General features: G+C 38.1%; 4 protein-coding genes and 1 long non-coding RNA gene across 11 annotated transcripts; 1 reads left to right on the top strand and 4 right to left on the bottom strand.

Moving 5' to 3' along the window:
* Window positions 1-26,431: 26,431 nt before the first annotated feature.
* FBXO5 (F-box protein 5) lies at window positions 26,432-40,218 on the bottom strand. 3 transcript variants are annotated; one of them, XM_033235020.1, is made up of 5 exons: window positions 39,775-39,879; window positions 31,245-31,962; window positions 29,304-29,394; window positions 28,205-28,387; window positions 26,432-27,341 (listed from the first exon to the last, which is right to left on the bottom strand). In XM_033235020.1, the coding sequence occupies exons 2-5, from the start codon at window positions 31,922-31,924 to the stop codon at window positions 27,090-27,092; spliced, it is 1,206 nt and encodes a 401-aa protein (XP_033090911.1). In that variant the 5' UTR covers window positions 31,925-31,962; window positions 39,775-39,879; the 3' UTR covers window positions 26,432-27,089. The 3 variants fall into 3 exon arrangements, with proteins under 3 accessions (XP_033090911.1, XP_033090910.1, XP_033090909.1); XM_033235019.1 differs by having other exon boundaries at window positions 26,450-27,341; window positions 39,873-40,218; XM_033235018.1 differs by having other exon boundaries at window positions 26,450-27,341; window positions 39,496-39,810.
* A 3,667-nt stretch (window positions 40,219-43,885) lies between these two features.
* On the bottom strand, window positions 43,886-60,609 carry MTRF1L (mitochondrial translational release factor 1 like). Of its 4 annotated transcripts, none has more exons than XM_033235014.1 (7): window positions 60,227-60,609; window positions 55,184-55,263; window positions 51,782-51,965; window positions 51,005-51,168; window positions 49,332-49,449; window positions 47,675-47,811; window positions 43,886-46,590 (listed from the first exon to the last, which is right to left on the bottom strand). In XM_033235014.1, the coding sequence occupies exons 1-7, from the start codon at window positions 60,486-60,488 to the stop codon at window positions 46,390-46,392; spliced, it is 1,146 nt and encodes a 381-aa protein (XP_033090905.1). In that variant the 5' UTR covers window positions 60,489-60,609; the 3' UTR covers window positions 43,886-46,389. The 4 variants fall into 4 exon arrangements, 3 of the variants coding, with proteins under 3 accessions (XP_033090905.1, XP_033090907.1, XP_033090906.1); XM_033235016.1 differs by having other exon boundaries at window positions 44,950-46,590; window positions 51,782-51,940; window positions 60,227-60,533; XR_004442885.1 differs by having other exon boundaries at window positions 46,568-46,590; window positions 47,675-47,909.
* An 8,246-nt stretch (window positions 60,610-68,855) lies between these two features.
* Window positions 68,856-192,945, bottom strand: RGS17 (regulator of G protein signaling 17). Its single transcript, XM_033235013.1, has 5 exons — window positions 192,793-192,945; window positions 102,829-102,972; window positions 85,059-85,148; window positions 82,942-83,176; window positions 68,856-69,897 (listed from the first exon to the last, which is right to left on the bottom strand). The coding sequence occupies exons 2-5, from the start codon at window positions 102,945-102,947 to the stop codon at window positions 69,709-69,711; spliced, it is 633 nt and encodes a 210-aa protein (XP_033090904.1). The 5' UTR covers window positions 102,948-102,972; window positions 192,793-192,945; the 3' UTR covers window positions 68,856-69,708.
* Window positions 192,946-204,588: 11,643 nt separating this feature from the next.
* Window positions 204,589-274,070, top strand: LOC117097258. 2 transcript variants are annotated; one of them, XR_004442883.1, is made up of 5 exons: window positions 204,589-204,674; window positions 226,926-227,150; window positions 239,021-239,172; window positions 253,361-253,556; window positions 273,196-274,070. It is a non-coding gene; the product is annotated as an uncharacterized LOC117097258 (long non-coding RNA). The 2 variants fall into 2 exon arrangements; XR_004442884.1 differs by lacking the exon at window positions 273,196-274,070 and adding an exon at window positions 263,739-263,831.
* LOC117097257 (programmed cell death protein 5) lies at window positions 233,175-233,688 on the bottom strand. The gene has a single exon (XM_033235012.1). The coding sequence runs from the start codon at window positions 233,678-233,680 to the stop codon at window positions 233,303-233,305; it is 378 nt and encodes a 125-aa protein (XP_033090903.1). The 5' UTR covers window positions 233,681-233,688; the 3' UTR covers window positions 233,175-233,302.
* Window positions 274,071-287,232: the final 13,162 nt, after the last annotated feature.

The raw sequence follows: 287,232 nt of genomic DNA, 5'->3' as shown, positions 1-287,232 counted from the left end.
AGTATAGTACATTAAGCAGAAATGTTTTTCAATATTTCTATGTAACTGAACCTTGTATATATCACTGCAGATTTCTTTGTCTTTTCATAGACAGAAATGTTTTATAACTTGACATGAGACATCTGTCACAGAGAATGACGGTCTCATACATTTTAGCCTGGCTCCCCACCTCCACCTTGGATTTAAGAAACACATTTTGATGATTCACACACAGTGTAAGGATAATATGACAATAAAATGACTTCAGGCTATGTAAGCCCATAAATAAAGGGAAATCAAACCTTTCATACAAGTAAATCCACGCAAGAAATCATTTTGTAAAATTGGAGAAACCTCTACTAAATGGGCATGATGGGTGTAAGTCTCTAAAAAGAATAAACACATTCATTTGTAGTTTCGTTTTTTAACACATTCTCGCAGAGTTTCACTCTGTGAGAATTTCACCCCCTCGCCCCAAAAATATTTTGGGGTTTTGTGGTGCCCAGCATAAATTTCCTTCCAGTTTCTTGCTTTTGAAACATTCTCAATGTGATGTGATTAATTAGTTGATGGGAATCAATCATTTGTTTTCCACAGTTAACCATATTGGCTAAAGCAGAATTTCCCAAACCTTAATATGCATATAAATTACCTGGGGACCTTATTAAAATGGTAATTCTTATGCAATAGTCAGGGGATGAGACTCCATTTCTAGTAAGTTTCTAGGTGACACTGAAGCTGCTGGCCAGCAGCCTGCTCTTCCTATACCGAAGGACTAGAAAACTTCAGCTATAGTTGTTTGTTTTCTTTCCGTCTCATACGCAGGTATTCAACAAACACATGCTGAGCATGAACTGTGAATCAGTCTTTGAGCTCTCGAAAAATGTGAATTTAAATGTAAGCAGCTTTATGAAGTGTTTTTTTCCTTTCTATTTTGCTTATTCCATTCAGTTATGGAAAATAGATTTCAAAATGTCTAAAGGAAAATATGATTTACGAATATTTGTTAGACTTAATTGAAAGTAACGAATCTGTTATTTTTTTTTCAAAGTACCATTGAAATCTTGGTGAAACAATCTTCATTAAGCCTTGCGAAAAAGAATGCCTTACAGTATCCTTCCTAATAGTAGAAAAACTCAGCCAGGCAGTTCATTTATGAAAGTCAACCAAAAGTTCATTTTCTTCAACCCTCTCAATTTTTCTTCAACCCTGTCGAAAGAAAGTTGGTTTGGAATTAGATAGATTTGGGTGAAGGTACAACATATTTCACTTACTTGTATGATCCTGGGCAACTTTTATCAACTTTCTAAGTCTCCATTTTTCTTACCTGTATACATGGATTAATAAAGTTATCTTCCATTCATTTAAAACATATTTATTGAGCACCTACGATGTGTTAGGCACTGTTCTACCACTTGGGATAAGTCAGTGAGCAAATGAACATAGAATTCTTCCTCATATATCTCTTGGATAGAAATAACGCATGTACGTAGCCCTTGCCACACGCCTAACACTCAAAATGGTAGTAATTCACTCTATTTAGTAGCTTTCAACTCTTTGATGCTTTTCGAGTAACCCCCAGGTAAGTAAAACTGTCATTTTCTTAAAATTCGAGATCATTTCTCACTTGGTGCTTTATTATATGCCAGACATATTCCAAGTACTTTGGATATGTGTCCAAATTCATTTAATCCTCACAGCCGCCCAAAAGGAAGACTGGTGCGTTCATTTTACAAGAACACTTGCTCAGAAAGGAAATTAAGGAATTCTCCAAGATCACAGAGCTAGCAAATAGCAGAGCTGGGATTCAAACTCAGTTTGGCCTCAGAGACCCCACTCTTAACCACAACACCTTGGAGTAATGAAATTAGAACCATCGTAAACAAGTCCAGAAAGTTGCACTTCATGTACTGAATAGCGCTAAACTGTGTATTAGCTAGGCTTATTGTGCCCTCTGGTGGAAATTCAAGGAAGTAAATGAAAAGGAATATTAAGTGCAACAGAAACAGACAACGGCGAGTTTACTGACATCCTGAGATTTTGAAAAGTTTTCAGGCTCATGAAAATGGCAGGAAAATCTTCCAGGAACAAAATATAAGAATACCCAGCAAAAGTCTAAGGAAGCCACAGGCCGTAGATGCCTCCCGTGCTGACTCTACACAGCAGAGCCTTCAGAGTGACAACCGTGCAAACGAAACGGAAGATAAAATCTCAAGGGATAATATAAGAGTTAGCAATCTTAGTAGAAATAATTTTAAGTAAAAATATATTTATCAACATGCCAAAAAGCATTATCACAAATCTACTGTACATCACCTTCTCAGGAATGAATTGCTAATGGGAAATGTGACATTCCTTTCATTGTACTTCTAGAATTTTCAAGACTCATGAGTTTCTAAGATGATGCCCTCCTAAGGCCTTAGGAAACACTTCTGCATTCTTTACCCCCTCCTTAGTTCCAAGCAAAAGCCTATGTGGAATAATACATATTTCTTTGTTCATCAGACTTTCCATTCAAGCAATTACAGTCAATAGGTAGTAAATGCAAATTGACTGCCCCAACTGAACGATTGCACAGTATGTGTGTGTGTGTGTGTGTGTGTGTGTGTGTGTATATATATATATATATATATTTTTTTTTTTTTTTTTTTTTTTTGAGACGAGTCTCGCTCTGTCGCCAGACTGGAGTGGAGTGGCATGATCTCGGTTCACTGCAACCTCCAACTCCCTGCTCCTTGGTTCAAGCAATTCTCCTGCTTCAGCCTCCCGAATGGCTGGGATTACAGGCATGCACCACCACACCCGGCTAATTTTTGTATTTTTTTGTATTTTTAGTAGAGATGGGGTTTCACCATGTTGTCCAGGAGAGTCTCCATCTCCTAACCTCGTGATCCACCGCCTCGGCCTCCCAAGGTGCTGGGATTACAGGCATGAGCCACCATGGCTGGCCTGCACGGCAATTTATATGAAGTCACTAATACTGTTCCTGTACATGGGGATCTGAGGAGGGGTGGGAAGTGTTACTCTCTTAGACACCTCTTGCCTCCTCCCTTCAGTCTCAGCAGTGACAAGCTCTTGTTCCTTGGAGGCCAGGAGATTCTCAGAATGACTCTGTCAGTATCCCCTGTATTCCCTGGAGTAGTAAGAAACTGTCACGCTCAACTACCCTCTTTGGCTAGGGATTCTCCTTTCTTTATTGAGATATCTCAGGAAGATGGTGTTGACACTGGAGATTGCTTGTGCATCTGTCTTCTGAGAATGTGTGACTTTATGTAAATGTTAGTTTATCTAGAAAGAAAGAATATGATCTCATATACTTGGTCCTAGAAAATTAATTTTTCAGTAGAGAAATCCATTGGCATTATACTGTATCTGCTTGCTTACCCTCCTCCAATTCACCATCCACTTTTTTAGAGTGCTTCTAATTTATCCTCTGGAGTGAGAAAATTCATCTTTTGAAATACTGAAATATTTTACTTAAAAAAATAAGTTTATGTAGTCCCAGTGAGGCTGTGGTAGGAGAATCGTTTGAGCTCAGGAGTTTGAGGCTGCAGTGAGCTATGGTCATGCCACTACACTCCAGGCTAGGCAACAGAGCAAGAGCTTATCAAAAAAAAAAAAAAAAAAAAAGAAGAAGAAGAAAACAAGAAAGCAAGAAGCAAGAAAGCAAGCAAGCAAGCAAGCAAGAAAGAAAGAAAGAAAGAAAGAAAGAAAGAAAGAAGAAAGAAAGAAAGAAATTGCACTAGTCCTTAAAAATAAATAACTACTTAGGTGTGTTTAGAATTTGGGTCACTAATGCATGTCTTTCTCTGGTGTCACAATCTCTAATGTCACCCCTGAGTTTTCCCTTCTGCTATCTTATTGTTAGGTCTTTAAAAAAGCTTTCTATGGGATTTTCCTAACTCTTAGAGTGAAATAGATACTGGTTTTCATAGTATGAGGAAAAAATAAATTATGACATTTACTTTTCTTCACCGTAGCAAAGGAATTTCTGAAGACATCAGCCTCCCACTCTGAATTCACACAATAATTTGCTAGTGTATCCCTCAATAGCCCTTACCACTTCTCCAGAAACCGCATAAGCTTCTCAACCATTTCATCCCCGAAACAATCCCAGGGCATAATACAATAGGTTGCACATTCTAAAGAGGAGAAAGAGCAAAAAAAGAGGCCAATGATTTTCATTGCTCTCTTTCATTTCATTCAAGATTCCCTTCAGTAATTTATTTGTTCTGATCCTCTTGTTAGAAGTAATTTTCTTTCCATTCTATTTTATATTTTGCATTTATTTCATTTTATCTTCTATTATAATTAGTATATATGTTTGGATTTCCCCCCTGCCACCTACACTTTCTCAACTGGACTTCTTACCTGGCCATAAAACCCAGAAACTTATTTACGTGATAATTTTCCTAATTTCCTCAAGGAAGGTGCATAACTTGTATCATTCTAGATGCCTAGGAAAAATGTTAACTCATTACCTATAATAGATACACTAGGTTACGACAGCTCAGTTCTCTCCTGGACACCTGGTTGAGAAATACTCTGCATTAGACATCACCCAGCAGAGTTCATTATACATAGAAGGCACTCGATAAGTGTTTCTGTAAACAAACAGATAAATGAATGGCTCTAAACTTTTAAGTGTGAGCTTTGAATTCATTTTAAGGTCCATTCAGTCCACGCTTTAACAGAATTATTTTCTAGTAGTAAGTTTACTTTCTCTGCTTATCTACTGAGGACAAAAAAGCTTTTCAGTTCTCAGAAGTAAATACAATAAGAGAGAGAAAATTTAGCATCCGATTATTCCAGTCTTATCAAAATTGCAGAATTATTTATTAAGGGACTTCATTATTTTGACTGTCATACACGTACAGATACTTGTAAGCATTAACACTTTGGCCTTAATTAAAGATCTACAATAGCTACACTTATTTATTTTGTGTCAGAAATTGCATTATTATTTTATCTGTATTTTCAAATTTAATCATTTTGTTAATAATATCAGGTAGGCAATATTGCCTTCTCTTTGTAAGTATGAAAACTGAAGCTCATAGATGTTAAAAACTTGCCCAAGGTTAAATAGTATGTGGAAAGGTTAGAATTGCAAACCAGACATATCTAATGGTAAAATATCATTCTTTACATTTTGGGACACTATTATCCCACAGGTACTTTGTGTAAATAAAAGTTCGGGTATATCTAATGTATGACTATGTAGCCTCTTCCACTCATGGATACAGCTATCTTTTGCATATTGTCAACATAAAAAGAATTATATTGGCCAGGCCCGGTGGCTCACGTCTGTAATCCCAGCACTTTGGGAGGCGAGGCGGGCAGATCACGAGGTCAAGAGATCGAGACCATCGTGGCCAACATGGTGAAACCCAGTTTCTACTAAAAACACAAAAATTAGCTGGGTGTGGTGGCATGCGCCTGTAGTCTCAGTTACTCAGGAGGCTGAGGCAGGAGAATAGCTTGAACTCAGGAGGTGGAGGTTGCAGTGAGATGAGATCATACCACTGCACTCCAGCTTGGGTGACAGAGCAAGACTCTGTCTCAAAAAAAAAAAAAATATATATATATATATATATATATATATATGTATATGTGTGTATATATACACACACACACATACACTAAATGTAGTGGATATTTAACTATCAGTGCTTAAAAGAAAGGAGTGAATAGTTTCTTCCACTTTCACTTTCATTCTAATGACCAGCCACTTCTTTTTATTACTTTGTCTATTCTCTAATCCTCACATGAATATAAAGTCCAAGCTTTTGGAAACCAAATGACAAAGTGCAGCTGGGCTCTTGGACTATTATCTTCATTCCTATCTGTTTCTGATATGTAAATGGATTTGGCACCAAAATATAAGCCTTAGAAACCAAAACAAATGAGGCATTAGCAAGTAAATTTCGCAAACCTAGACTTACAGATTCTTGAGAGACTTCAAAGCTCAGGAGGAAGGGAAAAGTTGACTTCTGAGTAAAGTGAGTAGAGAAGGCATTTGAAAAGGTCACGGCAGGTTCTAACGCAGAGGCAAAGCCACATTTAATGGCGCTCCATTCACACTCAGAGATGATGCCTACCTGCATCGATCTAGTCATCCTTTCATTCACTGATTCATTCCAGACATACTTACTGACCACTTCCTAGGTGACCTGTGTTGCTAACAGTGGTTTCCTGTCAGTTTAAGGGCAGAAGGCAAAAGAGGAATCAGTCACTGCAAAACCACGAGGGATAGGAGTTTGGAAGGATAGTATTATAGTCCATTTAAATGAAATCTATTCCTCCTTCATTTTAGGAAATGCCCTCCAATCTCCATATCTGGAACTTGACTTGTCTTTTAAAATTAGGAGAGATCTGGGTATTAGGTTACTATTAGGTTACCATACCATGACATATTTAGGTTTTGGTGCCAGAAAAGACTCCTCCGGTAATTATTTATTGTGTGATCTTAGACCAACACTGTCCAATAGAAACATAAAGTGAGTCATATATAATTCAAATTTTCCTGTAGTCCCAGCACTTTGGGAGGCCAAATTGGGCGGATCACCTGAGGTCAGGAGTTTGAGACCAGCTGGGTCAACATGGTGAAAACCCAGGAGAATTGCTTGAACCTAGGAGGTGGAGGCTGCAGTGAGCTGAGATCATGCCATTGCACTGGAGCCTGGGCGACACAGTGAAACTCCGTCTCAAAAAAAAAATTCTAATTGCCACACACAAAAAAGTAAAAATAAACAGGTATAATTAATCCTCATAGTATTTTTTTTTACTCCACTATATCCAACATATCGTTATTTCAACATGTAGTCGATGTAAAATTACTGAGATTTTGCTTTTCTTCATTCCGTGTGTGCAGTATGTAGTGTTTATTTTACATTTACAGCACATCTCAGTTTGGCTTTGAAAGAGTCACAGTTCAAGTGTGTGGTAGCCACATGTTGCTACTGCATTGCATAGTGCAGATTTAGACTTTAAATATAAGCAGTGGATAAAAATGTTGAAGAGAAATAAGATTTGTGTCTTTCGTACTCAAGAACAAAAAGCAAATTGTTTATATCTTCCTATCATAGCTTAACACTTCATACAGACTTCAGTTTATATTCTGACAGTATATATATTGAATAGAATAGCAGTAATATTGTTTCATCCCTTTTTACAGTCAACTTCACATGAATAGACAAATTCAAAAGTATGGTGTTATAACAGCACCATCTTGTGGTGTTGCATTTACATTGCTGAAGCAGAATTGGGGACAAAGGGAATAATGCCAAATAATCAAGGTAGAATTAGGAGTTTAAGAAATTGGCCGGGTGCGGTGGCTCAATCCTGTAATCCCAGCACTTTGGGAGGCCGAGACGGGCGGATCACGAGGTCAGGAGATCGAGACCATCCTGGCTAACACGGTGAAACCCCGTCTCTACTAAAAAAATACAAAAAACTAGCCGGGCGAGGTGGCGGGCGCCTGTAGTCCCAGCTACTCGGGAGGCTGAGGCAGGAGAATGGCGTGAACCGGGAGGCGGAGCTTGCAGTGAGCTGAGATCCGGCCACTGCACTCCAGCCTGGGCGACAGAACGAGACTCCGTCTCAAAAAAAAAAAAAAAAAAAGAAATTAGTAGAGGTACTACCATTTTTCTTTCTCTTATACGCAGTCTTTTTTTTTTTTTTGAGGCAGAGTTTCACTCTTGTTGCCCAGGCTGGAGGGCAGTGGCGCGATCTCGGCTCACCACAACCTCCTTCTCCCAGGTTCAAGCGAGTCTCCTGCCTCAGCCTCCCAAGTAGCTGGGATTATAAGCATGCGCCACCATGCAAGACTAATTTTCTACTTCTAGTGGAGATGGGGTTTCTCCATGTTGGTCAGGCTGGTCTCCAACTCCTGACCTCAAGTGATCCACCCGCCTCAGCCTCCCAAAGTGCTGGGATTACAGGTATGAGGCACCGCACCAGACCTTATACGCAGTCTTTATGGCAGGTCTTCAAGTTGTATATACTGGGTATGACACACTTTCTGGACATAGGACACGAAAATGCTAATTTCTGAATTCCGGATAACACTCCAACATGAGCCTTGGAGAATGGCAAGCAGGCTTCAGTGCTAATATGTTAATATGGTATTTGTTTCACTGAATTGTGTGAGACGAAAGCTGAGAACACCCACAAAACACCAGTGCATATGAACACATTGAGATTTTAACACTAAAATATAATCCCCGCCATTTATAAATACCAACTGAGCTACTACAGGGCTGCCAACCCTAAACTTTCTTCATTAGAATAAAGGCTTCAATGAAGCTGCATCTGCCATTAAATAATCACTCAACCAATCTGAAATTCTAGTCGATCCCATACTATGTTAGGATGGCCAGATATTACCATGTGAGAATATAGCCTGGTAAGTGGTTTGATCAGAAGTCACTCCAGAGCTAGCCTTCAAGCTCAGCCCATATTTGGCCAGAGTAGGCTTAAGGATCTTTCTGAATCTTGTCATGTATTCTTGCCACAACGTAAGCCATCTAATGAATCTTTCGAAATAGACTTTATTTAATTCAATCTAGAAAACATATAAGTCTTCTTTGGTTGCTGGAATACAAAGAAAGAAGTTTCAGTAAACTTAAAGCTAGTACAGGGACTTTCTGTGAAGAATGAATAATTTTTAAAAGTAGCATATATATCACAGGAACCATGAAAATACATCTGTACGTTATCCATTCTCCCTTATGTAACAGGCTCAAAATAGTCCATTTTTGTGATTAGACCAGTCTTAAACCTATTTTGGCCTGGGGAGAGTGAGATCTTTTTTTGAAGAACACTCTGTACAGCCACAGCGTGGCTGTCATTCTGTACTTAAGCCAGTATCAATTACATGTCAAACAATGACATGTCTCAGAGTCCTGGGGAAGACCTAGTCTTTTCAATATTAGTTACTATAGCAAATCAATAGATATGAGACAGCTGCTCATCTTTCTCTTGCCCAATCCTCCTAGAAGGGTGGGCCCACTCCTATCATTTATTACTGCATAACAAGTTATTCCAAAACTTAGAAGCTTAAAACAAGAAATGTTGGTTGGGCACAGTGGCTCACACCTATAATCCCAGCACTTTGGGAGGCTGAGGTGAGTGAATTACTTGAGGTTAGGAGTTTGAGACCATCTTGGCCAATACAGTGAAAATCCAACTTTACTAAAATTACAAAAATTACCTGGCATGGTGGTGCATGCCTGTAATCCCAGCTACTTGAAAGGTTGAGGTTGCAGTGAGCCTAGATTGTCCAACTGCACTCCAGCCTAGGCAACAGAGCGAGATTCTGTCTCAAAAGTCAGGAATTTGTTGTAGTTCAGGTTGCACTCAGGATGTCAGCAGGGACTAAAGTTGCCAAAAGGCTTGCCTGGCACTAGAGAATCTGCTTTTAAGAAGACTCACAGACCTAGTAACTGGCAGGAAGCCTCAGTTTTTCTCTACTCAGGACCTTCCAAAGACCTCAGTTTCTCATAATGTGGGCCTCTCCATAGGCTGCTCATAATTGACAGCTACCTTCCTGCAGAGTGAGTAATCCAAAAGAGAAAAAGAGAGGCAGAAATCAAAGGTCTGTTATAATCTAGTCTCAGAAGTGGCATGCCATCCCACAGACCAAACATGATACAGCATGGGAGGGGATTACACAAAGATGTGAATACCAAGAGGTCGGGATCTTTGGAGACCATTTCAGAAGCTGACTGCCACAGTCTCCTCTGGTCCTCAGTGACTCACATCCTTCTCACAGGAAAAATACACTTACCCTTTTCCCATACTCTCAAAGGTTTGGAAAAATACGTATCCCATTAGAGCTTCAGCCCAAAAGGCAGAATCATATTTAAATTAGGTCCTGGCATAGATGAGGCTCTTCAGGTATGTTCCTCACATACAATTCCTCAAGTATGGTTCCTCTCAATTTAAAAATCTATGAACTAAAGGGATAATTTATCTGTCCTTCAAATACCCAACATACAATGGTGGCACAGCCAGAGGAGTGCCCTACGGTCAGGAGCAAGTCAAAGATGTCCACTGTTATCACTTAGATTCAACATTGTATTTGAAGTTCCAGCTAAGGCAATTAGACAAGAAAAATAAATAAAACTCATCCAAACTGCAAAGGAAGAATTGGAATCCTTATACATTGCTGGTGGGAATGTAAAATAATGTGCTGCTGTGAAAAACAGTTCAGCAGTTCCTCAAAAACTTAGACAAAGAGTTACCAGATGTCCCAGAAATTCCACTCCTAGATAAACCCAAGAGAAGTGAAAACATATGTTTACATAAAAAACTTGTATATGAATTTTCTTACAAGCAGTATTCATAATAGCCAAAATGTGGAAACAAGCCAAACATCTATCAACTGCTGAATGTATAAACAAACTGTGGCATATCTTTACAGTGGACTATTGTTTAGTCAGAAAAACAAATGATGTACTTACAGATGCCACAACATGGATGACCTTGAAGACATTATGTTAAGTGAAAGAAATCAGGCCAGGTGTGGTGGCTCACACCTGTAATCCTAGCACTTTGAGAGGTCAAAGCAGATGAGGTCAGGAGTTCGAGACCTGCCTGAACAAGATAATGAAACCCCATCTCTACTAAAGACACAAAAAATTAGCTGGGTGTGGTGGTGCACGCCTGTAATCCCAGCTACTACAGAGGCTGAGGCAGGAGAATCACTTGAACCTGACAGGCGGAGGTTGCAGTGAGCCAAGATTGCCCCATGGCACCAGCCTGCGTGACAGAGCAAGACTTTGTCTCACGGGCGGATCACGAGGTCAGGAGATTGAGACCATCCTGGCTAACACGGTGAAACCCCGTCTCTACTAAAAAATACAAAAAACTAGCCGGGCGAGGTGGCGGGCGCCTGTAGTCCCAGCTACTCGGGAGGCTGAGGCAGGAGAATGGCATAAACCCAGGGGGCGGAGCTTGCAGTGAGCTGAGATCTGGCCACTGCACTCCAGCCTGGGTGACAGAGCTAGACTCCATCTCAAAAAAAAAAAAAAAAAAAAAAGAAGACTCTGTCTCAAAAAAAAAAAAAGAAGCCAGACACAAAAGGCCACCTATTGTATAATTCCATTCATATGAAATGTCTTGAATAGGCAAATCCATGGAGACAGAAAGTAGATTAGTGAATGCCAGGAGGTGGAGGTAGCAAGAAATAGAATTACAATTTCTTTTGTGGATGAAGAAAATGTGGAATTAAGTAGTGGTGATGCTTGCAAAATTCTGTAAATATACTTTTAAAAACCTGGCATTTTGCAATTAAAAATAGTAGATTTTGTGGTAAATGCATTATATCTCAAAAAAATACACACTACTTAACACATAATAAAGCTCTATAGTATAAAAAAATTAACTCATTTATTAGTTCTAATTGTTTTTGAGGGAGTCTTTAGGATTTTCTATATATAAGATCATGTTGTCTGCAAACAAGAATAATTTAACCTCTTCCTTTCTGATTTAGAAGCCTTTTATTTCTTTTTTCTTGCCTAATTTCTCTAGCTAGTACTTCCAGTACCACATTAAATAGAAGAGGTGAGAGTGGGTATTCATGTGTTGTTTGTGACCGTAGAGGAAAACTTTCAACTTTTCACCATTGACTCTGATGTTAGCTGTGAGCTTGCCATATATGGCCTTTATTGTGTTGAGTTAAACTCCTTCTATACATAATTTGTTGAGAATTTTTATCATGAAAAGATGTTGGATTTTGTGAAATATTTTTTCAACATCTATTGAAAAGATCATGTAGTTTTGTCTTTACTCTTTAATGTGGTGTAACACATTTAGAAATTTGCCTGTGTTGAACCATTCTTGAATCCCAGGGATCAATCCCACTTGATTCACAGTGTTATGGTTTGAATGTATGTGCCCCGACAAAAGCACATGTTGGAAACTCAATTTCCAATGCAATAGTGTTGGAAGGTAGGGACTAATGAGAGGTGCTTAACTCATGAGGGCTTCACCCTCTTAAATGGATTAATGCTGATTATTAAAAGTCTTGAGGCTGCAAATCGAATCTCTTGGTCTTTCTTCTGCTCTCTTTGTCCTTGGGAGGCTGCAGCAAAAAGGCCCTTGGCAGATGCTGCTGCCTTGATCTTGGATTTCCCAGCCTCCAGAAGCATCAGCCAATAAATTTCTGCTTATTATAAACTACCTAGTGTCAGGTATTCTGTTATAGCAGCACAAAGTAGACAAAGACGTAAAATTGGTACCTAGAAGTGGGGTTGTTGCTATAACAAATATTTGAAAATGCAGAAGTAGCTTTGGAACACGGTAATGGGTGGAGGCTAGAAGAATTTGAAGGAGCAGGCTATAAAAATCACAGATTGCAGTGAACTAGTGCATTAAGTGTGATTCTAGTGATAGCTTAGCAGGGGAGAGCTATAGGAGAAGTCTGAAACTTCTTAGAGATTGTTTAAGTGGTCGTAATCAGAATGTTGGTAGGAATATGGAGAGTAAAGGTCATTTTGATGAAGCCTCAGACAAGAAAAAGGAATATTTTCTTGGAAATTGGCGTAAATGCCATTTTTGTTAACAAACTGTAAAAAAAAAAAAAAAAAAAAAAAAAAAAAAAACGACTGCATTGTGTCATGCACTAAAGTTTTATAAATGGTAGAATTTAAGAGCGATGAACTAGGATATCTGGTAGGAGAAACCTCTGAGCAAAATATTGAAAATGTGTGGCTTCTTTTAAATTCAGTAAAATAAGAGAAGACAGGAAATTATTTAAATATGAAATTTATCATTTAAAAAAAACAGGCCTGGCCCAGTGGCTCACACCTGTAATCCCAGCACTTTGGAGGGCCCAGGCGGGCGGATCATGAGGTCAAGAGTTCAAGACCAGCCTGGCCAACATGGTGAAACTCTGTCTCTACTAAAAATAATAATAATAATACAAAAATTAGCTGGGCATGGTGGCACGTGCCTGTAGTCTCAGCTACTCGGGAGACTGAGGCAGGAGAATTGCTTGAACCAGGGAGGTGGAGGTTGCAGTGAGCTGAGATTGTGCCACCGCACTTTAGCCTGGAGACAGAGTGAGACTCAAAACAAAACAAAGCTTAGGAATTTGAAGAATTCTCAGGCTGGCCATGTCATAGAGAATGAAAGAATATTTTCAGGAAAGGGAACCAAGAGTGTGGCCAAGTAACTGATTGATAAGGAGATCAGTATGGATAGAACAAAGCCAGAGCTATTAATTAGGACAATGGGAGAATAACCTCAAAGGTACTTTGGAGATTACTAGCATAGTCCCTCTCATTATAGGCCCAAAGTGTCATGATCTGAGGGAAGGAAATCCTGCAAAAGACAGCCTAGGGTGCCCTCAAGGTCTTGGGGTTTACTTCCCAGGGCTGCCTCAAGCCTCTGCTTCCCACATTCTGATGCAGAACTCCTTGACCACCCCAGGTATGGTTTAAAGGGGTTCAAGTGTGGCGTTGGCTCCAGCTTCAGAAGGTGTAAGTGACAGTATCCACATGATGTTATGTCTGTAGGTATGCAGAATGCAAAAGCTGTGGGGGAATTGTTTCCTCCACCTAGATTTCAATGAACGTCAGGGCAGTAGACTGTTGCGGGTCTGGAGCCACCACGAGAGCCCCTACTAGGGCAATGGCTAGTAGAGCTATAAAGGTAAGTCCACCCCCAAGACACAGAACTACAATGTGCAACACCGGCCTGGGAGAGCTGCAGTCACCCAACTTTAACCCATATATCCAGTGAAGCCATAGGAGTGGGACTAGCTGAGGCTTTAGGGGCTCAACTCCCACCCTAGTGTGCCCAGAAGGTGGGACATAAAGTCAAGGGGGATTATTCTTGGAGCTTTAAAATTCAATGTTGTTGGCCTGGCTCAGTGACATTCATTCCTATAATCCCAGCACTTTGGGAGGCAGAGGTGGGTGGATTGCTTGAGCCCAGGAGTTTGAGACTAGCCTGGGCAACATAGCACAAACTCCTATCCTTATGTAAAACAAACAAACAAACAAAAATTGTTGGGCTGAACAGCTTTTTCTTCAGCTGGGTTCGACATCAGTTGATTTTTCCCCCGAGATTCCCCACGGTCGCTCTGCGACGCCAATAGGCGGTCCGTACTTCCGCCTGGGGTTTGTTGTGTTGGTGTGGTTTTCACGTCCCGAAGACATGGTTGTGGGGCTTGTTGTGTTGATGGTGCAGTCGCTGAGTCCCAAAGACATGGTTACTTCCTTAACTACCTATCTTGCCTCAGGAATGTCTATGCCATGCCTGTCCCACCACTGTATTTTGGAAGCACATAACTTGCTTGATTCCACAGGCTCGTGCCTAAAGGAAATTGCCTCCTTGCCATCCTGCCTTGGCTTTCACCTATATCTGATTTAGATGAGACTCTGGGCTTTGGACTTTCGATGTCCAAATGCATTAGATGAAATGCATGTATTTTGTGAGAAAGACATGAATTTTGGGGCCCAGGGGCCAAAAAGAATGCTATGGTTTGAATGTGTCCTCAAAAAAGCAAGTGTGGGCTGGGCACCGTTGCTTACACCTGTAATCTCAACATTTTGGGAGGCCAAGGTGGGAGGATTGCTTTAGCCCAGGGGTTCAAGACCAGCCTGAGTAACATGGTGAGACTCTGTCTCTACCAAAAAAAAGGTAATCGTAACAAAAAAATTAGCTGGGCATGATGATGTACTCCTGTAGTCCCAGCTACTGGGGAGGCTGAGGTGAGAGGGTCAGTTGAGTCTGGGAGATTGAGGTTGCAGTGAACCATGATGAACCATGATCATACCACTGTACTGCAGCCTGGATAACAGAGTGAGATCCTCTCTCAAAAATAAATTAATTAATTGAAAGCATTTGTTAGAAACTTAATTTCTAATCTAATAGTGTTGAAAAGTAGAACCTAACAGAAGATGTTTAGTCTATAAGTAAGGGCTCCACACTTACTTGGATTAAGGTTGATTATAAAGGGGATTGAAGCTGCAAGTTCAATCTCTTGACCTTTTTTTTGGAGATGGAGTCTAGCTCTGTCATGCAGGCTGGAGTGCAGTGGTGCTCTCTCGGCTCACTGAACTTCCACCTCCCAGGCTCAAGTATTTCTCCTGCCTCAGCCTCTAGAGTAGCTGGGATTACAGGCACATACCACCAAACCCAGCTAATTATTGTATTTTAGTAGAGATGGGGTTTCACCAGGTTGCCCAGGCTGGTCTCGAACTCCTGACCTCAAGTGACGTGCCCGCCTCGGCCTCCCAAAGTGCTGGGATTACAGATGTGAGCCACCGCACCCAGCCTTTTTGCCCTTTCTTTGCCTTTTGTCACAAAATGATGCAGCAAAAAAGACCCCTGTCAGATGTCAGCCCCTTGATCTTGGACTTCTCAGCCTTCTGAACTGTGAGCCAATAAATTTCTGTTCATTATAAATTACCCCGTTTCAGATATTCTGTTACAGCAGCACAAAATCAAGTGAGAAACTTGGTGAATAACCCTATTAATGTCTTATTGAATTCAGTTTACTAGTATTTTGTTGAGGATTTTTACATGTGTGTTCACCAGAGATTTTGCCCTGTAATTGCCTTTTTTTGTAATGTCCTTGACTGGCTTTGATTTCAGTATAAGTTGCAGGATACAAAATAACATATTAAAATTAGTATCATTGCTATACACTAACCACAAACTATTCACAAAATAAATCAAGAAAAAATCCTATTTGTCATAGCATTAATGAAAAACTTAGAAATACATTTAACCAAGAATACAATTAACTAAATACATTCAGTGTATGAGAGATCCGTATACTGAATACTATAAAACATTGATGAAATAAACTTAAGAGAAAAACAAATGAAAATATATACAGTGTTCATGGATTGGAGGAATTAACATTGTTAAATTGCCCATATTACCCAGTGATCTACAGATTCAATGCAATCCCTGTCAAAATTGAAATGACATTTTTCACAGAAATAGAAAAGAACAACCCTAAAGTTTGTATAGAGAAACAAAAGACCTCAAATAGTCAAAGCAATTTTTAGCAAAACAAAGCAGGAGGCATCACACTACCTGACTTGAAAATGTGCCAAAAAGCTATAATAATCAAAACAACCCATACTGTCATAAAAGCAGACATATAGATCAAGGAAATAGAAAACAGAGCCCACACATCTACAGTCAACCGATTTTCAGCAAAGCTGTCAAGGACATACAATGAGGAAAGGACATTCTCTTCAGTAAGTTGGGAAAATTAGATATAAACACACAGAGGAATGAACTTAGACCCTTATCTTGTCCCATGTACACAAGTCAAATCATAATGGGTTAATGTCTTAAATATAAGATCTGAAACTATAAAACCACTAGGGGAAAACACAAGGAAAGAGCTTCTTAACACTGGACTTGGCAAAAACTTTTGGATACAACTCCAAAAACACATGCAACAAAAGCAAAATTAGACTAATTGGATTGCACGAAACTAAAGCGCTTCTGCACACCAAAGGCAACAATCAACAGAGTGAAGAGACTATCTATGAGATGGGGAGAAAACATTTGCAAACTGTGCATCTGATAAGGGGCCAATATCCAAAATATCTAAGAAACTCAAACAACTCAATAGCAAGAAAGCAACCAGTTTAAAAAATGAGTAGGAACCTGTATAGATATTTCTCAAAAGAAGACATGTGAATCGTCAACAGGTATATGAAAAGGTGTTCAACATCACTAATAATCAATCAGGGAAATGCAAATGAAAGCCACAATGAGATATCATCTCACATGTGTTATAATAGTCTTTATCAAAAAAAAAAAAGATAACAAGTGTTAACAAAAATGTGGAGGACAGGGAACCCTAGTACATTGTTGGTGGGAATGTGAATTTGTATAGTTATTTTGGAAAACAGTATGGAGGTTCCCCCCAAAATTAAAATTAAAACTATTGTATGATTCAACAATTCTCTTTCTCAGTATATAACCAAAGGAAAGGAAGAAATATTCCCTCATCCATGTTCATTACAGTATTATTCACAATGGTAAAGATATGGAGTCAACCTAAGTGTTTATCAACCTAAGTGTCTACTGATAAATGGATAAAGAAAATGTGATATATATATATACATAGCATGATACTATTCAGCCTTATGAAAAGAAAGATATCTTGCCTTCCACGTGGCAGTCTTGCAACAACATGGATGAATGTGGAAGACATCATCCTAAGTGAAATAAACCAGGCACAGAAAGAATAAAGACAAACTGAATGATCTCACTTTTATGTGAAATCAAGAGTAGAATGGAGGTAACCAGGGACTGGGGTGGGTGGTAGTGAGGTGGGAAATGGAGAGATATTGGTTAAAGTAAAAAGCTTAGTTAGACAAGAGGAATACGTTCTGGAAATTCACTGTGAAGCATGGAGGCAATTGTGAATAACAATGTATTGTATATTTGAAGACTGCTAAGAACATAGATTTTAGATGTTCTCGCCACACATAAAAACTGGTAAGTATGTGAGTTGAGGGATATGTTAAATCATTCTACAGTGTGTATGTGTGTGTATATATACATCATGAACCCCATAAATGTATAGAATCATTTGTTAATTAAAAATAAACTTTAAAATGTCAAAAATAAAGATGTTTTCACATGTACAAAAGCTGAAAAAAATCAAAGACCAGCAGATCTATATTATAAGAAAAATTAAAGGAGTCTTTCAAGCATAAGGAAAGTTTTATCAGATAGAAATATATTTATTTCTACCCAAAGGAATGAAGATACCAGAAATGGTAACTGTGTGGGCAAATACAAGTATAAGAAAACTTTCTCATTACATAATTCTCTTAGATAATAAACAAAGAAACAAAAAAAAATGACAGTGGGAGTGAATATGTATATATTTGTGTGTATAGATATACACACACGTATATTGCACTAACATGTATGATAATAGCACAAAGCTTAGAGAGAAGAAATAGTATGGCAGTTTTATACTATATATAAATGGATACAATAATATTTGAAGCTAGACTCAAACAAGTTAAAGACAAATACTATAAATCCAAAAGTAATAGCTAGAATCACAAAATAGAATTATACCTAATTAGCTAATAAACTAGATATAAAGGAACATAAAAATAATCAAAAGATGGCAAAAAAAAAAAGAGGGAAAAAAATGGAACAAAGAACAATTGGACCAAATAGAAAACAAATATCAACAAGATAGGTTCAAATCCAAATATATCAATAATCCCATCAAGTGAAAATTGTCTAATTGTCTCAATTAAAAGATAAACATTTTTGAAGTAGATTTAAAAAAATAAATGAATACTTGACTATATGCTGTCTGTAAGAAACACACTACCATGGAAAACTACAAAAAAGTTAAAAGTAAATGGACGAAAAAATATACTATGCCAATATTAATTTCAAAAAAACCAGTACTGGAGTGCTTATTTTAATACAAAACAATGTAGATTCCATAGAAAAGCCATATCCAGGGATAAAAAGGTCATTTAAAAATGATAAAGTGTTCATTTTACTAAGAGAACATAATAATCTTAAATATTTATGCAACTAATGACAGAGCTTCAAAATACAAACAGCTTCTGACTTACGAATTTTCAACTTTACAATGTACAGAAGGGATACACATTCAGTATGCTTTTTGACTTATGAAGTTGTGCACAGATAAACACACTGTGAGTTCAAACAGTGGGTGTGTCCAGACATAACCACATTGTTGAGGAGCATCTGTACTTAAAAGCAAAAACTGATAGAATTACAAGAAGAAATAGACAAATCCACAATTATAGCTAGGGAGCTGAATACTTCTCACTCAATAATAGCAGAAATAGATAGACATCAGTAAGGATATAGAAGATATGGAGAGCACTATCAACCAAGTTGACCCAATTGATACTTACAGGTCATTATACCAAAGAACAGCAAAACACACCATATTCCCTTCCTAGACCATATTATAGGCCATAAAAAATTACTCAATAAATTTGTAAGAACTGAGTCATACAACTGTTTTCTCTGACCACCATGAAATTAGAAATTAATAAAAAGATATATGAAAAATTCCAGAATGTTGCAGAAGTAAATAACAGACTTATACATAACCTACATGTCAAAGAAGAAATCAAAACGAAAATTATAAAACACTTACAAATGAATAAAAAGGAAAGGAAAAAATATCAGATTTAGTGGTATGCTGCTAGAATAGAATTTGGAGGAAACTTTTAGGACTAAATATTTATATTAGGAAAGAATAAGGGTCTGAAATCAATGAACTCAACATTTACCTTAAGAATCCAGAAAAATAATGTAGAAAAGGGACAAATTAAAGTCCTTCAGGTACAAGGAAACAGAAGAAATAAAACAAAAAATCAATTATAAGGAAAAATAGGGAAAAATCTGAGACCAAAAATGAGTTATTTGAGATCCATCTAAGTGATAAACCTGTAGTTAGACTGATCAGTATAAGGGGAGAAGAGACAGAATTTATCAATATTGGAATGTAAGAGATGACATTAGCACACATTCTATAAATATTAACGATACTAGAATATTGTGATGACTTTATTCCAATAAATACAATAAATTAAATTAAAAATGCATTGAAAGATACAAACTACTAAAGCTCACTCAAGAAGAAACAGATAACCTGAATAGACCTTTATCTACTAAAAAGCTGTATTTCAAACACCTTTTCACAAAGAAAATGACAGACTCAGACGGCTCCCTTGTAGAATTCCAGCAATAGTAAGGGAAGAAATAATACCAATTCTACACAAACATCCAGAAAATTGAAAAGAAAATAATATGTCCCAAAGGCATTGTATGAAAACTAGACCAATATTCCTCATAAATATAAATACAAATTAACAAATATATATGTATACATATTTAAATATATAATATTTTAAAAGGGTAATTAATACATTGTGATGAAGTGGCATTAACCCCAGGAATGCAAGATTGCTTTAACGTTTGAAAATCAATCAATGTAATTCATGTTAACAAATTCAGAGAGAATAACCACATGGTTGTATGAATTGATGGATGAAAAAAATTGACAAAATCCAACAGCCATTTCTGATAAAAATTCCCAACAAGCTAGGAATAAAATGGAACATCATCTTGATAAGAGGATATTTGAAAAACCTACAGCTAACATCATTCTGAATGTTTTCCCCCTAACATCTGGAACAAGGCAAGTGTATCTTCATCAACATTTTTTTATTTCTATTTTACTGGCGGTTTTAGCTAGTACAAATTGGCAAGGAAAATAAATACAAACCATATAGATTGAAATGGAAGAAATAAAACTGTATTTATTTGTAGAAGACAAAAATCACCTACAGAGAACAAGACTTTCAATTATAACTGAGTTTTGCAAGGTTGCAGAATACAAGATCAATATAAGAATAAATTGTATTTCAGTACATTAGCAATAAATCATTGAAAATTGAAATTAAGGCCAGGCGCGGTGGCTCAAGCCTGTAACCCCAGCACTTTGGGAGGCCGAGACGGGCGGATCACGAAGTCAGGAGATCGAGACCATCCTGGCTAACCCAGTGAAACCCCGTCTCTACTAAAAAATAAAAAACAACTAGCCGGGCGAGGTGGCGGGCGCCTGTAGTCCCAGCTACTCGGGAGGCTGAGGCAGCAGAATGGCCTGAACCCGGGAGGCAGAGCCTTCAGTGACCCGAGATCGCGCCACTGCACTCCAGGCTGGGCCACGGTGCGAGACTCCATCTCAAAAAAAAAAAAAAAGAAAAAAGAAAAAAAAAGAAAATTGAAATTAAAATGCCATTTACAATAGCACAAAAAACAGGGGTAAAGCTGATGTAAAGTGCACAAGACATACAATGAAAAGATAAAACTTTGCTAAGAGAGATTTTGAAATATGGAAATCAGTGGAAGAACTCTATGTTAATGGATTGAAAAACTCAAGGTTGCTAAGATATCAGTTCTCTATAAATTGATCTATAGATTCATTGTAATCCCTATCAAAATCCATCATGTTTCTATAGAAATTAGTAAGCTGGTTAATAAAAATTCTATGTAGAAATGCCAAAAAAAGTAGGATAGGCAAAACAACTTGGAGAAAAAGAGGGATTTTTTTTTTTTTTTTTTTTTGGCAGAAAAGAAATAAATAACTCTCATTACCTGAAGTCAAGACTTATGAAGCTACAGTTATCCAGGCAGTGTGGTTTTGGAGTTCAGGAGGCAAAGATATTAATTAAACAGAATAAAGTCCTGAAATGGTTCCTCATATTTATATAAAACTGGTTTTTGACCAAGGTGCAAAGGTAGTTTGGTAAAGAAAGAACGGTCTTGTCAACAAATCGTGTTGAACAAATAGATATCCACTTAGATCCACATATTCCACTGTATTTCTTAGATACAGCACCAAAAGTGTGATCCATAAAGGAAAAATCGATCATTTGAACTTTATATAAAAAAACTTGCAAAGATACTAAGAAAATGAAAGACAGCCAGGCGTGGTGGCTCATGCCTATAATATGAGCACTTCGGGAGGCCGAGGCGGGCAGATCACAAGCTCAGGAGATCCAGATCATCCTGGCTAACATGGCGAAACCCCATCTCTACTAAAAAAAAAAAAAAAAAAAAAATTAGGCGGGCATAGTGGTGGGCGCCTGTAGTCCCAGCTACTCTAGAGGCAGAGGCGGGAGAATGGTGTGGACCTGGGAGGCGGAGCTTGCAGTAAGCCAAGATCCCGCCACTGCACTCCAGCCTGGGCGACAGAGGGAGACTCCGTCTCAATAAATAAATAAATAAATAAATAAATAATAAAAAAGAAAATGAATGACAAGGCATATGCTGATAAAGCACCTGTATCCAGAATATATACTCTCAAATCTCGACAATGAAATAACACAATTAAAAAAGGGAAATAACTTTTTTCAAGTTCTCTCATGAGGTTGCAAAAGCAAATAATTTTAACACATCACCAAAATGTACAGAGGCAAATAACATGAAAGATGCTAAACATCATTAGTTATTAGAGAAACGGAAATTAAAACAGGATACTACTACGCACTCATTAGAATGACTAAAATTAAAAAGACTGACAATACCGAGTTTTGACAAGAACCTGAAATAAATGGAATTCCCACACACTATTTGAGAACATACAATGGCACAGCTACTTTAGAAAACACTGTTATTTTCTTGAAAAGCTGAAAATACATGCAGCATACTATTTAACCTTTCTACTCTTATTTACCCGAGACATGAAAATATAACCACTTACAAAGACTTGTTATGAATGTTTACAGCATCTTACTTGTTTTTTTTTTTTTTTAAATATATTCTTTAACTTCTGGAGTGCATGGGCAGAACGTGCAGGTTTGTTACATAGCTATACACGTGCCACGGTGGTTTGCTGCCCACATCAACCTGTCATCTACATTAAGTATTTCTCCTAATGCTATCCCTCCCCCAGTCCCCCAGCCCCAACAGGCTCTGGTGTGTGATGCCACTCTATTCCCCTCATGTCCATGTGTTCTCATTGTTCAGCTCCCACTTATGAGTGTGAACATGTGGTGTTTTGTTTTCCATTCTTGTGTTAGTTTACTGAGAATGATGGTTTCCAGCTTCATCCATGTCCCTGAGAAGAACATGAACTCATCCTTTTTTATGGCTGCATAGTATTCCATGGTGTATATGTGCCACATTTTCTTTATCCAGTCTATCATTCATGGGCATTTGGGTTGGTTCCAAGTCTTTGCTATTGTGAATAGTGCCACAGTAAACACACGTGTGCATGTGACTTTATAGTAGAATGATTTATAATCCTCTGGGTATACACCCAGTAATGGGATTGTTGGGTCAAATGGTATTTCTGGTTCTAGTTCCTTGAGGAATCGCCACACTGTCTTCCACAATGGTCAAACTAATTTACACTCCCACCAATAGTGTAAAAGCGTTCCTATTTCTCCACATCCTCTCCAGCATCTGTTGTTTCCTGACTTTTTAATGATTTCAGTTCTAACTGGTATGAGATGGTATCTCCTTGTAGTTTTGATTTGCATTTCTTTAATGACCAGTGATGATGAGCTTTTTTTCGTACGTTTGTTGGCTGCATAAAAGTCTTCTTTTGAGAAGTGTCTGTTCATATCCTTCACCCACTTTTTCATGGGGTTGTTTTTGTCTTGTAAATTTGTTTAAGTTCTTTGTAGATTCTGGATATTAGCCCTTTGTCTGTTGGATAGATTGCAAAAATTTTCCCTCATTCTGTAGATTGCATCTTCACTCTGATGATAGTTTCTTTTGCTGTGCAGAAGCTCTTTAGTTTACTTAGATCCCATTTATCAATTTTGGCTTTTGTTGCCATTGCTTTTGGTGTTTTGTTCATGAAGTAATTGCCCATGCCTATGTCCTGAATGGCATTGCTTAGGTTTTCTTTTAGAGTTTTTATGGTTTTAGGTCTTACATTTAAGTTGTTAATCCATCTTGAGTTAATTTTTGTATAAGGTGTAAGGAAGGGATCCAGTTTCAGCTTTCTACATACGGCTACCCAGTTTTCCTAACATCATTTATTAAATAGGTAATTCTTTCCTCGTTGCTTGTTTTTGTCAGGTTTGTCAAAGATCAGATGGTTGTAGATGTGTGGTGCTATTTCTGAGGCCTCTGTTCTGTTCCATTGGTCTATATATCTGTTTTGGTACCAGTACCACACTGTTTTAGTTACTGCAGTCTTGTAGTATAGTTTGAAGTCAGTTAGCGTGATGCTTTCAGTTTTGTTCTTTTTGCTTAGGATTGTTTTGGCTATGTGGGGTCTTTTTGGTTCCATATGAAATTTAAAGTAGTTCTTTCCAATTCTGTAAGAAAGTCAATGGTAGCCTGATGGGGATAGCATTGAATCTATAAATTACTTTGGGTAGCATGGCCATTTTCACGATATTGATTCTTCCTATACATGAGCATGGAATGTTTTTCCATTTGTTTGTGTCCTCTTATTTCCTTGAGCAGTGGTTTGTAGTTCTCTTTGAAAAGGTCCTTCAATCCCTTGTAAGTTGTATTCCTAGGTATTTTATTCTCTTTGTAATAATTGTGAATGGGAGTTCACTCATGATTTGGCTCTCTGTTTGTCTGTTATTGGTATATAGGAATGCTTGTGATTTTTGCACATTGATTTTGTATCCTGAGACTTTGCTGAAGTTGCTTATCAGCTTAAGGAGATTTTGGGCTGAGACGATGGGGTTTTCTAAATATACCGTCATGTCATCTGCAAACAGAGACAATTTGACTTTCTCTTTTCTAATTGAATATCCTGTATTTATTTTCTTGCCTTATTGCCCTGGCCAGAACTTCCAACATTATGTTGAACAGCAGTGGTGAGAGAGGGCATCCTTGTCTAGTGCCGGTTTTAAAAGGGAATGCTTCCAATTTTTGCCCATTCAGTATGATATTGGCTGTGGGATTGTCATAAATAGCTGTTATTATTTTGAGATATGTTCCATCAATACCTAATTTATTGAGAGTTTTTAGCATGAAGGGCTGTTGAATTTAGTCGAAGGCCTTTTCTGTATCTATTGAGATAATCATGTGGTTTTTGTCACTGGCTCTGTTTGTGATGGATTACATTTATTAATTTGCGTATGTTGAACCAGCCTTGCATCCCAGGGATGAAGCCCACTTGATCATGGTGGATAAGCTTTTTGATGTGCTGCTGCATTCAGTTCGCCAGTAATTTATTGAGGATTTTCACATAGATGTTCATCAGGGATATTGGCCTGAAATTCTCTTTTTTTGTTATCTCCCTGCCAGGTTTTGGTATCAGGATGATGCTGGCCTCATAAAATGAGTTAGGGAGAATTCTCTCTTTTTCTATTGTTTGGAATGGTTTAAGAAGGAATGGTACCAGCTCCTCTTTGTACCTCTGGTAGAATTTCGGCTGTGAATCCATCCCTTCCTGGACTTTTTTTGGTTGGTAGGCTATCAATTACTGCCTCAATTTCAGAACTTGTTATTGGTCTATGCAGGGATTTGACTTCTTCCTGCTTTAGTCTTGGGAGGGAGTATATGTCCAGGAATTTATCCATTTCTTATAGATTTTCTAGTTTATTTGCGTGGAGGCGTTTATGGTATTCTGTAATGGTAGTTTGCATTTCTGTGGGGTCAGTGGTTATATCCTCTTTATCACTTCTTATTGCATCTATTTGATTCTTCTCTTTTCTTCATTAGTCTGGCTAGCGGTCTATTTTGTTGATCTTCTCAAAACATCAGCTCCTGGATTCACTGATTTTTTTGAAGGGTTTTTCATCTATCTCCTTCAGTTTGCTTAGTTCTTATTTTCTGCTAGTTTTGAATTTGTTTGCTCTTGCTCCTCTAGTCCTTTTAGTTGTGATGTTAGGTGTCAATTACAGATCTTTCCCGCCTTCTCATGTGCATTTAGTGCTATAAATTTCTCTCTACACACTGCTTTAAATGTGTCCCAGAGAATCTGCTACATTGTCTTTGTTCTCATTGGTTTCGAGGAACATCTTTATTTCTGCCTCAATTTTGTTATTCACCCAGTAGTCATTCTGGTGCAGGTTGTTCAGTTTGCATGTAGTTGTGCAGTTCTGAGTTTCTTAATCTTGAGTTCTAATTTGATTGCACTGACAGCACCTTACTTGTAATAGCAGAAAATGGAGTAAAGAGCGAAACATCCATCAACTGGTGAACGAACTGGTATATCTAACAGCATACTGCCTCGTAACAAAAAGCCCATTAACTACTGATGCACGCACACAGATGAATGTCAAAATAGCCTTCAGTGAAAGCAAACTTTGACTCCATTTATAGAAAATCCTTGAAAAATCTACAGTGACAAAGATCAGTGATTGCCTGGGAGTTGACAGGAGGGACCCTCTACCTTAGGTTTTTGTTGAGATCAAACGCAAAGCCCTTAAACTTCTTTGGGGCCTAATTGATAGCATCTGAGGCCCACCCTTCAATCTCTGAAGGGTCTAGTCTGAATTCAACCTCTTAGGATTTCCCCATATTCACAATCGAAACTGAAACATAACTTTGGAATTAAGGAATAAAGACATCCTTGTTCTGGGCTCTTGTTACTAGCACATGTGTTTGACTGCAGCCAAGATGGCATCTTGTTCTATACAATTTAAATCCTTCTAGCTTTTTGGGGGGTATGGGGCGCTATTTAATCCAAGTTCAGCTCGTTTAGTGATAGATAAATTACCATATCAGTATTTACCAGTGTCTTTTATGCTCTTCCTGTATTGAATCATCTTGAGATGTTTATCTCAAGACCCAACCCACAACTACTGAATTAAGCTATTAAGTGGGGAAAAACCAGGATCAGGGTACTAAAAATCTCACAAGCTCCCCAGAAAAACCATCACAAAAATCCATTCAATGCCTTCACACAAACGCAGTCTACTGCAGCTTCCTAATTCAGTTGTTTCCAGGATTACAATGCTTATAAAAGGTATACATTAAGCTTATAACAATTTTATTTAGCAAAATTTATTTTTGTATGTACATACAAAAGACATTTTCTTTGACATATAAAAAATACAGAAATATTTACATGTCTACAAAAATATTAAAACAGATTTCAGAAATAAGGAAAACAAGCACGTTTTTACAAAGGATACTTTCTTGGGAAATATACACACAAAAAAAAGCTTTAGAAAGGTGACAAAACATTTAATAGACTCCAGAAATTGATATTTCTATTGGTATCAATTGAATAAGATGAGTATAAAATGTCTGAAATGCTAACAGATGGAAAACCAGACTTACATTTGAGACTGTCTAGGTAAAATTGCATGGGTTTCCTTTTACCATAAAATTGAATCAATTTTTTTTTTTTTACCCTCAGTATCACATAACTATCTACTTTTCCTTTTTTCTTAAAATATTTAAATTGTTTGATTTGTATTGAGAATTTTAAACTTTTTCTCATTAAATTGTAAAAATAGTTTAAGAGGTTGTCTATCCTCTTTACCCTCTGGGGGGAAAAAACCTCAGGATACTACACTGATTTCAACATAAAATTGAAAATCACAATACAATATTTTTTTAAGTTAAAACCTAACATTTTCTAACTAACATTCATGATCAGTAACAATTGATTTAATAAGAGATCACAATCTTCGTAAATTCTTTTTGCTTTTCTTTGTACCAGGCAGAGGACCTATTTTACAACTGGCTTTGAGGAGCTTGCCATCTGAACAGTCTTTAGTAGTATGGTAATTACAGAGACACCTCGTACAATAATCAAATCCACAGCCTTCTCGTTTGCAGGTTGCCCGTTGCAAATAGCAATCATATTTTGCAGGTGAATTACAGCGAACACAGGCTTTGAGGCTTTCGTTCTTTTTCAAAGTCTTGGCAACCTAAAAAGAAAAAAAAAAAAAAAACTATAAACAAATTTCAGCAAGGATTACATGTACTTTAGTTAGTAAAACCAAGAAGGACACCCTTGCACCTTCCCCAATACATGTATGAAATATCACTGTCACACATACAATAACTACTGCCCTAAGTTTTATCTATGTAGTACCTGATAGCAGATGCTCAATAAATACTTTCTGAATAAATTTGTAGGTTGCATTACTCATTATGGCATAAAATTTAAGACTAGTTTTGTTATGTAGGATTTACATTTACTGATCAATGTGAATCAGAAAATATTCTATAATTTTGGTAAGTTATCTAAATTAAGCTTGCAAAGTTATCCACATGTGAGTAGAACTTTTAGCACACATCACTCACTGATCTGAGGGTATAATAGAAGGGCCTTCAAGTTCAGAAAGCTTGCCTTTTTCCACTTAACTCTCTTCCTCAGTTCTTAAAGGTGGAAACTGCAAAATGTAGTATTGAGTACTTTTATAAGAAATCTAGGTTTTTCATTATTTCCTCAGTGTTTCTAAATTAGAACCCAAAATCACTGAACTTTCATAAACAATGCCAAGCAGTACCTAATATTCATAGAAATACATTTCTGTGTACTTTCCTAATTTCATGTTTTTTTTGTTTTCCACATTATTGTGAGTGAAATGAAGAGGACACTAATGAAATCTCTAATAGTTCTATACTACAATTAAATTTAGATGATCACTAATATCAGGTTTCTTAATGTCAGAGATTAACCTAGTTATTATCTAGAGCCAAGTTACATTTTGACCTTGAAAGTTCTTTTACATTTCTTACTCTAAATCCCTTATGTTTTAAGATTTATGATTAGACAAAAAATTACCTCAGAGAATTCATTGTGTCGACTATAAGTAGAACCTTTCTGATCACCTTGATTGGATACCTTGGTTTGAGCATCTTTTTTGAGAGAAGTCTGGGCTGCTGATTTCTGAACAGAAGCCAGTGGGGTTCTGAACATAACATATTCTCTGGTTGATGCATGTGGTGAAAATTTATTGTTGTTTTCCTAATTAAAAAAAAAAGTTTTAATAGAACTTAGAAATTATTTCCTGTATCCTCAACAATGAGACATTTTTATGTTTGTATATAAAAGAAATGATGGCCGGGTGTGGTGGCTCAAGCCTGTAATCCCAGCACTTTGGGAGGCCGAGATGGGCGGATCACGAGGTCAGGAGATCGAGACTATCCTGGCTAACACGGTGAAAACCCGTCTCTACTAAACACATAAAAAAAATTAGCCGGGCGTGGTGGCAGGCACCTGTAGTCCCAGCTAGTCGGGAGGCTGAGGCAGGAGAACGGCATAAACCCGGGAGGTGGAGCTTCCACTCAGCTGAGATCTGGCCACTGCACTCCAGCCTGGGCGACAGAGCGAGACTCCGTCTCAAATAAAAAAAAAAAAAAAAAAAAAAGAAATGACAAGATTATGTAAGAGACTTATCCCTACATGCAATTTACCTGCACGTACTTAAACAAAGCAATACCTAAATACTCACGCATATCAAGCCTAACTTATTGACAGAAACTGTGAACCAAAACTGTGAGAAATCACTTTAAATGCAGAGTCTATATGGTACTTAATACCTAAAAAGTAAAACAGCTTTTCTAAATTTTCCAAAAGTTATAAAATACACATACAAACAACTGGCAACTAAGATTGACTAATGGTCAACTCTATCTGAGAATTGAGTAATTTTCCCTTTGTTACTTTAGACATTCTATTTCTAGGAAGAATCCGAGAAATAAATGATTGAGTTGAGATTTCTTTATTTTTGAATGTGGTTTCTAAATTGTAGTATAAGGCTGAAATACTTTATGAATGTAAAGAAGGATTTCCAGATTACCTGTTTTTTTTTTTTCCCTCTATTTCTAGAAGAGCACTAGCAGTGCATTTTTAACTAAAAACATCATCTGGAAACACTTACGGTAACTCTTTGTATTGCTTTACTGTACAACTGGAATGCCCCCTTATCATCTTCTAGGATCTTCTTCCAAGTTATGCTCACTTTAGACACACTGGAAAAGTAAATTACCATAAATGAAATAATTAAAGCATCACAAAGAGCTAAGATGAATACAGTCGAAAAACATTAGCAGTGCAAAAGGTATTTACATTATTAGTAGTGCTTCTCAAACCTGACCACATTACAATTGCCTGGTGGTTTTAACTGGTCTAAAATGGAGCTCAGGGCTCTGTATTTTTAAAAAGCTCCCTCCTCATCAAGTAATTCTAAGTGCATTGAGGCTTAAGAACCACTGCTTTGTACAGTATTTTTTCACAATATCTGCAAACATCAAATAGTAGCTACCATTGTGTATATTTATATATATATGATACCATGTTAGCTATCTGGTAAAAGTAATAGACAAATTTCAAAGTACTCTAGGCAGACTGCTATTAGAAACCAACTTTATAAACTCACTATGTTAACAGAAAAAGTAGAATCTGTGATACTGATTTGATTGTCCCTCAAGCTGTTTAGGCTCATGCCTGTAATCCCAGCACCTTGGAAGGCCAAAGCGGGCAGATCACAAGGTCAAGAGATTGAGAGACCATCCTGTCCAACACAGTGAAACCCCATGTCTACTAAAAATACAAAAATTAGCTGGGCACGGTGGCACGTGCCTGTGGTGCCAGCTACTCAGAAGGCTGAGGCAGGAGAATCGCTTGAGCCCGGAAGGCAGAGGTTGCAGTGAGCCGAGATCACGCCACTGCACTCCAGCCTGGTGACAGGGCGAGACTCCGTCTCAAAAAACAAAAAAAAACCCAAGAAGCTGTTTATATCTGTTTTGCTTTAGCTCTTGTTTCATAAAGACCAGTGTAAACTCATACTTGCAAAGAGTTATCTCCAGATAATTTTTCAAAAAGCCAAAAAGCCAAAAAAAAAAAAAAAAAAACAAAAAAACAAACCCCAACCCCAGTTGAGTCCTATCTAATTCTAGTTTGCATAATCACCTTAATTCTCAAAGTTATCTGACTAAGTGATTTTCCTTGGTAGATTGAGAAAGAAATGGTGGTTAGCACAAGGTTTCTAAGAAATCGTCATAAACAGAGCCTGGGAGGTGGAGGTTGCAGTAAGCCAAGATTGCACCATTGCACTCCAGCCTGGGTGACGGGAGTGAAACCCTGTCTCAAAATAAATAAATAAATACATAATAATAATAATAATAATAAATCACAAATCCCTATTTGTGGATCTTCATATTTTCATGACTATCAAACCTAGGAGAGCCCTACCACCAAAAAATGGCTTAGAAAGAACAAAAATTACTTCATACTTTCTGGTGTGACAAGTCATAATGCCTATTAGACATGTAGACTGGAACTAGGCTGTTTTATAGTTAAGCCCCAAAGATGTAACTTACATATTAGAAATGTCAAAACTAAAAGGAACAAAGATCCTAATCCAATAGAAACAGTTTTGAAATAGTATGAACATAAAATTTGAAATGACTAGGTTAAATGCGTAATTCTAAAGTTTTCTTTCATCTTAGTGGCACACAGGTAGCAAAACACCAGCAAAAGTCATTACTGCAATTAAACAACATTGTAAGGCTACCTACAACAGGTTGAGCATTTCTAATCCAAAAATCTGAAAACTTCTGAATGATGACATGATGCTCAAAGGAAATGCATATTGGAGCACTTTTGGATTTTGGATTAGGGATATTCAACTGTTTAACCTGTAGGGTATAATACAAATATCCCAAAATTCGAAAAACATCTGAAATCCTTCTGGTCCCAAGCATTTCAGATGAGGGACACTCAGCCTGTACAACAGTCTTTGCATGAGCTGGTGGTACTGAGCCACTAATAGCAATGTTCAGTGGATTATGTTAACATGTATATTCAAAACAGTACTTACTTGATTAAGTCCATATCACTGAGTTGTGCTAAAATAGTTGCTAAGAGATGTCTGAGTCCCCTTCGAAAGAGTTCGCTGAGAATATCTACACATTCTAGTCCCATTTTTCTGCCAATTATATTCTGCAGTCTAAAATTTCCTCTGGCTATAATTTCCTTCAACATCTCCCGATCTACTTTAGGATTTCGTTTTGCATTCTTTTTTAATGTTGAACAAACCACTTTTTCAAAATGAAGAACTGGCAGCAAGTTTTTGTTGGGATATTGGTCTGGGCTTTGTATTTGTAGCAGGCAGGATTGGGGACTGTCACTGAAATTTTCCTCCAGGAGGCTACCTTCTTCATGTTCACTGAGGCCACTTTGTTGAGAAAATGAGGAATAGCCACTGTCTTCATAAAGTCTACTGGTCTCTAGTGCTTCTATTTCATTTGTACTATTAAGTGTTTGTTGCACATGTTGATTTTCCTTGTTATGCAAGGGCTTGCTTTCAGTTTCAAGTTCTACAATCCTAGGGCTCACAATCGGTGACCCAATACATGACAGCCTTTCATAGTCTTTAATGCAGTCTTTACAGGAACCTTCCAAATATGCAGGGGTGTAGGAAACTAGTCTTCCAATGTCATCAGGTTTTACCAGTTTAAGTCCGGAATGAACATGGTTACAATTAAAATCACACTTCATTTTGACAGAAAGGGTAGAACTTTCTTCTTCTTTACAACCTATAAAAAGAACATAACATTTATATCTTAATGGCAAAATTTCCACACATCCCTACTGCTTAAATTGGGATATACAAAGATTACTTTGCCATCTCTCAGCATTAGGTATTGTCTACATGTACTTGCTTATACAGCTGTGATGTTATTCAAGTTTAATTATTGATATGACAACAATATGTGAAAATATTACTTAAATCTTGTAAGTATATACAAATTATATTATTCTTGAGAAGGCATTTCAGAGCAGACTGCTTTTGGATGGCTGTAACATCTGACTGTTATCTATAACTGATTGAGTAAAAAATAGTGGAAAAAGGGGCTATAAAATAAACATCTGTGTTTATGGAACAAATGAGAAAATGTGATGTATCAAAAGAGTAGGCTCTATGGTCAAAGTTATCCTTAGAGTAACCACAAATACTTTTAGATTCAGTGTTTATTCCTTGGACTTAAATGACATTATGGTTCTCTTTGACTTAAGCACAACCCAAGCCACTGACAGCAAAAATGGTTAAGATTAGTACAGGAGGATAATGTATAAGGGTGGGAATAATCTTGATAAAAATAATAAAAATTTTGTATATTATTTCACCATTAGCAATGATTGCAAGCCTTAAAATAACTAATCAAGAAATCTATAGGTAGCGTGGAGAAAAGAACTAATAACACATTTAAACAACTATAAATTAAAGTCTACCTGAATTCCCACAGCTCTTATCTCCAAGTTTTATTCTGATGGGTGCTCTTGGTGACCTTTTTTTTTTTTTTTCTTTTTTTGAGACGGAGTCTCGCTCTGTCACCCAGGCTGGAGTGCAGTGGCCAGATCTCAGCTCACTGCAAGCTCCGCCTCCCGGGTTTACGCCCTTCTCCTGCCTCAGCCTCCCGAGTAGCTGGGACTACAGTCGCCCGCCACCTCACCCGGCTAGTTTTTTGTATTTTTTTTTTTTTTAATAGAGACGGGGTTTCACCGTATTAGCCAGGATGGTCTCGATCTCCTGACCTCGTGATCCGCCCGTCTCGGCCTCCCAAAGTGCTGGGATTACAGGCTTGAGCCACCGCGCCCGGCCGGTGACCTTCTAATATACTTAAAGCATTTGTCTACCTTACTGGATAGTAAACTCAAGTACAGGGACATCTCCCTGTATCTTCTCTAATATGTGCTGGAAACTGCTGTCTTTTAATCACTGAACAAAGACATTCCACCGTAAGAATGAATAGTTCTGCTATCAATCAAAACTAAGAGTTGGTAAAGAAGAAAAGAATGACACTCTAATCAATTAACCAGATTTAAAAATATGAGTGGTAGGGCAGCAGGTGTAAATTACTGTTCAATTGCTTTAAATAACTTAAGATAAACTTGCTATTAATGATAAATAGAAAAAAAGGAAAGACTTGTTCAGGGTTTTATTACCACCCTGCTCCAACCCTCAGGACCTAAGAAATCAGTTAAGACACAATGGAGCAGGCAGCGTCTTAAGATAGCTTTAAAGAAAGGTTTCACCATCCCTGTGCTACATTTTGCAGTGAATGCCTCTTTGTTCTCAGGGGTTGTCCTGTGCATTGTAGGATGTTAAGCAGCCTTTACCCATTAGACACCAAGGGCAGCCCCCACTCCCAATATGCAATGTCTCCAGTTACCAGTTATTGCCAAATATTGGGGAGGGGAAAAGGCCAGCTGCAAAATTTCCTCTATTCTTCAGTTGAGAACCACAACTCTAAAAAGTGATTAGGATTGTCAGGCAACAGTGGCCTGGTAAGGGCATTCACAATTTGAGCAATGGCACAATGCTGGGAAGGAATATGGTAGATGAGTTCAGAAACTGTTTAGCATTGTTGAAGGCAGAGAATAAGAGCAGGGAAACAATGCGGACATGAGCCTGAATATTAAATGCCAGGTTAAAATGTGCCCCATCTACCATCCCCACACAAGCCAATCATATATAGCTAACAATTTATACTGTAAGTAAATATATATAGCATCAGTATGCTTAGTCTGCACTAAATATTGGTAATGTGTTCACATTAAATTTAACTATTTTTTACGTAGAGCAAAACTTTTCAACTCAAAGTACAAATGGACACTTTCATAGAAAGTAACTTGTAGAGAGAAACTGCTTGTAAATTCCCAATGTTAATACAGTGAAAGATACATAGTATGTGCTCCAGGATCCCACTAAACATAAAATTAAGAGTTGAGCTGCATAAAAAATAAAGAATATACAAATTCTAGCTCCCTAATTAACCCTAAATCTAGAACAAATGATTCTGAGTGGTTTACTTTCATTCAGAGGAAAAGTAAAAAATGCCAAGAGATTGCTTCTATTTTTGCCTCAAATCAACTAAAGAATTAGGTTTGATTTATACATGACCACAATTTACATGAGAGGATAAAAAAGCAGAAGTCACTTATGAAGGCACGCTCTGCTTTGTTTAGCTGCCTAAACCAAAAAGGCCTGAAAATACTTCAGGAATTCAAAGTCATTCTCTTTCTGCTGTCTTTAGAACAGTTACTGGGAGGTTGTCCTATAGAACCTCTTTCATTCAACACTGTTCTTTGAATATGGACAGTTCTTTAAAATTAGAGCTAATAATGATGCAAATACTTTAAACTTGTTTAGAAGTTTGCAATTTCCAGTGCTTACAAACCTTTTGAGGTAGGATGGGGAATTGTTATTTTTACAATTGAGCACACTGAAGTGTAGCTTAGTTTGCCCAATACAGGTAGTTAATTAAATGAGGCAGATTTCTCTTCCTCATTATAATGAGGTGCTCTGGAAAAACAGATCTAATGAATAACATTTATACTGTTTATAAAAATGACAGAAAAGCCAGAATTTATGGTGCAAGCGCACTTAAGGTACTAAAGAAAAAAATGTGTACATTTTTTTCTCATGTGAGCTGGCCCTTTTCAGTCCTTAGTAACAATGACCTTTCCATCCCAGGGGCTTTGTACCTTATGCCTTTCCCTGCTTAGAATCTTTTCCGCTTCCTTTGCCTATTTAGCTTCTAATCCATTACTCATGGAGAGCTTCTTCTTTTTTTTTTTTTTGAGGGAACTTTTCAGACCTCATCAAACCCTACTTTAAAGCACTACCAAATTGAAATTTTTAAAAGTACTTTTAAGTTCCTTAAAGGCCAGACATGACTGTTACTGCTTATGACAAAATCCAAGCAAATAGCAGTGCCTGACACAATGAAGACATATGATATAAAAATGTGTTTCCCATTTTTTTTTGTTAGCTAATACCAACATTAGAATCTGTACTCTTCCTCACGAAATTAGCACTTAAGGAGTTAAAATGACTACCACATTCCTCTTGCAACAACATATATTTTCACATGAATAATTAGATTTAGTATTTAGGTCAGGTGCAGTGACTCATGCCTATAATCCCAACACTTTGGGAGGCTGGGATTGGGAGATTGCTTGAGCTCAGGTGTTCAGACCAGTCTAGGCAACATAAAGAGACTCCATCTCTATAAAAATTAAAAAAAGAAACTAGCTGGGCATGGTGGCATGCACCTGCGGTCCCAACTACTAGGGAGGTTGAGGCGGGAGAATTGTTTGAGCCTGGGAGGTTGAGGCTGCAGGGAGTTGTGATCATACCACTGCATTCCAGCCTGGAAGACAGAGGGAAACCCTGTCTTAAAAAAGAAAAAAGAAAGAAAAGGTCTGGTATTTTAAAAGAATTTTAGTAAACTTATTCTGAATTTACAGAAAAGTTGCAAGAATAGTGCAGAATTCCTGTACCCCCATTGCTCAACTTATATTACTAACATGAATGCATGTCACAACAAATTAACCAATATTGCTGCATTATTAACTAAAATCCCTATTTTATGTGGACTGCTGTGGTTCCTACCTAAAGTCTTTTTACTGTTCCAGGGTCTTATCCAGGATACATTACATTTAGTCATCACATCTCCTCAGGCTCCTCTTGACTATGACAATTTCCTTGTTGATAATTACCTTGACAATTCTGAGAAATACTGGTTATTTTGTAGCCTATTCCACAATTAGGATTTGTCAAGTTTTTCTCAGTCTTAGTCTGGGGCTGTGGGTTTTTAGACCACAGAGGTGAGGTGCTATGATTTGAACTGATGTTAACCTTGATGACTTGGCTGAGGTAGTATTTCTGAGCTTGCTCCAAATGTAAAGTTACTCCTTTTTGTTCTTTTTCCATTTGAAACTTTTTGGAAGTCACTATGCACACCTCACACTTAAAGGAGTAAATTTATAAATCATTTGGAATTCTTCTGTACAGCAGATTTGTCCATTAATCTCCTATTTATTCATACTACCAATCATTTATATCAGTATAAACTCATAGACTTTGGGTTATAATCCAATACTACTTAATGTATTGCTCAAATTGTTCCAGCTTTTGCTATTGTGACCTCTTTCCGTTGACATTGGTGTCCATTTCACATACTTAAATCATTTTGTGTTTTGAACATCCCTTACTTTCTGGGACTACAAGACGCTCTAAGCGCATCTTCTAATTTCCCTGTTCCAGCCCTAGAATCAGTCATTTCTCCAAGGAACTCTGGTTTCCTTTTTTTTTTTTTTTTGGAGAAAGGTATTAAATGAAAGTGAAATCTGGATGTTGGCTGTTGATTTAATTTTAAAACGTGAAATTAATGTATTTTTCATTTCCATAACAATACTGCAGAAGAAACAGATTAGCATAGCATGATGTTTTATAAAAAAGGAAGCTGAAGCAACTGTTTGCAAAAGCTTAAATCCATTCCTTTTAACTAGCTAAGTGTTTTCCAATGACCAGGCCAAATGTGGGAAATATGTGAAGTATTCATATAATTGACTTATTATCCAGAAAGACAGAAAATATTATATGGCTTCATAACCTCTTGAATTAAACAGTTGAGGGCTAAGAGTTCAGTTGAACCATTTCACTTATTTATCCAACATCCACTCAGTGACAGGGTAGGGGGAGAGAAAGATATTAATTAGGGATGATCTTTTAGCAAAGCTGACATTCTGAAATCTGAACACCTTATGGAAATCTAGTGGAAGAGTTCCAGATGATGGGAAACATAGGAAACAAGGAAAAATGCAAGTGCTCAATAAAGACCAATACCTGTAGGGCTGAGTTGGGGGAGGTTATTGAAAATTATAGTTGAAGAGGTACAATGATCTGCAGATTTGTGGTAGGCTGGGTCCTATGTGGAGGAGAGAAGTTTGGTTTACATTTTTAGAAGATCATTGGCAGTTGTGGAGAATGAATTGCAGAAAGGTAAAAGTAGAAGCAGAGAGAACATAGTTAGAAATGTTTATCACAGAAGTACAGAGTGTGGGAAACTCAGACTAGAAGGATTGTAGCGGAAATGAAAGTAACTGCATAGATTCAAGGTCTGTTATTTAGGAGGGTAAAGTCAACTTGCTGCTAATCTACTAGATGTGGATATGAAGAAAAGGAGAGTAAAAAAACACCCTGGGGTTTAAGGCTTGAGTATCTAAGGTGATATAGTGCTATTTACTGAGTTATGGAAAACTGATGAAATTAATGCTTAAAAACCTGTTTCCTCATCCATAAAATGAGAGTAAGACAATAAAACAGGACTAAATGCAAGGTAAAGTCCCTGTCACAAGGGTCTAGTCAATACAATCTATTTTTAATCACATAAGCCAAATCCCTTCATATTCCTTACATTGCCAATCATTAACATTTAGAAGTAGTAAAGCACATTTCACAAAGAAGTATATATTTCAGAATAACACATACTTTTCCATTAGAATGTATAGAGTTAAGAATCAGATCCAAGTTTGAATGAAAATCCTGGCTTAACCTTTTGACTAGCTTTGTGAACTTGGAATGTCCTATTCCTACTTTTCCCCCAAGTGCAGATAGTAATAAGACTCATACATGGCATTGTTTAAACTTCTCATTTACCCACTCCCAGCCCAGTTATACAGAGAAAAGAAAATTTTACAATGTTTGACTTTACATTTAATTTTCCAATATAGACCTGATCCTCCATATTAAATGTCATAAATAAGGCTGCAGTCCTTAAAAATCCTTGTAACTCTTCTGTTAACTAAAATAATTAAGTTCCAGTCTCTAATATCTACAGATAACTACCATGTGGTCAACGTTAGGCATGGCCATTCCTTAAGAGTTTAAGAGGCCCAATGCTTGTGACCATAAAGTAATTTTTACGAGAAAATTTTAGAAAAGCCTACTTTCAAAACTATTTGGAGGTAACATATATGTATTTTTAATTTCATCTCCTCAAACCTGTAAACTGGGGAAAAAATTCCAACAGGCAGCAAATTCTTTCTGAAGAGCAAGGTAGTAAAGACAAATGGAGTTATCAAAAAAGAAAAAAAAACCCTCATAAAGCCATCAAGCTTCAAAATTTCGATGGTAGATTGATGATCCAGGATCTTCTAGAAATATACTTTCTATTAAAATTAAAATTAAGCATTTTTTTTCTCCTGAGACTTCTAGAGTTCTTTTTTAATAAAAGTCATTACAAAATAGTACAATGCCGAATTGCTAATTTTTTTCATTTTAGGTTATTTCTCAGGTAAAAATAAGGGCATATGGATTTTATTTAGAGGTAGCAACAAAGAGGGTAAAAATAAGCATTTGAGTGCCTTCCATTCTCTACAAGCTTTGAAATAAAGGACTATCTAGTTCTTCATGAGTTATGGGGAAAAAGTCACCAATTCTTCGATTCTCACAAAATCATCTTAACACTATGGACAAATGCAAGGTTTGTAGTAAAAACTGCTTTTTAAAAACTCTTCCCTTTCCACTCCAGGCCCTGAGACTGGGTTAATGGGCAAAGGAAGAAAAAAATGGGGAAAAGTAACGTTTTTGTTTGGATGTCCCAGTTGAGTCTGGTCCAATGAGGTGGGGGGGTTACTCCGTTTGGCGGGAGTGGGGAGGTAGACCCTAGAACTCCTGAGAGATCGGTGAGGCTGCCCCACAGGGCGCAGGACACGCGGAGGCGGCGGGAGATAACCGCGAGCGCGATCTCCCGCGCCCGCCAGTGAGGCTGGGACCGCGAAAAATCGGGGAAACTGCCTTTGGCTGTGAGGGTGCGGGGCAGATGTAGAAAAGGGGCGCAGGGGGACGAAGGTGAGGCACCTGGTCAGGCCCTGGGGGCTGCCTTCTCGCAGCCCTGTCACCGCCGGGGGCCCCGGGGTGGGGGAGGGGAGGGGCATTTGGCGCCTATTCAAGCAGGGTGGGGTTGGTGGGTCTTCCGAGAAGGAAAAAGGGCGCCCTGGGATGCCACGACCCGCACCTCCGGGGGTTGGAGTCCAGGGTCAGCGTGGGTGACGGGACCCCGCGGCCCGCCATCCGGCCCCTGCACATCTGGCTTCCCCAAGATCCCCAGCCGCCCTCCTCCTGGACCCAGGAACCGCTGCCGCCGCCGGAGGCCGGGCGTGTGGCGTGGCCGCGCGCCCAGGCTCCGGGGGATGTCGGGTCAGGGCCTCAGGCTGCGGCCCTCCTCATGCACCCCTCTGGCGTGCGCGCCCCCCTCGCGCCCGCTCCCCTCACTCACTATCCGAGGGTCGAGGGCGCCCGGCGGCTGTCACGGCGCTGGGGCTGGCGCTGCAGGAGCAGCGGGGTGGCCGTGGGGCGCAGCTGCAGGGGCGCCGGCTCATGCCAGCCGACGTGGAGTCCGCCTCAGGTAAAGGAACCGCTTCGAGAGAAGCTGAGCAACCTGCCTGCTTCACAGACCTGTATCTCTTAAAAGGCGCCAGCTGGTACTTTTAAAATCTTTGAATTTGGTGCCTAAATCCGCGCGGTCCAATCAGGCGCGTCGCTCGCATGCACGCACCAATAGGAGGGCGGTGGGTGGGGGCGCCCTCTTCCGCGCCCAATTGGACGCTGCCGAGGCGGGGCCGAGCCGCGAAGCCCAGCCCCCTTTCAGCTTACCGGCTACCCACGTCCGGAAAAATGCTACGGCCGGGGGCGGGATCTCCGAGCGCGGGGAGGCCGCGGCCCGGCCACACGTGTGGAGGGCCTACCACGCATGCGTGCGCCCGCCAAGATTCCCTCCGCCGTCTTCCGGACCGGCCTCCTGCAAGTCCTAATCTCAGCCCAAATTCAGCGCCGGCTTCCATCTGGAGATCTTCGATGGGTACAAATGGTAGCCGACTTTCTTCGATCATCTCTCGAACGGCAGTTCGGTGAGCGGCAACTCGGCTCGTCCGGGAATCCAGACTTTCCGGAAGACGGACCCTCCCCCAAGCCCAGCTTAGCCCGCCTCTCTAGGATTTACGCGCGCGCTCCGCTCTCCCTCCTAACTCGCCCCTCCCCTTGACCCACGTCTCTGCGCAGGCGCCTTGGCGGGTTGTGGCTGCAGAGTTGGCGGGTCGGCGCTTGCGCACCGGGGTTCCCCGCGATTTTTTTTTCCCCGGGGCTGGGTGAGGGCGGGCCGCGTAGAGGGGCTGTGCGGCTCTCCCTGCGGCAGGCTGACATCACCTTTGGGAGATCTGCGGCTGCATCTCCCAGGGCCTTCCGGCGGGGCCGAGGGTGGGACCCAGGCACTTCTTCCTTGCGAGCGCATTTATTTGTATTTTCAACCACCCTTCAGACACTTGGTTTACGCTTTCCTGGGTTTTTGTTCCTTTCCTTCAAGGACCAAGCGTAGGAGACAGTAGTCCTGCTCCCAAAAAAAGAATAAATAGAAGTCCCCCCTGACCCCCCTGGCCAAGGGAGCTTTTAGTGATGGCTGGCATGGACATCAGTATGAAAGTGTACCGGAGTATTAGTGATGCTCAACTTTTCACAATTTGAATATGCACTTAAGTAGGACAGTGCATTCCCTGAACTCAGCTTTATGGCTACAGCCCAGTGAAGCAACGGGATGTGAACTCCAAAAAGGCGAATCCTCGTTTGCTGTTTTCCTCTGGTGCCTTTCTGCAGCCTCGAAGTGAGTTCTTGGCTGTAGTCAGTGTTCAGTACCATTAGTGACGCGTCCTGTGTGGCGCGGCCAGGATTAGGATGAATCATACAAGTGCTGGGTGGATCCTGTCTACCTAAAATTTGATCATTAGTTCATTATGGGTTTTTTGTCTTTTCCATTTAAAAAATGTTACATTAAAATAGTGTCACTCTTGATGACTGAAATTTTTTTCATCCCCGTAAATGCACCTGAGGCCTGTGCTTCCTTGCCTCACCCTAGCCTGGCCCTGGGGCTAGGTCCTGGAGCTTCAGGGTTAAAAAGACAAAGTTCTGTCCTTCAGGGAGTTTACAGAGACCAATGGGAAAGAAGTTGACAGTGAACAATTTCAGAACACGAAAAAGGATATGAAATAATGTATTGGGGTAGAGAATGCAGATTAGTATAGGTTAAGGATTTTGGATGGTCATGGCGCTTTCTGAGGCTTTGAACCCGGATGTGAGTGTTGAACTGGCCATGCAGAACTGCATAATAAACAGGGAATAATAAGCAGAGGGAATGCCTGACTACAACTTAGCAAGAAAGAGAGGAGATGAGGTTAGAGAGGTAGGCAGAAGCCAGATCCTGTGGGACCTTGTGGGTGTTCCATGTAGAGTTTAGACTTTCTTCTGATTGCAGTGGTTAGTTGTTGGAAGAATTTTGGCAAGGTAGTTATTTGTTGATAGAATATTAAAACTATAATAGCTTTTTTATGTAAAAAATAATGTAAATGTTAGCCTTTCATTCTCACAATAGGTTAGCATTATTTTCAGTGTATAATGGTTGTGCTTCTCAGTGTGAGTTAATTCTCACTGTGGCTACCAGAACCACACAGCTAGTAAGCAGAAATTCTAGTGCCAGTCTGCAGGATTCAAAAAGTCCATGTCCTTTCCGCTTATGCTGTGCTAGCCTATAACACTGTCTGCTGGAGCCCTGGTTGGTTTTAGTACATTTCACATTACTTCACAATTTGACCTTAGAGATAACTGTATTCACCTCTTTTATTTTCAGATGCTGGCAGAAATACAAAATTTGAAGCAAGCAAGGGTTCTCATTACATTATTTTTTATTTTTATTTTTTTGAGACCGAGTCTCACTCTGTAGCCCAGACTGGAGTGCAGTGGCGCAATCTTGGCCCATTGCAACCCCTGCCTCCTGGTTCAAGCGATTCTCCTGCCTCAGCCTCCCAAGTAGCTGGGATTATAGGCATGTGCCACCACGCGTGGCCAATTTTTATATTTTTAGTAGAGACAGGGTTTATTTCACCTTGTTGGCCAGGCTGGTCTTGAACTCCTGACCTCAACTGATCCGTCCTCCTTGGCCTCCCAAAGTGCTGGGTGGCATGAGCCACCGTGCCTGGCACATTAAATTAGCTGAGCATCTGGAATACAACCTTTGGATCTTATCCTCAGCTTAGATTTGTTCTCCAGCAGTTTTTTTTATTCTCCAGAAAAAGGCTGATAGATTATTGAAGAAATCAAAATTTCTGTCATAATGTAATATAAAGAACCAAGCATGTTTTGTTGCATGCTAGAATAATTTGTCAGTTTTTTTTTTCAGCTCATTGGGTTACTGAATCATTGACATTAAGTGATGTTTGAGCTTTAATTATATTATTCATAACTGACAGTATGTTCGGTTCACTGGCACCTGCTAATTCTCATCTAAGTGAGAAACTTAGGGCCACACGGGCGGGGTATGGTGGCTCAATCCTGTAACCCCAGCACTTTGGGAGTCACAGGCAGGAGGATTGCTTGAGCCCAGGAGTCAACATGGTGAAACCCCATCTCTACCAAAAATAAAAAAAGCAAAAATTAGCCAGGCATGGTGGTGCACACCTGTAGTCGCAGTTACTTGGGAGGCCGAGGTGGGAGGATGGCTTGAGCCCAGAGGCAGAGGTTGCAGTGAGCTGAGATCGCATCACTGCACTCCAGCCTGGCGACCAAAAAATAAAGGGCAGGGGGACATTCTGAATTTTACTAGATGCCAATAGATGTATACATCTCATTTTCCAAATTAGCATCAATCAGTTGTTGGGTGTTTAGGTGGAACATGAAGTGCAGAGAGAACTGCCCTCATTCTTTCATAAAATTCTTATCGCAGACCTACCACATGCAAAACAGTGGGATATATGGAAATAAATGGGACATGATACCTGCCCTTGTGCTTATTATCTGTGAGCTTGCTACATAATAGCCATAATAGGTGTTCAGTAAATAATTTCTGAATACGAATCATGAGGCATGTCTGTGGGGTAAGGTGTGTAAAATAAAGCTATGTGGAACACTGGATGAGTCAAATACATTTAAATTTATGGAAATTTTGGCCAGGTGTGGTGGCTCATGCCTGTAATCCCAGCACCTGGGAGGCCTAGGCAGGCAGATCACCTGAGGTCAGGAGTTCGAGACCAGCCTGGCCAATATTGTGAAACCCCATCTCTATTAAAAATACAAAAAATTAGCCAGGCGTTGGGTGCGTGCCTGTAATCCCAGCTACTTGGCAGGCTGAGGCAGGAGAATCACTTGAACCCAGGAGGCGAAGGTTGCAGTGAACTGATACCATGCCATTACACTCCAGCCTGGCCAACAAGAGTGAAACTCCATCTCAAAAAGAAAATTGTGGAAATTTTCATAGAAAAAATGAGTTACTTCTATGTACCAGGATAAGGGAATAATCTGTAGGACAGGGCTTCTTAACCTCAGCACTTTTGGGCCAGATAATTGTTGTAGGGTGTTTAGCAGCATCTCTTTTATTCTGTCTTCGAGTTGTGATAACTGTCTCTAAACATTGCCAGATGTCTCCTGGGGGCCAAAGGCCCTCTGGATGAGAACCATGGCTGTAGGGGATGTCTTCTGAAGAAACAGGCACAAAGGAGGCCTTCTACAACATAAAGAACAAAGTAAGGGAAAGGGTAAATGCAGTTGCATTTATTAAGATAATTTGATGTGGCATGGGGGGTGTTGTGGAAAGTGAGCTAATACAAAATGATGCTGAATACAGATCATGGATGTATACACAGTGGAGAGCTGGTTTTATTTGGGAGGCAATGGGAGATTTTACATTGTTGAGCAAAGGAGTGACGAAATCAGTCTTGCTTTTTAGAAAGATTAATTTGGCAGTTACTTATTTGTAACCAGAATTAGACAGCAAATAGGATGCAGGGGAGAAGTCAGGTGACTATTAAGTAGTCTGAGAAGTAATTCTGGACAAGAGCAGTGGTAATGGAACTAAAAAGGATTGCAGGTTTTAGCAATAAATCCAACACGAGGAAGGGGAACTTAAGATGCCATTTTAAATTTGAGAGTGGTAGTACCATTAAAAACTAAGAATTTTGATTAATTAGTGCTTCAGGCCCTTTGAAATTAAGTTGAATTTTGGTTCTTTCTGAGCAGTACACCAGATTTCTAGACAAACAAGGTATGTTTTTACACATCTATTTAGTGCCTATTATAGCATGGTGTTAGCTTCCGAAGAGACAAGAATGACAAAAATACAGTCTTACCATTAATGGCATTGTGAGAGGTCTAGCAGTAACTTGTTTATCCTATACCTTGATCCACCCTTTCTCATTTCCTTATTGAGCACACAATACTGAGACCAGAATAAAGCAGTACATTTACTACCTTGTGAAGAATGTTCAGGTGTTCAGGTATGTTATCTTCATTTTGTGCTGCTTTAACAGAATACAGGTGACTGGGTAATTTGTAAAGAACAGAAATGTATTTCTCACAGTGCTGGAGGATGGGAAGTCTAAGATCAAGGAGCTTGCACTTGTTGACTAGGGCTTTCTTGCTGTGTTCTCACATACAGAAGGCAAGCTAGCAGGATGCTCCCTGAAGCCTCTTTTATTAAGGGCCTTCACCCCAGTCCTGAGAGAATCCCTCATGGCCTAGTGATCTCTTAAATGGCCCACCTCTTGATGCTGTCACATTGGCAACACTTGAATTTGAGGGGACACATTCAAGCCATAGCAAACTGAACATTTCTCCTATGCCAAATAGCACCATGTTCTTTGTCAGAAGGTGTTGGTAGAGGGGCACTGCAGAATAAAGGGGCTTCTCTTGCTTCTAAGATGATATTGTGACAGTTAATTTTATGTGTCAACTTGGCTGGGCCACAGGGTGCCTAGCTACTGGGTCATACTTTTTTTTTAAGAGATTTAACTTCTGCTCTGATTTTCCAATTATAAGGTCAAACATTATGCTAGGTGTTTCTGTGAGGGTGTTTTTACATGAGATTGACATTTAAATCAGTGAACTTTGAGTAATGCAGACTGCCCTCCTCAATGTTAGTGGGCTTGATCCAGTCAGGTGGAGGTCTGAAGAGAAAAAATGACTGTCCTCTTCCAAGAACAAGAGAATCCTCCAACAGATACCTTTGGACTGGACCTGCACTATCAGCTTTCCTGGGTCTCCAGCCTCTTGCCTCACACTCCAGCTTTTGGACTTGTTGGACTTAATAATAATCACACAAGCCAATCCTTTTAAGGGAGTTTGTCTGGAGAGTCTTGACAAACACAAACATCTACTGAGAGTTCCTGTCCAAGTTTTGCTCACACCCTGGCAAGAGGCTTCTGGCTTACCAGTAGAGGGTGTGAGGTTCTTTGCTTCTAAGACCCGATCCACCAGCTGTACACCAGCTCTGGCTCAAGGCAAGACAGGGAATTTCCCCATCACTGAGGAGGCTATAGCCACTCTCTCTCCATTAGGCCTGACTTCACCATGGGTAAGGGGAGCCCCTTTCAAGGGTATTCTGAACTTGGGTACTCTCAGTCCTAGAACATCGTAGCTCTTTCATGCCTCTTAAAAGCTGATACCATTATCAGTTAACAGTTTTTTTATATTAAAATTATCCCTGTTCAAGTTAATGGTATGGTTTCTGTCTCCTGACTAGATATCAGGATACAGTATTTACTGTCATATTTCTACTACTTTATGTTTAAAGTTTTTCATAATATTTAAACTGAATTTTTGAACATTAAATACTTACATAGAACAGGACAAAGGATGATTTTCCTTTGTCTACTTATTGTAAGGAAGTGTCCAAGATTTACCACTACGTCATGATTACAGGTGGTCACCAACTTATGATGGTTTTAGGATTTTTTTGACTTTATGATGGGTTTACAGGGATGCAGGCCTATTTCAAGCTGAGGAGCTCCTTAGGACTTACGAATCATGCCTCTTTCATACCACAGTAAAATTGGAAAATTGTTACATCAAGCTGTCATTAAGTAGGAGGCTGCTGTGTTGCTAACGTTATATTCTTTTTTAACTTATGATGGGTTTACTGGGAATTAACCACAATGTAAATCAAGGACCATCTGTATATTGTATGATTTTTGCTAATGCATTGAGAGAGATCTGTGTAAATTATGACTTCAAAATACACATATTACCTCCAACTGTGTTAACTCATGTTTTTTAAGAGAATAAGGGTATCTTCACCCTATGTGGATGTGCTGTAGAATTTTTCTAAGCTACGAAAGTCTATAAATAACAAATCAACTTAAACTTTTTGGGAAATAATTTCTACTAAAGATTCATAATTGGCGTATTCCTTCAATGACTGTACAAGTTCATCCAGTAGATAATCTCCCTGCATAAAAGTTTCAAGATCATGCAGTGTCTTGCTTATTCTGTGATCTGTGACCCGGTTCTGTGGAAAATTATATGTTCTTATTTTCTCTGATCTTCCTTTACTTCCAATCTGTATATAGAAAAAAAGATGAGATTCAGTTAGATTCAGGGCAATTTAAACCTACAAATTTAACTGATCTGGAGACTTAAGTTCTTGATTTATAACATGAATCGAAATGCGAGAATCAGGTTTTAAACACTTAGAATCCCCAAATGACATGGGAACATGATATAGAAAAAGAACATGTGCTCTAAAATCAGATTAATATCTGAATCCTGCCTCAGCCACTTCAATGTTCTATGACCTCAGGCAACTTAGTTTCCCCATCTGCAAAATACAGTGTCTGCTACCCAGTGATGATGGGTATAGAGCCTGGCACATAGTTGCTATTCCTATAGTCGCTGAATACGTATTATCTCTGTGAATTAATGCAGTTGTCTTCCGTGATAACAAGGCGGTGAGTTTCCCATATTAAGGAGTTCTTAAAAGGCTCTGTAGTTATAAAATTAAATACTGGCAGGGCGCAGTGGCTCATGCCTGTAATCTCAGCACTTTGGGAGGCTGAAGTGGGTAGATCACCTGAGGTCAGGAGTTCAAGACCAGGCTGCCCAACATGGCGGAACCCCGTCTCTAGTAAAAATACAAAAAATTAGCCGAGTGTGCTGGCGGACACCTATAATCCCAGCTACTCAGGAGGCTGAGGCAGGAGAATCGCTTGAACCCAGGAAGCAGAGGTTGCAATGAGCCGAGATCGCGCCACTGCACTCCAGCCTGGGTGACAAGAGCGAAACTCTATCTCAATAACAAACAACAACAACAAAAATTAAACACCAAACAGGAAGAAAGCCAAGTTGAGTTAGATTTCAAACTTCCTTGCATATTACAATTTCAAAGGATTAAAAATGAATGAGGACTCAGTATATATCTTTATTTTTAGTAACTGATTAAAAGTCTGAGAAAAATACCTTTGAATATAGAAAACAGGGCAGAGGTGTAAGATTACTATCAAACAAGGATAGCCCTCACTACCTGAATTGTTTTCAACACAGGTTAAAACAAATATGATATGTAAAAACTGAGTTATTTTAAAAAAAGCTGAATTATATAAAAATATTTCTATCCTTTAAAAGCATTTTTAAAATTCATTTTTTACCTGAATTTTTCTAGCATTCTGTCTTTTATTTGCTTCTTTTTCTAGATGCATGCTGTACAGTTTTGCACGTAACTTTGTCATAGCCAGCTCTCTGTTTTTCAGTTGAGATCTCTCTTGTTGACATTCAGAAACAACACCTGAATAGTGTTACGAGAATTAAAAAGTTTTAATAGAAAAATCTTCTTTACTTATTATCAAGGAATACTCCTTTTCCTCCTCATCCTTTTTCTTCTTCCTTTATGAGGAGGAAAAAACAGGACTCTAATAAAAAAGGGAGAGACTATAGACTTCACTTTTGCAGAGTTTATCAGAAAACTGAAAATTTAAGTTTGAGCAATAGCACAAATAGCACAAAGTATTTCTTTCTTTTTTTTTTTTTTTTGTTTGAGATGGAGTCTCACTCTGTCACCCAGGCTGGAGTGCAGTGGTGATATCTTGGCTCACTGCAAGCTCTGCCTCCCGGGTTCAAGCGATTCTCCTGCCTCAGTCTCCCCAGTAGCTGGGACTACAGGCGCCTGCCACCACGCCTGGCTAATTTTTTTTTGTATTTTTAGTAGAGACAGGGTTTCACCATGTTAGTCAGGATCGTCTTGATCTCCTGACCTCATGATCCGCCCGCCTCAGCCTCCCAAAGTGCTGGGATTACAGGCGTGAGCCACACACACTGTGCCTAGCACAAAGTATTTCTATACTGAAGGCATACATACTAAAAAATCAGCATAAATCATTTAATACGGATTGTTTCCCCTCAGCTAGCCACCATGTTTTAAAAGTAACAACTACTTACAGAAACGAAGATAAATAAGAAATCCTATTACTAGAGAAAATCACTTAATTTTTTTAGGCTATCCATTTTTTCCCCCCAATTCCTGTTTTGTATTCTGTATTACCTAAGACATCATCCAGTTTAACCTAAGGATATTCCCATAATTAAAAGAACAAAATCATAACAATCCAGTACTGGCCTCAACCACTATTAGTTAATAGGGATTATGCCCCTTTGAAATCAGTCATAGTAAGAGATTCTTGTTTCCCTTCTAGATAACTGAGATTTGCTATCCATATGCATTATCACATGTGAATCACTGTGGTAATACTTGTGAAAGACGTTTAGTTCAACCTACAGTGTACTGGAGACTTAAAAGATTTGGATGTAGTCCCTTTGCCTAACTATCTAGAATCAGATCCCCTGGAGGTATGTGAATGAAGTTAATGGAAAGAAGCCCCTGCAGTTATATGCAAAACTGTACAATGCTTTCATATCAGTTTTTCAAAGGAGGCCATGTTCCCCTCCCCTGCAAAAATGCTCAGAACCAATGATTTAGAGCATTTTCTGATAAAGAACCCATGATAATAACTTCATTGTGAGAATTTTCTTTTTAAGTATAAACCTCAGAACTCCACCTGGAAGGACCATCCACACCTTCTATAAATCATTAATACAGACATTCCCTGATTTTGGATCCCTCCTTCTTCCTGGCCTTGCAATTATCCCCCAGAGTATCAGGCAAGGATTCTAAGTAAATCAAGTATTTAATAATAATCCTTAGTAGTATACATTTCTCTGGTAACCAAGGATCTATTTCAGTGGAAAATTAGTCAAATTATTCCAAAATTGATTTCTTTGGTGTCATATGTTGAAGGAATAAGTACACACCTGTTGGAAGATGAACTATCCGGACAGCACTGTCTGTGGTATTTACATGCTGCCCCCCAGCTCCACTGGCTCGCTTAGTGTCAATTCTCAAATCTTTCGGATTAATCACGAGATTAAACTACACAGAAGAAAAACTGGTATTTTAAAAGGTTATATGTACCAACTTTATAAAGGCAAGAGCGACCCATTTATAAATACACAACATGAACAGAATTCATATATTTGGGAGGTTTAATTTTAAGACTAGAAAGTAGCTAGAAGGATACCAATTTAAAACTGCTTTGCTTTTTGGAAGAGTAAGGAATCGAAATAGTACAGGATTGTACAGTTTTGAAAAACAAATCCTTTCTAGTTCTCAGAAACCTGGCTTCTCTTTACCCATTTCTTACCAAAGAAACAGTAGAACTTGATACTATTCTGCCTACTTTTAGAACTGAATGCGTGAGCTAAGGAAAGGTTTTTTCAAATTTTTCTGAGTTTAAAGAGCCTAGCAGCAGGGAAAAAACCACACACACGCACACAATGGTAGCTTCAGAACTGTGGGAAGGGTCTGTTTTGTTTTATTTCAAACATATTTGGAGGCAAAGATGAACCAAATGGAAATGGGAGTGACCAAGAAATCATGGGTCTCAATTCCTCAACACACTGGGTTCTGAGGTCAAGGTAATGCTTTGCCCTGGGAGCCACCATCAAAAGCACTGTTTCATGAACAACTAAGAACCATTCTGTGACATGTCTGCAATGCTCGCGGTAAGAATCCTACCATTCCCTGGGCCTTCCACCTCTATGTTTCCCTGTGTGACTCCCTCTTATGGTTGCTAGAAGAATTAAGATGATACATGGACCTCAGGTGTCTCATCTTTTCCTGAAAACTTCCACCCCAAGATACTTAAGTGACTAGGTTGCTAGGTGTGGCTCCTGCCATTTATTCTACTTCACTCTCTCCCTTAACTGTTTAGTGTCTCATCTACGCTTCACACAAAAATTAGATCTGAAGAAACTATGAAGACCTAAAGAAAGGAACTCCATGAAACCTATTACAGAGTCAATAGCACTTTTTCCCAAAATTAGCATAGGAACCACTGAGAGTTCCTTCTCAAAGCATTCACACTTCATTCTGAAAAACAAGTCAGATATCTCCTATCACTTTTTAGCAGAAAGGAAATGAGGCAAAACAGAACTCCTACACTAAGTTATCTTAAATATATAGACTGAGAATTTGCTTTGTGAGAAAAAGTATACTCATTATGAACAGTATAACAATATATTTTAATTTTAATGTAACTGGGTTATGAAGCAGCAGTTCTGTTAATTACCTTTGTTAAATAGGATTGTTGCTGTTAATACCCCATAAACCAGTCACACAAGGCAGAAGTCATTATAAAGGCAACCAGTCCATATTTAAATAGGTTATTATTTCACCCACAGAGATGATCTCACAGTAACTACTTATTAGGAAAATATTAATACACAGACAATGCAACATTGTATCATTTACAAATCCTTGATTTTTAACATTATAACATATTTTTTAGACTGAGATAATATACAACTCAAAATACACAAGCTTCCAAGACCAAATCGATACTCAATTCAGTAAACTCTAAATGTTATTCTGGGGGCAAGGCACTGTGCTAGGCCCAGGATTCCAAGGAGAAGGGCTTATGCCTTACCTCAGTAGGCTGGGGTAATATCGCTACAGTCATGGTGCTAGTATGGATGCGGCCTTGCTTTTCTGTCTTTGGCACTCTTTGTACTCTGTGCACACCTCCTTCAAATTTCATGTGCCTATAGGCTTCTGAACCCCCAATGCTGGCAGACGCATGTCTAAGGCCACCTTGAAAATACAGGGAAATAGAATTATTTTTATTATTCCTGCCATTTATAAATAATTGATCATCAATCACATCTACTATCTTGAACTATATTTTTGTTGTTGTTGTTGAGACGGAGTCTCGCTCTGTCGCCCAGGCTGGAGTGCAGTGGCCGGATCTCAGCTCACTGCAAGCTCCGCTTGAACTATATTTTTAAACTCATAAAAGGAGATAAACATGGAGACTGTAAAAATCTTGAGGTATATTTTTAAAGTTATAAAAGGAGATAAACATGGAGACTGTAAAACATTAAAATATTTAGTGTTTTAATATTTATCTTTACTGCTTACAAGTACTAAACAAAACATGTATGAGGCTAATCAATTGACATCAGTAACATATCTAAGACTACTTTTAAAGACTGTTAGCAATTCAATGGTTAGTATTATTGAAGGACTCTCCATGAGATTTTATAGGTCATTTCAAAATTATTGTATTTGCATTCAAATTTATTAGGTAAAGGATGAGCATAAAACTACATAAGCATCCTTACAGATAAGTTCTAAAGCCTAGTCATGGTCTTTCCAACTCTTTTCCTAAACACTTTACCCGAAACAAAACGAATAGTTTACTGACCTATTTCACTTGGAAAATATTCCAGGGTTTCAAAATGCCATCTTTTAAATGCGGCATATTGTTGATACATATCAAATATCTCTGAAGTAAACAACATTGCCTCCTGACCTCCAACTCCTGCAGTTACTTCCAGGATCAAATCATTTTCATCTGTTTCTTCTGAGGGAACCAAAAGTAAGATAATCTGTAAATACAAAAATATCACCCCTCCTATAATTAAGATTTAAATTTTACCAAAAAATAAAAAGCTAAATGATTAGATTCAGGAATTTTAAATTTTAACTTGTTTCTCCAAGCAAATAATTTAATATTGCTGAGTACTGTTCAACCATCTTGCCAATTAGAACTGTATAATGTGTAACTTCCATAAAGTATTAATGTTACAACTATATTATAAATGCTGTAAGATTCAGCTAAAACTTCTGGCTTGTTTTATTTTCTGTTGGAGTTCTTGTATGCTTTATATCAGTTCTCTCTTCTGTTAATAAGAACTAAGTACTTGCTGTGATTAGGAAATTACACTGTTGTAGAAAGCAAAAGAAGATTCTAGCTCCTTCCTGTTGAAATTTAAGGCCCAGTATGGCAGAAAACCAAAAGCACTCAAAACTGCATTTGTATTATTTTAAGATTTCTTATTATGGAAGATAAACTTGTAATTTTGAAACTAAAAAGGCCCTTAGAGATTATCTGGTCCAATTATTTAATCTTACATGTAAAGGAAACAGAGGTTAACAGAGATTAAATGACTTGTTTAAGGGCAAAGTGTTAGTTACTGACCAAGCAGGCACAAGAACACAAACTTTTGTGCCTAGATCAGTCTTCCCTCCATTACAATAGTATGTTTCTAATCAAGGGGATCTAGAATAAAGACTTCTTAGATTAAGTTAATTAATAAGAAAAGCTACCAACATTTTATTGGTTCTTTAATATATGGCAGGCATTCTAAGCACTGTACATGCTTTAATTCTTAAAACAATCTGGGGTAAGTATTATTAACAGTTCTACCTTAAGATGTGAAACTAACTTTACAGGGGTTGAATAATCTAGTGGCTCAACATTACCCAACTCGAAAGTAAGTAGAAGAGCTAGAATTGAACCTGAATATACCTGAGTACACTGCTCACCCTAGACATTGGTCAGAAGCCATGCTAGTTACTACTTTTCCGTCTCTCTAGCCGATGCCAATACAACATTATCATTCAAATTTTGAACAAATGGATTTTACTTCTGTTTGTTGATTACTACACATTGAACAGAAACCTTTAATACACATATCCTTCTTATTCACACAAAATTTAATTTAGAAAATGGGTAAAACGCGAGCTACACTACACTTTTCACCTTATAGTGGAATTCTCCGCTTCTAACATAGGTTATAGGAACATTAGTTTTTAGTAAATTTCACATTTGGCTAAAGGGAAGGCAGATTCTCAAAAATAAGTACCCCCTTTCCTGGGTCCTTCCTTACCTAACACATTCTTTCACTTATCCCCAGAGGTAACTGCTGTCAGCCTTTAGTCTCTGCTTTACAGAATTAGCAAAGAGTGGCTCTAATTTCATATAATTATTCTTCATTAACTCTATATGTTCTGTAATTCTCCTGGATGTATAATCAATGCAGTGTAATCCAATTCTTAAAATCCTGAGGGCTTACTCTAGGTCTGACATTCTAAATAGTGTAAGAGATGCAAAATAAATATTCCTGGCCCTGAGGCTCACGGTCTACTATCACTGTACCAGGGGACTTCAAGAAGTTGTATTTCAAAGTTATTTTGTAACAAAATAAACTCATGCTAACTTGTTATAAGAAGTTACAGGTTCTAGTTTAAGGCACTAAAAAGGGCATATCAGTTCTGCTAAAACTGAAGCAAGAAGAAACATTAAATTGCTGGTGAAGCTTGGGTGGAAGAATGGTGAAATCATTGATGCTTTATGAAAAAGTTTACAGGGACAATGCCCTGAAGAAATCAGCAGTTTACAAATGGAGAACTCGTTTTACGTAGAGACAAGATGATGTTGAAGAAGAAGTCCACAGTGGCAGACCATCCACATCAGTTTGTGAGGAAAAAAATTAATCTTATTTGTGCCCTAATTGAAGAGGACTGATGGTTAACAGCAGAAACAACAGCCACACCAAAAGACATCTCAACTGGTTCAGCTTATAAAATTCTGACAAAAAAATTAAAGGTGAGCAAACTTTCCTCTGGATGGGTGCCAGAACCTTTGCATGCAGATCAGCTGGAGGCAAAAGCAGAGCTTTCAATAGAAATTTTAAACAAATTGGATCAAGATCCTGAAGCATTTCTTTGAATTGTAACCGCAAGTGAAACATGGCTTTACCAGTATGATCCTGGAGACAGAGCATAATCAAAACAATGGCCACCAAGATGTGGAAGGGGTCCAGTCAAAGCGAAAGCAGACTGGCTAGGGGCAAAGGTCATGGCAATAGTCGTTTTGGGGATGCTCAAGGCATCTTCCTTATTGACATTCTGGATGGCCAAAGAACAACAGTATCTGCTTACTAGGAGGGTTTTGAGAAAATCAGCCAGAGTTTTAGCAAAATACCAGGGACAGCTTCACCAGAGTCCTCTCCTACACCGGTGCTCCTGCTCATTCCTCTCATCCAACAGAGGCAATTTTGAGAGTTTCAATGGGAAATCCATAGGCATTCATGTTACAGTCCTTATCTGGCTTCTCCTTTTTTGTTTCCTAATCTTAAAAAGTTTGTAAAGGGTACCCATTGTTCTTTAGTTAATAATATAAAAAAGACTACATTGACATGGTTAAATTCCCAGGACCCTCAGTTCTTTAGGGATACATTAAATGCTGGTATATTACCTTTTTGCTTACAAAAGTGTCTTGAACTTGATAGTTGGTGGCACTTATGTCAATACATTAAAGTTTATATATATATATATATCTTTTAATTCCAGTTTTCCAAAAACTTTTGAAGTCCTTTCATATATAACCTCTTCTGCCCCATGTCTACCTCTAACCTTCTTAAAAAAAAAAAAAAAAAAAAAAGAGGGAAGATACGTCACTATTTCGCTTCCTTTCCAGAAAATACTATCACTGTGACATTTACCTTTCTGTGAGAGCTGTACAGTACTTTTTGTATGATGAAAACAGGACCACGTGAAGTTTGTTCTTTAAAAGCCAGTTTATTGATAGTCATAATCATTTCCAAATGTATGCATATATCAAAACATCACATCATACACCTTAAATATATGCAATTTTGGGGGTCAATATATATCTCAATAAATCTAGAAAATAAATTTTAAAAACCCAATTTATTCTAAACAGTAACAAGCTAGTCACTTCTTTGTTTTTATAAACCTTTAATAAACTTTAATGCCTAAGAATAGCACAAATGCTTTATTCTTTGCAGAAATACCATACCTGATGCTTCAGCTGAGTTATTTCTTTTTGACACAGAGTTATTTCATTCTCTGCAAGTTTCCTTAAATCTTCATTCTCATCTAGGAAAAAAAGGGCAGAAGTTAAGGTTTTCCTTAATTAGTGTTAAACTGCCAGCAGACTTCTAGGAAATAGTTTTATGGTTATTATAGCTGAAGAGAAAACTAAAATGTCTATCTTGTCCTTTCAATAAATGCCATTCAATAAATGCCTTTCAATAAATGTCCTTTCAATCCATTTCACCATTTTATGTATTAGTTTTCATAAGCATGTAAGTATAAATTTTTTTTTCTGACAAAAGAAAGTAAAATAAAAATTTCTATAAAAATATAAAGAAGCTAAACTCTTCCATAATTTCATCTCTGTGAAATATGCACTTTAATAAATATGCTTTTAGGCTTCCAACTTAGACTGTACAATAACCAATGACTGCATTTAGCTAATAAGATGGACAGAAGGGATACAGAAGTTTACATCAGTAAAACTAAAATTCAATTAAAAAGTAGAAAGTTATTTATTCTCTTATAAGCAAATGTTTCATTAGTATTTTAGTATCCACCCAAAAACATTTATTAGACTCTGCCTAATGTACACAGAATGTTTATATGAAGTACTCCTCTCTCTCTCTCTGGCTTTATCCTTATTGTTGTTTCATCTTTAAATTTTCATTTTTATCTTATAAAACATACTTTCTCATTCCTCTACCCTATAGATGATATGCAGCCTATATAAAGGAGGAGGAAAGGGAAAATTTCTGGCTATTAACAAATTGTTCTCTCTATGGAAAGTTCAAACCCTTACAAAGTATCTGTATGCTTCTCTATTAAGAACCAACCGTGCTGGGAACTGGGATAATACATATGTAAGACCTGCCCTCAAGAAAGCATTATAGATAATTTTCGTTTCTTTACATTTTTCTAAAAGAGGAAAACAAAAAATAACCTAAACCACTATGTGATATGGTTTGGCTGTGTCCCCACCCAAATCTCATTTTGATTTGTAGCTCCCACAATTCCCACCTGTTGTGGGAGGTAACTGAATCATGGGGGCAGGTATTTCCCGTGCTGTTCTCGTGATAGTGAGTAAGTCTCACAAGATCTGATGGTTTTATAAAGAAGAGTTCCCCTGCACAAGTTCTCTCTCTTGTCTGCTGCCATGTAAGAAGTGCCTTTTGCCTTCCACCATGATTGTGAGACCTCCCCAGCCACGTGGAACTGTGAGTCTATTAAACCTTTTTTTCTTAAAAATTACCCCGTCTTGGGTATGTCTTTATCAGCAGTGTGAAAACAGACTAATACACTATGTGATTAAATATTAAAACAGCTGCACCTTGAAGGAATCTGTTGATTTTGGAATGGGCAGAAAAAGGAAAGAAAGATTAACTCAAGGAGAGAATTACAACAGCAAAACTGAAATAAGCAAGTACAGGAAGCACTGCTGAAAATTATTTTGGGCCGGGCGCGGTGGCTTAAGCCTGTAATCCCAGCACTTTGGGAGGCCGAGACGGGCGGATCACGAGGTCAGGAGATCGAGACCATCCTGGCTAACACGGTGAAACCCCGTCTCTACTAAAAAAATACAAAAAACTACCCAGGCGTGGTGGCAGGCGCCTGTAGTCCCAGCTACTCGGGAGACTGAGGCAGGAGAATGGCGTGAACCTGGGAGGCGGAGCTTGCAGTGAGCTGAGATCCGGCCACTGCACTCCAGCCCGGGCGGCAGAGCAAGACTCCGTCTCAAAAAAAAAAAAAAAAAAAAAATATTTTGGCATGCATATGGTATGGAAGAAATCTGGTAGAATGGAAAATGTGTTGAGTTAGGAAAAGCAAAAATGAATTCTAGCCCTAGTTTAATCGCTAAGGTACTGTTAGGGCAATAGGCTCAACTTCTCTCAGTTATGACAAGAATGAAATGAAAGTTCTGAGCTGGATGATCTCTAAGGTGCCTTTCAGTTCTGCAAAGATAAGGAGATTGGAACTAGAGTCTAGAAGTAATTTAAAAACTATATTTTATTTAACCCAATATGCTCCAAATATTATTTCGACATGTAATTAACATAAAAATATTACTTTCTATACCAAGTGTTTGAAATCTATATGTATTTTACACTTAAACACCTCAATTCAGACTAGCCACAAATAGATGCTCAACAGCTGTGTGGCAACTGGCTACTATATTGGACAGCGCAGCTCTAAAGGGTTTAAAATGAGGAGTTACTCACAGCCAATGGTAATACACTACTTCTTTAATTTCTCTTGAATATTATAAATCAACATATGTTTACTGGACACCTACCATGTGCCCGCCTTCCCCTTTCCCTACAAAGATGTTTATGGTTTCCCATTCTAAATGGATCCCATTCTTTTCAATCCTTTGAGTAGCTGCTTATTGTCACCCCTCTTTTCCCACCCACATTTCTGGAGATAAAATGCCATTTTTATTACTTTTCTCCTGTTAACTCTAATTTACCTTTCAAGCTGTTACATTGGATTCTATAATCATATCAAGACTATTTTTATTCAAATTACCAATAACAAAATTGCCAAATCGAAAGAGTTATTTCAGTGTGAGCTGAAAAGGTTGAGTTTTACCTTTCTATGTCAGGTACTGAGGAATTTTTTTTTTTTTTTTTTTTTTTTGAGGCAGGGTCTTGCGCTGTCACTCAGGCTGGAGTGCAGTGGCACCATCTTGGCTCACTGCAACCTCCACCTCCCAAGTTCAAGCAATTCTCCCACCTCAGCCTCTCAAGTAGCTGGGACAACAAGCACGCACCAGCATGCCCAGCTAATTCTGCACTGTTTGTAGAGTCAGGGTTTTGCGATGTTGCCCAGGCTGGTCTCGAACTCCTGGGCTCAAGTGATCCACCCACCTGGGCCTCTCAAAGTGCTGGGATTAGAGGCGTGAGCCACCACGCCTGGCCAAGGATCTCTTACTTCTTGAAATTTTCTTTAATTGGCTTCTACAGCTTCATTTATTTATCTACTTCAAGGTCACAAAGCTCTGGCTGTTTTTTTCTTAACCTTTTATAACTTTCTTCTCTGCCTGCTCCTCAAATACTATGTATTTCTGGCCTTTTTAGACTTCTTTCTATCTTAATGAATTTTCCCTGAGTGTTCTCATCTACTTGTAAGGTTTAGTTTACCACGTACTGTATATCTCAAGAGGTCTCTTATGATTATTTGGGCTCAATTTTTCTCCTATGTCAGTAATTTTTTCTCCTAGACTAGTACAGATATCTTTATTGGAATTACTTTTCACAGGTATTTTTAACTTAATATGGCATTCAGTGCAAAACTCATCTTTTGAAAAAATTTGGTCCAACTTTTATACTTTCGTCTTAATTAACAGTACCACTCGTGTGCTGAAGCCAGAAACCTAAGACTTTTCTTAGAATTAACTCTCTCTCCTTCATCCTTCTCAGGACATAAGCCACTAAATCCTAATTGGTTCCTCAGAATGTTTTGTGAGTCAGACCTATTCCTATCACCATTTCTTCTTTGGATTGTTTCAACTGCCTCCTCCCTGGCCTGTCAGTCACCAGGGTTTCTGGAGAATACTCCAATTCATCCTCAACGCATGCCACCATTAACTTTTCTTTACAAAGACGTGACTTCTCTGCTTAAAAACATATGCAACTTTCCATGGTCTATAAAAAATAAATTCAAATTTTTTGTCTTGCAAGGTTCTTAACTGTCTTTCTGGCTTCATGTTTCTATGACATTATCATCTCCCACCTATTCTATACTTAGGCTATATTGAGTTTCCCAATTTAGTACCTTTACCTAGGTCGGTCGGTCACCTCTCTGCCTTCAATCTCTTGTACCATCTGACAGACAACCTCCTGCTTACCCTTCGCGATACACTTAAATGCCAGCCTTTGTTTTTGATAACACTCTGGGGTTTATTGCAGATGTTAAACACTAATCTTTATAAAAGTCACTTAATATTTTTACTTCTTACACATCTCCCTTACTAGACTGTAAGCGCCTAAAAGCTATTTCCATAATTTTTTTAGTAATTAGTGGTGCCTGACTAAAACCCTGGAGTACAGTAAGGGATCAATACAAGTTAAACTATTATTATATCCTGTATGGGTGGGCCTTTACACCTCCCCAGTGTTTAACAAGTTCTTGCTCTCCTAGGTCTTTATTCATACATTTATATCTATTACTTTCAGCTATATTACAGGTAATTAATTATGTCCCTCACTAGACTGCGAATCTCTGTGGAAGCTTGCTACCCAAAGTGGTGCCTGGACCAACAGCTTGGCAGGCCTGGGAGCTTATAGTAATGCAGACACTTAAGCCTCATTCCAGAATCACTTGGGAAACTTGTTAAATGCACGTCTAGGCCTGGCACGGTGGCTCACACCTGTAATCCCAGCACTTTGGGAGGCCGAATCACGAGGTCAGGAGATCGAGACCAGACTGGCTAACACGGTGAAACCCCGTCTCTACTAAAAATACAAAAAATTAGGGCGCCTGTAGTCCCAGCTACTCCGGAGGCTGAGGCAGGAGAATGGTGTGAACCTGGGAGGCGGAGTTTGCAGTGAGCCGAGATCGCGCCACTGCACTCCAGTCTGGGCAAGACAGCGAAACTCCGTCTAAAAAGAAAAAAAGAAAAAAGCACGTCTAGGTCTGAGATTCTGAGTCCTAAGTCTGCTATTAACAAGCACTGCCCCCGATACTACTGCAGATGGGTCTCCACACCACACTTTGAGAAACACCGCTGTGGAACCCATCACAGGGACAGTGCCTTATTTATCCTTGCTGAGCTAATGATCTCTTGCCCGAATACACAACTAATAAGCATGGAAAGGGGGGCAGAGCACCGTGGCAAAGGAGCACAAGAGCGCCCACAGGGGAGGATAGGATCAGAGAGCAAGTAATGATGTCCTTACCTCTGATCCAAAATAAAAACGGCTGCAAGTTAGTAAGAGTTTCGAACTTGGGTAGTGTGGGTAGTGGAAAAGACAAACGAAGAGTCAAGAATGTGCTTTGACGCCGCTCCCCCGGGCCCAGCTCTTACCGTGCAGCAAGGGCTCGGTCTCCCGCAGCTCCTGCTCCTTCTCGTTCAACAGTTTGATCACTGCCGCCAACTCCGGCCTCCTGACCTTCAAATGGGCTTCAGACCCCGCCTGGCGCTCGAGGAAGGTCCGCAAGGGCCCGCCCCGGGCGAACAGCTCCTCCAGCGGCGGGCTACTGGAGCTCAGGGGCCGGCGGGCTGGGCCAATGGCCCCGCGGGTACAGAGGCACCGGGCAGCGCCCCACAGAAGCCAGGACCGCATCATTAGGCCGAGACCGCGGAGCCTGACCGGAGCCGGAAGTTCCCGACAGGCCAGCCCTGGCGACAACACCCGGAACTTGGAGATGGGGTGAGAGCTCACCAAGCCCCGCCCAGCGCACGCGCTGTTTTTTAAAGGATTTTCCGGCAGCCTTGGCAGGAACTTCCTGCCAAGCGTGAGAACGTTGCGAACTTCCTGGAGGCCAAAAGTTGAGGGGGCTGAGCGGAGCGTGATTGGGGCGGGGCGGGCTTGGGAGACCTTGAGAGCCTCTTCTGAAAGCATCTTCACAAGGAGCCTGTTGATGGGTGTCGGGTTGGGCCGGAAAGGGAGAGCAGCAAATTGCCCCTCTGTTTTCTGATAGTGAGGATTTCTTTCCCATGCCCTGAGTCGGGACCTCCAGAGCCGCAGTGGAGGGCAATCGAGGGTCTAGACGCTGCAGGGTGGAGGTCACAGCCACGCAAGTCGTCAAGTCTCCAGTGCACGGCTGGTCCTGAGTCTCCAAGAGCGAGTTTTATTATGGACACGCGTGTGTGTATTCCTCTTCCTTTTTGCTGCTTATGTTTCTCTTGTCCACGGTGGGTCAGGTTCGTGTTAATAAGGACGTGATAAGTGTATTATGAGATAACTACTGAATGAATTTGCACAATAGACATGCGTGCCCTTCATTGCCGTGTCATTTACTTGCTTTCAAAGGACTTTGTTATTCACCTGCCCATTTTCACTTAGTCCCACTTATCGTCAGCTTTTAAAGAAGTGATTACGTGTTACAGTAACAACAGCCCAACAAAGTCTTCAGCTATCTGCCTCCAGGAGTCCAACTCTCGTCCCTTTCCAAAAAACTGGTAGCGGATAGGTGCCAGCAATACCGACATTTATTGGCACAATACTTTGCACTTTTCAAAAGACCTGTTCACAGCTCAACGGAGAAATAGATATGAGGGAATAAACACAAGCAAGACAGTCCTGAGAATGCGAGGGCTAAACTCTCAATCTGGGAATTGGCACTACCTAACTGGTTGGGGCAGCGTCTACTAAGTGGTGTTTCACTGTTGAGAGAGGTGATATATTAGAAGAACGTAACTTCTAATTTATTCATAAAAAATAAAATAGTAAAAAATTGGAACCCTTATCAAGGTTAAAATATCCTTAGATCATCTAATCGAAACTCTTGAGGTTGAGTATAAAATTCTTAGACAACACGTTTGCATTGCCTCTCTCTTTTCATCGTTTAGCACGATATGCAATGCAAATGCAGAGTGAGTGGAAGAATGAAATGACTCTTCAAACAACAGGAAGCAAAAATAATTTTTTGCTACTTAAAAGCTCCAACTAATTACCTCAGTTCATTTCTCTTTGTGTATTCAGGCTACACAACTTTATACAATCGTTCTGCTGTTGAAACCCGTTTTATTTTAATCCTGATCTGAGGATAGAACAGGACTGATCAGGATGTTTTTATCTCTATTAGAACAATTGTTTCCCAAGTCTGAACTTAATTTGATTTTATTTTAACCATGGAAATGGTGAGAATCACTTGAACTCAACATGGTATATTCTCTCAGTTGAATTCTCAGAACATAAGTCATTTCAACAATATATTTTATTATTTATAAAAGGTGCAAAATTTTAATTAAAACATTATAGAACAATATAAAGAATCTAGCCAGAATTTATTTTCCCCCAAGTGCATAAGAAATTTAAGTAACACATAGAAGTGTACCTTTTATTCCTATAGTGTTATACCAATGAGGAAACAGTAACTTTCTAAGGATACATTGTTGAATTCTTTATTAATTCAAAACATTTTAAGAAAGTCAGTGTAATGCATATGCATTTTACAATAACATCCATAGGTTTCTACAATATAGTAAAATGAAAACAGCTGTATTTTGTTTACTTTGAAAACTCAAAGATATCTATAGTTTGAGACTTCTGAATATTTTTACATTATTGTCATGCTCAAATTCTGTTACATGGTGAAAATTCTAGCATTTTCCAGAAGTATATTATTTTACATAGGTAAAATGATAAAATTGATTCTAGGAAGGGGAAATAAAAAACCCAGAAAAATTTAAATTGGAGGAAACATAATCTGGATTATCTATTCAATTTATGAATACCCACCATTATTCTGGCATTGCAAAATAACCAAGTGTGGTGCCTCTTAAGTTGTATTCATGCATTCAAAACTTCTTTATTGTCCACTAATACATATTGGTGGAGTACAATATATGGATATAGATTAAGTGTGATGAACATGGTAGTAAAAATTTATACACATTCGATATGTAATTTTACAAAACCAAACACATTGAAATTCTTAATATTTAGCAAACATTTAAAAATCATATATAAGAAATGTATTTATGACAAATCGGTTAAAGCCAGCAGGAAATATATCAGGTCTTTTACATTATTTCACTATTCAGTATTCATTGATTAGTGGAGGGCAGTATAGAAATGCAGTAAGCAAAATGTTTAGTTTAAATTGAAATTACCTCTTATGACGATTAGTAAGACTAAGATCTTTAATATCCAAAGTATGTGGATGATTATTGTAATTAATTGCACGGATAGTTCAAGGGAAAAATTCACTTTCACCTCTATTAGGTGAATATTCAGGCTAAGACTTTTGGAGTTTTATTTTTTCCACTTCACTGTATTTTCTTTAAAGCATTTATTAGCAATCAGTTAGTGGAACCTAATATTAGTGTTTAGAATTTGTTTAGCTCAGTGTAAATGTCCAGAAAATTTACCTTCAATATAATCTCTTTTAAAATGTATTACTTTACAGTGGAGAAACATAATAGATGCTACCTCAGCTAGGTGATCAAGGTTAACATCAACAGCTAAGAGTAGCCTAAAGTTGAGAAAGTGTCACAGCTAAGAGGAGTCCCAATGATGGCATGTACCTTTGATATCATGTGATAAGCATGGCACTTTACTGTTGTGTTCTTCCAAAAACCAAAAACCTGTGTCTAGTCATGAGGAAAACATCAGACAAATCCCCACAGAGGGACATTCTCCAAAACACAAGTTTATTTCTCAAAACTGTCATCAGAAACAAGGAAAGTTTCAGAAATTGTCACAGCTAAGAGAAGCCTAAGGAAACATGACAACTAAATGTAATGTGGTATCCTGAATTGGATCCTGGGACAGAAAAAGGACATTAGGTTACAAACTAAGGAAATCTGAATAAAGTATGAACTTAATGATCAATATTGGTTCATTAATGCCCATAGATGTATAAGGGACCTCTCTATTTGCAGTTTTTCTATAAATCTAAAACTACTCTAAAATAAAAGGTTTAATGGGCACATCACTATTTTAAATTTTATACATTTTATTTTTTCTTTAGAGTCAGGGTCTCACTTTGTTGCATAGATGGGTCTGGAACTCCTGGGCTCAAGTGATCCTCACACCTTAGTCTCCCAAAGTGCTGGGATTATATGCGTGAGCCACCATGTCTGGCCCATTACCACCTTTTAATAAGTTTTTATTTTCATTGTAAAATTGTTAAAGAAAATCATACCACCTTAAAAAGTGTTTTCTAATTGTCAATCTCTTATAACTTAGTCTTAGCCCTATAATTCATTTATATATTTAGCAAGTAACTTGATATTATTTCTGTCCTTGCAAATGTTGTTTTATTTCCTTTGGAAATAAAAGTTTCAAATGATTTATCTTATTTAAACTTTAATTTTAACCTATAATTGTCTATCTGTCTATCTATCTATCTATCTATCTATCTATCTATCTATCTATCATCTATCTATGTCATTGAAAGAAACATTTCTATAGATTTGAGGTGATGGTGAACTGAAAGTAGTGATTTGGGATCACATTACTGAGAAAAGCAATAACATTGATATAGTGTTCCATCTTAAAATATGACTGTATGTTTTAAGGACTAGCTAAATCAGATGTTTAATGCATGTTTTGGAAAAAAATAGGGGCAAGTGCATTAAAATGACATTTAATACAAGTATACAATAACAATTATTGATGTGAAGTACTTTGATAAAATAATATACTTTGATAAAATAATAATGTATGCCACACTTTATTCTTTCCATGTTTGTTTTATTTAATGCTCATAGCAGTCCTGCTAATTACATATTTTATTTGTCATTTGTAGATGAGGAAATGAACTCAGAGAAGATAAATGATTTGACCAAAGTCACATGAGACAGAAATATAACTTGAAATCAAATTTGTAATTTTAAGTGCCTGATGTTTTTATACTATCCTACCTAAGTGAATCTGTGGACATACATTTCCATTAGTAAGCACTGTATGTGGCATTCTTTTAATATAGCAATAAAAGCTGAATCTTTAGAAAGGACATGTATCCAAGCTTAGGACAGAAACACAATCTGTTTATTATTCTAAAATCTTTATTTCTAACTGTTTAAAAGCTGTAATGCAGTGAGAGCAGTTAGGTGTAAGTCAACAGTTTTAAAATTCGGAAACTTCTGAAAGGAGATGTAATACGAGAAATAATGAGGGAAGAATGAATTTCACGTTGCACATATGACATATTTAAGAATATTATATTTGGTTATTGTCATCAATGCTTAATAGTGTTCCTTTTCCCTACTCATCTTACAGCTTTTATCATAATAAAATCAGTTCCCATACTAGGACCTTCTATCACTTAGGGCAACATTTTGCCTTGTGTACTGTTTTCACTAAAGTCAAAGTCTTGACCAGTTCCTTGAATTCATCGGAAAAAATGTCACTTGGGGCTGGAGAGAACTACACCTATAAGAGTAATAATTTTAAAAATACTTGTAAAGAAATAAAATCTGGGTATTTAGAAATAGTATTGGTCACTGTGCATGGTCTTGTGTTGCAAGGATATTTTAAGCATTGCAGAGAAAATCTGAAGGAAGTTTTGGGTTATCAGTTTTATTGATAAATATTTGCAGTTGTAGCAAGTGAAGAATTAAAAATTTTGGCAGATTGGATGTTGTTTTCACAGGAGAACAAACCCATTGGTCAGGAATTTGAAGATAGAAAACACAAAACTACATGTTTGAAAAATATAGTTAGAAAATTATGGTCGTAAACTGTCAATGTAAATAGGCAAAAATATTTTTTGGAAATATCTTTACCGTCTTTCAAAATAATTTGGCAATGTGTCAAGATCAAAGTATTCAAAATACGTGTTTGATAGACTTCTAACTATAGGCATTTTCTGTCTCTTTAAGACTTAAAAATATTATTGTTATTATTATTATTATTATTATTATTATTATTTTGAGATGGAGTCTCGCTTTGTCACCAAGGCTGGAGTGCAGTGACATGATATCAGCTCACTGTGACCTCTGCCTCCTGGGTTCAAGCGATTCTCCTGCCTCAGCCTCTCGAGTAGCTGGGATTAAGGGCACCCACCACCATGCCCGGCTAATTTTTGTATTTTTACTAGAGTTGGAGTTTCACCATGTTGGCCAGGCTGGTCTCGAACTCCCGAGCTCAAGTGATCCACCCTCCTTGGCTTCCCAAAGTGCTGGGATTACAGGCTTGAGCCACTGTACCTGGCCAAGAAATTTTAGGTGGTTTTCCAATACGTTTTATTTTTTTACGTTTTGATTGTATTTTAAATTCCTTCTCTTTTCATTTTAACACCAAAGCATCTAATAATTGTTTTTTTTGAGATATAATTTGTCACCATTACAATATGATTTTTAAAAGTACAAATAAGTTAAAGGTATAGAAAAATGGATAAACTCAAAAGTAAAAATCAGGCATTATTTTAAATCAGCTTAATGGGATGAAAATGTATTTTTGCTCCTAATAAATAAACATTATTCACTTATCCCTATAGTCCTTTGGCAAAACTGAACTATCAGGTAAATAAACAACACATATTTCATTCTGTAAGTCAGAACCTAGGCAGCATTAAAGGATACTAATAAACACACCATGCACTATGACCACATATGAGAACTGGTCATTCTATGTACATATTTTAAGATTTCAAAAAAAAAAAGATCACATTATGGTCTTGAGTTCTGCATTTAATAACTTCAGTATCAAAGTTGTGTTTTGCTCTTGTGGTTCATGTGCACACTCTAACACTGTCAGAGCATCTATACTACCTTTGGATAACATCATAACAGCCCGAGTAAAGAAGTGCCATCCATCCATCACTGGTGTGATTAATGTACAAGATCAATCTCGGAAGAAATCTGGCTCTCCAATTTATTTATATAAACATAATCTATATCCTCTACTTTCTTTCTTTTATAGATACATCTAAAGTTAGGCACTATAGAAAGTGCATTAATCTCTTTCTGTGTGCATCAGCAAATTCTAACAGTATACAAAGATACCTTGACAATTGAAAACACAGAGTGTCCATTTTAAAGTGCTAATTTTTCCCCAGGGAGGAATTTACTCACTAGGAAAACTCAAATTCTAATAAAACAAATATTGTGCTCTTGGAATGGTAGCATAGACACCAGTTGAAGGCTTTTTTGTTTATTTATAATAGCTCTGTAACTTAAATGAAGGAATTATATCATACTTAGAAAATTAGTAGAGTTGCAAATATACAGACATACTCTTAAATGAGAAACCCTCCCTCACCCAAAAATAAGAGTTTAGCACAGAAATGCTCACATAGCATATGGTTATCAACATCTCATGTGTAAATCTGCTCTAGAATCTTTCTTAGCAGAACTTCCTAATCAGGTTTCAAAAGGATATATACCAACTTTAAAATCTGTGTTCTACAAATGCCCAGGTTAGAGATTAGGACTCTTTATAAGGGCCCTTATCTTTTACATTTGGTAAAATATTAAAGATATTGTCAAACAGACAATTCATCTAATAGTCCAAAGTATCTTATAAAGATAACTTATGACTAGCAGGTCACCATCATATATAGTAACAACAAGAATATAAAGTCTACAGTTAAAAAGATGGATGCATGCAGTGTATCACAGTATATTACATATTTTCTAGTCATGTGCACCAATTTGTTGTGCCTCAAACACAGAAACAAATATGATACTACACCATACATGTGTATATATCATAGTAGCATAATAAACTCAATTCTAAGCAAGAAAAAAAAATTAAATAATTTAGGAACAATAGAACTTCACAATAGAAGTGATGATTCTTTTAGGTTTTTCTTTACTCTTTAGGAAAAAATATGACTTTTGTAAACATCTTCATAGCTATCTTTTTTCAACATATTACTGAAAACTATTATTCAAATAGTATTTAAATGACATGAATAAAATATGTCAACACACTAACACTTTCAGAAAACAGGCATTTGTTAAAAGAAATGATTATTATAAATATTTTCTATCTTGCATTTTAACTACATTTCCATAAATAATGTATTTAAAAGTGCTGAATATGGTAGGATAGTCAGCAACGCCAGTGTAAACAGAATATTTTGTTTTCTACTCCGCAATTTTTTAAAAATCCCATTTTGTCAAACACTGCAACAGTTAAAATATTTGCATAGGGAATAGATAATAGCCCTTTTATTCATGTCTCCTGAATTTTATATAAATTAGAAAATCATACTTGCTTAAAAAAACAATTTTTGAAATGTTTTAAGTTTATGGAAAAAGAAACTTATGATGCCAACCTTTCAAGTAAAATAAATTTAAAAAGAAACCCCCACACTCGTTTTTTTAAAAAATATGCTTAATAAATTAAAAAATGAGAGGTAGTTAAAAAAATGACAAAGAAAACCTGTAACTGTAATATCATCCTTAATATAAGGCCAGTGTTCTCAATGGATATAAATCTTTTTAAAACTTTCATTTTAGGTTACTCAGTATTATATTCATTCACTTTAATATTAAAAAAATAGTCTTCGGGGGATATTAATATTCAAATGTAACACTTTGATATAAATATGACACTGATTATTTTAATTATCACTTTTCTGCATGACAGAATATTGTTTCCTTGAAGGTCAGAAGTACATGACAATGTCAGGCAAGTGTTTTGTCATAAAGATTTAGTGTACTTATAAAAAATAATATGGCAGCTGGAAAATTTGAGCACTGTACTGCCTTTTAATTATGGATGAAAACTAATAGTTTGGTTTAAACATCTTTAAAATGTCATCCTTAAGATACTCTGTGAAAACAGTTAAGGTCTGAAGTAGAGAATTATTTTCTTCATAACCCTTATAAAACTTTTCCTGGTAAAAACAGCTTTTCACTGGATTTCACTTTCAAGGAAAATATGCCACAGGACAGATGCTATTATCAAAATGTTTTACAGTGCTACATGTAGGCATTCCTTTATTAAGTCCTTTTTGTTTATATTCCAAAACTAAGTTATCAAGCTTATTATTATTTTTTTCTTGCTGAAGTACATAACTTTACACAACCATTTTAAAACTGGAGAGCCAGTCTTTAATAAATTAATTACAGTATTGGACATCTGATATATACATAAATTCATTTTCTTCTATTACAATTAAAAGCAGTATCACTCTTTGATTTGTCATTGAGATAGGATATCTTCAAATTGTTTTGTGCTTTTTTTTCTTCTTCTTTTTTTTGTTTTTTGTTTTTTGCTTTTAGCATAGTAAACTCTCCTGTAATGAAAATGCCACAGTTTTGGCAGTGAACAACCAGAGGAATCCCCATTAGGATTTTCCAACAGACAGATAAATAGCTCTTTTTCATGTACAGAAATATTGGCTTCAAAATTAGTGTACTAAACATAGTATACAGAATGTTGAATACCATTGTTACATTGTAAAAATTGCTTTTTTCTGTCTTAGATTATGTTAAAAAATGCAAACCATGGCCGATTTTTTTTGGCAATTATTTCTTAAGACCATATTGCACAAAAGTCCTTAAATACAGATATAAATTATGCTATTGGATTAAATATTACAACAACTACGTGGCAAATGAAGCAGTTTTACTTTGCACATGCAGTCTCTGGAGATACACGAGGAGACTGTTCATAGGACTACAAATACACTTTGCTTGCAAGTAGAATGAGTGTTGAATAAAACAAACAATTTGGCAATTCATTGTTTTGTGTGGTATTTTCTCCAAACTTAACCATGGAAAACCTTGATAAAAATAGAGACAAAGACCATAATGGTTGTGTTTTCACAGTAGCCTGAGGAATGCTAAACTGTAGTTCTCCAGGAACTCAGTTTCTGATGTTATTTAACTACTTTTATTTCCCATCTCAGCCCTCCAAAATGATTGTTTTTAAATGAACATTAAGATTCAGAAGAAGAGCCAGCAGTACTTTCAACAAATGACTTATAAATTTGAGAGTTCAAAAACCTTGGAAAGGAATCTCTGTGCATTAAAGTATATATCTGAAGTTGGGCGTCTTCATACATGTGAGGATTAGGATCCAACAGATTTCTATTGATCACCTCTCTAACTCGAGAATCAAGACTGACCTAAAAAGAAACAAGAGCAAATACATTAAATAACATTTTTTTCAAAAGACCTAAATTAAGTAACTGTAAGTTTGTGACATTTTAGAGAAACTTCAAAGAGCAAATCCAACTACCAGAAGTCTTGAGTTCGTCTTTTCACACTACAAAACCTTATGTACTTTTCTCCTTCAAAATTTGCACTAAACAACGACAAAAAAAGCAAATTAAGTCTTTTAAACCAGAAATTTAGTTCACAGATGTCTTTGCTTACTTGGTTTTACGGTTTCTATGCATTCATTCAGGAGTTTTTGACAATTTCTAATCATGGTTTAGGTACCCGAAATTTCCTAGCTAGAATATGAATTCACCTCCTCCTATTCTGTGATTGGTGGAGGCTGGCAATATTGATAAGAAGATAAAAAATCTACTGGCAGAAAAGAGTTCCCTGGCAAAAATTAACATGCATATAAAATGCCAACTCCCCACAGTTTTGTATCCCAACAAGTCCTACTGTGTCAAAAGTAGGAAACCAAGAGTGTAGCAGGGCATGCAATGAGCAGGTATGCTTCATGTCTCACATCTGCCTGGCAAGGACTAGCAAACATTCTTATACATCCAAAGACCTCTTACTAACGATGAAGCAGATCAATTGCTTGGAGTGAAATCTTTGAGAGGAGATATAGGAATAGGAATGCAGAATAAACATTAAGATAATACAGTGTTACTTGAAAAGTGTACAGAAATTAAATTCTGCAATGATTTAGGATTTTCCCTCTTCCTCACTAAATGCAAATCCTCTTGGAACTGGTAAAATATGTTGGAAAGGGAAATGGGGAAAAATACTTGGCAATAAAGGCATGGTTGGAGGAACAGAACTAAAGCCCTGCGCTGAAATACCATGTTAGAACAACCCCACAAGTGGTAAATAACCAGAGTCCAGATTGTTTTCCTCAATCCTCACTATTTAGCAAGGAATAGGACTTGTGAACCATAGTTATTTCATGATATATTCACATACAAACTTTCCATATTTATATTTAAACATGTTGTCATAAGCATTCTGCAAATGCCTTTTAGTTCTGGCTTCTTTTCCCACCACTGTTTGGACTAAGTCTGGGAACTAATACAGTCTCTTATTGAAGCCTCTCCTATTCCATCTAGTGTCCCCAGGTTCCTGAGCTCAATAGACCACATGGAATTGGGTTGATTTGCTACACCCCAGGGATGGCTACTAGATTTGTTGGGAGATGGCAATCCAGACTACATTTCTGTGGTTTAGCCAGACCAACTCATATGGGGACATCTCATTTTACTGCGCTTCCCTTTATTGTTTTTCGCAGATACTGTGTTTGCTACAGATTGAAGGCTTGTGGCGATCCTGTGTCAAGCAAGTTGACTGGCACCATTTTTCCAATACCATGTGCTCACTTTGTGTCTCTGTGTCACATTTTGGTAGTTCCCATAATATTTCACAATTTTCATCATTATTATATATTTTAAGGTGGCCTGTGATCAGTGACCTTTGATGTTACTTTTGCAATTGTTTTAGGAGGCCATTAACCATGCCTATATAAGACTTAGTTAATCCTTAATTGATGACTATGGTGTGAATACTGACTGTTCCACTGACCTGCCATTCTCACATCTTTTCCCCTCTCCTCAGGCCTCCCTATTTCCCATGGAGAAAACAATGTTGAAATTAGGCCAATTAATAACCCGCCAGTGGCCTCTAAGTTAAGTGAAAGGAAGATTCACACATCTGTCACATTAAATAAAAAGCTAGAAATGGTTAAACTTACTGAGGAAGGCATGTCGAAAGCAGAGACTGGCCAAAAGCTAGGCCTCTTTTGAAAGTTAGCCAAGTTGTGAATGCAAAGGAAATGTTCTCAAAGGAAATTAAAAGTGCTACTCCAGTGAACATGTGAGTAAGAAAGCAAAACAGCCTGTTGCTGAAATTTAAAAAGTCTGAGAGGCCTGGACAGAAGATCAAACAAGCCACAACATTCCCTTAAACCAAAACCTAATCCAGAGCAAGGTCCTAACTCTCTTCAATTCTGTGAAGACTGAGAGAGGTAAGGAAGCTGTGTAAGAAAAGTTTGACGCTCACGGAGGTTGGTTCATGAGGTTTAGGGAAAGAAGTCATCTCCATAACATAAAACTTCAAGGTGAAGCAGCAAATGGCTGACATAGAAGCTGCAGTAATTTATTCAGAAGATCTGGCTAAGATAATTGATAGAGGTGGCTACACTAAACAGTAGGTTTTCAATATAGACAAAACAGCCTTACATTGGAAGAAGATACCATCTAGGACTTTCAGAGCTAGAGAGAAGTCAATGCCTGATTTCAAAGATTCAAGGACAGGCTGACTGTGTTGTTAAGGGCTAATACTAAGTGGTAACTTTAAACTGAAATGAATGCTTATTTACCATTCTGTAAATCCTAGGGTCCTTAAGAATTATGCTAAATCTACTCTGCCTGTGAACTATAAATGGAACAACAAAGCCTAGATGACAGCACATCTGTTTAAAGCATGTCTTGCTGGATGTTTTAAGCCCACTGTCAAGCCCTACTGCTCAAAGAAAAAAGATTCCTTTGAAAGTTTTACCGCTCATTGACAATGCTTCTCGTCATCCAAGAGCTTTGATGAAGACGCACAAGGAAATTAGCATTGTTTTCATGCCTAACACAACATCCATTCTGCAGCCCGTAGTCAAGAAGTAATTTCAACTTACAAGTATTATTTAAGAAATACATTTCAGAGGCCAGGTCTCGTGGCTCAGGCCTGTAATCTCAGCACTTTGGGAGGCTGAGGTGGGTGGATCACGAGGCCAGGAGACTGAGACCATCCTGGCTAACATGGTGAAACCCTGTCTCTACTAAAAATATGAAAAATTAGCCGGGCATGGTGGCAGGTGCCTGTAGTCCCACCTACTTGGGAGGCTGAGGTAGAAGAATAGTGTGCACCCGACGGGACGCGGAGCTTGCAGTGAGCCAAGACCACGCCACTGCACTCCAGCCTGGGTGACAGAGCGAGACGCTGTCTCAAAAAAAAAAAAAAAAAAAAAAAACATTTCATAAGGCTATCACTGCCATAGTGATTGATACCTCTGATGGAACTAAGCAAAGCAAATGAAAAATCTTCTGGAAAGAATTAACCATTCTAGTCATTAAGAACTTTTTTTTTTTTTTTTTTTTGAGACGGAGTCTCGTTTTGTCCCCCAGGCTGGAGTGCAGTGGCTCCATCTCGGTTCACTGCAAGCTCCGCCTCCCGGGTTCACGCCATTCTCCTGCCTCAGACTCCTGAGTAGCTGGGACTACAGGCGCCCACAACCACGCCTGGCTAATTTTTTGTATTTTTTAGTAGAGACGGGGTTTCACCGTGTTAGCCAGGATGGTCTCGATCTCCTGACCTCGTGATCCGCCAGCCTCGGCCTCCCAAAGTGCTGGGATTACAGGCGTGAGCCACCGTGCCTGGCCGTCATTAAGAACATTTGTGATTCATCAAAGGAGGTCAAAATATCAACATTACCAGGAATTTAGAAAAAGCTGATTCCAACCCTCCTGGATGATTTTGAGGAGTTCAAGACTTCAGTGGAGGAACTAACTGCAGATGTGGTGGAAATGGTGATAGAGCTAGAATTAAAAGTGGAGCCTGAGGATGGGACTGATTGCTCCAATTTCATGATAAAACTCTAAAGAATGAGGACTTGCTTCTTATAGATGAGCAAAGAAAGCGGTTTCTTGAGATGGAATCTATTTCTGGCGAAGATGCTGTGAACATTGTTGAAATGACAACAAAGGATTTAGATTACATAAACTTAGTTGATAAAGCAGCAGCAGGGTTTGAGAGGATTGACTCCTATTTTGAAAGAGGCTCTTCTGTGGGTAAAATGCTACCAAAAAGCATTACATGCTATAGAGATATCTTTTATGAAAGGAAGTCAATCGATGTGGCAGACTTCATTGTTGTCTTATTTGAATAAATTGCCACAGCCACCCCAACTTTCAGCAATACCAGCCTCATGAGGCAGCAGCCATCAATGTCGAAGCAAGACCCTTCCTCCACCAGCAAAAAGATTATGACCCTCTCAAAGCTCAGATGATTGTTAGCAGTTTTTATCAATAAGGAATTTTAAAATAAAGGTATGCATATTTTTAAGACATAATGCTATTGCTAAATATTGTTTATACTATGACTACAGTATAGTATAAGTGTATCTTTTTTTTTTTTTTTTTTGAGATGGAGTCTCGCTCTGTCGCCCAGGCTGGAGTACAGTGGCGCGATCTCCGCTCACCGCAAGCTCCGCCTCCCAGGTTCACGCCATTCTCCTGCCTCAGTCTCCCGAGTAGCTGGGACTACAGGCACCACTAAGCCTGGCTAATTTTTTGTACTTTTAGTAGAGACGGGGTTTCTCCTTGTTAGCCAGGACGGTCTCGATCTCCTCACCTCGTGATCCACCCGCCTCGGCCTCCCAAAGTGCTGGGATTACAGGTGTGAGCCACCGTGCCTGGCCAAGCATATCTTTTATATGCATTGGGAAGCCAAAATATTTGTGCGGCTTGTTTTGTGATATTTGCTTTATTGCGGTTGTCTGTAACTGAACCTGCAGTCTTGCTGAAGCAAGTCTAAAAAACATTACTTGGCTGAACTACACATTTGTCTTTGTTGGGAATTCTTCAAAAATAAAAATGTTCTGGAAATGAATTGTTCAATTTTTATTTTCTGTTATTACCACATGAGGTCACTATCAAGTACAAAGTAATTTAAAAAAGTACAGAATATTTTTCTCCAACGTTTTTATTTTATCTAAAAATATATTTTTGCATTTATATGCCAGAGGGAAATAGTGACACTGGAGTTTAAACTGAGATAAACTCATTTATCTTATTCTGAAACATCATGTTATGGTAAGGTAAAATCTTACCAAACACCTCTGTATTTAGAAATGGTGCTTTCTTTCAAACTTAAGAGAACTTTTTGTTTCAACGGAGCAGGAAACTTTACATTAGTGATTTTAAAAATGGGGTCATTTACTTCTTAAATAATAGTATCATTAAATGTAGTGTAAAACTTTCTTCTCAGTAGATGGACTCATATTATCTTAAGACAAATAAAATAACAAACTATTAAATGTCTTATGTCCTCATTGTTTAATTTTTAATTTTGCAAGCCAAAAGCAGTAGTGAAATATTGTAAAGTCATACAGTTCAATATTTAGTAATCTATAATGAAAATGCATTTGTTATTACTATTTAAAGAATAAAATATTTACCTTAATAGCAGGTTGTCTGCCTGAAAAGGCTGTCGATCAGTCAAAAGAAGTGTAGCGAGGTCAAATAATAAGGATAAGCCCCATGGGGATAACAATCTATTGTTTCATCTTGTAGCATCTTTGTGCTTCAGAATGTGGATCATCTATAATACAAGGTATTGGTGGTGGATCCCAGTTGGGCCTGGGCCACAGTCACCCTAGGATTCAGGTGTGTCTGGATGGCTTCTAAAGCCATCTTATCTGGGCTCCACTGCATGAGGGACTGAGGAATTTCCTGCATAGAACTCATCCTAAGGGAAGAGAAAGTTGAGTAGCACAAGATAAGAGCTATCCTCAGGCAATGCACGTCTCCTCTTAACTCAGGCCACATAGACTCATACCGAGGTGGTGTCGGGGGAAGAGTGCATTCCAGCAATAACAGAATTTATAGCACAATAGCACCACCATTGTGACACAGGACACAAGACAGCATGATAGGTTTGACCGCATTTAACTGGCAGTTCTAGTAGTACTGAAAAGTCCAGCAATGTTGAGACACAGCAACTGAAGTTTTAAAGACACAAGTGACTTTGCAATAGGTCTCCGTGAACTTGGAAGCATTCATTCTCACAGGGAGTAGGAGACAGGGAGGCAGAAAAGCAAGGGACTTGCAAGCAAATAGTCATGAGAGTGAACTGTTCAACAAAAGTATGGAGGTAAAGCAAGGAGAATGAAGACAGAGAAATCTTGTTAGTGTGGCTTGGGAAAATCTGGGCTAAACTGAGTCGTATACTCTAGTTAATCTTACTAGATTTCCTATTCATTGAAGGAGGATATGAAGGTAGGTTAGCATTGCTGAAAGGGAGTACACCAACTTTTGACCCTGCCTTTTAATTCTAGTCATCAAGATGCAAGGGAAAATTTGATCCTATGGACATTTTTGGCATAAATATACAAGAATCATGAATTTTCACTGAAAGTATTTTTTTTCCGTAGAGAACCCTTCTTTACATTATTTAATTCCCTGAACAATGTTTTTCATGTATCACAACCAAGTGTTTTCTCCATTTTTCTCTCATATTTTTACTGTTACTGAAGTTTCTTTATTTAGAATTCCTTTCCAAGTAAAATTCTGATTAATTTTTTCCCTTTATAAGTCCATATCAAATTTTACCAATGATAACATCTACCACTGGAAATTTTCTTTTCTGTTTTTAATTTGAACTAAATTTGGTATTCCTATGTTAAATTTTATAAATCGAAAGAATGCATGATCCTCCTACCAATTTTAATAAATTTTTGCTTTGTGTACATTTAGTCACGTTTTATTTTGTTTGAATTTATCTCTTAGAACAAAGATGATTGGTAGGGTAAACTGTAATGTAATATTCTTGGTGGTGTCTGGATAATAGGAGAGTATATCCTGCTGGTCTAGGGGGAGGGTTCAGGCCTGTGGTTAAGGTTGCTATTTCTCATCATGTGTGAAGTTCTACAGTTGGATTTATAGAAATCTATGGTAACATCAGGAAGAAAATAATAGGCAATGGAAGAACTAATCAGCATGGTGTAGTTGGAAAAGCACCACATTTGGAATCAGAAGATCTTGGGCTAGCATTCTATCTCTACCAGATATATTTCTAATGTCCTCAAACATTCATTTTACCTCTTTGAGAATCAGTTTCTTTTGCTATAAAGTGGTACCATCTGTCCTCATGGCTGAAAGATTGCTGTGAGACTCAGACTGTAATAATATATGTAAGACCATTGTGCCAATAATGAAGCTAATGTAAAGTAATTAATAATTGATCATAATTATGACATCATCTTGATCAAACCCAATGTGTTTGGCTTTTGCATCAACTTGAATTTTACCTTCTCAGAGTGACCTTTCCTGACCACTTCTATTCCATCTAATTCAAGCTCCAGCCCATCACAATTTTTAGTTACTTGTTTCAACAAGATTTGTCTGTCTTTCTAAAATGTAAGCTCCATTAAGGGATTGGCCAGTGTCTCTTGTTTATCATCATATCCCCAATATCTAGCCCAGTGCTTGGCTCATAGTAAGCAGTCAATAAATATTTTTTGAATGATAATATGTGTGCATAAAAAATACATTTAGGAAAATACAGTCAAGTGAGTTCTGTTTAGGAAAACTGAATTAAATCATTGAATGTGCTAAATTCACATAATTTCACTTAAAGACATATCTACATGGACACACAGAATCTGCATGTCTATCACATAAGCATTATTTTTTAGATAATTCTGATGTTTAAATAGGTCTATTATCGTTTTCTCTCAGAGGGTAACTGGGAATTTAGAAAAATCAGAAAAAGCAAACTCCTACTACTATTACAATTACCATTCCCCAGAGCTTGAACGTAACAGATTTCGTGGGTTGTTAGGCTTTCTCCATCCATGCCTTCATTCATAACACTAGGACGTGGAGGTTCCAGCGCACTAAAGTGAGTCACTAAGTGGCTCACAGACAGTAAGTGACAGATCCAGTTTATAGTCCCGGTAATGACAACGCCATCACTAGGCAGATTTCTACATAACTGGACCATAGTTTTCTTCAATTCAGATAAATGTCTTATATTTGTTGAAGGATTTATAATTATTTCTTTTTTCAGTAGCTTAATGCTGTTTACAGTTGATAAGAGCCTTTAAATATATTTTTTATTCAAGTTATTTATTTTGCTAGGTTTGTCTTTTGATATACTTTGGATGTTGGGTCCCACCCTAATCACAGGTTGAAATGTAATCTCCAGTGTTGGAGACGGGGTCTGGTGAGAGATGACTGGTTCCTGGGGACAGATTTCTCATGAATGGTTTAGCACCATCTTCTTGGTGCTGTCCTTGTGATAGTGAGTGAATTTTTGCGAGATCTGCTTCTTTAAAAGTGAGTGGCCCCTCCCAACCCCTTGCTCCTGCTTTGCCCATGCGATGTGCTTGTTCCCCCTTCATCTTATGCCATGATTATAAGCTTCCTGAGTCCTCTTTAGAAGCTGAGCTGATGCCAGCACCGTGCTTCCTGTGAAGCCTACAGAACTGTGAGCCAATTAAACCTCTTTTCTTTATAAATTACCCAGTTTCATGTATTTCTTTACAGCAATGCAAGATTGGCCTAACACATCTTTTCAATAATAAATATAAGCTGCCACCAAAATCTGCTACGTGGAACAAGTCTACTATTAGACTTAAAGGCCTCTTTATTATCTTCATGTATTTTGCCCTTGAAGACATCACTTTCAAAAAATTTCCTTTTTTTTTTTTTTTTTTGAGACGGAGTCTCGCTCTGTCGCCCAGGCTGGAGTGCAGTGGCCGGATCTCAGCTCACTGCAAGCTCCGCCTGCCGCCGTTCTCCTGCCTCAGCCTCCCGAGTAGCTGGGACTACAGGCGCCCGCCATCTCGCCCGGCTAGTTTTTTTGTATTTTTTAGTAGAGACGGGGTTTCACCATGTTAGCCAGGATGGTCTCGATCTCCTGACCTCGTGATCCGCCCGTCTCGGCTTCCCAAAGTGCTGGGATTACAGGCTTGAGCCACCGCGCCCGGCCTCAAAAAATTTACTTTTTAAAACAAATGCGTAAATTTCTAGTTTTTTTTTTTTAGTTTGGCCTTTTCCTTCATAAAATGTACACTATACTAAGAACAGAAGTTATATCACCTCCTAATTGCAAATATCTTTTAAATATATATATATGTATGCATTTTGAGACAGAGTCTCGCATTTTTGCCCAGGCTGTAGTGCAGTGGCACGATCTTGGCTCACTGCAACCTCCGCCTCCCAGGTTCAAGTGATTCTCTTGCCTCAGCTTCCCAAGTAGCTGAGATTACAGGCACCTGCCACCATGCCCGGCTAATGTTTTGTATTTTTAGTAGAGACAGGGTTTCACTATGTTGGCCAGGCTGGTCTCGAATGCCTGACCTCATGATCCACCCGTCTTGGCTTCCCAAAGTGCTGGGATTACAGGCGTGAGCCACTGTGCCTGATGATATTTCTTATTTTATAACATAATGCTCAAATTACTACAAATGCATAAAACATGTTCTTAAGGTAATGTAATTTTTAGTACACTGACTTCAATCGTTTCATTAAGGGAAAAAGTTATCTATATATAAATAATTTTTAAAATGTAGTTGTTTTTCTGTATTTAACAAAGAGGAACACAATACTCAATCAAATTAAGGTAAAATGAAAGTCTAGTGAAGAAAGACGGCTTTCTGTTTAATAGTAAAATCATCACAATTTTTAGTCATTACCATTTTATAATGATTCAAATGTTCATGTTCTTTAAAAATATTCTGAATAAGTAGAAACATGCATAGAATTTCAGAAGTAGAAAGCCCAGATTGTCTAGCCCCAAAATGAGAAATAGGAACTCAGATTGGTATTAACTGCCTTGAGTACTGTGTTTAAATAGATTCTGAGGTTCAGTGTGGGGACAGCAGTAAGGAGGACCATGACGGACAAGGTATGCCATTAGGTGGAGAGGAAGAAGTAGTAGCACAAATACTCTGAATAAATAGAAACATGTATAGAATTTCAGAGGTAGAAAGCCCACAGCAGCCTAACAGACCTTTTCAATAGCTTCATAGCCTTACAGTTGCCATTACGCATTTGGTTTATTAGTTTCTGTGCTTACTTTTATTGTCATTTTTGTAAACAAATGAACTGAATGTTGAGACTCAGAGAGGTAAAGTGATTTATCCCAGGCCACACAACTGGGATGTAGCAAAGGCAGGATTAAAATCCTGTGCACCTGAGTATTAGTCCAGTGCGCTAATTCCTGTTTAATCAGGGCTCTCTCAATCTGACATGTACTGTCTCCAATGTCAGAAAACAAAATCTGAAGAGTCATAAGTTAGTAATGTATTGTAGCTGATTAGAAATGGATGACTTTTTGCACAGGAAGTTCAGTGAGGTATATAATAGATTGAAAGGGCTCCGGAATAACTAGAAAGTGCAATGCCATGCGCTGAGTATATCAATAAGTTGAGTCAATGAACATGATACCTTGGTTTAAAACATAGCTTTTTAACAGTTATCTTTTATAACTGAAAATATCTACTTTTGCTTATTTGTTTTTGTCATTAAACAAGGATCAAATTTAATTACTCTGTTGACAGGATAGAAATCAGCTGGCTAAACAATGGCACTTCAATGGTCTATTAATTTCTATGTCAAGAGTTAATTACAAGTCGGCAAAATTAGAACAATTTGAATTTCACCTCTGTCTCTGTCTCTTTCTCTCTGTGATAGTTTGAGGATATTAAAGAACGGGTAGTGGCCAAAATACAGGTATTAGGAAACATAAAGGAGAGAATAAATATGGTTAAGACACTAAACATTAGTGTATGTAATTCTGGAAAGGTCACATTCTTGATCAGGAAATGAGATTTTAGTGACTTTCTGGTGAAACTTGTGTTCAAAAGAAAGAAATGAGGTGAAAATGGCCAGGCGCAGTGGTTCACACCTGTAATCCCAGCACTTTGGGAGGCTGAGGCAGGCAGGTCACTTGGGGTCAAGAGTTTGAGAGCAGCCTGGCCAACATGGTGAAACCCTGTCACCACTAAAAATACAGGAATTAGCTGGGCGTGTTTGTGGGTTCCCGTAATCCCAGCTACTCAGGAGGCTGAGGCAGGAGATTCGCTTGAACTCAGGAGGTGGAGGCTGTAGTGAGCTGAGATTGCATCACTGCACTACAGCCTGGGTGACACAGTGAGACTCTGTCTCAAAAAAAAAAAAAAAAAAGATGAAAACAAACCTCTATTACTTTAGCAAAAACAATGGAAATGCACTAGTTTATGTTTCAATAATCACTATTTTAACTCTAAACATGACTCAAAGAGAAAAAATTAAGTATTTTACAAAGCTCCATCAATCAGTGACATCAGAAAATCAGGGGCTGTGTGGATAATAAGAAAATGTTTTACATAAAAAAACCAAACATTAAATAACAGAAACTGTAAAAATAAGGGAATTATATGTACATAGTATGGAGAATATTTTTTCTCCTAACACTGAAAAAGAATGGAACAGTCATCATTTTAAGATGATACAGATATAGCACAAAGGAGTGGATGAAGTAATCCAGACAACTATCATTTTAAGATGTCACATCTTACATACTTTGGGGGCAGAAATGGGCTAGATAATCTTCCCAAGGACTCTCATTTTGTATAATTAAAGGCAAAAGAAGCATATATTTGGGCACATTTGGATCATCTGGTTTATTTGCTATATGCAATATCTTTAAAATAATAAAAATTAGCAAAAAATTATTCTTCTGATAAAATACAAATAGAGTTGTTTAGATGCTAAAATTTGAGGCAGGCCAGAAGCCTGAAGAATATAGTTTTAGGATGTAGAATTATACCAGTGTTAAAAATACCTTGTGACATCAGTAACAAATGCGTTCAGGCTACACATTTATTACTGATGTTACATTGTATTATATTTATTAAATTCTCCCCACCTTGTTTTTATGAACACATTTTTCAGGTTCATGTAGGAAATAAAAAAATAAATCAATCCTTTGTACATCTAATTCTAGAGGGTTTCTCATTTCGTACAGACAATAGTCCTGGAGCACTGTGGAATACCAATGGCATTTTAACCTAACTAATTTTAAAAAACTAAATACTTTAGGTACTCTATATCTTATTAGAAGTGAAATAGTTTATGTAGCATTCCAAACTTAGAGATTAATAAAATAGACACTAATTCCTTTTACAGATCTCAAAGCAAGAAGTGCAAGGCAGCCTGGAACCACGCCAAGTATTGGAGGAGGAACAGATGACTGTAGCCCATAAACGTTCAGGTGCACAAGAGAGGGGCATGCCATTTAAATGCAAAGGTAAAAATCACAGTTGTTTAGGAGAAACAAAAAAGACAAAAAGAGGCTGGTATGGAAAAGAGAAGACATTCTAGGAATCTCTGTGTTCTCCAAGTGCTTTCAATCCCGTTGGAGCTCCATCACTCAGAGCTCCAAGGACCTGGACACACTATCAACCACTCCTTCACCAAATGCTTTTAACTCTGTTAGCTGGAACATTCCTCAAGAACAAATTAAGTTTTAAAAAGTCAATGGAAAAGTGCTATTTGGTTGCTAGAAGTATTGCTTATTGATTAGGTACATTCTGGCAACGGGAAAGATGCTTGCACTTTCAATAACAGATAATCTAGAATGAGCAAAATAATTTCCATTTCCCACCTAAGAATATTAGTGGTCATCAAGGCTCATTTTTCATTTCTGTAAAGATTCAATCATCAACATCATCAAACATGTCAGATTTTTTTTTTTTTTGAGTCCCCATACCAGAGGTTTTCCAACCAGTATGTATGTGGAAAACTTGTAAAAAGTGCAGATTTCTGAGCCCTATTTCCAAAAATGCAGATTCAGAAGTTCTGGTTAGGCCTTAAGAATTTGTTTTTTAAACAAATGCCCCAGGGGATTCTTATTCACATGATCTAGGGGTCATGCTTTGGGAAATACCACCCTAAAATACATTCTCTCTTTCCATTTTCGTTTGTCACAGCAAATTGTGTTTAAGCAGGCTCCTTAGTGTTAGTTCTGAAAAGCAAGTGAACTACCACACAAGTCAGCTAGAGATAACCAGTTAAAGCATAGTAGGGAAACCTAGCCCTCACCCATGTGCTCAGGGAAATTCTCTCAATAGAAGCTGAATTATCTACCCAGTGAAGTCGCTACCCTCTCCACACCCCATGCCCTACACAATGTGGACAGCCATCCCTTGACAGTTATCCTTGGTCTTAGGAAGCCCACCTCAATGTTTTCCAGATTTTTACCTCTTTTGGTGATAGTATAGAAATGTAATCTTCATATATCATCCTAGCCTTTTCTTCGATTACTTTTTTGTTCTGCTCCTTCTTTAAGTCTTCACAGGCAAGCCAGAAAAGTAGGTTCTCTTCGCTGTACTCTGTTCGTAGGAACTCTCTGAAAAGGTTTCTTCCTGCTGGGGCCTTCATCATCTTGTCAAAATTTTGAGACCAGGACAAGACTTCCTCTGCAGTGGGGTTTTGGCTGCAGAAACAGAACAGGGCCATGATCAAAGGGAGCTTTGTGACCGGTGAATGCTAGACCAGGTAAGGAAAGGAGCAGATAGAAATTCTATCAATTTGCTGCCATCTAGTGGTCAGTACTTTGCCACTCAGTCCAGCCTGATCTGGCAAATACGTATCTGCCAGGACTAGGTCAGTTATTTCTGAGTTTTGACAAAAATTCACACAGGCATAAGAGGCATGTAGAGAGCCAAGCATTCAAATGGCAAGGGGGCTATACATAATATGCATGCAGTCATACATTCCTAATGAAGCTTGGAAATGTTCAGACTTTAACAATACGTTGAAAGTTGATAGAAACAGTCAGTAAGTGACTAAGGACAAAATGAATTTTTTCTTTGCCTCTATTCAGGATTTCAGTTTTCCAGCCATAAGATACAGGTTTTTTTTTCCTCATCTCTGGTGGCCATTTTTTTCACGTGTCACTTGATTTAAAATAAGAAAACACTGTGTGCACTTGTCACATATTTTCCTAAACTTTAATAATTTTTCTGCTGGGCATGGCGGTTCATGCCCATAATCCTAGTGCTTTGGGAGGCTGAGGTGGGAGGATCTCTTGAGGCCAGGAGTTTGAGGTCAGCCTGGGAAACATAGCAAGATCCTGTCTCTGCCAAAAAAAAAATTTAAATTAGCTGGGTGTGGTGGCATGTGCCCGTAGTACCAGTTACTTGGGAGTTGAGGCAGGAGAATCACTTGAGTCAGGAGCTTGAGGTTACAGTGACCATGATCATCCCATTGCACTCCTGGTTAGGCAACAAAGTGAGATCCTGTCTCTAAAAAAAAGGTTTTTTTCTACGAAAAGTTTTTCTATGTACGAATTGTTAGTAATGAATGGAGTTATCACAGTTGGAAGCAGAGTGTTTCTATAATGACATTGACACTGGAGAATTTAAAATTATATACAGATTTTTTAGTGACGAGGTGATTGCAGAAACCACCAGTAATTAATCCACTTGCTTACACATTAAAGAAGTAGAAGAGAAGCTTGGAGAGTCTTATGATTAAAATGATTCTGATCTTTCTTTCCTATTCAATGATCTATTTAATAATTCTCCAACCTAAAAGACATTTGGCCAAAGAAGTATATTCATATATATATATATATCTTTATATATATTCATATACATATATTCATATATATTCACCTTTATATATATTCATATATATACACCTTTATATATATTTATATATATTTAACTTTTTAACCAGGTATTTCAAATAGATTGTTACTATTCCATAATGTCTGCACTTCCTCATTCACTTAAAACAATTCTTAATTTTAAAGAGCTTAAAAATTGCCATGAAGCATCATTATTAAAACCTTCTCATAAAAAGCAGAAAAAGAAAACACTTATAATTATATGACTGGACTATTTGTATTTTGATTTTAGTCCACAGATGCCTCATTTGGGAGGAAACACGTGGGGAGAGTCTGCTCTGGTGGAAAAAGGAACCAGGAGCCGGCTGGGTGCCCCTCCTCACTCACTTGGACATTCCATATCATTTGTGTGTGTGTTTAGACACTTCTAAAAACTTAAATTCTCAGAAATGAGAAGTAATGAATTAGGACAATTTTGGGTGCTAATTCATATGACACTATTTTTTTTTTTTAAAGAGGAAAGTAAATTCAGACCATGTTTTAGCCAATAACTTAACATAGCTAATAGAAAAATTGCTGAAAAGCAACTGCAATGACAAAATAAGATCTTCCAGATTGAATTTGCGTTCACTTCCCAAAATCATTTTGAAGAGTACCATGAAGCAAGGGGCAATACTTAGGCACACAGTGGATGTAAATGGCACGTAAATACAAGAAACAATAGCTATGTGGTTCTCACACTCACCATTCCTCTAGGACCTGGATACTCTCCATTTTTGTGGTGTGTGTGGGTCTTCCCGCATTTTCCCCTCTTTCTTCATTCCTAACAGTGAGGCTGTAATGTAGCAGAACATTTTAATTTTGTCAAGGGAAACTCAATCAGTTGAAGAAAAGAATAAATTTTTCCGGAGAAACATTTCACAGGAGATCCTATGTTCAACTATGTGATAATATTTAAGGTATAAAAGAGCAATACCATTTTTAAATGATGGGCAAATCCATGTCAAAGGGAAGAGAATAATTTTTAGATAAAATTATAAAGTAAATCACACTCTCAAAAGTGGATATTGTTAAATATTCTGACTTCATCCTTACATAATCTGAATTACTTAATATTTCTGAGATATATGATTAAATGCTTTTATACACACACAAACACACACATATAATTACCTTACTCTTTAAATAAAATGTCAGTTTGATTTTTGGTTAATTCTATTCATAGTCTGTTTTCCATTAATTTTCCCCAATTGAGAGCTAAGAAGATACAATGTGTCAGAATCGAATACAGATTTTCCTAAATTTACATCATCCATCCTTACAGACCAAGTTATTGTTACCGATAATATCATTCCTTCAATTGCTAAAATCAAGCTACTGGATTTATATTTGACTTTGTTTTTGCCCTTTCACCCCAGTAAACCAATCTCCAATGTCTTGAAAGGGACAGAACAGTAACTGAGCATTTGGAACAGGTGAGCACTGGGTGGGAGGAGCCTGTGTCTGTGTGACACAGGTTTGGGAATTCTACAGCATCATAGAGGACAGAGGATAATGCTGAAGGTTTTAGTAGTCCAGAACAAGAATAAAAATAAGAATTGTCCAATGACAATTGCTCCCTAAAGCTTAGCAGTGCTTTAGGGCGGAACACCCAAAATTCTAGGTGTAGACTAGAAATAACAGGTGAGGTCATAGGAGATACTAAGAAGCAGGGTAGGGAGAGTCAGTGGCTTGGGAAAATTTAAGCTCCTACATTAGCCAACTGATCATCTGTCTAGAAGCCGAGGAGCTTAAGAGCCTGGCAGAGAGCACAAGAAGTTCAGACAACATCTCTCATTTGTTCCTTCTTTCACTTACTTACTCAAAATAAGAGGCAATGGAAATGATGATTTTCTAGTGCCCGTTATGTGCTGGGCACCATTCTTTTACCATTAATATTATTATCCCCATTTTACAGATGAGCAAAGTGAGGTGCAGACCCATCTGGGAAGTCGGCCCAAAACTGAACACTAACTAGGTGGTATAGTTGGAATTGGGAGCCTACTCCGTTCAACAACCCTGTATTTCTGAGTGCCTACAATGAACCATGGCTGCTGAGGGACCCTGAGGTCCTACACCACTTACTATGTGAATGCAAAGAAGAGTCACTAAACATCATTGGTGTGGAAAGAAAGTGTTTAGGAAGAGGTGCCCAACAAGCAGTTATTCTCAATCTGGAAAGTCTGATAGGAGAAACCAAGACAATGTCTCCTTAATTCATTCTTTCATTCTCAAGTGCAAGCGTTGAGGATGGAGCAAATGGAGCAAAGGGAATAATTTCTGACAACAGAAAGTGAGGCTAGATAGGAAAACTGACCTGAGAGAGCAGACTTACTGGAAAAAAGAGAACCCAATAGGAATTGAAAAGGAGTCTGTAGTCAGGAAAAGGACACAGGAAACACAGGATTTCATAGCGAAATACACTGAGTTTGCCTCTACCCATTTCTAGGGACAGGCGCAGGTTTACTGGTATAGAACCATGGAGGGAAAGGTAATGTAGCCCAAAGGATTCTGGGGAGCAGAAACTAGAGTGGATGGTCCCTTGGAACCGCTGCACAGACCCTTGGACCCCTGCGGGAGGCAGCAGTCCCAGGGTTAGAGACAGGAAAGCCTTCAGCGTAGTGTAGTTTTGGGGAGGAATTCAGAGAGACTGCATAATTTTGGAGGTATTTGCATGTGAGTGCTGTGACTGTGTTTGTGGCTTTAGATAGCCTAGGAAACCTCAGTCCTCCGTGTTGCTATACAAATAGGCCAGAGAAATATTTTAGAGGAGATTCATTAATGAGTAAGAAACAGTTCTTCTCTGGAATTCGATGTATTTCCAGTAATGATGGGAAAAGTGGATGAGGGGGGATACACTGCTGACAATATTCTATAAAATTTCCTGTATATATAAAAAGTACAATTTTTTGGTAAATTCTATTCAGCTCTTTTTAAAATAGGAAATGGATACTCATTCTGCCAAGCTTTATTGAGCTTATGTGTGTGTGCAGAGACATATTAAGGCACTATAACACAACTAGCAAAAGAGCTCTCATTCCCTGCTTAAACAATAAACTCCTTGAGTTTATTTTGATTACATTTCCACACAGTGTCCCACAGAAGGCAGTACACAAGATGCAGGTATCCTTCACTTCATTAAACATCTTTGAGAAATTTGTTCTCCGTTGTGCCTTTGCTGTAGAGTGACAAATCTGGAGTCCACAGGCATGAATCACGAGTTTCTGAACATGAATTCTGGCTCTTCTGTTTCTGTGATATTTACTAACATCCCAAATGCTACCATATTAGAGCCATCATTATGAAATATTAGGTTGAGTTTACATCTTTCATTTCTACAGATGGTAAAATATGGGCACATATTTGGACTAAAACTACTTATAACAGACATTCAGTAAATGTTTAACTGTTCACTGTTTGTGCAGCTCTTGATCTAATATTGGCCACAGTCTTGCCCTGTAGAAAGAAATGGAACTTCGGCAACAGACAAGTTGTTCTTTTTATTAACTGTCCTTTACTACTGGTCTTAAAAAATGGGTTGCAAGGTTTCAGTTATCAAGAACTGCTGAAAATATCATTTTAAGTTAAAGAGAAATGGAGAAAATAGACAAGGGATTGATACTTAACAGTTTGACTGTATTGCTATTGACTAATGTCCGTCCTACTTGGTTCTGCTCCAAGTAGTGTGTGTGTGTGTGTTTTTTTAAGGTAATAATTCACTGGAAATATTTGCTCTAGATCAACTTATATATGTTATATGTGTTTGGGGAAAGCCCGAAAAGGAACATGCCAGATCAACAGTTTTGAGGGTCCCACAGAGACACTTTTTTCTTTTAAGACGGAGTCTCGCTTTGTCGCCCAGACTGGAGTGCAATGGCACAATCTCGGCTCACTGCAAGCTCCACCTCCCGGGTTCAAGCGATTCTCCCGCCCCAGCTTCCTGAGTAGCTGGGCTTACAGGCGCCTGCCACCACGTCCAGCTAATTTTTGTATTTTTAGTAGAGACGGGGTTTCACCCTGTTGATCAGGCTGGTCTTGAACTCCTGACCTTATGATCTGCCCACTTCAGCCTCTCAAAGTGCTGGGATTACAGGTCTTTTTTTTCTTTTCTAGCCCATATCTCTCCAAGAAGAGACACTCCCCCCACCGACTTTTATGTATGTAACATTTAAAACTAACATTTCTACATTTTAAGCAATAAAAGCCACAAAGAGAACTAAACGCATACACAGTGCTCACTGCGGGTGTCCTGATCAAACCTTAAATACTTTATGGAAGAAAAGTGCCAATATCCTTGGCCAAATATATTAAAATAAGCATTTACAATCCCATCAGAGATTTTCTTTGAAAAGGGAGGAAAAACACTTGGGACATTTCAGAACTTAAGAAAATGCGCCCCCCTCTATGGGGGTGGATTGTTCGTTTGTTTACAGGGGAGTGTGGATGGTGGGGTGAGACAAAACATTACCTGCTGCCAATCATAGAGTTTATCTACTGATCTGTCATCATGGAGATGCGCAGGGTCTGTTTTGGAAGACAGTCTTCTATTGTAACGAAAACAATTGGTTCTTAAGAAAAACTGTTAAAATGGTTGCAAAGAAGATGAAAACTTACCAGTAGCCATAGTAACTCTGGGATAGAGGCTGGTCAGGAAACCACATATATTTACAGAAAAAATTAAACTGAAGAATCAACAAGATGTCTAAATTTCATACAGTGTGACATGAAGGCTCCAAGAGAGAACTGCCGTCTCTGGTAAAAGCAGTCTATTCAATATTGAAATAGTCTCACATTGTGACATCAATCTTTTCTTTTTATTTAACAGCTTCTACCTCAAAGTTCCCGGTGCAAAAATGAAATCAACATCCTTTATGCTCTGAAAATGAGTTGGTAGATTATTCTTTAAATATTTCATGTTAGCATTCAAGATATCACAGTAAATACTACAGGAGTTAGCAATACTTTACTAATGTGTAAGAAATACTGGTTCATGCAATGTTCCCTGGGTTGGACATACAAGATGAAAAAGACAAAGGCTCTGCTACTGAGGAGCTCAGACGGGTAAATAAACATCACATGGCATTGTGATAAGAATGCAGATAGAATTGTGCATATGAGGTTTCTTAGACACCCTTGATGGTACCTGTGCTTTTCCATAAGAGAATTGAGAAAGGCTTCACAGAAGAGGTAATGATTAAATTGGGTTGAAAATGGGCAGTTGTTTGCCAGATGGAGACCTGGACAAAGGCGATCTCATTCAGAGCGGGGATAAAAGCATGCAGGGGCACGATACAAATGTAGACCAGAATGGACATATCAGATGTTGCAGGGCTGGACCAGGAGATTAAAACAGGCAGCAAAGTATGTGTTATCCAAGAAAACGATGAGGTGGACTCCAAATGTAGAATACACCTCCTTTAGGATGGTGTAAGCTTTCCATGCTTTGTTTTCACCATTCATAATGGGAATAATGGCAACGACCTACTTCACAAGAATGTGAAACAAAAAATAAAAGCTTGTGACAAAAAGGCACATATTATTACAGATGCGTAGTTGAATGGAAGGGCAAGTTGGTTGTACATTAAAATTCCGATTCCAAATTTACCAAAGAGCTTTTTATTTCCACCTGAGTAAATAGAGACTTTTCCTTTGCCATTATTACAAAACCTCATACATTACCTTGTTACTTCCTCCTCACAACGGTCCTTGAAGGTAAGCAGGGGAGTTGTTATTAGTCATTCTTGTTTCATTTACAAGGAAACAGTTATTGGGGTTGACTTACACAGGACCCACAACTCAAATTTATTAGAACTAGGATTGGGACTCACATCTTCTGACTTCCCGTCTCAGGCTCATTTTCACTCTACAATGCCATTTCTCTTTACATAGAAGAGTTAATTGTGGTATTGCAATTGTTGACACAAATGATTTTTCTTTAAGGTTTGGAAAAATAAACCTCCTAGTACAATCCAGTGCATTGAGTATAAATGCCCTCTCTAGGGCATCATCCCACAGCTATCATTCCATAGGAGCTGTTGCCCAGACTCCTGAGTTTGCAGTAGAATTTGATGAAGAGTAACTTCTCAATTCCCTGGAATTTGAGATGAACAAAAAGGAGTTGTTATAGAAGGTTTTGACAGCAAAGTGTGAAAGAGGAAGGACAAAAGTAACACCGCTAATGACTGCAGACAGGGTGTTGCTATGGCTGAGGGGGCTGTCCTAGGAAGTATGACTTTCTTCCATTAGCAAAGATAACTTGGGGAGAGGGCAACAAGGAAAGGAGAATAGAACTGATGTTTCACTTACAAAAGACTACCCACCCCCCCAAAAAACTAAAACCCCAAGCCAAAAAGACACCAGAAGATGGGCTGGTAACCACATAACATACAACATTTCAGACACATAGAAACTCAATGTTAAACCTATGATTTGAACTTCACCTCTTTCATTTCTACATTTTTATAATAGAGTACGGTTTTGAGTGGGGTATGTGGAGATGGGGGCAGTGGTTAGAAATTTGTGTCTGGAAATGTTATAAAACACTTGCCTAAAAAAATGGGGTATCCATGTTGCCCCTCTAAAGGCTCACCCCACATTTTGTAATCATATGCTGTGTGTCAGAAACAAGTATTTCATTTGGCTTAAGCTTTTGTTTCATGAACTTAAACTCAAGTAAAATAATCAGCTATCAAGTATCTGTCCACTAGATGGCTGTGTTACCTTTATAAATACAATATTTAAACCAAGTCAGAAGAAAGCAAAAACTGAAAAAAAATTTCTGCGGGTAAATATCCTTATTTGGAAAAAGAATCTATTCATTCACTTAAGGAGTTTTGATAATTATATCTTTCTAAGGAATCTAAAAGGAGTCATTCAGTTTTTCAGTGAGTGTAATAATCGAAATCGAAGAGGATAAACTTAATCTTGGGAGGTTTGCATAACTGCAATCATTTTTCATTTTTGATATTTACAAAATATTCTGAATAGACCCCGGCCCAAAGTCATTTGATTTAGGAATACTTTAGTCTTAAAAACAGGCAGGCATAATGTTATCATCATTGTCATTATCCTTTCCGATAAGAAATCATTTTGCATTCCACTGTCTCATGCTGGGATAATACGGAACTTAGGTCGTACATTCTTAGAACAAATAAATTAGAAAAGGGTTTTAACTACCAACAGGTAGGAAATTTTTTTTTTTTTTTTTTTTTTGAGGCGGAGTCTCGCTCTGTCGCCCGGACTGGAGTGCAGTGGCCGGATCTCAGCTCATTGCAAGCTCCGCCTCCCGGGTTTACACCATTCTCCTGCCTCAGCCTCCCGAGTAGCTGGGACTACAGGCGCCCGCCACCTCGCCCGGCTAGTTTTTGTATTTTTAGTAGAGACGGGGTTTCACTGTGTTAGCCAGGATGGTCTGGATCTCCTGACCTCGTGATCCGCCCGTCTCGGCCTCCCAAAGTGCTGGGATTACAGGCTTGAGCCACCGTGCCCGGCCGGAAATATTTTTTATTTAAAATGTTTTCAAAGAGCCATCCTGAGAATGGATTCTCCACACTATTTCTATTTCAATTCCAGTTTGGGTGATATGTGTAAATATTCACTTCTTTTTTTGACCCATGGAAACTGAAGACAAATTTCTTCATTCTCTGATTCTCTCTCTCTTTCTCCCTCCATTGCCAATTTCTTTCTATATATGCATCTGTTCGAAAAGATGGGTATCAAAAATTTTTGTCTATATTAAATTTTCATTTGAAACCCCAAGCCCTGGATTTTCGGTTCATGGACACATTGATTTCATCTGGAATGCCAACTTCATTTAACAAGTAATTACCTGGTGCAAATCGAAATCTACTCTGTACGTTTATGTTCAATTAGATGACCAAAGCTTCTTATTTAGCATAGAGTTTCTTTATTTTTCCTTAAAATTAAGAGAATTACAGGTCTGAATACAAAGATACATAATACATGCCAGGCCAGGCGTGGTAGCTCACGCCTATAATCCCAGCACTTTGGGAGGCCGAGGTGGACAGATCACCTGAGCTCAGGAGTTCGAGATCTCCCTTGGCAACATGGCAAAACCCTGTCTCTACTAAAATACAAAAAATTAGCTGGGGCACGTGTAGCCCCAGCTACTTGGGAGACTGAGGCATGAGAATCGCTTGAGTCCCAGAGGTGGAGGTTGCAGTGAGCCGAGATGGTACCACTGCACTCCAGCTTGGGCTACAGAGTGAGAGCTCATCTACATAAAATAAAATAAAATAAAACAAAATAAAAATAAAAAATACACGCCAATCATCAGAATCTTCTACACCTCAGTTCTCACGTTGATTAAAATCCTATTTTAAGCTATTCCTTCAACCCACTGTAATTTTTTCTATAATTTATAACTAAATGAATGCCTTAGCGGGAAAGCAAATATCTTAGATGTGAAAAGGCCAGATGGACTTCTATTTAGTTAGGAGCAATAACAGTGTTACTCTTATTAAAATAGCATGCAGCCGTCGGTGTCAAGTGCATTAGTTCAGTTGGAGCTCAAGCTTCTGACTTTAGAAGGCTGGGTGCCTATCATAAAAAGGAGAGTGAAAAAGTTAAAACCCTGTTAGTGAATATTCAGAAATATATCCGATAGCTGGCAGGAATGCTCATTCATCTACCCATCCATGTTTCCCTCGCATTTTCCAGTTAGTGTGTGTGTGTGTGAATGCGTGTGGGATGAATGTGCGGGGCTTCCTTGGGAACAGACACCATGGAAGACAACAATCTTGATCTGTAGAGAAACAAAACCCTGCTATATAAAAGTTACAACACTCTGGAAGCCCTGTGGCTGTGCAGTGCATGCTCCAGGGCTGTCCTGACTTATACCTGTGTTGATTAATGTGAGAGTTGGGGAGAAAGGGCGAAGTGATACAGACTGAAGAAACAGCATCTGCTACTTTAACTGACAACATGCAAACAGAGCATTGCCAAGCCTGCAATAGCCACATCCTACACAGACTGGTAAATTCCTCTGGGCCTGAGACTTGTAAAGGGACAGAAATAATACCTATCAATAAAGGATTATGCAGGAATTTATGTACATTAGTAATCTCATTTTACTGAGGAAGAAACTGAGACTCAGTAAGTAACTTGCCAAAGGTTTCATAGTTACATGTGATAAAACTGGAATGTACCCAGGTCTGTAAAATTCCAGTGCCATTGGTCTTTCCTTATCCCATATAGCCTCTTAAAAGTCAGCTTTCTGAGGAAGACATGCCATTAGCATTTGTGTGTAATTGTCAAATATGGCAAGACTACCTCTAGAATGAAACACTTGAAGTTACTGTTCCACTATTACTATGGAATTGGCAATTAAATGGCTCTGTATTTTTAAATAATCTATATTGCTTTGGCTGGGAGCAGTGGCTCACACCTGTAATCCCAGCAATTTGGGAGGCTGAGGCAGGCAGATCCTGAGGTCAGGAGTTTGAGACTAGCCTGGCCAACATGGTGAAACCCTGTCTCCACTAAAAATACAAAAAAAAATTAGCCAGGTGTGGTGGTGTGCGCCTGTAGTCCCAGTTACTCGGGAGACTGAGGCAAGAGAATCGCTTGAACCTGGCAGGCAGAGATTGCAGTGGGCCAAGACTGCACCACTGCACTCCAGCCTGGGTGACAAAGCAAGACTCTCTCTCTCCAAAAAAAAAAAAAAGTATATCACTTTATACACAAAGTGTCAGTGACAGAAATTTGTGTTTCACTTAGAAACAGACGTTTCCATGCAAAAAGATGTACATTAATACATAATATATTAATATCGGAAACAAAGATATGGATTTTATAGCATTTATACATGCTATAATTTATAGCACCCAGTCCAGCAGAATTATAAAATCAATTTCATTTTCGCAAAAAGTGAATTTGATTGTCTTATCTGACAAAAACAGAACAAGTAATTCTTGAATCATGTGCTAAAATAGCAGGCAGATTGTAATAGGTCTACCACACCTAGACCATGAAAGGCAGTAGGTTAGGCCCATAAGAAACAATGAAGAATTTTAATGGGAGAAGCAAAAGCAGGGCTAATACTTAATTTAATCAGGTGTGACACAACTATGACATTTTATAAATAAGGGTAGCAAAGAAGTCAACCTCATTTTTGCATTATTGATTGGAATTTTCTGGAGGAAGTTCTTAAATATTGTGCAGGTAGCTAATAAAGCTGACCTGGATTTGGAACGGCTGAATTTCATATTGCCTTGGAAAATGAATAATTTGCTTTGAATGAGTCAGGAAGGAAACTCCAACTTCTCTCAAAGCAAACCTTCACCCTGACGGAGGAGCATATGGGGTCTCAGAGCCTTTAAAGAGGGGCTCACTCATTTTCTCTGTCAGGAGCTTTTCTTTCTCCAAGTTCTTCCTTGTTGTACATCTTACAGAGAAGCTTGATTCTCTCAAAGTTCACCAAGAAGCCCCTCTAGTTGGTCAAATCACAAAATGTTTTATGATTCTTATTGTATTGGACTTCCCTGGTATATGTGCAACCTCAGACTTCCCTTTGTGAAACTCTCAATTCTCTTGGCTTCTGTAACAGTCCCTTGCTGTGTTTTATTTTATTTCTCTGAGACAGGGTCTCACTCAGGCTGGAGTGCAGTCATGTGATCATGGCTCACTGCAGCCTCAACTCTTGGGCTCGAGTCATCCTCCTACATCACTCTCCTGAGTAGCTGGGACTACAGGTGTGTACTACCACACTCAGCTAATTTTTAAATTTTTTTGTAGAGATGGGGACTCACTATGCTGCCTCGGCTGGTCTCGAACTCCTGGGTTCAAGCTTTCCTCCTGCCATGTCCTCCCAAAGTGCTAGGATTATAGTTGTGGGCCACTGTGCCTGGGCCCCTTGCTGCATTTTGCATGTCATTTCTCACATCACCTCTTCTCCACGTTCTGTGTTTGCAACTCTCTCACTCCTCCATTGTTCTTTAAATGTGGTGCGTCCTGAGGTTTCTGTCTGTAGCTCCCTGCTTTTCACCCTGGAATACTTACCAGGGCCAATCATTCTAATCTCTTGCAACTGATGAGTCCCAGATTGTCATATTTCATCCATGCTTGCCTTGCAAGCTTCAAATTCATTTATACAACTAACTCTTGGATACCTCAATCAGAGCAAGTTGAACTCGTCTTTGTATCCTTGGCCTAAATAACTTCCTATTGCAGTGTCCTCTCATTTGATGGGATCACCAGCAACCCAGCTACTCATGCAAGCAATATGGAGTCATCCTTCTCTTTCTCGTCTATCACTAATTCTTGGCAGTATATCCTAATTTTTTCTTGAAAATGCACTTCTCTCCATCCCTTTTATTGTCTCCTTATGTTGGGCCTCACCATGTCTCACCAAGGCTATTATAAAAGTCTCTTAACATCCCCCTTACTTTTTGTATTTTCTTTCCAAACATTTTCCATTGCCTCAGGAGAACACTTAAAATATAAAATGGACTTTGTCCCCTCCTTACTTAAAACTCTTCAATTGCTTCCCATCTCTAAAAAGGTGTAAACTCCTTAATGAGGTTTAAAAGATATTTGATTATTTGTTACTGCCTATCTCACTAGTCTTCTATTTTGTTCTTCTTGATTTTGTATCCCACAAATACTAAACAGATTTAGTGCTTCCTACCCAAATTCATGCCCCTCTGTACTACTAATTAGTACTACTACTTTTAAAACACACACGCACACACACACACACACACACGCGCGCGCGCGCGCGCGTGCATGAAGAAAAATGGTGCATAAAAATAATCTGGTGACCTGGGAGAATATGCCTGTAATTTTTGAAAAGAATTTCTGTGACACAAGTTTTTATATTTCATAAAGTAGGCTCAAATGGCAAATCCAAATCCATCACCCATTCAACAAATGTTAAATGCCTACTAATATTGACCAAATAATGTAAGCCAAAATGTATTTATATACATATACATATATATATATATATAATTTATTTATTTATTTATTTTTCATTTTTTTGGAGACAGAGTCTCTCTCTGTAACCCAGGCTGGAGTGCAGTGGCGCGATCTTGGCTCACTGCAGCCTCAGCCTCCCAGGTTCAAGCGATTCTCCTGCCTTAGCCTCCTGAGTAGCTGGGATTAGAGGGACACGCCACCATACCAGCTAATGTTTGTATTTTTAGTAGAGACGGGATTTCACCATGTTGGTCAGGCTGGTCTTGAACTCCTGACCTCATGATCCACCCACCTCAGCCTCCCAAAGGGCTGGGATTACAGGCATAAGTCACTATGCCTGGCCTATTTTTTGCTATTTTGAAACTTCAGTTACCTGTTTACAAAAATGCCTGGCAGCAATGACCAATATTGAGCTTTGTGAATTCAAACACAAGATCTACATACTATAATTTTTACTGAAGGTATTAACCTAAAAAACAAAAACATGGGGCAGACAGGAGTATCACTCGTATAAAAAATGGTTCAGTGGGTTGGTGAGTCAAACGCTAACCTTTCATGTGTTCAGCTTTTTCTAGGGCAGAGGGTATGAAGAGCACCAGCCCACTACCAAGGTCATCCCTGAAGCTCTGGTACCTCCTGGCCCATCCAGACATAGACAGTCCTCACCACATTGCCACGTAGGGTGAGTCAGCTTTGATTGAAATTTGGATTTTTTGTCCGGGTCTGAACCTTGAAGCTGACTGGGGTATCTGGGGTCAGCAGATCTCACCGTGCACAGCCCTGTCACCAAATGCACCTGCCACCTCTTTATCTACAGTTTCTTCCTCCTGTCCTCTTGGGACTCTGGATTTCTTCACCAGAGTGAGGCTCCTTCTACCATTAACTCTCATTCAGTCCATAGTCCTATTGTCCACTCTGGTTTTGTGTATATGGCCTGAGAAACTTGGGTTCATTTTGATAGATATCTTTTGATTGTGTAAAGTTGATATAACTGATAAAGACATTGAGGAAATGTACCCATGCCATGGCAAGATGGAGTTTCCAAACTGGAGACTTCTGTATTGCTTCTTTGTAAGTGGTATGTATGACGGTCTGTTTACAAGTACTCTGGAAATCCTGTGCAGTGTGAGTTACTCTGCAGGAATAACATATTCTGCCATGTGAGATGAATCAGCTCTCCGAGGGTGACAGGCACAGAGGAAACCATGTATTCCCTGGTGCCTCAGATGAAATGATTCACCTTGCATGTGTGAGGAGTTTTATTTCCAGGGAGTGGTTTCTTTACCATGGTGCAGGCATGGATTTTTGTTTTTCCTTTCAAAAAATATCCTTTGACTTTTAAAGCATGCATCTTAGTATTTCCTTTGGCAGAGAGCTAAAGTGTGACAGCATCAGAGGATAAAATAGGACATTATTTTTGCACTGTTTTGAATTATAGAGGCCATGGTACTTGTTAGAAATGGAGGGAGGGGCAGTCCAAAGCATATTTATGAAGCACTTAACATTTACTTAGTGAGATCCATCCCATGGTCTGGAAACTCTGGGAACCAATGTATCCAAAAGAGAGACAATTTTAGCTTTCCAAAGGCTAGTTAATTTACTAAATTCAGTCTGTGACCAATCTCTCCTGAGAAGAGTCCAGTGCAGTTGGCCAAATCTCGTGGGCAATACCCAGGAGTGCATGAGATTGTGAATTCAACTGGTAAAGTTGTATTTGGAAATGGCTCATATCAAACCTGGAAATGAAAATTTGGAAGTGTCACATTAAAATGAACCAAACAATGGACTAGACATTCAGAGGCTTGTATCTCAGTTCCACTTCACACCCTAATGGGTCTACTGACATCAGTAAGCCATCAGTTTCCTTACCTGTAAAAATAGATACAACATTTTCCAAACATTGTTTGTTGTTGCTGTTGTTTTTTCAAATGAAAGTTTATACCTAAGTCTAATTTATAAAGTAGCTAAAGACAGAACCATTCTCTTGGTAACTGCAAGCTGGAGCCAGGGCTATGGCCAGTGATATTTCATTCTTCACCTCTCCACAGCCATCATCTCACTACCATGATGTGCCAAGCAGAGGGCAACGTAAACATTTTGGAGAGATGGTGGCTGAGGTCTCTGGAGTTCTAATTTTTACACAGGTAACCCTGTCTTGCTTGATGGGACACCCACAGAAGCACCCAGTATTAAAAGAGGAATTAGTACCTGAAGATTTCATGTGAAAAAGTAGCATGAGTTATTTTAATGCAACCTCTGAATGATGTTGCAAGAGAGTTCGTAGGACAATTTGAAAATGAGCTTCAAGCTCATAATAAACTTTGAAAGCTCTGTGGCCATTTTTGATGCCCCTCCTTTTTGTAAGCACACAGCAGTTTCTAGTCTGCCCTGCATTTTTATATGTGTTATCTCATGTGTGAGCATCTGAACAACCTCACTGTTTCACACTGTCCTGACTGAAGGCAGTTTGAGAGGAGCCTTCAGTATCTTTCAAAGATTTCTTTCTTATAAAGAAAAGGGAAGAAGGTTACTATCTGAAGAAACAAGACATTCCACTTGCCAGTGTCAACCTTGAACCTGCAGACAAATGGTCTTGACAAAATGGTCTCTTCACCCTAGCTTAGTCCCATGAATAGAAGGTCTTGCATGTTTATAGATTGTCCATTTTATGCCCTGGATTTAGGTATCCATTGCTTATGTATTTAAGGATGTTAATGGTTCTAAACCTCATCCTCCTGTTTTCTCTTCTTTAATTGCAAGGGCTATGAGGAGAAAAAGGAGATAAGGAGAGAGACTGATGTAGGGGGGAGAAAGTGCCTCTATGACAGAGATAGAGAATGGTCAGTCTAAGTCACTATGAAGCCTGTCTAAACAGTTTAGAATTTTCAAAGAAACTGGGGAACAATTCAGCAGTTATGTACTCACTGTCTGTATCCTCCCCTCCAAAAATGTGATGGTAATATTATAAAGACATGAATCAATTTAAAAATGAGAGAAGAGCTGACAATGAAATATGAATGAGAAGTGCAAATTTGAGGAAAATGTTACATTGTTAAAAAACCCATAACATGAAGCTTAGGGTGAAGTATTTGTACTTATTACTAGATATAGAAATTTATTTTCCTACCACTCTTATTTCCTTAAAAGGAAGTAAATTCAGCCACATGACAACTGCTCCCATTCACGAATGACAGTTACTTCATATTTTGATTTCTAACATTTTTTTTTTAGTCCCTAAATTACATTTTTAGTGTTTCTTTTTGTTCTGCTCCTTTGACCTAGCCTGGAAAATCTGAAGAACATTTATTTCTTTTTCTTTTTACTCCAAAAAGCCTTTATAATTTTCTTTTATAAACCTGAAGTACAAAAATAATGGTACTTTAAAAACATATGGGTAAAGGACATTTTCATTTGTAATAAGACAATATAGTCATAATTAAAATCCATAGTTCAAGGAACCTTAACTTTTATCCTTTAAAAAAAAAAATTAAGTGGCCAGGCACAGTGGCTCATGCCTGTAAATCCCAGCACTTTGAGAGGTTGAGGCATGAGGATTGCTTGAGCCCAGGAGTTCAAGACCAGCCCAAGCAACATAGCAAGACGCTGACTCCACTGAAAAAAAAAAAAAAAAAAAATTAGCCAAGTGTGGTGCATGCACCTGTAGTCCCAGCTACTGGGGAGGCAGAGGAGGGAGGATCATTTGAGCCCAGGAGTTGGAGCTTGCAGTGAGCTGTGATTTTGCCACAGCAATCAAGCCTGCATGACAGAGCAGATTTTGTCTCAAATATAAATAAATACATAATAATCAAGTGGTTTATAATTATTAGAAATTATCTATCATTTATCATATACAGAAGGACTTGTACATTTACAGACTATACATTTTATGGCCTAGACTTAGGCATCCAATATTCACTGACAACAAATGCAGTTCCTGACAAGGGTATTGCTAGGCTAGAGCTAACAGAGCATGGAGCCAATGTACCCAATGTTTGGGGATTCACTCTAGAGGTGTAGAGAGTTGATGCAGCTTCCAAAAGCTATTTTTTTCTTCAGCCATTGTCTGTGTACTGCAATAATCTCATGCTCATGTGTTAATGTTAAATGTTCTGTTATTTAATACATCCTTTAAAAATTGATAAAAGCAAATCTCACTAAATATTTATATGGCAGCTAATACATACAGCACAAAGAAACTTCAGTATTCTATCTGTCCTGGTGTTTTAATCTCAAAGCAATTCAGAAATAAGTTTTAGCAGCTAAGGAAAATTATATACTGATTACAGGAACCTGGTATAGTGCAAATGAGCAATAGAAGTCTATTCCTCAACCTTGTGTAACAATATATTGGTGATGTTTTATACAGAACTTAAAATAAAATAGCTTTCTTTTCCAAGATAATTTTTGTGTTATAGCTACAAACTGATCTTTTTTTAAAACATTATTTCAAGCCATTTCTTCTTTAAAGTGATCTTTATTTTTCAATATGAAGTGTTCCATAGCCCAGGGAGCTAACTCTTATTAAATGCTTACTATGTGTCAGACACTGTTCTCGGCTTGTTATGTATTTTATCTCATTTAATTTTACAATGACCTCATGAGGCAGGGATTTTTATACTGGCATTTAACTAACTTGCTGAAGGTCGTGCAGATAGAGATGGGTGAGGATAAGATTTGAAGTCCGGCAGTCTGACTTCAGAACCACTATAGTAAGTCACTACATGGTACTTCACAGATTAAGACCAGAGCTAGATAATCTCTTTAGGCATGACCCAGAAAAAGATTACACAACTATGACTGAAATATTTACTTCATCTCAAACTCTGTTTCCTCTATCTTAAATTATTAAGGCTTAAGAATGAAATAAAACTAATTATGTATATGATGTGATTTGGCTGTGTCCCCACGCAAATCCCATTTGAATTGTAGCTCTCACAATCCCATCTGTCATGGGAAGGATGCGGTGGGAAGTAACTGAATCATGAGGATGGTTTTTTCCCATGCTGTCCTCATGACAGTGGATAAATCTCATGAGTTCTGATGGTTTCATAAAGGGCAGTTCCCCTGCACATGCACTCTTGCCTGCCACCATGTAAGATGTGCCTTTGATCCTCCTTTACCTTCTGCCATGATTATGAGGCCTCCCCAGCCCTGTGGATCTGTGAGTCCACTAAACCTCTTTTTCTTTATAAATTACCCAGTCTCGGGTACTTCTTTATAGCAGTATAAAAATGGACTAATACAGTATGACTTTCTGTAACAAAGAATCATCATCTGGGAAGCAATATTGATATTTATAAAAACTACTTAAGCTTTCCAGATTACTGCAATATCTGATGTTTTTCTGGAACTGGAGTTTTCTAGAGTGGATGGAGCTTGTTCATCACCAAGGTACCACTCTAGTACAGCCTCCTTTACCTTCTATTTTGGCCCCAATGATACAACGTTTTGCCATATCAAAAAAACAAAAAACAAAAAAAAGAAAACCTCAATATATGTTGGGAAACTGTAGAGATAATACACAGAGAGATGAGGCCAACATAGGGGCCTTTCTTTAGGTTCTGAATTAGTCTGGGGAGACCCAGAAGACCACTGTTGGGCTAGAAGATCCACTTGTAAACTGGATTTTAAAAGACCCCAAAATGTATGGTTCAAAAAGTCTAGCATCCCCTTGAAGAATCTCACCTGCATAAATGTTAGGTACTTTATGAATCTGGAACTCGAGCAGGTTCTCTGAGTTCCCTGGGTCATGGGCGTTTAGCACTAGACGGCCCCTTGGGAATTAGCTTGTCTAATTCTTCATCTTTTTGCCAATGAGGAAATCAAAGAACAAAGAGATTATGAGTTTGCAAGATGTCCCAGAGCCTGCCAGTGATAACACTGCAATGGGAAGTAGGTTCTCTGGCTCTAATTTCAGGATTTTTCAATGAACTGAGTTGGACTTCATTCCAAGCACAGCCACTGACCTTTTAGATAGGTGGTTGTGAGTGAGTGACTCTTTTCTCTCTGTCCTTATTGGCAGGAATTCTGGGCAGAGGTTGTTACCCTGACTTACAGTTATCTGGTCATGCAGTTGAAAGCTCAACACCCTATCAAGTAGCAGCAGAGAACTAAAAAAAAAAAAAAAATACATACACACATTCAATACTACATGCAGTGTTACTAGATGTTATTTTAATGTTCTTGACTGTAACACTGGAGAATATTGCTTATTGATAAATACCTAGGTAACTAAAATCTTATTTTCACCCAAATCTTTAAGAAGCATGAATGGAGAAAAACATGATATAAAGCACACCTCTTCTTTTTTTTTCTTTTTTACCTTATTATCAATTTAAATGTAGATTTGGGGGAAATATATATTTTCTTTGTGGAAGTGTTTGCATTAAACCAATGATAGACTTCAATAAGTCCTACTTGCAAAGAAAGAACAAAAAAAGACACGTTGAGAAGTTTCTACAGTTCTGAGATTTGGCATGCCTGTTCACGCTAGTGCCTGCCAAGCCTAGGTGTGGCATCCTACAGGTAACATGACATACCAGGAGCAGCTGCAACAACAGCACCAACAAAAGCAACAGGTGTTGTTGGGCCTCTGGTTTCCAGGCGCTTGAGACACAGCAGGTGTTCCTTCATTTTGGGACTGCTGCCTTTTTCGCATTTCAGCTACTTCAGGACCCAATTGGCTGAAAGAGATTTAAAAAAACACAAAAATTGGGTATGAAAAAAGCAATAAGGATAAGTTACCTATGTTGAAGGAAGGCTCATTTCACTAAGGGAGGAGGGAGATAATTTAAGAAAAGGTAAAACAAGGAAGCTTGAGAAGTCAAACTAAAAATTCTCGGGAAAACTTTTTAGAAGAATGTACTAAAAACTTCGGGGAGGAACGTCTACCATGATCTGCTGCATAAAATTATAGCAACAAAGTTGCCATGTAATCAAGATTGTTGGTAAATATGATAAGGTTTGAAAATTTATTTTTAACTTCCTTCTTTACTCAAGAATGATTAAGTCTGCCTTTTTTATGGACACCATTCAGTGATTATAGAGGGTATATGTAACTCGTTTTTCCACTAATGTTTACAGTAAGATAAACTGAGCTTTACAAATGATTGTTGCATGGTTTCTAACTATATAAGAGTATGAGGAAGATCAAGTTTATTCTTGGCCCCCTCTCACTTCCTTTGAAACACTCAATATCCTTTTTGGCACTTTTGACTCATCCTCCAGAGGCCTAACCTTAATAACATTACCAAAGGGCCTTATTTTCTGTTAGGTGTCAGTGTTGGAAAGGCATTAGCTTCTCTTCCTCCATCCCCCAAATTTATTGTTATTTAATGGAGACTCGGGGGAAAATAAAAGTCATCAAATTCAGGGGAATTACTCTGGTGGAATTTATATATCATGGCAGATAAAATAAATATTGGGATACAGAGTGTCTTATCTGTGATCTTACAAATAAGGCCAAATGAGTTCCTACCTATTTATAGGACCAATCCTGATCTAAGACTGTGTTGAGGATTAAAATAAAAAGTTTCATCTTAGAGTGGTATCAAATTTAGCATGAACTCTTAGAAAAAGTAATGCAATCTACTGAATGATGTTTTTCATAAATATGTCATGTATGTAAATCACACACATATATTGTCAAATGTGTGGCTGAGAGCAGTACTTATTAAAACTATAAAGTGCTTCAGGTTATTCTGGCATTATGAGCTCATTATTTTAAAATGATATTTTCAGTTCTGAATACAATGATAAACACTTTAAAAAATACTGTGTTCTTGAAAACCAGATAATCACATTTTTCGACCAGAAACAGAGCAGAGAACCACAGTGGTAGGTAAATGGGGTCTAAAGCCACAGTCATTCTGCAATTCAGATATTGAAACAGAAGCGGGCAAAGGTCCCACACTCCAGTGAGGTGTCGGATGCTCCCCTAGGAGGAGTGGGAGTCTGATTCCAGGTTGCCCACATAAAATCAGGGGCTGTGATTGTGCCATTCACAAAAAAGTACTGAAAAAATAATTTCTGCTATTCAGTAACACCTAGCTGCAGAAAGGGTAGGATGCAGAAAAAGCCATCCACATTAGACTTCAGCCAATCAGCTTATTTGTTCAGTGACTGCGTCAGGGAATTTTCCAAAATCACTGCCAGATGGCAGGGAATCCTGAGATACTGATAAAAGAGCTGCTTCAAGACTAAGGGTCTTAAGGGGATTAGTGGAAACAAATGAAAAGCATTACATTATGAAGAGTAAGTGACAGTAAGAAATACGTCTCTCACTCAGTGTGTTACCTGAAAGCAAAAATCCATATTAACACCAGAAAACAGATAACCAACTCAACAATTAGGAGATTAATATGTTCCTGATCAAGTGGTAATAACAGAATCACCTAAAATTAGTTTAACAAACATATATTTAAGATAAACAATGTGATAAAGAAAAGAATACAATTTAAATGGGAGAACAATAAATTAGAAAACATATCTGACTTCCCCTTTTCCAATTTGGATGCCTTTTGGATATTTGCACCTCCAGGTTTATTGCAGCACTATTCACGATAGCCAGGGTGTCCAAAACCGAGGCGTCCAAAAATAGATTAATGAATAAAGAAAATGCGGTATACATACATCATGGAATACTAATTTAGCCATTACAAAGAATGAAACCCTGTCATTCACAGCAACAGGGATGGAACTGGAAGACATTATATTAAGTGAAATAAGCAAGGAACAGAAAGTTAAATACCACATATTCTCACTCATATGTAGAAGTTTAAAAAACACTGATTTCATAGGAGTAAAAAGAAGGGCATAGCATACCAGAGGCTGCGAAGGGTAGGAGTAAAGGAGGGATATGGACACATTTTTTAAGGGATGGCAGCTAGATAGGAGGAATAAGTTATAGTGTTCTACATCACTGTAGGATGACTAAAGTTAACAATAATATATAGTTTCAAATAGCTGGAAGGAGGATATAGAAAATTCCCAACAGAATAATGATAAATGTTTGAGATGATGAATATGCTAATGACCCTGACCTTATCACTCTACATTTTATGTACTGGAACATCATTATGTACCCCATGAATATGTACAATTATTATTTGTCAATTAAAAACAAATAATAAAATAAATTATAAAACAAAAATTGGCAAATATGAAATAAGAAAAGACATAATGGGAATGTAAAAACAAACACAAATAGCTATTAAAAGATTTACACATAATCAGCTCTTTCCCAAACAATCCCAAAGATGGTGCCAAGGAATATACTCAGAATTCAGCAAAGAGTGATAAAAAGCTAAAACATGAAAAGAGAATTGAGATAAGTAGACCAGTTACATTGAAAGGTCCCAATATACACCCAACAGGATTTTCTTCATAAGGGGAGATATAATGGATTGTCAGGAAAGTCATAATATTTTAAGGAAAATTGGCTAAGAACTCCCTACAATTGGAAGAAAACAAAACAGAACAAAGCCTCATATAAAGGAGTATGCCACATGCTGAGTAGGATGAATAAAAATAAAAATAAATCTATACTTATACACAAAATAGTAAAAACACATCTAGATGATAAAGACAAAAGCTGAATTACCCACACACAAGTAATACTTTGATTGACCGTGGACTTTCCATGAGCAATATTAGATGCTGAAGACGGTGGGCAATGGAGTAATGTGTTCCAAGTGCTGAGTAATAATAATAATCCTACAATTTTATATGCAGCTAAATAAAAATTCAAGAGTGAAGATTATTTCTGATAAACTCACTGAGTAGATTACTCAAATATTTGCTGGAACCTACTTCAGTCAGAAGAAAACAAAATTAGAGGGAAGGAGTGGAATATAAGAAACAGAACTGAAATTGGTAAAATAGGATGCTGAACTTAATGACCTGGCTAAAATAAAAGTACGTTTCTGTTTAGATACACTCAATAATGAAATTTAAGATTACATCAATTACGAAAATGAGTGGACTGCCCTAACCCTCTAATGAAACAGATTTTGTAGACATCTCAATGTCCCCATATTATTAAGTCCCAGAGTTATTTTGCCATCTCCTTCTGGGCCAACAGCATTTTACACTACAATGGACTCAAGTTGCCCCTCCAAAATCTATTTGTTGAACTCCAAACCCTCATTGTGATGGTATTAAAAGCTGGGGCCTTTGGGAGGTAATTAGCTCATGATAGTTGAGCTCTCATGAATGGGATTAGTGCCCTTATAAGAAGAGGCCAGAGAACTGGATTGCTTTTCCCCACCATGTGAGGATACAGAAAGACAATCTTCTACAAGTAGGAAGCAGACCCTCACCAGACACCAAATAGTCCACTACCTTGATCTTGGACTTCCCAGCCACCAAAACTGTGAGAAACAAATTTACATTGTTTTTAAGCTACCCAACTATGATACTTTGTCTATATTAGTCCAAACTGACTATTTTAACTCCACCCTCTTTGAAATACTTTCTTCTCTTGCCTCCTGGGCACCACACTCACCTGTCTTTCTCATCATTTCTTTGCAGTCTACTTTCTTGTTTCCTTTTCATCTTCCTCGCTTCCAAATTTTGAATGGCCACAGTGTTCTTTCTTCTCTATCACTTCTTTTATGAACTCATTGAGACTTTTTTGGGTCTACCAGCTTTCTGTACAAAATCCTCAAATTTACATGCCCAGTGAAGATAATTTTCCTGAATTCAGGATGCATATATCCAACTACCTACTCAATATCTTCACTTGGCTTTCTCAAACTTAACATGCTCTAATCTGCCCTCATTATCTTTTCCCAAAAAAGTGTTCTTCCCACAGTTTTCCCAATTTTAGTGAATGAAAGCCTCATCCTTCTCATTATTCACACCAAAAAACCCTGGACTCATCCTTGACTCCTCTATTCCATTTGGATGTCACATCAGCAGATCAGCAAATGTAAGACTTCTAAACTGGTATCTCCCACCCATCTTCTGTTTCTACCACTTCCTGTCTCCTTCTATTACAATTCCATTTTATTCTGTTCTCAAGACAGCAGCCAGTATGAGCCTTTCAAACCTAAGTTAGATAATTTCAGCAAAGACTCATCCATTCAAATCCAATCCAAATCTTCCAGGGGCTTACTATCTTATTCAGAGTGAAGTTCTTACAGTCTGCTTTTTTGTTACTCCCCTGAATGTATCTCCTTTTCTCTGCCTCTTGTTCTCTGTTTCAATCACAATGGCCTCTTTGCTGCTCCTCAGCCATGCTTGGTACAAATTACGCGTCAAGACCTTTGTACTTGTTCCACACTTAGGGTTTCACTCCTTCAAGTATTTACTGAAATGTTAAATTCTCCTTGAAACCTTCATGACCGTCTTATTTAAAAATTAACTCCCTCACCCCATCCCCAGTATGGCCTGTTACCTTTTCATGTTTAACTTATCTCCATATAATGTATCACCAATAGTCATACTACAAGTTTTACCTGTTTGTTTGTCTAACCAAGTAGGCAATAAATTTGATGAAGGTAGATACGTTTGTTGTTTCATTCATTGTTATAGAAATGCTTGGCACATACTAGGTACACAAATATTTGTAGAATGGTGAATTTTACAGCATTCCTATTAATGATAAGAAGAAAACAATAAAGTCTATATACCCAACATTCAAAATTATTAATTTTGCAGCCAATGCATCAAAATTAGAAAAAAATAAATATTGGAAAAGGAAACACAAATTTTACTATTTAAAAATGATATGGTTATTTACATAAAAATTCCAAGAGATTCAGCAGATAAGTATTAGAGGGAGCTCAAGAGGAATGTCATTTTAAGCTTTAAAATATCATATACTTCTAATATGCTAGCAATAACGAATTTGAATATATAAGAGAAATAAAGGCATAGTTCAAATCAATAGCAAAACCAAAACAGTAACTGGTAATATTTATAACAAAAGTTGTATAAGAACTTTATAGAAATACTACAAAACTTTATCAAAAAACATAAAATAAGACCTGAATACAGAGTTAGGTTATTTTCTCAAGTGGGAAGACCAAAATCTTAACTATCCTAAATTATTTTATAAATTCAATGTGATTGCAGTAAAAATTCTAATTGAATCAATTCATGGAACTTAAGAAATGAATTCTAAAACTTATATGGAAGATTGAAGGGCAAAGTATAACCAAGACATGTCTGAAAATAAAAATAAGTGGGAGTATTTGTTCTATTAATAATATAGAATCATAATAATTAGGCAATAGCATGGGAACATATACGTAGATCAAAATAATAAAACTCTCAGAGAGCTGAGGTTTCTCAGGCATTTATGCAATCCTGGTTTAAATTAGAGTATGCATCTTTATCATTTAGGAATGACAGACTACTCAAAAATGGTGTTGAGATATTTGCACTTATATATAAAAAATTACACCTCCAAGTGATAATACAGGCAAAAATAAACTCAAAAAATGAATTTAAAAAGTTACAAATTCTAAAACTGTCATAAAAATGTAGACTATAGCTTCAGAGCAGAAAAGGATTTCTTACTACAAGATCAAGCTCAAAAGGAAAAGCTTTTTTTTAATATAGTTTAGTTTATTAAAAACTTGAGCAAATAAGGAAACCATAAATAAAAGGAAAATAGAGAATCATACTGGAAGATACAAAGGAATATTATCCATAATAATAAGTAACAGATTGCAATTTAACAACATAAAAACCCAATAGAAAAATTGGCAAACAAATTTGGAGGCAGTTCATAAAAGAGGAAAATATAAATACTGCAAATTAAATGAATAGATGCTCAGAACTATTAAACAGAGAAATGTGGATAAAAAAGTATTCCACATTCAAATTTTTCACAGTTAAAAAGTCATACAATATCAATTTTGGAAGAGTATTTGGGTAAATTAAAAACTCCTCACATTAATGGTAGGAATATACATTAAGAAATCACTTTGAAGAACAATATTGACTACATGTAGTTCACGATACACATCACCTATGACAAATTCCATTTTTATATTTATACACTGGAGAAACTCAAACCTGTATATGAAGACACTAATTACAGTATATTTAATACCTTAAATTGGAAACAATCTGTTATGGACTGAATGTTTATGTCCCCCTCAAATTCATATGCTGAAATGTAATCCCAAATGTAATGATATTTGACGGTAGGGCCTTTCAGAGGTAATTAGGTCACAAGAGCAGAGCCCTTACGAATGGGATTAGTACTCTTATAGGAAGAGGCCAGAGAGCTGGTTCTTCTTCTCTCCATGTGAGGACATGGAAAGAAGATAGTCATCTGCAACCAGGAAGCAGGCCCTCATCAGACACCAAATAGGCCATCAACTTGATCTTGAACTTTCCAGCCTCCAGAACTGTGAGAAATAAGTATCTCTTATTGATAAGCCACCTATATATGGTATTTTATTATAGCAGCCCAAACTAAGATAGAAATTGGTACTAAGAAGTGGGGTGCTGCTATAACAAATACCTAAAAATGGGAAAGCAGCTTTGGAACTAACCAAGAGTTGTGAAGTACATCTAGGAGAAGCCAAGATTGTCATGAAGGGACTTTTAAAGGTGATTTGGTTAGGGCTCAGAAAGGAAAGAGAAGAGATGTAGAGAAAGCTTCCATCCTCTGAAAGAAAATACATATGTAATCATGGACAGAGTGTTAGTAGAAATATGGATAGTGAAGGCCATTTTGATGAATTCTCAGACTGCAGTAAAAGCATGTTATTATCCTCATTAACACTGTAAATTTCACTGTCCTTTTCTCCATCTTGTGCAAGGAGAACAGGCTATTCTCGTTATTAAGCAGCAAACAACTTGGCTGAATTGTGTTCGTATTATTAGTGTTTTGTGGAAGTTGGGACTCATGAGCAATGAAGTCGGATATTTAGCTGAGGATATTTCTAAGCAAAGTATTGAAGGCGTGGCTTTGTTCCTCCTGACTGTTTAGTAAAATGGAGAAGAGAGAAATGATATGAAGAGGGACTTATCAAACAACAAGAAACTAGAACTTATGAGCTTGGAAAATTCTCAGCCAATCCATATTGCACAAAATGAGAAAGCATGTTTAAAAGAGAACACTAAGAGTATTACCAAACCACCATTTGATAAGGAGATTAGTATGGTGTGAAGCATGGACTGAATTAGCTATCTCAGCAGGAAAACTGCCAGTTTGAACTGAATGGGAAGGATATGGGAAGGAATGAAGAAATGTTGTCAGACTTTTTGGATTTTACAGGGAAGACCATAAAACTTTTCAGCTGCAAACATGATCTATTCTTCAAGACAAGGGAAGAATGACCACAAAAAAGTGATTCAGAGATCATCAGGGCTTCATCCCATGTTGCAAAGGGTGGAGGAAGAATTGCCTCATTTTCAACAAGTTAGATTACCTCCAGTCAAAGGCGTGGGGGTAGGACTGGGAGGAGCTGTGGAGGTTTGGTGCCTGCCCAGCAGAACCCTGGGATTGAGACCCAAATTTGGCAGAGGTGCAGAGCAATATCTCAAGTCTACTGGGTCTGGAAAATGGGACCTCTGCCCCAGTGGGCCTGGTGCACGGCATCAAGCACAAGAGGATTATTCTCCAGCCCTGAGATATGGAGTTTGACTTCCTAGGTTTTGGACTTACTTAAAAGCTGTCACTCTTTTCTTCTTTCCTATTCCTTTGCTTCTGAAATGGGAATATCTATTCTACATCTGTCCCACCACTATAGTTTGGAGGTACACAACTTATTAGGTTGGTGCCAAAGTAATTGTGTTTTTTGCCATTAAAAGTGGCAAAAATCACAATTACTTTGGCACCAACCTAATATTTGGTTTTACATGTTCATAGCTGGAGAGAAGTTCTGTCTCTGAATGAATGACACCTTGAGAATCACTCATATCTGATTTATATGATAGTTAGATAAGACTTTGGACTTTAGACTTGAGAACCAATGCTAGAACAAGTTAAGACTTTTGAGGCTACTGGGATGGAAATAATGTATTCTGCATGTGAAGACATGAACTGTGGAGAGCCAGGAGCAGAATGTTAAATACTGAATGTGTGTGTCCTCCTCAAACGTGTATGTTGAAATCCAATCTCCACGGTGATATTAGGAGGCGGAGCCTATGGACGGGGTCATGAGACAGTGACGGTGGAGGCCTCATGAATGAGATTAGTACCCTTAAAAAAGGGACCCCCAGATAACTCTCCTGCTGTCTTTCCACCCTGTGAGGATAAAATGAGATGTCAGTAGTCTGCAACCTAAAAGTGGGCTCGCACCAGAACCCAACCATACTGGCACCTTGATCTCAGACTTTCAATGTTCAGAGAAATGCCGTGAGAAATAAATTTCTGTTGTTAAGTTATCCAGTTTATGGCATTTTGTTATCGCAGCCTGAGCTAAGACACAACCAATATTCTCATTTTTCCAGGAATGAATTTTAAAATGGTGATATAGTTATATGTTAATATACAAAACAGCTCTTAAAATGAGTAACTTAGATCTACATGAATCAACCTGAGGCAATCATAAAACAATGTTGAATAACAAATGCTGCAAAACATTAAATACAGTATCAATATAATTTTCATAAGCATACAAAACAACAATACATATCTTTTCTGGACAATATATATAACATATGTAGTTACAGAGCATGGACTGGATCCATTACTGGGTGTTTGGGAGGATGACGATCAGGGTGTGATTAGAAAAGAAAGAATTTCAACTTTAATCATTTCTTTAAAAAAGATCTGAAGAAAAAGCAAAATATTTATAGTTACATGTTGGTATTGAGGCAGAGCACAGTGGCTCATATCTGTAATTCCAGACCTTTGGGAGGATCACTTGGGCCAAGAGTTTGAGACCAGCCTGGTAACACAGTGAGACTCCATCTTTACAGAAAATAAAAAACGTAGCCAGGCATGGTGGCATACATATGTAGTCCCAGTTACTTGCTCCTTGAGAAGCTGAGGTAGGAGGATTGCTTGAACCCAGGTGTTCGAAGCTGCCATGACCTAGGATCGCACCACGTACTCTAGCCTGGGTGACAAAGCAAAAGCCTGTCTCAAAAAAAAAAAAGAAAAAAAAAGAAAAAAGAAATAGGGTTTTGGGTATGGGAGTATTTATTTTATTATCTTTTATACTTATCTATATTTTCTTTTCTTTTTCACACACATTATATATATATATATATAGCTTTATACCAGGCAGGAATTTCTTGTCTATCTCCTGAAAAATTGCAGAAAGACCCAAAAACTTTCTTGAGAATTGAATAACTTAATTTTCTCACTGTTAAATACTCAATTTTGAAACAATCAGAAGTAAATGCCATCTTGGCTATCCATTTATTCATGAAATCTCTGAGGTTGTTGTGGTTTGAAATCACTGTAGAGGGGTTCAAATATTATTTGTTAGATTTGCAAGAGCAAGGCCGGGCATAGTGGCTCACCCCTGAAATCCCCGTACTTTGGGAGGTTGAGGTGAGCAGATCACTTGAGGTCAGGAATTCAAGACCAGCCTTACCACACATGGTGAAACCCCGTCTCTACTAAAAATACAAAAAGTTGGCAGGCATGGTGGCAGGAGCCTGTAATCCCAGCTACTTGGGAGGCTGAGGCAGGGGAATCACTTGAACCCAGAAGGTGGAGGTCACAGTGAGCTGAGATCGCGGCACTGCACTCCAGCCTGGGCAACAGTGCAAAACTTCGTCTCAAAAAAAAAAAAAGAACTAAGTAAGTAAATAAATAGAACGATTTGCAAGACTTTCACTCTCTTCTATGTCTTTCGGCTGGCTTAAAAAGAAACATCACAGGCAAACGCTTTATTTGTGCTCTTCTGAAGCAATTGTGTATGCTGTCCCATAATGATCTTCCTTCGGGAAACAAATTCCTACTCACTGATTTCCTTTGTGTAGTTCCCATACCATTTGGAACAAATCACTCCTGTTTTTGACTGATTTCTCTAAGTCCCTGAATACCAGCAGTTCAGCATCTTATCTGTATTTCCAGTCTAAACTTCTGGACCGCCCAGCAAGCAATGAGGTATATTTTGCTACCTAGCTGAGGCGTCTGAATAATTAGACACACAGAGCAGGCGGAAGACGCACTATCTCAGAGAGCTGCTTAGTGACAGTGCGTAGGAAGCTCCTTCCCAAATCCCTGTCCGTGGTAAAGTAAGCATGGAAAATCGCTGCATGCCCTCAGGTGATCACATCCTGGAACCCCTATTTGCTTCTACTTCCCGTGCACCACTGCAAACTGGGGTGATCAGGGAATTGGTGTGGGTTTATCAGTAAATACAGAAGGGAAAAAATCTGTTATTTTTTTTTTCCTTCAGGTCACCAATTTTAATTTTTTAAGCCAACCACATTTTCTTAATGTTATAAGTTAAAAAAATGAAAAGTTATGTAAAATGAAGCATAACTATGGACTGACACTCTCAAATATTTTTTAATATGTCGAGGTCAATTTATTTTTCCTCCTCCCTACCTCTCTATGGAGGAAGAGTGTCAAAAACTCATTTGATTTCACATGGTGGAGGAGAACAAGGCAGGAGAAGCTGGTCTCTCCTTTGCAAAGAAGGATGCACCTGTGCACAAAACTGGGACTTCAGATTTTTTTTGAGCTGAGCAAGGATGGAAAGTGTTTTACAGCTGGCATCCTATCAGACACCTGTAAAAACACTTCATCTAGCCCTTATGGTGAGGTGCTGGGAAAGCTGGTATGGAATAAATACTAATGGACTCAGCATAATGGTTTTCCTTTCAAAGCTTAGGCAAATTTATTAGTAACGAACTCACATAAATCAGGTGTACTAATCACATAAGGTTTTTCATTGTCATGCATTAGTTATATCTTCCAAGAAATGAGGGGAAATTCTGCTCTAACTTCTTGCTGTCCACAGTTTTACTCTGTTACTTCTTTCCCTTCCCCAGGGTCAGGTGCAATGATCAAAACCATCTCACAGGGTTGAACAATGAGCCAAATAAAACAAAATACAATGTAAAAAGGATAAATTTAAGGATACAAACTTAGGTCTAAAAACACTGTTAAGGCTAGGATGGGAGAAACATGGTTTAACAGGAGCATATGAAAAATTCGGGACAGTAAATTCAGCATTAACCAACAGTGTGATGTTAAAATAGTCAATGGGAATTTAGAATGCATTAACAGAAATGTTTTCTTTTTTTTTTTTTATTTTTATTTATTTATTTTTTTTTATTTATTTATTTTTTTATAATTTTTTTTTTATTATACTTTAAGTTCTAGGGTACATGTGCATGACGTTTATATCATGTATAACTCCCCAATGCAATCCCTCCCTCCTCCCCCCTCCCCATGATAAGCCCCATTGTGTGATGTTCCCCTTCCCGAGTCCAAGTGATCTCATTGTTCAGTTCCCACCTATGAGTGAGAACATGCGGTGTTTGGTTTTCTCTTCTTGTGATAGTTTGCTAAGAATGATGGTTTCCAGCTGCATCCATGTCCCTACAAAGGACGCAAACTCATCCTTTTTGATGGCTGCATAGTATTCCATGGTGTATATGTGCCACATTTTCTTAATCCAGTCTATCACAGATGGACATTTGGGTTGATTCCAAGTCTTTGCTATTGTGAATAGTGCCGCAATAAACATACGTGTGCATGTGTCTTTGTAGTAGAGTAATTTATAATCCTTTGGGTATATACCCAGTAGTGGGATGGCTGGGTCATATGGTACATCTAGTTCTAGATCCTTGAGGAATCGCCATACTGTTTTCCATAATGGTTGAACTAGTTTACAATCCCACCAACAGTGTAAAAGTGTTCCTATTTCTCCACATCCTCTCCAACACCTGTTGTTTCCTGACTTCTTAATGATTGCCATTCTAACTGGTGTGAGATGGTATCTCATTGTGGTTTTGATTTGCATTTCTCTGATGGCGAGTGATGATGAGCATTTTTTCATGTGTCTGTTGGCTGTATGGATGTCTTCTTTTGAGAAATGTCTGTTCATATCCTTTCCCCACTTTTGGATGGGGTTGTTTGTTTTTTTCTTGTATATTTGTTTGAGTTCTTTGTAGATTCTGGATATTAGCCCTTTGTCAGATGAGTAGGTTGCAAAAATTTTTTCCCATTCTGTAGGTTGCCTGTTCACTCTGATGGTAGTTTCTTTAGCTGTGCAAAAGCTCTTTAGTTTAATTAGATCCCATGTGTCAATTTTTGCTTTTGCTGCCGTTGCTTTTGGTGTTTTAGACATGAAGTCCATGCCCATGCCTATGTCCTGAATGGTACTACCTAGATTTTCTTCTAGGGTTTTTATGGTATTAGATCCAGCATATAAACAGAACCAAAGACAAGAACCACATAATTATCTCAATAGATGCAGAAAAGGCTTTTGACAAAATTCAACAGCCCTTTATGCTAAAAACGCTCAATAAATTTGGTATTGATGGAACGTACCTCAAAATAATAAGAGCTATTTATGACAAACCCACAGCTAATATCATACTGAATGGGCAAAAACTGGAAAAATTCCCTTTGAAAACTGGCACAAGACAGGGATGCCCTCTCTCACCACTCCTATTCAACATAGTGTTGGAAGTTCTGGCTAGGGCAATCAGGCAAGAGAAAGAAATCAAGGGTATTCAGTTAGGAAAAGAAGAAGTCAAATTGTCCCTGTTTGCAGATGACATGATGGTATATTTAGAAAACCCCATTGTCTCAGCCCAAAATCTCCTTAAGCTGATAAGCAACTTCAGCAAAGTCTCAGGATACAAAATTAATGTGCAAAAATCACAAGCATTCTTATACACCAGTAACAGACAAGCAGAGAGCCAAATCAGGAATGAACTTCCATTCACAATTGCTTCAAAGAGAATAAAATACCTAGGAATCCAGCTTACAAGGGATGTAAAGGACCTCTTCAAGGAGAACTACAAACCACTGCTCAGTGAAATCAAAGAGGACACAAACAAATGGAAGAACATACCATGCTCATGGATAGGAAGAATCAATATCGTGAAAATGGCCATACTGCCAAGGTGATTTATAGATTCAATGCCATCCCCATCAAGCTACCAATGACTTTCTTCACAGAATTGGAAAAAACGGCTTTAAAGTTCATATGGAACCAAAAAAGAGCCCGCATTGCCAAGACAATCCTAAGTCAAAAGGACAAAGCTGGAGGCGTCACGCTACCTGACTTCAAACTATACTACAAGGCTACAGTAACCAAAACAGCATGGTACTGGTACCACAACAGAGATATAGACCAATGGAACAGAACAGAGTCCTCAGAAATAATACCACACATCTACAGCCATCTGATCTTTGACAAACCTGAGAGAAACAAGAAATGGGGAAAGGATTCCCTATTTAATAAATGGTGCTGGGAAAATTGGCTAGCCATAAGTAGAAAGCTGAAACTGGATCCTTTCCTTACCCCTTATACGAAAATTAATTCAAGATGGATTAGAGACTTAAATGTTAGACCTAATACCAACAGAAATGTTTTCTAAAACAAGATGTAATAGATATTCTCTGGGCTGGTTAAACAGATATGTTCAATTCTGCTCACTACAGTTTAAGAAATAAATTGAAATATCTTCAGAAGACTAAAAGGAGGAGAGTTAACAAGAACTCATGAACGTCTTACAAGAACACTACTTTTAGAACAAAGGTGTTTCCTCTAAAGAAGAGAAAGATAATTAGAATCATAATTTTCTAATTACTGAGGTGATGCCATGTAGAAGAGAATAAGAGGATATGCATTCACTTGTAAGATCCCAAATGTTAGAACATGGATTGACAAATAGAAGCAACAGAAAGACTCTTGATTCCATATATGGAAAGTCTCACTGATACTCAGATAAGATCTTAATTCACCTGTAAGATGAGCCTCAAGCCAAGCATTCTTGAGTATTTAAGTTACTGGTGAACAAGCCCTTGAAAGAGGTTGATTTAAAGGGGCCTCAAGTTTACATAGACGATTAGACAGAAAATCTCTCTTGGTTCTGTGGTTACTATTCCTGAAATAAGCTGCCTAACCTAACTGCTCTCTTCAAAATACAGCTGGGACTGAGATGATGAATCTCTATTTCTATCAATCTGTACATTCTTATAGATTATACTGTCAATCCTTGAGCATTGACTAATATTATTCTTCACCCTTTTGTTTAGATATTGTTTTCCAACAGGATTGAAAAACTCTTAAGAGGAAGGGCTGTGTGTGCGTGTGTGTGTGTGTGTGTGTGTGTTTTCCTGGAATCTCAGTGTTCTCTATTGTAGATGCAAAATAAATATTAATTATTGAAGATGATGAATATGACAGATTTCTCTAATTACTAAAAACATCTATTTTCCCAAGGCAGAGATTTGGAAGTTTCACATATAAATCTTATAGCCCGAAAGCACAGTGTCAAGCCTGAATGGTGCTCCTTATCCTTTCCCAAAGTATCCCTCACAGAGGAAGGGAAAAATTGAAGTCTGATGACCTACTGCAATGTAAACACTTATATTTTATTTTATTTTAAAATCCATGTAACATCTGGGATTTTGGTATATATTATACATAAATATAAAAATAAAAGTTTCATATTCTTAACTTTGGAAGAAAAAAAATGCTCCTCCTTCTTTCTTAATGGTCAAGATGCCATTGAAGTAAGATCAATTTTGGAAAATTAGAATTTTCCAATTCTGAATTGGAAAAGAAATGAGTCTACACATCAGAATTAGTTCTCATCTCACTCTTGAAGTCACCAAATTTTTAGGATTTAAACTTACAAATATAAACAGGGCTGTCTCCTGTATCACCACTCCCAAGCTGTATTACAATATGATGAGTAAACAAGCTCTAGAGTCAGGCTGCCTCTGTACAAATCTTGCCTCTGTTATCAACTGGATGACCTTTGGTTAGTTACTGAAGCCAGCGGTCCCCAACTTTTTTGGCACCAGGGACCAGTTTCATGGAAGACAATTTTTCCATGGATGGGGGTGGGGGATGGTTTTGGGATGATTCAAGCACCTTACATTTATAGTGCACTTTATTTCTATTATTACTACATTATAATATATAATGAAATAATTATGCAACTCACCATAATGTAGAGTCTGTGGGAGCTTTGAGGTTGTTTTCCTGCAACTAGACATTCCCATCTGGGGGCGTTGGGACACAATGACAGATCATCAGGCATTAGATTCTCATAAAGAATATGCAATCTAGATCCCTCGCATGTGCAGTTCACAATAGGATTCATGCTCCTATGGGAATCCAAAGCCACTGATGATTTGTGGGGAGGTAGAGCTCAGGTAGTAATGCTTGCTGGCCTGCTGCTCACTTCCTGCTATGTATCCCAGGTCCTAACAGACCACAGACCAATACCTGTCCATGGCCCAGGGGTTGGGGACCCTGACTTTACCTATTCTTATCCTTGTTTCCTCATTGACAGATAATAATTGATAATAATAGAAAACATAAGTACATCCATTCTGCTACAAGAGCTGAATGAATCTGACATGTAAACACTTGGAACATATCTTTGCAATTATAGTAAGTGCTCAGTATGTGGTAGCTCTTTCAAGGTAACACTGAGGAGAGTTGTTCATAATGTTGCCAAAAAGTTAGTGTGGTTCAATGTTTTAATGCTACAGATGTTGAAGGTTTTCGTCATTATCTTCCTGCTGAGAGATCATTTCACTTATATGGTGGGATGTAAAGTTTTTGTATTCATTGTCTGGGATCTTCCTATCTCAGAGTCCTACACAAAGGCTTAGTCACTGAGGAAGAAGGACTAATGGTTTGGTTTATTATTTCACCATTGACACTGTGCTTTTTATCACATGTAAATGAACTGAGCCTCAAGTGACTCATAGTACCCACAATCAACTCGTTATCCAACAATCAAACTTCATTATAATTGCTGCTGTCTTGTCATGGTTGTTGAAAGCATCCAGTTTTACCATGCTGTTGTTGATTCAGTGTCGGTCCCACGAACTTATCTGCTAAATAAGCCAAATTTGTGAAGCCCACTTTAGCACTGGGGTGGACAAGGAAGCCATTCACCAAGTACAGATAGTTATTCTTAGTTGTGACAAATTTTCCCTGTGAGGAAAAGCAACTCACTTCTCAATTTAAAATTTCTGATAGGTACCCTGCTTCAGCTAAGCCAGCATATATCTATGCAACTGAGCAATCTTTCAATGCCACCTCTTAACTCATGACCCATTTATCTGAAAAGAGTTGTCCTGGAGTAATACTACTACTCCTAGAACGGTATACTTGCTAGTGCATTTTTTTTAAATCGTCATTTTTATGATTATATTAAAACGATCAGAAATTCAAGAAATAAATTCTCTGTGCATTCAGAGCGAATAATTGCTAAGAATATGGTTCTGGTCCATACTTTGGGTGCTCAGAATCTGGCTCCATCAGTGCATATATCCATGTAATTTCTTTTCCTACTTGATATATAATCTTCGCTGAAATGTCACTTGATGGAGTTCTCTCTTCATGTTCATAATATTTACATATACGTAGTTATATATAAATATATAAAAAGACTATAAAATAGTTGCTCCGGTGCTTTCCCCTATTAAAGTACTGAATCAGATTAGCACCAGCTGCCTCCTTGTTTCGGCTCATGTGTATCTATTGGTTGCATTTAAAAGCATCACTCGACAGAGCTCTTTGACATGGGCACTTGTGTAGCTGCAGTTTTTGTCCCCAGAAGGTTAAGCCATTTCTATGCTACAGGCCATCACATTTTTCACTCTTATTATTCTGCACTTCTATCAACTTTCTATTTGCTTCTTTTGGCTATGCCCTTTAGGGGGTATTGGCTCTGGAGTAAGAGAGATCTGGAATTGAATCACAAAGTTCTGCCTTGTACTGGCTGTGTGGCATTGAATTAGTTACTTAACCTCTGCCTTTGTTTGCAAAATAGGAAAATGATACTTGCTTCATTCAGTAATTGTAAAGAATCAAAGAAACCCTATTTATTACTAGTTTTTACTACCAACTGTAACAAGGAGCCAAGTGAAAAGCACTCGATAATTTGTAATCCCAATTATAACAATTGTTTCTAATGTTATTATTACTCCTGGACCAATTTCTGTTTTCATATTTACAACAAACAGCTGGTGATATTTCTTCAGAATTTCATACTGGGTTTTTAAATATCAATTCAAGGGTGATAGATTTATTTGCTAATTACCAAATAACAATGTTAACATAAGTCAAAATTTGGGTATTTGCTATTCAAAACGTAGTTAGTTCCTGGACCAGCAGGCGGCATTCCAGCATTCCACCAGGAGGTTGTTAGGAATGAGGATCTCAAGCCCCACCTGAGGTTTCCTGTGTCTGAATCTGCATGTTAACAGTATCAACCAATACAGAGTTACGGGTCAGGTGAGTAATATAGGCACTGAGACCTGAGAAGCACTGGCTCAGGCCACACTGAGTTGTGACCCTGAAGGTCTGATCTACTAGGCATTGTGATTGTTGTGTAGGGGAAGTCTGATTCCCAGAGTCAGAAGGACACGGGGTGTCCTAGCGAAGCCCCAAGTGAGAGAAAAGATTAAAGGTTTGTTGAACTTCTATTCTGTGTTTCACCCTCTCCTTCTGCTCTTTGGGCAGAAATAGGCCCTCTCAGTGTTCACACATAGTACTGTGCACCTGCCACTTTGAGTTGTATTTGTGTACAAGCTGGCTTCTCTCACTGGACTCGGACATCCTAAACAGTCTCACCCTTTTTGGTGTCACCAGCACCTGGCAGAGGCACTTCCCCCAGAAAATCTTTGCAGACCCTCCTGGCCTTTGGGAAGGTACCCAGCACTGCTCTATCTTCTTTGGCCTGTAATTCCCTACTGACTTAGAGTTTTGCCATTTGTAGGTTTTTCCTACAAGGCTCTGAGCTCTTTGACGGCAGAGGCTGGGTCATTCATCTTAGTACTCTTGGTACACAAGAAAAAATAATTATGAGTTTCAATTAAGCTCCAACCAAGCACTGATATTTTGTGAGCTGGAGCCATTGTTCTATTTTGCTCAGAGAGGAAAAAAATAATTTAATCAGGAGAAATGTCTCTAATAAGGTTTATCGCACATTTTTTCCCCCTTAAAATGTCAGTGCCTACCAATGTTTGTGTATTTTGGAATTTCAAATGCATAATAAATCTATCACCCTTGCAGTGATATTTAAAAACCCATTATGAAATACCGAACCCAGTATTTCATCTAGAACAACCATTTAAAAATTATTTTGATGCTAGTATTTTGAGAATGCTGTGTGATAAGAAGCATCATGAATAACCTTGAAAACCAGTGAGTTCAGTAAATGTATGTTAAATGAGTGAAAAAAGCAGAATGAGAAGGCATCTTTCTCGTGTAGGTTAGCACTTAGGTTCTTTAATAGATGCCAGATGTGTACAGTTAAAATGAAGTGGAAAGTCATTCAATTTCTTAGAAATTTTAGAAAGACTGGAAGACAAATACGGACAAAGTAATGCTTTTAAAAATCCAATTTTTACCTGACTTATTCAGGTTTTGTTTTATTTTAGAACAGCAGCATTAGCTTGGGATGAATGTCTTAATGGGGCCAAAATTACAGTTAGAGCAGCTTTTGTCAGAAATACTGCATGGTGACAACAAGAACTCTTAGAATGGCCCTATTACTTTTACTGTGCCATTCTAAAATAAAAACTCTGTGTTTAATATAGAGTCATAATGTGTTTACTTAGGAAAATACTGACAGCACTTTCATATATGTGACATGTTCATTTTGAGATTCATAAAGCTCTTTTTCAGAGAGCAGACATGCTCAGTATTTCAATACACATAAAGAAGATAAGGTTAAAATAAGGAAAGAAGAAAAACCACTTAAAATGTGAAAAAATACACAAAAAAACCCCACAACATTTGAAAAAGGGTATTCCAGAGACTGTTTCCCCTAATAGTTATTATTCATATAATGATTTAAGATACTTATACAAACAGGGATAACAGCTGTGGAAATTCAATTCAAGACAATGTTTAAATACCTTAAATGGGAATGAAGAGATTAATACTATGTGGAACTATCCCCAGAAGGAGTTAAAACACACGAAATGTATCCCATTTATGTTTGTGTTTAATGTAACATACCTATATGTTATTTTTTTAACAACTAAAACAATGTAGGTTACTTGTGATTCTCTTTTGTACTTCGTAACACCTGTATATTGAAGAACAGCTTTACTTGGCCATCTCTCCAGATATTAAGCATATGAGAGCGAACATTATCTATACTTTCCAAAACTATATTCGTATATTCTGTCTTAAACTAGTTGATATCTATATGAAAGATACAATCAAATAATCAGTCAGTCTTTTAAAAAAATCTGTGTTCTACTCAAGGTAAAAATTTGTGAATAAAGATGGCATTGAGAAGGTGGAGCAAGATGGCAGATCCCTGTGCCTCCCACCCACCCCACCCTTCACAAAGACACCAATTAACAACTATCTACACAAGAAGAGCACATCATAAGAACTAAAAATCAGGTGCACACTCACAATACCTGGTTTTAATATCATGTCACTGAAAGAGGTACTTGAAGAGGTAAAGAGAAACAGTCTTGAACCGCCATGCAACCTGCCACCTCTCCTCCCTACCCCGCAGCAGTGGCCAGGTAGGAAGAGCATCTCTAGGCACTAAGGGAGGGACAGCACAGCAATTGTAAGGCTTTGAGCTCAGTGCTGTACTGTTAGAGCAGAAGGGAAAACTGGACCAAATTCAGCTGATGCCCTCCCACAGAGGGAGTGTTTATATTAGCCCTAGCTGGAGGGGAATCACTACTCCCAGAGGTTGGAACTTGAGTTCCCTCAAACCTTGCCACTGTGGGCTAAGGTACCCGAGGGCCCTAATGAAGTTGAAAGGCAGTCTAGGCTACAAAGACTACAACTTTTACAGGACTCCTAGTGCTGAACTGGGTGCAGAGATAGTAGACTTGGGGGCACGACCTATCAAGACACCAGCCAGGGTGGCTACCAGCTACCGGAATGCTGTCATCCCCCCTCTTCTAACCACAGGCTGCACAGCTTGTGGTTCCAAAATAGATCCCTTCCTTCCACTTGAGGAGAGGAGAGGGAAAAGTGGGGAAGACTTTGTCTTGCATCTTGGATACCAGCTCAGCCAAACAGGATACAGCACTAATAGGAGTCATGAGATGCTCTTTTAAGGCTCTAGCTTCTGGATGACATTGCTAGACCCACTCTGGGCCAGAAGGGAACATGCTGTCTTGAAGGGAAGCACCCAGTCCTGGCAGGATTAATCACCTGCTAACTAAAGAGCCCAGGATCATTAAGGCAGTACCTTGTGGTACTGCAAGAACCGCAGGTCTGCAAGAACCACAGCATTACTGGGCTTGGGGTGCCCCCTAAAGCAGACACGGCTAATATCACAACACCCAAGTCCTATCTGCAAAGTTATCCTGAGAAGGATGGGTACAAACAAGTGCAGACAGTGACTACTACAATAAATACTTAACTGTTTAATGCCCAGACACAGACAAACATCTACAACTATCAAGACATTGCTGATAGTTGTAGGAAAAAAACACCTCACCAAATGAACTAAATAAGCCACCAAGGACCAATCCTGAAGAAACAGAGATATATGACCTTTCGGACAGAGAATTCAAAATAGCTGTTTTGAGGAAACCCAAATAAATTCAAGAGAACACAGAGAACGAATTCAGAATTCTATCAGATAAATTTAACAAAGAGAATGAAACAATTAAAAAGAATCAAGCAGATGTTCTGGAGCTGAAAAATGCAACTGGCATAATGAAGAAAGCATCTGAGTCTCAAAAGCAGAACTGATGAAGCAGAAGAAAGAATTAGTGAACTTGAAGACAGGCTGTTTGAAAATACGCAGTCAGAGGAAACAAAAGGAAAAAGAATAAAAAACAATGAAGCATGCCTACAGGATCTAGCAAATAGATTCAACAGGGCAAATCCAAGAGTTGTTGGCTTTAGAGAGAAGACAGAGAAACAGAAGGGTAGAAAGTTTATTCAAAGGGATAACAGAGAACTTCCCAAACCTAGAAAAAAATATTAATATCCAATTATAAGAAGGTTATAGAAGGTTACAGAACACCAAGTAGATTTAACCCAAAGAAGATTATCACAAGGTATTTAACAAATACATTCCCAAAGGTCAAGGATGAAGAAAGGATCCTAAAAGCAGCAAGAGAAAAGAAACAACATACAATGGACTTCCAATATATCTGGTAGCAGACTTTTCAGTGGAAATGTTACAGGCCAGGAGAAAGTGGCATAACATATTTAAAGTGCTGAATGAAAAAAAAACTTTTACACTAGAATAACAAATCTGACAAAAATATCCTTCAAACATGAAGGAGAAATAAAGACTTTCCCAAACAAACAAAAGCTGAAGGATTTCATCAACACTAGACCTATCTTACAAGAAATGCTAACGGAGTGCTTCAATCAGAAAGAAAAGGAAGTTAATAAGTAATAAGTAATCACCTGAAGGTACAAAACTCACTGAAAGTATACAGAAAAACACAGAGTACTATAATATTGTAACTGTGGTATGTAAATTACCTTATTCTAAGCAGAAAGACTAAACTATGAACCAGTCAAAAATAATAACTACAACAAGTTTTCAAGACATAGACAATACAATAAGATATAAATAGAAACAAAAAGTTAAAAAGTGGGGGATGGGCAAGGCACGGTGGCTCATGCCTATAATCCCAGCACTTTGGGAGGCTGAGGTGGGCAGATCATGAGGTCAGGAGATCAAGACCATCCTGGTTAACATGGTGAAACCCCATCTCTACTAAAAATAACAAAAAATTAGCCGGGCGTGGTGGCGGATGCCTGTAGTTCCAGTTACTCAGGAAGCTGAGGCAGGAGAATGGTGTGAACCTGGGAGGCGGAGCTTGCAGTGAACTGAGATCACATCACTGCACTCTAGCCTGGGCAATGGAGCGAGACTCTGTGTCAAAAAAAAAAAGTAGGGGGATGAAGTCAAGGCCTAGAGTTTTTATTAGTTTTCATTTTCCTTCTTTATTTGTTTATGCAAAAAGTGTTGTTATCAGCTTATAATTAAGGATAATAATATAGTATTTGCAAGTTTCATGGTAACCTCAAACCACAATACATACAATGCATGCACAAAAAATACAAAACAAGAAACTAAATCATGTCACCAGAGAATATCACCTTCACTAAAAGAAGACAAGAAGGAAAGAAAGAAGAAAGAGAAGGCCACAAAACAACCAGAAAACAAGAAAATGGCAGGAGTAAATCCTTACTTATCAATAATAACATCAAATGTAAAGGGACTAAACTCTCCAAACAAAACATAGAGTGCCTGAATGGATAAAAACATAAGACCCCTTGATCTGTTACCTATAAGAAACACACTTCTATAAAGACACATATGGACTGAAAATAAAGGGATGGAATAAAGTATTCCATGCCAACAGAAATAAAAAAAGAGCAGGAGTAGCTATACTTACATCAGTCAAAATGAATCTCAATACAAAAACTATAAGATGAGACAAAGAAGGTCACTATATAATGATAAAGAGGGTAATTCAACAAGAGGATATAACAATTTTAAACATATGTGCATCCAATATAAAAACACCCAGATATATACCGCAAATATGATTAGAGCTAAAGAAAGAGGCCCCAGTACAGTAATGGCTAGAGACTTCAACACTGCACTTTCAGCATTGGGTAAGTCTTCCAGACAGAAAGTCAATAAAAATCAGATTTAATCTGCACTATAGACCGACAAAACAGACCTAACAGATATTTACAGAACATTTCATACACACTCTTTTCTTCAGCACATGGATCATTCTCAAGGACAGATCATATGTTAGGTCATAAAACAAGCCTCAAAACATTAAAAAACTGAAATAATATCAAGCATCTTTTCTGATCACAATGAAAACTAGGAATCAATAACAAGACGAATTTTGGAAAATATGAAAATATACGGAAATCAAACAACATGCTCCTGCATTCAGGAGACCAGTGGGTCAATGAAGAAATTAAGAAGGAAACTGACAAATTTCTTGAAACAAATGGTAATGATAACACAACACACCAAAACATATAGGATACAGCAAAAGCAGGACTAAAAGGAAAGTTTATAGATATAAATGCCTATATCAACAAAGAAGTAAAACTTCAAATGAATAACCGAATGTTGCATCTTAAAGAATTAGAAAAGCAAGACAATACCAAACCTCAAATTAGTAGAAGAAAAGAAATAATAAAGATCAGAGCAGAAATAAATGAATTTGAAATGAGGAAAACAATAAAAAAGATCACTGAAACAAAAAGTTGGTTTCTTGAAAAGTTAAAACAAAATTGGAAAACCTTTAGCTAGACTAAGAAAAAAAGAGAGAAGATCCAAATAAACAAAGTCAAAAATGAAAAAGGAGACATTACAGCTGATACTGCAAACATTCAAAGGATCATTAGAGGCTACTATGAGTAACTATGTACCAATAAATTGGAAAATCTAGAAGAAACAGACAAATTCTTAGACATATACAACCTACCACGATTGAACCAGAAAGAAATCCAAAGTCTGAACAGATGTGGAGAAAAGGGAACCATTGTACACTGTTGGTGGGAACGTAAGATTATAAGAATGTAAGTTGGTGGGAACAATAACAAGTAACAAGAGCAAAGTCATAATAAAAAGTCTTCCTGTAAAAAAAAAGCCTGGGACCTGATGGCTTCACTGCTGAATTCTATCAAACATTTAAAGAAGAACCAATATCAATCCTACTCAAACTATTCTGAAAAATAGAGGAGGAGGGAATACTTCCATTCCATGAGGCCGGTATTATCCTGATACCAAAACCAGACAAAGACACATCAAAAAAAGAAAACTACAGGTCAGTATCTCTGATGACTATTGATGCAAAAGTCCTCAACAAAATATTAGCAACCCAAATTCAATAATACATTAAAAAGATCATTCATTATGACCTGGTAGGATTTATCCCTAGAATGCAAAAATGAATTCAATATATGCAAATCAATCAATGTGATGCATCACATCAACAAAATGAAGGACAAAAAACATATGAACATGTCGGCCAGGCGTGGTGGCTCACACCTGTAAACCCAGAACTTTGGGAGGCCGAGACGGGCGGATCACGAGGTCAGGAAATCGAGACCATCCTGTCTAACATGGTGAAACCCCATCTCTACTAAAAATACAAAAACTAGCCAGGCGTGGTGGCGGACTCCTGTAGTCCCAGCTACTCGGGAGCTGAGGCAGGAGAATGGCATGAACCCCGGGGCGGAGCTTACAGTGAGCCAAGATTGTGCCACTGCACTCCAGCCTGGGTGACAGGGCAAGACTCCATCTAAAAAAAAGAAAAAAATATATCAATTGATGCTTAAAAAGCATCTGATATTATAAAATTCAACATTCTTTCATGATTAAAATCCTCAAAACACTGGGTATAGAAGAAACATACTTCAACATAATGAAAACCATATATGACAGAAACACAGCTAGTATACTGAATGGGAAAATATGGAAAGCCTTTCCTCTAAAATCTGGAACATGACAAGGATGCACATTTTAACCACTGTAATTCAACACAGTACTGGAATTCCTAAGTAGAGCAATCAGATTAGAGAAAGAAATAAAGGGCATTTGAATTGGAAGGGAAGAAGTCAAATTTTCCTTGTTTGCAGATGATATGATCTTATATTTGGAAAAACCTAAAGATTCCACTGAAAAAACATATTAGAACTGATAAATTCAGTAAAGTTGCAGGATATAAAATCAACATAGAAAAATCAGTAGCATTTCTACATGCCAACAGCAAATAATCTGAAAAAGAAACCAAAAAAGTAATCCCATTACAACCACCACAAATAAAATTAAATACCTAGGAATTAAGTTAACCAAAGCAGTGAAAGATTTTTATAATGAAAATTGTAAAATGCTGATGAAATAAATTGAAGAGGACACCAAAAAATGGAAAGATATTCCTTGTTCATGGATTGGTAGAATCAATATTGTTAAAATGTCCATACTACCCCAAACAATCTAAAGATTCTATGCAATCCCTATCAAAGTACCAAAGACATTTTTCAGAGAAATAGAAAAAGCTATCCTAAAATTTACATGGAACCACAAAAGACCCAGAACAGCCACAGCTACCCTGAGCAAAAAGAAAAATTGGAGGAATCACATTACCTGATTTCAAATTATTCTACAGAGCTATAGTAACCAAAACAGCATGGTACTGGCTACAAACAGACACACAGACCAACAGAACAGAACAGGGAATTCAGAACTAAATCAACACACCTACAATGAATTCATTTTTGACAAAGTTACCAAGAACATACACAGGTGAAAAGACAGTCTCTTCAATAAATGGTGCTGGAAAAACTGGATATGCAAATGCAGAAGAATGAAACTAGATACCTATCTTTCACCATATACAAAAATCAAATCAAAGTGAATTAAAGGTGGCTCATGCCTACAATCCTAGCACTTTGGGAGGTCAAGGCAGGTAGATCACCTGAGGTCAGGAGTTTGAGACTAGCCTGACCAACGTGGTGAATCCCCCATCTCTACTAAAAATACAAAAAATTAGCTGGGCATGGTGGTACATGCCTGTAGTCTCAGCTATGTGGGAGGCTGAGGTAAGAGAATCACTTGAACCCAGGAGGCAGAGGTTGGAGTGAACCTAGATCACGCCACAGCACTCCAGCCTGAGTGACAGAGTGTGACTCCGTCTCAAACAAACAAACAAACAAAATGAATTAAAGACTTAAATCTAAGACATTAGACTATGAAACTTTTACAAGAAAACCCTAGGGAACCTCTCTAGTACACTGGTCTGGACAAAAATTTCCTGAGTAAAACCCACCCCACAAGCACGGGCAACTAACGTAAAAATAGACAAGAGGGATCACATCAAGTTAAAAAGCTTCTGCACAACAAAGGAAACAATCAACACAGTGAAATGACAACCCACATAATGGGAGATAATATTTGCAAACTGCCTATATGACAAGGGATTGATAGCCAGAATATATAAAAAGATCAAACAAATTTATAGGACAAAATATAATAAGCTGATAAAAAAATAGGTAAAACATCTGAATAGATATTTCTCAAAAGAAGACAGAGAGATGGCAAACAGGCATATGAAAATTTGCTCAACATCAAAGATCATCATAGAAATGCAAATCACAGCTACAATGAGATATCATCTCAGCCCAGTTAGAATGGCTTACATCTAAAAGACAGGTCATAACAAATGCTGGTAAAGATGTGGAGAAAAGGGAACCATTGCACACTGTTGGTGAGAATGTAAATTACTACAACCACTATGGAGAAGAGTTTGGAGGTTCCTCGAAAAACTAAAAGTAGAGCTACCATATGATCCAGCAATCCCAATGCTGAGTATATATCCAAAAGAAAGGAAATCAGCATATTGAAGAGATATCTGCACTCCCTTGTTTGTTGTGGCACTGTTCACAATAGCCAAGATTTGGAAGTAACCTGTGTCCAGCTACAGAAGGAATAAAGAAAATATGGCACATATGGAGTAATATTCAGCCATAAAAAGAATGAGATCCTGTAATTTGCAACATGAATGGAATTGGAGATCATTATGTTAAGTAAAATAAGCCAGGTACACAAAGAAAAACACTGCACGTTCTCATTTATTTGTGGGATCTGAAAATCAAAACAATTGAACTCATGGGCACACAGAGTAGAGGAATGGTTACGAGAGGCTAGGAAGGGTATGGATAATGGGTGCAAAAAAATAGTTAGAAGGAATGAGTAAGACCTACCATTTGATAGCACAACAAGGTGACTATAGTTAATAATAACTTAATTGTACATTTTAAAATAACTAAAAGAGTATAATTGGACTGTTTGTAGCACAAAGGATAAATGCTTGAAGGGATACCCCATTCTCCATGATATAATTATTATGGATTGCATGCCTGTATCATAACATTTCATGGACCCCATACATTTATACACCTCGTGTTTGTCATATATATATATATATACTGTGTAAATATATATACTGTGTAACCACAAAAATTAAAAATTAAAAAAAATTGTTGGAGAGGATGTATGGTCTTTCACTTCAGTACATTATTTATTATGTCTGTTGAATCAAAATCATGTCTTCCCATCATTCTACCTTTAATATAATGTATTCTCAGCAAACCAGTCCTGTTATAAAGCTCATGCCTGTTCTATCTTTGTCCTTTTTGCCTTTTTAATAAACACATCAACTTCCAGGAAGTATACAAGTGATGGAATCAATTCAATCAGCACTCCTCACGTAGCAAAACATTTTTGCTCATTCCAGGAAGAGTGGGCAGCAGCTAGGGAAAGGCTTCGTAAGATGATGAAGGAATAAAGGCGCTACTCAGCAGCCCTGACACAGCTATTCCCAACCTCCCACTAAAGTATTCTCTGATATACGGAAGAAATAATGAGTAAAATGACAAGTTGTTTTCTTTTTTTGGGGGGGTGTGGGAAAGTATGATGATTCTCTATTCTAACATATCCATGGAAGAGCACTGGTAATGAAAGCAGCCCAGTTGGTTCAGCTTTTAGCAAAGAATAACTCTTGGGAGAGACGTGGATATTGGCAGCAAAATATAGAACATAATCAGATAAAGGAGACATAACAAATATCTACTTTATTAAGTTCTAGGATTTTAAATAGTTATATCTATGTATAGAAGTTGGCCCTCCATACCTGTGGGTTCCACATCCGTGATTAAATTAACAGTGGATTTGATCTGATCCCTCAAAACCTGAGCATACAGAACCTGCAGATATGGAGGACGAACTGTAAGGCACTTGAACATGATGAGTTTTGGTATTCTTGGGGGTCCTAGAATCAATCTTCCATGGATGCCGGCTGTCTATATACAGCCATCCCTCAGTACCCCATGAAAGATTGTGTGTGTGTGTGTGTACACACATACATAGATATAAACACACATACACATAAACTCTAAGGTACTAAGCATAACAACGGGCACAGAGTAGGTACTTGGCTCTCATTAGCTATTCATATTGCCATCATAATTCCTACTTCATCCATGACACTTTCCCACCTCACTAATCCTCCTGGTTAGAAGAGTGACTCTATCAATGGTGTAGGACCAAGGTAGTTTTTATGTTGTTTTATTTTTAAGTTTCCAATCAGCCATAGAGCAATACTTTTGTCAAATACAATTAAAATGAACGATAAAGTGAAAAAACTTGCAAAACACAAGCCCCAATTCGTTTTCACTATTAGATTTAATAGACATAAAAGTGCTGTGTCAAATTGCTATAAAAGTTTCTAAATGCCTGTTCTCAATTTCTGTCTTTGTTATTGGTTTAGACAAATAACCAATAACAACTGTTTTGAAAATGAGCACAGGCCCACAGATCACACATTGAGTAGCCATGTTCTAACACTTTTCTTCGGTACCAAATATCAGAACTAGCATTATTAGGGATAATCTATTTTATAGTAGTAGCTGACAGTTCAAACTGTACCTCTACCTCTCACTCCTTGGGCAAGTTGTCTAACTATTTTGAGCACTAAGTCATGCAATTATAAAATCGAGATTAATTAATTTACCAGGTTATTGTTTGGATTGTTAGTATTAAATAAGATCTTTGTAATGAGCACAGTGCTGGGCACATGGTGAGCTCTCAATTTATGTTAATTCTCCTTATTTTTATGCTTTTGTACTTTCTCAACAAGTCTTTTGAGGATAAGAATCCTATCACATTATTACTTGTATTCCCAGCATCTAAGGGAGTGCCCAACTGTCCAGGCTGCTCAGTTAATGATGATTATTTGTCATGAAGAAGCAGAAATATTAAGAAGTATGAAAAATATAAGCACTTCACCACACTGTTGGAAAACATATAATTGCATTGCTCTATTCCAAATAATTCGTAAGCAATTAAAGCATTAAAAAATAACACACATAGGTTATCATAGGTCTCAGCAAAAGTCAGTCTCATGAAGTAAGGGTCTTCGGCAATGTGTTACCCAGTTGGGTAGAAATAGGTAATATAATTAAATAGAAATGGGATGCACGTAGTTCTTCTTTTATTGAGGAGTTTTTACATAGATTGTCATACAACCCTCATAACAAACCTATAGGGTAGACATTGCCATTTTATAAATAAGGAAACTGAAATCAGAGAGATCACTTAGTCGCTGGATGTCCAGTTAATATCCCTACACATTTAAATTTAAGACTGGTATCTCCAGAGTCTCTAATCCTTCTTTCTCTGTCAATAAATCCTTGACAACATGAACTAGCACAAACTTCCAGAGCTAAGCCCTTATAGGACTCAAGAAGTTATCACAGCTAGAAGAAGTAGAGGCCTCATGTCCTGAAAGGTTGGTTGGCTGAGTCCATCCATGATGCATGAATTGTCAATCTCCCTCAATGGTCTAGGCTTTTATACTTTTCTATAATAACTTGGAATCACTTGAGTTAAATTATTTTATTCAGCAAGGGAGCCTATAAAAATCAGCGCTTAAATACGTGTTCATGGTTTATCATACAAATACACTTACAGTATTTGATTTCCATTTCATATGAGTTGTGAAATATTTGACCCAGAGTTAAAAATATATGTCTCATGGTTTATAACTAAAGCTTTACAAATTCAGAAAATCAATAAACATGCATGTATTAAGTTCCTACTACACACATATCAGGCCAAAGGCAGTGTCTTGCTTTCCATCTCGATGACATACCAATTCCATTGAGTTAGTTTGTAATGAAAGTTTGTAGGGTGTAGGTGTCCCCTTCACTACAAACATCTACCAAGGGGCTTCTAACATATTTCAGAAAACAGTGTAAATGTTACTTCACAAGAATTACCACAAGGAAATGCATCTCTCATCTTCTGTGTAATCATCCTGCTCTGCTCCATTGTCTCTTTCAATCCTTCCTCCCCCCTAGCCCAGGAGATGCAGTAACTATCTTTTCCTCCAAATGGGCTTGCTCCACTTTACAGAGTCTTATTAGCATCTATGACTTTTTGACTCCGCTTGAGGTGCCACAGACACGCCTTTGCAAACCTGGGGATTCGCTCTCAAAGAAGGTTTAGCAGTCAGGGTCCCAGAAAGTAACCAGGGCCACAGTCAAACAGGGTGTTTAGAAGTGGGTTGTTTAAAAAAGGTGTTGGCAAATGTTGAGAAACCCCAGGTACAGTGCAGCACCCTGGGATTAGGTGGTAAGTAGTAGGTGATACTACCCTTCTGAGCCACGCAGGCACAAGGAGAGAGAAAGCAGTTAACAGAATCTAGTGACAGAGAGGGATGTGTGGAGACAGCCCTTCCCACCAGAGATGTGAATATAGGTAGGTGAAGAGAAGCCATCAGCTTAGGTGACTGTGCAGGAAACAAATATTCCCAGCCACTCCCTTTCACTGACAGGAGGTGAAACTGTCCTCCCTTTCACCTCCTGTCAGTGCTTGCTCAGGGTCCAACCAATGGATGTAACCCTTATAGATGAGTCTCCTGGGACAGAGGAGGAAAGGGAGAGAAGGTAATATTCTGCAGGGACAAATGGTGGATATCCAGCCAGGAGCGCTGTCCTGTTGGCCCATTTTCCCTCAGGTCCTGTGTACTGATTGCTTGATGACAAAATATAATGAGAGAGATTTCAAGCTTACTGTATGTTAAAAGTGTAATATCCAGACCTAAAATAAGAAGGAAATGAAACTCAGATCTACCTCAAGTTGTGTAACAATTCTGTTGCAATTTAGCACTATTAAGTATATCATGTCACTCGATATACAAAAACAAGATTGTTTTTTCAGCATTTAAAACATTCTTGATGAGGAAATGAACCCCGACATCCTCCAGAAAAGAGCTACTCCTACTTATGAGACAAACTTACACAATTTTTCACATTTCCAAAACTGATAGTGTTTTCTGTGGCTTGTTTCTATAACACTGAATTTACTTCTGGCTGTTCATTTCTACACAATCAGCACAGCCAGTGGTGCACTATTGACTGCAAGTTAGTGTTTCAGGGTTTTAACAGGTGGGCAAAATCAATTCAATGAGTAATCTTTCTCTTAATGCATCCTTTTCATTTAGTTTGGGTCTGCATCCTTAACTTTAACCAGTCACATAGAAAGTTACTAAGAACACTCTTCATTTCCAACAGCTTCCTCACTACATTACTCCCTGTTTAAAGCAGAATGGATGTTGGATATAGTTGTAACTCTTTTTTTTGTTGTTGTTGTTTTTTTGTTTTTTGAGACGGGGTCTTGCTCTGCTGCCCAGGCTGGAGTGCAGTGGCCGGATCTCAGCTCACTGCAAGCTTCGCCTCCCAGGTTTACGCCATTCTCCTGCCTCAGCCTCCGGAGTAGCTGGGACTACAGGCGCCCGCCACCTCGCCCGGCTAGTTTTTTGTATTTTTTTAGTAGAGACGGGGTTTCATCGTGTTAGCCAGGATGGTCTCGATCTCCTGACCTCGTGATCCGCCCGTCTCGGCCCCCAAAGTGCTGGGATTATAGGCTTGAGCCACCGCGCCCGGCCAGTTGTAACTCTTTACCATGTTGATATAACTGTGGAGTAGATAAAATAAAAAATGTTTCTTTAATTCTGTAATTGATGGGGGAAAAGGCTGCCTTCATAGTTGCCAGGTATATAGATGTTATAAACAGGATATGGTTTATTAGAAATTCCTTCTTAGTTTTTGTAAATTGGATGTTGTCAGCAATCTTCACTCTCATCATTAATTGGGTTAATAATATTTTAAAAAGGATTTTTTTGGTATATACAACAGTCCATGGTTGGTATCAAAGAGAGATTATTTACTGATTGACTGGTAGTCTGCTTTCTACACGGATATCTCAGTTTGGGAAGAAACCTAGAATCCACTCTTTAAGCTTTTCTTTGGAATTACACTTTCACGAAAGACTTGGCGAGGCAGGGACCATCATCTGCTCCCAGTTTAGTGCAGTTCAGCATGAAACCATGTGCTGCCCTCCCCTGGATGCTGATTAGTATTAAGAGCAAGATTGGGCTGATTATTTCACTTGGATGATTTTATTAAATGATGAGTAAGAAACAATATAAATTAGTTCATACATTTTATTCTGTGTTATATTTAAAAAGTATTTGCAAAGATAAATTAGGTAATCTAGCTTTAAGGAAACTGAAACTTTTGTCTAAACTTTTAACTGTCCAACATTAATCCTAGCACTTGATAAAGGTAGAATGCCAACTATATCCCAGCAATTTTGCTTCTGACAAAAATGAGACCCTAACTTGTAAGTTGCATCTAAACTGGGGAGAATTGTGAATAAATTATAAAGGCCTTCACTTTTGTAACTGGGCATATGTCTCATGGAGACCCTGAAAACTATGTCTGTTCAACTGTTGCAAGAGATACTGGCTTCTGTGGGAGCCTGGGTGTCTCCCCACTAGCCTCCTCCCCCATCCCTACCTCTACTCTGTCTAATGTGGATCTCATGTTCTTGCACCTGAGATGTGTCACCTAGAGAAAAGAGCTTTTGAACTGCCTTGTGGGCTGTCACTGGCATGGACTGCTGCATGGAACAACTGAGAGAAACAAATGATGGTGCCCTCAGGGTTCTCATCCTTTATCCTTCTAAGTAGACTGAGAGTCTTCTGAGTCTGAATGGTTAGTAGAGCCTAAGAAAACTCCCTGGAGGGCACTGCACATCTGTAAAATGGAGAACTGTGCATCTGTTAAAAAAAATGAGAAAGATCTCTATAAACTGATATCGAGTAATTTTCAGCATATGTGTTAAATGAGAAATGAAAAAGAAAACAATGTATTCATTTGTGTATGTGTATAAAAAAGTTTTTTTGTGTGTATATGCACGCATACACATTCATACACATCTGCATACATATTTGCTTACTTTTACAAAACAATGACACACAGGGGAGAAATCAGATAGTAATAATGGTTATTTATAGTAGGCGGGTGGGAATAGAGTAATGGAAATAGGGACAATTAGAAGTCAGATTTCTCAGAGTGTAACTTTTTACAGAACTTTCACTTTTGAGCTATGTATTTCATGCTCAAAAAAATTGTAAATTCTAAAACTGAATACACAAAGAAACCTTAATATATGCTAAATTATTAATATATACATGGAAGAATCCATTTAGGCAAATTTTAAACATTACACTCTGTAGGTCCTTGGTTGGATATAAACAAGGAAATCTTAAATTTCACCTGGTAGGGTTCTGTTGGTAGTGACACTGTTATTGTCATTATGAAGCTATTATACACAATGTAACAACAAAAATATGTAAAAATATAAATAAATGGAATATTCTTAAGAACCAATATTATCAATGTAATATAGAAGAAAAATTGTAATACTGCAACTGAATTAGAATTATTCACAAGACCCTGTGATTTTTAAAATGTATTTCCTTGCTCTTTCCACTGGAAAGTTTCAGAAGCAACGATACGCCAGTGGCAATGAACATAGATAGTATCTGGATCCTGGGTTCTAAATATCATTCCTCACAAAAAGGAACCAGAGTTGGATGGAGAAATAGTGATTCAAGGTCTGACGCAGAAAAATCTTAAGACGAGCCAAGGGCATCTTGTGTCAGACAGTAGAGAAATGCTTAAAGACCAATGGGTTCACATAAACAGAAACAGAAGTCAGTTTGAAGAGGCTCCTGGCCAAAGTCAGAGTAATTTAAGCATCTAAAAAATAATACATGCGACAGATTTTACTACACTGAATAAATACAAATTCATGTCCATAGTAACACTAAATAGGGGAATATAAGGCTGCTTCTTACAGAAGAGTGCCGGCTAATGATAGAATTAAAAATAATCATTTTTCCCCAATAAACTAATTGATTTAGTCAATGATTACCAGTGGATTCTGAAACTGTAATATGAAAGGCTGAGAACAAAACCTTTGTATGGGGCCCAAATATCACAGATTCCATACTAATTACAAAGGAAAAAATGTACTTTCATCATGAAGTAATGTTTTAGTGACCACTTTTAGAAAACATCACTAATGAGGGACCACCTGACATTGTGTGCCTCGTAACTGATGCAAAGGAGATACTCACTCATCTGCTAGCCTTCCCACAAAGTATTTAACTTGAATATCACCAAGTTTCCAGACCTAATTTTCAAGTTACAGAAATAAAAAAGACAAAGGAAGAAGTTAAATGATATTAAGAAGAAACAATAAGACATATCAAACATGGGAATTTCTAAAATACAGTTCTCCTGGGCTGCTTGCAAAATCAATGCTGTGTGGGAGAAAAATACAGGGAGATTGTTCTAGATGAGTTTGGATTAGATCTAGTTTGGGAAAAAAAATAGCTGTAAATAATACTTGGGACAATTGGGGAAACTGGATACTAGATGATACTATAGAATTATTGCTAATTTGACTAGCTCCATAATGGTACTGTAATTAAGTAGGAGATGGCCTTTATTCTTTGATAATATATACTGAAGTAGTTCAGGAGTAGTTTTATGACATCTGTGGCCTTTTAAATGGCATATCTTTCTGTAGGCTTCAAAATTTCATAATTAGAAAGTTGGGGCAAGAAATAAAAGGAAGAAAATTATCATGGACAACAAAACTAAATTGCGGTATATCTTTCTGTATGTTTTCAAATTTCACAATTAGAAAGTTGGGGCAAAAAATAAAAGAAAGAAAATTATCACTGACAACAAAACTAAATTGTAGCTACTTACAATTATGATGAAGTTACACTTATTAATTTTTTTCTCTCATGGATTATGCTTTTTGTCTTCTAAGAAATACCATATATCTGTGAGTTTATATTTGAAGTCTCCAATGTGAGCAAATGACTTACAGTATCTTTTTTTTTTGAGACAGAGACTCGCTCCATCATTCAGGCTGGAGTGTAGTGGCACGATCTCAGCTCAAAGCAACCTCTCCCTCCCGGGTTCAAGCAATTCTCCTGCCTCAGCCTCCCATGCAGCTGGGATTCCAGGCGCCAGCCACCACGTCTGGCTAATTTTGTATTTTTAGTGGAGAAAGGGATTCACAATGTTGGCCAGGCTGGTCTCGAACTCCTGACTTCAGGTGATTTGCCCACCTCGGCCTCCCAAAGTGCTGGGATTAGAGGCATGAACCACTGCGCCCAGCCGACTTACTCTATCTTTATAGGAAATTTATCATCAGTTAAGCCTCTCTACTTTGTGCTTTTATTTCAAAATCGTTTTGGATATTCTGGATGCTTTGCATTTCTGTATACATTCATAGAACCATTTTGTCAATTTCTACAAAAAGCCTTTTGGGATCTTCATTGAGGTTGAATTAGATTAACTAGGGGAAATTAAAGATCCTAAAAATATTAACTCTACTGGTCCATGAACATGGTATCTCTTCATATATTTATATCTTTTTAAATTCCTCAGTGCTGTTTTATTGTCTTTTCAGAGTTTAGGTCTTGCACATTTTTTCCTTTTAAAAATATTTTATTTCTTATAAAATACAGTAGGGTTTATAATGACACATAAGAAACAATATAAACTTACAAACTGCTTTTAAAAGTTGGTGTCCTAGTTTTATATATTAAAATAATTATTAAAGTGGTATCTTGAGTAATCATAAAATTTTCTGGCTCACTTTTCTATAAATTAATGAGGTTAACAAAATTTATACTTTCAGCAACTTTATTTTCAATCATATAAATGAAAACAATGTCAGGTGCTTTTGGTAAATGGCATTATACATTGTAAAAAGATTTATCTATACATATTTCAGATTTTAAACAATATTATAAATGGTAACATTTACTTCCAATTTCTAGTCATTCATTGCCAGCATACAGAAATACAGTAGGTTTTGGCATCTTAATTTTGTATCCTGATAGCTACATTTACATCTTAACTCTAGTAGTTCAGAAAAACAAATCCTCAGGATATTCTACAAAAACCATGTCTTCTATAAATAAAGGCAGCTTTTCTTCTTCTTTTTCTATCTGTATTTCTTTTTCTCACCTTATTACACTGGTTAGAGTATCTAAAACAATGTTGAAAAGAATTGATAAATCATTTTTTTGTTTGTTTGTTTGGTTGGTTTCTTTTCTTTCTTTCTTTTTTTTTTTTTTGAGATAGAGTCTTGCTCTGTCACCCAGGCTGGAGTGCAGTGGTCCAATTTGGCCAACTGCAATCTCCGCCTGCTGGGTTCAAGCAATTCTCCTGCCTCAGCCTCCTGAGTAGCTGGGACTACAAGCATGTGACACCACGGCTGGCGAATCTCTGTATTTTTAGTAGAGACAAGGTTTCACCATGTTGTCCAGGCTGGTCTTGAACTCCTGACCACAGGTGATTGGCCTGCCTCTGCCTCCCAAAATGCTGGGATCACAGGCGTGAGCCACAGCACCCAGCCAACATTCTTGGTTTGTTCTTTATCATAATAAAAAGGAAGCAGATTTCACCACTGTTGTGGTGTTTGCTACTGATTTGTCATAAATGCTAACAGATTGTGGGAATTCTATTTGTACTTTGCTAATTTCTTTTTAATCACAAATGAATGTTGAATTTTGTAATTTCTTAAATATGTACTGATGTGATCATATGGGCTTTCTTTTTATTCCACGAATACAAGAAATTCTATTAACTGACTTAGAAATCAAACTCATAATCCTGGAATAAACCTTACGTTGTCATAATCTAGTATCTTTTCTATATATTGCTGGATATGAATAGCTAATGTATTTCAAAGGTTTTTTGTATCTATCAATATGAAGCACATTGATCTGTAGTTTTCTTTTTTAATTTAATGTTCATACAAGGGCAGTGATGATTTCATTAAATGAGTTGAAAAGTGTTCCTCCTTTCATTTTCTGAAATACTTTGTGAAGATTCATATTGTTTAATTCTTTAAATATTTGAGATAATTAACCAGTTATTTGGACCTTATTTGGGGAGAAGTTTTAAAGTTTTGGATTCCAAACTTAATAGTTACAGAGACATTTAGATTTTTCGGTTTTTTATTTTCATTTTTTTTTTAGATGGAGTCTTGTTCTGTCACCAGGCTGGAGTGCAGTGGCACAATGTCAGCCCACTGCAACCTCCGCCTTCTGGGTGCAAGCGATTCTCCTGCCTCAGCCTCCTGAGTAGCTGGGACTACAGGCACACACCACCACACCCAGATAATTTTTGTATTTTTAGTAGAGACTAAAATAGTAGAGACTCTATATTTAGAGTAGAGTTTCACTATGTTGGCCAGGATGGTCTCTATCTCTTGACCTCGTGATCAGCCCGCCTCGGCCTCCTAAAGTGCTGGGATTACAGGCATATGCCACCGTGCCTAGCCTCTGTTTCTCATTTTGATGTCTTTCAAAAAATTTATTTATGTAAACTGTTCATCATTGGCATAAAGCTGCTGATAGTATTTCTTTATTCTGTCAATAATTATAAGATTTATTGTGCACCATCTTCTTTTTTTCATTCTTGATATTGGTAATTTCTGTTCTTTTCCCTTCGGTCTCATTAGAAGTTTATCAGTTTTATTATTATTACAGTTAACCATCTTTGTTTTATCAATTCTATTATTTGCCGAATTTTTATGATTTCTAATCTTAAATCATTATGATTATCAATATTGTATTCTTATCCATTCTGTTTGCCTGATTTTCATGATTTCTGCATTAAATCATTATTTCATTCTCTCTAATTTGAATTAAAATTTCTTATTATTTTAGCTTATTTTTTCTGAAATTGTAGGTAATTGAGTTCTTTCTTCCTTAATAACATAAGAAGCATTGAAGGCTGTAAAATGTCCCCTAAGCACTGCTTTAGCTGCATTATAAAAATTATAATGTTATTTTCATTCAGTTCAAAACATTTTCTCATTTCTTCTTTTTTTTGTTTTATCCATGATTTGGAAAGGTGTAATTTGACTACTATTTGTTGTATTTTTCAGATATCTTTCTCTTGTTAATTTCTAATTTAATTCCATTTTGGAATAAATATACTGTGTATATTTAAATTTTTACCTTAAATTTAGGTTCTTTAAATTTAAGAATAATTGGTTAATGGCTCAGCGTCCATTGTGATACATATCTATATGTACTTTAAAAGAATGTATACTCTGCTGCATTTGGGTGCAGTGTTTTATAAATTTCAATTAGATTGGCTGACAGTGCTATTCACTCTTCTTTATCCTTTCTCTAGCCTTTCTACTTGTTCTACCAATTATTCAGAAAGGAATGTTAAAATCTCCAATTATTATTGTCAATTTTTCTGTTTTTCCTGTTAGTTCTGCTAGTTTCCTTTTTGGATACCTTGAAGTCCTCTTATTGTTTAAATGCACATTTATCATTGTTACGTCTTCTTGATTAAAGTCCTTTTTTTGGCTATATTCTTTATTTTGAACTCCAGGTCTCTGATATTCATATGTTCTTCCAGATTTCTTATGGTTACTGATTTGGCAGTATATCTTTGTTTAGCCTTTTAATCTTTACCTACTTGTACCTTATATTTTAAGTGAGTATTTTTGTAGATAATATATATGGTTGGGTCTTGATAATGTCTAGCTTCTAAGTGAAATGTTTAGACCGTTTGTATTTAAAGTGATTATTGATATGGTTGGTTTTAGTCTACCACCTTGCCATTTATTTTCTATTTGTCTCATCTCCTTTTTTTCCCCTCTTTTTTCTTTCTGGAGCATACTTTCATTTCACATGCCCCCAGTTCCCTGTGCTACCATTGTTTTACATGGTATTTTTACACATTATTAATCCTACAATACATGTTACTCTTTTTGTTTTAACCAATCAACAAATATTTAAGGAAAAAAAGAAAAAGAAAAATGTATTTCATGTTTATCCACATTTTTCATTTAGGACAGTCTTCACTTCTTTGTGCGGATCTGTTTCTACATGGTATTATTTACTTTGTGGCTGAAAGACTTTAATATTTCTTGAATTACAGCTCTGTTTAACACATATTTTCTCAGTTACTGACGACTGGATAAAGCTTTTATTTAGGTTTCAATTTTGAACGATAGACTGGGGAGAATATAAAGATTCCTGGTTGTTTCTTTCAGCACTTTAAAATGTCATTCCATTATCTTCTGGCTTGCATAGTGTTTGGGAGAAGTTTGTAGTCATATTTACTTTTGTTTCTCTATACATTGTGCATGTGTGTGGTTTCCGGCTGTTTTTAAGACTGCTCTTTACTACTGGCTTTTACTTAATAGTGTATATTGGCGTGGTTTATCTTGCTTGGAGTTCATTGAACTCTTTGGAAATGTGACTTTACAGAATTCATCAAATTTGGAAAACTGTTGGCTATTCGTTCTTCAAATAAATTTTGTGCACTGCTCCCTTCCAAATTCTGGAATTTCAATTACATGTATGTTACACAGCTTGACACTGAGGCTGTGTCAGTTTTCATTTCAGTATTTTTTTTCCTCTCTGTGTCTTAAGCTGGATAAATTCTATCACCAAATCTTCAAATTATCACTAAACCTTCAATTTTTTTTTCCACAATCTAATCTTTTGTTAAGCCCATCCAATGGTTTTATTTGACCGCAGGTATTGAATTTTTACCTATGAGTTTTACTTTGTAATTTTTTTTTATATCTGCCATTTTCCTTCTCATCATGTTCATGTTTTCATTTAAATTCCCAAACATTGTTATAACTGCTATAGTATTTATCTACAAGTTCCATCATCTATTCTCTTTTAACATTGTTTCTCTTGGCTGATATTTCTTCTGGCTAAGAATCATATTTTACTGTGTTTTTGCATGTCTAGTAACCATTCACTGGATACTATGTTAATTTGACATTGTTAGATACATAAATTTTGTTTTCATCTTTTAATGGAAGTTAGACTTAGTCCTGGTAGGCCATTAATCATACCAATCAAGGCCCATATTTTAAGCTTTACTGCACGAGTCTAGAGTAGCCATCACTCCAGGGCCAGTGCAGTCCTACTAGTAGGCCTGACCCCACCAGAGTCCACATTAAATGCTCCAGGTGGTTACTTTGGACTCTGTGTCCATTCTTGCTGGAGTCTGAATGGCTTTCTGCCTACTGTAAGCCCTGGGAACCTTCTGGTTTACAGCGCTTCTCCTGTTTTTAGCTTGGCTTTGTAGAATTTCACTTTTACATTTATGGTCTAGTTCTCTGGAAAGACTCAAGAAGACTGTAGGCAGATTTCTGATGTTCTTTATATGAAAAGTTCCCTCCTCTGAAACTCTCCCCTACAAATTCTCGTCACCATCTTCTCCAAGATAAGATTGTATCTCTAATTAAATGTTTATCTGAATTCCAATGGTGAGAAAACATTCGTGTCTTGTTTACAAAGAACACATCATGAGACTATGAAAATTAGTTTTGTTCATTAACTTTCAGGAAACAGAGTAAAGAAAATAGTTATAGTTGTCATAATAGATTTTTAAAAATTCTCTTTTGGCATAAAGCTGAAACAAACCAAGGTCTATGCCGTTGCCAGATTTACGGAGACAAATATTTTCTAATTTCTTTTTAATTTTTAACTAATGGATCATTTCCTACAGGCAAGCTTGCAGAAGAAAAAGCTGGCAGAGTAGTAAGTCTGTTTTTATGGAAATAAGGTAATTAGTACTAATCTTTGATGGACACAATTCATTAACTTTTGGATAATATTGATGGGGGAGGATAGAAAGGGAAACAAACAAGAAACGGAATCAGTAAATACCACTTTCTGGCTTGGATCTTGGAATTGAAATGCAAGTAAAGTATTGCTACAACATCAATTACATTTAAACACAGGAGCCTTATTCTAACAAAGAAAAATCTGAAATGGCAAACGGAACTTGCTTGAATTTGTTGATGCCACAAATTATATAACGGTATTCTCATTTTGCATAAACAATGTTAGTTTTGCTGCATGAAAAACTGTGATACAGCTCTATTGATAAAGGGTTTATTTTTGAAGACATACACATACCTATAAAATATGCATAAATATTAAAAATCATTGTAAATCTCATTATTATGAAATAGGAATATTTGCAGTATTGATGCATAACATTCAGGTGTGACAGGTGACCTCAGGCTGTCAGCATGCAGTGATGAATAACTCATTGAAATTTAGATGAATGACTAGTTCCTTTATTTAGCAGAAGGAGGAGATGGCCACATTAGGGAGAACTGGTCTTCCGGCATACAAGGCAGCAGAAGGGTTTGGTTACTCAAGGATGAGAGTAGCAGAGCTACTACCATCCAGCCTGGAGCTTTATCAATGCAGAACAGAAGTAGCAGTGGTGTTTTCTCTACAGTTGCTCCATTTGGATCTCACTCCTGGATGATCAGTTATAGAGCCTATCTTTCTGGCCCTCTTAGACATCTGGGTGCTACATAAAATCCCTTAATCAATTTGTTTTCTGTTTTATTCTAGAGTGGATTCTAAAACCAACTGATACAGAAATAAAGAGTCAACGGATTTAATTACATGGGAGTCATGAGAGCCAGAGAAGGTCTGGGCTGTTGACAGAGTCACAGGGTGGTGGACTGATTGAAGGTGGGTGAGGGACAGAGGAGAAGTGAGCAAAGGGAGCCACTTGGCTTAAATGACTCATTCTAAAAGGTTGTGAAAGGGAAAGGAACGATAGAGAACAGCTGGAAAAGGCTGCAGGGTCAAGGGAGGAAATTTTATTTTTAAAAATGGAAGTGATTTAAGGTTCCTCAGAAGACTGGAGTACAATCTCAAGGAGAGGTGGACAGACAGCCTTAGTTAGGAGGAGCTGTGCCTCCGTTAATGTAACAGGACGTTTTGTAAGCACTGTCTAGGGAATGGTGTCTTTGTCTCTGGAGTGGGCAGAAGTATACATACATTTGCTCTGGAAAAGCCTTAAGTGATGCAAGAACAAGGCACTGAGAGATGCCATAGGAAATTCCAAATAGTGAAAATAGGGCAGTTCCATCCATTAAAGTACTTAGAAAAAGACTTAAAAATCACAGGGATATTATTTTTGAGTACATTTGTATGCTATTTATTTATATTTGTAAATAAGATAACATGTTACAAAAATTTGGATAAAGAAACAAATGAATGTACAAGTCATAGTTTCAGAATGCTTTAAAATTGTGTTTTAATTTACCCTCAGTCTTCTCTTGTATATGTACTTTTCCATGGTTGTAGTAAGGTATATATGCAAATGGCACAGGACATACTGTTTGTTTTACTTATTATAATCATGTTTCTATCTTGTACAGTATCCATAGTCAACACTTTGATACTATGATATTTAATTTCCATGTTTGACTTAGCCTTTTCTCATTGCTAGCCATGGCTATAACTAACATAAATGTAATCATTGCATAAATTTGAATTATAGCTCTGCAAGGGACTTCAGAGATTATCAGGTACCACATCCTCCTCATGTGGAGAAGACCAAGAAACAAAGCACTTAAGTGAATTCCATCAGGATAACACTGGAAATGAGTAGCAGGGTCAAAACCAGACCGTTGTGCCATAACACGGACAGAGGGCAGGAAACAGAAGTGACGTCACCTGCAATGCTCCAGCTCAGTACTCTTCAAAGTTCCAGTCTGTAAAATGTTTATTACCGCTTCACACTGAGATAAGGGGCTTGCAAAAGCATAAGGGAAGCAGTGCATTAATTTATATTCTGTTGCTGATCAGAGGCTGTCAGTCACATACCAGGATTAGTCCAAGGATAATACTTTTGAGTAGCACAACTCTGAAAGAAAAATCACAAAATGTCTGATTCTCTCCGTAACGATGAATGGCATTAATAAGTATTACTGAAGTTTCATAGCTACATTTCCTTCATTATTCTTCCATTTTTTTCTTTAACAAATCCATTAAGAGTCCAAGAGATTACCCTTTAAAAAATAAAGCCCATGTACCCAGTGTGCAAGTATGAAAATGATGGGCTTACCACGCAGATTTAAATGGCTTTATATAGAGAGATTCACACAGGAAAAACAACTGTAGAGGGGGCAGGCTTCTAACCTGGTCATTTTATTGTCTGACAGTTCAGGAAAGTTCTTGGGAGTTCATGGGATCATATTTATCTGTGTATGTCTGAGAGACAGACTTTTGAAAGATAATTACATCCCTCCTAACTCATGGGTTTCAGCTCTCCTGACTACTGCTAAAATAATTGTCTTATAATTCTTTTACAAATTTAACCATCATATGAATCATGACCATCTGATTCTTGTATTTTTCTGAACAGAAAAAATGAAAAATACTAAAAAAACACAGAATGACATGATGTCATGATTCATCATACTCAAGATGAATTGATTTTCGGAACTCATGATACATTTTGATGTAGTGGTTTTAGAAGTATGTTTTATAACTCACGGGCTATCTGAAAGTTCATTCTAAGCATGAGAAAAATTACTACAGTATCACCAGGGTAAAACAAAATACCAGTGATCATTGATTTCATTTTTCACTTTATAAATTGGCCTGTACATACGTTATGCTGAAAAGAAACAGTGAAAGATCTCTAGAGGAAGAGGTGATGCCACAAACATTGTGATAGATAATTGATTTATAGCCACCTTGCAGGAAACGCTAAGTCCTACAATGTTGCTTCTGGAATAGGTATCTTCTTTTGGTTCCATGTGTCTACACACTCTTATTACTACTGTTAATAGCAGCAGGCAAAATTCTAAGCACACAGAATATATTAAATCACTTAACTGTCACAAACACATCAAGAGGTAGGCATTATTATTTAACTAACTCCATCACATAGAGGAGTAAATTAAGATACAGGGAGGTTAATAACATAACTTACCCTAGACTAAACATACACATGTCCCACACGAACCCAGGAGTTCACCATTCTCATTATGACTTAGCTTTCACATTATTATTCATGCAGAAAAAAATGCTAGCAGTAATATTTATTGACATCAGTTAGTAAGTTGCTAGTATAGTTTACACATTTTTTTTGGTCTTGTAATCTGATAGTAAAAATCAGTTCATTACATTATCTTTGGGTATTTGAATTAAGTAAGCTTTCTCCCATCCTTAAGAAAAATAGAAAAGGCCAGGAACAATGGCTAACATCTGTACTCCCAGCACTCTGGGAGGCTGAAGCGGGCAGATCACCTGAGGTCAGGAGTTTGAGACCAGCCTGGCCAACATGGCGAAACCCCATCTTTATCTAAAAAATCAGCTGGGCGTGGTGGTGCACGCCTGTAATCCCAGCTACTCAGGAGGGTGAGGCAGGAGAATCACTTGAACTCAGGAGGCGGAGGTTGCAGTCAGTCAAGATTGTACCACTGCACTCCAGCGTGGGTGACAAGAGCGAGACTCTGTCTCAAAACAAACAAACAGCTGAAAATGTGTACTGGAGGAGATTTAGAAAACACAGATATACATAATGATGAAAAATATTTCACAACCCAGGAATAATGCTTAACATTTGTCTGTCTCTCTATCAAATCTATCTCCTCTAATCTTTTTTTTTTTTTTTTTTTTAAAAATTGCAGATAAGATTTTAATTTGATTTTTCCTCTGCTATAAGCCTTTTAAGATATAGTAGAAAGGAAAAGATTTGAAGAGCAAACTGGGTTTTCTGAGTGGCCCAAATAATGTGCAGTATTGTATTTGTCACCTTCTTGCTTTTTATAATTAGAGGCTCCTCTAATCTTTTATAAATACAAATACACATACTAGCCAGCTGCAAACACATGCTGCCATTCCAAAGGAAAGAAAAGATAACTCAGAGGCAGATCTGAGAGCCATGGAAAATCATTTCTAGGCTTTGCGATCTTTCTTCTTCTTTTTTTTTTTTGAGACGGAGTCTTGCTCTGTCGCCCAGGCTGGAGTGCAGTGGCCGGATCTCAGCTCACTGCAAGCTCTGCCTCCCGGGTTCACGCCATTCTCCTGCCTCAGCCTCCGGAGTAGCTGGGACTACAGGCGCCCGCCACCTCGCCCGGCTAGTTTTTTGTATTTTTTAGTAGAGACGGGGTTTCACCGTGTTAGCCAGGATGGTCTCAATCTCCTGACCTCATGATCCGCCCGTCTCGGCCTCCCAAAGTGCTGGGATTACAGGCTTGAGCCACCGCGCCCGGCGGCTTTGCGATCTAATCAAGAACTTTCAACATTTGCCCAGTTGGATGTCAGGATTTCTAAGGATCAGTGGCTTTTTTGAGCTTTCCATTTCCCCTTTATGAAATGTTTATAAGCAGTTATCCTTTGTGTGTCTCACCACTGTATGTTGGGTGTGTGGGAGGCAGATAATGTCTCATCTCTTCAGTCTGCAGTGAAGAGAGAGGATACTTAATGAGCTCTAATTAAGAAACTACCCAAGAAGCTTCCTCCATCCCTGGATCTAATTTAAAGAATGAAATTCATGGTTTCCAGCTGGTTATGTAAAGGGAGAAGACTTCTGAGGACCTTGAGCTGGCCCATAATGATCCCTGCCTTCTGGTATTCCACATCAATGTATAATCCTCTTCCCTTTGAATGTGGGTTACATTTACTGACTCACCTCTAAGGAAGAGAATATGACAGCAGTGATGGGATATTGCTTCTGAGGTTAGGTTATTAAAAGAACATGGCTTCTGTTTTGGGCTCCCTCTCTCTTCCATTCCTCAATCTGTCATTTCGTGCCAGGGCACAGGTAGCAAGGAACTGATACAGTCCTTGTTGGAGTAGCAACAATCAGGGTGGACTAGGGGTCTCCTGCTAACATCCATGTAAGTGAGTTTGGAAGTGAATTTTTCCCTAGTTGAGCCTTGAGATGACTGTTGCCCACAGAAAACACCTTAATTTCAACTTTGTGAGATGCTCTAAGCCAGAAGCACTCAGGTAAACTGTGCCTCAATTCCTGACCCACAGGAACTGTGAGATAATATTTATTGGTTTTGCTGCTAAATTTTGGGGCAATTTGTTATATAACAGTAAATAACTAATACAGATGTTGAGTTTGATATAAGATTGAACCCTTATTTTGTTACTCTGATTAAAGATTTCATATGCATTGAACCTGACCAATTATTCGTAAGTTTACAAATAAATGCACACATTTAAATAAAGCACAGTTTTCTTAAATTGCTTTTTTATTTCCAGTATATCTGTTTCCTTTTCATATGTTTATTTTATAAGCAAGATATGTGGATCTTATAAACTCTGAGGAAATCATTATTCTTATGTTAAAGTTTTTTATTTTGTTTTCTCAGGTGTCAGTTCTTCAGCTTGCTGGCATCTCTTTTATGGTACTGGTGGTCTTCCTTCTACTCATCCTGGCATGTGAGATTCCTGGTGTGCCCACGTGCAGATGCTTCTGGTGACTGTGGGGTGCAGAGTGTGGCATACTGGAAGTAACTGTGCAGGTAGCTTATTTTGGGGGTATACCCAAAGTAGTTTACTCATTCTATTTCAGATTAGACCTCCCTGAGATAGTACCATGTATTTTTAGCTAGATTCAGTACTTTGGCCTAGGGTAAACACTGCGACTGCCCGCAGATTATTATAAGGGAAAAAGGAATGAGTAATATTTCAACTATTCGAAATTACTCACCTAATGATTTTCCCAGGAACACATCCTACTTTGTGTATTTTGTGACTATGTGTTTGCAGAATCTCAAGAACTGCTCCCACCTATAAGAGGATTTTTTTTCAAATACTGTTTGGACTGTGATTTTTTTCTTGTAGTGTGTCTTTTAAGGATGCTTCAAAGTCTCTGATCACCAATGGTACACTTTTTTTGTTCTTTCTGCATTATTGGTATGCATGTATTATGAAACACGTTTTACAAATGTGCATAGGTATATATGTGTATCTGTGTGTATATATATATATATCTTATTAAGAAGTTTGAGTAGGGGGAAGTAGACATATGTGGTTTTTGCCAATAGAATCCAATTAATAAAAAACATTTATATTTTTGAAATTAGAACTCTAAGAGTTCATCTAGAAATAAAGTCCATTTTTGATAAAAATGAAAATACTGAATCTAACCCAATTGTAATACTGGTGATTAAGCAGTCGAAATGAACAATTAGGAAGGGGTCCAGTCATTTAGTGAATGTTGATTCTGCCATCAACACATTAAGGAGACATGGCACTTCAGTCTGTGTGTAAGAAAATGATATTTAGAAAATCTAAGTAGATGTGTCCAAAAAGTGCTATTCTGAAGTTGATAAAGATGACTTGGTAATTTTTTTTCCCTAAGGGCAATTAACCACATTCATGATGTGTTTGGACTTAGTTTTTCTCCACTATCGTTGGATATTTTACAAGCTGATAAATAAATAAATCTGGTAATAGTTAAACTGATTGTAGAGAAAAGAGAAAGATGCATTGTTTTTTAAAAAACACCTATACCTATATATGTAATGTAAGTACATATAATTTTAAAAATTATTTTGTAACTTTTATAGCATGCTGGTTAATATGTCTAGATTAAGTCTACTAAATGTGTTATGAATATTTTTTCCATATAAAAGATAAACTGTCAATAAATCTTTTCCAGGCATCAGTGTCTAGTCCACATAATCATTAGCAGACAATTCCCTTGGCAGCAGCATCTTACTCTTGATTAACTGCTTCTCTTAGATTAACTGAAGGATTGAACCGTGTATGAATAATCGTTTTTTGTTCCCAGTTTAAATTTTCCTTTTCATAACTGCTATGTGCTGTATGATGTTAAGGAAACCGATCAGTTTAGCTAAAAGAAAAATTATTATCGAGGCCGAGACGGGCGGATCACAAGGTTAGGAGATCGAGACCATCCTGGCTAATACGGTGAAACCCCGTCTCTACTAAAAAGAATACAAAAAACTAGCCGGGCGACGAGGCAGGCGCCTGTAGTCCCAGCTACTTGGGAGGCGGAGGCAGGAGAATGGCGTGAACCTGGGAGGCGGAGCTTGCAGTGAGCTGAGATCCGGCCACCGCACTCCAGCCTGGGCGACAGAGCCAGACTCTGTCTCAAAAAAAAAAAAAAGAAAAAAAAAGAAAAATTATTATCAATTTATGAAAAAGAAAAAGTTGGGAAACTTGTAACTTCTTGGTTACTGAAGGTGTTTGCTTCTAAAACAGGTAGAGGTAAAAATACAATACCCGACTCCCTTATCTGTGGTTTGACTTTCTGTGGTTTTAGTTACTCAAGGTCAACTGTGGTCCAAAAATATTAAATCAAAAATTCCAGGCCCGGCACGGTGGCTCACATCTGTAATTCAAGAACTTCAGGATGCCAAGGCAGGAGGATCTGCTGGGCCCAGGAGTTTGACATCAGCCTGGGCAATAGTGAAACCTCATCTCTACTGAAAAAAAAGCCAGCCGTGGCAGCACACCCCTGTAGTTGCAGCTCTCAGGAGACTGAGGCGGGAGGATCACTTGAACCCAGGAGTTGGAGGCTGCAGGGCTGCATTGAGCTATGATTGAGCCACTGCACTCCAGCCTGGGCAACGACATGAGGCCTTGTCTCAAAAAAAAAAAAAAAAAAGGAAAGAAAATTGCAGAAATAAACAATGCATAAGGTTGAAACTGTGCACTGTTCTGAGTAGCATGATTAAATCTCATGCTGTCTACAGCCCAGGACATGAATCATCCCCCTTTGTCCAGTGTGTTCATGCTGTATATCCAACCTTCCATCAGTCACAGCTGTTTCGGTAATCAGATTGAAAAAATACAGCACATATAGGTTCAGTACAAAAACATAGTATATACAAGGTTCCGTGGTTTCAGGTGTCCACAGAGCTCTTGGAACTAATCCCCTGAGGATAAAGGGACTACTGTACACATTTTCCTCTGGTAGCTTATACCTACAATAAGAACACTTAACAAAGTAAGACCATTTAACAAAACAATTTAAAAATAATAAATCAATGATTTAGGCAAGGATGAAAATATAAATACCAAGTAATATAAACATTTATATATATTTTAAAGAAAATTTTGGTATTTGCATTTCCTTAATTATATAGCCAGAAAGTTACAAGGGAAAAAGAATTTGGTTTAGAAATAGCATGAACCTGGGATGGATTCCCACTCATTAATCTTACTTCAGAATGATATTCACATGTTGCTGCTGCCTAGGAAAACAATCTAAAGGCACAAGTGATTCTAAAATACATTCCCTTAGTTTCTTGAGATGTTGCATTCCACTCTTGAACATGAAGATAATGGCTAGTTTGGGGAACTGTCTTAAAAGATTTTGCCAAGTGTAAATACATGAATATTTTTAAGAAAATGTCTTCATTAATGGCTGTTGAGCTAAAAATCTCCATAACTACATATTATGCAAAGATATGACACTTAACATCCATACTTTAAAGATTCTTTTTTCTTTTTTTTTGAGACGGAATCTCGCTCTGTCACCCAGGCTGGAGTCCAGTGGCACAATCCTGGCTCACTCTATCTCCTGGGTTCAAGGGATTCTCCTGCCTCAGCCTCCCAAGCAGCTGAGATTACAGGTGTGCGCCACTACACACGGCTAATTTTTGTACTTTTTGTAGAGACAGGGTTCCTCCATGTTACCCAGGCTGGTCTCGGACTCCTGACCTCAAGTGATCTGCCTGCCTTGGCCTCCCAACATGCTAGGATAACAGGCGTGAGCCACTGTGCCCAGCCGGCATACTTCAAAGATTCTAATGAAAGTACTTGACCTTAAAATATTGTTTCTGTTTAATCATATTCTGTAAACCTGGGGAAATGAAAAACAAGAATCTCAATTTTTAATCAATATTTGACCAGACACATCTTTAGATCAAGCCACGAGCTTTTTAGATAAAATAGAAAAAAATTCCCACTTTTGGGAAAACTAGTAGAAATGTGATGTCCAGATTCAGCTGGATATATCTCAAGATCGACATTTACCACTGTATTTACTACCACCTGCAAATCTTAAGCCAACCATTAAAAAAATTCCAAAAGATCACACACTTACTTTTTGAATTTTTGTCTTTTAAAAATATAGACATAATTCATCTTCTTTAAACCCACCTACACAAGTCCTGTGTTCAAATTTTATGGAAAACTGTTCACTTTGGGCACTTCTTTGCCTGTATAAAATGCTGTCATGTTCATGTATCTAAACACTAAGGTACAAATTTATATGATTTTGAAGGAAGCAGTTGAAGACTCAGGTAACATTGCTTTAGGACAAGTCAAAAGAGAGTTTGCTCTTTGGCTTTTGACACTGAAGTTTCTTACTGACATGTTTTATGAAGCTCTCTCTAGGAAACTACAGTATTGTGGTATCAGTTTTCTAAAGCAACTCCCTGTTAATGTGGTTGTTTTGTCACAGCATGCTTTTTGTCTCCACCCGCCTCCAGTCCCATCTTTACTCATTCGCCTTTTGGATAAAACATGTACAATTACATATGGCTTGGTAGAGAATGGGCTTGGGATGCCACACAACTAAAGTGGCACACTTAAAAAATACCTCTCGGCTACAGAGTCAAATAAGACTTGGAAATGCTAGAGGTCAGAACATTGCTCACAAATTATCCTGGTTCAATTTAGCCTGTGAATGTTTTGGAATTATACAAACAGTGTCTGATGACTCATATAACTTGTACCTTAAGTGCATTTTGCTGTTGTGCATCCTTTTAGTCCAGCTACCCCCTGAGGAACAAAGTGTTACAGAAGCAGTTACGGTTTCAATTTCCCTCTATGATTCGCTTCCATCTGAAAACCAGTGAAAGGTGGGGGGAAATGGACTGACTAACTCCTGGCATTATCAGGGCTTCAGAGTACTAAATTTCCACTCTCCCTCTATCAGGGGAGAGAGTCCTAACAAAGACTGCAAACAACTTCAAGAAACCAGACAACATAAAGATGCTGCTTAGGAAATATTATTATCAATAATTAATTAGTCTTCCAACCAAGTACTATGTACTTGAAACATTCTTTTTTTTTTTTAAGATATCACATATCTAGTGTCTCATTTGATTCTAATTTTGAATAGTTAATAGAGATTTGCATTAATAGCTACCTAATGGCTATAAAAACAGTGGCTATTGTATGAATGGCTATAAAAACAATGGCTATTTTTATGGTATGTTCATGCTATCTACAGGCAGATGAACTGCATTTTAGATTATCAATCTGATCTGATTTTCTCTGTATCTCTGAAACTCATGGTTCTCCAAGGATGACTTCTCACTGGTACCCAGTGTGGTGACACTTTTTGTAACTCAATGCAATATTTGTGACTCTAGTCTTGGTTTGGTTCATCTTTCTTTTTTCCACTAGGAAAATGTTCACTTTATCTTCCACAAGCTTCTTCAGTACCAGGCAAGGGACCCAACTCCTGATTATGATCATTTCTTGCCTTACTTTAAGGATGAGGACTAAACAAGGGGAAAGTGGTGAGAATACTGGAACACATTTGGGGCAGGTTCCTAAGGGGGAGGATAAATCGTACACACACTTTACAGAATCCACATAGTCAAAGAGAACAGAAAGGCACCCAGAATGGCACCTACTCAACACAATCTTGACTTAGTAGATAAGGGGATTTCCATTTGAAGCTTTCTGGAGACTCGAAGTGCTCTAGTGAAAAGATCATTGATCTTGCAGTCAAGGGACTTGGACTTCAGCCCTACCTATACTAAATCCCTGGGTAATCTTTGACAGGTCACTTAAATGTACTCAGCCTTAGTTTTCCCAACTGTGATACAGGGATGAAATTCTCTAGTACCCCACAGGATTGTTCTTAGACCCAAATGTCACAATGTATATGAAAGTGCATTATATAAATATGATTATGTAATATCTGCTATCATCAATGGAGGAGGCTTTCTGTATGTACTATTCCCAAATATATTACACACATCCTTGACTTAAGGTAGGTATACTTAACTGTGTTTTTTTTTTTTTTTAGACTGAGTCTCATTCTGTCACCCAGGCTGGGGTGCAGTGGTATGATCTCGGCTCACTGCAACCTCTGCCTCCTGGGTTCAAGCGATTCTCATGCCTCAGTCTCCTGGGTAGCTGGGACCACAGGCACATGCCACCATGCCCGGCTCATTTTTGTTTTTTTTTTAAGTAGATATAGGGTTTTGCTATGTTGGCCAGGATGGGTTTGAACTCCTGGGCTCAAGCAATCCACTCACCTCGGCCTCCCGAAGTGCAAGGATTACAGGCGTGAGCCATCGTGCTCAGTGGCTTACTGAACGTTTTTTTCTTTTTTTTTTTTTTGAGATGGAGTCTTGCTCTGCCGCCCAGGCTGCAGTGCAGTGGCGCGATCACTCACTGCAAGCTCCGCCTCCCGGGTTCACGCCACTCTCCTGCCTCAGCCTCCTGAGTAGCTGGGACTACAGGCGCCTGCCACCACGCCCCGCTAATTTTGAACTTTTTAAATGACATGCATTTAAAGTTGATAATTACATAATAATATTGATAATTAAATCAAATTATAGATAACTTCTCATCCTTGTACCTTTGCTTTCCTCTACCTAATTTCCATGTTTTCATTTTGATACTTTTTGAAAATCAAATAAGAAAACTCAGAACACTCTACAGTTTTAAGAAGGCTGACTCAGGATTACTAGGAAAAAGATCGGCTTCAACATAATGATTTTAATTTTTTGTCAGGCTTTTCCTGTAGTGTTTTGAGATATTCTCGATATGTCAGTAATCTGAAAATTACACAATCAATCAATGGGAGAAAGAATGGCAGGTGGTCTCAAAATAACTTTTTGACCCTCTTTCTTTCTTCTCCCTTCCTCATTTACACATGGGCACATACCTTCATGGAGGGCTTTTATACCTTCTTTCAAAGAGTATAACCAGTTTTATCAATGAAAGCTCTACAAATAATTTCTGAATTAGAATGTTTAATTTTTAAACATTTTAAATCACTTTTTATAATTGCTACATTCACAATGTAATTGTGAATTGAATTTTGTGGTTAACATAATCTTCATACATAAAAGAAGGTAATACTTGTCTCCAAAAATAAAAATATTAATAATGATGCAGAATCTCAGATATATCCATTAAGAGTTTAATATGGTTTGCTTAGTATGTGTTTACGGGAATTTTTTAAAGAGTCATGTTTTTAAGAAAATAATTTGGGAAACAACTTGACCAAAAATTTGTCACAGAATTTTGAGACCCATTAAAAAAGTTTAATGAGAAAAAAAAGAGAAAGAAAAAGAAAATAATTTGGGAAAAATAGAAATTTAAGTGGCTAATTTTTTGTGGTTAGATTAGTATTTATGAAATTTGGTTTTGTTTATGTCTCTGCAAATCTTTAAGAGATCCAGAGTAACAGAAAGAGAAAACCATTATGTTTCATAATGAAATATTCTTGGATATTGAAGATAGTCTATTAAAACATTTAAGTGGTATATCTTTGTCACCATGTAATAGATATTTTTTAAAAACAGAGGTGGCAAAAAAGAACACAACATGAATAAAACAGGAGAAACATTTTGAAAGAGTATTGTTATGGTCACAATTTAAAATATTTCTACATTGTGTTCTGGAAAAATGCACAATTGAAAAAATAAATTTTGAAATTAAATACCAGGTATATTTACTCTAGGAAGATGTACCCACTTAATAATTGAATCTGTGATATAGCAGGCTTTGGGATAATAGATACATTATTTTACAGAGACATAAAATTAAATTTTGAAAACTACTTCATGTGATTCTCTGAAGTATTTAAAGAGGAAAGATATCAAACTGGTTACCAGAATGCTGTATCTGCAATTTTATTGGCCAATTATGAAAAGTGATCTAATTACACATATTATTCATATTTGTTGAGGCATGAAAGGATGTATAAGTCTCCATACAGGAAGGCACTTAATTCTTTAGAGTCTATAGTAATATTTATAGCTTGATTTGCAAAACATTACAAATGATACTTAGGATCCAAATTGTTTTCATCTTAAAATTCAAAGCAGCTTCAGATTTCTGAAACACACAGTTTGTCTGTAGTGTTATAATACACGTCCAAGTAACATGGTAGGCATCTTCTGTGTTCTAGATATGTGTTAGGTCTAAGAAATGTAAGGAAAAATGGTAAGCAGGAGTCTTCAAGGAGCCAGTAGTCTTGTGGGAAGAAAGATGTGGGTAGAAATCTCATAATCTGGGTAGAAATAATCTACAAGATAAACAGCTTTGACAGAGCTTTGAACAAGATGCTACTGAACTCAGAGGAAGGCTGGAGTGGCTTCTCCAAGTCATGATGTTTTAGCTGGCTGCTAAGAACGAGGGAAGGAGGGTCAGCAGGCCTGACAGATGGAAGATACATCATCTGCAAGGGCATAATGTTAGCCAACTAGTAAGTGCTGAGGAAAAGTGGAGTTCAATGTGGCTGAGGTCTGGCTCTGTCGCTAATTGCTGTGCAATATAGAAATGTTATTTAGCCTCTCTGGGCTGTTTCCTCATTTAAAACAATAAAACCTATCCTCACTGAGGGTTTTGTGATGCATGTAAAATGCTTGGCAAAGTGTTTACTCCCGACTTAAATGCTCAGTAAGCATGAGTGGCTGCAGATTGGATATTCTGAGTGTCAGTTTGTGTTCATTTCCTTACCACATTAAGCTGGCCATTTAATCTCTTTGGGCTTCCTTTTCACTTTTCTGTAACAGGCAAGTGATCAAACTAGATGTTGATCTCAAGTCCCTTCCAACTCAAAGACTGTCATAGCTATATTATCATTGCCACATAAGTAAAAATTCACATTAAAATGTAAAATATGTAAAATTTAGGAAATTTTTTCTATGAGGAATATTTTACATTATAGCATTTTAACATACCAAGTATGATGAATAATAGGGTCATAGAACTGGCTTTTAAGTCTTCAGGTTGGATGATTCATTCAAAACTGAACACCTCTAACTTTCATTTCTATTTCAGGTAAATTTACTTTTTTTTGAAAGATTTCAGAAAGATGATAGAGAGCATCTGAAAAACATGGCCCAAAGTGGACTCTGTCCCTTCTTCATACCAGGGCCTATTCTTCTAAATAAAATAACACTGACAATAGGGGAAGCATCAAGAACCTGTCTGTTTTCTGGCTGTTTCAACTCAGTATCTTGTTGGTTTGCGACTTCAGAACAAAATGTAATAGCTTAACAGGAACTTTGATTTCTTTGTTCCTTAAATCATGGAAAAAATAAACTAGCCAGCAATTATTTGTGGCTTTTAATAAAATATGTTTTGTAATTGCATGAAACAATTATCAAATATTTCTTATGAGCAAAAGCAAGGAAAAATGACCTATGGATGTAAATTTTGATCCCAAATGTTTTCTCTCCTTTAATTCAATGGTTATTGAACAACCATTATGTGCCTGGTAGGGCTTAGTAATTTTTTTTTTTTGAGACAGAATCTCATTCTGTTGCACAAGGTGGAGCGCAGTGGCACGATCTCAGCTCACTGCAACCTCTGCCTTCTAGGCTCAAGCAATTCTCCTGCCGCAGCCTCCCACAATAGTAATTTATAAATGATTTTTTAAAAAGAAAACTTCAGCACCCAGGAATGAGAGGACATTAAGGGACTAAAGAACAGTAATTTCATGAATTTTAGGTCCTTGTGTAGCCAAAGGATCCTTGGAAGCCTGGGCGCACGATGTGCATTGGGGTCAAAGACGTGGGCAACACTGAGATTCTGGAAGTGTTTTAGATGGAATTCATGCCTCAGTCTAAGGAGGTATGACATGGGAGTGAATGTCTAGCATAGTGTGGAGGACAAGATCACTAGGAAAGAGAAGGTCAAGAAACTCGAAGAGGGATCTCTGAAGTGATTAGAAAGAGGAGGAAGGTTGTGAGAGCGACAGTATGCCTGGAGTGAAGATTGGTGAAAATTAGGGTGAGTGACACAGGAGTATGTATGGCAATAATGAGTGGTACAGGGTGATATAATCTGATGATGTGGGGCTCAAATTTGGAGATTTTAAGGGAGCTCTTGCAAATGATAGTTTTTCACCCCTTTCTACCACTGTCCAATAGGTGGAATAAGTAATTCTTCTCACTCATCATTGCATCTTTTCTGCCTCTTGGATAGTGGTAGAAACTGGTGAAAAACTATCACTTCCAAGAGCTGCCAGGGACGTAATGACTTAATGGAAAAGTCAGGTTTCTTAGATCAAGAAAGTAAAAGGAGTATCCAAAAAAGAGGGTGGATATACAGTGATTACTGCTGCTGCTGAAGGCCTGCCAGGAATTAGGGAGGAGTGGATTACAGGAATAAAAGAGGGAAATATAGTCTTTCAGGTATTGGAGTATGGATGAGGGGGTGACCTTAGTCAAGAGGAGCTCCTGTAGTGACTTATATAAGGGGAGAGAAAGTAAACATTTCCATGACGACCAACTAATATCTTTAATGATGACATATCAGGAACCACTGCTTTTCGATTTCTCACTTAAATTTGTTTTTGAAAAATTTATTACAGATTTTAATACTTTCCACTCCTAAAACAGAATATGCATTCAACATATTTATTGGTTCTAAAATGTTATAAAATATCTGCTTTTGTTTGGCACTTTGCTTTTCTCCTTCTTATATCACTATTGTATTTTTCATGCAGTGATTTCTGTGGTCTCATCCCCCCATGTGGTGATCAGCTACCTTACAGAAGTCCTGTGCTTCTTTGCTTCTCTCCATGAATTATAAACCTAAGGGACAGGCAATTGAGAGGAACCACAAAGAGTTCAAAGTAAACAGGGTTTAATCAATGTTTCAGATACGGGGTGAGAACTCTGTTTTAAAAGTCAAAGACGGCTGGGCGCGGTGGCTCAAGCCTGTAATCCCAGCACTTTGGGAGGCCGAGACGGGCGGATCACGAGGTCAGGAGATCGAGACCATCCTGGCTAACACGGTGAAACCCCGTCTCTACTAAAAATACAAAAACTAGCCGGGCGAGGTGGCGGGCGCCTGTAGTCCCAGCTACTCGGGAGGCTGAGGCAGGAGAATGGCGTAAACCCGGGAGGCAGAGCTTGCAGTGAGCTGAGATCTGGCCACTGCACTCCAGTCCAGGCGACAGAGCGAGACTCCGCCTCAAAAAAAAATAAATAAAATAAAATAAAATAAAATAAAAGTCAAAGACAAGTTAAAATGTGGGGTTGTCTGCCACATAAGGGGAACTCAAAAATCAGATTTTTAATAAAGTTGCTTCCAATAAGAATACTATCATTCTATTATCTTAACAGAATAAACCTGAATCTGAAATTGACATTATAAACCAGAAAATTCGCCAGAACTACACCTGGTGCATTGATGGAGTAAAAGAGAAGGAACCAACAAAAATACTAGAGCAGAAGATTCTTGGGGTCAATGTTAAGTGATCATTTATATTGATTTGCTTAGAGATGTTCATGGTGCATCTCTTGGTCCCCCCGAAAAATGTTTCCAATGCCCCTTTTCACTTTCTAAAATGAAATTGACTTGGATGATGAATTATCTGATCACTCTAGATACAGTGGATTGAAAAATGAAAATGAACACACCAGTAAGATACACATACACAAATACACATGGCATTTAGTTGAAATAAAAGTGTAATCTACTCACTCTGCACACACTTTTAAAATGAAAGCATGACTTCCTTGCCTTGCCTTCTCTTTTTCTCCTAGCAAGAGAGTTTAGAGAAAAGTGACATTGTCTCTTTATTTTTAACATTTACTACTTATTGATTTATATTTAGATAACTTGAGGACTTTTAATTAATCTTTATTTGAAGATTTAGTGGAGAATATTTGGGCTAAATTTTAAATACCTCTGTACAGACAATGAAGTTCAAATAAGTATTACCCTGACTTAACTTGAATTATTTTTTTTACCCTGCTATAATTAGAAAAGCATTAAGTGAGATAAACCCTTTTCTAAAATATATGCAGAAAAAAAATTTGCTGTATCTGTCCTAGAGGAAGTGTGCATTCTGCCCATATCAAGTTTTTCCCTTGCTGGAATCTAAGTGATTTTGTATTTCACAAGTGGCTTTGTGAAGAACAATATAAAAGCGTTTGGGTAGAAAAAAAGATGTCAGGATTTGTAATTAGAAGTCCTGTATTTGTTTCTGGTTGCACCACTCATTAGTTCAACAACTAAGCGTAAGCAGATTACCTAAATTCTCCACACTTCAGTTTCCTTATCTGTACAATTATTATTCCACAAGTAGAAAAAGCACTTTTCAGAGTGGGTGAAGATCAAATAAGAAAATACGTATGAAAGGGCTTATCACAGCACCTGGCACCCAGTCCCTCAAATGTCACGTAGTGACTCTACTTCCAGTTTCTGTTTCAATCTAGTGCTTGTTATATGAGAACTACTTTTAATAATGATATTTGCAAGGTGCTACTAGTTCCCAAATCAAGGGCTATATTTAATACATTATCCTCGATAGGGCAGAAAGGGAAATTAATACATTTTCAATTTGACAATAATTTTTTCTAAGAAATTAAAGAAGCCTTAATTAACCTGGCAGACCATTTATCTAGAGACTACATACCCTGAGCATTCTGATTAACCGAAATTTTATATGAGGCTAATATCAGGCAATTTATGTGATTAAAGACAAAATTACTTTTATTTATGTGCATATACTACCACATTTTTCTTGTTTACATCATATATTTTTTGTAAGAGGCAATAATAAACTCCTATTTGTCACACAGTTTATCTGTTCTTTCTTCTAGAAACTTGTTACTTCTCCTAGATACTTGTTTATATCCTGACATAATTTTCCATATCAACCTTTGACTAGAATCAAATGTTAGAACTGGAATTAGAATTCATACAGCAAAATGCTAGTTATCCCAATTTGATCATTATACATTGCATACACATATTATCAAACTATCACTTTATATCCTATACATATGTAAAATTATTACCCATCACCTAAAAAGAAAAAGAAAAATTAAAAAAAGGAATGGAAACAATAGTTTAAATGCCAATATTGCTAGAAGTCTTCCTTTTACCTAACTTACTCCTCACAGGAACATTCCTAGAGGAACATCTACCAGGTAAATGTTCTCTGCATTTTAGAAGTTGTTAAATCAAGTTTAGCCTATAGCAGCCCCTTAAATATTTTCAATTTGGCTTAAAAGGTTTCCCTGGACATCATGAGCTATAACCTAGATGAAGGTGTATACAGACTGTAACCCACTCTTGTGCCAATCACCGAGTTTTGGCCAAAGGTGGTCAACTGTTCAAACCATGTTCAAAAAAGGCAAATGCCAAGCTGTACCCAATCCGGCTGTTTCTGCCACTCACTTCTGTTTTCTGAGCATCACTTTCCTTTTTCTGTCCATAAATAATCTTCTAACATGTGGCTGTACTGGAGTCTCTCTGAGCCTATTCAGGCTCGGAGGCTACCAGATTCACGAATCATTCTTTGCTCAAACTCGGTTAAACTTAATTTGGCTACGGTATCTCTTTTAACAAAATGAAATTTGAGTTTTGAAAAATTTAAGTAATTTGTCCATGTTCCAAGCAATGCAATAAAAATTTGAACCTAGTGTATTAGATTTCAAAGACCATGAATACTCTACTCTGTACAGTTGACCCTTGAACAACATGGATTTGAACTGCAGGGTCCACTTACACACAGTTTTTTTTTTTTTTTTTTTTTTACAACCAAATGTGACCTGCAAGTACAGTATTCACAGGATGCAAAACTGCATAGTATAAGGAGCACCGACTTTTCCCATAGGTGGGTTTTGCAGGGCCAACTGGGGACTTGAGTGTACATGGATTTGGTTATCCTTGGGTGGTCATGGAACCAATCCCCCATGGAGACCAAGGGAAGACTGCATCTATTAGTGATCATATTGTATGCTATCGATTCAAAAGTGATGGCAGATGTCATTTCTATATACAGAAGAATTCCTTCATAAAATGGAACTGGAGACTGGCAGAGTTGGCCTTAGCAGTTAACAGTATATGCTACTGTTGGTGACTACATATGTAGTGATATGTTTGGCTCTGCGTCCCCACCCACATCTCATCTGGAACTGTAATCCTCACGTGTTGAGGGAAGGGTCTGGTGGGAGGTGACTGAATCATGGAAGCAGACTTCCTCCTTGCTGTTCTTGTGATAGTGAGTGAGTTCTCGTGAGATCTGGTTGTTTGAAAGTATGTGGTACTTCCGTCTTCACTCTCTCTTTCTCCTGCCACCAAGAGAAAACATACCTTGTTTCCCCTTCACCTTCTGCCATGATTATAAGTGTCCTGAGACCCCCCAAGTCATGCTTCCTATTAAGTCTGCAGAACTGAGTCAATTAAACATTTCTTCACAAATTACCTAATCTCAGGTAGCTATTTATAGCAGTGTGAAAATGGACTAATACAGGTGGTTATGAATTGGTACCTACCAACAAGGTATCAAATCCATTGTTTGGTATTTCTGCCATCAATGCAACGATCTGCCTTTGTACTCAAAGGTGTTTTGCTTCTGCACAGTCTTCTATTAAGGGAAATGATAAGCCTCATCACTTAACTCAGTACTAACAGTTGGACCCCAGATGATGCTCCAAGAGAGTCTGATGGGACACCGGCAGGGAGGATAGGAAATAGAACATGACAGAGACACACTTTGTCTCTAGTTTTTCTTTAGGGGTAAAACAGGCAAAATTAACACATCTTACCTGTCAAGTAAAATTACAAGAATAACGTGTACGTATGTACGTGAACCTGTGTGGAAATTCAGACAGACTAGTTCCAGAGTTGTCACATTCTTATTGATGCAGTTTGGACTATGCAGGAGCAAACCAATCAATTATACTGGAACTCTATATATGATACATATCTTTACTAGTAAAACAAAAAGCGTCTGATATGGTTTGGCTCTGTGTCCACACTCAAATCTCATCTTGGACTATAATCCCCTCGTGTTGGAGGAGGGACCTGGTGAGAGGTGATTGGATCATGGAGGCGGTTTCCCCCATGCCGTTCTCATGAGAGTGAGTAACACTGTCAATGTCACAGAGATGGTCCCTTAGAGTTCCTCCAGGCCCCTCTCTACATGTGGAGGAATCTAATCACAGTTGTCAACTGAGGTCTGGCCCTATGTGGGCAGATCCTCAAATGTTTTTCTTTTCTGAATATTATTTTCTTTCAAATGCTAATAAGGGTTAGGCCCAAAGCATTTTGTTGTCCCCTTCAAATAAAGAAAAAGTACAATGCAAACATTAGGCATTCTACGTTCATTGTGTATGTGTCTCGTTTTACGCATTCTATCTTAAAATATTTATTTTTAGTCACTGCTCTGATACTCAGTGGCTGGCAGTTAGTAGATTCTCAGCCATAACTGACGAATGAATAAAATGAATTCTACAAGCTTTTGCTATTGAAAAGTATTATAGAGGTATACTCCATCTATCTCAGAATTTTTGTAGTTCAGTGAACAAAGAATATGGCTAATGGGTGTAGAATTTCTTACAATAATCCAGACAGCACTCTTCAGTTATTCTTTTCCAATTTTGTTAGCTGAAAACTAGGGACACTACAAGAAATCACAAGATATACAGGAAGATCTAACATTTGAATAATGACCTGCTGCTGGACTGTAACACAGCAGTCGTCGTTTCAGTTTAATAGAACAGTGGGTAAGGAATAATGGGCTGAGATGTTTCATATTTTTATGATGACATCTCTAGAAGTAACTTTTTATTCCCTTTGTGTTGAAGTAACTCTTTATTCCCTTTGTGTTGAAGTAACTCTTTATTCCCTTTGTGTTCATAATTTATTTAATGCATGCCAAAATTATTACCACTGATACGATAGTTATATTTCCGTGACCTTCAGCAGAAGGTGGGGCGGAGGATGCTGTTGTGAGCTGTTGGCTTCTGCCACTGGCTCCTCCAGGACAGCAGAGCCACACTTCCTCTCAAGTGCTGCTACCACCCTTTTCTCCTAGCAACCATATTATGTTAAAGTGCAGTTGCTGAGGTTGCCAGGATATTCTTCTATTCTTGTCCTCCATGATCAAACCAAAGACAAGAGAAAGTGTAAACCAAACCGAGGCAAAGACACAGGTGGAGAGACCCAGAAAAACCAAATGCCAGCCTCTTATTGAGAAGAAATAAATTGAGCAAATTATTTTGTTGTTAATGCTTAAAAAATCTATCATTTATTTTCTTTTGGGTAAAATCAGAAAACAAATTTTAAAGACAATCCACAAAAGAATGGCTATTAAACATTTTAAGACAAAACCACGTTATCATTAGTCAGTAGAAGCTACTTTTTTCCAATAGAGGAAGAGAGGTAAACATCTTAAATTGTCAGAGTGACCTGGAAGATTCTAAACCATAATTACCATCCAGCTTCACATATAAAAGCTTTGAAGAGGATACCACATCTTATTGAACCAAAGATATCATTGATTGTAAAATGTGTACTGATTTCTGGAATGTGAAAATGTGAAAAATATGCATCTTAGAATTATTGAAATATGGCACATTACTCATTTGGTATTTCAAACAGTTGTGAGATAAAATATCCCATGTATTTACAGAAAAAGAGCAGAACTGAGGTTTTCAGAGTTACACAGCTAATAAGGGGTAGAAACATAATTCAAATCCATATCTGTTTGACTATTATGTTCAAACTCATCTTAATTCAATGTTGTTTCTTCAATTCCTTGCACAGATAGTAGATAAAAGGAGTTATTGAATAACATGCTTACAGAACTTGATAGTTGTTGACATGTTTGTTATACTCCTAGTAATTCGCTAGGTATCACTAGGCCTATTTTACAAATGAGAATAAACGGGCCTAAAAAAATTGAATGACTCACTCAAGGTCATATAATTAGAAAGTAACAGAGCCAGGAGCGAAACCCAAGATAAATGACTCTGAATCCAAAACATGTTTGACTAAGGTCAGACATTAACCAGCTCCCAGATCTGAAATTAGAACATGGACATAAAGATAATTCAAAGAGAAATGTATCTGTTGGATACATAGGAAAAGCTGTTGCACATGTCAGATGGATTCATTGATTTATTCAATAAACATTTACTGAATGGCTACTGTGAGTTACGCTCTATTTTAGTACCTAGGATACAGTAGTGAATAAAATACCTAAAATCACATGGAACATTTAAGAGTTATAGAGAGAAACAGGTTGGAGGGAGGAGGATGGGGGAATTTATAATTTAAATAGTGGCTAAGGAAGGTGCTTGCAGTGAGCCGAGATCGTGCCACTGCACTCCAGCCTAGGTGACAAAGCGAGACTCTTGTCTCAAAAAAACAAAAAAACAAACAAAAAAAAAGAAAAAAGAAAAAAGAAAAGAAAAGCACCCCTGAAAAGGTGACATTTGAGAAGGAAAAAGGAGATAAGGAAGTGAGCTACATGGATATCTGGGGGAGGAACATTTCAGGCAGGAGGAAGGAAAATGGCCTGGTTGGGAATGTCCTGGCTCATTGCATGAACAGCTGAGAGGCTGGATGGCCACGGCAGAGTCAGAAAGGAAGAGCCTGGAAGGTGATCAGTACCAAAGGCAGGGGGGTGGACAGACAGATCACACTGGGCCTTGATGGCCAATGTAAACTCTTTGGGATTTACACAGAACAAAATGATGACCTGAGGGACAGAGCCTCATGGAATTTAGAACCTGGTCAGGTTCAATAACTTTGTCCTAGGCATCCCAAATATGTCTACTTCATTGTCCACTTTAATCTCAGGCTACCTGGCATGTAGTTGTTGTTCTGTCTACCTTGTTGCTGTGCTATAAAACGTGGCTTATTCTAGAGAGGGTTGACAGGTAAGCTTCCAGCTCCATGGACAGCTAACAAATATTTACTAGAGACCTATTATCTGTACTGGGCATTTAGAAAAGCGCCCACTGCATCCTGCTGCCACCCCGGGCTTGGTCTCCTACCAAAAACAACAACAACAGCAAAAAAGATTTAGTTGCCACTCATAATGAGTTTATAACTTAGCTGTGAAATCATGAAGGTCTATACCAAGTGTTCGCTGCTGGAGGGGCAAGCTCAGAATTATGATCATGCCAGGAGTAGACAGAGACAATTTAATTTAAAAAAAAAATTGAGGTGAGGTCTGACAGCAGTATGTAAGGTGAAGTCTTCCAAGTGGATGAAGGCAGGTAAAACATCTCATCTAGAGGTGATAGCATGGACAAAAACAAGGAGACCTAAATAGCATAGCTTACTTTTTAAAGATCCATTCATTCATCAGTGTGACTGGGGCATAAGGTGTCTCTCAGGTGGTGGCAACCAAGGACAGACAGGCAGAAGGAATCAGGGGAGGAGCCATCCAAAAGTCTCTAGGTTTCATTCTGTAGGTAATGGGGGAGGTACTGAATGTTTTCAGACTGTAGTGTGGCATCAGGAGTCTCATGTGAACACTTCGGCACCTGCATGGAAGAGAAGTGGAGTGAAATGGCAATGGAGGCAGGGAGGCTGCCACGACAGTCCAGGCAAGAGGATGATGGGAACTGGGAGAGCAGAAACGGAGAAACAGAACAGAGGTAAGGAGTCCCAAAGAGGTAGACTGAGCCCTGGTTATGCATAGTTTACATATGGCTGTGACTGAGAAGTGGGTCAAGGTCGACTCCTGGGGACTGTGTAGATGCCACCCTTTGGTAAGAGTATGAGAAGGAAAGGGGTGACTCATAGAGAAGACAGGAATGCACGTGTCACGTTCCGATGCAGGCAGTTTCAATGGAGGGGGACATCACTATGATGTGGCCAGGATTCATAAGGGCCTTAGGACTTTACCTTAGACCTTAAAGGATGGTCAGGACTTAGAAAAGTAAAGAGAAGCATGCACAGCATTTCAGGCTGAAAACAGCTGAGCAAAGGCACCCAGAAGAGGCAAAAGAGAAACCATTTTCTGGGGGTAAGTATATGGAATTTTGCAAGTAGGAGAGGGTAGAAGAAAAGGGATGAAGAGGCTGGCTCTTGAATGGTATGGGGTTTACATTCAAGACTTTTGCTTTTTCGGGAAGGGAGAATTCACTAAATTCACTGTTTTGTAAGGCAACTGGGTTCACTGTTGATCAACAATCCTAGAGAGTAATGGTAGCCATCATAAACGTGCTGATGACATTAATTCATAGTGATTATATAGACAAGAGAGTTTTGCTCTTGTTGCCCATGCTGCAGTGCAATGGTGCGATCTTAGCTCACTACAACCTCCACCTCCTGGATTTAAGGATTCTCCTGCCTCAGCCTCCTGAGTAGCTGGGATTACAGGCACACACCACCACGCCCAGCTAATTTTTTGTATTTTTAGTAGAAACGCAGTTTCACCATGTTAGCCAGGCTGGTCTCAAACTCCTGACCTCAGGTGATCCACCCGCCTCGGTCTCCCAAAGTGCTGGGATTATAGGCATGAGCCACCACACCCCGCCGTATGTATATTATAATTTTCTGTCATACTAGGATTCACAGAGTTTTATAGCCAGAGTTAGAACTCATTTCTCTTGATGTCATCTCTGGATTAAAAAATTTTTTAGGTAGTTTGGTATTCATAATCACTGGCACCATGTTCTCTCCAAACTACTAATATTGTAGTTATGTCTGAAATGTCAAAAACAAGTTTAATACAAATTTAACAATACTTTATTTAAATATTTTATTTCACCTTGGAGCCATTAGCTGTTTTTATAAGTTAAAGTAAATAAATTCTGTAATGAATGTTTTATGCTGTTGTAAAAAAAAATTCAAGTACAAAATCAACTTCTTAAAGCCTATATGATATTATCTATTATATTGGGACTATGATAATGAAATTTTAACTGCACTCAAACACACAACTTAAAAAAATTAATATTTAAAAGTCTCAGCTGTAAAAATATCACTTGATCTGTTTCACCTTAAATTGTTGCAAGTGGCGGTGGAGTACTTGCTATGTCTTCTCCACATCCACCATTTAAAAACAAATAAAACACCAACTGGTGCATTAGCTATCATTACATATTTTCCTGGAATACATTCAGATTCTTTTCTTTCATTTCCCCTTAGCAGCAATCGAATCCCTAACAGCTCTTGATAATTTCTCATTTCTTGTTTCAGTGCCATTCTTGAAAACAAAGCCATCCGTTATTGTGTATATGTCATTTAAAAAAATCGCAGGTAAAAGGGGAGCTCAGATTGCTCCAAATGAGTGCTTTCAGGAAATACCGCTTCTCCTATGATATGACTAGAAACCCTGAGTTCATGTCAGTTTTGGGGCAATCTGCGAACTATCTATCCTCTCCCATCCCCCAAAAAGGGCCACATCCTTCTTTGTTATTGGAGGCTGCTTCTGATTCTCATTCATTTCATTCCCATTCTGGCTGAGCACATTCTATAGCCTCCGTTCATAATTTTCCCAAAAGTTGAGACAAAATAAAATTGCTGCATTCCATCTTATCACCTAATATGCATCTGAGGAACACATTCCTTTTAGTTTTCTTTTTTTTTTTTTTTTTTTTGAGACGGAGTCTCGCTCTGTCACCCAAGCTGGAGTGCACTGGCCAGATCTCAGCTCACTGCAAACTCCGCCTCCCGGGTTCACGCCATTCTCCTGCCTCAGCCTCCCAAGTAGCTGGGACTACAGGCGCCCGCCACCTCGCCCGGCTAGTTTTTTGTATTTTTTAGTAGAGACGGGGTTTCACCGTGTTAGCCAGGATGGTCTCGATCTCCTGACCTTGTGATCCGCCCGCCTCGGCCTCCCAAAGTGCTGGGATTACAGGCTTGAGCCACCGCGCCCGGCCTTAGTTTTCTATCTCCATTAAATGTGATCTAAATTTTCTGATTTATCTCAAAATTCTTCTGCTTCAGTTAATTATGCTCTAAATTCTCAGAAACGTACCTCAGAGCACTAGGAAACAAATTTGGCAGGCAAATGGCAGAAATGGCACAGGGATGAAGATGAAACAGGCAATTCATTCCTGGGAAATTCCTGGAGGGAAGTCAGGTTTCCAGCCTGAGAAAAAATGAGCTCACTTCTCCCCCTTGTGCCCAGACTTCAGATGCTATGAGCCATATATTTCCTTGAATGAGAGAAGGCAAGAGAGTGGAATCTTCTTCTTCTGACCTCTCATTCCAATATTTTCTCTACTGCAATTAATACATTTGTAGTACAATATATTGGTTTGAAATGGATTGATGTCAGTTTTTTTAAAAAAAACTAAGATGTAGAAAATTCTCCTACATTCCAATCTGATACAGCCACTATGCCTTTGGTACCCCTTCACTTAGCCTTATATATTTGTACCTAATTAATGTATGAATGATAGTGTGCGTGTGTGTGTGTGTTTGTGTGTAGACAGGCAGATCAATCTTTATAGCCTTGCTCTACAAAGGAGTCCAAATGGAGCTCTATGAGCCCATAAAAAAACCTCAAAGATCAAGTATAGCCATCTCATGAGGGCAGGCATTTTTGTCTGTTTTGTTCTCTAGTAAATCTGCATCTCCCAGAACAGTACTAGCACACAGTAGATACTCAATAAGTATTTTTTTTTTAATCACTTACTCCTCTTTCCCAGAATATGTCTATAAAAGCCAAATGCAATGAAACATTAGAAACAAACAAGCAAATAAACAATAAAACAGTACAGGAGATAAATTTAGTTTCTTACTCTATGGTTTGAAAAATTTGCAGCTAAACGCCATTTTTTTCATTTTTATTATTTCAACTTCAATTTCCTGTTTATCCTCTCATTTGAAGGTCACTGTTCTGCCTTCAAATAAGAGATGAGTGTATATGAAAATCTACCTTATTTCATATTTGCATTCCAAAGAGTACTTTCCCAATTAGTTTACGAGGTGATTATTTTTCCTTTAAATGTTCATTTCCATTTCTTAAGAGTATCATCTTCTTACCTGGTCAATTGCACACAGGCAACATTCACCAGATTGGGCATCCCCTTGTGGAACAATCTAACAAATTACAGCCAGGAAAGTCTTTGCTTACTTATGTGTTTGTTTTAGCAGCCACACATTTGGCTAATGGACTAAGTAATACAGATAATATCATGATAAAACCTCCTCTTTCAGCATGCAAGGAAAATCAGATTGTTTTTTAATCTGTCTTTTGCAAAGCTGTAAATACTTTTTGTCATTTCAGATGCTTTAAGTAAAGCCACTAGAGAAAAACCAATTTGTAATATTTGTCTCACAACATATTTCTTCTAGTTACGAGTTAAAATATTAGAGATAAGGAGATGAGGGAAAAAAGGACCCGTGGACTCAGACAGTTTCACGGTGCCATTTAAACTTATCATGCTATATGAATCTAAAACCTTTTGCTTCACAATCTTGGGGAAATTCCACTATCTCTAAACTGCAAACTTGCCCCCTGGAGCCCTGAGGCAAAGCCCAACAGGGTGCCTGAATAATCAAAATTTCTTCCAAACATGAGGTTTAACCTAAAAAACATACAAATAAATAAACAAGTGAATCCATAAAACTGATATATTGTTTCCTAATATTTGTTTTTACTTTGATATGGAAACATTTTAAATTTCTCAAGAATGAATAAAATTGATGTTCCAGCAAATTCCATGGTACTTGACCCTTCTCCATTGATAATTTTGCTTTTCATGGTCAAGAAGTCCATAAACCCAAAATCAGTGTCAAGAGAGTTTTGTTTGGTTCTACTACCCACCTCGGGCTGCTGTTCAGTCTCCTCTAGTTTCTCCTCTCCTCTCCATAGTTCTTTTAAACAATCAGTCCACATGCAAAGAGATGTTTGGCTCACTTTCTAGTCTATCTCCAGTCTTTCCTTTCCTGGTTCTAGTTTCCTCTTCAATTCTGATGAGCTTCTCTCTACCAGTACCTCTGCTTTTACATTTATATGTCAGCAACTTGTTTTATATTTTAGGCAATTTTGATGCACTCTTTACTGCCAACACACACACACACACACACACACACACACACACTTCAATATAATAAGGGTTTTGTTGTTAGCTACCAGGAAGAGTCATAAAAGGATTCATTGGCTAATGACTCTTAGAAAGAACACTGTGACATTATTAATGCAATAATAGCACAGATAGTCTCCAAAATTTAAATGGGTACTATATTAATCTGTTTTCACACTGCTATAAAGAAATACCTGATGGCTGGCAAGATGGCCAAATAGGAGCAGCTCCAGTCTGCAGGTCCCAGTGAGATCAATGCAGAAGGCAGGTGATTTCTGCACTTCCAACTGCGTTATCTGGCTCATCTCATTGGGACTGCTTAGACAGTGGGTGCAGCCCACAGAGGGCAAGCCAAAGCAGGATAGGGCGTCGTCTCACAAGGGAAGTGCAAGGGGTCGGGGAACTCCCTCCCCTAGCCAAAGGAAACCATGAGGAAATGTGCTGTGAGGAACGGTGCACTACGGCCCAGATACTATGCTTTTCCCACAGTCTTTGCAACCCGCAGACCAGGAGATTCCCTCGGGTGCCTACACCACCAGGGCCCTGGGTTTCAAGCACAAAACTGGGCAGCCATTTGGGCAGACACCAAGCTAGCTGCAGGAGTTTTTTTCATACCCCAGTGGTGCCTGAAATGCCAGTGAGACAGAACTGTTCACTCCCCTGAAAAGGGGGCTGAAGCCAGGGAGCCAAGTGGTCTAGCTCAGTGGATCCCACCCCCACGGAGCCTAGCAAGCTAAGATCCACTGGCTTGAAATTCTTGCTGCCAGCACAGCAGTCTGAACTTGACCTGGGCGGCTCAAGCTTGGTGGGGGGAGGGGCGTCCACCATTACTGAGGCTTGAGTAGGCAGTTTTCCTTTCACAGTCTAAACAAAGCCGCCAGGAAGTTCAAACTGGGCGGACCCCACCACAGCTCTGTAAGGCCCCTGGGGCAAGACTGCCTCTCTAGATTCCTCCACTCTGGGCTGGGCATCTTTGAAAGAAAGGCAGCAGCCCCAGTCAGGGGCTTATAGATAAAGCTCCCATGTCCCTGGGACAGAGCACCTGGGGGAAGAGGTAGCTGTGGGTGCAGCTTCAGCAGATTTAAATGTTCCTGCCTGCTGGCTCTGAATAGAGCAGCGGATCTTCCAGCACAGCACTCGAGCTCTGCTAAGGGACAGACTGCCTCCTCAAGCGGATCCCTGACCCCTGTGCTTCCTGACTGGGACACAACTCCCAGCAGGTGTCGACAGACACCTCATACAGGAGAGCTCCAACTGGCATCTCATAGGTACCCCTCTGGGACAAAACTTCCAGGAACAGGCAGCAATCTTCACTATTCTGCAGCCTCCGCTGGTGATTCCCAAGTAAACGGGGTCTGGAGTGGACCTCCAGTAAACACCAGCAGACCTGCAGCAGGTGGGCCTGACTGTTCGAAGGAAAACTGGCAAACAGAAAGGAATAGCATCAACATCAACAAAAAGGATGTCCACACAAACCCCATCCAAAGGTCACCAACATCAAAGACTAAAGGTAGATAAACCCACAAAGATGAGGAAAAACCAGCACAAAAAGGCTGAAAAGTCCAAAAACCAGAAAGGATCTCAAACTCTTCTCCTCCAAAGGATCACAACTCCTCACCAGCAAGGGAACAAAACTGGATGGAGAATGAGTTTGACGAATTGACAGAAGTAGGCTTCAGAAGGTGGGTAATAACAAACTCCTCTGAGCTAAAGAAGCATGTTCTAACCCAATGCAAGGAAGCTAAGAACTCTGAAAACAGGTTAGAGGAATTGCTAACTAGAATAACCAGTTTAGAGAAGAACATAAGGGACCTGATGGAGTTGAAAAACAACATGAGAACATTGTGAAGTATACACAAGTATCAATAGCCATATAGATCAAGTGGAAGAAAGGATATCAGAGATTGAAGAGCAACTTAATGAAATAAAACCTGAAGACAAGATTAAAGAAAAATGAATGAAAAGGAATGAACAAAGCCTCCAAGAAATATGGGACTACTGGAAAAGACAAAATCTACATTTGAGTGGTGTACCTGAAAGTGATGGGGAGAATGCAACCAAGTTGGAAAACACTCTTCAGGATATTATCCAGAAGGACTTCCCCAACGTATCAAGATAAGCCAACATTCCAATTCAGGAAACACAGAGAACACCATAAAGATGCTCCTTGAGAAGAGCAACCCCAAGACACCTAATCGTCAGATTCACCAAGGTTGAAATGAAGGAGAAAATGTTAAGGGCAGTCAGAGAAAAAGGTCGGGTTACCCACAAAGGGAAGCCCATCAGACTAATAGCGGATGTCTCTACAGAAACCCTACAAGCCAGAAGAGAGTGGGTGCCAATATTCAACATTCTTAAAGAAAAGAATTTCAACCCAGAATTTCATATCCAGCCAAACTAAGCTTCATAAGCAAAGGAGAAATGAAATCCTTTACAGACAAGCAAATGCTGAGAGATTCTGTCACCACCAGGCCTGCCTGACAAGAGCTCCTGAAGGAAGCACTAAATATGGAAAGGAAAAACCAGTACCAGCCACTGCAAAACATGCCAAATTGTAAAGTCTATCAACACTATGAAGAAACTGCATCAACTAACAGGCAAAATAACCAGCTAGCATCATAATGACAGAATCAAATTCAAATATATCAGTATTAACCTTAAATGTAAATGGGCTAAATGCTCTAACTGGAAGACACAGACTGGCAAATTGGATAAAGAGTCAAGACCCATCAATGTGCTGTACCCAGGAGACCCATCTCACGTGCAAAGACACATAAGCTGAAAATAAAGGGATGGAAGAAGAATATTTACCAAGCAAAGGGAAAGCAAAAAAAAAAAAAAAAAAAAAAGCAGGAGTGGCAATCCTAGTCCCTGATAAAACAGACTTTAAACCAACAAAAATCAAAAAAGACAAAGAAAGGCATTACATAATGGTAAAGGGATCAATGTAACAAGAAGAGCTAACTATCCTAAATATATATGCACCCAATACAGGAGCACCCAGATTCATAAAGCAAGTTCTTAGAGGTCTACATAGGGATATAGACTCCCACACAATAAAAGCAGGAGACTTTAACACCCCACTGTCAATATTAGACAGATCAACGAGACAGAAAATTAACAAGGATATTCAGGACTTGAACTCGGCTCTGGACCAAGCAGACCTAACAGACATCTACAGAATTCTCCACCCCAAATCAACAGAATACATATTCTTCTCAGTACCACATTGCACTTATTCTAAAATTGACCACATAATTGGAAGTAAAACACTACTCAGCAAATACAAAAGAATGGAAACCATAACAAACAGTCTCTAGACCACAGTCCAATCATATTAGAACTCAAGATTAAGAAACTAACTCCAAATCGCTCAGCTACATGGAAACTGAACAACCTGCACCGGAATGACTACTGGGTAAATAATAAAATTAAGGCAGAAATAAATAAGTTCTTTGAAACCAATGAGAACAAAGACATAAAGTACCAGAATCTCTGGGACACAGCTAAAGCAGTGGTTAGTGGGAAATTCATAGCACTAAAATGCCCACAGGAGAAAGCAGGAAAGATCTAAAATCAAAATCCTAACATCATAATTAAAAGAACTAGAGAAGCAAGAGCAAACAAATTCAAAAGCTAGCAAAAGATAAGAAAGAACTAAGATCAGAGCAAAACTGAAGGAGAGACACAAAAACCCCTTCAAAAAAAAATCAATGAATCCGGGAACTGGTTTTTTGAAAAGATTAGTAAAATAGATAGACTGCTAGTCAGACTAATCAAGAAGAAGAGAGAGAAGAATCAAATAGACACAATACAAAATGATTAAGGGGATATCACCACTGATTCCACAGAAATACAAACTACATCAGAGAACACTATAAACACCTCTACACAAACATACTAGAAAATCTAGAAGAAATGGATAAATTCCTGGACACATACACCCTCCTAAGTCCAAACCAGAAAGAAGTCGCATCCCAGAATAGACCAATAACAAGTTCTGAAATTGAGGCAGTAATTAATAGCCTACTAAAAAAAGCCCAGGACCAGATGGATTCACAGCTGAATTCTACCAGAGATACAAAAAGGAGCTGGTACTCCAAACCATAGAAAAAGAGGGAATCTTCCCTAACTCATTCTATGAGATCAGCATCATCCTGATATCAAAACCTGGCCAAGACACAACAAAAAAAGAAAATTTCAGGCCAATATCCCTGACTAACATCGATGCAAAAATCCTCAATAAAATACTGTATCCAGCAGCCCACCAAAAAGCTTATCCACCATGATCAAGTCAGCTTCATCCCTGAAATGCAAGGCTAGTTCAACATATGGAAATCAATAAACATAATCCATCACATAAATAGAACCAGTGACAAAAACCACATGATTATCTCAATTGATGCAGAAAAGGCCTTCAATAAAATTCAACACCCTTCATGCTAAAAACTCTCAATTAACTAGGTATTGATGGAACATATCTCAAAATAATAAGAACTATTTATGACAAACCCACAGCCAATATCATACTGAATGGGTAAAGACTGGAAGCATTCCCTTTGAAAACCAACACAAGACAAGGATGCCCTCTCTCACCACTCCTATTCAACACAGCATTGGAAGTCCTGGCCAGGGCAATCAGGCAAGATAAAAAAATAAAGGTATTCATATAGGAAGAGAGGAAGTCAAATGGTCTCTGTTTGCAGATGACATGATTGTATATTTAGAAAACCCCATCATTTCAGCCCAATATCCCCTTAAGCTGATAAGCAACTTCAGCAAAGTCTCAGGATACAAAATCAATGTGCAAAAATCACAAGCATTCCTATACACCAATACAGACAGACAGAAAGCCAAATCATGAGTGTACTCCCATTTGCAATTGCTACAATACCTAGGAATACAACTTACAAGGGATCTGAAGGACCTTCCCAAGGAGAACTACAAACCACTGCTCAAGGAAATAAGAGAGGACACAAACAAATGGAAAGACATTCCATGCTCATTGATAGGAAGAATCAATATCGTGAAAACAGGCATACTGCCCAAAGTAATTTACAGATGCAATGCTATCCCCATCAAGCTACCACTGACTTTCTTCACAGAATTAGAAAAACTACTTTAAATTTCATATGGAACCAAAAAGAGCCCGTATAGCCAAGACAATCCTAAGCAAAAAGAACAAAGCTGGAGGCATCACACTACCTGACTTCATACTATACAAGGCTACTGTAACAAAAACAGCATTGTACTGCTACCAAAGCAGATATATAGACGAATGGAACAGAACAGAGGCCTCAGAAATAACGCCACATCTACAACCATCTGATCTTTGACAGACCTGAGAAAAACAAACAATGGGGAAAGGATTTCCTGTTTAATAAATGGTGTTGGGAAAACTGGCTAGCCATATGCAGAAAACTGAAACTGGATCCCTTCCTTACACCTTTTACAAAAATTAACTAAAGATGGATGAAAGACTTAAACATAAAACCTAAATCCATAAAAACCCTAGAAGAAAACCTAGGCAATACCATTCAGGATACAGGCATGGGCAAAAACTTCAGGAGTAAAACATCAAAAGCAATGGCAACAAAAGCCAAAATTGACAAATGGGATCAAATTAAACTAAAGAGCTTCTGCACAGCAAAAGAAACTATCATCAGAGTAAACAAGCAACCTACAGAAACGGGGAAAATTTTTATAATCTATCTATCTGACAAAGGGCTAATATCCAGAATCTACAAGGAACTTAAACAAATTTACAAGAAAAAGAAATCCCGTCAAAAAGTGGGTGAAGGAAATGAACAGACACTTCTCAAAAGAAGACATTTATGCAGCCAATAAACATATGAAAAAAAAGCTCATCATCACTGGTTATTAGAGAAATCCAAATCAGAACCACAATGAGATACCATCTCATGCCATTTAGAATGGCAATCATTAAAAAGTCAGGAAACAACAGATGCTGGAGAGGATGTGGAGAAATAGGAACGCTTTTACACTGTTGGTGGGAGTGTAAATTAGTTCAACCATTGTGGAAGACAGTGTGGCGATTCCTCAAGGAACTAGAACCAGAAATACCATTTGACCCAGCAGTTCCATTACTGGGTATATACCGAAAGGATTATAAATCATTCTACTATAAAGACACATGCACATGTATGTTTACTGCAGCACTGTTCACAATAGCAAAGACTTGGAACCAACCCAAATGCCCATGAATGACAGACTGGATAAAGTAAATGTGGCACATATACACCAAGGAATACGAAGCAGCCATAAAAAAGGATGAGTTCATGTCCTTTGCAGGGACATGGATGAAGCTGGAAACCATCATTCTCAGCAAACTAACACAGGAACAGAAAACCAAACACTGCATGTTCTCACTCATATGTGGGAGTTGAACAATGAGAATACATGGACACAGGAAGTGGAACATCACACACCGAGGCCTGTCAGGGGGTCGGGGACTAGGGGAGGGATAGCATTAGAAGAAATACCCAATGTAGATAAACCGGTTCATTGGTGCAGCAAATCACCATGTCAAGTGTATACCTATGTAACAAACCTGCATGTTCTGCACATATATCCCAGAACTTAAAGTATAATAATTAAAAAAAAAAAGAATAAAAAAAAGAAATACCCGAGACTAGGTAATATATAAAGGAAAGAAATGTAATTGATTCACAGTTCAGCATGGCTGGGGAGACCTCAAGAAACTTACAATCATGGCGGAAGGTGAAGGGGAAGCAAGCTTGGACTTTCTCACATGGCGGCAGGAGACAGAAAAATGTGAGCGAAAGTGGGAGAGCCTCTCATAAAACCATTAAATCTATGAGAACTCATTCACTATCATGAAAACAGCATGGGGAAAACTGCCCCCATGATCCAATCACTTCCCACCAGGTCTCTACCTAGACACGTGGGGATTATGGGAATTACAAATCAAGATGAAATTTGGATGGGGACATAAAGCCTAACCATATAAGGCACTATCAAACAATCTCATCCAATATGAGAGGAAAGGGAGTTTGCCATGATATAGGACTTTTTGTACTCTTCCCACTTAGGCTCCACCCCTTATAATCATGATCAATTCATATTAGTACCATTAACATTAGTACTCCTGAACTTTGTGAGTGGACAGAAATGTATACAGAGAATATGTGCTCTTCCTCCAAGCCCCAATGTTCTTGATATTCCCAGGACAAAATTATGTACTTATCATAATTATCATCCCCTTCTCAGCTAACATTTTAGGAAGAATTTACTCCATGCCCAATACTACCATCCTATTTATTATCACATCAGTACCGAGCTGAGTTCTTTCCCATTCATAAAATATTCATTCCTTCAACATATCAATCACTGGCACTGCTTGTTGTACTAGCTTACATTCCAGTTTCTGGAATAAGGGAGACTAATAACAAATAAAATAATTTAACAGAGCAGTAAATACTATTAAATAAAATGGATTATTGTTAGAGAGTGACAGATATGAGGAGGGATGAAGAAGGGACCACATTAAGAAGACAATTCCTAGAGTCTCTTTGAAGTAGTGACATTTGAATGAAAACTTGAATGATGAGAAAGACTGGGGAACAGCTTGTTAGGCAGAGGGAGTGGCAAGTGCCAAGGAAAGGAGGTTGCAGGACACTTGGTGCTCTCTCTCCTCATGTTCATGGTACTATCCTTGCATTTCCTCTCTGAGATGTCCTCTTCCCTAATGCTCTCTTATGCTGATTTTTCACACCCAGGAGTATTCAGATGCCCACCTGGTCTACGTCCACAAGAAATATTACTGCCTTATTGGCTTTTACCAGCCTCATCTTAATATTGCACACTTGATCTTCAAGGCCTTAAAGAAGAAACAGCAATTTAAAGCAAACCTGCATCTTCAGCAGAACCACTGTCGATCACATTGTCTAACATGTCACAGCCTCTTATCTAAGAATGCATGGGATATACTCTTCATGGAATTTAGTGCCAGGAAACAAAAATTGTTCTAAAGATCTGTTTTCCTTCCTTAACCAATGAATTATAGATAATATTTCCTGTTACCCTTTTATTTTGGCTGCCAGGAACCACATAGCTAAAAGGTAGTGCTCCTATTACAATAATGATCTTATCCAGGTTTTGTGGTACATTCACTATTTCCCCCATTTACTTCTCTTGGTGGTTTCTTATCTTTATTTTGTTTTATTTTTACTGCCTTGTGTGAAAGTGCTTTTATTTAAGCTGCCTCAAACTTTTTGGAAATAGATGATATATAAATCATTAATCACAAGTACTTTCTAGACAAACACAAGTAACTTCCTCATTGCAAAATCTGATGTGTCATCCTGGTCTTGATGTTACTCACCCTTTCTCCACATGACATAACTCAGCTGATCTCCTTTCTTAAACTTTTTCTAATCTTTGGTGTAGGATTAATGTACATATGAATAAAACTGGCTAAAAAATCTTCACATCCTCGGCTTTATGGCATATTACAGTGTCTTCATTCTCTTTATAACACATTTTTATTCTGACCATCTTATGTATGAATGTATATACATGAATATAGCATGTATACATGTATGTATGCATATGTGTATATTTAGTTTCCTTCTTTTTCCACGTCCATTCATGCAAATATGCTCCAGAATTCTAAGTTCACCTGCTCTCTTCTCTTTTTCCTTTGGCACTTTTCTACTATTGTTACCTGGACATAAAAGACTTTCAAGTTTTATTTCTAGCTCTCTTCATTCTCTTGGGTTTGCAGTCCAAATTCTCTGGTACCATCTGGACCTCAGAGTTAGAATGAGGCCTTGTAGTTCATTCACCCTCCCAGTAATTAAATTTCCTCCATGACATCTCTGTCAAGAATTTGTCTATCCTACATTTTTTCAGTGACATTAAACTTGCTACCTTTCAAGGCAGCTTACCTAACCAGCTGGCTATGCCTCTTAAGAGTTATTTCCGGCCAGGCGCGGTGGCTCATGCCTGTAATCCCAGCACTTTGGGAGGCTTAGACCCGTGGATCGCCTGAGGTCAGGAGTTTGAGACCAGCCTGATGAACATGGTGGAACCCTGTCTCTACTAAAAATGCAAAAAAAAAAAATTGGCCAGGTGTGATGGTGGGCACATGTAATGCCAGTTACTTTGGAGGCTGGGGCAGAAGAATTGCTTGAACCTGGGAGGTGGAGGTTGCAGTGAGCCAAGATCATGCTATTGCACTCCAGCCTGGGGGACAAGAGCAAGATTCCATCTCAAAAAAAAAAAAAAAAAGTTATTTCCAATAGGATGGCAACATCTCTATGATGCGTGTCCACTGATTCTAATGCTATTCCTAAGGTAACAATAAGAGCAAAGACACATTGAATACAAAATGTGTTCTAGGGGCACTGCACACATTATCTCTTTACAACTCTGCAAGGCGGTTTTATTATTTTCATCATATCATTGGGACAATTTAGAATGTATAATCTTTTCCCACGGCTTTTCCCCAAATGGTGAAACACACATATCTTCCAGGGAAATCATTGTCTTCTAGGTTAAGAAAATACAAATTCCTCCAACCATGTCTCACACAAATTATTTTGTCTTGTAAGTTAATTTCACCACCTATATTCTTGACTTCTAACGATGGTATCAAAAATAAATTCAAAATAACATTGCAATTGTGACTTGGATATGCAGAATAGAACATAACAATTGCCAACTTCATTCTAGATGCTATATGGCTCTACTGACATAGCCTAAGATCATACTTGTTGCTTCCTACTTAATCAACCTGAGGTTTTTTAATCAATGGCGTACTAAACATCTGTGAGAACTCTGATGGCTATGTCAAACTATTTCCCAGACCGAAATCAATTTATTTCCTCACTAACCTCTTCATCAGTTTGACTTTTCCATGTCTTATAACATCTTTATTTCCCAGACTCATAGACTAAAATGCTCCCTGACAGCTTTATAGCTCTTCTTACATCTTCTGTATCTTTTTGTTCACCAAATCTTGAAGGCTCTGACTCAAACATTTTCTTACATCATCATCTTCCCATGGACCCTGCCCTTTGCTGTTTCTCAGTTTAGGCCTCTTCTTCTCTCACCTGGACAGCTGAAATTGTGGTGTTCCTATTTCCCTTGACCACCCCACTGCATGGACTGATGAAGTGCCTGTCCCATAGCACAGCTCCTACCTGGTAATCCTCTGCTCAGACAGCTTCAGCAGCACTCTGTCTAGCAACGAAAATTCCACCTTTTTACTCCGACATTAACAGCTGCCAGTATATATCTTATTTTTTAGCCTTATCATCTAGTGATTTCCTGCGAGTGCGGTATGCTTTTGAAATACTGTGCACAAAATGGTTTTAATTTTCCTGATTCTGCATCTATCTTTATTTACATTGTCTTTGAGCCTGGAAACCTTTCTTTGTCTGTCAAAATTCTGTCTTTCAATAATCTGAGAAAATGTCACAACCTCTGTGACACTTTTGCCAGATCGTGGTCTAGCCATTTAAAATTAATCTCATGCTGCTGACTTCTCACAGCATTTTAGTTCTTTCCTAGAATATAATAACAACAGAAATGTACATATAGGTCTTATCTCTTTATTCTTTAGGATCCCTCAGACTTGGCCTTTTTTTTTTTTTTAATTTTGCTATTCTTTGGTACAGAGTAAGGATTGAATTACACAGCACATTAATTAAGAAAAAGGAGACAGGAAACAGAAGAGGTAAAACTGATGAGTAGCAGAAACTGAAGAAAACTTGCAAATCTAATGCAAACACTTGGAAATTCAGACCCACACAGGCTGTATTTACCAATGCACCGAAAGATTTTTCTCTCTTTCCTTTGTTGCTACCTCTCTCTAATATAACTTTTTAGACTGTATCCTCTGATCTCTACTTTCAGGCACATAACCTCTTTCTTTTTCCCTAAAATCTAACCAGACTAGAACTCTCTTGGGGCTAATGGTCAGAGGCCAGCACACCAAGTGCCAAAGTTGATTTTGGTTGCAATCAGCCACCTCACTGAGTAACCACATTCACTGATCCTACTAAGTCATAAATCTCCATCCTCTTAAAAACAATCTCAGTGGCAATGAGCAGACAAGCTTTTCCAAGCTCACTTGTCACTCCCCCTAAGTCTTAATAAATATTTTAGATATTAAGCCATTGCAATGCCCTGTTGCTCAATAAAAAAAAAAAAAAGAAAAAGTTTATCATACATATTTATTCATTGCTGGTATTTTGAAACAAGACATAAAGCTCTTTGCACCACAAAGATAAAATTGATTTTATATAAGACGTACTTAAACAGTTGCATTTAGAAAGAAAACTTGGGGATAGATTATCAATATGATTGAATTTCAGTATCACCTATGAGAATTTTAAACTATTTAACATAATCTATGTTAGGTCAAGAAAAGTGCTTCACATTTTTTCCTTCCTGGAATTAACATTTATTTAATGGAATTCTACCTTATGAAACCCCACTTGCATTACTCAGATGTTCAGTCAATGAAATTACTGAATTAATGGGAAAAATTACCTTCTTAAGATTAGGTCACATGAATTCACGAAACTGGAAGTGGTTACATAATATAGCAGAGTTACATAATCACGTATTGAATGATATTATACTTTAAGATATAATGAGTTTTTAACTAATAGTCTTGTTTTCTGAGCCCAGCCTTCCTGCTTTTTACTTGACTCTCCTTCTCATCTCACTGGTGCCTCCCTCTCTATTCTCAAGTATGTATCCTTTCTTCCTGAATATTTGGTTATGATTATGCAGGCATCATGTAAGTTGTTTCTCATAAATAAAAGGGGAAACACACATATATGCATATACTGACACACAAAATCATCTTTTCAAGATATTACAGTTTGGAGTCAATGCCAGTGTGGGAAGGACTTCTCTATTGCTTGGTTTTGAGTATTTAAAATGATAAATAAATGCAACTTTCAACTAAATCCATCATTTATATAAACATAGGTGGTCATTAGACATTGAAGTTACTAAAAGTAACTTAGTCTAAAATAATTCTTCATCAGTGAAAACTGAAGTTACTGGACTTGAGTAGATGAAGAAAACATGGACTCCAAAAGCTTGAGTCAAATTTGCCAATATTATTTTCTCATAAACTAGCACAGAAATCACAATCAGGGCAGTTTACTCCTGACTACCAGATAGAACATTTGAGCTCTTGATACGTTTTAAATTTCAGGCAACAAAATTATGTAAACATCCTAAAATTACATAAAATAAGAGTAAACACCTATTTCTTTTTTTGTTTGTTTGTTTTTGAGACGGAGTCTCGCTCTGTCGCCCAGGCTGGAGTGCAGTGGCCGGATCTCAGCTCACTGCAAGCTCCGCCTCCCGGGTTTACGCCATTCTCCTGCCTCAGCCTCCCGAGTAGCTGGGACTACAGGCACCCGCCACCTCGCCCGGCTAACCACCTATTTCTCTATGAACTATTAGGTGTACAAAAAGCAAAGATACTCCTTTCTCCTCAATTTATCTATTTAGAAATACTAATAACAATAATAATAAGAAGAATGAGTAGGGAAAATCAAATGTCAAGCCTCACCCAAACAGTATGTAGGGAAAATGTTAGTACTCCAATTCACAATGAAGCATTTTACCTCAATTTACATTGGAGTATTTAATACTCCAATTCACAATACGGCATCAGTTAATCATAATAGTTTGTAAATTATATAGGTCATTGTATTGCTTTATAGCATGTCTATGCCTTAGTGCTCCAATAAAAGATACTAGTTTTCCTTTGCTTTTATCTAGTGAATTTTGATCATACTAAACTCACAGGTCACAGGTAAAATACTGTATGGTAGTGCTGAGTATAAATAAATTGAGAAAGAAATAGGTTCAAATCTTACATTAGCATACATTTTTACTTATTAACAGCTCGGTCAAAGATTTAATGACAAGCATGTTAAATGTAGTGGCTGACAGGAGTGCAGAGCTCACCTTCAAGTTAATTGATTCACAATATCAATGTCTTTCATTTCCATAGTTAGACATATTAACTATATATTCATGACATATCTCTAGAAAGGGTTTGAAGTGTTCACTCTGATCTTATAAATCATATAAAATCTACCTAGATCAAGGCAAATCTAACTGCTAGATTTAGAAATTGCCCTAGTGATTTTAACAAGTTGGTATTGAAAATGGTTTTCTTTCTCAAAATTAAATGTATTTTTTTTTCATCCAAACCGAGGACTCTGGGTTTTGGTCAAGGTACTATATGATAAACAGATTGTAATCAAAGATGGAACTGCAACAGTATCAGGAAAAAATTCTAAAATATTGCTAGTGCATGGGAAATGTGAACCCTGAAGAAGGGCAGGGATCTCACTCTCCTTCCCCCTTTGTTCATCCCCTACACCAGTGTTTTAGAATAACTTACATTACAATGATTACACAGCGTAGCCTGTAAGTGAGGGAGGAAAAGGCATAGTACAGATGTATGTACACATTTTCTTTATTTCAATGAGAAGGAATTGGGTGTTGAGGTAGGTTCACAAAGAGGGTTAAGCCTCCAGTCTGTTGTTTTGATATTATGGTCGAGGTTGTTAAATTATCCACAAACAGAGCCACTTCCTGCTTTTCTTCTTCTTATCTCTGAGTCTCTGCTTAGCAGCTTACTTGAATATTAGTGGTAGAGGCTCCTAAATATTGGATCAATTAGTCTATTGCTAAACCCTAAGGAAATCTTTGCCTGTTACTCCCATGTTGTATTTAGCTATGACTTCACAGCTTAGAATGACCAGTACTCACCAGACAAAAGAAAAAGAAGTTGAAGAAGCTTATACATGAATTCCTTGTGGAAAGGGGCCATGTTTAATTAATCTTTTTATCTAAAAACATCACAGAGACTAGCACACAGTAGGTGCTCAAATATGTTTATAAATAGGTTGGTGAAACAAACTAGTCAGAAAAGGATAACACAGGAAATACATGGAGAACAACCTAAACATTAATAAGGACCAATTAGTCAAGACAAATACTGGCACAAAATTAAAACCCCTTCAAGCACTTATTGTTTACACGATGTTTCTTGTATCTATTTTGATTTATTACCTCTAGTAAAATACCTGATATTTTCATACTGAGTACCAATATATGAAGGATTTTATAGACATAATTTCTTTTAATCCTTTAACATTTTTAAATTGTCTTCAGTTTTACAGATAATGATACTAAGGCTCAAAGAAGTGAAGCCTAAATCCCTGGTTATTTGAATCTAAAACCTGGGCTCTTTCCACCAAATTACATTCTCTGCTTTTAAAGTCTCCTTCTTTTAAGAGCAATTTTCCATAAGCTTTTTTGCCTCATATGAATTCAATCATATGGATTGCTGTGTTTCAAATAGTAAACGTTCAAATATTGTTGAGTTTGATTAAATAAATCCTGAAAAAATAGGAGAGTTTATGGTAACAGGACGTGGACATGGGGTCGTCTATCAAGAGCCAAAATTAACTCATAAAATCTGTAGATTACATGACTTATCATAAATACACCAAAAAAACAGGCTCCTACCTTTCATAGAGACTGGAAAACAGAGAAACAACTTTCACAAGAGTTTTCACTGGATTTAACTTACTATACTATTGGGAAGAGTCAAGATAATTTTTAAAATGAAATAAACACTCACATGCTCATTCCATTTATGTCATAATTTCCCCCAGGTTGTGTCTGTTTTACCGTAATGTGATGTGTATTTCAACAGCCAATCAGCAGTACTGTACTGTGAAAAGCCTGTGACCAGACATAAGGCAGTAAATATTTGCTTTGTGAACCACAATCATTGACTACAATAGACTTATATTTACTGACACAGGGATTTAAAAAAATCTCATATACAAAGCTTAAGAAATACAGCGATTTTAGATATTTATTACTCATGCTAGAATACAAAGTATAAAGTACTTCTCTAATTTCATGAAAAATCCTGCACATCTAATAAATAGTAGAGTAAAAATTCAAATCCATTTCTATTTGAAATAGACGTTATTTTCCACCATAGGTCACTGCTTCTCCTAAAGGGAACTCTCATCATTATAAATTCTGAATTACTCAGGTTTTACTGTATTTGATAAACTGGTACCACTGATGATTATAAAATTTTACACTTTCAGCTGGGCGCAGTGGCTCACACCTCTACTCCTAGCACTTTGGGAGGCTGAGGTGGGTGGATTGATTGCTTGAGCCCAGGAGTTCAAGACCAGCGAAACCCCAACTCTACAAATAATGCAAAAATTAGCCAGGCGTTGTGGTACACACCTGTAGTCCCAGCTCCTGCAGTGGGAAGATGACCTGAGCCCAGGGAGGTTGAGGCTACAGTGAGCCATGATTGAGTCACTGCACTCCAGCCTGGGTGACAGAGTGAGACCCTGTCTCAAAAAACAAAACAAAAACATTTATACTTTCTAGATAGTTTAATACCTAAGGACTTTGTAGATTTTCCAAGCTAGATAATTAAACTTTTGAAACCAAATTTATCAAAAGTTACAGAACTTTAAAAGTCAAAAACAGGAGCTTACAAGACCACTGAATCATGTGCAACATCGCAGATACAGAGCTCATTAAGGTAACACATTAAATTCTTACTTTTAACATGTTTAAATTTCACCTAGAGCTTACAAGTTGAGGTAAGATATGATTCTAACCTGACATGGTTTTATAATTAAGCTTAATTGAGTCATTCTGATGAGAAATCACAATGAACGTCCCTAGGCTCTCCATGTATTCCCATCTTTCCTTTCAACCCCTTTATCTCAGAAAAACTCGGAAGTTCTTCCATAACATTGGCAACTGGCAGAAACAATCCATGACTATCTGGGAACTCTTCAGACACAAGCTTCTCATAGTAAGGTGTTTGTGAGCAAATTGTTTACTGGTTCTGCACTTCTAAAAACAACTGTAAAGTCTGGGAAACTCGGGGGTATAGCAGTATGTGATGAATCCCGATACCCTGGCTGATCCAGCCTTTCTGGTTTAGCCACAGTAATCTTTGTGTCTTTACCACATGGAACCTTTGTCACTAAGCATTTCCTTTCCTTGTTTGCTGTTGCCTTTTAAAAAATTAATATTAGCATTCAAACAAATAAGAAAAATGTACCAGACTAGCAGTGGAAACACAGGCTAAAGACTTGAACGAGCCATCCTCAAAGATGAAAACTGCTTATCAGTATGTCAAAAAGTAATCAGTCTTATTGGTAGCCAAAGAAATAAAAGTTTGAAAAATATTATTTTCACCTATCAAGTTAGCAAAGATTTTTTAAAGAATGGCATTATGTTGGCAAGAACTAGCTGTTCTAAGCATCGTGCCCAAAGGAGAAAGTGCAATAGAGATATGCATACAAAATTTAGGCATGAGGATCAAAACCCAAAGATAAAAGAATGGCTAAATAAAGACATCCATAAGGTGAACTATTTTGTAGTCACTAAATCGCATTAAAAATATCAATTTTAATTTCTTGAGAAACAGCAACAAAGGAATGTTAATTTTTTTTGGAAGTATGAAGTTCTAAAACAGCCATCCCAACCTTTTTGACACCAGGGCCCGGTTTCGTGGAAGACAATTTTTCCACGGATGGCAGTGGGGGTAGGGGAATAGTTTTGGAAGGAAACTGTTCCACATCAGCTCATCAGGCATTAGATTCTCATAAGGAGTGCACAACCTCAATTCCTTGCATGCGCAGTTCACAATAGGGGTCACGCTCCTATGAGAATCTAATGCCAGCTACTGATCAAACACGAAGAGGAGCTCAGGAGATAATGACTAGCCACTCACCTCCTGCTGTGCTGCTGGGTTCCTAACAGGTCATGGGCTGGTACCCATCCACAGCCCAGGGGTTGCGGACCCCTGTTCTACAACATGATTCAAATTCTTAAAACAATGGTACATTTATATAAAGGAAATAAACTTGTGGTAAACTATGCTGTGTTTTCAATAGCAGTTCTTTAGATATTGAGATAATTATAAGCACTCAGTACATGCCAAGCACTATGTTCAGTACTTTATATACACTGCATTGTATTTATGCTTGCATCCTGCCTTCATCCCTCTTGTGTGTCTGAGGAAACTGAGGCTCAGGACAGATTAGTAACTTGCCTATAGCAATAAAGTTTTTAAAGGGAGGCGCCACAATACAAGCTAAGGCCAGCTTGACCCAAAATTTGTGCTCTTCACATCCATATCTGCCAATAGGTAATTTTGTATTGTAGGGGATCTAAAATAAGCAAATTTTGCTTTCATCATTGGGAAACAAATCAGTAACATAAACGTTGTATTAAACACACATATATTCTCAAAATGACAATTCTGAAAATTGCTTCCTCCAAAGATGTAGGACCATAAACATGAGTTTTAGGAGCCCAACTAGTGTACTTGGTAAACAGTGTTAAGTGCTGATTTTAAAAATGCAATTCTTATCTTGGAAGACTTTTGTGAGCCACGTCGACCCTGCAAAATGTATTAATTTAGGAAAAATTATTTTACACCTGCTTTTGCCAGATACCGTGCCAGGTGCTGGCACAATAGCAGAAATAATAGTCTAAATGAATTTCTTTGGAAGTTAGGAAAGTGTCTTTTTTTCAAAGATAACTGTGGGTAGGGAGAGAAGGAAGGTGGGAGTGTCCATCAATCTCACATTGAAAGTCTTGGCTACCTATGGCAAATGATTATTTTAAGGTTTTCCATAAAAATATATTTGTCTGAGGACCCATGACACTTCCTTGGAAATGTCATATAATTTTAAGCCTCCCCAATGCATTCACATTTATACTCTAACTATAGTAATCAGGTGAAATAAAATGCTTTTAACATCACATAGCGTTATTCTCATCCTCTGGATATATAGTGGTCCTTCAATTTGCCTTCCTTGGTAGTGCAGTATTTTCAGTGTTAAGTAAGCAGAGTTGGAGAGTATCAGAAACAGGATTCTCAGCAGAAATGTGGTTGAATGGACTCCCAGTCCTCTTAGCGTCGTACATCATCATCCATGCCTACCTTCCTTTTCCAGGAAAGCCCATGTAGTTTAGCAAATGGACTTCTGACACAAAGGCCATTATCTCTACAGCTTCAGTTTAACAGGTAAATTCTTTCTTAGACTTTTTACTCTGTAAGTCAACCAGAATTTTGATCAATTCAGATTCAAAATTTTCACTTTTACTTGGCTGTAACAAGAACAAATGGGTAAGAATATATATTTCTCCTTTTCTTCAAAGACCGTGGCCCTCGTGGTAGAAAATGTTAAGGAAGGTTTATTATTTGTATTATTAATTCTTATTATGCAAAAGTATAAAATATTTATAGGAATGATAATGAACTTAAACCTTAAACATGATGAATTCAAATAAATGAGTACCTCAGAGGAAGAGCCCTACAACCAAAGAGATACCTATTTGAGAAGGAAATGCTGTTTGCCTTAGAATGAACAGGATAGTAAATTTAACTCTCCTTGTTAATTCCCTTCCATGGGGACTAAACGCCAAGGAGTAGTTGAGGAACTATAGCAAAAAGGGTCGAAATCAATCAGCATAAGACACCTTATGTTGTTTGTTCTGTAAATTAGACGGTTTTCTTAATCTTTCAGACTAGTTTCAGGAGGAAGGATGAGTGCCCGTGGCTGTGAGATCAGGTGTCACTGCCATGGAGATTTATCTTATTTAATAAATAATACCACCCATCTTTTTGTAATAACAAACACTTTTTTTCTCGTTGCCTAAAACTAAATAAACTACTCTCCTATAGTCGCTCTAAGTGTAGGTTTCAAAAGATTATAAAAGCTAGTGAATAAATCCAGTCTCCCATGGGTATGCTAATTACTGTTTTAGTTCATGTTAACAGAAGAAATGGCTTAACAATAGTAACAACTGGAGGGGGTCAAACTTCTCATTCATTTGTATTAAACCACCCTTTCATTAGATAGGAGTGCTATAATGTATATTTCTTGGATAATACTCTCACTACAAAAGACTTTGGAAACAAGTACAATGTACTTTAAATGTTTCACGGTTTGCAAGTTATTTCGTACACGCAGCGTCTAGCAGCTATGAATTGAGGAGGAAAGCATTATTTTCCACTACACGAATAAAAATCAATTCTCACGTCTTCAATTAAATGATTTTCTGAAGGGTTCATCACCCGGAAAACCAATATGTATGAACGCCGGAAGTGCAGATGGCACCCAGCCTCAGAACTGCTTATTCTAGATGGGAACCAAACTAAGATTTCTCTTTATTATTTGTGAAAGCGATCCCACGCTGGAGAGAATCTCGCCGTAAAACAATTTAAGAAAAGAAAGAACTCTAAAGTGTGTGAAGTTCTCCAGACAAATCTTACAGTGACTCTTTTAAGGAAAGAAGCATTTATGGAAAGGTCAGGGGATGTCAGGAGAGTTATGCCAGGAGCCAGGGTCAATCGTCCCCGGGTGACAGGGGTTCTCCCAGGTAAGCAGGCGTCCCGGGCTCCGCGCGAGGCGCAGGGCTCAGGGCGCAGGGCGGGTCCCGTACGCCGGGCGGGCGCGCGGGCATCTTTGTGGCCAGGCGACCCCGGCTCGCTCTCCCGGAGCCCAGGGACTACCGAGGCTGGCGCGGGCTGCCGGGGACGCGGTGCCAGCAGCCACCGGCTCGCAAGGAGCAGCTCCCACCCGCAGCTTCCGAGGCCAGCTCTGTCCCTCCGCCATCCTCTAGTCCTCCGGCATTTTTCAGGGAGACAGAGAGGCAGGGAGAAGAGGAGAAAGCGGCGGTCTCTGCACCCAGCCTCTGCCGCAGCACTCGAAGAGGGACAGCAGGGAGGCCGGCGGGGAGGCAGAGATTAAACTGATTCCATCGATCACGGAAAGACCATCATCACCTACAGCTAAGGAGGCTCCGACGCGCCCATCCAGGCAGCGGCTCCCGGTTGGTGGGTGGGCGTTCCTCGTCCTCGCCCCCTCAGTAGCTGTGAAATCCACCCCGCGCTGCACACGCCAGGACTCCCTTTCCTTTGACTAAGGGGAGGGGAAGGAACAAAAGAGACCCCCCACCCCCTACACACACACACACACACACACACACACACACACACACACCCCTCCGGTATTTTACTGCTGCTCAAAGGATTCATTTTCGCAACCTCTTCTGCGAACACCTTCCCCACCTGAGCAGTGCATATTCCCAAAGGTAAAGAGACATAAAGGAGGAAACACAGCACCCGAGGTGATCGGTCGATTGGACACTGTTGATTGCACACTCTCCTCGCTCCCAGCCAACCGCACAAAACCCGCAGCACCTCGAGCCCCCGGCCCGGCCCTTCCTGGCCGCCCCCAGCAGGCGCCCGGCTCTCCGCGGGAACTCTGGGACCTGGCCGAGCGTTTCCCGGCCGGCAGGACACTCGCTCGGCTCCTCGCAGCAGCTGAGGGCAGCGAGCGGACCGCGTATAGGCAGCAACGCGGGATTCAACTTCCCGGACCCGCGGCGCAGCCCCCGCTCCCGCCCAGGGCGCAGCGGCCACAGCTAGACCCCAGCGCCGCGCAACCGCCCCCGCCGGGGCACGGGCGGTCGCGCTCTCCGCCCCCTCCTTCCTTCACCTCCCCCCTACCTTGAAAAAAATCCATCCATTGGTGCAAAGCAGACATTTTGATGTCATTTACTTAGCACCGCTCGGTTTGGAGGCAGCGTCTTACCCGGTCGCCTGGAGATGTGGGCAGCGCGCCGATGGGTCCAGGGGAGCGGGGCTGGGTGGCTCGGTCCTCTAGCAGAGCCGGTTTGCTGCCATCCGCCCAACTTCAGCACCCAGCGGGCGAGGAGAGAGGGAGAGCGGCGAGGATGCAGGGGAGGGGGAGGGGGAGGAGGGAGAGGTGGGCGGGGAGGGAGCGGGAGCCGCTCGGCAGCGCGCATGCGCCTCGCAGCCGGCGCAGCCCCTCGCCCGCCGCGGCCGGAGGGGCCACTCCCCAACCCCTGCGCGCGGCCGCGAGTCCCGGCCCCGCCCCCTCGCCGGGCGGCCCCCGGCTCCGCCCGATCTCGCGCGCTCGCCTGGGCGCGGCGCCCACCGTGCTGAGGGGCTCGGCAGGGACTCTTGGCTTCGGCGACGCCCGTCCGGAGCTTCCCGGGAGCCCTGGAGTCCCGAGAGCTTCTCTGAGTGACAGAGGCTCTCCGCCGGGTCCCTGCAACTCCACTCGCCCGCAGCCCGCGCGCTGCTGTCCTGGGCTGCGCGAGAGCCTTGCACCCAGGAGCTGGCCTGCCAGGCGCAGCAGCCTGCCTGCTGCGGGTCCCGGAGGAGGTATTGCCTGCGTGGGGTGTCAAGAAAGTGTGAAGTTAAGCAAGTTTTGCTTCCTGAAGGACTTTATAAAGCGTCCAGTACTTTACTGACTTTCTCACCCAGAAAGAGGACCTTTTCTCCTAAGAATCAATGCAGGTGCTCTCTGGCCTAGCCCATGCCAACTGCCTCAGGCCCCCGGAACACTCGCAGGAGCAGAGTTTGAGTGAGAAAAGCCTATGACAAGGCAAGAGTGGTAAATTATTAACGGAGGTGCTTATGCTTGGGGCCTGGAGCATCCTTAGGCCCTTAGCATATCAGACCTTAGTTACCAGGTCTGATAATCGTTCTGTGCCCAAGTGAAGCCCAGCTTGGTAGGGAAGGAGCTTGAGATACTTAATGCAGTCCGATGGCTAGATTGTACCTCCGATGATTAGACTGAAGTATTTGTGCGGAGGGAGTGGAGAAGCAGTGTCTTTTTCTTAAGATACCACATCTGTGCGAAGAGGAGGGAGTTCCTGCAGGAGTGAATGGGCTTTTTTTCCTTACACCTAATTAAAACAGATTACTTGTAAATCTGCGTGAGATGTGTTCATGTAAGCAAGTGTTGTGTTATTTCAGCCTACTGAACTCTCCTGTGCCTCCACCCTAATACACTCAGAGGTACTTGAGTTAAATGTGTCTCAGGGCCTCCCTTGGCTTTGAGTACTAGTGCTCTTAAAAGTGCCTTCAGTTTTGTTGGATTTCACAGAAGTGCTTGTCTTTGTCTTCCAGGCTGCTATTACAAAATACCGTAGACTGGATGGCTTATAAGCAACAGAAACTGATTTCTCACACTTCTGGAGACTGGGAAGTCCAAGATCAAGATGTAGGCAGATTCCTTATTTGATGAGGGCCCAATTCCGAGCTCATGGACTGCTGACTCCTTGCTGTGTCTTCACGTGCTGGAACTGAGCAAGGGAGCTTTCTGGGGTCTCTTCTATAAGGACACTAGTCCTGTTCATGAGGGCTCCACCCTCATGACCTAACCACCTTCCAAAGGTTCCACCTCTTTATATCACCACCTTGGGGGTTAGAATGCGAACATATGAATTTTGGAGATTCTAACACATCTAGTCCACTGCAGTATTGATCCGCGGTAGATAAAGATAAAAAAGTTCTTCACCAAAAATGGTTTGAGCAACATTGAATCCTATATAACTTTCAGATTTATATCTTTAGTCCTGGCCTCACAACAGAACTCTTTTATGTCCTCCACTACCTTTACATCTCCACTTGAGGAATAATTGTCATAGCTGGTATTTATTGAAGAATCACTATATGTCAGGTACAGATCTAAATTCTCCTCATATTTCATATTCGTTGTTCACAACAACCCTACAAGGTAGATACTATTATTATCATGGTTAACAGGCATCTCCGAAGCAGAACTCCAGATATCCACCTCCTCCAAACCTGTTCCTCCTCAAATTGTTCTACTCCGTTGTTCATTCCAAAAATTTAGAAGTCATCCTTGTTTTGTTGCTTTCATTCATCCCCACACTCAATTAATTAGTCATGTTTTCTTCACTTCCAAAATATATCTCCAAGTCATCAACTTTGCTCCCCCTCTATTGCCACAACCTTAGTCCAAGCTATTGTCATCTCGCACCTGGGCAACCACAAAAGTCTCCCATTCTGTCTGCTCATTTCTATCCTCCACAACCCCAAACAACACCCTCCTAAGAGCTGAACGATCTTTTAAAAACAATCAGGTTGTGTCATGCCCTTTCTTAACATGCTCAAATGAGTTTTTTTTTTCCCATTGCACTTCAAATACAATTTGTAATTCTTACCACAGCCTAGAAGGTTCTATATACTATTGTACCTAACTAGTTATCTTATACCATGCTTCTATAGATCATAGCTACTGTGTTTTAACAATGTAGACCTGCTTATTTAGGTTTCTTGAAGAAATCTAACTTGTAGTATTTGCTGTTCTTTCTGCTGGGAATCCTCTGCACCAGATCTTTGCATAGCAGACTCCTTAATATCACATAGGTGTCTGCGGAAATAACACTTTTCAGAAGGCTTCATCTGACCACCCAATCTAATCTGCCCCAGTGAGTTCTTTTCTGTTGGATCCCCTTATTTCATTGTCTTTAAAACACTTCACTATCTGAATCAGCTTGGATTCATTTGTTTGCTTATTCATTCTCCTCAGCCCCTGCTAAAATAAAGGATCTCAAGAGCTTTGCTTTCACTTTTCAGTGTTTTATCTTTAGTGCCCAGAACAAGATTTGACACATAGTATATACTCAGTAAATAGTTAGCGAATGAAGGCCAGATTGAATAAATAAACTTAGAAAAGTGTTCTTTGTTTTTTGCTGATGCTTCTTCTTGGATCCTAATTGCTGCCTTTGAGGATCTATTGCTTTTCAGAAGTGAACAGATAGACCGCATTGTTTCCTCTGCCCAGCCCATCCCAGATGGTGCCATGATGTTTCCTCTGCCTAGCTCATCACACATTGCTCCATGCAGGGGTGTTCATTTAAACTAGATGCCAGGGTAAGGCTCCCACAACCCACTTTTAAAACAAGCATGCTCAATAAAAAATGGACCCTTACTTCCATAAATTCTTACAATGACTGTTTGGGCAATTTTTGTATGACAACTTGGCTATTCTGCCATTCATTTAATTGCTTAAGCCAAATGTAACCCCTTGGTGACTTTCACGGTTGCAGTTGTGTAATCCCTTATGCATGAGCAAGAATCTATAATAATAGTATTCTAGGACTGAAAATGTTGCCTACCGTCTGAGAGTTGAGTAAATGGGTGGAAACAACCACAGCTTGTTGTTGAGTAGCTGGGACTTTAATGAAAGTCACCTTGTGGAGTCTGACCACTTGCAGTCCCTGTGTATATCTTGGTGGTATGGTTTGAGTTTGTCCGCTCCAAAACTCATATTGAAATTTGATCCCCAACTTGGTGGTGCTGGAAGGTGGGGCCTAGCCGGAGGTGTTTGGGTCATGAGGGTGGATCCCTCTTGAATGCCTTGGTGCAGTTCTCCAGGTAGTGAGTCAGTTCTCACTCGGAGGAGATTGGAAAAGTTCTCATGGGAAAAACAAGTTCCCTAGAGGGGAGATTCTTACAAAACCAGGATGCTTCTCGGGCCTTGTCTCTTTGCATGTGTCCACTTCCCCTTTGACCTTCTTTGCCCTCTTGTGATGCAGCATAAAAGCCCTCAGTGGAAGGCAGGGCCATGCCCTTGAATTTCGCAGTCTGTGGAACTGTGAGCTAAATAAACCCGATCACTGTCTCAAGTATTCTGTTATAGCAACACGAAACAGACCTGGACACTTGGTCTAGGGAGTTGTCTGCAACCCCACTGACATCAAGTAATGACCAGATCAATAATTCAATTCAGTAAACTTCATTAATATCTACTATATGCCTGGCATGATGTCTTCAAATTTTTTTGCAAAAGTAAATGTTTATACAGTTATCCTATAGGGCTCAGAAATAGATTTCAGTTCATTTTGGCAATGGGGATGCCTTCTCTTTATGCAGAATTTCAGGGCTCACTGAGCCAGTCGTCATTAAACAGCTATGTGGTAATTATGAAAAGGTTCATTTGATCATGAGCATTTCCCTACCATAATGAATTTTTTTTTTCAAGTAGAGAAATGCTGGACACAGCAGCAGTTTAAACAGGTATAATGGCTTTATAGTAAGGCACAAAGGAGATTTGCAGACAAGATATTTGCAGACAGAAAATATTGCAAAAGTACAGACTATCAACATCAAAATATTTAGTGTACATTTATCCATAATTAGGAATATTTGTCATCATTAAGAGAGCTGGAAATTACCTCAGTGAGTTTGGTACCCTACAAAAGTATTTACAGGAAGGAATTATGTAGCATTTTAAAATTTTATTCTCTTTTCCCACATGCTTATTTAAAAGAAGCTGTTTTTCTTTGAAAAGCAGAGGGAAAGGAAATTAATTGTTTGGCTGAATCTAGAAAACCCTGACTGCTCCAGCCAGGCAGACTTCTCCAGAGTGGAATGTGGAAGGATAATTAGAACATGACTGCTTCAGCAGACTTTTTCTATACTTTTAGTAAATAGGGCTAAACATATTTCTCCAACTGATTTTAATCAAACCATTGAGACAGGTTCATCCCAGGGAACTTATTTAGATGGAAAATACTTGCGTTTCTTCATCAGTATTCAAGGGAGAGAAGAGAAAAGAGAAGAAAGGAAAGATAGCCTGCTTCCCAAAAACTGTAAAATGAAATATAGAATTTCATATTTTCTATGTACTATACTTAATTATGGTTTTCTATTTTTTCTTTTACTTTTTTTTTTTTTTTGAGACATAGCTTCGCTCTTGTTGCCCAGGCTGGAGTGCAGTGGTGCAATCTTGGCTCACTGCAACCTCCACCTCCTGAGTTCAAGTGATTCTCCTGCCCCAGCCTCCTGAGTAGCTGGGATTACAGGCATGCACCACCTCGCCTGGCTAATTTTGTATTTTTAATAGAGAGAGGGTTTCTCCATGTTGGTCAGGCTGGTCTCAAACTCCTGACCTCAGGTGGTCCGCCTACCTCCGCCTCCCAAAGTGCTAGGATTACAGTCGTGAGCCACCACACCCAGCCTGTACTTAATTTTGAATACATCGTTAGCTATTAATGTTCCTTTAATTGTTTAACTTACCAGCTTTGAACTTAAAAGGCTCACTATTACTCTTTCAGAATAGCGCTAGTGAATTTATACCTCAAAGTAATTCAGTGAGTCCCTAGAAGTAGATATAAACATCTTTATGGGATTTTTAAAATCATTTATGCCCTATTTTGTATATCATATATTCCCACAATATTCCCACAATGACTTGACAATGTAGAGTTGGTTTGGGGTCATCCTAAATACTTTATAAAAGTATTCTTTAGATGGACCCTGCATATTCACATTCAACAAACCTATCATATCTATCATATTGTTGGATAACAGTCTTTCTTGAAAAAAAAAAAGTAAAATTCTCTTATCTAGGGAACAAGACAATGTTTAGTTATTATAGTCAGATCCTTAGTGGGTGAAGCAAAATTCTAAAACTTAATGGGTAATATTATATCATCTTGAGATTTGTGCAAGTTCCTAGGTGATAGTTTCTGGGTTGTGGAACAGACCTCTGACTTGTCAGACCTACTTCCAGGGCCTGATGGAAATAAGAAAAGAGAGAGACAGTGGTTTATTTTTCTGTAGTGTCCAGTGTCTTTACTATGTTTGGGTTCATGGCAGAGCAAATTCAGAGATGTGTAAAGTAAACAGTGATCTTTGTGTATATGTGTGTGGAGAGGGGTAGTTTGCTAAAGATGTTTAATATCTAGAAGGGACCAGGTGACTAATTTTTGAATTTCATATTGAAATACACTAAAGTTGCAAACCAGAAGATCTATACTCACATGGCAAAAGGTTTGTTAAAGATTCCCTGGTTTTATGATTTTCTGTGAACTGGTTTTGCGGTGTGGAATATGTTAAAGAAGTATATGAGAATCCCTCACAATGTCTTGTCCATGTCTTCACACTTGAAAATTAGTAGAATTTGCCCAATACAATAATATTGTATATTCAAGTTTCATTCATTCATTCCTTCATTCTCCACTCAAAAGGCTCAGAAAGCATCTGTACTACCATTGTGGGGAATAGAAATACGATGGAAAATATTGCCCCTTTCCTTCAGGATATATAATCCAGGAGAAATAGGCTTTACATACATAACATAACCAAAATAATTCAGTGAGAACACTTGAGTTAATGTGGTATTATCTTTTCTTTCCAGGAGTTACACCAGAGAATGATGAAAAAGAAATTGTGTGTTTTATATTCAGAACTCTGAACTGCACAGTATAGAAATTATAAATGATCAAAGTGGCCTACTGAAGTCACACACTGAAAACTTTCTTTGCCTTGCATGGAAATAATTTTAATGGCTTTGCAGATTTGCAATAGGAATTTAAGGAAAGAGAAATTTAGAATATAAGATTTTAAAATAGGAATGTATTTGTTATAATTTTGGTTGACAGCCATTTAGAAAATGTTTATTAAGCACTGTATCAGGGTTCTCTAAAGGGACAGAACTAATGGAATATATATTTATATACAGAGGGGAGTTTAATAAGTATTAACTCACATGATCACAAGGTCCCACAATAGGCCGTCTGCAGGCTGAGAAACAAGGAGAGCCAGTCCGAGTTCCAAAACTGAAGAACTTGGAGTCCAATGTTTGAGGGCAGGAAGCATTCAGTACGGGAGAAATATTTAGGCTGGGAGGCTAGGCCAGTCTCTCTTTTCACTTTTTTTTTTTGCCTGCTTATATTTTAGCTGTGCTGTCAGCTGATTAGATTGTGCCCACCCAGATTAAGGGTGGGTCAGCTTCCCCTGGACTCCAATGTTAATCTCCTTTGGCAATACTCTCACAGACACGCCCAGGTTTAATACTTTGTATCCTTCAATCCAATCAAGTTGATAATCAGTATTAACCATCACAAGCACCCCTAATATGCAAGGCATTGTGCAGGGCTCTGTGATGTTTGTAAAATGAGTCAGAACGTAAGAAACAAAGTGATAAATGACATCTAGTCTAGAAAGATCATGCTCAGCTTAGTGATTGTGGATGGCTGTGGCCCTTCTAATGATCTGCAAAGAATGGGATCGCTTGTGTATGCTGAGATTTGTCGAATGCATTTGGGTTAGAAGTTACAATATGGCATCATGATTGTATTTTGACTCAATTAATGGCTTTAAGTTATATGAAGTTATAAAAGTTTAAATGCAGATTGAGGCTATGTTGTGTTGGAATGGGATTAAAATCTTAGGTATGGCAAAGTTGTTTCATCTCCATACCAACTCTAATAAATTGCCAGTAATACTGCACTGAATAGGATTATGAGGCTGTATCTGGGCTTAGGCAAGAAATAGTATGTTGATTATTAGCAATGTCTAATATGCTGTTAGTACATTTGCCTAGTATTTCAATTATCTGTTTTAGTCGAGGGGGTCAAATAATTTGGAAAAAGAGGATTCACAAGTATCAGGGTCATAGTTCTTGAAGAACCCCCAAACTGTTGTTTTCCCTCCAAAATTAGTTCTTTGAGAACAATGAATTCACTTGGTGAATAAGCTTGGGTAATAAAAGTTGCCTTCTAAATTCATTTCTTAGGATTTGATAAATACATTGGCATATTAACAGCTCTGAAAAGCCTTTTGCTCAAAAAAAAGGCACAATGCCTTCTAAATACTGCAAATTCTCTCTCTCTCTCTCTCTCTCTCTCTCTCTCTGTCACACACACAAACACACACACACACACACACCCCACATACACACAACACATACTAGAACCAGAACTCAACCCCTTGCTTTCTACAGACCTTGATTCAAAATATCACCTTGTCAGCAGTGTCTTCTTTGTAACCCTACATGTAATTCTTAACCCCTTCTAGCTCACATGCACACATACATAGATATATACACATACGCATGTGTATGTGGTATCAAGGATCTCAATTTTATTGACACTGTAACCTAAAATTAAAATTAAGTTCAGTCATAGAACCTGCTCTACACAGAAGTGTACATCACCTCTATTTTTCTTAATTCATTCAGCCAATATACACTGAGCGTTTATTATGTGGCTATTTGGCAGGCATTGTCCCAGATACTGAGAATACAGCAAGGAACTAAAACAAACAAAAATCTCTGCCCATACGGGGCTTATATTCTAATGTGGTAGACAGACTAAGATCAATGTAAATAAGAACAAAATATAATATGACAATTATAAATGCTAAGGGAAAAAAGCAAATCAGGAAAAAGGAATAGGAAGTATGTGTGCATGTGAATTAGAAGGGATTATAAATTATATGTAGGGGTGCAAAGAAGACCTCACTGAGAAGGTGAAATTTTGAGTCAAGGTCTGAAGAAAGCAAGGAGTTGAGTTCTGGATCTCTGGAGAGAGAGCATTCCAGCAGAGGAAACAACTGGGGCAAAGGCCCTCAGGTCAGGGTATGCCAGTCATAGACAAAGAATAGCAAGGAAAAAATGAAGGGACTGGCAAGAGATGAAGTTAGAGAAAAGGAAGGTAATTATGTACCACCTTCAGCTTAGGAGGTTGGCTTGTACTTTGGGTGACTTGGAGATGTATTGAAGGATTTTCAATGAAGGACTGCCATACAAAAAAATGCTAAATATAAGTAAGAAAGAGACAACAACCAAATAGAAAATGAGGCAGAATAAGAATAGAATGATGCTGGCTCCTACATTGGGGATAGGCTGTATGGGGAAAGACAGAATGCGGAAGGCGCCTGGCTATTGGAGTTGACTATTCGAGGGATGATGATGGCAAGGACTGGAGTACTAGCAGTGAAAGTGTTCAAGAGTAGTCAGATACCAGAGATATTTTCAAAGACTGGAGATATTTTCAAGGTTGAGTTTGTAGGATTTGCTGTTTGGATATGTGGCATAAAATAATTTGAGGCATCAAGGAAGACGTCACTGGTATTGGTCTAATCACAGAAATTTTCCTTTAATAATGATGTGCTTGAATTCCTGCTCCTAGAGCCCTCCAGTCCCCACAACTGAGAACAATAAATTCCTGTGAATAGGCTTAACTCACTGTCCTTGCCGGGCCGCCAGGTATAAAGAGCAATAGGGATTCCAGACAGAGGAAATTCAGAGGGTCCTGAAGCACAGCCTGGTGGCTCAGCATCTGTTAGCCTCTCATGCTGGTGCAGCTCAGGCCTTGTACCCCGGCTTCAGACCTTGCTCTTTTGTGTCGATCGTCATGCCTCTGAATGCCCGCTTTTGTTGTCTGGGATAGGAGTGACATTCTATCACCCAATTCCTTCAATGGGATGAGGTCCTGATATAGTGCTGTATTACTGGCTACCTGCTTCCAAAATCCTTGATGCCAACCACCTGCCTGCCTGGTTTTCCATCTAGTTCCTGTTGCTAAATCTGTTGACATAGGGCCTGCCTGACTGCCGGGACATCTGCCTGCCACCTATGGTTGGACTTCTATGATGCTGGCACCTTGCCATCCTGGACCTTTGCCAGTTGCCCACTGTCACCATCCCCTAAAGCTCTGTGGCTCTTTCCATGTGTTCAGTCTTACCAATTCTTGAGTTAATTCATTCATTTAAGGATTGACTCATTCATGTTTGTATTTGTGCATTCAGACTAACATTTAGTGAAGGCTAATTGTGGTTCATCTGTCTCTTAGGTTCATCTGCAGAAGAAAGGTGAATAATTTTAAAAGGGATAGAGCCTTCTGTATGCTTTATTGTCTAGGTCATAGAGAATTTCTTAGAGTTGAGAAGGATATAGGCTAATGGTGAAAACAGATATTTGAAAGGGAACTGTGATAATTTCCCTCTATCTATAATCATCTTTTTTTAAAAAATTGAGAGTTTTTTCCCCTTGCAAATAGTATGGTATAGTGTTTTACTGCCTGGGATTGGAGTTAATTTGATTGAGGCTGGAGTTTTGGCTCTCCCACTTCCTAGCTGAGTGTCATTGGCAAGTTAATTTACCTCTGATTCCTTCATCTTTACAATGGCAATAACAACTAGATGTCTTACCGTTTGGGGGAAAATTAAATAATGTGTTCATGTAAAGTGTTTTATCATAGCTTCTGACACATACTAAGATCACAATAAATTTTAACATGTCTTCATTTTCTTCTTCTCTTCCTCCTCCTCCTTTATCTAACAGTCTAAATGGGGGCAGAAGGAACAGAGAAAGGGAATTCTTGGTAGGAGGACAATGTTCTCTGAGCACAGTGGCCTGGATAGGAATCCAGGCTTCTCATGGTGACCTGCTCTGATCTCAGTCATAACATGGTTTAGTAATTGCCTGTTTATTTGACCCTCTCCCTCATGAGACTTTTGTCTCTGTGGGCAGGGACTTTGCTTGCTAACATTGGCAGTTCCAGCCTCTTGCACAGTGGCATGTATGAAGAAGTGCCCAATAAATATTTGTTAAATAATAATAACAAAAAAAAAATAGAAGAATTCCTGATGGTGATGTCAGTTGCTAAAGTTTTTAAAAAATAGAATTCATCAGATGACGGAAGAGTCAGACTGTTTCAAGCATTAAGGATAGTGTGAGCAGAAAAGCAAGATATGAGACCTTTCCATGTGTTTAAAGAATCTGAAGTAGTGCTGGAGTCTAGGATATATGTCTATCTATGTGGTGCATGAAATTATGAATTTTGAAAGGTTGGCAGTAATCAAATCAAAAAGGACCTCGGTGCTGGATGCAGTGGCTCACGCCTGTACTCCTAGCGCTTTGGTTCAAGACCAGCCTGGCCAACATGGCGAAACTCCGTCTCTACTAAAAATATAAAAATTAGCCGGGCGTGGTGGCAGGTGCCTGTAGTCCCAGATACTTGGGAGACTGAGGCAGGAGAACCGTTTGAACTGGGGAGGTGGAGGTTGCAGTGAGCCGAGCTGGCGGCACTTCACTCCAGCCTGGGCAAAAGAGTGAGACTCCGTCTCAAAACAAAACAAAACAAAACAAAACAAAAACAAAAACAAAAAAGACCTTGGATGTACGCTAGCTAAAGAGTTTGGACCTTTTTCTGATATGCAGAGCACATAAGAATAGGAACTAGGTCGGGCGCGGCAGCTCACACCTGTAATCCCAGCACTTTGGGAGGCTAAGGCCATCGGATCACCTGAGGTCGGAACCAGCCTGACCAACATGGAGAAACCCTGTGTCTACTAAAAATACAAAATTAGCCGGGTATGGTGGCGCATGCCTGTAATCCCAGCTACTCGGGAGGCTGAGGCAGGAGAATCCCTTGAGCCTGGGAGGGGGAGCGAGATCGCGCCACTGCACTCCAGTCTGGGTGATAGAGTGAAAACCTGTCTCAAAAAAAAAAAAAAAAAAAAAAAGAGTAGGAACTAGGTACTTGAAGCTTTTCACCATTTTGTCCTTACTTCTCTTTTTCAGACTTTTATTCTTGACTAAAAATTTACTCTCTGGCAACACCAAAATGTTTGTATACCACCCCTCCCCCATCCTGCTGACATCACAATGCTTCTTTCTCTTGCTTTGTTTCTTTGCTTATGTTGTTCTCACTGCCTGAAATGTTCCCTTCCACTCCATCACCAATACCACAATTCCCCCATCACTAGCATCCCTTTCTCTCTGCTGTTACTCACACTTTAGCCCAAGACTCACCAGCTCCACGAGTCTTTCCAAGTTCCATTACTCCCAGCCAGTCATTCAACTTCACATTCAATAAGAGCTCAGGTGTGTCAAGCCTCCTGGTGAGTACTTTGTATCCATAATTGATGTAATCCTCACAACAATCCTGTAAAAAGGTACTATTATTATCATTTTTCAAGTTGCAAACTTAAAAACATACTTTAAGAAATTATTCTACATTTTATACGTGAGTAAACTGAAGTTTTGATAAGTTATCTATGGTGAAAAAGTGACTAAACTATAGCCCTTGGTACAGGACCTACAATCCCCCTTGAGTTTTAGCATTACATTCTGCTGCTTGGATGAGATCATGTGATCCTGCCCTGTGACCCCATAAACATCTATGTAACATTGTTTTTAGCAGTCTCGGTTGGGTAGAATACTAAGTTGACAGTCTTCTTTTTTCCAAATACAGTTTTAAACTTTTCTGTGTGAAATTCCTTTTCCCATTCCTTTATGAGATCTTGGGCAGATTCCATAATTATCTGGTCACTTTCCATTATTAAACTAACTCCAGTACAGTTTAAAATTTTAATTTATCTGTTCTACAACTTTTTTTTTCTTATTACAGGACAGGAGTTTGGCTGAAGGGACTTGGAATGCAGACCGGGTACAGTCTGCTCCATCATTCCCTTCCCCACCTCCCAGTGCTAGGGTTCACTTCCACAGGGTGGGAGCGATCAGGGAGGAAAGATGTAGACAAAAGGGCAAGCATATCTTTACTTAACTGGTCTTGGCCACGGTTCTCTCCTTGCTGGCTGTTTGTGCTTTGGAGACAGACACTAATAGGCTGGCATGTTCATGGGTGTGGTGAGGACCAGATACTGGGAATATCAGAGACTACAGGTGCTCCATTGGGTTCTTTGGAGGGCAGTGCACAGACTTCTCCTGTACAGTTCCCTGATATTTCAGATTCAGCTGCTGCTCCAGTACTTCTACAAGCCCCTTTCACACCAGTTTATGCCACGGGGGGTCTCCCAACAGACTTTTATTGCTGAGGCCTCCTCAATGAATAGATGGCCTTTGTGACTGGGACTCCAAGTTGACTCACAGGTAAGTTTCCTGATCTTTTCACAATCATGAGAAATTCACACAGCCTTGCTATCCCAAAGGGTAGAGAATACAGGAAGCTCTCCTGCCATCTCCACTCTCTGCCCTGTTATCCATCTAGTCATGGGGTATTGAGAAAATTCCCACCTAGGAGATGTCCATTCAGTGTACTCAAGGTGATGCCTCTGTAGCAGACACTCTAGCCTATAGCTCTTGTCTTTAAACATAGTTTTTTTAAAATATGAAATATATCATTTAGATTGGGCATGATGGCTCATGCCTGTAATCCCAGAGCTTTGGGACACCAGGGTAGGAAAAGCACTTGAGATCAGGGGTTTCAGGCCAACCTGGGCAACATAGCAAGATCACATCTCTAAAAAAAAAAAATTAACTGGGCATGGTTGTGTGTACCTATAGTCCCAGCTAGTTGGGAGGCTTATATACACTTTATTATAAAATATATCATAATATATAAATTTTATAACAAATATCTATAGATATTTCATAACTATGTATTTCATTATTGAGGTACTATTCTATTTATTGTGTTGCTGCCTGAACACTTTGTTTTTTCTTTATTGTGTTATTGTTATTTAGGTCCTGTGAGAGTTATGCTTTAAAGAGATTCCATTTTGGTGTATTTCAAAGATTTGTTTCAAGATTTAAAGATCCTTTTAGCAATTCTTGTGGTTCTGGCTTGCTAGTGACAAATTCTCTCAGCATTTGTTTATCTGGAAAAGACTGTATTTCCTTCATTTATGAAGCTTAGTTTCACTGGATATGAAATTATTGGCTGATAATTGTTTGGTTGAAGGAGACTAAAAATAGGACCCCAATGTCGTCTAGCTTTTAAGGTTTCTGCTGAGAAATCTGCTGTTAATCTGATAGGTTTTCTTTATAGGTTTCTTGGCGTGTTTGACTCACAGTTTTTAAGATTCTTTCATTCGTCTTTACTTTAGATAACCTGATGACTATATGCCTAGTTGATGATCTTTTTGCAATGAATTTCCCAGGTGTTCTTTTAGCTTCTTGTGTTTGGACGTCTGGATCTCTAGCAGGCCAGGGAAGTGTTCCTCGATTATTCCCTCAAATATGTTTTCCAAACCTTTAGATTTCTCTTCCTCCTTAGGAACACTAATTATTCTTAGGTTTGGATGTTTAACATAGTCCCAAACTTCTTAGAGGCTTTGTTCATTTTTTAAAATTCCTTTTTCTTTGTCTTTGATAGATTGTGTTAATTTGAAAGTCTTGTCTTCCAACTCTGAAGTTCTTTCTTCTGTTTGTTCGGTTCTATTGCTGAGAATTTCCAGTGCATTTTGCATTTCTCTAAGTGTGTCCTTGATTTCCAGAAATTGTGATTGTTTTTTATTTATGCTCTCTATTTCACTGAGCAATTTTCCTTTCATATCCTGTGTCATGTCTTTTATTTCTTTAAGTTGGACTTTACCTTTCTCTGGTGCCTTCTTGATTAGCTTAATAATCGACCTTCTGAATTCTTTTTCTGACAATTCAGAGATTTCATCTTGGTTTGGATCCACTGCTGGTGAGCTAATATGATCTTTTAGGGGTGTGAAAGAACTCTATTTTGTCATATTACCGTGATTGTTTTTCTGGTTCCTTCTCATTTGGGTAGACTGTGTGAAAGGGAAGATCTGAGATTCAAGGGCTGCTGTTCAGATTTTTTTGGTCCCATGGTGTGCTCCCTTGAAGTGGCGTTCTTTCCTTCCGCTAGGAATGGGGCTTCCTGAGAGCCAAACTTTAGTAATTGGTTTTGCTCTTCTGGGTCTAGCCACCCAGCAGAGCTACTGGGCTCTGGGCTGGTACTGAGGAATGTCTGTAAAGAGTCCTGTGATGTGATCCATCATTAGGTCTTGCAGTCGTGGATACCAGCACCTGCTCTGGCAGAGGTAGCACGGGTGTCAAGTGAACTCTCTGAGGGTCCTTGGTTGTGTTTTTGTTTAGTGCACTGGTTTTGTGTTAGTTGGCCTCTAGCCAGTAGGTGATCCTTTCAAGAGCGCATCAGCTGTGGTCCTATAGGGAGCATGCAAACTTGCCTTAGGGACACCTGGCTAAGTATTCAAGTTTCTCAGGCAGTGAGTAGGGCCGTAGAGCTTCCAAGAAATTATGACCTTTGTCTTTGATCACCAGAGTGGATAGAGAAAGACCACCAAGTGGGTCAGGGATAGATGTGTCTGAGCTCAGATTCTCCTTGGAGGGGGCTTGCTGCAGCTGCTGAAAGGGATGGGGATATGGTTCCTAGTCCAGTGGAGTTATATTCCCAGAGGGATTATGGCTGCCTCTGCTGAGTCATACAGGTTGCCAGGGAAGTTGGGGGAAAGCCAGCAGTCACTGGCCTCACCCTGCTGCCCGCAGCCGACAGTCCTAAAGGCCAGTCTCACTCCCACCGTGCCCCCCTAATGGCACAAAGTCTATTTCCAGGCGGCTGGTGATCAGGGCTGAGAACTTTCCCCAGATAATGAACCTCCCCTTTGAGAAAGCAAGCCCATTAACAGTTTTTCAGCAACTCAGGGAGCCTGCAACAGTAATCCAGTTCCTTCAAAGTGTCTGTGGAGTCTCTTGGCTTTCTTGATAATTTCCTGTGGTAGTTCTTACAGCAAAAGTTCACAATGTGAGTCTCCACACATTTCTCTGTGCATCCAAACAGGAGCTGCAAGCTAGTCCGCTTCCTGTCTGCCATCTTAATCCACAATTCCTCCAAAATATTTTTCGAAAATATATACATGTGGTAGGTAAAACAATGCATCCCCTCACCAGATATCTACACCTATTCCCTGGAATCTGTGAATATGGTTTTACCTTACACAGCAAAAAGTACCTTACATGGCAAAAAATACCTTGTAGTTATGATGACATCGAAGACTTTGAGATGAGGAGATTGTCCAGGTGAACCCAATCTAATGACATGGAACCTTAAAGGCATAAAATCTTTTCCATCTGTGATTAGAGGGAACCATGACTAAGAAAGAGGAATCAGAGACAGACAGTGTTGCTGGTTTCAAAGGTGGAAAATGACCATGAACCAAGGAATGTGGGTGGCCTCTGGAAACTGGAAAAGGCAAGGAAATAGATTCTCCCTGAGAGCCTCTAGAAGGGAATGCAGCCCTATGAACACCTTGATTTTAGCCCAACAAGACCTACATTCAACTCCAAACCTATAGAACTATAAGACCATATATTTGTATTGCTTTAGACCACCAAGTTTGTGGTAATTTATTACAAAAGCTGTAGAAAACAAATACAATATACATGTAGCAAAGTTATTTTTTAAGATATAAGAGTGAATCAACACAGAATCCAGAATTAGAGATTGTGCTCAGGGACTTCTGAGGTATTGGCAAATGTTTTAATTCTCCAAAGTGTAAATACATGTTATTTTGTATTAATATGTTTTAAACTGCTTATATACTCTTTATTATGAAATATATATGCACCTGTAGTCCCAATATTACATGGGACTACATCTCAATGCTAACATTGACTATAAATGGCCTAAATGCTCCACTTAAAAGATATGTAATAGCAGGATGGATAAGAATTCACAAACCAAGTTTCTGCTGTTTTCAGGAGACTCACCTAAAATGTAAGGACTCACATAAACTTAAAGGGTAGAAAAAGATATTCAATGCAAATGGACACCAAAAGCAAGCAAGAGTAGCTATTATTATATGAAACAAACTTTAAAGCAACAGCTGTTAAAAAACACAAAGAGGGACATTATATAATGATAAAAGGACTAGTCCAACAGGAAAATACCACAATTCTACATATATATGCACCTAACACTGGAGCTCCCAGATTTATAAAACAACAACTTCTTGACCTAAGAAAGGAGATAGATGGCAACACAATAATAGTGGGAGACTTTAATAGACCACTGACAGCACTAGACATCTCATCAAGACAGAAAGTCAACAAAGAAACAATGGACTTAAACTATACCTTTGAAAAAAATGGATTTAACAGATGTTTACAGAATATTCTACCCAATAACTTAGAATACACATTCTATTGATCAACACATGGAACATTCTCCAAGATAGACCATGTCTGATAGGCCACAAAACAAGGCTCAGTAAATTTAAGAAAATTGATATTATATCAAGTACTCTCTCAGATCACAGTGGAATAAAACTGGAAATCAACTCCAAAAGCAACTCTCAAAACCATGGAAATTAAATAACCTGGTCCTGAACGATCATTGGGTCAACAATGAAATCAAGATGGAAATTAAAAAATTCTTTGAACTGAATGATAATAGCTACACAACGTATCAAAACCTCTGGGATACAGCAAAACCAGTGCTAAGATGAAAGTTCATAGCATTAAATGCCTACAATCAAAAGTTTGAAAGAGCACAAATAGGCAATTTAAGGTCACACCTCATGGAACTGGAGAAACAAGAACAATCTAAACCCAAACCCAGCAGAAAGAAAAGAAATAACAAATATCAGAGCAGAATTAAATGAAATTGAAGCAACAACATTGAAAACAATACAAAAGATAAATGAAGGAAAAATCTGGTTCTTTGAAAAGATGATAGACTATTAGTAAGATTAACCAAGAAAAGAAGAGAGAAGACCCAAATAAGCTCGATTAGAAATGAAATGGGAGATATTGCAACTGATGCCACAGAAATACAAAAGATTATTCAAGGCTACTATGAATACCTTTATGTACAAAAATTAGAAAACCTAGAGGAGATGGATAAATTCCTGGAAAATATAACCCTCCTAGATTAAACCAGTAAGATATAGAATCTCTGAACAGACCAATAACAAGCAGCAAGATTGAAATGGTAATAAAAAAATTGCCAACAAAAAAAAAGTACAGGCCCAGATGGATTCGCAGCAGAATTCTATCACATCAAAGAAGAATTGATACTAATCCTATTAATACTATTCCAAAAGATAGAGAAAGAGGGAATCCTTCCTAAAGTATTCTCTGAAGCCAGTATCACCCTAATACTATAACCAGTGAAGGGCATAACAGACAAAAAAAAAAAGAAAAGAAAACTATGGACCAATATCCCTGAAAAATATAGATGCAAAAGTCCTCAACAAAACTGAATCCAGCTAGCATATCAAAAAGATATACACCATGATCAAGTGAGTTTCATACCAGGGATGCAGGGATGGTTTAACATAAGTGATACACCACATAAACAGAATTAAAAACAAAAATAACAGGATCATCTCAATAGATGCAAGAAAAGCATTTGACAAAATACAGCATCCCTTTATGATTAAAACCCTTGGCAAAATCAGCATAGAAGGGACATACATTAAGGTAATAAAAGCCATCTATGACAAACCCACAGTCAACATTATACTGAATGGGGGAACATTGAAAGCACTATCCCTGAGAACTGGAACAAGACAAGGATGCCCACTTTTACCACTTCTATTCAACACAGTACTGGAAGTCCTAGCCATAGCAATCAGACAAGAGAAGGAAATAAACGGCATCCAAATTGGTAAAGAGGAAGTCAAACTGTTGCTGTTTGCTGATGATGTGATTGTACCCCTAGAAAATCCTAAAGACTCACCCAAAAAGCTCCTATAACTGGTAAATGAATTAAGCAAAGTTTCAGGATACAAAATTAATGTACAAAAATTTGTCCAAACTGAGAATCAAATCACAAACTAAACCCCTTTCAAATAGCTGAAAAAAAAAAAAAAATACGTAGGGAATATGTCTAACCAAAGACATGAAAGACCTCTGGAAGGAAGACTACAAAACACTGCTGAAAGAAATCATAGATGACACAAACAAATGGAAACACATCCCACGCTCATGGATGGGTAGATTCACTATTGTAAAAATGACCATACTGCCAAAAGCAATCTACCAATTCAATGTAATTCCCATCAAAATACCACCATTAGCCAGATGCAGTGGCTCACACCTGTAATCCCAGCACTTTGGGAGGCCAAGGTGGGCAGATCACGTGAGGTCAGGAGTTCAAGATCAGTCTAGCCAACATGGGAGGTGTTTGGGTTATGGGGGTGGATCCTTCATAAATGACTTGGTGCCCTCCCTGCAATAATGTGTGAATTCTCACTCTATTAGTTCACCCCAGAGCTGATTGTTTAAAAAGAGCTTGACACCTCCTCTCTGTCTTGCCATATGACACATCTGCCTCTCCTTTGCCTTCTGCCATGAGTAAAAGCTTCCTGAGGCCTCACCAGAAGAAAAGCAGATGCTGGTGCCATGCTTGTGTCTCCTGCAGAACCAAATGAGCCAAGTAAACCTCTCTTCTTTATAAATTACCCAGTCTCAGGTATTCCTTTATAGCAATGCAAAACAGAGTAGTATAGTATGCTCTGCATACACTTCCAGAACAATCCGTTTCATCAACATTAAATATTTACTCTGGCAAATATTTCTCAGCCACATTATCCTATGCAGCTTTTCCCTAAAAGCTTCAGTACCTTGAGTATTGGCACTTGTTGCTTCACCACTGACTTTCACATTATAAAAGTCATGATGCCTTTGAAAGTGTTGGAACTACCCAGGATTTGCTATAAACATTTGCACATAACATAGAATAATACTCATGGTTAATGAGAAGGGTTTGGGTCATGGGGCAAACCCTTCATGAATAGATTTATACCTCCCCTTGTTGGGAGTGAGTGAATTTTCATGCTATTACTTTCCATGAGAGCTGGTTGTTAAAAAGAGCTGGACACCTCCCCACCTCCTGCTTCCTCTCTTGCCATATGATTTCTGCCCATGCCGGCTCCCCCTCTCCTTCTGCCATGAGTGGAAGCAGCCTGAGGCCCTCACCAGAGGCAGATGCTGGTTCATGCTTTTTGTACAGTCTGCAGAACTGTGAGCCAAACAAATCTCTCTTCTTTATAAGTTACCCAGCCTCAGGTGTTCCTTTACAGCAACACTAAACACAGTAAGACAGATGGGCATTTTGTAGACACAATGGGATGCAAAAACACAAAACACGATGTCAAAAATATGCTGGCAACACAGTGCATTGTAGAGTATCAGTTGTTTGCCCTGGTGATGGAGTGGCTGACTGGGAACCACGGCTTGCTGCTGCTGCTCACTATTGCAAGAGAGTATCATGCCACATACTGCAGGTCTTGGAAAATATCAGAATTCACATTTTGACATGTCAAAACTGTGATGATTTCACACCACCATAAAATAAAAAAGTTGTTGATTTGAACCATCTTAAGTCTGTATATATTATGTGCTTTGATGATGTAGAAATAATTGAGCTAACAGAAATTTAGGGGAAAATGAGAGAGGGTAGAAAAATGGAATAAGCTCACAAATGTCTTCCTAAACAATAGCAGGAAGTCAAAAGATATTATTTAAAGTGAGAAATCAAGACATTGTTAACTAGTAAATACTTAACAATATTTTAGTACAAAGGTAAACACTAAGAAGGCTACTAATATTGAAGGGACTTAGGTGTTGAAGGAGAAGAGGAAGGGAAAACACTAGAAACAAATTTTTATTATTTCTAATTTTATTAAATCTCAAATTTAATTAGTAAACAGTATAAATTATATGACAGAATTGAGACTTAAACAGGGCTCATATACTAATATGTCGGGTTATCACTCATCATAAAATAAATAGGCTTATTACTCTTATCACAAAAAGAGATTTTTCGGTTAGATTACAGTAAAACCAGTCCATATAATATACTAGAGACATGCTTGAAACAAATGATACAGAAAAGTTAAAAAGAAGAAGTTGAGAAATGTGTAACAGGAAATTCATTGAAAAGAAAGGAGAGCCCTCAAACTTTGCATTATTTCAAACATTTATTAAAACAAAGAAGGCTACTTTATAATGAACAAAATTCAAAATAATAAGTTTAAATAACAGTGTAAATTTTAATATAGCAGAAATTATCAAAAAAAAGCAAGAGAAATAGAAATACATTAGCAATGGAAAATTTTAATAAATCTCTCTTAGCCCAGGATACATCAATCAAAAAGTAAAAGATAATAGCGAAGCTGTGAACAATATAATTTTTCATGTTTAATGTTATAAATATTTGAGTTTATAAATTTTTTACTGAGGATTGTTCAGATGCTTTCTTAAGGATTAAAGTATGTAGTATTTTTTCTAGCAATTACAATTTTAGTATATCTTTCCCTTGGAAAAAAGAATTTTTAGCTGCAAGAGACTTTTTTGTTTTTTAATTTGTTATTAATTATAAGTCTTACTGCTTTTTGATAAAATAATGTTTTCTATATGATTGTTTTTTGATATATTTTTTCAGTTCCATTATCAACACCTAAAAATACCATCTGACGGCTGGGCGCGGTGACTCATGACTGTAATCTCAGTACTTTGGGAGGCCACTGCAGGCGGATCATGAGGTTAAGAGATCGAGACCATCCTGTCCAACATGGTGAAATCCCATCTCTACTAAAAATACAAAAATTAGCTGCGGGTGGTGGCAAGTGCCTGTAGTCCCAGCTTCTCGGGAGGCTGAGGCAGGAGAATTGCATTAACCCGGGAGGCGGAGGTTGCAGTGAGCACAGAACATGCCACTGCACTCCAGCCTGGCAACAGATCGAGACTCCCTCTCAAAAAAAAAAAAATCTATCTAACTTTTATTATCCAAGATATTGAATTACACATTTATCCACACAATTGGATTTGTTGATTATAGCATTATGCAATTTCCTTTATTGCTAGTGACATTTTTTGTATTAAAGTCTACTTTTCTAATATTACAACACCCAAGCAAACAAAATTTTTAACTCTATTTGGAATAATTTATGTCATTCAACCTGTCTTTAAGTTTACTGCTATTTTTTCCTACAGTGTTCTTTAGTGTGTTAAACTTAATGTATGTTTTTATTTTAGATATTATATTTTTTAGTGATTTTGTAAGAGTCCAGAGTCAGTTGGGCTGCACTTTCACCTTTGCTGCAGTGCCCAACATTTTAAACATTGTGAAAATGTCCATGTTATTTCTGCTTTTCAGTCCTAACTTCTCTTCCCTTTTTCTAACAAAAGCAGGAAAAATTATCAGGCCAAAATGATTAGAAATTTAAAATAATACAAAATAAATGAAATAAGCTTATACCTCAAAATGCTAGAAAAAGAAGAGCAAAACAAACCAGAAGTAAGAAGGAAAGAAATAATAAAGTTTAGAAAGGGAACCTAGGAAAGAGAAAAAAACAATAGAGAAGACCAACAAAACCAAAAACAAGTTTTTAAAACTCATGAATAATATTGATAAACCTCTATCAAGACTTAATTAGAAAATGAGAGGAAACACAATTGCTGAAATTAAGAGGAAAATTAGGGATAGCATCTCAGATCTACAGCAATTAAAAGAACAATTAAGGCGTATAATGTCTTTTTTCAATAAATTTGACAGCTTATAAAATTGACAAAATGAAAGACACAAACTTAACTAATGTTAGGAAAAGTAATAAACACTTGAATCTCCTGATATTTTATAAAAAATTTTATTTGTAATTAAAAATTTTTCACCAAGAAAACTCTGCTCAGATAGCATTATGATGAATTTTACAGACACTAAAGAAAGACATAATTACAAACTTGTATGAGTGGTATCAGAAAATAAAAGGCAGAACACTTCCCAGCTCATTTTATGAGTCTAGAATACCCGGCTTTTTTTTTTTTTTTTTTTTTTTTTGAGATGGAGCCTTGCTCTATTGCCCAGGCTGTAGTGCAATGGCACGATCTAGGCTGACTGCAACCTCCCTCTCCCAGGTTCAAGCAATTCTCCTGCCTCAGCCTCCCAAGTAGCTGAGATTACAGGTGCATGCCACCACACCTGGCTAATTTTTGTATTTTTAGTGGAGACAGTTTCACCATGTTGACCAGGCTGGTCTCGAACTCCTGACCTCGAGTGATCCACCCGCCTCGGCCTCCCAAAGTGTTGTGATTACCAGGCATGACCCGCCATGCCTGGCCTAGAATAACACTGCTTTTGACTCAAAGAGGACCATTACATTTTAAGAAAAGACAATTATAGGTCAATAGTACTCATTTAAACGCAGACAAAAAATTCTTAACAAAGTTATTTATATATAATTTGTCAATAAATTAAAAGGGTCATGAAAATCATAAAAGTTGGATTTGTGTCAGGAATTCAAGGTTGATTTAACATAAGGAAATCAATCAATATCATTCTCCGTATTATCAGAATGAAGAATAATAAAACAAATGATTGCCTAAATAAATTGGGGAAATGTGTTTGATGAAATTCAGCTCCTGTTCATGTTAAAAACTCTTAGCAAATAAGAACAAATAAATAATTTCCTCAATTTGATTAGGAAACTTTATATCAAACTTACAGTAAATAGCATATTTAATGGTGAAGTAGTAAATGCTTTCCCTCTAAGATCAGGAAGGAGGCAAGGAAATGTACTCTTACCAGTTCTATTCACTATTGTACTAGAGATCCTACTTAGGGCAATAAATGATGAAAAATTACAAGGTATAAGAATTGGAAAGAAACAATGTGTTATTTGCAGATTATGTGATTATGAACATAGTACATTTTAAGAAAAAAACCCCAAACTACTAGAATCAGTAAGTTTCTTTGGTAAGGCCTAAGGATACAAAGTCAATTTTGGAAAAGAATCTGTATTTTATTTCTATTGCAATTTTTATAAACTTCAGTAAACGTAAATACCTGTAGTAGACACATCCATCTTGGAAAAGAGGAAAGAGTTTGAAGACTTATATATAAAATCTGATTTAAAACTTCCTGATTTAAAAGTTCCTGTAAAAGATATAATAATCAAGACATTATGGTATTTGCTTAAGAATAATAAATAGTCAATGACACAGACTAGACAACCCAGAAGTAGAACCACACCTTACCAGTTAAATACATTTCAACAGAGTGACCAGTGGGAATCAATGGAGGAAAGGAATATCTTTTAAACATATGGTGCCAGACATTTATGTTGGTGAGAAAAACCCTCCTTGACCTCCATTTTAGTTCATATTTTAAAAAGTAATATTTAAAGTAAATAATTATTTGTAATATGTACATGATTTTGAAACACACAATGTTGATAAATCTAAAAAGATTATATTGAGAGAAATCAGACCCAAATGATTCTATTTATATGGATTTAAGAATAAGCAAATCAAATATATGATAATAAAAACTGGAAGAGAGGTTGCTTGTGGAGTGAATTAGGGGATTTGAACTGTTGTGTTTTTTGGTAGACATTATTATATCACGTGCTTTTTTGAAATATAGCTCGTAGCACTTTTGTTTTAGTATGAAGAAAGAATTGTGTTTGGCTGTATTCGTAATCTGAATTTTTTAGCAGGTAATTTAAGCTAGGTTTTTGTTTGTTTGTTTTTTGAGACATGGTCTCACTCTGTTGCCCAGCCTGAAGTGCAGCGGCAAGATTAAGGCTCACTGCAGCCTCCATCTCCTAGGCTCAAGTGATCTTCCCTCCTTAGCCTCCCAAGTAGCTAGGATCACAGGTGCACGCCACCACACTCAGCTAATAATTTTATATATATATAAATATATATAATATATATTTATATGTATATTTTATTATATTATATATAAAATTATTATATATAATATATATATTTTTTGTAGGATGGAGTTTCCCCATGTTGCTCTGGCTGGTCTCAAACCCTTGAGCTCAAGCAATCCACTTGCCTCAGCCTTCCCAAACTGCTGGGATTGCAGGTGTGAGCTACCAAGCCCAGCCAATTTTAATCTAGTTTACATTTACTTAGTGATTTATATTTTTGGTCTCAGTTTGTTATTCTGTTTTACGATACATTTTCTATATGGTTCATTATTTCTACTTAAATTCTTTCAATTATGTGTTTGGCTTTGTTTCATCTTGCTATCAGTATTTCTTTTGGTGTTTAGGAAGTTTTGGCTTTTAGATCTTGTAGTTTAATTTGTACTGTTAAAACCGTTACTTAATCACCACTTTTTAACGTACTCTGTGTTGACTTTCTTATTACAAATAAGACTAAAGTTAGTCCCTCACTTTTGCCCCTACCTTCCAAGTTTAGTCACTAGCGTTATCTTAATATTCATCATTACATCACAAATTACTCATGCTTCTACCTCATTTATTAATTTACTATATATTGTTAACTGTTAGATGTATTTTAAGTCTTAAATATGCTTAAGCATGTACTACTTCATTTGTTAGCTTCAAGTAATATTTACCTCCCGTTAATGCAGATGGGAAAAGTTTATTTCACTATCCATTATTCCTACCTTGTATTTTTGTTAGTGTTAATATTTGAATATATAAAAAGTACAGATTATTTTTTCACCAGTTTTCCATCTTATAACCTACACTTGATCTTAGCCAAAAGGCCGAGAAGCGATCCATCTTATAACCTTAGTTCCACTAAGTTAAATATTTCCTAAACCTTTAACAAACGTGTGTTTGGTAGATTTTGGTTTTTTGGTAGATTTGTCAGGAAGTAATTATGGGAATGACATCCCTTGACGTCTTGCATATTTATAGCTGTCTGTGGCTTTTATTTTGAAGAAGACTTTGGCTGGACATAAAATTCTCATCTCATATTTTCTTCTCATTAAATTATTTTTTAAAAGGCTACATTCTTTTTCTAACATAAATGTTGCTATTGAGAATTCTTACATCAATCTGATAGTTGTTTCCTCGTAAGTGATTTTAACTTCTTGTCTGGATACCATAGGGATTTTCCAACTCATTTTAAGAATATAATAATTATTACTTAGAATATGACATGATGTTCATAATTTTGGTCAATTTTCTCAGATACACAGTGTAAGGTACATGGATGTGCTTTGGTCAAGGAATAGGCGGAGGCGGATATCCAGGCCTACATGACTCAGCGAGTTTGGTGCACAGGCACATACCTCCACTTATTATATAACCTGTTTGTGTAAGTTCATACTTGGCTCTGAGTCACTATTGTCTGTAAAAGGTATAATTGCCCTGCTAATGCTGTACAGGGGCTCTTCCGAATAGGCTCAGCTCAACGTGGCTGAACATGATGGGTGTGCTGGCATCCAGAGAAAGGGAGAGACAACCAGAGCTGTCTGTCTTAGGGACAGAGGTGAGCCACAGCATGGCTTGCGCTGGTGCCAAGAGAGAGAAAGAGTAAAGCTGCTGACCCTGAAGGCGAGGGAGAGCTGGTCATGCAGCTGCAGGCGTGGGGGCAGCAGGTGCCACAGAGCGCGAGCAAACAGCTGAGATAAAGGCGAATAGTGTAGAGAGCTAGTGTGAGAAAGCTGCTGATGAGAGCTGCTGCTGAATAAAATCATCTTTGACCTGCCTACGGCCCCCAGAGTGTTCTTTCTGCTCATCCACCCACTCCCCTCGGACTTCAGCATGGGCTGGACCTCTACCCCAGGATCTGACAATTGGCCATGAGGATGGGATGAGGTGAGTGGGTCTTCAGCCCCTGAGAACTCCCGGGTCGGCTATGTGGCTGCAGCAAGAGCTGTGGTACCTGGTGGCAGTGGAGCTGCTTGGATGGGCCCCAGTGGAAACGTGGGAGGTGGTGGAGCGTTCTCTCGTGAGTGTGGAGAAGGAGCTGAAGCACCTGGAAGTGCCCAGCACCGAGAAGTATGCCTTTGCCGCAGAGTCAGATGGGCGTTTGTGACTGTGCTGTGGGAAGTGCATGCCCAATCCCCGCGGGACACAGCACAGAAGGAGGAAGAACCTCCGTTGCAGGCTCGCCCAGTGACCCGTCAGAAAGTAGAGCAAGAGCAGCTGTTGGGCCTCAAGGATGGGCCCAGAGCCCCTCTACGGTGGTGGAGCACACTTCCTATGGTCCCTGTGCCCCCACTGAGTTGTAGGAGTGAAGTAAGTAATGTCTGTAGTCATGTACAAACTTAATGCAAGTCATTGGGGAGGACATTGCTGAGCAACCTGGTCCTGCCCAAGAGTTCCAGTTCAAAAAGTACCTGCTGCAGTTGGTGGAAATGTAAAGTCTTTTCTGATTGATAAGAGAACTGGCCGAGATGCCTGGCTTGTGTGGGGCACCAGACAACCAGAGCTGTATGTGGACTTGGCAATCTACTGGTCCCTGAAACTGGATAAGTTTTCAGGCAGAGCTGCGTTTATTAATGGCTATACAGGCTGGTCAGTGAAAGTGAAACCTATATCCCTGCATCTTGCCATTGGCCGCTTGGCTCTCCGCTTACGCACTGTGTATGTCTCTCCCATAGCTGAGGACACTCTGAGGGCGGATGTTTTGCATAGCTTGGCAGCTGTGCTGTCTGTCAGGTACTTAATGGACCATTTGACAACTGAACTGAGACAATCCACCGAGTGCCTGGAACAGTTTGCCTTCATGTGAGGGCATCTATGGACTTTTACAGTGTTGCTGCAGCGATGTGTAGCCCCATCATGTGTCATGATTTTGTTAATGACGTTATGTTAACTTCTAATTCTCTTGCAGATTTAGAAGCGGCAACACCCCTCTTGCCCCAGATTGGGATGATAAGGCTGAGACAGCCTTTCTAACCAAGGGTGCCCATTTACACTAGAAGTACATGTAACCACAGATAGTTTGGGCTAGGGCCTATAGCAATGCATGGAACGCTTGGAAGCTCCAGTGGGTTGTTAATCCCCACTATGGAAGGGAGCTGAGCTCTGGTATTCCTTAAGAAAGAAGCAGTTTATAGCAGGATGGGTGTGTTCATGGATAACCACCCCCTGGGACTGGGAACGTGGTTAGTAACTGTATATGGTGCCCGTCAGGCTCATAAGAGTGTGGCGGCATGGGCTGCAGTCGTCGTGCAGATGACTTACCTGACAGCAGGGTGGTGTGTTCATGGGTTACAACCCCTCAAACTGGGACGGTACGGACATCCACTTTAGTGAAGTGGGACGCCTACTTAGAGTGGTAATGTGCACTGAATACAAGTCCCTTAGCAGCAGAGTTACAAGAGATTTTAGGGTCTATGTCCTTAATGCAAGATAAGGCCATGGGGCCTGAGGCACCCCTAGACCCCGAGCCTTTACCATAAGGAAGGTCATATCCTCACTCCTGGTGGGGCATGGTATACAGGTAGAACTAGCCAGAGTACTGCTGCTGCTGCAGTATTGACAACAGCCTAGTACTGACACCATATGGTTTAAAACCAGGTGTTGGAAAAGTAGCTAATAAGCTAAACTCAGGGCCGTGTGAATGGTAATCACCAAGGAGGTGACAACTATGGTAATCTGCATCAATAGATGGACAGTTTATCAAAGCCTATGTATATGTATTGGGCCTGTGTGCCCAAACCTGTATATCAGGCTTGCATGCCCAGAACTTATGTGTGAGGCTTATGTGTCAAGCCTATGTGTACGTATCAGGCCCAAAATTTATATGTCAGGCCTTTGTGCCAAACCTGTGTATCAAACCTGTGTGTCCAAGGCCTATGTCTCCCTCGGCCTAGAGGGTGGAGTGTAAGGTACATGGATGTGCTTTGGTCAAGGAATAGGCCGAGGTGGATATCCAGGCCTGCCTGACTCAGTGAGTTTGGGGCACAGGTGCACACCTCCATTTGTTATATAACCTGTTTGTGTAAGTTCATACTTGGCTCTGAGCCACCATTGTCTGTAAAAGGTATAAATGCCTTGCTAACGCCGTACAGGGGCTCTTGAGGCTCGGCTTGGCTCAACATGGCTAAACATGGCAGGCTCACTGGCACCCAGAGAAAGAGAGAAAGAGAACCAGAGTTGTCCTTCTTGCAGATGGACAGAGGTGAGCCACAGCATGGCTGGCACTGATGCCCAGAGAGAGAAAGAGTGAGGCTGCTGACTCTGAAGGCAAGGGAGAGCTGGCCATGCAGCTGCAGGTGTGGGGGTGGCAGGAGCCACAGAGTCCCAGCAAGCAGCCGGGGTAAAGGCAGTGTAGACAGCTAGTGTGAAAAAGCTGCTGATGAGAGCTGCTGCTGAATAAAATCATCTTTTACCTGCCTACGGCCCCCAGAGTGTTCTTTCTGCTCATCCACCCACACCCCTCGGACTTCAGCATAGGCTGGACCCAGACCCCAAAATCTGATACACAGTGTGCTATGCTTTTTAATATTTTATTTCAGGAAATATTTTTCAATTATAATTTTAAATATTTCTTTTTCAATATTTTTATTTTCTTCTTTGAAGACATCAATTTTATGTATGTTGGCCCTTAGGTTTCCTATGTCGTATGTCTCTCACATTGTATTCATTTCCTATTGCTGATGTTTGGAATAAATTATCACAAGCTTAGTGGCTTAAAACAACGCAAATTAATTTTCTTACAATTCTGGAAGTCAGAAATCTAAAATGGGTTGGCAGAGCTGTGTTCCTTCTGCAGGCTCCAGGGAGGAATCAGTTTCATGCCTTTTCCAGCCTCTAGAAACTGTCTGTATGACCTGACTTAAGGGCCTGTATTCCTAGAACCTTTCCTTCCATTGTCACCTCTCCTCTGACTCTAAACGTGCTGCCTCTAAGTATCCTGGTAATGATATTGCACCCACCTGGATAATCAAGAATAATCACTTCATCTGGACATCCTGAGGTTAACCACATCTCTAAAGTCCTTTTGCCTTCCAAGCAACTCTCATAGGCCTCAGGATTTAGGATGTAGACATCTTTGTGGGGTCATTATTCTGCCTATCAGGCAAATAATTCTCCAAACCTTTGTTTGAATCATTAAAAAAATGTGTTTCATTTCCCCTCAATTTTCTTCCTTGTTTGTTCTTATTTCCTTTACTGTACCTTTTATGGTGTCATTTTGCTCTTGTGTTTTTCTAATTTAGTCCTCTTTTGTGAAATTATTTTATTTTTTTCTTAATTTTTTACTGATTATTCACTTGTTCTGAGCTTTTTCTATTGCTTGTTTGTGCTGTTTTTGTCAAAGTTTTCATTCTTCTCTAATACTTAAATGTTATATTACAGTTTTCATCTGTTCTATGACCTGATTTTACTGATGAATTCTTTCTTAATTTTATTAAGGCCTCATTGAACTTTTTATTGTAATAATTTGGTATGGTGCTACAAAGTTTTTTTTTTTCTTTTCTGGTCCACGATGTTTGAACGAGGAACAAAATAAGATGGAACTTTCTGGTTTAATAGGAGAAAAGACAAGGTAGCTTTCTTTGTAGCACAGTTTAAGAATTTTTTTCTCTGTTTTTATCAGGGAAGGTTAAAAATATGTCCTCTCTCTACGAGTCACTTTGTTTCTCTAAGCCGTATCTGGTTAAGAAAGGTTTCCCTGGCGGGCGAAGTAGCTCATGCCTATAATCCCAGCACTTTGGGAGGCCGAGGTGGGCAAATCATGAGGTCAGGGGTTCGAGACCAGCCTGGCCAACATAGTGAAACCCTGTGTCTACTACAAATACAAAAAATTAACTGAGTGTAGTGGCTGGAGACTGTAATCCCAGCTACTCAGGAGGCTGAGGCAGGAGAATTGCTTGAATCTGGGAGGCGGAGGTTGCAGTGAGCCGAGATCACGCCATTGCTGCACTCCAGCCCAGGCGACAGAGTGAGGCTCTGTCTTAAAAAAAAAAAAAAAAAAAGAAAAAAAAAAACAAGGAGAGAAAGGCTTCCCTGCCACTCATCTGTGAGGTCCACTATCTTGTCATCCATGGCTGTGCTCTCAGCATCAGGTCTTGCATTTATTATTTTTGCTCTATTTTTATTATCCATTAACAATGATAAATATTTTCTTATATGTTCTGAATTCTTTTTTTAAAAAATTGGATTGTGTATATTGAAGATTACAGCATGATATTATGTAGATAGTTAAATGGTTACTATAGTGAAGCAAATTAACATATCCATCATCTCACATAGCAACTTTTTTTTTTTTTTTTTTTGGTGGCAAGAGCAACTCAAAAGCATTTGCTCTTAAAGTACTTCCTGATACTTCCTTTCTCTTAGCTTCTCAAACATTCTCTCGTTCTGTCTCTCTCCTTTCATTCTCATGATTCCTTCCTTTTTCAGTTTTGCTATTTCCAGTGGAATGAGGCCTTGTCCTACTGGAGGGAAGTGTGTGAGATTTTATTGAAGGCCAGAACCACCATACCCACGTTAGTTTCCCCAACATCTGTGTCATTTTGGCTCTGATCTGCAACTCTGAGGCTGTGAGGACTTTTTCCAATATCATGAATTGTTTTTAGATATCTTTTTCTTCCCAGATTTCCTCTCAGGGCAAATTATTTTCGTGTGTGTGTGTGTGTGTGTGTGTGTGGGCGGGGAGGGGGGAGTGGGGTCACATTTATTTCTTACCGACTTTTTGATTTTTATGACTTTTAAGCTATTTAGCTGTCTTTCACTTCATGCTTTCTCACCACAACTGTTGATCGTGCATGTCCTGCAGCTGTAGCTACCTTGTCCCCAGGATATACCCACATTCTTGGGGCTGTGGTTCCCATCATCTCAGCTATACTAGCTTCTCTATTTGGTTTTCAAGACAAGTTTGGGACACTTAAAACAACTACACTGCTGACATAATCATGTTCCAGAAATTCCACCATACATTACAAGACACTCACTATGATTCCTGGGTTGAGATTAGACTATAGGAGAGTGAGTAAGGAAGCAGGGAGAATAATTGTTAGACCATTGCAATAATCCAAGTGACAGATGATGACCACTTAGAAGATGTCTGTCAAAGTTAGATTCTGAATGTCTTCTGAAGGCAGAACCATAAGATTATCTGATGGATTGGATGTTGGATGTTAAAGAAAAAGAGGAGGTGGAAATAGCATCAAGTGTTTTATTTTAATATTTCAAGCGATGGAGTTGTCATTAGCTGGGATGTGGCAAATGTGGCTAAACCAGGTTGAGTGTCATATTAGGTTAGGTTAGGCTATACTGTAGTAACAAACACTAAACAATTAATTTCTTGCATAACAAGTAAGAAGGGGGTGGGGAAGGGGTGGCCGTCCTTTATCATTTAGCTCTGCCATCATGAATACATTTTCTTCGCTTTTGTTTTAGCAGAGGGAAAGCTAGCGGGAGGATCAGAGAGTGGAGTTGACAACTGCTTCTACTTCTCTTCCTTCTTTTCCTTTTTGTTTTCCTCCTTCTCTTTGTCTACCCTCTCTTCCTCCTCTTATGTTTTTTCTTTCTCCTCCTCCATTTTATTTCCTTCTTTTCCCAGAACCATAAGTGGCATTCATCACTTCTGCTACTATCCCATTTTCCAAAACTCATTTATATGCACCCAATCTAATGGCCAATGAGATGGAAAATTTATTTGCTGCCCATTTGAGTTTCATTTTCAGTGAATTGCTGTTCAAATGCTCTACTAATTTTTCAATTTTTCATGTATAGGAGTTTTTTATATACTCTGAAAAAATAAGTTATTGCATGTTATATATGTTTCAAACATCTTTATTGCTTGTTTCTTAGCCTTGTTTATACCTACGTTGTCATGGGGAATATGTTAATTTTGTAGTGTTTTCTTTATGATTTGAGTTTCCTACATGTTCTTTAAGAAATTTCTCCCTGTCTTAATGTCATAAAATATTCTTCTTTTTTTTTCTGAGTTTTGAACCACTTGGCTTCTTTTATGTACTCGTTTATTTAATGCATTTAGGATCGTATTTTGTTTTATTTTCCCATCTGACTTAATTCATGACACTGTGCTTGTCATATATGGAGTTTTTGTTTATGTGCAAGTTTATTTTTGGTTGTTTGTTTCCATTGTTTCCAGAGTTGTCTCATTGATATATTTGTTTCTCCCTGTGGAATAACAAACTGTTTTAGTTGCCATTATTATAAAATAAGTCCTGCTTCTTTATTTAGTATTTTGTCATTTAATTTCTTGGTTATTTTTATACATGTACTTTTTCACATGCATTTTACTTTTTTTTTCTTTTTTTTGTTTTTTTCTTTTTTTTTCACATGCATTTTAGAATCAGCTTGTCAATGTTTAGCAAAAATGTTCTTGCTATGTTGATTTAGATTGCATTGAATTATATATATAAACTTGGGGAGAAGTGAAATATGTATCATATTAAATTCTTTCTTCTAGGACATTGGCATATCTTGCCATTTGTCCATTTATGTCTTTCAGTGATATTTTCCAATTTTCTTCATATAGGCGTTATCCATTATCTATTTGGTTATTCTTAGCTTTTTTATCCATTTATTCATTTTGGGAACTAGACTTTTTCTTTTAAAAAATATTTTATTATTTACAGGAACATTATTTTATTGTGTATGTTATGCACACATCCAACTACTTGCCAGACTTTAAAAAATTTACAATATTTTATCTAAAGAATCTATCTTTTTGATAAAAATGTAGTTTTTGTTCATTTATTTTCATTAAGTTATTTAATATAGATAAACAGCTTAGTAAAGTGTCTGACATAATAAGGGCCTAATAAATGTTAAATGGTATTATAATTGTTTTCATTACTATTATTTTCTTGGTATGCAAATGTGTCACTTGAAAATGATGATACATTTTTTATTTAAATATTTATATCTCATTTCTTTTTCTTGGTTTATTATGTTAGTTTGGAATAGCATATATGATAATAGGACTGCATTTATATTTCAACGTGAGGTGTGATTTTTTGCTACTGTGGTTGGTTAATTCTTCTATTGGGTTAAGGAAGTTAAATTCTATTTCTTGTTGGCTAAGAGGTTTTGAACAATCATGAATACAAATTGCTTTTCACAGGATGATACTGTTTGCATTTATTAAAATAAGGTTTATGCTCCTTTGGTATGTTAGTGTGCAAATTCCATTTCCAGTCACTGCAATATAGGAAGGAAAGCCCAAGAGAGGGATAGAATTGGTGTTGGGTGAGTCAATGTATCATCTGTGCCCCACTACATCCTTTGGACTTTGCAACATTTCATCCCTCTCCATCTTCTGATATTTGAAGTTCCAAATAAACTCATCATAACTTCAAAGTGCTACTGCCTAACATAATGCATCTATTCCTTGTACAAACAAAAACAAACCATCTCTTTGAAAGTGATGACACAGTCTCATCAGTTCTTGCATTAATTTCTGCTTTATGTTTATACTCTTTTTAGTTTATAACTCAGCAGTATTTTGGTATCCTGTAATCTCTGCACTGAGATATTACTTACACATCCTGTATAAAATTACAGGTAGAAGGGAGAGTGGAAAATAAAAGGAATTATATAAAAATAAGAACATAAGAGACCAACAAAAAAATAGGGGTCCTCATGATAGTTTTCATTTTTACAGCTTTTCATGAGGTCATGTTTGATATACAATAATTTCTTTTTTAACTACTCATTTCATATTTCCTTTGTTTTCAGCCAACACCTTTATTGGAAAGTTTCTTGAGCTGACAGTTCATTTGAAATTTATCCCTGAGAAGTTTGCACTGTGGATTCTGCCTTTAAAAGATGCTGACTTACTTCCTTCACTCCTTCAACTGCATGTGGGCAGACTAGGAAGGAACCAGCAGGATTTCCTGAATGATAGACATTCTCCTCCTTATTTCCAGTCATACATCAGCAATCCTACCTCTCTCCTTGATGGTAAGAATCATTTACCCTAGATAACACAATAGGTAAGGAATATGGTAATTGAAGTTCTTCCACTTGAAGGTGTTTCCATTCCCATTGACCTTCCAGACCACTCAAAATGGTAAAAGCAGAGCCCTAACGATCCAGTTTTGTGTGGTGCCAGGATGCCATGAAGAACCATCTGTAAGCCAGACTTGAGGTTTTTTTTTTTCTCAACTGGTCAGAGGGAATTCTGAATGAGGCCCAGGTATGTCCTGAGGGCTAACTATTAACATGCAGCAGGATTAGGCATTGACATGGTTTGGTTGTGTCTCCACCCAAATCTCATCTTGAATTGTAGCTTCCATAATTCCCACATGTTGTGGGAGGGTCCCGGTGGGAGATAACTGAATCATAGCAGGAGGGAGGGTGATTACCCCCATACTGTTCTTGTGGTAGTGAATAAGTCTTATGAGAGCTGATGGTTTTATAAGGGGAAACCCCTTTCGCTTGGTTCTCTCATTCTCTCTCTTGCCTGCTGCCATGTAAGACGTGCCTTTCACCTTCCACCATGATTGTGATGCCTTCCCAGCCATTTGGAACTGTGAGTCTATTAAATCTCTTTTTCTTTATAAATCACTCAGTCTCGGGTATGTCTTTATTAGCAGCATGAAAACAGACTAATACAGACATTCTGGGAATGTGAAGATCCCACCCATGTTACTATGAACACATTCAGGAGCTGCCAAAGCCTGATAAAGTACATATCTTTCCCATTTGGAAACAAGGCTTATTTAGTCCTGCCTGTCTTCAGTAAGTCTATACTATATCAGATAACACCCACCTGATGTCATGCTCAGGTCACTTGATCATTTGGTGTCTGTATTCATGTGTTTCAACTGTATCGGGATTTTAACAACAAGCCAGGAGCTGTTTCTCCCATCCAAATACTAGTCAGGCCCCACCCTGCTTGGCTTCCAAGATCACATGTGTTCAGGTGTGTTCAGGGTGGTATGGCCATAGAAAGGAACCGTTTCTCAGAAAGAGAGCAGTTACTTGTTAAGGAGAGCCTGTAATCCCAGCACTTTGGGAGGCCAAGGCCGACTGATCATTTGAGCTCAGGAGTTCAAGACCAGCCTAGGCAACATGGTGGGACCCAATCTTTACAAAAAAAATACAAAAATTAGCCGGGCCTGGTGGCCCAGTACCTGTAGTCCCAGCTACTCCAGAAGCTGAGGTGGGAGGATTGTGTGAGCCTGGGAGTTGGAGGCTACAGTGAGCCGAGATTGTGCCACTGCACTCCTGGCTAGGCAACAGAGCAAGACCCTGTCTTTAAAAAAAAAAAAAGGAGGGCATGCCTTTGTCCACAGCTATGATTTTGAATTTAAGGCCTACCATAGGGTTGTTACAGAAACCTGTTCATGTTCAGCCACAGGTAATTTGAGTGCTATTGGATCCATTGACTATCATAAATTAAAGATGGCTGCATAGTCTTTACAACACTCACTGAAAAGTTTCCTAATCCCTCTCTGCTTGAATCTGGTCTAGCTTATTAACTTGCTTAACCAATAAAGTATGGCAGAGGTGATGCATAGCCGGTTCTGAGGATAGCCTCTTAAAGGACTGGCAGATTCTACTTTTCCCGCTTAGAATCCTGAGCATCCATATGGGAAATTCAAATATCCTAAACGTATCATGCTGTAGGGAAATGCGAGCAACATGGAAAGATCATAGGTAGAGATCACATGGAAAGATTCCAGTCCCCCAGCCATTTGAGTTAGCTCATCTGAGGCCCAGACATAGTAGAAGAGGAATGAGTCTTCTCCACAAAGCCCTGCCCAAATTTCAAATTTGTAAGTTAAAGACATGATTGTTGTGGTTTTAAATAATTATGATTTGGGGTTGTTTATTATGGCATAATAGATTACTGGACAATAGTTCATAGAGACTAGTTAACATGGCTTCTTACAGTGGGACCTGACCCAACTGAATCCAGTTTTAGTGTCTTTACTCGTACAGATTCCACTCAAAACTGTCAGCCTCACGGGCTACCTGGTAAATAGAGCAGAATATCCAAATGCAGTATGGAGTGCCTCCAAAGTTCAAAGACGCAACCGAGTGTTGTGACTTTCTCTTAGCAATGGGATGTACAAAATAAAGCAACATGCATTTCACTGTGGACCTGAGAGGAACAGTTCAAACATTAGATGCCTAAAATTTTGTTGTGGTTACAGCTCCCTGGATTTCCTGGTACTTTATCATCTGTACTCTGGAATGCACATTTCTTAACAAGGTATTGAGGATACACACATGCTACTTCCTGCTCACTAGGTCCCATCAGTGAGATGTCATTATAAATATGGTGAACCGTGGTGATTTTCATAGACACCACGTGTTGTTCAGTGTTTAGTCAGCCTTCAACAAAGACAGAGGTCTAGGGTAATTCCCTTTTCTGACCTAGACCCAGGGGGAAGACAATGTTTATTTTGGTTTTGGATGGTCGTTAGGCATTTGTTTTGTGTTCCCTGGGCCATTCTTTGGGTTTGGAGATCACTGATTTTGCTAGAAAATAAGAGTAATAATTTTTTTTTGTTGAACGCCGCAGCCTTATTTTGACCATGCACTGAATAATTAATAGCGTTGTTTATGCTCACTTGAGAAGTAAGAGTCTGGAAAAAGTTATTGTTAGACATTGGATGAAAACTTGAGAAAGGTGGAGCAGTGATTAAGTAGTCATTGTAGGTGAAAACTGGCTGCAAAGACAAATGTGAGATATCTCTTTTGAGTACCAGCAAGACTGTAGATTCCTAATGTGGAAAAAAATGGTCTTTGCATTTTTAATTTATATATTAAAAGGGAAGTTCTTTGCTCCTGAAAGCTGGAGAAGATGGATTTAAATAAATCCTTGACTGTTAGGTCTAGGAGTATTTATATGACAATATGGTTTAGGTCTGTCTGCACCCAAATCTCATGTTGAATTGTAATAATCCTCAGATGTCAAGGTTGGGGCCAGGTGGAGATAATTGAGTCATGGGGGAAGTTTCCCCCACACTGTTTTTATGGTAGTGAATAAGTCTCACAAGATCTGATGGTTTTATAAATGGAAGTTCCCGGGCACACGCTCTCTTGCCTGGCACCATGTAAGATGTCCTTTTGCTCCTCCTTCACCTTCCTTCATGATTGTGAGGCCTCCCCAGGCATGTGGAACTGTGAGTCTATTAAACCTCTTTCCTTTATAATTGCCCAGTCTCAGGTATGTCTTTATTGGCAGCATGAGAACAGACTAATACCTATGAAATATAAAATTACAAAACTAAGTGTGGTATAGTAAAAGATATAGCATAGCATGCTCATTATTATACATGTTGTACCTAAAACAACTGAAAATACATTCCTGTTTGAGATATCTATGCCAGTTTATCAAGAGAAGATGGAAGTATTTGTGTATGTTTGATGTTTAGAAGCACCATTATTTTCATTTTCTTAATTTACGGCAAATGAGAACTCCAGGTGATGTACTATGACTGATGAAAATATCCAAGCATTTCTTTTGGTCAAGATATTTAGCAGAGAACTAGTTCCTTATCTCACTCTCAGATATGCCTTTAAGGCCGGTCGCGGTGGCTCAAGCCTGTAATCCCAGCACTTTGGGAGGCCGAGACGGGCGGATCACGAGGTCAGGATATCGAGACCATCCTGGCTAACACGGTGAAACCTCGTCTCTACTAAAAAAAAAAAAATACAAAAAAACTAGCTGGGCGAGGTGGCGGGCGCCTGTAGTCCCAGTTACTCGGGAGGCTGAGGCAGGAGAATGGCGTAAACCCGGGAGGCGGAGCTTGCAGTGAGCTGAGATCCGGCCACTGCACTCCAGGCTGGGCGACAGAGCGAGACTCCGTCTCAAAAAAAAAAAAAAAAAAAAAAGATATGCCTTTGAATATAGAGAGATAGAGAGAACTCATATATTCCTTAGAATTTCTCAGGTACTTAGCTAACAGCAGAACCCCTTTGATCACTTAAGTGACCTCTTCTTTACAATTAAGAGAGAGTAAATTAGTGAAAAGCTCTTGCCTGAGAGTCTCCTGACTTCGCTCCTCAGGGCTTGTCCTGGAATTTGCAGTCATGTCTGAAAGAAAAACAAAGATGGAGCTCCCTCAGTGACACATCCTTTTTTAAGCATTAGGGGGAATTGGGTGTTACAGTTCTCTTGAGCAAGCTGAAGTGCACCTGGTCAGTACTTCGCTCACTATGACCTTACGGAAACTTTGGGGCATTGCTGCAAGACGGTATTATGTTTTCTTATCCCACTTTGTAAGTTAAGTCCCTCAGAATCAGACATGATTTAGCAATTTCCTTTAGGAGCAAAGGCAAACATTCTAAGTTTATATTTTTGCCATTGGTTTTTTATTTTATATATATATATATATTTTATTGTTGTTAAGATGACACATCCTAGCCAAGTGGTGAAGATGCTTACATACTGTCAAGATGTATTTTATCCTCCACTAGATGTAAGACTAGTTCAGACCAGTGTAAAACACTTGCCAGCTTTTTATTTTTAGGCCAGATATTTCTATTTTCTGTCTTTTTGGTGAATATTCAGTCCATTAGTACACATTATTACTTAAAGAATTGCTAGTGAAGGGCATTCATTAGGGGCTTCTGGACAATAGGTATTTTCAACCTACCAATAATCGTTTATGTTTTAAACTAGGATGATAGTAAGTATAAGCCACCCTCCCCTTTTTAAAGTTAGGGCTGATAAAGGATCCTCCCCTGCTCACTACTACAATGACTTGTGTGTGAGCATATGTTTTGGGAAAGAAGCTTTTCTCTGTGTATTTTTCAGGATTAGTATCTGTTTAATCCTCCAGTAGGAGCTGGAAGTGAAGCAACCCACTCCTGTGTTCACATCATAGACATACATCCTTCGCATTTGCAGCATGTCTATTTCAATGCTTTTGAGTGGGAGAGGTTTGTTGGTGAGTGTGGCTGTTGGAAACAGAAAAAGAGGAAAACCTAAAAGATAAATTGGCAATCCTTTTCCTAAATGAGTTTCATTTTTAAAAAGAGAAGACAGAAAAGCTTCCATTACTCCTTGCTTTACAACTTTTAATGGAATGCCATTAAGAAATGAGATGTGTGTATTTCATAGTCACTGGACTACTGAATATAATTTAATCATAGTATGTTCAATCATTACTCATTTCTTTCTCCACACTAGTACAAATTAGGAAATTAGGAAATATTAAATTAATATGTACTTTAATGGAGAATAAATTATGAAAACAAAAAGTTCTTTGGAGGGAGCTATATGTTAATATCAGGAACAGGTAATCTGCATGTCTCTACACAGAGTACATAGTTTAATGCATTTAAATTACTGGATATCTAAATTATAGGTTAATTATGAAGTTATCTGCATATCGTAATTGTTGACTCACTTTGCTTATTTTAAAGTATGATAATTAATTCCGGGTTATCATGCACAACGGTGCCTAAAAAATAAATTCCAATTTTTACACTTCGAGAAAAATAAAATAAGAATATGAATACAGGCATGAATTGGAAAGGGGATTAAGTTTAAAGACGGGCAATTTTTTGGTGTGTATATTACAAAGTTTTAGGGACTAGATGACATTCTTAAGGTATTTTAAAATATATTTACATTTTTAAATAATCAGGCATGTACTTTTAGTCAAGGAGGGAACAATAGAAGGAAAAAGTCCTTTATATAACCTTTGAAAGAGTCTCTCATAGAACTGTAACAGTGTTATATATTATTTAAATCAGGTGGATGAGAAGCTGTTATTAAAGAGTGTGACAGTATCTGGATTTGAAGGTGTTCTCTGCTGCTGTCAGTTTGTTTGAAACGCCTCATGCGTATTTGTACTTTAAAAAAATTGCTCTTGCACCAACCTAATAAAACTATATTTTCATCACGATATTGCTGAATGTTGGCTCTAGAATGTATTGCAAATTAAAAATGCCAATGAGTGTATTCTCTCTTATAAAATACATTTTAAAATATTGATCTAAGGATATAAAGTTTTTTAAAAATTTTATTTGCATAACAAGTTTATTTTTTTAAAAGGCATATAGACAATAAACAAAGTAAATATTTAATCACATCTTAACTTCTGTCCTAGAATTGTTCCGTTAAGTTCTAGTCTGTAAACACTTGTAGTTCAATAATCATCATCTTCATCAGAGTCCATTACTTTTCTCCTGTTGAATTTCACTGTTGTTGTCTTTTCTGTTTGTTGGCTTACTTTTTTAAGGATTTCTATTAAACCTTGTTCTGAGACCTTGTCACTCAGTTGTCCATATCTTGCCATCTGTATGAGGTAATTCTCCACTGCTTTAGTTTTTTCAGGCTTTACAAGTGCTAAGTTACTTAACCTGGCCCGGGCCGACTGATCCAGAACTTGGGCTAAGATACTGTTTCTCATTTCTGCTTCCCTGTGCTTTGCTTCCTGTTGGGCCGCATCGCCAGGATCCCCATGCTTGGCCTGCAGCTCGGCCAGCCTCTGTCTCCTCAGCGCCTCAAGCTCCTCGTCCGCCATGATGCGGCGTCCAGGATATAAAGTTTTAAAGGCAACCTAAGAAAATAAAATGTTGGTAATGAACATTTAGAAACACAAAATATTAATTATTGTATTAAAGGTAGTTTTTGCAAATAAATTGGCATTAGTAATTACGGAAATGCAAATCAAAATCACAATGAACTATCACTTCACAGCTACTAGGATGGGTATAATTTAAAAAAAGCAAAATAAGAAGTGTTGGTAAGGATGTAGAGAGACTGAAACCTCCTTTACATTGTGAACAGGAATATAAAATGGTGCAACCATTGCGAAAATATTTGGTAGTTTCTGAAAAAGTTAAACACAGAATACAATCCAGCAACTTCCATCATAGGCTTATACTCAAAATAATTGAAAAAAAAAACTCAGACAGATAGTTGTATGACAATGTTCACTGCATCAGTTTTCACAATAACCAAAAGGTAGAAACAAGTGAAGTGTCCATCAACAGGAGAATGGGTAAATAAAATGTGGTACACACATATAATGAACAATTATTCAGCCATAAAAAGTAATCAAATTTTGATGCGTGCTATGACATGGATGAACCTTGGAAACATTATGCTAAGTAAAACAAGCCAGATAAAAAATGGTAAATATTGTATAACTTCCCTTTTATTAAATAACTAGATTAGACAACTAGACACAGAAATTGGATTAGAGGTTACCAAGGGATGGGGAGAGGAGGGAATGGGGAGTTGTTGTTTAATTGGTACTGTTATGGGTGCAAAGTTTTGAAAGATGGTGGTGATGATTGTGTAACATTGTAAATATAATCAATGAAACTGAATGGTACACTTTAAAATGGCTAAAATGGCAAATATTATGATATATGTTTTGTCACAATAAAAATATTAAAAATAAATTGGCTACTTTTAAGATTAAATTATAATATTAAAACCTTCATATAAAAATCTGTATTTTATATTTATCTGTATTTGTAATTTTTAGGGAAGGAAACAACATATGAGACGGTAGAAATAAAAAATAAATGTTGATACCAGTTGAAGTTTAATTTCTGTAAAGCTCCTAGCCCCCTTTCTATGTGATAAGTGCTTTCCTTGACTATTCTATGTATCACACAAGCTCCTTTGAAATGTTTAAATGGATTCTATCTAAATTTTAGTCTACACATGAAACTAAAGTATGTATCTCTGAAGCTGTGCTCAAGACGTTCAAAATCCTTGCCATTTCCAAATTACTTTTAAAACATAAAAAACAATCATAGTGAGAACTTGTATCAACTAAGTCTAGTTTTAGTAACTTTAAAAATAAACATTAAGATATTTATTTGAGAATGAAATCCTAAATATTTGATACATTGTGAGTACATGAAAGTCAATAAAATATGAAAATAGAAAAGAGATGAGAGAAAGGTTTAGTCTATTCCAAATTGTCTGCACAATTGGAGTAGTTGATGAAACAATCCTAACTAGACAATAATACAGAAACCTATTACGTTGATATTAGTTGCATTTTTAAACTTTCCTGTGAATATGGTCTGGTGGTCTGGGATCATTCAACCTTTGGAACCAAATAGAAGCATGGGAAAGGTGTCCAACTTCCCCCATTCCACACCTACATGCAGAATCATTGTGGCACTGTGCTTTGTTCTCCACTACATCAAGCACTCACATTTGTGGTTGCTTCTCCACCACATTTGTAGTGGGTCTTTCAGCCCACAAGAATGCTTGCCTGTACTATTGCTTTTCAAGTTGGCCTCATCTCTCCCTAAGAGCTTCTTTTCTACCAGCAGCTGACGGCAGGATCTCCCTACTGCCTCCATTAAAAAGTGTTCATGGCCGGGCGCAGTGGCTCAAGCCTGTAATCCCAGCACTTTGGGAAGCCGAGACAGGTGGATCACGAGGTCAGGAGATCGAGACCATCCTGGCTAACACGGTGAAACCCCGTCTCTACTAAAAAACACAAAAATCTAGCCGGGCGAGGTGGCAGGCGCCTGTAGTCCCAGCTACTCGGGAGGCTGAGGCACGAGAATGGCGTAAACCCGGGAGGCGGAGCTTGCAGTGAGCTGAGATCCGGCCACTGCACTGCTGCCCGGGCGACAGAGCGAGACTCCGTCTCAAAAAAAAAAAAAAAAAAAAAAAAAAAGTGTTCATTGCGAGAACACATGGACACAGGGAGGCGAACATCACACACCAATGCCTGTTGGGGAGTGGGAAGGCAAGGGGAGAGATAGCATTAGGACAAATACCTAGTGCATGTGGGGCTTAAAACCTAGATGACTGGTTGATGGGTGCAGCAAGCCACCATGGCACATGTATACCTATGTAACAAACCTGCATGTTCTGCACATGTATCCCAGAACTTAGAGTATATATACATAAAAATAACTGCTCATTGCTAAGTTCTGGCACTTCAGTCCTCTAACTCCTGCCTTTCTTTCCAAAATGTGATTTGGGGCTGATCTTTTCTCTGCCCATCACCTTCCCTTGTTCATGAGTTTTGACTCTAATTAGGCACTTTGGGTGACTACTGTATTAGTCTGTTCTCATGATGCTAATAAAGACATACCCAAGTCTGGGTTATTTATAAAGGAAAGAAGTTTAATTGACTCACAGTTCCACATGGCTGGGGAGGCCTCACAATCATGGTTGAAGATGAATGAGCAGCAAAGTTATATCTTACATGGCAGCAGGCAAGAGAGCATGCGCAGGGGAACTCCCCGTTTTCAAACCGTCAGATCTCATGAGACTTATTAATTATCATGAGAACAGCATGGGAAAGACCCACCCTTATGATTCAATTACCTCGCACTAGCTCCCTCTCATGACATGTGGGAATTATGGGAGCTACAATTCAAGATGAGATTTGGGTGGGGACACAGTCAAACCATATCAGCTACCTTAGCTGCAATGCATATTTACTTGGCTTTCACTTCAACTTTTACCAACAGTGGTGGATGAGTAAGGGGTGGTGGTGGGCTGGGGCACAGATCAAACAGATAAGATGTCCAGTCTTAGGCTGTTGCTTTCCCGAGTCCATTGAAATAGACTTTTAATTGATTTTATGCTCTTCAAACTTTTCAAATTGCTTCAAGGCAGTATAGATTGCCTTTCAAAAATATTTTTCAGAATGCAGATGTGATAATGTCCTCTGCTTAAAAATATTTTATGAATTCCTGTAACAACATATTTTCTTTACAAATTCTATTTCATAAAATAATGGAAGGATAGGAATTACCTATCTATGACACATCTACTTTTCTAAATAAAGCCACTTTTCAAGTTAAGCTTCTTGGTTCTAAGTATTTATATTGAATAATCAAATAGATATACAGATTATTATAAACCCACTGCTAGTATTAACTATGCTGAGCATCTCATGATTTCTATCTTGTACAACCTCTATTTATTGGGCAATCAATGTAAATAGAGCAGGACAAGAAAGAGGAAGGTCCTACAGTTTAGGAGGACTCCCTATTTTAACTCACCAAGACTTGGTTTTAAGAAAAATCAAGTAAATTTGCACATTCTAGCGTGTCTCCTCTAGAAGAGGGTTTTTAATAGGGCCACTGAAGTTCATAGTAGTACTCCTGCAACATAGTACTTTCTGAAATATTCCAAATTTTTTTTCTATGTCTATTGTTAATTTTCTCCTTTCAGAGTTTCAGCAGGTCTTGTCACTAAGTGTGAGATCTGCAGAGGGATTGGCTGGCTCTAGCACTTCCCCAGTGTGACTTTTCAGAAAAGTGGCAGCCATTTTTGGTTGTGACAGTCCTTCAATTATGTGACATGGCCTTGCCTAATATTTCAGATTCTCATACACAGACTGCACTGGCTATATTCTGTAATCTTAAGCATCAGTCCCTAAAAAGGACTCTATTGCCTCAGTATATATTGTTTGCACACCACTCTAATAAAGCAAGGTTGGTTTTTGTTCTCAAGCAATGTTTTAATTATATAGTTTGCATTTATAAGAGTAATTATGACTTAAATTGATATGAATGATAATCATTGGTTTAATTTCCAAATTAATCTGTCATCTCTCAACTTCATTGATTAGAACATACTAACTTATGAAAAAGTCCCCATGGTCATGACTTGATCCTCAAACAAACTGCCTTGAAAAGACGCCATGCAGCCTAATGTGAATAGAATGATTTGTCAGAACAGTCTATAATCTGGCTAAGCATGCAGCCAAGTTGGAAAATCTTTTCTGCTTCCTATCTTGTGAAACAAAGGGTCGAAAATCTGTGTGGCCCGGAAGGATTTGGGAATCACAGTAAAATGACCCCAGTGGATGAATGGGATCATTTTACTGAATGAATAAAATGATGAGTAGTATAGAATTGTCCTGTTAAGCTGCTTGTTACCTAGAGTCCCTGCTAAGCTGCTAGAAGTCAGCAAGAGTCCTTAGCCACCAGTGCTAAAAAATACTGATGACCTAAATCATTTTGTGGAGTAAATCTATACATAATTATAGGAGATTATTTAGAAATTATAGTAATTTGATATCATGTTGATTTTCATAAACATTAAAAAATTAATATAAATATCTTGTGCTATATGTTTGTTTTCCTGAAATGTACTTGTTAAAAATTAAGCACTGACTCACAGAAACATCTGGGCAAGAGTGTGGATGACTCAAGACAAACTCATCACTGTTATTGAAGCACAGAGAGCATGGCTTCCTGAAAATGAGTTGTGAACATTATATTCTCATACAGTGGGCAGTGGTCTCAACTATTTCTCCACCCTACTCATGCATCTCAGCCCTCTCCACATGATTTGGATAGATGTTCAGCCTTCACTGGTGGAATATTGGCAATAGAATGAAAGCATGCTGCTTTTATCATAAGCTTTTTGCTTGCATTGTTTAATGACTTTACACAGTAGCAACCACAGAAACGTAATTTCTTTTTACAAATGATACTGATAAAGTTGTGAAATAGGAGAATCGTGAATAACATGGAATACTAATGTTTTTGGTTATTGCTCACCGTGGAAATTCAAGAAAAAAACAGAGAGGCAGTTTGCCATTTTCATTTAAACTAATCCTAATGATTAACCTTGCTTTAGATTGAGTAAAGTACAGAATTGCATAAATATGTCTTTTTAAAATTCTTGCCTTAAATGTGTTTCTAATTGTATGATACTCCTGTGCTTACAGTATTTAGACCACATGTTTAAATCAAAGAGTTTTTAGTAAGGGATTAGAGCACTTCTATTCCGAAGAGTGCTGACTTTCTTCTTTCCTTTCTTTGTAAAGCTTGCCACTGCTTGACACAGGCTGAATCTTTGATGTACATATAAGGTTTGATTTTTACTTTAATGTTTTAGTTTATGATCTATTTTGTAGATTGAGGATGGCATTCTGCGGTTGAAAAAAATGGTGAAGTTATTTCCAGAAAGAAAAACTCCTTCACCCTGGAGCAGCCATTTGGAAATTATTTAATCACACTAAGAGGAACCTTGAACACATTAGGTTATTTTCAAACGATCTTTCCAGAGGTAAGCAGCCAAATTCTTACCAAGAATAAGTTCATCTAGCATTGAGATTGCTTCAGTATCAGAAACACAAAATACTACTGAGCCATGACAGTTTCTCTTAACCAATGATTTTAGAGAAATCTGGGTGGTTTTCCATGTGTCGCCTGGTGCTGGGCAGGTTGGCTGTTGCATGTTCAGCTGTGTCCAGAGAGAAATACAAAACAAATTAATTTAATTTAGCACTGTCTCTGAATTCTAATAACATAGTGTACTATTTGTTCCTTAAAAATGTGAAAAAAAAGTTCCAGAAAGTTAGATCCTTGGACAAGTTTGCTATTAAGAGTATAAAAAAAAAATTAACTTGGTCAGAATTTTAAAAACAGTGATTTGTTTAAAAAGGAAACACAAAGAAAATTGCAGCTGAATTTTGCACATGGTCAAGATTTATTAGCAAATAAAATGTTATGCATATGTAATAATTATGGGAATCCTCCTGCATTTGTTGGGGACTTACTATGTACCCACTGTTGCAGTACTTTTGCTGGTATACTTTCCCTTCCATTTTGTATTGGGAGCTTGGTCTTGTTAGTGGGTCTGTATTCTTCCACTCTTTACGTTTCATTCCCTAGTTGGTTTACCTAAATGCTTTCTAGGATCTAAGGATGTTGAGGGAGCAGCATCTCTGTGGCCTGGGGCACACAGATTACAGGGTTAACACTTGATAACTTATTTACATCTTGGATTTCAGGGTCAACTTTTCAAGTTTTTATGGACTATGACCAGCTGAACCAAAATACTAAGATCATTGGCATATTTAATAACAATAATTTTGTTTAAGAGAAAAGCTACGGATGGACTCTAGGGTTGTAAATTTAGTAGCAATTATTTTTAGTTATCCTAATATATAAAATTTGCAGTTCACTTGTTCATTCAACATTGACTTATTATACCTATGTGCCAGATACTGTGTTGGACCATGGGGACACAAAAATGAGTCCTAATAGACGTCATTTTTGTCATCACAGAGCTTAATGTTGGGAGGCAGGAGAAGATAAGAAACACACACAGAGAGAAAGACATAACGAAATAACAACACACACACTAATACAAAATTGCATCTCTGATAAATACCTGAAGGAGTGATTCACGTGCTTTCAGAGTTCTACTTGTAGGATGTAGCAGACAGAGGGTAGGATGTAGCAGACAGAAGAAAGGATGCTCTGAGGAAATGATTTCTGAGCTAAGATCCAAGGAATTATTCAGAGTTAAGTGTTAAAGATGTAGGATGAATCCAGGGAGAAGAATATTTGCAAAGGTCCCATGGCATGAGAGACAGTGGCAAGAAGAAGGATTGAAAGAAGGCTGGAGTAGATAGCAAAGAAAGAGAGGTTGGAACAACATGATGCTGGATTGTTAGGTGGAATCCAGATTGAGATCTTCATACTTTACATAAAAACATTTTGTTTTGTCTTAAAAATAATGGGTCTTAAAAATGGGAGGGCTTTAATTAGAGGTGGGAGGGTGACACAGTTAGATGTAATTTTTTTCATAATCACATTTGAGAGAGACCAGAGTGGATGCTGGTAGACCTGGAGCAATTTCACATAGTTGTCTGGTTGAAAGATATAGTAGGTTTTACATCTGGTTCCTTAAAAGGTCTACCCTTCTTTAAGCACAAATGTGAAATGAAATAGTTTTATTTTCTCCCCTTACTTCTTTCAAGTAAACCTTGTCAGATCTCATTTTCTCATCCCTTAGTGACATCTGAACAGATCCATACCTATTGCACATGTTTAATCATTTAGTCCAGTTCACGTTGCGCCCATTTAAAACTTCAGTCTCATGTTCACATTCAAATACTCCTCTCTTCTCTCAACTGCATCCAGTTTTGCTAAAAAAACTTCCAAAAATGACAAAGTGCTATGTGTGCTTCCATACCTTCTCCCCATTCCACTAACCATTTCTCCTTTCGTATGTTGAGAACTTGGAGAAGAGATGAAGGGAGAAGGAGTCACATGCTTTTTTCTCTTAGTGGTGATGAGGATGCCATCCTCTCTTGACCATCATTGTTTTTCTGGTGAATTCCAATGGGTTTCAAGTGTCCCCTTTGGGACAGCTCCCCAAATGCCACCGTCTTCCATGGAGCATGTGTGGGTTCTTCCATAACACATAGGGGGGCTCCTTGCTGCCTCATTGCTCCACTGCCCTTGCTCCCATCTCTCTTTTTTTTTTTTTTTGAGACAGAGTCTTGCTCTGTTGCCCAGGCTGGAGTGCAGTGGCCGGATCTCAGCTCACTGCAAGCTCCGCCTCCCGGGTTCACGCCATTCTCCTGCCTCAGCCTCCTGAGTAGCTGGGACTACAGGCACCCACCACCACGCCCGGCTAGTTTTTTTTTTTTGTATTTTTTAGTAGAGACAGGGTTTCACCGTGTTAGCCAGGATGGTCTCGATCTCCTGACCTCATGATTCGCCCGTCTCAGCCTCCCAAAGTGCTGGGATTACAGGCTTGAGCCACCGTGCCTGGCCGCTCCCATCTCTCATGTCCTACTTGTGCCTTCTTACTGCTGGGTCTTCCTTGCCCAGCAGTCATCATCCTGCATAAGTTGCTGGCAAGATGACTCCCATCCAAGGAACTTCCACAGTGTCTGCTGGACCCATGGGACACTTACTCATCCTTGCCCAAGCAAAGGTAGGAAATCAGGCTGTTTCTGGGCTGCCTCTCTAAATTGACATCTCTTTTTCAGTTCTTTCTTTTCTTCACTTAAATAGTCATAAGTGTATTGTGACTACTTAAGTATATGTAAACTATATAAACAAATCTACCAGAAAAAGAGAAGCCAATGAAAATCCATCTTCCAATCTCTATAAGAGATTTTCGTGGAGCCCACTTCACCTGAATTTACGGGAGTAGGGATGCTGTCAGTGGGGCTGATGGTGCATCACAAGGCTGCAGACCACTGCTGTAACCATAACTTTCACTATTCCCCTTGAGTCCCTTCCTTCCTCGTAGTCATCTTCTTATGTAGGCTGGAGGAAGATGGTGGGATGATAGCTGTAGGTTGTAGCTGGTTTGGATTTTTTTTTTTTTTTTTTTTTTTTTTTTTTGAGACGGAGTCTCGCTCTGTCGCCCAGGCTGGAGTGCAGTGGCCGGACCTCAGCTCACTGCAAGCTCCGCCTCCTGGGTTTACACCATTCTCCTGCCTCAGCCTCCCGAGTGGCTGGGACTACAGGCGCCTGCCACCTCGCCCGGCTAGTTTTTTGTATTTTTTTTTTTAGTAGAGACGGGGTTTCACCATGTTAGCCAGGATGGTCTCGATCTCCTGACTTCGTGATCCGCCCGTCTCGGCCTCCCAAAGTGCTGGGATTACAGGCTTGAGCCACCACGCCCGGCCTGGTTTGGATATTTAATAAATCCCAAGGATGTATCTGGTCCCCAAATGGTTTCTGGGGTGTTTAGTATGTGAAGTAACTTTTATTTTATATTCTCAACTCTGGCTTCTGCTTTGATCTAGTGTGGCAAAAAGCAACTTCTTCAGAATCCTAAATGGTTTGGAAGTGTAATGACGTTAAAGGACATGGAAACGCTGGGCTAGGCCAGAAAAATACCTGATAAAACACATGTTACAGTCGGGTGCGGTGACTCACGCCTGTAATCCCAGCTCTTTGGGAGGCCAAGGCTGGTGGATCACCTGAGGTCAGGAGTTCGAGACCAGCCTGACCAAAATGGTGAAACCCCGTCTCTACTAAAAATACGACAATTAGCTGGGCGTGGTGGCACACGCCTGTAGTCCCAGCTACTTGGGAGGCTGAGACAACAGAATTGCTTGATCCTGGGAGATGGAGGTTGCAGTGAGCTGAGGTTGTGCCACTGCACTCCAGCCTGGGCAACAGAGTGAGACTCTGTCTCAAAACAAACAAACAAACAAAAAAACTAAACCAAAACAAAACACATATTACATGGTGATCGATTGAATATCGAGGGTGAGGAAGAAGAAGGAAACAGGGTGACTGTTAAGTGTATGTTTTATACTCTACGTACCTAGTGGATGCTGGTACAATGGAAAACACTGAAAGAGGCCCAAGGTTCCCTGTAATCCCATCCTGCCCCATAGGAAGAGGGAGCAGCAGGATGGCATGATGTGTGTTCAGTGTGGACATTTTGAGAAGACATCGAATAGACAAGACTGGAGCTCAGAGGAATTATTTGGTCTAAAGATCTGTGAGTTCCTTTTTATTGGTGATAACTGAAGCTATGAGTATGGATGGCATTACCAGAGAGAGGTTTTAGTGAGAAGAGTACAGTGTACACATGCACACGAATGTGAATGTGTGTGTGTGTACACTGTGAATATAGACACTGTGTGTGCAGTGTCTGTGTGTGTGTACACTGTGAATATAGACACCTACAGACACACACACAGAAATTAGATTAATTTTAAAGGTTTGTAGACTCACTGTCATTATGAGTAGTCACATATTCTAACTCTCTATTTCTACATGTCTATGAAATGTGATATGGTTTATCCTATAATCCTAAGAAATTAATTGGTGAGCCCACTTATTGCTTCTAGATCCAAAAGGTGTATAACTTCCTTTGATAACAAACACAACTTAATTATTTTTGAATACAGCATTCAGACAGGAATGGAGGAGCAGGGAATAGAGACTAGTCCCTTACAATATATGGCTGGGTTATAAATCTATCTTTTCTGTGATTCTACACTCCATATTTTGTGGGGAGGCATTTGCACCCACCTTAGGGCGGAGGTCCCGGTGGGAACAGCATTGTGCCAGGCTCAGGGTGTGGTTGCATCCAGGCACAATGATCCCTCCAGGAGGGAGGAGCCCCATTGCAGAGAGTGGCAATCAGAGGCTGCAGCTGCAGCAGATAGGATTTTGAACAAGACTGTGGACTCTGCTGGTGAACTTGGAGTGGAAGATTCAGGGATTTTGATAGAAGTGGTTCAGAACTGAGAATGGTTTTGTTTTGTTTTGCCATTATTAGTATACCTTTTCCTCCTAAAATAATGATTTTAAAAATTAGGATGGGTCTCTAAAATCACCTATTAAAACTGCAAGAAGAGATGTAACAATAAATAATAATGGCAACAATGCACACGATTAACATTGTTCACATCTTCCCTCATACTAAGTGAAAGCTTCCCTTTTGGTGCTTGGAGAATTGAGGCTGAACCTACCTCCCAGATGCCTCCCAGATGGCTGTGATTGTCACATGGCTCTGCACTGGTGAAATCTCCTGTGACAGCAGGTTAGAGACTCTGCCGTGCCGCTCCACCTGTGATCTATTCAGAGGCTGGAAGCTGTTCACACACTAAAATGTAAATCCAAAATGCTCCAATCACAGTCAGGTAATGGGAACTGTACTTAGAAAACCTGGCCTGTCCAGAGAATGTGTCCTGATGCATTATTAATAATCCTCTCTTACTTGGGGAAAGAAACATTTATGCTAATTTAATTGGTATTGTGCTATAGTCATTTGAGGCTGTAAGAAAGCAGTACGTTTTACTTAAGAGCACAATTGCTTTTTAATTGGCATGTTTGGGGTGATTTTAGGACTTTTAGGACATGGCTAACTTTGCAATAAAAAATAGCTATTTACTCTAGTGATTTTCACAGTTTTTCATGAAGAGAAGCTTTTGAAAGAGGTCAATTAAGTATTTTACCTAAAATATCCCAACTTATGGAAGAGATTTATTGTTAAGCCTTTGAGCTTTTTTATTTTATTTTATTTATTTATTTATTTATTTTGATCTTTTACATTGTTAATAAATAATTTGATTTGGGCATGTAATAGTCTCATTAAGAGCAGTTTATCCTCTGAAAATTAGTTTTATTATATGGCTTCATTTTCCTGGCTCCTAATTTATTCAGTCATGAGAAGGGCTCTGCTGTTACAAAGATCCTTAAATGTCCAGTGGGGAGATGTGGGGAAGACTGCCACAGTCTCAACGGGGTAGCTTCTCTTGTGTGACAGTTTTCCAGGTAGCTTTGGTTGCTTAGGTGGCCAAAAAAGTGTGAATTGCGAATGATCCTCCATTGTGTTTCAGGTTATGTTTCCTAGAATAGAAATGGGGTCTCCCTGGCTTTATGCATATGCAAAGGCCAGGGGTGAAGAAAGTAGGCTACCTTTGCAGAAATATAAATAGCTTTGTATAGAGGGGTGTAGAGATAGGGAGAGAAAGAGAAAAGATTATTTTATGTAAAGCAACATATTCCACACTGCATTCTGTGAACTATGGCATCCCTCCACAAGTGTGAAGACGTCTCCCAGGAAGTAAAGGTAGACACTCAACAGAGAACAACAGCCCAGCACATCAACACTAATGAAGCAGTTTTTTTTTTTAACCTCCATGTTTATATTTGAGAGCTATGACATAGCATCATTTAAAAATGCTGCTTGCATGAATTTGAAAATCTCTGCGTATGAGACAAGTAGAAGGTTTGAGGATTTTGGTGAATAATCTTTCGGTGATTTTTTAAAAAGAAGAAATGGAATATTTTATTAAAGCATAATCTAAAATATTAATTATTGATATTTGAGACATTCTCTAAGGCAAACGGGTGCTGCATGTCACTCATACTGATTGGTCATGAATGAATTGTGTCCAGAGAGACTGATTCCTTCTCTTCTCAGGAAAGGCCAGGTGGGGCCTGGGGCAGCTCCAGCTGCCAATACTCTGGTTGGTTTCATTCTTATGCTGTATGAATATTGTCCTTTTCTCTGAATGTCATGATGGGAGATGGATGAGAAGCACTGTGCTGAGGTCCTTTTCTTGATTTTGTCACCAGTGTGTTTCCCTGCTGTCTGTGGAATTTTGATCTGCAGATGTCAATGTGTCTTCTACTAAAGAGAGATTATACCCTCTCACACTATAAGAATTCAGTCAGCATTTTTGAAATATAAACACCTTAGCAAACCATTATGAAATATTTGATAATCAGTTATTTCTGTTTGATGAAGCCTTAGGGGAAAATAACATTATCATGTAATTACTGAGCAGACACTCTATGCCAGGCACCCTGATAATCTGTGAGACTAGTCTATTATTTGCCGTTAGAAGACACACAAGTGAGTGTAATGAGCAGGTTAAAATTCTAGCACCACCATTCACCAGCTTTGGCAAGTCACTTAACATCTCTCTCCCTCCGTTTCCTAATCTATGTAACGGGGCTCATCATAGGATGTGCCTCATTAGTTAGTTGATCAAAATGAACAACCCTATTACTTACCTGATAAAAGTAAGTCATCCTTGTGTAATATTGTGAGGATTATTATGTATGTGGGGTTTAGAATAGCACCAGTCATGTGGCAAGTGCTATAAAAATATTAACTATTATATTTACCTTCAGAGATTCCCAAGGTAGGTGACAGGCATGGTTATCAAGGTGTCCCTGCCTGGGAAAGAATTCAAAGATTCAATGGGTATGTCTGAACTGATTCCCTGAATCTAAGATGCCTGTGGTGCAGGCTCCAGAGATGTTGTCTTAAGCAGGCTGGTCCTGTGTGTTATCTCACTTCCCCTGATTTCTGAGCCTTTTATGATCCTATAATGGGGCTACTCTTCAGGTTTTGAGCAATCCAGTAGCCTTCCAATACATTGCTTTCTGTTTAATTTAGTCTGAGTTGGTCTCTGCTGTTTGTAAACAAAAACTGGGACTAGTACATCCCCATTTGGATATTTAAGAAGAAGAAGCTCAGAAGGATTACAAGTCTTACTCAAGTTCTTGAAACTGGTGAAGAATAAAGAAGGAATTCAGCATGCATTATCCCTACTGCAATACCGTGTGCTCCTTTTACTAGAATAAATCCTTGGAAATACTTCCTTTAAAATAATGGTGGAGTTTTGTTAAGTTTTCTGTGAAAAGATCAATCAATATTTTTATTTAGTGAACAATTAAGTAGGGTTCTTTGATATTTGAAAGAAGGTTTTGTTTTGTTTTGAGCAATGTGAGGCAACTACCACTGGAATACTGAGACATTTACTGAAACTTCATTTTGTGGCACTTTTGTTGGTAAATGCTCTGCCCAATATTCTTATGATCTTGATGTCTCTGTCTCTTGTTCTGGAGTACCCTCTGTTGTACAAAGCTCACTGTAAAATAAGTAAATTTTGAGATACATTACAATGTGTGCAATAAAGATTAAGTGATGAAGTGTGAATTACAGAATTTTACCGTATTTAGTTAACTGGTAAAAATGAATTCTAACTTAAATAGTTAACATAGTTACTAGAGAAATTTTAGGATATAGTATGAATGGAAGTGAGCCCTAGAAAGACCCTTCAGAGAATGATGATGCTATGAATTTGAATTAACCAGGTTTCTGGCTGGGTGACATTTCCCTAATCTGAACTATCGTGTATATAACTACTAAGTTATGACATCAATTCATGAGCCTCAGGGGCTGTCACTGCAATCTCTTCAGAATTGTATGGTGTCTTGTAGAAATGACTTGGTCTATAGCAGTCTCATGCTGTGGTGTTTAGGTTTTGATGATTATGGGGTCACCAAAGTAGTTTAGGACAAAAAATGCTGAAACCGAATGATAAATCTGGGGTATAAGTAGAAATTGGAATTGGGTTATTAAACCAGAGATAGATCTTGAAATAAGTCCAGGTTGAATGTCGTTAAAATAAAGGAGGCCACAATCTATGTCAAGAAAGGATGACAAACGTGGAGAATCAGAAACAGGAGGAATTAGGGAGATGAGTAGTGGACAGAGCCAAGAGAAGAGGCAGTGAGCCTTGTGTCTGGACTGTCTAAATGACTGCTGCCCAAGACGGTGATTCTCCACCTTGGGCCACACACAACTGCTCTGTGACGATACATGTGGATTTTGGCTGGGAGTTTCTGGGTAAATGGATCTGACCTTTTCGTATCCCAATGCTTGTACCAATGAAGAAACTAATTCAATAAGTTATGGCTCATGACATCTAAACATTGGAAATCTAGCCACTAGTCAGAGAAAATCATTCTCTTTTCCACTAATCTCCTTTAATATTTTAATATTACTATTTTCTATCAATTTGTTTACAAGATACAGATGAAATAAAACAGAAAGATTTTTCTTTTATTTATTTATTTATTTTTGAGACAGAGTCTCACTCTGTTGTCCAGGCTAGAGTGCAGTGGTAACATCTCGGCTCACTGCAATTTCTACCTCCTGGGTTTGAGCAATTCTCCTGCCTTAGCCTCCCGAGTAGCTTGGACTGCAGGTGCATGCCATCAAGCCTGACTAATTTTTGTGTTTTTAGTAGAAATGGGGTTTCACCATATTGGCCAGGTTGGTCTTGAACTCCTGACCTCAAGTGATCCACTCACCTCGGCCTCCCAAAGTGCTAGGATTACAGGCGTAAGCCACTGCACCCAGCCATAAAGATTTATTAGAATAGAAAATCAATAGTCCCCTGTATAACTTTGACATTTCCAGTTCCATTTTCCAGAGAAAACTAATATGAATAATTCATATATTTTTTGTTCCTGTAACTTACTCTCTTCTATCATTTGATTTGCTGATTTGCCTATTTGCTTAGATTCAAAATAATAGGATTTAGCTTACTGTATGCTTTCCCCTCCTCTTATTACACTTTTTGGTAAGGTTCTTCTTTAGTTACTCTAAGTAATAGACTATATTTCTTATTCCATCAGATTTAAGCAATATCACTTGAGACCCTTGACCACCTTGAAGGATGATGCTACCAGTGACCCTACCGTTGTCTTTGCTTCTGCTTCTCCCACCTCTCCCACCTTATATCAACTCTGCCTTTACTTTTACATTCTCAGGGTTATATTTGTACTAAATTCACAACCACAAGAAATATTTCATCTGTGCTCATCGGCTGATTCCAAAAAAATTAAAACTGTACTATTTAGTGTGTTCCATGTGTTCTGTTGGAGGTTTTTCTTTCTTTTATTTTTCAGAGCTATTGCTTTTCTTCATGTGCCTGGTGATCTTTAGTCGTTTGTTCATGTCTAAGATTCAGGACTTGGTTGAATTTGAAGGAAGCTAGTCTGGGTTGCTCTCCCAGTGTTGTGTGTGTAGGGTGTTTCCCCACTAGGTCTTAATGAATAGGAAATATGGCTGTGATCTCTGTGTCTGGGAAAGGGCTTATCAATGGCAGGCTTCACTTGAGGATGAGCAGGAAAGGAGCTGATTTTTGGACTGGGACCTCCAACCTGCCAGAATGGGAAAGGTTTTCCTGGAGCTCCAGAAATCTTTCCATCAGCTCTTCATTTCCATAGTTACTTGGTAGATTTATTTGAAGTTCTCAGGAGTTTGCCAGGGTAGAACCTGGACTGCCTTGGGAATGTGAAAAGAAAGAGATTTCAAGCTTAAGTCACTAGTTCTGAAGGTTTCAATATCATGCTCCCTTTGTTCTCCTGTCGTCCTGTTTGCTTGCTACCTGTGTCTGGAGCCTCTCTGGACTCTGCCTTAAAGATAAAATCTCTCCTTTGCTGTCATATTCCTGTGCATGTTTTTTTTTTTTTTTTTTTTTGAGATGGAGTCTCGCTCTGTTGCCCGGGCTGGAGTGCAGTGGCCGGATCTCAGTTCACTGCAAGCTCCGCCTCCCAGGTTTACGCCATTCTCCTGCCTCAGCCTCCCAAGTAGCTGGGACTACAGGCGCCCGCCACCTCGCCCGGCTAGTTTTTTGTATTTTTTAGTAGAGACGGGGTTTCACCATGTTAGCCAGGATGGTCTCGATCTCCTGACCTCGTGATCCACCCGTCTCGGCCTCCCGAAGTGCTAGGATTACAGGCTTCTGTGCATGTTTTTCAATGCTGTTTTAAATCTGTCAACAGGCAGAAAGACAGAAACTCTGTTTCTGTCTTTCAGAAATGTGTTAAAAACCTCTTGTCTTAGGACGGACCATTCTCTCTGATGTAATAAGCTTGTTTATGTGTGATTATTTTATTGGGGTCATTGGAAGTAATGGAGACAAGCATCTACTCTAAAAGCATCTACTCTAAGTCTACATTCTTGGTGAGACTTACTCAAACTTGATCAGACTCGATCCGAAAACTAACAGTGACTTTTTGACACCTCTTTGGAAAGATTTTACAAACTCTCCTGAAATTAAAAGTAAAAGAAATTAAGTTGCTATATTTATAGTGCTTTGAAATATGCATGAAGCTACTTACATTTTTAATATTATTCATCAAGGACATAGAGCTAGATCCTAATCTGATAATAATAGAGGCATCAGTTTTCTCTATCAAGTGAACCCCTGAAAGTTTCCTACAAGATGAGAGTAAGATAGATATCTAAATCTTATAGCAAATTCTGATATCTTCCATGATGATGGAGGTTGTTTTGTTTGCCTAATACCTGTTATCTAGAGTGACAATAACTGAAAAAACCCTCAAGGCAACTTTTACTGGAAGTCTCTAAAACCCAGCTTCTTTTGTTTCATGTTTCTTTGCTGGTTGACTTTGAAATTTCAATATGCCTTAGAGAAGAGTCAGATGACCATGAATTGAGAATAGAACTGAGGCATTTCAGTTTACATGGTGAGGATGAGAGACCCAGGCTTCATCAACAAAAGGATTAAAATAAGCATGAGATCAAAGATTTCTAACAAATGGAAATTAGGGAAGGACTCTTAGATGCAACACAAAATGGAAGCATAGGAATGTAGCATTATTGAACAATCTAGCTGCAGATTTCATGTTTCCAGGCATGGGGTAGGTTTGGGTCAAAAACTAAAAATCATTCGTTAAGAGTTAGTTTGTTCATTTATGTATTTAATCATCCTTTTATTCATTCTACAAATATTTATTGAGCAGTTATTAAGCTCTTATAATGAGAATTCTGGGTATCCAGTGGGGAAAATGTAGACTTGGTTTCTGTTCATTGAAAGATTAAGGTCTAATGTGGGCTGTAACAATTAAAAAGACAATAGTCTTTGCTAAAATCTAGCTGGAGCCAAAGCACATGAGGGTTAGTCAACAATTACTGCCATGACAGATGTGTTTTTATATGCCGAGTATAGTTAAGTAATTTATTAGATTTTTTTTCAAATATAGATATTGGCATTAATAAAGTAAATACATTCCACAGTGTGGGTAGCCTTAGCTGTCAGCTGAAAATTACCTCGGTAACGTAGTATTCTCAGCAATATTCATTTACAAATGATATTTACAAATGTGGGTTCCCAAAAGTTTGTAAAGAGAAGCTGCAGGTATTTTCCGAAGCCTAATGGCACTGAGGGGTTTTGATGGACACTTGACCTTCCAGATGGGGAAATGAAAATGTAACCACTGGTTCACTCTGGCCAGATTCCAAAATCAATGTGTTGGTTTTTTTTTTTTTCTTTTTTTTCTTTTGTAGATGGAGTTTTACTCTTGTTGCCCAGGCTGAAGTGCAATGGCGCAATTTTGGTTCACTGTAACCTCTGCTTCCCATATTCAAGCAATTCTCCTGCCTCAGCTTCCCGAGTAGCTGGGATTACAGGCATGTACTACCACCCCTGGCTAATTTTGTATTTTTAGTAGAGATGGGATTTCTCCATGTTGGTTAGGCGGTCTTGAACTCCCGACCTCAGGTGATCCAACCGCCTCAGCCTCTCAAAGTGCTGGGATGCCAGATGTGAGCCACTGTGCCCACCATGTATTGGGTTTTGATTGATGATTACATTCCCCTTGTCCTTGCTGGTCCTTACCTGAATGTGTGCAATTCTGAGATTTGATAGGGCAAGTGGAAAAGTTAGAGTTGAGTCTGAAAATACTGTCTACCTTTAGTAATCAGGCCGAGAAAAAATTCGATAGGAATGAACTGAGCATGCATTTAACAAGCTAAATCTACATCAAAGGGACAGAAAGGAGCCACTTGATAATAAAAATCTTGCTTTGATTGAAACTGGGCAAAAAGCCAAAGGTACTGGAAGGAGACTCTTAAACATACTGAATTGTTTTTGATCAAACACTCCATAAATCTACGGTAAAATGTGAAATTTTTCCAGTAAATTGTGAAGCTACATCAAAATGGTCCTCTTGCTGAGCTCCAGAGTTGAGCTCTTGTTCATAAAGTTCTTTTCTTTCTAATTAAATAACAGATATAGATACATGCATTAATTCAAAATAGATTTACTGAATATCGATCATGTACAAGAATTTCTTATCAGGAATTATGATGAAAAGTGACAGGTTTCTTCTTTCACACATTTCTTTGATTATAAAGAAGTAATTTAACAGATTTCACCAAAAATTCTTATTAAAACAACAAAGCATTCTTAAAGTGTAACAGTACTCATTGGTAAAGCAACTTTATTTGGACATAATAAAATCAACAACCCACTATATTGTATTTCAGGCTATTTTATTCACCACTTTGTCAGTGTTTGGGAGTAACTGTTTAAGATTTGTTTCCTTTATTGTACTGTAAAATGCTGGAACAGGAACTATGTTTTTTTTTTCAGGACTAGCCCATAATAGGGAATCAATAAAATGTTACCAAATGAAGCTGTCATACATTGGGATATATTGAGAAAACTCATTTGTATGACTTGATATCATCTTTATATATACTCATGGTTTGTGTCTAAGTGGGAGAGAATTGATAAGATTTAGAGAATTTTCATATGAATCTAGCTCACAATCAGAGACATTAGAGATAAAATGATGAAAATCTAATAAACCAAAATTAAGTGCAGATCCAGATAGTTAGTTGGTGTCCTGGAGGTATAACAGCCTATGAAGCAGAAAAAAACTTTCTCCTGGGGAAGCTGAGTGTCAGGTAGCCAGGCAATTCTCCACTGGAGACCTGTGATAACCCTGATATCCATAGTCATCAAGCATTTAGGAGCTCCAAAGGCAGGCTTGGTGCAGGGCAGGGTTAGATAAAAATTAGTTTTACCTACAAATGTGTCTGCTTTCTGCAGCCCAAGTTACAATATCCAAGAAAACATATGAAATAAAGTTCTAGTGTAGCTGATGTCAATTTAAAGGGAACACAGTGAAACAAATTGCCCTTGCAAGGGTTTCTAAGAAAAAAATCATCTTCTTCTGTATTGGATGGATACCAGAGCCAATTAGCAACAACAGGTAACATTTGTTGATACCTGGTAACAAATGTGTGATACAGGTAACATTATTTGAAAATGGTGCTTACTATTTGCAATCACACTATTAAATAGTGTGCATGAATCGTCTATTTCAATCCTCACAAACTCTGTACACTCTACATTCATTAGGTCCATTTTACGTCTAAGAAAACTGAAGATAAGACAAGTCAAATTGACCAGGAAGGGGCAGAGGGAGGACCAAGATTCAGGCTACTTGGCTCCAAATCTCACAGCCTTGAGCTCTGTGTAACATTGCCTCATCTTGTAGAAGAACGCGCATAAGGGCGAAAGAACAGAAACATACCCTGGGGAATGAGCCTGGCAGGTACTGTACAATGAGAATCAGAGTGGAACAGCTTTGAAGGAAGAGCCTGTAAACCAGTAAGGAAGGTTAAGAATAGTGGTTTAGTTAGGGAGACTGCCGCTTGATGTTCATGTGGATACCTCATACTCTATTCTGTTGTAGGTACAAGGTAGCAGAGAAGGCACTTCTGCTTAGTAAGGAAGGTGGTTTCATTATAATGCCAAATCCATTATTGTCCTAGGAAACTGATAATCAATTGCTGTGCCTAGAAAGGCAGTGTCCCTGTTGCTCTTCATTATATGATAACAAATCAAATCTTTTTTTTTCTTTCTATTTTATAAGTATGATACAAACAACACAGAGAGTTTGGGTTGAGGAAAGTTGTCATTGTTTGAAGATATTCAGTTTATTAATAGATTTAGTAAATACCTATTTATTAAATAGATATAGAGGTATCTAAACAAACATCTCTCATGTGCCAGACATTGATCTGGAGGCAAGAAATATACTATCAAACAAATAGACATGTTTTTACATACTTGGACCAGACAATAAATAATGAATATAATACAGCCATAAACTGTATAGAATATTAGAAGGTATTGTGGAAAAATTAATCAGGGTACAGCTGGGGTTGGTATTGGAAGTGCATTGTTATTTTAACTAGTTTGGGCAGACTAGAACTCTCAGAGAAGGTGACATTTGAGCAATTATTTGAAGGAGGGGAATACATTGGTCTTGGGGATATCTCAAGGAAGAGTGCTTCAGCAATAGGAACAGCCAATGCAAAGGTTTCAGATGTCCTATATGTTCTACATTTGCTCCACATACGTGCTGTATGTGTTCCTGGGTAGAAGTGGTGGTGGTGTCCATGGATGTTCTTCTCTGATTGCTTCTATTTTCTCAGTGAAATAATAAGCAGGATTGTCAGCTGAGAGTGAGGATGGTGGAAGAGGGAAAGGGGGTTTGAAGGAAGATGACAGTCCTCTATCAGTATGGGAGACAGAATGGATGTATTAGTCTACTAGGGCTGCCATAACAGAGTACCATACTGGTGCTTAAACAACAGAAATTTATTTTCTCACAGTCCAGGAGGCTGGAAGTCTGAGAGAGCTTTAAGGCAAAGGTCTGTTCCAAGCCTCTCTCCTTCGTTTGTCGATGGCTGCCTTCTCCTTGAGTCTTCACGTAGTCTGTCCTCTGTACCCAACTGTGTTTACATTTCCTTTTATTCAAAGGACCTCAGTCATGTTTGATTAGGGCTCATTTTTATGATCTCACTTTAACTCAATTACCTCTTTAATAGACCTTGTCTCCAAAAACAGTGACATTTGAGGTACTAGGAGTTTGGACTCAATATATAATGTTGGGAGGACACAATTCATTCCATAACAATGGACAATATACAATTAGAAGAGTCAGGAGTTAAGAATTAATGAGAAAGAACTTCACTAGGGGTGAGAATTGAGGGTTTATATTTAATTTTTAAATAACCTCTACTCAGAAGCTCTAGATGTAGCGCTTTTAAATTTCTCACCAATGTCTGAGAAGACACAAATGTGAAAGCTCAAATGGTAACATAAAAATAAACAAAACAATAACTGACCTAACAATTAACAAGACATAGAGGACAGAAGAAAAAAAGACACACACACACACACACACACACACACGCAAAACATGGAACAAGCCTGGCAAAAGCGGATTCTGTGTCTAAGGTTTATTTATTTATTTTTAACTCAGAGAAATGAAATAATGAATAGAAGAAAAGAATCAACCCCAGTGAAGCAAAACTGCACCAGATAAATTATCATTGGAGACTAGATACTGACCTTGGGATCCTGCACAGTAACCTGCTCTCTAGCTATAAACCCGAGAACACAATTGAACTGTCACTCATAAAAGATTAACAGTGTCATGGGCAAGTCACATAACAGATCTGTTGGCAAACACTTCATCTCTATATGTTCTGCTTTATTGAAAAAAGAGAAAAGTAATAAAATCCTGTGAAGAAACAGTGCAGGACCAGGGTAAGAAACATCATCATGAAGACGCAGAGGGAGAAGGTGAATTTAAAAATTATTAGTAAAGCATTGACTAGAACACATCATTCCAGTGAAACAGAATCGAAAAAACCCTAAAGGGAGATATAGGATGTGATGACAAAAAATATACCTGAGACAAAGAAGGACAGCAAGTAGAATAATAATCCACCCTGATTTGGGTAACTGTCAGAATTAAAAAGTGAGAAATGGGAATAGTCATTTGGAGGATAACATTTAGAAGTTTTTTGAGAATGCAGAGGTAAATGACAGCAATAAGAAAATAAAAGAACTGATCTTATTGCTGAAAAAACATTAAAAATGAATAGGAGAGAAATAATAGTTAAAGCTATAACCAATTAAAACTACCTTGCATGTGCAAATTGAAAGGCTCATTAATAATGAGAACAGATTCACACTGTGACATAGCCTGAGTCTGTACAAAGAAAGCAAAATTAAAAAATCAAATGACCAACCCCTTCCAGTATAACAAGCTCCTTATAAACAACCATGGAGAAAAAAACATCATCTACTACAATGTTTGATGCAATCTAAAATGCCAAAAATACAGAGCATATTTTGCAAAATTATAATTTGTTCTAATAATTCTATAATTAGCCAATTTGTCTTTTGTTTGTTAAGGGAGATAAAAATATATTCAGATATAGAAATGGTACATAAAAGTGCCACCTCTATGATATTCTTTTAAAAAATCACTTAATAATACCAGTTCACAGAAGTGAAATGAAAATCAGAAGTTGAATGACAGGCTGAGGAGATAAAAAAAAAAGAATAACATTAACTGTAGTATATTGTGATTCAGTGGAATGATGAAGAATATTGAAATGAAATATTTTATTTTCTAAAACGTATAATTGACATATAATAATTCTGCACATTTACAGGAAACAAGATGACGTTTTCATACATGTATACATTATGTAATGACCAAGTCAGGGTAATTAGCATATCCATCACTTTGAACATTTATCATTTCTTTGTGATGCAAATATTCAAAAATCTCTTTTCTAGCTCTTTTGAAATACACAGTATACATTATTGTTAACTCTAGCCATCCTACTATAGATGCAAGAGATCACCAGAACTTATTTCTCCTAACTGTAGCTTTGTACCCATTGACCAAACTCTCACAAAACCCCTTTGCCCCATTCTCTGGTTATCACTATTCTACTCCCTACCTCTATGAAAACAACTTTGTATATTTCACTTATGAGTGAGATCATGCAATATTTCTCTTTCTGGAGATTGAAGATAATCTCCAGATTCATCCAAAAAGATTACATTCTTTTTTTGTGGCCAAATAATATTCCTTTGTGTATATCTACCACTTTTTTTTTTTTTCATTCATCCGTTGATGGATATTTAGGTTTATTCCATATCTTGGCTATTGGAATAATGCTGCAATAAACACAGAGTCCAGATATCTCTTTGACATACTGATTTCATTTGTTTTGGATATATACCCAGTAGTGGAGTTGCTGGATCACATAGTAGTTCTATTTTTAATATTTTGAGGAACATTTATAATGTTTTCCATAATAACTCTATTAATTTACATTCCCACAAGCAGTGTGTAAAGGGTATAAAGGCTCCAACACTTGTTATCTTTTGATTTTTTGATAGTCATTGTTCTAATTGGATAGTGCCTGATCTCCTTGTAGTTTTGATTTGCATGTCCCTGATAATTACAGTCACTGAGCATTTTTAAACGTATCTGTTGGCTATTTGTCTGCTTTTGATAAATATCTATTTAGGTCTTTTGCCCATTTTAAAATTGGGTTACTTGCTTTGTTGCTGTTGAGTTGTTTGAATTCCTTATAATTTTGGATATTGGTTGCAAATAAATTCTTTCATTTTGTAGGTTGTTTCTTTGCTCTGTTGATTGTTTCCTTTGCTGTGGAGAAGCTTTTTAGTTTGACACAGTCCCATTTGCCTATATTTCCTTTTGTTGCTCATGCTTTGAGGTTTTATCCAAAAAATCCTTGCTTAAATCAATTTCAGGGAGCTTTTCTCGTATGTTTTCTTCTAGTAGTTTCACAGTTTCAGGTCTTATGTTTAAAGTTTTAGTTGATATTGAGTAATTTTTTTATAGTGAGAGGTTAAGAGTCTAGTTTCATTCTTCTGTATGTGGATTTCTACTTTTCCCAGCACCATTTATTAAAGAGGCTATTCTTTCTCCATGGTGTACTTAGCACCTTTGTTGAAAATCAATTGGCTGTAGTTGTGCGTGTTTATTTCTAGGCTTTCTATTCAGTATCATTTTGCTATGTCACTGTTTTTACGTCAGTTCCATGTTGTTTTGGTTACTATAGCTTTGTGATATGTTTTGAAGTCAGGTGGAGTGATGCCATCCAAAAACAAACAAACCCGAAATAAGTGGAAGGGAAAAAATAATAAATATTGAAGCAAAAATAAATAAGATGTAGACAAAAAAACCCTAAAAAACAAAAAAAAAGTTGGTTTTTGGGAAGATAAACAAAATTGGCAAACTTTTAGCTAGACTAAAAAAAAGAGAAGACTCAAATAAATGAAGTCAGAGATGAAAAAGGAGTCTACTAATAACAATTAAATAAAAGTGTAATTGATATGTACCTATGCATAGAACTATTTGCTATAACTTGGGTACATTGTATGTTTCTAAAGAGACTAAAAAATATATCAAACTCTAAAAAAAAAAAAGAAAACAAAATGGAGTCTGGCACCACAAGATACAAAAGATCATTAGATACTATTACAAACAATTATATACCAACAAATGGGAAATCCTAGAAGAAATGGACAAATTCCTGGACAAATACAATTTATTCAGATTAAAAAATGAAGTGATAGAAAATCTCAGTATACCAATAAGTAACAAAATTAAATCAGTGATAAAAAGCCTTTCATCAAAGAAAATCCCAGGATCAGATGGCTTCACAGCTAAATTCTACAAAACACTTAAAGTGGAACTTAAACCAATTCTTTTTAAATTATTGCAAAAAAATCAAAGTGGAGTAAATTCCTCCAAATTCATTCTATAAGGCCAGCATCGTCCTGACACCAAAACCAGAAAATGCAACACCACAACAGAAAAAGACAACTATAGGACAATAGTTACAGTGAACATATATGCAAAAATTCTTAACAAAATACTAGCAAATCGAATCCAACAGCATATAAAAAATTGTTCACCATGATCAAATGGATTTAATCCCAGGGATATAAGGATGGTTCAACATATGCAAATTAATAAACATGATACAATATATCAATACAATGAAGGACAAAAACCCTCTGATCATATCAATGGAAGCAAAAACAACAAAAAAGGCATCTGATAACATTTAACATCACTTCCTGGTAAAAACTCTCGGCAAAGTAAGTATAGAAGGAACATACCACAACATAATAAAGGACATACATAAACAGTCCATAGCTATTATCATACTACATGGGGGAAAGCTAAAAGCTTTCTTTCTAAGATCTGGAACAAGACAAGGATGCCCACTTTCACCACTTTCATTCAACATAGTACTGCAAGTTCTATCCAGAATAATCAGGCAAGAGAAAGAAAGGGCATCCAAATTAGAAAGGAGAAAGTCAAGTTATCCCTGTTTGCGGAGAGCACGATCTAATATACAGAAAACCCCAAACACTCCACCCCCACCCAAAATGAAACTAATAAATTTAGTAAAGTTGTAGGATACAAAATCAACATATAAAAATTGGTAGTATTTCTATATGCCAATATAGAGTTACCTGAAAAAGAAATCACAAAGCAATCCCTTTTACAATAAGTACAAAAAAAACTAGAAACAAATTTAACCAAAGAAGCAAAAGATCTTTACATCAAGAACTATAAAACATTTATCAAATAAATTGAAGAAGACACACAAAAAATGGAAAGATATCTCCTGCTCATGGGATGAAATGGATATTGTTAAAATATCTTTACTAACTAAAGCAATCTATAAATTCAATGAATTCCCTATCAAAACACAAATGACATTTTTCACACCAATAGAAAAAAGAAATCCTAAAATCTGTGTGGAACCCCAAAAGACCCTGAATAGCTAAAGCAATCTTGAGCAAAAAGAACAAAATAAAAATATTTTCTAAATTAAAAGTAAGACATTTAAAACATATAACATTAACAACCATTACTGTATAATTGCTGATGTAATATTACATTAACAAAGACCAGTATGGAAATTAGAAAAACTCAAAAAACTTAAAGGTTAACACAGTAGAATAGAATGTATGTCTTCTGAAACACTGTGGATCCTATAAGTAAAATAAAACTTCTTAAAAGCCTATATAGCAAAGAAAACAAAAGCAGCAGCAAGACCCTGAAACAAGAAAACAGAAGCTAGAGCAGATATAGGGGTTAAAACTGAGCTAAGAAAAAAATATTTGTGTGTTCTGTTTGAGAGGAATGAGTTGTTATAAGCAATAGCATTAAAAAGACACCCATTCTAAATATTTTGTGACAATTTTTAAAATCACAAAGGTAAAGAAAAATATTCTAAAATCATATACAATATTTCAGAAGGCTGTTTTAATTTAAAGATGGAGCTCTTTGGTAAGGTAAACACAAAAATCTTATTTATTACGAGTGTCATAAAAAAGTACAAAAGGATTTCCAAATAAAAGAATAGGCAAAGATTTATCAGGCAAATGAAAGGTTTACAATATTAGTGTTAGAGATTCAGAATTCCAGGTAAAAGTCATTTAATAGTTGGAAATCATTAAGTGGGGCAAAGAAAAATTAAAATAAATCAATGATAAAATTAAAAGGCAAAGGCAAATCTGGGAAATATTTGCAATGTTTACTACAGTCAATAAGCTTTCAGCATTTAAAAAAAAGTCTTAAAGGCAACATAAATAGTAGAGGAAAAAAATAAGAGAAGTGGAAGGAGTAAATAAATGTGAAAAAGTTTAACCCAATTAGAGATCAAAGAAATGCAAAATAAAGTGACAATCTGTTTTTCACCTACTAATATGACAAGTGTGGGTTTTTCTTTTTTTTGTCATTTTGTTTTTAAAGTAATAATGGCAACTTTGAGTTTGTAGGTAATTGAAAATCCTAATACATTGTTGACAGACCCATAAATTACTAGTATTTTTCAAAGGGAGTTTAGTTACTTGTATCAAAAGCCTTAAAATATTCATTTCCTTTGATTCAGTAATTTCACTTCTCAGCAATTATTTTTGGGGAAAAATGCATGTGTTCACTCAATAATATGTTGTAAGAGAGTTCATCATAGTTGTATTTGTGCTACTTAAAAAACAAAAACAGGTTTTTCTTTCCTATTGTATTTTACTAAAGACAAATTTTAAAGTAGACTATGTTGTAACCACTTAAAGTTATGTTTTTGAAATATATGTGATGACAGAGACAATCCTCATCGTTAATAGTGTTAAATAATAAAGAGCAGGTTAATAAATTTTCATTTCAAATTCTATTTATAAAGTATCTTTATAGAAAAAAGCCCAAAATATAAAAATAGAAGCAGATATTTAAGAATGCTAGAATTCTGAGTGATTTTTGTTTTACTTTTTATTTGGTGTATTTCCAAACTTAACTGTAATCGTAAATCAATGTTATAATAAAATATGATTTAAAAATGCTTGCCCAGTGCTGAAAATAAGATGATGTGGATTTTTTCCTTAGCTTGAATCATTTGACTATTTTTCGAACTCAAAGTTATTTCTGATTCCTCAGGTGGAATGATCTTTTGTGTAAACTACAGTATCCTTTATGCATTTCTCTGAAGATACCTAAACTGTGGGGTTATTTGGACTCAGCTGATAATATATTTGTCTCTATCTTTAGGACTATGACTATATTAGTCTGTTCTCACACTGCTATAAAGAACTACCTGAGACTGGGGAATTTATAAAGAAAAGAGGTTTAATTGGCTCATGTTTCCACAGACTGTACAGGAAGCGTGGCAGCATCTGCTTCTTGAGGGGGCCTCAGGGAGCTTTTACTCATGATGGAAGGCAAGGAGGGAGCAGGTGCCTTACGTGGCAGGAGCTGGAGGTGCCACAGGCTTTTAAACAACAAGATCTCACGCACTCACTATGATGAGAACAGCACCAGGAGATAGTACTAAACCATTCATGAGAATTCTGCCCCCATGATCCAATCACCTCCCACCTAACTGCTTCTCCAACATTGAGGAGCACAGTGGGACATGAGATTTGGCTGGGGATACAGATCCAAACCATATCAGGGACTATGAGCCCCCTCAGTTTTAGGTATCCTATTCTATTAATATTTTAATACAAAATGCCTCAACAATGGCCTGTTTCCACACATGGATAATGCTTATTAAATATTGGCTGAACTGAATGAATTTATTCAACTTTGTTTATGGAGACAGAAACTTACAGGCAGAATGAGTGGTTTATAAAATCAGTTAATAATACAAAGCACTTTGGATGTGGGTTTTCTAATGTTGTATTCTCCTAATTTACCAACTTAACCTATTTCCTGTTTACCCTGAGAAATGAGCTCTGGTAGCAAGCTGCACTTTTCTGCCTTTCTTTCTTTTTTTTTTTTCTAAATGGGAAACAGATTAAATATTTATGTGTTCAGGTAATTTGGTCTCACCTTATTTATCTTCTCTATTTCATAGATACGATATAGTTCTAAATAACCTACACAAAAATCCTTTTACTTAAACACATTTTAAGTAAATACTGGGCTTGAAAAAATGTATAATTTAAAAATCTCATAGTTACATAATTAAAAAGCCATCATGCTTCAATTGAAGACTATTCTACTAAAAAGTGCAATGATTTCCCACAAATTGAAATGCCTAGAGTCAGTACAATTTACAAATTTTCATATATATTACTTTTCTCCTTTACACAAAGAAGTAATATTTTTTCCTTCTTCGGAAATTTAAAAGAGGGAAAATAATGGGGTAGTGTGTATCAGGGAAGCTATCTGGATGACCTCATGGTATCATTGATGTGTAAGGGCACAAACGGCAAGTATGCCTCAGGAAGAGTGTAATAAATATGAACTGGAAAAAAATTACCTGAAAGGATACTGCAGCTATAATCAGTGAATCCTCTGTATAAAGAGTCTTTTATATTTATCATTTTACTCCAGTCAATCAAGTGATATTTTTAAGGTGTCTTTGGTACTTGTTTGTGATATATGGAGACTTAGAATTTAATTGGGTAGAGTAAGCAAACAGAAAAAAAAATGATAAAACTATCTTTGTTAATAGCATTTATTTTCACTCATATATGTGTCAAGGATAACTTTTATGGTCACCTTAGTTAGTGTGATGGTTAATATTAAGCGTCAGCTTGATTGGACTGAGGAATGCAAAGTACTGTTCCCAGGTGTGTCTGTGAGAGTGTTGCCAAAGGAGATTAACATTTGAGTCAGTGGAGTGGGAGAAGCAGACACACCCTCAGTATGTGTGGGCACCACCCAGTCAACTGCCAGCATGGCTAGGAAAAAGCAGGCAGAAGAAGTTGGGAGAAACAGACTTGCTGAGGCTTCTGACCTTCATCCGTCTCCTCTGCTGAATGCTTCCTGTCCTTGAACATCAGACGCCAAAGTTTCCAACTTTTGGATTCTCGGACTTACTCCAGTGGCTCTCGGGCCTCCTGAAGGCTACACAGTTGGCTTCCCTATTTTTGAGGTTTGGGGACTCGGACTAAGCCACTACTGGCTTCCTTGCTCCTCACCTCGCAGATGGCCTATTGTGGGACTTCACCTTGTGAGCATATGAGTCAATTCTCCTTAATAAACTCCCTTTCATCTAGACATCTAGTCTGTTAGTTCTGTCCCTCTAGAGAACCCTGACTGATAGGGTACATTTAAAAAAGACAAATGATGGATAGATAAATATAAAACTGAAGGACTTGAGACCTGAGATTTTTCCACTATGGCCTTCACATGCCCGTCCCTGGCAGCTGTTCCAGCCTCTCTTGCATGTAACATAAACCCTAACTATTTCTCTTCACTCTTTTGATAAAATCCAGGCTACCCAAACCATGGCTGCTAATCCACATGAAAAACCCCTCTGGAAAGAAGAAACATTTCCAGAAAGAGTTGAACTTTGACCAACCTCAAAGCTTCCTAAAATATTCCACTCCCTTCCCCAGTTTAGACTGTTTCTACCCTCCTTCACAGTCTTCTCCTGCCAGAGAGTTTTGAATAAAGTCCTATGGGAATGGTGCTCTGGTGGATTTTCTTCCCCAAGCAGAAAATACTACAGGAACTCAGAGGTGAGGTGGGTGAGATTATTTTGAGCTTTTTTGATCAATGGAGATTGAGGGAGTGAGGAAATATTTGAATTTAGCTTAAATGAGTGAATTATTTACAGATTGAACAATAGACTTTATATATTTAGAGTTTATTATTAGAGATAAGTTTTTACCCTGTGTTCCTACATATATCAAGGCTAAAAATATGTGTAAGACAAAATCAGGACCTGTAAAACTCCTTGGGAAGGTAAGCATATGAATATATGCACCATTTAAAATGTAAATAAAGCCAGGAACTGTCAGAGAGTACTTTAGTTTCTGCCATGTTTTTGAGTATTAATATGGATTTCTAAAACCCGCATACATTCTAATTCACAGTCTCAAAAATTTCACTGCAAAAGGAACTTTTAAATGAAAAACCATTTACTTGGCATGGCAATAGAGCCAGAGCTTTCAAAGAAATATTTTTAAAACTCTTCGATTTATTATAATGTGACAAGAACATTATCACTAAAAACAAATATAAATGTGTTATTTAAGGTATAAATGCAGAAACAATATAATCATCAAAATATTTATGTTAAGTTCTGAGCTACTCATAACAGCCAGGTTAAACATGTGTTCATTCCCACAAATTTCAGTTGCCTCTAAATGTGTTCTTTTGTCCTAGTCATTATGCATTTCAGTGCCGAGTACTGTTCTTTTCAGATATGGAAGAAATAAAGTGGGACCTTTTTCTCTGTCTTTCAAGTGGGATTTGAGTGTAGTGTACAGAGCATTGTGTTTACCTGGTCTACCCTTTGGGTATCTATGGTCTGAATGTTCATGGTCCTCAATGCAATAGTATTAAAGTGTGGGGCCTTAGGAGATACTTAGGTCATGATGGCAGAGCCCTCATGAATGGGATTAGTGACCTTAGAGAAAAGGCCCAGACAGCTGCCTCTTCCTTCTACCAAATGAGAAGGCACCGTCTCTGAACCAGAGAGTGAGCCTTCAACAGACATCAAATCTGCTGGTGTTTTGACTATAGCTCCCCAGGCTTTAGAACTGCAAAGAATACATTTGTTATTTATAAATTACCTAGTTTATGGTATTTTTGTTATAGGAGTCAGAATGGACTAAGGTAATATTTTAGATTAAAGGACCAAAGCTCTGCTTATGGACCAGTGGTATGCTGGCAAATGTTTTCACAACAGGCTGTTTGAAAAAAAAGTAGGGAACTGATTTGTAGTGTTTGCCAATTTTTGTGCTACAAATACTACCATTATGGCCATTTCAAACTACCAATGCAATGTCACCGAAATACAGCTGGAAAGAGATGTACTGAGGGACACCATTACAAATATTTTCATCGCACAGGCATGATAGACATGAATAACTTCAAGGGCATAGATCAAAGTAAATGTAGGAAATTAATTAGGACGTGATGAGTTTTGCATATTTATTTTCTTTGCTTTAGTATTATTTATTTAATTAGAAGTTCATATAATTTAACTTTTAATAACCACTATGTTTAACAACCAGCTTGCAAAATTCCTGAAAATTTAACAACAGGCTTCCATAAACTGATAAAAGCACACTCCAGAAAAGCCCATGTTTTGTGTGTTTACTCCTTTGTTTTCGAAATATGGTCCTACAGACTGGCATTTCATCATCAACACCACTTAGAAATTAGTTATAAATGCAGAATCTCAAGTTCCATGCCAGATATACCTAATCAGATTCTTCATTTTAATAATATGTTCAGATAATTTCTACTCAAATTGCAGTTTTAGAAGTCCTGGAAATTTCACTCTAAGTCCATGCCAGGCTCAAGGATGGGACAGTTCTTAAGTAACTGAAAAGTGTACTGCTAACACAAGTTTTTAAATTTGGAGGGATATATTTTTAAGGCTGTAACTGAAAAACTCAATCAGATTTTAAATCTTGAAAGCTAGGGGGAACATGGAATTGGGACACAGGTTAAAGTAGTGGTCTACATGTATAATCCACATGACTTTAGATATAACCCAATTAAAAATAAATACCTACTTAATTGTCACAGCCACAGGAAATGCCTAATGATATAGCAAAGAGTGTGTCACGGCACTATGTCTTCCATGATGAAAACATCTAATTTTAAGTTGGATGTCAACAATCACATTTTTCTTCCTAAAAATAAGTATTTAAAATTCTATTCATAATGAACAGAACTGCACATGAAAAACAGAAACAATGGAAAAGACAAAAATGCACAGAGGTGGACTGAAAGTACTACTGAATGTAGCATTCCAGAGACAGGCAAAATAGGAGTCCTGAATTTTGCAGAGGATTTTGGAGAAAGGTGTTCTTCTCTTTTTTCTCTCTCTCTTTCTTTTCTTTCTTTCTTTCTTCTTTCTGTCTTTCTTTCTTTTCTTTCTCTTTCTTTCTTTCTTTCTTTCTTTCTTTTCTTTCTCTTTCTTTTTCTTTCTGTCCTTCTTTTCTTCTCTCTTTTTTTTTTTTGAGATGGAATCTCACTCTTGTCACCCAGACTAGAGTGCAGTGACGTGATGGCTCACTGCAACCTCTGCCTCCCCCGGGTTCAAGCAATTCTGCCTCAGCCTCCCAAGAAGCTGGGATTACAGGCACCTGCCACCACGCCTGGCTAATTTTTTTGTATTTTTAGTAGAGACAGGGTTTCACCATGTTGGCCAGGCTGGTCTCAAACTCCTGACCTCAGGTGATCTGCCCACCTCGGCCTCTCAAAATGCTGGGATTATAGGTGTGAACCCCCGCACCCGGTCTGAAAGCTGTTCTTCTTAACAATCTCAATAATCAGATGGATAACTTTAGGTGGAGATCGATCTGCCTCTTCCTCCACCCCCTCAGTGCTTGATTTTCGATGACCTCAGAACAGAGAGACCATGATGACAGAGATGAAGTTTCTCTATGAGCAGAACAACAGAGGCTTTCCCTTAAAATAGGCTGCTGTGGCTACTGATTATTGCTGAGTACTCAGCCTCCCCAAAAGAGAGAGTAAGGCTGGATCCTCAATGTAGCACTAAAGCCTGGGGGATCCAGTCCCAGGCATGGTGGCTGAGAGGTTACACCAAACTGTTTCCATCACGGTGGGTGCAGAGCCACCTTCACTGGATAAGATGTGTATTCTGCATATAAATTTACCTTCCCTGACTGTGACATTTTCGCCAGTACCACTGTCCATGAACTCACAAAATACACTATCTACAGTCATGAGATCCTGCTCAGCGTTGCTTATCCTTCTTCTTCTTTTTTTATTTTGAGACAAAGTTTCACTCTTGTTGCCCAGGCTGGAGTGCAGTGGCGCAATCTTGGCTCACTCCAGCCTCTGTCTCCCGGGTTCAAGCGATTCTCCTGCCTCAGCCTCCTGAGTAGCTGGGATTACAGGTGCCTGCCTCCACACCCGGCTAATTTTGTATTTTTAGTAGACACGGGGTTTTACCATGTTGACCAGGCTGGTCACCAGCTCCTGACCTCATGTAATCCGCCTGCCTCGGCCTCCCAGAGTACTGGGATTACAGGCCTGAGCCACCACGCCTCTGATCAAGGAACTCATTCATCGTGAAGGAAGTGCAGCAGTGCCTCATGCCCAGGGAATTCACTGGTCTTCAGACATCCACTATCAACTGGTCTACTGGAAAGGTGGAATGGCTTCCTGAGGTCTCAGTGACAATGCTACTTAGAAGACTACACCTTGAGAGGAGGGGCTTTTATCTTACAGGACACAGTATATTCTTTGAATCAGCACTACAGGATGTTTTCTCCCCCATAGTCATAAGACCTGGGTCTGGGAATCAAGAAGTAGAAGCGGGGGTGGCTGTAATATCATCGATGTCGATACAGATATGTAGATACGGCAGATATAAAGGAGGAGACTATGCCAGTTATTAATTGATTGCCTCTCAGCTCCCAACTCACCCTTGTTTGCCTTGCTTTGTGATGTTGCAATTAGATCCTGAAGATTGCAGGTGCCTGCCTCAGCTGGCTTGAGGTTAGGCTCTCTTGAGAAGACATTGTAGCACTGGAAGAGGAGGAGGGATTTTTTGGCTTCCGTGTTCTGTTTCCCATCGAACATTAAGAATGTGGGCATGAAGGGGACACAGCAGCACACCTCTTAGCTGCAATGCCCTCCTGTGGTTTACTCAAGACATCTCCTGGCACATATGTTCATCACCACTGCAGTGAACTGCTTCTGTGCTTCACGAGCAGCATCCTCCACCAAGGTTCTTGGTCACTAAAACGACAAGATATTCTCATGGTTCCACCATGAGTGGTTCCATTACGTTTCTCCATCACCAAGTGGTGGCAGCATGTGGCACTCATGCCATCTCCTCCAAGATTTAAATCTCAGCCTTGCAGCCTCCTTGACATTTCTTTTCTTCTTTTTTCTTTTCTTTTTTTTTTTTTTGAGACAGAGTCTTGCACTGCTAGGCTGGAGTGCAGTGGCACAATCTCGGCTCACTGAAACCTGCACCTCCCAGGTTCATGCAATTCTCCTGTCTTAGCCTCCTGAGTAGCTGGGATTACAGGCACACACCACCATGCCTGGCTAATTTTTTTTTTTTTTTTTTTTTTTGTATTTTTAGTAGAGATGCAGATTTCATTATGTTGGCCAGGCTGGTCTTGAACTCGCGATCCTTCCGCCTCGGCCTCCCAAAGTGCTAGGATTACAGGCCTGATCCACCTCGCCCAGCCCCTCTTCAATATTTCTAAGTTTCTTCCTTGTTCACCATTCTCTCGGCCCTGGGAAGATTTGCTGGTCTGTGGCTTCTCCTTCTGTATCCCTTGCAACCTCTTAGATATTCTTTCCATTTTCCTTTTTCAAATTCCTGATGGAGTTTCTGTCTTCTGACTGGATCCTGACTGGTAAACATAACTTGCTTCTTTAAAAATTTTTCCTGGGTATGAACTTCTCACTATAGCCTCTGTAATTTATTATAATACTTACTAAGTTAAAGCTTAGAATTAAATGGAGCTCTCGTGCTACTGTATGGATTTTAAACTAATCCTTTTGCGGAATTGAAGAACTCTTCTGTATATTGTTGTATATACACACCTGTTTTGTGGGACTTTTTACTGTCATTATTGTTTTAAGTGTTTTACCACAGTAGCAAAGTTTTCTAGGTTTGTGCTAACAACAATTTGCTACAACTGGGTGGCATAAATAATAGGAATTTAGTCTCTCATAGTTCTTGAATTCACACTCATAGTGTTAAATGCATAGGGGAAATTCTGAGAAACCTGTGGGGAAATCCTTTCTTGCAGCCTCAGAACTTCTAGTGGATTGCTGGCGGTTTTTGGCATTCCTTGGCTTGTGGCAGCCTCTCTCCACTCAGCCTTCATTATTGCATGGCTTTCCCCATGCGCCTCTGTCTTCAGGTAGCCATCTTGTCATGAGGACATCAGTTGTTTAGACTAGAGCCCATTTTAGTCCAGTACAATCTCATCTTAATTAATTACATCTGTAACTACTCTATTTCCAAGTCAGGTCACATTCTGAGGTACCAGGGGTTAGAACTTCAGTGTATCTTTTTGAGTGAGAGATATTTCAGCCCAAAACACTTCCTATCACAAAATATTAGCCACTAAAAGTATGCTCCTGAAATACTACCAGGCAAGAAACTAGGTTATTAAATAGGCTTTATCCCATTTTTCTAAAAGAAAAATGTTTTATAAATAGAAAACATATATTAGTTTATCTACTTAAAATGATAAGAATAGTTATCTCTTCATTAAAGAATAGTGGAATCATAAAAAATTTACCAATTTATATTTTATAATTTTTCTCCAGTGAGTTTGTATGAATTCTGTGATAACAGTTTTTTAAATTTAAAATTGCTAAAGATGTTGTTACAGATAATGCATTTGCGGGAAAGCCTACTTTCCAGTTTTTAAGAACATTTTGCCTTTTTAAAAATCCAATGTTTTAGACAACGTATTCATGGCAATAAGTAGTGGTAGAATGGGAAAGGAAATTCTGGCTTGATTGCAGACTCAAGTATTCGAATCAGGCTCTGGGATAATTGATTGGGTTGTAGAGATGAACAATTGTCTAGAATTGTGGTAGGAGTTGGGGGAGTCAGGGCGAGATTTTTTCTTGTTTCACATGACTCAAAAATTAAGCTTTGACACAAATACACAAATATGGGTGTGGCCAACTTGCTGTTGTCTGTGCTAAAATTGTCTCAGAGTGACCAAATTAAACCTAAAGGACTAGACATGAAGAAGTCTCTGCAATCTGTCTCTTCTAACTGATGTTAAACCATAAATAAAGTCTATGCACTTATGTCTCTCTCTTGCAGTATTTCCAGAAAAACGTTATCTGAGGAGTTGTTCCAAAGTGATGTGAGAGTCATGGCCAATGCAGGCATTTACTTTTCGATTTCTGGATTCTAAATCTCTGTGGCTTCTGATTTGAATTTCTATCCTTCTAAATGATTCCCTCTAAATAAAGGAAGGCCTAGTGTAGAGGTATTTTGGTTGTAAAGCAGGATAAAACACTACAACTCTAAACACAAAAGTCAATGCAAATAATATTAATTCCCATATCTGGCATATTTGGCAAGAGTTCACTGGGAATTAACATAGGTAGTTTTCAGACATCAAAAAAAGGGCCCTTAGATAGTTTTTTTTAATACTTCAGCATAAGGAAAGCATAGTTATGGAGTATGGCTAGAGACTAAAATAAGTTGGGCAAGTAAATATCTGGGCCACTTCCCCAAATTTGCTTGGTGTGGTCCATATAGCTTCTGGATACTTTCTAGGGAAATTTCAGGGGACATTCCTTAACTGCTTTTGGTATTCCTTCATGAAGAGTTGAAGCTTAAGATGTCAGGAAATAAAGTAGTGAGTTAAAGTTGGTTTACCTAGATGGTATCTACCCAATTCATTTCTCTCTGGAGACTCAACTCTCTCACCCACCACCGGTCACAGGTCAAGTCTTATCACTTAGTAGCCAGTTTAATGATATGTCACTTTGCTCCCTTGGCCATAGACACTTGGACTGAGGTTGAATACTTGATCCAAATTGGGCATAGTCTATTTGGCAGTCAATTTGGATTGCTCAGTAAGAGACTGTAGTCTTTGCTTTGCTGGTCTCTATCTACAAAACCTTGAGATCTTTTCAGAAATGTTTGTCACTATATAACAGTGTAAAAATGAGCGGAATTCCATGAAGTCAATTCAAATACAATCAATTTATTTTAAATGGATTTCTTCAGGTACTTAATTAAGTACAAAGAGGGTTACCAGAAACTTTATATACTTTCCTAGCACCTTTATATTAAGTTGGTGCAAAAGTAACTGCTTTTGCCATTAAAAAGGGCAAAAAATGCAGACTTTATCATTCAGGGACTTCCAAAAACTTGTGCATTTCAGCTCCAGTCAAGTTGAAATGTCATCTCTTCTCTTCCCTGTGGTTGACCCAAACTTCATTGCAGGCCACATTGTTGTCTGCTATGCTCATCGTCCATCTGAGGTCTGCGTATTGAAACTTTCTCCATTGTCACCATCTCAGAATTGAATTTTTTTTTTGCTGGTGTTTTCCATTCTTCATTTAGCAAATGTGTATTAAGTACCTGCTTTCTGCTAGAAGCTGGGTGTGGAACTGGCGAGTTGTAGTGACAAGAAAATCTTCTGTTCTCATTGAGCTCACATCATGGAGAATAGAAACATTAATAAAATATGTATTTATTTTTTCAAATTGAAAAACATAAGCCCTATATATTTATAGTGGACAACAGGAAGTTTTGAAGTAATTATACATTGGAGAATGGCTAAATCAAGCTAATTAACATATGCATTACTTCACGTATTTATTTTCGTGTATATGGTGAGAATACTTAAAGTCTACCCTCTTAGCAATTTTCAAGCATACAATACATTGTTATTAACTATGGCACCAAGAATCCAAGTCAGTTTGTTTAACAAATTTAGTAAATACTTATTATTTCCTATGTATTCCTCACTATTCTAGATGTTACTAATAAAGTGTGAAGAAAAATGATAAAATACCTGTTCTCAAGGAGGTTACTTTGTAGTTGATATAAAATTATAAACACTGATACAAATGTGAAGAAATATTACAGAGTTCAATTATGAAATATACCAGGGAGATATACATCTGAATGAGCAGTTTGAGAAATGATCTCCTGAGTTGTGATGTCTAAGCTGAGCCCTGAAAGCTAAAGAGTCAGCTAGGCAAAGAGGATGAGCAGTGGAAAATATTTCAAGTAGCGAAAAAACATTAAGAATCTGAGCTAGTTACCAAGTAATCATGAGAAAAGTGCTGAAATATAGAAATTCAAAGGTAATTAAAAGTACTAGTAATTAGTCCTGAATCCCTGACCAATTAAAATTAATTAAGTGACCATGGAGCTAGTTTCTTTTGAGACTATTTCCAACATTCAGTTTATGTTAAAAAACAAAACAAAACAAAACAAAACAATTGCTGTATTTGAAAATGAATATTTATTAGGGAATTCTTATCAAGGATAGGAAACTATAGAAGATTAGATTTAGGATAAACTCAGTTATGTAGAAATATGTTAAAATTGGATTGCCAAGACACAAGCACAAATTCATAGACTATATAGTTTTGAAGTTAGTGTACTTAAGATAGTTACATGTGCACTATTGACGTATTTATTTATTTATTTTACAAAAGAAAACAGCAACATCGAAAGATTTCTTTTTTCTATTGTTGGGCTTAAATGATTATTGCAGGTTAGGAAATCAGAAAGTTATATTCTAAGTCTGTAACTTTATTTTGTTGAATACATATTCATATGAATTTTCATGGTGTAAACAATTATGAAGTGAAATACATTTTCTAGTATTCTGATTATTCTTGAGGATAATACAAAATATAATAGTCTAATGTAAAATATTCATAATGCTTTATAGATATGAGATTTAATAGAATTAGCTGAGTAACGAGGATGCTAACAATTATTAGATTAAAATGTGTTTGATTATCCTCTCTCTGTTTATGTATTCTAACTTCTTAGTTTTTCATATTACTTTTACTATAGTAATTTGTTCTTCCCTAATTACACAGGTTCATTTTTTTTCTTCTAAAAAAATCCAACGGCCTAGGATAAAACAAGGAATACTTACAATAGCGATATAATCATTGATAGGGTGGAAAGTAAAATTTTCACCAAGGACAGTGTAGAAGATGACTTGTTAAGAAGGTTTCACAATGCACTAAACGTCCTGTCCACAGGTAGGTTTGTGACTTGGGTGCATTCAATCCTATTTCTTCACCTCCTTTTCCAGGATGGCCCAGGTGATTGTTGTCATTCAAACAAGTTCAGCCAAGGTTATTACTACATGTATAGACGTGGAGTGAGAAAGGGTCATTTTTTTTTTTTTTTTCTCTGTAGGTATCAGAAGCCTGGAGCTTCTCTTGACCATGTTTTTTTCTACTACATGAAGTACGTCTGCCTAAGAATAAAGTAATAACAAAAGAAGGCAGAGCTGAGTAGTGAAGAATGGTATAGAGGCTGCAAGACTACATTGGAGCACTTGAAGCCAGAAGAGTTCAAAGTCAATTATGTAATTTTGGACTTGTCAGTTCTGTAAGCCAACACAAATGTATGTATTATGTGTTTGTACTTTATCTAGTTTAGATTGGGCTTCTGATAATGAAAACCAAGCTGAAGAGGTGTGACAGGTGATATCCATCAAATTTTACAGAAACAGATAATTTATATATTATTTAAGCTCCTTGGGGACATAGATGTCTTCCCAATCCAACTCGACAGCAAAACTTCTGTAGTTTTCTCCACACATACACCATATTACAGAGATATTTCGCTTATAAATATAGACAAAAATATTAAAAATATTAAATATGAGTGAATAAAGCCAAATACCACAAAAATAATTAAATAGTGCTACTGAATTTTTTTCAGGAATTCATCAATAAGAATCTTATTAACGTAGTTTTTCATATTCATATCCAAGGGAGACTTTTTGATCATCTTGATCAATATCAAGTTTTATAAAATGCAACTTCATTCTAGATTATAAAATAGAATGAAAATATTTTCATTTTATAAGAAATATCTTTAATTAATAGCCAACTTTATATTACATTTTAAAAAATTAGAAACATCTACGATCTATTTTGGAACAAGAAATTGTTTTATAAGTCATAGCACGTTGAATTAGACACAAAACCATAAGCAGTAGAAAACGTGAGAATAGGTACTGTTATTTTCAGACCACGTCATTACATAGATGAAAAGTATAAAATGGCCAAATCAAATAATATTTGTTTGATTGAAAAAGAAATACATAAATGAGAAGAGTCATCATTAAATAGTTGAAAAGCAGAATAAAAAAGATACAGCATTCACAATAAAATCTACTTCATAAATTTCACAGGAATAAGATTTAAAAAATTTTTTCTGCTAGGTTGACTATTTCTACCTTATATTAAACTCCTTTATAGAGCTTTCATCCCTGAACACAGATCATGGTAGACTAATTTTACCAATGACTTATGTTGATGGCCTCCCTGTATTCCATTGTATTTTGCACTATAACTTAGCAGTCCCCTTCCATCCTGACTTGGCTCGGTCATGTGTCTTGCTTGGTCCAAGAAGAAGTGAGTCAGTATGATACAACATCGACTTGAGGGATTCTTACACATTAGGACTTATCCTTTTGTATCCTTGCTCTCTTTCTTCTCTTTGGTTCCAACCAAAGCCATCCTAGGCTATTCTAGGGTCATCTGACCCCCAGTACATGAAAGAACTCACCCAAGATCCTAGAGTTTTCCACCTACTTTGAAGCTAGCTGGAGGTATGTGATTGAGCTCACAGTTACCAGAAAGCACTCTGACTTTCAGGCTCCCAAGTAAGACTGAATTCTCAGTGTTTGGGTCACTGGGCTTTGTGGTGTTTTCTTATGCAACAAGGGTTAATTTAAACACAGATAAATAGATTAGAAAACACAATCCTTTGGGTCCTTAGAGGAAAAGAGTGATTCTTTAATATGTGATAACTGGGGAATGTTTTTGAAAATAAATTGGCATGCTAATCAATCAAGTTAGAAACACATCTCACATCTTAAGCCATACTGAACTTCAGAAGAATAAAAAATGTTGTAAATAGAAAGAATGTTCATTGTAAGCATGACCTTAAATAGAAATTTTAATTAAAACTATTATACTTCGTTAAGTAGTGAAATAAAAATTCTTTTGCTTCACGAAATTCTCCTTAGGAAAAAACTTACCTGTGTTTTGGAGGACGCTCTGTGTAAAGCACTTTATCCACTAGACCTGAATGTTCAGCCTGGCAAACACATTCCTAAGAATGAAGGAACTTGCCTTGCAGTAGTGTAGATAGCCTGAAAGATTACACAACACATGTTAATTGATTAGTTTTGGATGGTACAATTAAGATTTAATTTCTTTACATGACTTTGTGCGTTTCTTGCTTTTTTTCTGTATTCTCTATTTTTTGATAAATACCACTTTCATAATCATGCAGTTCTAAATATTTTGTACAGTATATTGTTATTTTCTCCTTAACCCACAGGTTATTTGTGAGTGAATTCTTTTTTTAGTTTCTTAACTTATTTTTTTTTGATACGAAGAGCTTATTGACTTGTATGTTTTTTAGAATGGGTTAGAGAACAATATGTATGATAATAACTTTGGGCCTCATTGAGACATCATGTAGTTGACTTAAAGTACATTATTACTATTTCTTTTTTTTTTTTTTTTTTGGAAAGAGGGGTTATATAGGAGACTAGATCTCTATTAGCTCAAACTTATTAATCACACTCCTCAAAACTTCCTTACCTTCTCTATTTTTGTCTGCTTGGTCCAGAAGTTTCTGAGAGCCATGTGCCAATACATCCTGATAATGATTTTGGAGGTGTCAAACTCCCATTAAAGTTTTATCTATTTTAGCTATGTTTTTAGGAACATATGGATAATTGTTATATAGTCAACTTTCTCAGAAACTATGCAACACGTCCTCCTCTTTCCTCAACTCTTCAATACCCACTTCCTTATTCTCAGCTAATAGCTTACTGAGAAAATAGAGACAACCAGAAGAGGCTTTCCACATTCTTTCTCCAGCAAATCTGCCAAACTAGTTGCTACCTGATGTCCTTCTTGTCACGATGAGTGATTGCCCATCTCTTCAAGAGCATAGTCATCCTTCTAGAGAACACAAAGATTTGCCCCTGAATTGTCTCTTTTTCTCATCATTAATTTCTTCTTATAGTTCTATTTTCTTTACAGCCTTCCACCTCCTGTTATTCTTCACATAAATTGACTTCATTCAAATGAAACCAGTATGGCAGCCCCTCCTTTCTTGACCACATTGTATGAGATATCATGGGATCTTCCTCGGATTAGTCTTTTGCTGATTCCAAGTGCTGGGGTAGTTTGAATTCTATTTTATTGGACGGGGGTAAAGAGTAAAAATGCATCTGATTTTTCACTTTCAGTTATTCCATGGCAGCGATCCTTCCTAAAACACAAAAAGGTAAACATACTTTGTCAATACAGGAATTAATTTTGTTTCTGCTGAAGACTGCTGGTTTACGTGAGGGATGCACATTCTTTCTGCGAATATAACTTCCTTGAAAAAATGGTGTAGTTGACCCTGCTATGTAAATACACATTCTTTCTTGGCTTGATTTTTATTATAAAGGCTTATCATCTTAATTAACAAAGACACAACTGCCACGAAGGAAAGTTTTCTATTTCTATCCTAATAGAAGGATAGTCCCCATATGTATATGTGGGATTGGGAGCTGGGTGAAGAAAACGGAGTTGAGGAATTTTCAGCTTACTTTGTCCTAACAGTAGACTTATAAATCTGTCTATTTCTAAAGGATTCAAGCTGCTTTTATAGTCTCACAAAAGCTGTTCTTCATCTCATCTGTTTTGAAGACCGTGGTCACTGTTGATTTCTCCTCTTTGACTGATTATAAAGAAATGGAAGACTCATTAATCTGATGGGTTTTTGGGGTTCACCCAGTTCTCCTAGAAGTCCTGGTTGGATATAATGGTGGAATTTCAGGTCATGCAGAACTGGGTACAAAATTTTATTTCTCCACTTACTGTCTGTGTGATTCGAGCAAAGTTATTTAGTCTCTGTCTCTGTTTATAAAAACAGGAAAATCTCATGGCTTGTGGGAGAATGATATTCTACAGGGTTTTTGTTAGGGATTACATGAAATAACAGACATAAAGTGCCTAGCACAGTGCTTGTCATGTATTAAGTACCCTATAGATGTTTCATTTTCTCCTGCTGAGTGTCTGTAGAGAGAAGAGCTGGAGCACCCCCCTGGCAGAATTATGTTAAGACCTCATTCGGGGGACTTGAAAAACATCTTAGCTTTTTCTATTTTTATTATCCCCCCACCGCCCTTGATATTCACGTCCCCTTTCACAAGTGATACAGTCAAGCCACACTTTTGTACAGTATATATAAAGTCTGTAACTTTATCCCAGTCCTTAAGCTAGTGGGGTGGGAAGTACACTGGACACCCCAGTCAGCGCTCAGGGGATGTCTTTAAGACACTCACTTGAGTAGGACAATCTGCAAGACTGCACTAGGAGAGGAAGTTCTGTTTTGCATTTCCCTCAAGCAGACTCTGCCACGGTCTCATTTGTACATGATCTATATCCAAATTGTAACAGAGTACCTTTCCAGAAAATCCTTTCTCCCTCCTTTCCTTTAGAAAGGCTCATTTATCCCAGATTCCATCCCACATGCTTAGGAAACACTTGACTTGACTCGCAAGCCTGAAGAGACACTTGCACATAGTCATTGCATGTTCTCAGTTGACAGCTGGAGAGCCTCTCCTGCACAGCTGTTCTTTCTGTCGCAGCCAATCTGGCTGGCAGGGGACAGCATGGCCCTTTCCTCCATCAAGTGCAGCACAGGGGCTGTCTTTCCTAGTTGCTTGCCCTACATAGGACTGCTTGTCTGCTAACCAGAGACAAAGGATAAAGTGGTTTCACTCCATCTTAGACACAGAAAGGATTTTACAGAGAAGATGAAGACAGCCAATATTCTTTCATGTCTGCTTTCAAAGTAGTCACTAATTTCAGCAGTTAATATTAGCAGGAATATCTTAACAGCTGGTAACCATTATTGGTTACAGCACAGAATATTGTTAGGGTTATAATTGCTTTTTTAGAGCAGAGGTGTGGGTTGATTTCCAGTCTTAAGAATTAGCAATACACATTTCTGACAATATCTGCGACTCCCAACCCAACAGAGATTCCAATTATTAATAGTTATGGTGTGTTCATTTTCACTAGACTTCTGGCATGTGATAACAGTTATATTTTATGCTTGTTTGGAAAAGGATATTAACACTTTTTAATTATTCTTGTTGTATTAGTTTCCTGTGGCTATTATAACAAGTTATCACAGGCTTGGTGAATTAAAATAACAAAAATTTATTCTCTCACAGATTTGGAGGCCAGAAGTCTGAAGTGAAGGTGTTGGCAGGGCCATGCCCCCTCCAGAGGCTTTAGAGGAGGATCCTTCCTTGTCTCTTCCAGTTTCTGGGGGCTGCTGGCATTCCTTGGCTTGTGGCCACATCACTCGAATCTCTGTTTCCATTTTCACAATGCCTGTGTGTGTGAGAGAGAGATCCCCCTTTCTTTCCTATAAGAATGTGTGTAATAGCATTTAGGGACCTCCCAGGTAATCTAACACAGCATCTCAACATCTTTATGTTAACTGCATCTGCATAGTCCAAATTTCTAAATAAAGTGCCAGGTTCCACGGATTAGGACTTAACATTTTGGAGGCCACTGTTCAGTCAGTATACTTGGTAAGCAACACTGTCAATTGATGGTAAATATGATATGTATGATTTTAAATACGGTGGTATTTGAAGAAAAGGGATTTAAAATTAATTTATTTACTTATTTTGGGCACTTTTTAAATTTAATTTTTTCCTTGTCACTGACACATAATAATTGTACATATTTATGGGGTACAAGGTAATGTTTCACTGCATATATACATAGGACAATTGTCAAATTATGATGATTACCATACATAAATAAATTTAAAATATATCCTAAGGTAAATAGCAAAAATGTGTACAAGAGCAAGAGAAAAATAAATTTGTGAATGAGGTTGTGAGGAATGGCAAGGCGAACAGACAGAAGAGAAAGGAGAAGCCAAGAAACTGGCTTCTGAAAGCATTCGAATAATTCTCATTGCTAAGGAAACCACAATTTCCTGTCTCTATCTCAGCTCTGAACAGCTGCTTTACTTATAATTTGGCTTCACTGAAGGACTTTAATTGCTAGGTGAAGAAAAGCCAGAGTACCAAAGTTAGAATGGAAAGAAAAATTATGGTGATACAAAATGACATAAAAACAAATTATTTAAGATAATTTGTAAAGCTGGCGCTTTTAAAAAGGAGGTTATTGCTCCTCTCTTTCTTCCTACAAGTACCCTAAGGATGGTGACAAAGTTATTGAAAGTGATTGCTTAAAAGCAGTGCTTTTAACCTTTCTACAGATGAAAAAACATGAGGTGATAATGTTAACTCATTTTCATCAGCTGGAACTGTCTGTATCAAATGGATATTTTGCTTCTTCACCCTCTTTCCCTTCTGTTAAGTGTTTTATTAAAGGAAGTCAAAATGAATGGATTGCAGAGGAACCTCAAAGTGCCTCCATGAATGAGAAGAAAGCCTCAAAGTTTGCTAGCTCTAGCTCTACGGGAATGTAGTTTTATCTTGGGCTTTTTCATGTAGAGTTCTATCAAGAGAATCTTCTCTTCCATTCTCCTTTTTCATTTTCCTCTTTGATTGCACAGAAGAGACCAACAGCTTTCCTCCTCCTCCACTGCTCCAACACTAGTGGCAAGTTTGAGCCTCTCTTTTCCATTCTATTTTTCTGCCAAAAATTATTTTTTCTATTTAAATAATTCTTACAAAATAGAGGGTAGTTACGGAAATTAATAATTGCAAGTTATTTAAGTATGTTTTTGTGCATAGATAATACCAAACAAAAATTCAGAATTACTTTATATTTTACTTAGTGAAAACGCAGGATGCTCTGGCAGAAATAATCATCAAGTAATATTTTCAGCATCAACTTAAAAATGTCTCTAGATCAATAGCATCCAATAGAATCTATAATAAGAGAAATGTTCACATTCTGTGTTGCCCTATATGGTAGCTACAAGCTGCCAGTTGCGATTAAGCACTTGAAATGTGGCTGATGTGACTGAGAAAAGGAATTCTGAATTTCATTTAATTTTAGCACATTAAATTTAAATAACCATGTGTAGCTAGTGGTTACTGTATTGGACTGTGAGGCTGTAGATGGCTTGCATTGGCATTATTTTCTTCATTCTTATTCCACAATATTTCTGGCTATGTTGCTGCTTTTCACCCAGTGAGGGTAAGCTACATCAAAAAATAGTTTTGCACTTAGAAAAAAAATGTTAAATCCTGAAAAAACTCAAAATGCATTTGGAAAGAACACTAGGGTAATTCTGTGCACATACTTGACTTGGTAGTAATTTAGGTGATACATGGTGGGGAAAATGTTGTAACAATATTATAGACACGATGTTATCATTTTATTTCAGTTAATACCTGCCTACTCATATACAATTCATACATCCTGAAGATTAAAGTTGGCTTTTCAGTATCTCAAGTTTGTCCTTGACTGTGGGTTACCTAAATCGCAACCCTTAGGAAAAGGACAGATATAGGCTAAACACATAATCTTAAGTCATGCTCTTGAGTAAGAGGGTAGGATGGAAGTAAGTGCTAGAATAGTTGGAAAATTACATGCCCTAGGAAAAACATGTCTCTATCTCATCATTTCAAGAGCTACTGAAATCTCATTCTGTTGTAAAATCTGCCCAGATCTGCTGGAAATCCAGACAAGAAGTGTGCCAATTTAACCTGTGCTTGCCCTCAGCCCCCAGTCCCTATGTAGATATTCATCTGATTAGGAATCGTTCTCCTTCAAAGTTACTAAAAACTGCCTTTGATATTGAAATGTTATTGCCCTTCTGGTATTATGAAGAATAACAGTATAACACAAGAAGGGCAATAACATATGAATATATTCTTTATAAGTAAAACAAAATGATATATCATAGACTGCAAACTTCTAGGGGGCAGGGATTTTGTCTTCCTCATTATTGAAATTCATTATCAACTTTAGCATCACAAAGGTTTAAACACCAAAAAAAAAAAAATCCTTTCTGCTCTTGCTGCCGTATGAATGAATAGAGCGCCAAGCCGCAGCAGAAACATCATTTCTTCTTTTACAATTGATATCCACTCGATAATCAAGTCCAGCATGACTTGGAAAAATGTTAAATATTTTGGAAGTTGAGAGTGAGGAAAATAAAAGAAAGAATCTGGTGTATAGCAAGGAGTGCAGTTGCTTCTGGAAACTTGCAGAGCCTGGAAAGGGAGTGTACTTTGCAGAGAGGTGAATGGGGAGAGGGGGACAACGGAGGAGAAAATGTGGCCCCTTCATGTTTTTCCTTTCAAATCATCTTGCTGTTAAGCAATAAAAAAATCTCAATTTCCTAATCTGAGTTCAATGACTTACCATGGTATATTCCTGCTTGGTTCATTTCACTGTGTATTATAAAATGGACACTGCTTGTTGGTTATTTTAAATCGTGAATACGATGCTGGAGAGTGAAAAATAAGAACAACCGGTGTGCCTGGTTTTCCAAACCAAACAGAGCTCCTACCCCCTTTTTAATATCTGATAAGTCACTCCGGTGTCCCCTCGTCCCCATCCACTCCGTGATGGAATCCCTATGTCTGACTATGGAAATCCTAAGATTTGAGGTGCCATATATCAGGATGCTTGAGCTTTGGCAATTAGCTGTTGGTTCTCACGTGTTGATTATTAAAAGAAGTGAAAATGAGTGTTAACTGCCACTCCATTTAAGAGTTCTAAAAATAACTAATGAAAGTCTTTTCCATAAGGAATATAATGAGATTACCAATTAATTTTATGAAAGCCCTACAGAGGCTGCCATATGATTCCTTGAACTGTTTTGTCCTGGTAATGAGGGTGATTTCTCTTTAAAACTCAGCATTTGTGTCAGAAAAAAAAAAAAAAGACAATATCCTGAGTTTATTTAAAAAGTAAAGAATGCTAACGTTCAAGTGAATTAATAGAAATCCTAAAGAAAAGGTTCATTTCCAATTAGTACAGCAGAGAAAAGCCACAAAGTCCAATTAAACTCAGCTTTCAATTTTTCATTACCACATATATGTATGTACATTTATGTAAACATCTGTATATACATACGTGTGTGTGTGTGTATGTGTGTGTGTAATACTAGTTTTCTAGGGCTGCCATAACCAAATACCACATAGTGAGTGACTTACAAAACAGAAATTTGTTTTCTCACAATTCTGGCAGCTGGAAGTTCCAGATAAAGGTGTTGACTGGGTTGGTTTCTGAAGCCTCTTGCCTTAGCTTGTAGATGGCTGTCTTCTCCCTTTGTTTCCAACATGGTCTTCTCTCTAGTCGTGTCTGTGTTCTAATCTCCTCCTGTTGTAATGACACCCAGTCACAATGAATTAGGATTCATCCTGACGACCTCTTTTTAACTCAATCACCTTTATAAAGACCTTGTCTCCAAATATAGTCACACTCTGAGGTCCTGGGGATTAAGACTTCAAGGTATACATTTTGGGGAGATGCAGTTCAGCCCATAACATAAAGATCCTCAAAACTCACTTATCTTGAATTCTTTTTGCTTCCTTAAGAACTTGCTTATTATTTTATAAGGTGCAATATAAGTAAATGGGACAAAATTGTAAAAGGCATAAAGTATCTGGAGTCTCTTTCAAAGACCACCAGCACCCATCCTCAGAAGCAGCCACTGTTATCAGTCACTTGTTTAATATTCCAAGAGATGTCTGTGTGTGTCCATGTATTATTAGGTAGAAACAAGCAGGATGCAGAGGAGTGCGCATAGTGTTTCTATTTGTATTTTAAAAATAAAATACCTACAAGTATATATGTATATGTGTTTATGTATATGTTGAATTAAGTTGCCATGGTTTTATAATTTAAATGTTCAACGCATTTGGAATTTACTTATGTTTAGGCATAGTTTGGATCCCACTGACATGTATATTTCCAAGTATTTATCTCACTGTCTCGAAACTGCTTGAGTAATCTATCTTTCCTCCATCATTTGGGATTCTACCTTTATCATGTACTGAATCCCTGTATGTGTTTGGTTCTTTTTATGAACTTTTTCTTCCAATTTGTGGAGAGACATTTGTCCCCTGCTATCCCCGATAGCTGTCTCTGCATTGCCTGACAGCACAGTAGTGGAGACCTGTGGCTTCTCTTCCTCCTGGTAAGAAGGGTTCACTTGGTTTAAACTTTTCACAAGGTCTTCGGGTGCTTCTAGCACAATTGTGCAGCTTCTTTGGCCAGACAGCATCTACATTAACCTACAAGAATGAGAGCAGCAGGCTGGTAAGGTCTTACTGCCAGAGCACATTCCACGATAAAAGTGTGACTTGCCCAGCCCAAGTGTGTGTCTCCATGGGATTGGGAGAGATGGGAAACATCTGTGTCCTCTTCCTGTGGGTTCCCACTCACACTCTGTGATGTTGGCAGCAATAGCCCCAGACCTTCTCCCGATACCATTGATTTCAAATAAGATTAGGAATTTTGTAGCTTTATATTTGAGTATGTTCTAAAGTTAGTCTTCCCCTTATTATTCTATTTTTCAGATTTTTCTATTTTCACTTATTTTCTTCTAAAGTTCCAAGAATGTTAATTTCTAAAATATTCTCTCTTTATAGAGTAGACGTTTATTCTTTCTGTCTATGAGACAGCTTAAGGGTTTGAGACTGACTCTCACTATGAGAAAAATAAAAACAAGAGGCTGGGACTGCCTCTGCTTGATAATGGAGTAATGACGCCTGCGTGGAGAGACATTTACTCTTCTGTAGATAACAGTGCAGTGATATGGATGTCTGGGGACCAGATGTGACTCCTGTGAAAGGGAGATAGCAGGAAGTTATCTTGAAAGGAATCTCACTGAACAGCACTGCTTGGAGGGAAGATGTGACCCTAAAATGGGGTGGGTCGCCAGGGCTCACCACCAGAGGAAGTGGTCATTAAGTTGACAGTCAGAGGCAAGGCACTGCCCTCACGAAGAGGATGTGCCTGCAATGAGGTTTTCTGTTTCCTCATTCCAAGTCCATTTGCAACTCTTCAGCCTCAGCGCCTATATGCTGTACTACTGTGCATTGCAAGAACCAGGGCAGCAGTCTTAATGGCATTTGTAGAATTGCATTTAGGAGTTGGTGCCCTGTTAATTCGCTCTTACATGAGATATTCTCACACGTTCATAGATCATCCACTAGTGGAATCAGTTATCTGATGTTCCCTACTTTTAGTCAAGATGCACACACCATCACTGACTGCCTTCTGTGAGTGTGGAAAGATACAGACAGAAGGATCAGGAAAGTGGACAAAGGTCCTTTAGCAAACAAATACTGTCATAATCTAGGCATTTGTAGGCCTTAAGTTGTAAAATTTGAAACGGTGGTAATTATGTTGTTCAAATATTTTTTATTTTTAAAAACTTGACTGACTTATCAATTACTAAGACCTATGTTAAAAACTACACTATGATAGTGAATTTGTCAATTTAGCTTTGCATTTTTGCAATACAAATGACCAAATTGCCCAAAGATATAGAAAGTATACAGAAACTGGTATTTTAGAAAAATTATTTCTACAAAGGAACAATAGCCAATTATGGCAGTGTTTTAAAAATTATTCTGAGGCTGGGCACAGTGGCGCTTTCCTGTAATCCCAGCACTTTGGGAGGCTGAGCTGGGCAGATCACCTGAAGTCAGGAGTTTGAGACCAGCCTGGCTAACATGGTGAAACCCTGTTTCTACTAAAAATACAAAAAATTAGCTGGGTGTGGTGGTGGGCACCTGCAATCCCAGCTACCCGGGAGGCTGAGGCAGGACAATTGCTTGAACCTGGGAGGCGGAGGTTGCAGTGAGCTGAGATCGCACCATTGCACTCCAGTTTGGACAACAAGAGTGAAACTCTATCTCAAAAAAATATATATTCTGGAAATGGGAAAAATAATGAACATTTAAAAATCTTTTTATGAAATTAGATAAGATTGATACCGAAACATAAAGGTAAGGTAATACAAACAAAAGAAAACACAAACAAAACTATAGTTCCATTTAATTATAAATATTAAGGTTAAAAAATTCTAAATTTAGCAAATAGTGCATCAACATATTAAAAGACGATTTCATCATAAATACATCCATTATAGAACTAATAAGATAGTTCAACATTAGGAAATAAATGAATAAAATTCATATTAATAGAAAAGATAGAAAAAACAGAGATAAGTTAACATTTACTAAAAAAGGAATACATATGTACATGATACTTCACACTTTAATATGTTAGTTGTATACCTGTCTATTCTCTATCTAAATTTATGTTTGCTTTGCATTTTACTGAATGGACTAAACTCAAAGAGATACGAGTAGCAAATGTGTTTGTCTTTTTGCCCTCAAACATGTTCTGCCTGTTTCTCCCTTCGCCATTTCTTTAATAGTATTTGAGGCCAATCCATCCACTTAGAGGTATTAAGGTTTCCAATCAGGTTCAAGCTCACATCCGATGGAAACCTTCTCCTTCTCTCCAGCTCAAGCCCCCACTATCATTAGTGGGCCTGCAGCAGAGAAGGGTGGGAGAAAGTTGGTTTATTCTTCTGTTCTTCCTTGCTTTTCACTTCCACTTGCTCATCATTTCGATGCTTCCAAGTTTCTCTTTCTTCCTTGGTTACCAAATCCAGGGCATCCAAGTTGAGCTCTCCCAGGAACTCTTTTACCAGTTGACTTCGGTGCACTGGTGTGGAAATACACTTCCCAGCAGCTCCACTTCCCAGCAGCTCTGCCTCCCAGCAGTTCTGCAAACATCAAGCCAGGGAGGGAGGTGCCAAGTTCTCCTTCTTACCGAAAACTGCCATCTCTTGCAGCAGATCTCTTGGAGAACCCTCTTTTGGAGCTCACTGTGAGCAGGGGGCAGCATCTCTCCTCTTTTCTTCATTCATAGGCCAAAAACCTACTTCCAGCACAGGTTCTTTCTTCTAGATATACCCCAATCTTCTGCTGATACGGGCTGGATAGTGTGACAACTGGTTGCCATTGCTGGACAATCCCTGGAAAGATAGGAGTGACAGCTTCATGATCACTCCCTAGAATGCAGAATTCCTACCTACTCCTCTGCTTTGAGGTTTAGATAAAATTATAAGAACAAGAGGCCGGGCGCGGTGGCTCAAGTCTGTAATCCCAGCACTTTGGGAGGCCGAGACGGGCGGATCACGAGGTCAGGAGATCGAGACCATCCTGGCTAACCCGGTGAAACCCCGTCTCTACTAAAAAAATACAAAAAAACTAGCCGGGCGAGGTGGCGGGCGCCTGTAATCCCAGCTACTCGGGAGGCTGAGGCAGGAGAATGGCGTAAACCCGGGACGCGGAGCTTGCTGTGAGCTGAGATCTGGCCACTGCACTCCAGCCTGAGCGACAGAGCGAGACGCCGGCTCAAGAAAACAAAAAAAAGAACAAGAAATTTCTCATTATACAACTTATTAGGTATGTAGAGTCCTGGGTTTTCTAGAGTTTAAATCCTCATCTATGGGCTGTTTTCTAGTTTCTGGACAAAATTTGGGGCATGCAACTTCATAATTTTTTTGCCATTTAAAGATGGTTTTGGCATAGTTTCATGATTACATAAATTTTATAGTATCACAATTTCAGGCTTGTCTCATTCAAAGCTTCCCTCAGGCCCAGCACAGTGACTCATGCCTATAATCTCAGCACTTTGGGAAGCCAAGGTGAAAGGATTGCCTGAGACCAGGAGTTCTAGACCAGTCTGGGCGATGTGGTGAAAACTTGTTTCTACAAAAATTTTAAAAATTAGCTGGACGTGGTGGTGCGTACCTGTAATCTCAGCTACTTGGGAGGTTGAGGTGGGAGGATTGCCTGAACCTGGAGCGGTCAAGGCTGCAGTAAGCCATAATTGAGTCACTGCACTCCAGCCTGGGAGACAGAGTAAGACCCTGTCTCGAAAAAATAAAAATCAAAAGATAAAATAAAGCTTCCCTTGTCTACAGTGTGAACACATTTAGAACTCATACTTCCACGCTATGCAAAATGGTGGGAAGTCAGTCTTCCCCAGTTACTGACCTCTCTCCTCACTTTGCTAAAGCAGGCTGCTTTAATCAAGATGGTAAGTACATACCATAAAGGTAACAATCTTTGAGTGGCCTCTCATAAGAGGCAGTCTCCTGAGACAAGAGGACCCCCAGTGCTAAGATCATGTGGGATGGACTCTAGAGCCTGGAGCCTGAGGGCAA

This window comes from Trachypithecus francoisi, unplaced genomic scaffold (assembly GCF_009764315.1).
Source record: "Trachypithecus francoisi isolate TF-2019V2 unplaced genomic scaffold, Tfra_2.0 Lachesis_group15, whole genome shotgun sequence".
Taxonomy (NCBI): Eukaryota; Metazoa; Chordata; class Mammalia; order Primates; family Cercopithecidae; genus Trachypithecus; species Trachypithecus francoisi.
This window is presented reverse-complemented; position numbering and strand designations above follow the sequence as displayed.

Bases quoted from the DNA above. Each gene is read 5' to 3' on its own strand.
- FBXO5 (XM_033235018.1), bottom strand. From the start codon at position 39,598: ATGAGCCGGCGCCCCTGCAGCTGCGCCCCACGGCCACCCCGCTGCTCC. The intron at 31,963-39,495 runs GTGAGTGAGGGG...TTCTTTTTATAG, and splicing joins GCGCCCTCGACCCTCGGATA to GTTGTAAAGAAGAAGAAAGT. The intron at 27,342-28,204 runs GTAATTTTTTGT...TTTTCTTTTTAG, and splicing joins GACACAATGAATTCTCTGAG to GTTGCCAAGACTTTGAAAAA.
- LOC117097257 (XM_033235012.1), bottom strand. From the start codon at position 233,680: ATGGCGGACGAGGAGCTTGAGGCGCTGAGGAGACAGAGGCTGGCCGAG.
- MTRF1L (XM_033235014.1), bottom strand. From the start codon at position 60,488: ATGATGCGGTCCTGGCTTCTGTGGGGCGCTGCCCGGTGCCTCTGTACC. The intron at 51,169-51,781 runs GTCAGTAAACTA...TGTATTTTCAAG, and splicing joins ATATTTTCCAAGTGAAATAG to GTGGCCTTAGACATGCGTCT. The intron at 49,450-51,004 runs GTAAGGCATAAG...TCTTCTGTGTAG, and splicing joins TATTACCCCAGCCTACTGAG to TTTAATCTCGTGATTAATCC.
- RGS17 (XM_033235013.1), bottom strand. From the start codon at position 102,947: ATGCGAAAAAGGCAGCAGTCCCAAAATGAAGGAACACCTGCTGTGTCT. The intron at 85,149-102,828 runs GTATGTCATGTT...GCTACATTACAG, and splicing joins TGTTGTTGCAGCTGCTCCTG to CCTCACTGTTAGGAATGAAG. The intron at 83,177-85,058 runs GTGAGTGTGAGA...CTGTTTCTGCAG, and splicing joins ATCCAGGTCCTAGAGGAATG to CCAAAACCCCACTGCAGAGG.